A 243,793-nucleotide genomic window follows, 5' to 3' on the forward strand; every position below is an offset into this window, starting at 1 on the left:
TACTTGTTAGAAAGATAAATTCATTGTTCGTTTTGTTTTTTGTTTTGTTTTTTCACAGGATTTGTTGACAATAAGAGACATATAGAGTATAAACAGAATCATTCTTTAATTTCAAAGTAATTAACTGTGGGAGGTACAGAGTGTATGAGAGAGCCATCAGTCTTTTTTATACACAGAGCTGAGGTTTGTTTCTATCCCCAGAAGACCTTTGCTTTCTGCAGATGACAAATGTGTTTTTGCTTAGCTTTTCCTATGTATGACAAATGAAGTTAATTAACAGCAAATCTTGTGCCGTTGAGGACACTGCAACATGAAAAATGTCTCCTACACAAACTGTCCTTTTGTGGTTCAGTTACTTGTCATTAATTGGAGAGGTCATGAAAAATAAGCAAAAACTTTAGCGGTCCTTACTTGCACTTTCATTGGCCATGGAGGTGACCACTTGCTATTGCTCAATTCCTTTGCTTTATTTACAGAGGGATTTCTTTTTAAATTAAGATGTTTTCACACATATTTGGACAGCGTGGTTTTTAATGACATGCACAAGCACTGTGCATGAACAGCAAAATACTGGACCAATAGACATATAACTTCCATCCCCAGGCGCCAGCCACTACAACATCAGAGCTGAACAAAACAGTCTCTCTCTCTCTCTCTCTCTCTAGTGCCAACATGGTGATTATAGGGTGAATTTAATCCTGCTAATTATAATTTCATCAGATATAACAAGGGAAATGTCGACAGCGAAAAGTGACATTTAATGCAAATGGCTACTGGGTCGGGCACATTGAACTTTAGCACTTTGTCAGCTTGTTTCCTAATTGAATGAACTTGACAATAATTGAAGTGTTTTATTTTTGCCCTTCGTTCCACACATAAAAGACTGCCATGCCAATTAGCTTTAATTCTCCCTTTTCCCTTTTGCTTTTCATGCTCTTGAGTAGGCAGGAACCGGCATATTCCGATCATTTGCATTATCCAAAGCGAATCTGCTTTGAAGTTCTGAGATTCTGTAAGAAAAAGGATCCACTTATCCCACATGAAAAAATGTTCAAAGCTCATAAATTCACTGGAACAGATGTACATTATCATTGGATTTGCCTTTTTTCTCTCTCTCTCTTTGCTCCTGTATTGGTAATAGACTACCTCATGTCCTTCTCATCCCTTAGCGTTTAGCATCCTGCTTTTACAGAAGCTAGCACCCTGCTGTGCCAATCCACACTTCAAAGCTCTCTGCCTATCTGCTGAAAACAAAGCACACAGAACATATTATGACAGTCTCTCATTTCCCCATATTTAAGTCAGTATCATTGCTTTTTTTTATTGCCAGTGGTTACACAGAGATAGTGTTTATTTCTACCCAAAAAGACCATTCACTATAACCTCTGTCTCTCAACAGCACAAATACAACACCGTACACATGCACAGGAAAGGTTTATCCCATTATAGTCCCTGCTAATGTTGGATTTTTCCATGACAGTCACAGAGCTGTTCGTCACTCTAAATATGGAAAAGCCAGAGAGGTTGCCATTATTGTCTGAAAAATGACATAAAACTAAATGTAAAATGTTTAAAATAGTAATTTGGTCTTTAATTTACTGAAAAAAGACAGATGCTCTGCAAAATCCTTCTGTGTTGAACTAACTGGACCAACTTGTTAGACACCTATAATTACACTACACAGTTACTTACACATTAATATCCTCTTGGGCACCAGTAAAGTTAAGGTAATAAGTGGATGAATATTTTCAGATTGTAGAATTAAATACCTCTGAGCTGAGCAGTACTGAGAGACCATTACTCCCCTCATTGCTGCTCTTTATTGTCTTCAGTGTGAGGCATACAGGTCTCTGGAGGATGATTCTCAGAGTAATTGCGCCCTGTAATTGCTGTGTTTAGTGCTCATCTATACCTTTCGCTCAGACCTCAGCTTCCCATGTTGTTTGACTTAGGGGGGCATTAGAATATTATTAGTTCTCTGGCTTTGCAGATGTACAGGATATAATAGACAGACTCTCTGTGACCTTTCACACCGTACAACTTCTGGAAAAGGCCAGAGAAGCTGTGATTACGACTGTAGCATCTACTAAAAGTTTAACTGAATGCAGTAAATCACACCTCTCAGTTGTCTTAAAATGTAATAAATCAGTTTAGGATTCCTTAGCATGTGCTTTCTGTTGTAATTTACCATCTTTGGTGGTTCATTTTCTTTTGCAGAGCTTTCCAATGAGTGAAAAAAACTATCATGTCAACATCTGTAAACATACCCATAAATCTTTGTATTTTGGAGTTAACTCCCTTGGAGAATGATTTAAATTACACCAAGCAAACCCACACACTTGAATAATCCAGAAAGCCTGCGTGTTACCAGCAGCACTGAGATCCTTTACTGAAGTATGAGTTCCAGTACCACAGTGTAAAAGTTTATAAATGTATAAGTAGTCCTGGGATCGAAATATTACTTAATTTAAAGTGCCAGTATTATAAGGAAAATGTAATTACAGGTCCAAATTAAAATACTCATTATGCAGAATGAACACAGTCACTGTTATGTTATACTGTATTACTGATTTGTTTCTACTGATGCAATCAAGTGTAAGCAGAATTTGAATGTTACAGCTGGTTAAAGGAAAGCAAACACTGGCAGATATTATACTGTTTGTTAGTAATAACAATGAATTGACAGACATCTTCCCACCTTCACATTGACTTTGGTGTACCTGTTGGGGCAAGGCAACTTACCCTGTAATGATTCTTATTAGTGGATTTGGAGAGTTTGGTGACATCACGTAAATTCAAGCATAGCTTCACCCACCAAGAAATCGCATGAGTGATTGAAACTATGACTATACTTCATACTTTAACCGCAGCTGTCAAATAAATGCAGAGTAGTGTAAAAGTACAATATTACCCCCTGTAGTATAGTGGGTTAGAGGGAAAAAGAAAAGTAGCATGTGGATATATCCCATGCAGTACAAGTAGTAGGCCTACAATATATCAGAAATCCAGTTTCATTCAAGTCCTACCATGCATTTGTGGCTACCACTTGATAAGCAAAGGTACTATAGTATAAACCAATATGTACACAAGCTAACCTACAACAGCTTTGACAGAGGAGATTAAGGTCTGCTGTGCTTCCAGTAAAAAAGAAAGGATTTATATAAGAAAACCATGATGTGAAGTAAAGCAGTGTTAATGGCACAGTCATGAAGCAGCAGTTGAAATTTACTGTAGTAAGCAAGTGTAGATCATCTTTCCACAGCAAACTTTAGTTGGAACTTGTAAAACATGTTCTGCAGCTGTTACTTCTCTGCCTGACACACCTGTGAAGAGTCCTGAACCAAAGAGATTGAGCAGCAGACACAGGCTTACAGATGAGAGGAAGGACACTGTCTGCAGTGCTGTCATTTCAAAAGGCGTGAATGCATTATCAAACCGTTACCCTGCACTGGAGAAGAAAATCTCCATGAACACCAAGGCTATTACCAACATATGTGAAGAGTTGAAAGGAGTACAGATCAAAGTCATAGTAAAGAAAATAAAAAAAAAAAAAAAAAGAAGAAAATATCAAAAAAAAAGTGCCAGGCTAGAGCGAGGGAGCGAGGAGAGGATGCAGGAGGATACAGTAGGAAATGGCCCCTGCGGCTATACGGCATCTGAGACTTGCAATGCAGATGCAAGGAAAGTTTTTCAGCTCTTTTTTTTCTGGTGGATTGAGTGCACAATCTGCATTTCACACAACAACAAAACAACGTGTCACCAGTTCACTATGAACACTGTCAGAGTCCTGTGCTTCAGAGGGAAAACGTGTAAGTTAAGACGGCCATGATTCATGTCATAGCTTAGAGTTAATTATTGTTTTCTGGGCTTGTGGTTTTAGAAATTTTATTTCATTCAAGTTAACAGCTTCAGCCTACATGGGGTCAGGACCATGGTTCTAACGTGTGTTTTCGTTTTGCTGTAGTACTCAGCTCTCATGGCTTTCATTAGTTATGGCAAATATAGCAAAGCAGTTTTATACACAGCAAGTATGGAATCTATTAGATTTGCCAAGCGCTTATGAAACAGTACTCTTTCTTTTTTTACTGAGTGATGATCACTTGTGCAGTCTTTAAATCATGTCAACTTTTTTTCTATCTCTGTCTAGGGATGCAATGCTAACAAAAACTTTTGCAATAACACTGAAGGAGAGAAAAAAATCAGTGTGGGCATGTTCTTCCAGTAAATAGCACCATTCTGCAGGAGCAGCTGTGATGATCGCCATAAGCCAGAGAAGCCTTTCTTCATTGTTGTTGTTGTAATTTGTATGCACCTAATGATAAACCCAGACAATACTTGCTCTTATGTCTTTCAAATAAAAAAAAATCTCCAGGATAAGCACAAGTAAGTCTGTTTCATTACAGGAGGTGACATTAAAAGTGAGTCTGATGCCTATAAATAGATGGCCACGTGGAGGTCTCTTATAAATAATACTTGGAAGTGTTCTGCACTTTTGGTTGCAGACATCTGGCTTAATATAAATCCTTTAAACAGAAAAAAATATTACTTTATCATCAGATTACAATAAAAGAGCAAAAAAAAGGTACAATTAGATATATTTAATATTTTTACTTTAACCTTTAAGAAGAGTAAATATGATGTGATTATAATTGTAACCACTTACTTCACACCAGAGACATAGATGACTCATTCTTTTAATAGCTGAGATGTGTGAAGCAGTGGTAATAATAACATTGTAAGCTGTGTCAGGGTAGAAATCATTTGTAACGATGATACAACTTCTGCTGGGTTACAGTGCCTCGCTTTTACACAAATAGACGTGTTCGTGAGAGGAAGGCGTATCACATTGCCAAGAGGTGGACTCTCTGCGGTTGCCCCGACCAGAGATAAGCCGCTAAGCTGCAGATGAAAGTGTGTGTGCATGTAGCGAGCGTGGCGTGGTGAGCAGCTGTGGTCAGCCAGATTTGGGAGCCTTCTGTGACACCACAGTTAAGATACAGCAGAGAGGAGCTTTACTTCACTACAAACACATACAGACACACTCGCACACACACATTTCCCCCTACCCCTCACATCAGTCCATCTCACTTCTTAGAAATTAAAGATAAAAATGTATTTCAAAGGAAAAGATGTACCACAAAAGAAGTACAAAATGCAATAGAAACCTAATCAGCATTGTAGAGAAATTATTCTTAATGACAAAAAATTACATTAGATATAACAATTATATATATATATATATATATATATACACATAGCACGGCAGCATTAAACATGTTGACCTAAATAGTACAGGCCCTCACTCACCCAAATCCAGTGTTTTCTTGTTTTGATCCTGAAGTCCCCATATGGCCATAAGTCACACAGTTGCTGAGTGGATAACACTGCCGCCTCACAGCTAGACTTTAGGGTCTTTCAGAGTGGAGTGTGCATGTTCTCCATGTGTCTGTGCAGGGGAGGTGAAATGGGGGTTTATTGTAGGAGTGAATATGGTCCGACAATGGTTGTCTGCATTTATTTGTTTTATTCATTTTTATTATCCCTGTGAAAGACTTGCGACCTGTCAAGGCCCCCACAAGTGGGTACAGATATGGATGAATGGATGGATGGCTGTATGGTAAAGCGCTGGCATAAATTGAAAAGCGGAGATCATGAAAATATTGCATCAAAAAAGTTCAAGCTAGTTCAACTTTTTACAGACTTTTTAGTGCAGCTAAATGTTATCCACTCACAGACTCCATGAGCCAATGAAATCTCCACATACAGCCTTTAAAATGATGGTTTCAGAACATCCATGTGTAAGAATCTGGTGTTTAATGACAAGAAGAAAGTGATTGTGAGAGAGATTGTACGGCGATAACACTGGCTGTAGACAGCAGTGCTTATTACCTTAAAAGAAAAGTTCTAGGTTTTTGTTTATTTGTTTTGAGAGTTAAATGAGAAGATTAATACCACTCTCATGTCTGTATGGTAAATATGAAGCTATACTGCCAGCAACCAGCTAACTTAGCTTAGCATAAAGACTGGAAATAAGGGCACCATTAAATATTCCGCCTACTAGCACCTATAAAGCTCACTCATTAATATGCTCTATCTGGTTCTCTCTCAACAAGAAAACAAATATATATATATTTCCCAAAATGAAAGACCTACTTGTCAGAAGATGATATTTTTGCTTTTTGAATGCAATTCAGTACAAATGTTATGTTTTAGCATAAAGAATTGGTGTACTAATATCGTTAACAGGTACCTTTCAAGGGAAATAATATGTTCTTATCATACATACAAATGCACCGCGCATATCTGAATGAAATAAGATGACTCCAACAGTCGGTGAGTTTATAAGGAACAGGTTCATACTTTAATAAAAGGGTATTTCCCTTGGCACAGATCTGCTATCAAATAAATAAAGCAATTAATCAAATACAATCTATATAAACTAAACAAAGTCATGAAAAACATTAGGAGGGAGGGGGATAGAAAACAAACAGCTAGTGCTAAACAATTTTCTTTTACAACAAATACCATGTGAAAGTGTGTCTGTGTGTAGAGGAAGAAACAGCTTGTGGTAGAGGCAGAGAATTATTCCTCCCTGCTGAGTCAGATTGGTGTGGCGTAGGTATTGTAGGAGTACTAGCTGACAGTAGGCAAGAGAGATAGTTTGACAGTCATTCATTATAAATAAGCCTTATTTTCTTTCTAAATGACGCTGGTTTTATCTTTCTGCAGTCCACTATATACATCAGATTTTTTTTAATTTTGATATATGGATATAAGTGGAGCAATACGTACTATATTAACATGGAGAGGTGGCTCTGAATATCCTACACAACAGGACAGACGATAATGGATCTAGAGCAGTTTGTATGACAAGATTGGACTTTTTTTTGTTCCAAAAAGAAGCATTAATAATTTGAAATATTAAAGTTACACCCACTCTCACATAACAATCTGGCAAGCAAAATAATACAAACAAATTCTGGTGGATTTAGAGGCATAGCTGACAACTTGGCTGCTGATAAAACAACAAAAACACCTGCACATGATCTTATTTTTCCCTCTGCAAATATAGATATATTGCCACTGTATGACAAAAGACAGAAGAGGATTGTGACAGTGGTAAGGTTAACAATGAGGTTTTGACAACACGTTTTTTAAATGAAGAAATCTGTGTAATAAAAACTGAAAAATAACTGTTTTCCCAACCCTTAACAAATGCTGTTGAGGTACCCTTGAGCAAAGTACAGCATCTAAAGATGCTCCAGTGACAGTGGTGGTCAAAAGGTAAGAAAGTACATCTGTAGTTTCTGGTGAGTAGTTTTTAAGTTTCTAGTGTGACTTCTGGTAATTCTATGACTGTAAAGCAGGAGATTAACAAAAAGGAGTTATGTGTCTTCAGTAAAACTCTCTCTGGGTGAAAGAAGTTTAAAAATTACAACCTGACCAAGCTTTTCACACAAATTCCTTCAGAAGCCCTCGCTCACCGTGTCGAATCAGACCACCCTGCTGGGCGAGCAGTCGCCTGCTTGCTGTCCGTTCACACAAGACGACCGTTTCCACACAGCTTATATTTACAGTCATACACTGGTACCAACACTGTTTTGGGTGAGGTGCAAGCATTGACAAAGGAGTTACAGTGTTATGAGGGATCCAGTAACAAGGATTTGTTGCCCAGGAAAAGCAGTGTGAGGTGAAGAAGCTGAGGTATGGAACGCAGCTGTGATCCCCTCGGGGAATGACGCCGTTTTCACCACCGGGTCCCATGAGATGACCCGTCTGCCTGGTGCCTCCTGCTAAAGGACAGCCCGCAGCTGTGAGAGGACATCGCAGGGCTGGCATACACTGCATTCTTGCTCATCACAAAAACACACATGCTTATGACAGACTAACACACTCAAACATAAGGGATAGTCTCAGCATGAAGCCTGCTAATGGTAAAGGGCTCTGGTTCACTCAGATCACCTCCCCTCTCTATGTGTGAGGCTACCTTAGAGCGAGGCACTTAAACTCTCATTGCTCTAAAGGTCAAGAGACTGGCCCCACTAGAATGAAACAGGAAAGTGCTGCAAAAGATCATGTCTGCTAAGCAAGAATATCAGTAGGAAAAACAGTGAATAATCCTGGAGAACATGCAACTCTAACTTCAGTGTCTCTGTCGCACCAGATGTGGCACGGGTAAGTTACATTTTTGCATGTGTTTTGCATGCGCCATCAACATCTGCATGTTTACAGCAGTGCCCTTAGAGCATCATGGGACAGGATGAGCAGGAGCCCGCAGGAGAGCAGCAGTGGTGAGTTATAGGTCTAGTGGAGACTGCGGGCCGGGCCCAGTGTTATCCAGCACCAGAGGAATGAGACAGCTGAAAGAGCCCTCGCCCCGCCACACCACAAAGAAAGACCTGCTGACAGCTGGGGGACAGGAAGATGCCATGGAAACAGAGGGAGCAGCCGTGTGACCCTGGGCCAGGCCCGGACAACAGAGCTGCTGGGGAAAGTGCTGGCTTGAAAGTAAGAAAAGAAAAGCACAGAGCATGACAACTCCCAGGTGTGAATATGCGTGACTGCTTGGCTCTGAAGCGGGGCAGTGGTGAAATATTACATGTCTGCTCAGCAAAAAAGAATTCCTTGCATTAATTACTGTAAAATAAAAGGTCAAACCCTGTATTGATAAATGAAAACACCAACCTCCAACTGGCTGCACAGAGCAAGGTTCAATGTATGTAAAATATGCTAAAGGGCCTGAGGCAGAACTAGTGTACTCTACTGCTTTGATGTCACAGATCACGCCATGTCTAGTTTTGTTTTTAAGTGTGTCATGGGACTGAGGACATGTGAGTCAACTGCTGACATCTTGGACATGCAAATAAAAAAAAAGAGACCTTTAGGCACAAACACCACCAGACTAAACAGAAGCTTTATAGTGTAAGTATTAGGGATCGACCGATTAACGGCCTGGTGGTAATATTCAGCATTTTCCGATTATCAGTATTGTTGTTTTTTTAACTGATAACAGATCAAATAAAATATCTCTGAGTAAACGTGTTACTGCGTTACATTTTAAAAGGGGAAAGGTAAATCATCTTATTTGGTGATAATAATAATATCAGATAAAACTATCAAATAAGAGCATATTTAGGCCTCCAGGTGAATCAGTTCATAGGTGAGAACAGCACCAAAATCAACCAATTAATTTCAGTCACTTTGCAGCCTGTGCATTAGGAACATCTAGCTAAAACTAATGTAGTCTAATACAACAGTCCTGTATTAAATCCTCCTTCATGGAGTTTATAATGTTCAGTTTTTATTAAAAGTGTTACCTGGACCTTGTCGGCCTCTTTGATTACAGATAATCAGTATTGGTATCGGCCCTGAAAAAAACCATATCGGTCAATCCCTAATATTTTAAAGGGGAAAGATAAGGTAGATATTTCTACCTTATCTTTATGCAGAACCCAGATACTAACGGTCTACATGAACAGCATGACGGCCATTAAATTACATCTAAGCTTACATGAACTGAACTTGAGTAATATACTTTGATATGTATTCAAAAGTACAGCCGTGTCCTCGTGTTTCGTACTCTAGACACACTACTGAACGTGACTGAACAGCACTGTTGAGAGTTGGGATTTTAGTCATTCAGCCTTTTACTTTTACTAATTATTGGGTCACGGTTACATAGCTAATCACATGGTGAGAGAGTTGAAACGGAGAGAGAGAATGAGGGAGTGTGTGAGACTGAGTGAGTTAATACAGTTGTACATGTTCTTGTGAAAATGGGGCTCCAAGTGGTCTTATAAAATGTGGTTGTGTAGGAAAACAAACATAAAAGCTTCAGATAGTGAATACAAAGATATCACATTATCAATAAAGCTTATAAAATTGATAACAATATATACCTTATGTACAGTAAAGGTTAGTTAATAAAAGGAGCTTTTCGACACTTCAGTACTGCAGATTATGACACGATTTCTCTTCTTTCAAAAAAAGTTTTGAAGTAATTTGAAAATAACTTCTGAATGCTTAGTCAAAGTCACCATTACAACAACAATTAGGATAAAATTAGAGGTAGCAGCGGATTTGGGATCTCTGTTCTTTTTTTTTCCTTTTTTCTTTTACTTTTCCTTCCCATTAAACTTGCTTACGGGGTATTGCGTGCTTAGATCAGAATCTTCATTTTCATCTTCAAAAACCTGCCTGACAGCCAGCTTTAAATACTCACGCACCATGAGCGCACTTCAAGTGGTTTTCAACAGACACCAGTGTCGTGACACTCACACACACACACTCTTCCTACGCCCACACATTCACACAATGTTTCACTCACACACTCACACACACACACACACACACACACACACACACACACACATACATACACACACACACACTATGCCCTGCTCTCCTATCATCTATATTCCTTCATATATTTTCATCTTTACACCACAGTCTTTCTTCCTCTCATCCCTCCTGTTCCTTAAAAACCTTTTGGCTTAGTGGTCTGGAAGGGCTGTGGTGCTGGTTTGGAGCCGTAGAGTTCATCAGGTAGTGGGATACAAAGTCAGGGGGAGAGGAGCTGTATATTAAATCTGTCCCTCCGTCCCTCCTCTCGAGCCCCAGCCGTGATCCTCAGTCCTGCTGCATACCCAAGTCTGACCAAGCTGTTTATAACACTGGTTAATAACATCTCAGCACTGGACTGCCCCTCCCATGATCCTCCTCTCCTCCCTATGTCCTGTGTCCAGTACAAAGCCACTGAAGGGCTAACTGCACAGTATTTGAGGAGGTGGTTGACTGTAGTCAGTGCCTGCAAGCCTGGTTGGGTTTTGTGGGGCTACAGGAGTGCTGAGCTGTCACAGGCAGGGTTGAAATTCAGGACTGATAAAAATGGTGGTAGTGGTGATGGTGTTCATGGTGGTGGTGATGCTCGTGCCGCTGCACCACTTGCGCCAGCCCCCCCTCATAAAGCAGCACACTGGGCAGGTCCCTCACCTGCTCCTTCTCCACCACTGGTCCTGAAGCTGCCAGAGGGCCTAAAGCGCGGTAGCCCTGGCTCTCCTTGGACCGCTGCTTGTGTTTGCGGTAGGGGGCTGTGGACTGGTGAGGTGGGGTCTGGCTGGGTAGGGCCGGGGGAGGAGGTACACCTCGGCTTCTCATCACCCTGCCACTGATCTGTGCAGGTGGTGTGCGGCTGTGGGTCTTGGGAGAACGGAGGGCATGTTTCCCTGAGTCTTGGCCTCGCGGCCGGGGAGGGTGGAGGCTGTCCGGAGCAACAGTGTCCACAACAGTTTGCAAGCGGCGGTGGTGGGAATGGGAGTGGCCGTTTTCTGGTTCGTGGGAGCGAGAGCGTGTCTGGTTGGATGAGCGGGTCTGAGGCTCTGCCTTTGTCGGTTCTGTGACTGGAGCTGTGAAACAGACAGACAGGCATTTATTTTTCTGAGAGCAGCATCAATGACAAATGTCAAGGTTGCAGAGAAACAACTCTGTCACAGGAGTGATGAATGTTGAGATTCATTACATGTGTACTCAAAACCCAGCAAAAAAGAAGAAAAACAATCCATTATATGCAACTTATTTTGCCAACAGCTCACTAATGAAGATCCACTAAAAAGCTCCACGGTAAGATTGTGGCAGCTTGATTTCAGTTTCTGTCTTCATGTGGATAACGCTGACACACCATGACACAGAGCAGATCTCTGTTAGTGCTTTCCTAACAGCACCAACATTAAAATAATCACATGTCATCGCTGACCATCAGATCAAGGCCGCTGCTTATTAGACCTAATACTTCACTTCACAACAGCCTGTTCTGTTGATGGGCTTTAGCCTTGAACACTTGATGTATTGTGCTTGCCTGAGCCCAGATGTTTGTACTGGCGAACAGCTCAGTGGGCTGGTAGTTCCACCTAATGGCTCCAAGCAGGTGCCGCAGTAATGAGGGCCCCTGGATGCAGCTTCAAAGGGCCACGGTCTGTGTTTCTCCCTCCCCTCTCCCCCTCGTTACCCCTGGCCCCGGTCCACTCACCGGCTCCGAAGCGGGATGTGTAGTTTTCGATGCCTGCCAGGTCCAAGTAGTGGTTCCTGCGTTCCAGGTTCTCATCCACACAGTGGCGCTGGCAGCCCGGCTGGGTGTGGTGGTCACTGTGGTGGCGCCTGTGGACACAAGCGGCACCTCTCATTAGGTAGCAGTTTGGGTCAGTGAGGTTCAGTATGGTAGTGTTTGGAGAAAGTAAAACAAGTGTTCCTTATGATCAGGCAGCAGCAGGCGAATTGTTAGAGAAGTGAGATTGTGACTGGAAAATCACAGGTTTAAACCTCAACTGGAAGTATCTGAACAGAGGCCTAACTCTCCCCTCCACTGCTACCTCCTCCTTAGTACAGTGTAGGTAAATCTGGGCAAAACTAATTAAAGAGTAGACAACTATTGCAGATCTCAAGTGTGTGAACAACCACTACCCCTTGCAACTTTTATGAGAAAAGAAAAGGGGGATGTTCAAATCAGCGATCTAATAAAAAAAATCTGATGATGATAAACTTCATATTCTTCTTGTAGACACCACAAGCTTAAATAATAGAAACTGTGTTCAGAGGAGGTGGGTTTACCTTAGGAGTGCTCGAGTCTTCTTGTCTGCACTCTTGGGGTCTTCTGTACACTTGTCATTTTTCTCTCTGGGGTGGGACAAGTCTGTGAATGTGTGAAAGACAGGAGGCTATTATCAAAGAGAGCTACACAGAGCAGCCACACACTCACACACACACACACACACACACACGTACACACACACACATGACAACAGTCACACAAGCCTCAGAAGAAAGCAACCTTTGTTTTGGGGTTTTACTTTGAAGATCTATAGAAAAGGAAAAACAACAATGCTTCATTTATTCTATTTTCAACTCGCAGCCTCTTATAAGGCGTGAAATGAAATAAAAAAACTTGCAGACTTCAGAAATAGTTTATTAAGGCTGCGAGATCTGATGCAGTTTGAAATTAGCATGAAGGCAAGCGGCGATATTTTCAAAGCTTGCTCTGTTTGAATCTCTTGATGGATATTTATAGTCGAAACAATAGGACGCAAACACACAGGAATATATACTTTTTGAGATATTTTTCCCTGACTACTTGTTTACCAAGTCATCAGTGAGAAAAGTTAAGTTGAACGTAGCTATATTTTCCCAGCAGCTCTGAGAAGGGGGGGGAGGAAGAGAGGGGGAGAAGAGGGGAAAAAAGGGAACTTTGGAGAAAAGAAAAATGGCTGTGGTTATCAAAAGGACTCGGCACATCTCTTAAGGTTTCTTTCAGAGTATTTGAAGGCGCTGAGGGAGGGGGCCTTCTCTTGGCTCTGTCACTCCCCCCATCATTAAAAATGAACCCCATTGAGTGGGAGAGATGGAGCGACTCTGAGACTGCGAGGAACAAAGCTCTGACAGGCCTGAAGCAGCCGCCTTTCTGCATGACAACAAACACATCTCTGGCTGAGCTGACAGCAGGCAACACAAGGGAGACCCCAAAATGCCCTCTCTTCTCCTCCGCCCCCACCCACTGTGTTAATGCAAGCTTTACCTGCCGCACCCTGCGTGCAACTCCTCCACCGCTGGCTGGAATCAGGCGCCACCGAGAGCTTGACCCGCAACGTCTTGCTGCTGCCAGGAGAGTGGTTGACGGAGGCGTCCACGACCTCGTAGATGGTGTGGAGCAGGCTGGTGATATCCTGCGGGAGAGAGGTTATGGGAATGTGTTTGATCTGGGCTTTTTGATATGCAGCTTCCATTTATCACTTGATCACAACGTATAACAAAGATATTGTGTGGATTATTGGTAGCACTGGTGCAGAGACACAGAATTTCAGCGCACATATTTCACAGAAGGAATCAAGAACAAAGGGGCATGCTGTAGGAGACTATTCTTATTACTACACTGTTTGAATTCAGTATTCTGTAGCTTTGTGCATGTATCATAAACTTCATGCTAGCTAGGAATTTAAAGAAGTGACTCAGACAACAGCGAACAGAGAAACACACTGATGTCAGTTGTTTTAGTTCAGCTTTCCAAGTGAAACGATCAGACAGGGTGTAAAGACAAGTTATAAATTCATGAAAAGAAACGTCTCTGCGGTAGCAGGGGCGGCTGACTGAGATGTCAGACCTGATATCAGTCATGTTACAGCTGTGTGAGCTCTAGACTTTTTCTGTTTAATTCCTCAGTGTCTTTTAAATGACTGAGATCACGTCTGCATACGGAGTGACATGTTTGTAGGTTTTCAAATAAGTGCAACAAAGAGCAGGTATACATATACTCAAAAGCACACATTCAAATACAAAGCACCCCTGTCCTCGCATGAATCATGCAAACAGATGTTTTCATGTGACTGCAGGTCATTATGATGCTCTGCCTCAGGCCAAGGAAAAGGAGGGACAGAATTATAGGAACAAAGACAAATTAAACAATTACCAACATCACAACTTTCAAATGAAAGGTGATTCCATGTTTACTTCAGGAAAAGGTAGTTGACCGTATTTGGACTCCTTAATTTGCACATAAAATAACGCTGTCTCTTGTGGCTGTTTATATTATTTATATATTCAGCACTGACAAGTGTTTGGTGCACCATACTGAGCTAATGACTCCCTCTTGGGTCTTGGCAACTGCGCTGGATCTTTTCATAGTAAACTCAGCTTTAATTGTCCATAAAGATTTCACCTGGTATGGATGTGAAATGAATTGACTCATACAGTATCTCAAATCTCATCAGCGTTTTACTTTACGCAACTTCACCAAAAGAGCTTATTTGACCACACTGCTGAGAATTAAGCCACACAAAGACTCCACTAGTATAATTTTCACTCACTATACCACTCTGGCTCACAAAAAAAGGACTATTATGAATTCTTCAGGGACTGGTTCCACATACTGGTTTCAGATATAGATGAACTGTAAAAAAATAAATAAATAAAAAAATGAAATAAAATAAAATCTTTTTTTTGCTTCCTTCTCTTTTTTATTTGTGTGAAGAGGTACAAAAAAAAAAAAAGAGTTTGAGAAGAAAGCTCTTCTTTCCTCCTCCAAGCCGCCGCCTGCCGTCTCATGAGCCGTGGAGCCACAGGCAATGCCAAAAAAACTGCACAGCCAACCACACAGAGGACAGCTCCAGTCTCTTTGCGCTGTTTCAAGTTGTTCTCAAAAAAACACAGGCCTTTCTGGATGTTCTCTCAGATCTGTACCAGGCAGACGCAAGCCACAAGGTACCTCGCAGGAGTGGGAACACACAGACGGTGCTGGATTTGGTTCTTAGGAGTGAGATTGGGTTAGAGGCTTATAGCTTCTATCCTCACTTTCTTTTTGGGTGTGGTAATACCAGAAAAAGTTAACAGGGAAGTTACTGATTCATTTCCAGGCAAAGATGAGATGGTGTTTTGTATAAGTAAGCTGCTTGATCTGTAAATTTTTTGTGGCATTAACTTCAAATGTGTGTATTCAAAAATGTTTCTTTCATATTTTTTCCATTTATATTATTGCAAAGTACAGGAAAATGACAAATGCTAACTAGGTACGTTTGATATGAAAAAGGCTGAACGATTTACTTTTCAACAAAGTGACTACTGTGTGGTGTTGGCAGCTGTTTTGTTTTAATTGTCTGCTTCGTATTCATTTGCTTGCTTGTTCATTCATTCATTTCTCCAGGTTAAAACCGTTTCGGAGCAGATGGCTATTACCTCTCTGGTTACTTTGCCGTTGTTGTCAAAGTCGTAGAGGGTGAAGGTCCACTCCTGCCTGTTATCCTCTTCCACAGACACAGCGCACTCCAGCTCCTGAAACAGCACAGCATTGGACTATCAACATCATCCAGTGTGCATGTGAGTGTGTATTTGTGAGTGTGTCCTCCTGCCATTGCCCTAGTTTCATCCAGAGGGGAGGTAATAAACGTCCTGTTCAGTGTTGACACTCACTTCAAACTGGAGCTGTTTCTGTGGCCCTGCGGGGGATTGGCTGTCCCTCTCCTGCATCTTCTCCTCCACACAGCAGCTGTCTGTCTTCTCCGGGGGTAAAGCCACTGCAGCGACACACACACACACACAGACACACACACACAAAGATAAAAGAGGGAGCCTCGGGATGGAAACGTTGAGTGCAGTCATAACCTGAGGATATGCCGTTGCCTTCAAGTGTTCCTTGTAAGCTCCTACTTCCGAGCTTGGCAGTCGCAATTAAGTTGTGTCACATATTCAAGTGCTCCTGGTTTGAAATAAATCTACACAGCCACACTTCTCACTCTTTTTGTCTTACTGAAATAAGATTTTTTTATATTCATATTAGTAATAAATTATGTTTGAAGGCAGTATAGGTGCGGAAATAATACATACATAGTATCAACAATTTTGTTGGACTTCAGGTTTCAGAATTCAATTGAATTTTACTTGTACAGTGTATTTACATTATTTGCTTTAATTTTCAAGGGTGGCAGAAAATCAAAGTATCTGACAAAAAATGCTCTTTGGATTATCACATGTCTAAAACGCTTAGGGGAAGCAATCAGAGCAAACTGATCTGTGATCTTTTGTTTCTTTTAAGACATTTTAAGTTGCTTTTACCAGTACTGAAAATACACTCATGCTGCCAGGGTTGAGAAATGTTACTCAAATTGAGTTTCATGTCAAATAACAAGATAATTACTGCATCATTTCAGAGAGCAGAAGTGATGTAGAATCGAAACATCAAGACGGGAACCGGAGCTCAAAATGTCAATCCAGTGCGAAGAAAAATGTTTAAACTGTGACAGAACTGACTCTCTAGTGGCAAAAGCTCTTCCATCAGCCACATAAAGTAATAGTTTTTAAACTCTTAGCCACCATATATATATCCCAGTGAGTTTGCACTGAGAGGGGATGTCAAACATGAAACTGAATGGTATAACATGCCTAAAACATGACAGAGTATTAGGTGGCTTTCGATTATAAATGGTGGAACTAAAACTGCATCGGAACATCAAAGGCCTATAGGACGCCCCTGAGTCCCCAGCTCAGTGCAGCAGAGCTCATCATTTCATGGAATGACATTCATTACATTACCATCCAGACGGAGAGTACAGGGAGACAGTCCAGAGGGAGCATTAATCTGTCGTATACATTTTACCAGTCAAACTGACGGCCAGACCAAACTGTGTGGAGCCTGACAACGTTTCAAATACCATAAATCAATGAAGTATTCACTGTACTACACCTTATGGCACAGATATTCCCGGACCACAACCCTGCTTTGTTTTGATCAGTGAACACAAGTTACTGTATAGGGTGGGACTCCATTAGGAGTGCAATCCACTACAATTACGCAATTAAGAAATTTGTGTAGCCTTAAGTGATGACTTAAAAAGTTATAACTGTGCAATACATTAAGGTAATATCTGCGGTCACAATTAATGGTAATGGTATTATTGGATTGCATGGTATTGTAAGGTGGTCCACACTGGTGGACAGAAATAACACGACTGTCATTGTGTGGTTGGATGTTTTAGTTTCAGAGCTGGATGTTAGCCCAGCTCTAATGCTACCGGATATCCTTCTCTGCTTTGAAATTCAACATTTGTTTGACACACGAGGCCGCAGATACATGCAACATGTAACTGAGACCTGAGAGGTGTACGTGTCGGTCCCTTTGCGAGCCTCTATGAGTTATGGTTTCCCAGACACATCCTTGCTTCATCTTCATTGGTGTTTCCATGTAGCCTCTTACAGCTTTTACTCAGCCACAGACCCTGTATGTTTCACTTCTGGTCATTAGCTTTGCTGTGTGTAAGCATCAGCCCCCCCTTTCCCCGCATCCAATCACAAACCCGTAGGCCACAAATACACCCATAAACCCGCACAGACCACGCCCCTCTCTCTCCACCCTCCACAGCTCCTCTCTCCTCCCGCCACACTTTGAAGTTCCATTCTCAAACCTTTTGGATCAGGATCAGAAAGGCTGTAAAACAGAATCACTAATTAATTAAGCCAAGTCAAATCTGAAACACTGTTTGTTTGCTCGCCAACAGAGCAGACACAACAGCCCAATTTCTTTCCTCCTGATCCAAAGCAGATCAAAGCAGACCTGTCTCATCCCTGGGTAGGGGAAAATGCCAGAAATGAAAGGCATCGTCCCAGGGAGCTTTCACCAACTTTTTGGAGAGGAGCTGCATTTTGGGTCCTGCTGTTTGATCATCTGAGGTGCTCAAAGGGAACATTGTGTGCAGGGGCAAATCTGTTCCGTAGCAGGCTCAATATGGTGGTGAGATGCTTATCTCGGAGCTAATGAAATGCCGGGAGGAGTAACAGTAATCTGCTATCACCCTCCCCCCTCCACGACCCCCACCCTCCACCGCCACCAGAGACATAAGCCGGCTCTTTATGAGAGAAGCTGCCGCCAGGGGATTGGCTGCACATCAGATCTGAGGGGCAAGACGAGGGCAGCCGAGGCTGGCACCCTCCATGCCAAGCCTGCTCCAGCAACCCTGCTACACACACGTGCATGCATACACTTGAACACGCACACAAACACCAGTTCTGGCAGGTTGGGAAAGCTGCCACACACAGTGAGCAATCACACCAAGCTTAGCTTGGAGACGTAACAGAGCCTGTCCCCCCTCATACATTCGGACAGCTCAGTGCTTGGTACCAAGGTGATTTTGGGATGGGCAGGATGAGATGGCCTTTGTAATTACTTTTCTCCTCCTTCAGAAACCACCACTGAAGTACTCAGCTTCTCATGAACCGGACACTTTGTATCCCTGCAGTCTCATTTAGCTACTTAGTGACCAACTGTAATCGGCAGCCTCCATGTGAACAGGTATAATACAATCTGAAGCAAGGTGCTTCTGAACAAAAGGATACAGAACTTCATAAAAAGCCCATCTAGGCTGTTCTTGCATGCGTGCAGTACCGATGTTGAGTATCCTAAAGACACTTTCATCGCTGAGCCCTTCTTCCCAGCCTTGCAATTTTTGCCAGAAAGTTCCCAGAAAACTTCAATCCCCAGAAAACTTTCTTTGGAAGTGCTTCCTTAAACCCAGAGGAAATAAGGCTTTCATGTATGTTCACTGTCCTATCATCTTTGTTCTCACTGTTTTCCCTCCCATTCCCACGTTAGTCCACTTTGTCAGATCTATAGACAATGGATCTGCAATCACAGCAAAGTGTCTTGTTATGAGGACAATTTATTTCAAGCTAAAATAACTAAAGAACTGTTTAGATAGCAATTTTCATTAGTAAGTTAACATAATAGCTGCACATATAATATTTGACAATTTCTCAGGCAGACAAATTAATTTGGATGTATCCACCTCTGGCTCATAAAGTGAGTCCAAACTCTGACGCTTGAAAAAGTGTGCTGGTATGAAACAGAAACTTGTTGATTACCTCAACTCCACTCATCTAGCAAAACTGTGTCCCATTCTCCCTGAATAAGACCCCACAAATATTCTGGTATGTGATATCTCTACACCCACAGACATGACACCGTGGCCGCCCCTTGCTTCCCATCAGTGGCTGAGTTTGCCTTCGTAACTTGAATATGAGAAATAAAATTTTATTAACGTCTGAATTATGGATATATTCACTCATAAACTATGGAATCTTTTATTGAAGCAAATTATCTAAGCTTGCACCCGTTAATCATGGAGAATGAACAGAGCACCATACTCTTTACTCTCTTTAATTTACAGCATCTGTCTTGAAGGGAGGACAAGCTCGGACCAGACTCCGGTTCAGCCCAATGACTAAACATCATTTCCAGCTCTATTTATCAGCCATGTTATCTCTTGTCTCTCTTCTCTATGAAGCACAACTGAAATAAAGGTCTCGCTTCCAAATTCTGGGCTGGTCTCATTCAACTTTGCATTTCAGCCTGCACCTCACGTCCAGTGCTGTCTTTAAATGGGAGGGAGAGACTTTCTTCTCCCGGAGCTCTTAATCCAGGATCACATCACATCAGGGAAAAAACATGGAGGAATGGAGGAACTTTGCAGAGCACCGCTGGGGGAGGGGTGGATAAGAGATGGAGGAGGTGAGGAGGCGGGAGGGAAGGTAAAGGGGACCTCATCAGCACATTGTTGGAGCTTAGCGAGTGGGTGTGGAGCAGAGGGGAAAAGAGGAACCACACAAGACAGTTGCAAACAGTATTTCTTGCAGGTTTTCATTCAAATCAAACTAACAGGGACCACATGAGCTGCTGCAACCTTTGGTGATGATGATGAAGAGCAAGGGGCCTACCTTCTAAGCGGTAGTGTTCATCACCAATCCCATCAGCACATGCTTCATCCATAGAGTCCTGGAGAGAGCAAGAGAGAGAGAACAAGACACATATATCAGTGCTTCAAGTCATATAGTGGAGAAGTATAATATTTTTGTCACGTAAAACAAACATCTTTAACAGTGCAAATCCACAGCACAGTTTTCCAACACTGAGTGACATGCCCAAATCGAAATTATAGCGTTTATACATCTATATATGAACAAAGTTTGACAGCTGCGTGCTGAGCTTGAACAGCAGCGGAAAGTTTAAGAGGCTAGTAATTGCAGGACTGAAATGAACTGAGCATAAGACTGGCAGTCGGAATTGAGACTATGAAATAAGTATCTAAATCACTGCCGTCGGCCCTGCAGGGAATTATGAGAAAGACGGCTGGTAGTAGAGGCTATTTCGGTGGCGGGCTATCGTTGCAGCGATACGTTCAGAGGCTTGTTTTGTCCCGGACAGTTTTCACCCGGGCCCCCTCTCCTGGCAGCTCTATCTGTTAGTGCATACCACAGAGACTGGTGGGACATGTGATCCCCAAACTTCGCTGTGGAAAAGTCTGGCTCAGGTATCCATGTTGCATTACAGTCATCTGGCCAAAAAACCATTACTCATGGGCTGACAAACGCATATACATGCACACATTCAGTGACCCACCCCTGTGCTTTCTTCCAGAGTTTCCCACTGCACATAAACTACTTTCAGTCAGTCATCAAAAATGAGACAAACTGCACACACTCTGCTTCGAAAAAAACATATTAACAACACTTATCATAGGTGATGATTAACCTTAATAATTAAAAATACCTCCTTTAATGTAAGTGTATGAGCATTTGTGTTTCTTGTATATATGGTGGTGTGTGTGTGTGTGTGTGTGTGTGTGAGAGAGGCAAAGCTGTGACAGCGTGAGAGGGGATTTCTGTGTAATCCAGAGAGGTAGAAGGTCAGATGGTGTGATCTTACCCTCCTCAGACTAGTGCCGGCCAGGCTGCAGCGTTGTAGGTGGCCTCAGGAAGAGAATAGAGCAAACCACAGGACTAACTGACTGGCTGGCTGTATGACTGATTGCCCAAAGCAGGTATAAACCTGTGTTTGTTGTTGGTGTGGATAGGTCAACACACGTTACAGCCTAGCTTCCATTAGCCTGCTCCTAAGCTGGTTTTAATGCAGGTCAGACGCTGCTCAGCTTCGAGATGATAAAAGGGTAACCAGTAGTTTCTATGATAACTGCAGGATCACATAAGGGTTACAACAGAGTGCAAGAAAAAGATACTAGAGCTGTGAACTATGCTTGAACTGACAACTGGTGTAAACAAAAGTGTTTTACTTCACCATATGTTTTTGAACAAGGTCAACAATGAACTTTCTTACTTCAAATGAGTTTTGTTGACAGATGTTCAGACTATATAAACTATATGTAGACTTAAGTATGATATATGATTGCATCCAGTTTTGCACATTTGTCAACTAAATTGATAATTCTATTGTCAATAAATGCTTATGGCCATTAAATGACTAGTCAGTTAGTTCAACAGTCACAGTCGATGCATCATTTTCAACAGGCAATTCATTCATGTTAAATTAAAGATGGCTACTTCTGCAGGTCCTGCATTTGTAGGGTTTGTGGTACTTGTCAGCTTTAGTAGTGATGAAAATACCTAATATTTACTATAAGTTTAATTATGACTTCTCTCCTTCTGTCAATATACACACTTGCTTTCTCCAACTTGTGTTCCACACAGATCGGCCCTCTCAGATAGGTCACAGTCATGGCTATGAGCCACATCACTGGGTAAGTGTAAATTACTCTGTGGTAACATTAACATTGGCCTCTGTTTCAATAATACCCCATAGATAAATAAAATCACTCCACAATCCAAATTCCTTTAATTCCTCACGCAGAGACACGTGCACACCCGTACACAAACACAGCATCTTGAAAGCATTTCAGTTTTCTGATGAATGATCCAAAATTATTGAGGGGTTAGCCAAGAACATGAGAAAAAAGGGGGAAGAGGAATGTGCTAATTGGTTGTTGTCTGTGGTGATGGATGGGAGCTGTATTATTAGTATGCTGGGGTTACTCTGGGATTTGCTCTGGTCAGTGTTAAGGAAAAAAATATCCCATGCTTTTTTTACTTTACACTCACACACGCATGCACGCACACACACACAAACACACTAACTCCTCCCCTCATGAAAAGTCTCTGACCACTAAATAGAAATGGATATACAAGGAAGTAGAAAAAGAAAAACAGTATTTTCAAACTGGAGCAGAAAACCCAAATTTCTCATCATCCTTATAAGTGTATTTTTCTTTGCCCTGTCACTTGTTAGTTGTTAAGAAAAAAAAGAAAGACAGTTCTCCTGGTTAAGAAACCATGTAATGATGGCAGGTATCCAATCTTAAAAAAAAAAAAAAAAAAAAAAATCTAATCAAATCATAAAAATATATGGGAATATTCAGTTTGAATTTTTGTTCTCAGCTTTGTGGACATCCTCTATGGAGCTCCTGATGGCACTACCACTTTCGAGCTTAGCTCTCAAGTTTCAGGCTTTGGCAGTGATTGATCAGATTGTCCTGGGCCGAAAAATAACATGCAAGAGTTCTAAAAATAAGATGTTTGCTTCTGAGTTTCCTGCTTTCCCACCAGCCAATTAGTCAGGGACACAATGAGGCAAATTTCTTTTTTCAACTCCAGAAAAGGGAGGTTTGGACGGCAGAAGCAACAGTTCTGCTTCCATCTTCCTGATATCATTTTGCTTCATCTCCTTAGTCTATGAATCATGTCGTGATATTATTCACAAACGTGACGTTGTGAAAAGAGATAAAACTTATTTTAAAAAAGCAGCAAATATTGTAATAAGATTTTAAATATACCATACTGAAGGCAGAACAGAATTACATTATCACACACTAAAGAAGTAAGAGATGAAGCAGTACTAGTAAAAGTGTTGTAACAGCATGTTAATGCTGGTTTTTGACAAGAAAGCAACTCAGTCCAGTTTGTTAAGCCACAGAGGAAAAAGGTTTGAACTCACTCCTTTCACTTTGACTTAAAATGAAGGCACTCAGAGTGGATTTTGCCCCAAACTGTGATGCTGGTCATCCCTCTCTAAAATGATTTCTCAACTAATGAGTACAGATGAGCTTAACTGATGCAACATTTACAAACAGTTAGTGAATCTGAATGGTCAAGGCTGTCAATGAGAAAACTGGGTCTCATTAGTTTCTAGTACACATGTACTGTATGCATGCACAATGACCAGCTATATGTATGAAAACGGTAAAAGAGCCATCAATCTCATTTGGTCCAGCAATGAGCCAATAATGGGCTTCTCTTGGGACCCTCACTAATTCAAGGATCAGAGGTCACTGTGGGAGAAGCTACCCCACCCACAGTGGCTCAATTTCAGTGCAAACTATGAAAACATGAGAGTCAATCCTCCATGAAGCAACTATTGGCATTGGCATTATAAACTCAACACAATATGATTCAGAGGCACTGCTGACTAAGTCTGCTAAACACTGGGTGTCATTGTTTTGACTTTCAGTCTGCTCATTCATTCAATGCAGTTGTTTGTGCATACATGTTCTAACTCTGCTGTCATTTCAGACTCTGTTACGCCCACCTGCCAGCCTTTCCCGGCAGTAGAATCACCTGACCTGCTCCTCCTCTGCACTCAGTTGCTCACCTGTTCCCCATTCCCTCATCAGCTCCTCAGTATATACAGTATACCAGCCTGTTTCCACTTGCTCTCTGCCAGGTCTTTGTGCCACTTGCCTTAGCTTTCCAGCAGTCAGTTCTCTGCCTACCTGTTTTGATCCTGAACTGTGTTTTGGACCTTGTCTGCGTTATTTTGGATTTTGCCATAGCCCAACCCTTTGTTGGGAGCTTGGATTTTTATATCCTTGTTTTGTTCTACGCAAAGCCTTCTACATCTGCCTCCTGAGTCTTGCTCTTGGATCTCTTTTTCCGATGACCGTGACATTGGGTGTTACAGTGTTTGGATGTTTTGCTCCTGCTTGTCTCTGTAGCTTATGAAAGCTACAGCGAAGGTCTCACTTCCCTCTCTGCAGGATTCGGTCAGAGGTGCTGGCTTCAGGGCACAAACAAGCATCTTTCTGTTGCACTTGAGACCAGCTAAAACAATTTTCCAGACATGATGTTAAATGTTCTGTGGAAACCAGCGCATAAAGCATTTTGCTTTCAACGGCAGCCACGTCCAGAGCTTCTTCAGGGCCTTTAGGACAAGGGATTGTATGGCCCCTGTGTGTCTTAAAGTCATTCAAGCCCCTTTACAGAAAGTGATTTATTACTGGACTATAACACAGAACACAGTGTGCCTGCCCCATTACAACATCCCATATACATAACTCGCCGGCCTGAAGGCTTGTTTGGGTTGGCCATTGGAATTATTTGGCAATCCTCATCAATGGCACACTATATGAATATGGATTTGGAGATGCCAAAGACAGATTAGCATACTTAAGAATGATAATATTTACTAAACTAACACTACATCAAGTTATTTGTTTAAGAATGGCAACCACTCTACAGTACTCAGTATGTTTTCTTTATTAATGAAAACGTCAGCTCATTCAACGCCAGGCCTTAGACCAATTATTGCTAACTATAACAAACTAATAATTGACACATTTCAGTTAAACTCGATTACAGCGGACAAAATTAAATATAACTCAAGAATACTTTAATGGAAGTGTGGACTCAAGGCTTCAACAGATTTTCACCAGGATGATTTCGATGATTTTCACTTAACATGAAAGCACACAGTATATGTTTGGATAGCCGATAAATTTGTAACCTAATTAACACAGCTTACAGAAATATCTTCATAGCTCGTTGTTGCTATACATAGTGTATAGCCCTGTGTGTCTAAACATATAGATCAAGTCTGTGGACATGTGATAATAAATGTCTATCTCAGGCGAAAGCCTATTCTAACTTCATTTCACCACTGAGGTTGGAATGCGCTACATGCAGTGTAGATGTGAGAGCTGTAGCCTTTACATCCATGAAGTTATTCTGAAGCCACATTCTTAAGGAAATTAAATGAACATGCCACATTGCTGTTTACCCTGGCCATTTTCATCTTGGCTCACAAATCAAATATGTCAGCTCTGAAAAGGTAGCTCACCTGACAGAGTTAGACAGTTCCGTCTTGTCAGCAGTTTCAATCATTACATTTGCTTCAAAATGGTGAGATAGTGTTAAGTGACCCAACTGATCCCTTGGCTGCTAACCTTGATCAGCGTGAATAGGAATGAAGAAATCATCGATTGAGTACATCCTGAACCAATGCAGAGCAGAGTGTAGTCGGAAAAGTGCACTGTGCTCAACTAACCTACCCTCGATACAAGGTTAAAAGTTAAGAAAGGTTCTTCTGCTACTGCATTTGGCATTTTAGGGTCCATATTCTGCAGTAGAGCGGCTGCATGCTGGTATATAAGCAATTTAGTGAGTTAAGACAGACAGTTGCCACTAGCGTCATCCTCACTCTGGCACTCCAGACATGGACCCACTGGGCCATTTCTTTTTTCTGTCTGAAAGCAAAAGGGTACATTAAAGTGCAAGTAATGTGTACTTGTATGTGATTGTGGGAAAGTCCCACAAGGCCTCTTGGTCTCCATGCTGTCTTCCTCCACGACCCACCACACAGGCTGACAATTTATGCAGCCGACGACAGCTCCCCCTGATCACGCGCCAGGGCTCAGTGGAGGCAGGCCTCTAGAGCAATGGCAGCGCCACTGGCACTCCATCAAAACCCAGGAAAAATCTCATTAGTACTGCGGCTGGGTTCCTCCTGCTTCGTTCTCCACACAGCGCAAGAAAACACCTTGAGGACTGTGACGTTCGGGGCAGTGGTGCCGACATGAAGGGGGGAGCGTCCCACATGAAAGGCCATTTAGCCAAGTGCAAGGTGAGACAGGAAGAGTGACAGAGACAAGGGAGAATGTGGGAATTGCAATAGTGCTTCTCCAAGTACGTCTCCTTCCCCTGGGCCTTCAAACAAGAGACAGCTGAGGTCGCTGACACTCACATAAAAGCCACTGAGCACTGGAGAGGGTGAAATAGAGCCTTTACCGAAAGTGAGAAGTGATACTTCTTACTTGTGTTATATTCTTCACAGCCAGAGCATGGCCAATATCTGTATGGACCGATACAGGCTATATGATAAAATTCAGAGGGACAGTGCATGGCATGCAGTCCTTGTTGTCCTTGTACCAGGTATGTTAAGATACATTCAAGTTGTCATCATGTATTTGTACTTTGTCCCATGAATTTACTGCACTTGGCAAATGTATTGATTTTGACTGATTCTGACTGACCTGGAAAGTAGCCACCAACTAAAGTTTATGAATAACTAATGGAGAAAACAGCTGTAGAGCACAGGGATTTTCAAAAGCTCTAGTATACACACAGCCTCAATGTTGAAAACGAAGATATAAAACAACAAAAAAATCTTATTAGTTTTAGAGCTGCAAATTAGCTTATAGGTGTAGTATTACTCGCAAAAGATCTCAAGAGAGGAAATACCCAGCCCCCTCCATCATCCCAAAGAGTAAACTGAGATACACCGGAGGCAGTTTCAAAGGACCGAACAGCACAGCTCCTGGAATCTGGAGCAGCGCCTATCCTGCAGTATGTGGTAAGTGTGGTGGTGCTGCTGCTAGAGTGGACCACCAGTCATCGTCAGACAGCAGTTTAAACCTGGCTCCAGTCTTTTGCAGTCCTTTAACACTGGAGTGCCCCACACCTTCCAGCAACATTAAACAGCCTCATTCAAAGCACCACGTAGCAGTAAAACATGACGCCCAGAGATGGAGCCAAGATAGAGGGTGTTGATGTGAGGTAGTGAAGCGCTGCACTGCCTCTGAGTGAAGCTTCAAAGGGGATCGGTTTTCACACATGAAATAAAGATCTCAGATAATCATATAGAATAGCAAGGCTGACGCGAGACGGTGCCATTTACGGAGGAGCGGTGACGGGGCCGATTTCAAGACAACACCTACAAAACTGAAAGCCACGACAAATTAACGTCTCTGCATTTCTCTCCAGCCAAACAAGATACATCTGTTTTATTTGACAATGAGACTATCAAGCTCATCATCACATGATGCATTGAGGTAGTTTCTTGACTTTGCTCCAGCAGAACAGATGCTTACTTGTCTAAAATGTCAGGGCTTCACAACAAAGCGAACAAATGCATAAAACTGATCTCATGAGCAGTCTGCAGTGCCAAGAGGAAGTCATAACTGCTGTGTTTTTTTCATGCCTTTGATAAGAAATTCAATGCCTTTCCAGAGGTCACAGATTGTAAATCCTTTGATGTTGAGCCCTTCACATGCACCATTAACATAACATACGCTACCTGGTGGATGCTTTTAATCGGAGGTATTTTACAGTACATTTAGTGCACAAGTTTTATATTCATTTTTATGAACAGCACACTGCAACAAAAAAATTAAAACAATTTAGGGGCTTTATCAGATGTGCACGTATTACCAAGTGGTTGCAACACCCAACTTTGAAACCACATGTAGGCCCTAAATTACCACTAAAACTTTCTCTTCTGTGTCTCAACCACTTTGTCTACCTTGACTTTCTACCAAGACCAATACTTAAGTTGAGTGGAGAACAAACTGGAGAAATAATTGAACAAGCAATCCTTTAACTATGCTGACTTAAAATGGCTAACGTGTAATTTGACGTCTCAAAGGGAGAATCAAAGACGGACACCTTCTGTGCAGACTCCGTGGCCCCATGCCTGACACCCCTCGGTCAAGGCACACCCACTTCTCTTCCTGCACCCCAGGAAGGAAATTATAGCCACAGAGTAAGGATCCATCACCAGGCAGGTTGGAGGAAGCTGCTCTATGATTAAAGTGTGCATGGTCAGCAACACCACGACCGGAGGGGTTTGAAGAGGCTGCACATGCCAGAGGGCTTACTGTGTTAACTCTAATTCACGACACAGGTCATGAAGAGATTCTCCACACACACACACACACACACACAGAAACACTTTAGTGAGGTTGACGTAAAGCCCTGCATGTGGAGGAGGAGCGGTTCAGCAATTTTGCTCTGTGCACCCTTTTTTAAGTCAAATTATACTGTATGTCTGTATAAATTAACTCTCTAACATTGCAGGTTGCAAAGACACGTGACAAGACATGGATGTGTGAATTTTTGTACACGTGTTGTTTGCTTTCTGAAGCCATTTTTTTACAGGACCCACAAGTGCCATGACTGGATGCCTTCCTTTTGTAGAGCGATAGTGCACAGACACCAGTCATTTCTCCACGTCAGATTAACATTGCAAACACTGCTGGTCACATTACCTCACCCACATCAAAGGCTGCCTCCTGAAAGGCTCAGTGGAATATTAGCAGAGATTTACAGCCCTCATCTCTATGCTTCAGAAACATGCTGATCTGAAGTAATCTCCCCCCTCCCCTCTCCCTTTTTTGTGTTTTATGTGTGAAGTTGGCCAACACTTTAATGACCCATTTACAAAACTTTTACACCTGCAAAGATAAGCTTTTACAACTCAGCCAGCCCCTCAGGCACGAATCCCTACCTGTTACTCAAGGTAACAGCCTTTATTAGCTTTTGAAAAATATGTAACCACAGCAATTAACATTTATCACACTGTTTATCAAAGCCTTATCTGCACAAAGAGGAGGAGAGGGAGAGGATACGGGGTGTCAAGATCAAGAGTCAAACTGCATGATCACCCCTCCAGCAATTTAGAAAAACCAATTGCTGAGAGTGCTTACATTTACGATGAGGGAAACACTGGGCCTCATTCAGGATTTTTTTTTTTTTTTTTTTTTTAAGTTTTTCTTAAATTTCTTTAACAAATAAAAAAGATTTAATCAAAAAAATAAAAACTTTTTCTCTGATTCACAAAATGGCCTGCAATTAGCCAACCATAGCTGTGGACACTACTGTAATCTTCAGAATAAAAGAGACCAATACTACTTCTTTTACTGCAAGGTAATTACTGTCATTTTGAGACGTCTTTGGCTGAGCTGGCTACAACTGAACTTTTAGGTAACCCTGCTCACAAATGGCCAGTCACACACAGATTACGGTAACAGCGTGAGCAAAGCCACTTCTGCTTTTTCCAAAAAGTTTCCTTGGGACTCTGAGGGTTAACAGGGAATCTGAGCTAGAGGTGAATCCTTAAAACACATTCTCCACCAGCCAATGAACTCCACTTTGGGACCTCGCATTCCCAAGTGGAAGCTATGGTTTGGAAGGGAATGGAGACAGCCTGTCGCTTGGCCTTGATTTACAGGTGGTCTCCGCCTGCCAAGAGTAACAAATCACAACATTATGGCCCTCTGAATTCAGAGTAATGCTCCGATCCAAAGAATAAGAAAGAGAGAGGAGAGAAAGAAGAGAGAGAGTCTTATGCAAAATGACACACCTCATCTCCGAAAGCTTGTGCGGTTTGAACAGTGATAGAATATCTCACAGTTCATGAAGGAAATTAGTTTGCTCTGGAACCTTTAGCTTGCTTGGCAAAAATGGCAGAGGAGTCCAGCTGAGGCGACACAGGCTCACAGAGTGTGTGCATGTGTGTCAATCATTACTGCAAAAACAGGATGGATTATACATTTAAGACACACGGTTGACAGCATGCCTGCTTCCATGCTTAAGTGTCTGAGTGTTGTGTTTTAACAGTGAGTGCGCTATACTGTGTCTAGAGGGTCTTAGCAATTAGTCAAAGCTCTCTTTGAGGAGAGACAGTCCTTCAGTCGTCTGGGTGGCTTCAGACGCCAGTCTCAAGTGCTGCAAAGTGTGGGAGGAACAGGGTTTTAGTCGGAAAGTCTACCTCGAGGGCAGCTAGAAAGTGACAGGCACTTCAACCTTTTACCACAGCCAAATGAGAGGAAACACCTCAGTAACTTGTCATGTCACAAGCTACAGCTTAATGATCTCATTCTAAAAAAGTATATATTCAGGCTGGGAAAATCCTTGATGTATTCCAAGATATTCAAATGTGTTTTAAAAATGAAAAAGCTTACACCTAAGAAACTTGTAAGTTACCTAAAAGAGAAGACAATAGACTTAGACAAGCCTCAAGATCGTAATGTTTTTAATTGAAAGGGCATCTCTTTAATGTGGTTTTTATTATCTGATCCAGCCAGGACATGTTAGTTAAAAGCTGGAATGCACAAAACAGATAATGGTTTTTACTCATAGTCTAATCTGATCTGCTGAACCAGTTTTGTAAGTTGTTAAGGCTACACTGTGAGTGCAGTCTGGATTCAATCAAGCCACTCTACACATGGTGAAAGAAGCTGTAGGTGAGGACATGTCATAAAATATGATCTTTATGTTCAGATCTCCACAACTCCACCAGAAGACACTTGTCAGTAACATTTATTCAAAGCCAGTAAACTAAACCTTGTAACTGCAATCAACAGTGGAGTTCTGTGTGATAGGTGGCAGTTATGAAAACCTCTGACGTGTGCATGTTGACCAGATGGAACTGACCTCAACACCAAGGTGGCCACTCTTCCTCTCTGCTTGTGCACACGCGTGCACGCACACACACACACACACACACACACACACACACACACACACACACACAGCATGTTTAGAGCAGACATCCTTCCAGCCACAAGCCACTACCTCTAAACATCCCTCACATCTGACCTTTTAACTGTGGAACTAAAATCTCTATAATTACAGAGAGTGTTTCAACTTAGCAAGTAAACATAGCAGCAAAAATAGACACTTCAACTACTATATACAAGCACGCTGGTGCCAGACGCACGTTTCTATTCATAGCTGACTGGAATTAGTGGCTTGTGTCACTGCTCACTATAATGAACTTGCAATGGAGTAGGTTACTGAGTTACAAACTGCAACCAAAGTCTACTACCAATACTCACTCACACATTAAAATACACTGCACACAGAAACAATAAATACAAAGTTACACAAACATAAACCAGGAGACGACATTCATGAAAAAAAGTCATATTCTACATACATATTCTATCAATTTAATCCAAATCCCTGATTTAAGTCAACAAGCGCCTTACTTTGTTTGCTTGAATTTAAGTGAAACAATCACATCATCGGCATATAGGAAGCAGCAATGACATGTAGCACAACTTATGTTAAAAGACAGTGAAAAGTTAAATATTATGCCCACAAAAGTAAATGACGACAGAGAGAGAAGGATCAAATTTAACATCCTGTTACTTGTGTGAGCCTCTGAATAGGACAAAAACTGTGTGGAGAGGAAACACACAAACTATTTAAAGGTACGCCTATGTTAAATAGACTTGCTTTGGATCTCACATACACTCGGATGTAAAATTAAACTCATACAAATTTGAGAAGCCAACTACAGCAGTGTGCGCTTTAGGGAGCGTAAGGTTACTCTGCAGTCCCCTGAAGACGTACAAAATCCGTCCAAGGGAGCTGTTTTCAAACTTGAGCAAGACATGTTTGGGGGAGAGGTGGGTTTGACGGACAGGGCAAATGGCACTTTGGGGAGCACAGGGTTGGCCTGCTTCACTGAGAGTCTACAGGGTAAGGTCCTCTTTGGGTTGTGGCACCTGTGGAGCATAAACACACCAGGGGAGGACAGCTTTCTTTTCAGCAGGGCCGATCCTCTGTTTAGCTTTCCTTCCACCAAAAACATCCCCTAACACACAATCCAGACCTCCTCCTGCCCTGGCGCCACAGGAAGAGCTGAAGAGACCTGGACCCTCTGTCTGTGGGAGGCACAATGCTCTCCCAACTCTGTTTACCTAAATCCGCTTCCTCCATCCCCTATACCTCAGGTGGCCTTAGAGACCTGGTCAGCAAAGCTCTCAAACACAAGGAGAATAAACACAACATCAAGCTGTGGAGTCCATCACTGGCGTTTCCCTATGTCTACTTTGAAAGAAAAACAAATGGAAGGGAATCACACTGGGACCCTGCATCTGTGAGCAGTGATTTGAATCCACTTATTAGGGTAAACAAATGAGTAATGTGTGTATGTATATTTGTGATAGTATGCCTGTGTGCTTCATGGCACATGAGTGAATATGCACGCTCCTGTGCATGCGCACTCTCATGAGAGCTTGATAGCAGTTTTATGCAGATGTTGATCTCGTCCTATTTGAGAGCCACTTTGAGTGCTCAGTCAAATTATTCAGCACTTACTGCACAGGCCAGAGCGCAACCCGCGGGGGAACCTGATAAACAAACAAGAGAGAATTATTCAGGGTTTAAACACTTAAACACCCACTTCAGCAGAGCCTTTTAAGTGGGTGATTAAAATGGGCACTGAGCTCCCACAGAAAGCTCAGAGGAGCTCAGCACCACCACAGGAGCCCCAGTCACCTAGAGTTGGTCCCAGTGATAGCTGTGTATTAGTAGAAAATATTGCTCATGGTATTGAGCTGTATTATAAATGCTTATATTCACGAGTGCATGTGAAATGTACAACCGTCTCTTCAGTGTAGTTTACTGTCGATATTTTGGTTTCTGAAATCGTACCTGTCTACCTGTACAAACAAATCATTCTTTCATTTAAAATCAGCATTAATGCATAAACAAACTTATAAAATTTGCATGTAACTACCTTATCTGTCAACTAAATTGTTTATCAATTAATTGCTCTCCTTCCCAACTTAATATTTCAGGTCAAAAATGTAAACTCCTGATGCTGTGTGTCAGGCATACACATTGCTGTTCCCCGTTTGTAGAAACCAACTGCAGAGTAGGCAACCTGCTTCCTCTTGAATGGCCATGTGATAAACGTTTTCAGGTGCGTTGGTATGGACGGAGATTATTTATGATACCAAAAAGCTTATCTGGGTGGAGATCGTTTTCGTTTTTACAACGCAGTTTTAAAATGGAAAGGCATTAGTTTGGACGTAGACCAGTTTCAAAATGAATGCAAACTCTCAGTGACTACACATACAAACACTCTAAATCTAACTATCCCTTAAAATTTTTAAATAAATGCCACCCCCAAGCATGACACAAACCCTGCAGCCTGAGTGTAGCTGTGAAAGGGGTGGTGAGAGACACTTTGATCAACAGCTATCCGTTGCTCCAAACTGAGCGTATATTTTGGGGAAACAAAGCACAATCTCAGCTGCTAATCCCCTGAGATTCAGAGCACATTCCCGCAGAAGCCTTTCATCTCTGGAGTGCATCCGGACAGCTGACTGCAGACATACTGCACACTTATATGCACTTGCATGAACATATTTGCACATACATGAGCACCACTTCACTCATACTATAAAAATGGCAAATACACAGTTTTATTTGTAATGACACCAGCCTGTGATGACAGTTACTTCATTGGTTTTACAAACTTTAAACATGTTGTGGTACTACAGACATCTGAAACTTGACCAGATAAATTCAATAATATATTTCTTAAGAAAATCAGAAAACGGCCAGAGGGAAATACATCAGAAGATTCAGCTTTAAATGAGAGAAAGGTGGATAAACCTGGTCAAGTGTCTACATGCCACTAGAGCTTTACTTTACTCTGAACCACTGTCATTCTTTCACAGAAATCCTTTCCAGAAGGCACCATTCACAGCAACTGAGAGTTATCCGCGCTGCTTTGTCACACAGGAGAAACTCCTCCAGCTTTTAGTAATCTATGTGACATACGATGCTGGATGTGACATTAAAGCCACCTGCATGTCCTCGAACCTCCCAGTCCCCCAGCTACGCTGACATCAGCCCAAGACTTCCACCCCATCTTCTCATGGGAAAATAAAAAAAAAAAATCACAGAGCCCCTTTATGGCCAGGTGCTACCCCTCCTCCCCAAAGGCTAAGGCTTTTCTTCTCTTTAGAGTGTGGCTCCAAACTTTTCTCCCAGCCTCTTCAAAGAGCAACAACAGGCCCTCGGTCCCTTGGGAGCACAGAGGGGGTAGAGCCCGGTGGGAGAGGGGCATACGTCACACAGCACGCACAAGAGGCCAGCCGGTGGGAAAAGAAAACGCACATGGAGAAGACAGAAAGAAGGAGAGAAAGAGGAAGAGGAGTCTGCATTTGAAAGGTGCTTTCAGCTTCTAGACAAGGGCCCTCGCTTTGTGAAAACGACAAGAGGAGAAAAAGCACAACAGCAGAAGCAAAAAACGAAGGGGGCGCAAAACCTGCCATGTCTTTTATCAGACTCGGAGGCTGAGGGAATGCGTTTAAAAGCTTTAGGCCTACTTCCAAAAAAACCTTTCTACTTTCAACAAAAAAAAAAAATCAAAGAGCTGACAACCAACTGCGAGACAAGGGGGTTGGGGGCAGAAGTTCCACTGTGATTCACTTTTCAGTTGCATTCTGTTGTCAGATGTACCTTTGCTTTTTGTATACGTTCCATATAAGTTGACGGAAGTTGGAGAAAAAAAAAAGTAAGAGTGTTGGAACTGTAAGAGCAGCAGCTTGGGAAGATTGGAGGTGGAGGGGCTGCTTTTACTACATAGACCCTAGGGCTTCACAAAGGAGGAGGAGCCATCAGTGTCACTACAAACACCTCCCTGCGTGGCCCACTTCAAATGCAGTCTCAACCAACACACAGCCACAGGGTAAACGCAAGAAACAGATGGAGGCTAGGAGGAGAGGGGAGAATTAGAAGAGGGGGAGGGGGATTTTAAGAACAGAAAGGGGTGATTTTGTGAGAAGTACCCATCACAACTGATTATTTTTAAAGTCACTCTTGACGTGCGACAAACATAATAGAGTTCTTTTTCATCTGATGCCAAGAGAAGCAACCTAATAAACTTGCCACCAGAAATTTGAACTTCCAAGTCATAAGTTGTGAAAACTCCATCAATATCTATGTCAGCGGCATAATTCTACGGGGTGCTCATAACATATCAAATTAATGGGTAGGTGTAGACACCATGCTGTACACAGGGGAGAAAGTGTGCCCAGGCTCACATGACCTGGATCTCATGTGTTGAAACCCACAGATCCACCTGCCCACACCACTCACTCACTGTCTGCCACACTGAACTAACGCCGCAACTGACGGCAGAACTCATGAATGGCTACAGGGTCTGCATGGAAACATCATAAAGCCCCCAAGAGCATCTCTGTCTCTCTGTCTATCAGTGTGTGCTCAGCCACAATTTCAATTCAAAGCCATTAATGAAGATGAAACTGCTAATGTGAGCGGCTCTGCAAAGCAATGATTCCTGTTAAAACCAGCATTGCTCCTACAGGGAATACGGTTTGGAAAAAAATCGGATCAAAAGAATTCCAAGCGTGGACTCCCTACTGTTGACACCCGACCCACATTCTCCCGGACCCTGGTTCAGCTGGAAGGGGGGCTCACAGAACAGCGGCTATAAATAACTGTCTCACCAGGTATTCTATACAATATAGACAGCTTTTAAAGTTAAGAGACTTGACTCGCATTCTCTCACCTAAGAGGTTAGCTTCTGTTTTTATCTGAGAGTGCCGTGGGGTCGAGCTTTTAAACTCCTTCTCACAGAGCGTCAAGACTTCTACTACAGTTAAAGCTTGTGATATGGTGAACATTTACTTTACAGAAGGCTATAAATTCATTCAGAGGAATAACACATTATTCAACATTTGAAATTATTTTGTTAATTTAATAACAATATTTTTTAGACTGTATCATTTTAAGTAAAATGATTTTCACACAGAATTTATTCTGGGAATACTCTGGAAACTTTGGGACGTCATAACATTTGAGTAACTCTTTAAGAAAAGCAGCAAATAAACAAATAAAACATTAGCTTGCAATGTTCAAAGACAAATAAATGTTTGAATCATAGCATTTTGCATGGTGTTTACACCACACAAATGTAAAAAGTATCAGCATAAAGTTACTGCTGGTAACTGTATTAAAGCACACATCTCATAAACTGCTGAATGTGATTGATGATCAGATTAATGAGATCATTTATTTAAGGTGCGGGAAAAAGTAATGGGTGCACAGAAATGTTAGAAGCCTCCCCCTTAGCAGTGTCGATGATCAGCACTCCCGCTAGCAAGATGAACATCAAACTACAAAAAGAAATTTTAAAATCAACCTTTTAGAAGAACTGACACCATTTTTTATGTCCTTATTTTATAACTCAACTTTGCCAAACAGTAATGGTGGCACCTTGATGAAAAGGAAAAATGGCTAATGTATCCAGAACGCTCACACCATGTGTGAATAGAGTCAACATGGAATTGTCCCATTGAGAAATCAGACTCCTGGATCCACTTTATAATCATAAAACAAAAGCAAAACACACCCACATAAATACGGATGGTGGAATCACCTTTCTTCTTTTGTTCATTTTCCCTCTGAGCTATAAAAGCCATTAGGCACCCAGACTTGAATTATTTATACAAACTGTACTCCACTAACTCCAAATTGTTCAAAAACATCCAACTCTTTTGGGGGCTCCTGTTCCATCCTGGGCCAAAACTTCACACACCACTGTTGTTGGGAAAAGAAGCACATGAATATTTCCAGGAACAAAGTAATGACTGTTTGTTTTTGAGGTAATAATGTATGGTAATTGCATGGTAATAATGTGATTTTAAATGCTTAAATTGCCCAAAGCGTATGAACCCCACTCAACAAATAAGTGCCCATGTAAATGGCACCACTTTTCTGCTGCAGCAGCATCAACATGCTCTAAAAAAAAAAAACAAAAAAAAAAAACATACTTTCTAACATACTTTCAGGTGTTTCTCATAGAGCCAATCCCAAAAAAACGTCCTGTAGACACGGCTTCTGCTGTGAGGAGGATCCTATTACTACCATATGAAATTTAATGCAGCTTTGGGCACATGTCACCATTAGCAACTTTCACACCATGTGGGTGCAACATGTAAAGCTGGTAAGCTCCCAACACTCCATACACTTGACCGCGCACGCATCACCTCAGACCAGGAGATTCATAAAACGACCACTACTTCTCTCATCACTGACCCACCATGCAACACCATGGCTGCTCTTCTGCTATCAAAACAATGGTGGACTTTAGACCCAACTTAGGCGGGAATCAGAAGATATTTCAGTCACCTAAGACTTCCTCAAGTTTGATGTTTGCCTTCTCTTCCCCAGTATGCCAATGAATCCACATACCAAAGCTTAATTTTTCCAAGAATCCATACTAGCGTGTGCAGTTGTGCCTTGCTTGCCTCCTAACCCATCATTTTAAATGCATGGTATAACATAACCTTAACATGAAAACTGCTGCATGCAAGTTTTGTCACTATAAAAAGCAAATGAGAAGGAAAGAAAAGGAAAAGAACAGTTTATTACACCCATCAACTATGTGTCACCAATTGTAGGATTCCAGTTTTTCAAACTTAAGGAGCTGTTAAGTATTTTAAAAGGACAATCATGCCACACAACATCATGAATATCACTGAAGGTGCTTCTAATGTGTTCAAAATACAAGAGCTCCTGGATTCTGGGCTGCATTCAATAGATAGATGCATTTCTGCTCAAAGTGTCTGGATTGTGGGTGGAGGAAGTGATTTCTCCCTTTTTTTCTTGATGGGCTCCAATTCCTCAAACATGCTGCCTTTGAGGAAGGCATCACCAAACCAAAGAGGCTTAAGGCTCCTCTGAAGCAATTCCAAAGGATTTCCCTACTTGACAACAACAGCAAAGTGTTTATACCAATGCCAAAATACAAAACAAGCATGACCTCCAACATTTCTCCCCAGCCTTTACAATCCACACTTGTCACCAGACTGCCACACAGCAATGCTTTCAACTCAGACTTGATCTACTGTTACCTGAAAAACAAATCCCTCTGATCAGTGCATAGAATGATACCAACATTTGTTCCCTACGTGAGAAGATGAGAGCTTTACCTAAGGGAGAATTGAAATTCCTCTTTTCAGTTTGTCACCATGAAAAAGACAGCAGGCTGTAACGGACACAAAATTGAGATATTCACTTCGAGGGTACCAGCTTGAGTAAATTCTCAGCGTACATTTAAGTCACTATGCGCAGCCAACATAAATAGACACGATCTCTCACTCATTGTTAAAAGTTTGTCCACCATGAAAGCTTTAAGAAAGTTCTTGAGGGACTTTGAGTGCGTCCGTCTAAACACAGACATACGCTGGAGCCTAAATGTAGCCTCACGCAACACCACTGATAAAAGTCTTGGGAAAAGAACAGCAGCAAAACCTTGTCCCAATTATGTGAAACGCGGACAAGCACCGCGAGGTGACTAGAAAATAGTTTAAGAAGAATTTCACAGACATTTCTAAAACCTTACTTCACCGTAGACAGCACGTGAACCTCGTGGACAGCGTCGTACTCACCCGTGCAGTCAAACCGCAGTTATTCTTGTGGTGACAGTCTTGCTGCTCGAGGCGCGAGCTCGTGCAGTAGTATTTCTGCTTCACGAGCCAGTCGTCGATTCCCTTCCTCGCCAAACAGGCATTGACTACAAAACTGTCGCCTGCAACAAAGAAGCGCATTATTATTAGCAGCTACAAACTATATTTCCTCTCGCTTCGCTCATGTTTTCCATAAGCGCTCCATCTTCAAAGAGTCGGACTCCTAGAGCTGTAACGCTGCTCTAATGAGGCAAGAGCTGAGTCTGAAAACTGCTCTGCCGTTCACAAACTGACCGAAATTCTCAGTGACTATGAAAGTGTTTCACAGAAGAGAGGAAAAAACATAAGTGCGCTTACCTTCTGGACTCTCCCTCGGTTTACAAATAGCGGCTTGAGAGAAAGACACAAGACAATGAATACTGTTACTCGAAAGTATCGCAGCAGAGGAAAAACTACAGCTGTGATTTTTCTCTCAGGAATAAGAACCCTTACCATGTTTCGAGTGCAGTTTACCCATTTCTATGCATCGAGTTGGAGTTGAAAACCATCAGATGAATATAATCCAAAGAAGAAACAAAAAAAGAAACAGGCTACGATATCCAGACAGAGGAGCGTCCGTGGAGACCGAGAGCAGACTGCGCTCAGTACAGGACCGTGCGACTGGAGTGCGAAAGCAGCCTTTGATCCAGAGCGCCGCCACTGACAAGGCTCACACAAGGAAATGTACGACTTCCTGTCCACACTTTCAGTATAAAACCTTTAATTAGTGAAACACGTTTGTTATACAAAATAACCAAATATGTAGCTAAATCAAAGTAAAAATTACATGTGACCAACTGATGTTAGGCTTTGAAAAAGAGAGAGCAAATATTTTCATAGTATTTACTCTTCGATAAGTCTATGATACCAACGCAGTTATATATATTAGCCTGCAATTTTGAAAATTGCTTATTTTGACTCACTGTCAACAGGCTAGTTTAAGTGCAGATGTTATGTAAACCATAGACTTAAACAAATGAACCAACCGTTTAGAAACCATCCCACAGCAACCCTTGATGTGTCAATTTCATGTCTCTTTCATATATTTATTATGAAAATTAAATGTTAGAACTTCCGGTGTTAGCTGACTTTTTCTAGCTGACTTGACGCAGCTATCTGAGCTTTCCCGACTCTTGCTTGTCTTCAAAGGCCAGAAGAGGCGTAAAGAAAACCTTTATTTCACTTACACCTCACCCCTGACTGTATGCAAGTGCATGTCAACACACTGAGCGTCGCTGCATTATTGCCAGTGCTTCCCAAGGATGAGGTCTGCATTCCTCCACGGGTTCCTGTAGGGGGTCCCAGGACACTAGCATGTCTGGTGCCAACGACCTCAGCTCTAAGGAGTCCAGATCACATTTTTATTTTATTTGAGAGCGGACAGATATGCAAAGTGCCACATGAAGTTACTTGGAAGTTGTAACATAGTTGTCTAGGAGGAGCAGGATTGACGATGCCTCTATGATGGATTAAATTACCCACTTAAAGCATAACTAAATGATCTTTTATATAATTTAGAATGATTGAGCGTGACATCCTTCTGTTAAATCACTGTTTGGATCAGTTTTTACCTCCCTTCTTGACCTTTAAAGTTGTTCACTTTAATAATGAACCATATAAGTAATAAGAAAATCATATCATATTGGGCTCTGTGGTCAGTGTGCATTTGTCTCTTTGGAGTCTTTGACGTAAGAATACGGTTTAGAAATCACAGTCTTATTGTACTGAGGCAGCAGATGAAAGCAGTCTAAGATTCTTTTGAAGTCTTCAAATATATAATAAAAGACAGAAGCCATGTGCCATTTCATGCTAGGCTGCCAGTAGCTCAATGTGACAGTGATACACACACACTGTGGACATCATCTTGAGAGAAAGAAATGGGGCTGCAAGTTTTTAAGAGATACCACATGAATCTTCTAATCATTACCAGTGTTAATCAACTTTATATGCATGCATTTTTACATGCATCGTTTGCAATATTGAATCTGTGCCTGTTGAATGATCCCAGATTGTCAACTTTGCTCTTTTTGTTTGTGCCATCCTGTGATTTGGGGAACTGTAGAGACAGGAGAAAACACTGATCTCTGAACTGTAATACAATATTTTCTGCATCACATCAAATTCCTAATATGTTTCCTTGATTATTTACTCCCAAAGGTTAATTTCCCAGTGGTGTTAAATATGAAAATAGAATATAGCCAAGAGAAAATATAGCACTTTCTTATATCACTACAGCATTGTCAGTCTTTACGTACTTACAGTGCACTTAATTACATGTAAATAATACACTTAGCAACCAATCTTATCAAAAAAGGTTTTCTGAGGGCTGTCAGCTTGTGCAGATTTGTAGTATTTCTTAAAAGGTAGCGTTTTTTGTCTTATCAATCAAGTTGCAAAAAAAGGTACCATATTTTTTCAAATCCTGGATGTCTAATTTTAGAGCTCTGTGTAATGGTTTTTAAGTCTAAAAACAGAAGATTAGAATCTGAAGGCAGGCTCTGTTCAATTTTAGGACACAATCTTAAAACAACATGTCCCCAAACACTTGTTTAACTGCTGCTTAAATATAATTTGAGTAGATAGCTCCCATAGTTTGATGGTAGCAGCCCTTAAGTTATTATTAGCTTCTCAAATCTCAAGTCTGGAAATCAAAGCTGTGTTTAAGTTTACAAGCCTGGATTTTCCTACCTGTACCCATATGCCTCCAGCACCCACATGTCAAGCACATACTGTACATTGGCAGACTTGAAATTTGGCAGTTATATCTAGTTTATTGATGTAAATGAAATGAAAAGACATAGAAGGCATTTTATTTTGTGGATTTTACATTTTTACCATATTGCCTTTCTTCAAGATATTAGCCAATTATCAATATTCCCACATGAAACTCCTAAAAGTGGCCCTATCTGTGGAAGCACACTGGCGATAGAGCTGCCAATTGTTACCACATGGGAAAAATCTTCCAGCTAGCAAATGTACAACAGTGTCAAGTTGGCCAACTGGTAAGCTTAAGTCGTTTCCGGTTCCTTCTGCCACATACCTCACAAAAGACAACAGGCAGGATCCGTCATTGTGTTGAGGGACCTTTGTGCAGTACCTTATTTGTAACATGCTCATTCCTATTCTGAAGGTATCTAAGGCATAACTATTGAAACAACTCATAATCAGCAATCTCCCCCGCATTAGAAACTTGTAGAAGAAAGCACAATCACAGTTCTTGTGTTCCCCACATGGTGTCATGGAGCCGCCATGGCCCCCTTGATGTATTTACATTTTTGAGGAGGCACTTATCAGCCAGAGTGTAGTCTTTGGCATAGATCAAGCCCTCGCACATACAGTAAATGCCATGGGCTACGTAACCGCTTCATACACAACTGTAAATCCAGCTTGAGCCTTCATAGAGGGCAAGCCAGTGTTGGAGTTTACTACACCAACTACTGGCAGAAGAGGTGTTATAGATTCTGTAGTTAAGCAGCTAACAGCCAAAGTGGACATATGATATGTTTGGGAGGATTTCTGGGAAAAAAGCGACCTGGCCCCATTTTCAGGGAAATATTTTTACATCTTTAGTGGTGAGGCTTTACACTTGACACATGTCCCTAATACAGCCCTCCAGTCGCATTTTTACTAAACAGTGGTTTCCGCATCCTGACTCTATCATCACATGTTGTACCAAGAGGAATCAGGCTCCCCTTTGAACTAGTCTGCCACAGACACACAGATGAGCTTGTTATTATAGCAACTCGCCTGAATTTGCTGGGAAAGAAGGCCTGTCCCTCTGACACACTTCCTGTCCTTTGAAGAGGCCAACGGAGAGATGGCTTTGCGGGCCCTATTTCCAAGCTTCGCCTTTGATGCCTGAGAGAGAGGAGGTGGCGGGGGTTTAAAGCCAGAGTCCCATCTCATGTACGTGAACCCCCAAACCTCCAATCCCTCCCCATTATTGTGGGTAGCAGTTGTTTTAGCTTGACACATCATCAATTCAGAGAATAAATGAAGTAAATATTTGGCTCTCATTGAAGCATTTGTCAAATCCAGTAGAAATCTGTGTCCTGATTTCTATTGTTTCTGTTGTTTCTTCTTTGATTGTTTGGTTTTTTTGGTGGATTAGCTTCATCGCACAAAAGCTAAATTCTTTAGACACCTGCCTGATTGGTGTAGGTATTTATTGACCTGGGGTGGCTCCTACCTTGGTGGCCAACTCTGGCTCATTCCACCATAAATCTCAGCATTCTCCCTGGAAACAGGCATAATGGGGAACATTCAGACGGCCAGATTCAGGGGTTTCTAATGGTTTGTCTGTGTTTATGTCCTTGTAACAATGTTAGGGGCCTCATGCCTGGGGAGACCATAGGAGGGAATGCTGCCTGGTGGTGAAGAGGGGGATGTGAAGTATACAGAGGGAGAGAAGAGCAGCTGCTGGGCGCTTAAAGCTCAAACATGTGACTGTTGCCTTTATCTTGAGGAACAAAAGGGCATAAATGTTGTAAAGGGCAGAAGACAATCGTGACTGAAGTACAGTGTTGATTCCTGCAGCGGTGGTGACTCAGCCCATTGTGGTGGCCCAGCGTGTGATGTGTCAGGCAAAAGGGAAGCGGGGAGGGAAAGACAGCCTGGCATGCGTTTGCCATTCTGCACGCTGAAAGCAATGGAAATATCCTGGATTCACAATATCACTGGACACAGTGGTATATTTTCTGCTTTTACAGTACACAGACACTTTCTGAGTTTTAAAGTGAAGTAAAATCCAATCTCAGAACCGAGACCTTTGATGTATTTATATGAACTACCTGGCAGGCAGCAACTGCTGCCTTTAAGAGCATTTCATGTCTAACAACAACATAAAAACTGTCATTTTCTATGGCGTTATATACAAAGGATACAATAAAAGCATAACAGGCAGGATGAGAGTAATAAAAATCTACATTTTAGATTATTATCAAAATGTTTTTTTTTTGCAAAATGCATTTCATATTAGAGACACGGAGTCTTTGAAATTATTGATTGTGCTAATGGAAAACAGTGAGGGCTCAATAAAATTCAATAAAAGTATATACATATTCAATACTCAAATAATTTTCAAGAACTGTATTTGCAGTTCAAAGAATTGCAGTAACATTTCTAAGCTTGCTCTGGTCTTAATTTGTTTTGTCATATTAGCACAAAAAAATCATTGAGCTGCACAAGATTTGTGAAGTGAAGGGAGTGAGACTTAAATATATGCAAACCACAGAAAAAAAAAAAACAATCTTCAGGATTTGAATTTCTAAGACTTATCTTAATAAGATTGCTTATCCCGTACTTTACATTATTGGTTTGTAGTGTAAAATACGGCAATCCTATCGTCCCACTTAAAAATTCCTTTTTATCTTAACAGCAGCATGAAAACACTTATAACAGGGCCTCAAGCCCACTGACGTTTATTTTTTTGCAAAAAGTGTCTACAGTACAAATGAACAGCGCAAAATGATGTGAGGTAAATAAACACACACGTGAAGACTTTTAGGCCTGCCGCTCAATGACTGGTAATCTTTCCAACGTCAAGAACTCTCCAAATTTAGGCCTGTATAATCAATACTTTCTGCTTCTGTACTTCTCTTTGCTATCTGCACTCAGCACTGGCTGCTTTTTTGAAGCGATGGGGGTGTAGCCCCATCCAGAACGAGGACACAATTAGTGTATTCAGCCGAAAACAGTGGGGTTCCCCCTTTGATGTGGGGATCAAATGAAGGAGCTGTGTGTTTTTGTCCAAAATGACAGGCTTGCCAGGTTTACTAATGGGTAGCTAATAGAAAGAGAGGTTTATGATGCTCATTAATTACACAGTCTGTCATGTGTTGGAAGGGTAGAATAGAGGAGATAGGGAAAAAGAGAAAGAGAGTGGGGTGCAGCAGAGGAAGCAGAGAGGAGAGTGGGGGAGGTGGTGAAAAGAGGGCTGGGTGTACTCTGAAAGGGGGAAATTGGAAATGAGTGGAGTGAAAGAGCAAGGGCAAGGAGAAGATCTCCTAAGAGATCCGCACAAAACCTGAGTTGATGGAAAGCGAGAGAGAAAAAGAGAAAGAAAGGAACAGGAGGAGATAAAATAATCCTTTCCTGAGATAAGAGCAGCCACCAAGACAGGAGCTTCAAAGAGCAGGAGACGCTCTCATGGGAGCGTGCCATAAACCTTTTCCTCATCTTCAGAGGAAAATTCAGTCCCTGATCCAAACACACCCAAGCTCTCAGCACCCACCACTCTGCAGGTGTCCGAGGCCCAGCAACTCCTGGGGTGGCGTGCATACTTCCAAGCAACACTGCCTTTGAACTGCTTGGACTCATGTTGAGTGGCGATGATGATCTGCACATAAGGTCCAAATGTGAATAGTTAATGAAGAGAGAAGAAAAAAAATCAGAGCCTGTCACTCCCACCACAGGGAAGACTAGTGATCTCTGCTATCAGCTTCAACCAGCACAACTCCTATGAACCCTCTGTAGGCGCAGTTTGTCATTTCAAGCTGAGCCACTAACAATGCCCTTGCCAACAGTAGCCTATCCTTTGTGACAGAGTAGAGGTGTGACTTGTGGGATGTTGCTAGTGGATGTCATGGTGAGTTTAGGGTAAATGAGGCTGTCATTAACACTGAGCCCGTCCAGTGACCTGTGAGAGACCAGGCTGCACTCGTCCCCATAGGGCCGGGCACCAGTGGGGCCACTCAGCCAGACAAGGTTTATTTAGCTAAGCTCTGAGTCTCCCACACATAGAGGCCCGCGCTGCCATGGAATTCATTATCCTGGGCCGTTAACGGGCCACTGGTGTTTTGAATAGTTTCAGCAGGCTTTGAAATTGCACTCTCTGCTTGGGTTCAGTCACAGAGACCACGATCAAATTGCGCCGAGTGTTATATCATCTTCAGGGCATTCGGCTTGAGGCGTGGGGCTGAAGTCCACACAGGAAAACAATGGCAGGCTAATACCCAAATATTTAGCAGCACTTTCCACGACGAAGAGGCCTGTTTCGGAATAACACAGCTATGGTTTGGCGCTGTGAGCCTCTCGGCTCTTGTTGCAAAAAGACTTCCTGTCCACAGACCTGTGACCTTTCACCTACAGATCCACAGGAATGCAGGACAGTTTCTCTTCTTTTATGGAGAATAGAAAATGAAAATATAGACCTCTGCTGATAGAAGCCAAAACATATCAGAACAACAACACTGTAATCTAATACTTGTTTTATAGTTTGACGATGGGGATTGCCACAAATTAATCTGGTACTGGGAAACATGAAGCACAGGTCTTTAGTGTGAATGAAGGTATTTTATGCAGATGTAGAAGCACACTAGAAATCATCAAAGACCTCTATCCCACCGCTATGTCCTCAACTCGTGCAGAAATGACCTGAATCACTGTGATGTCAAAGTTATTCTCTGTCCTACATCTACACTTTGTCACTGGTGAAAAATAGCTAAGTACCTGGAACAAGATCTGAAATTTCCAAACATTTCAACCTAATGTTGGAGCGACATGCAGAACTGGTGCAAGCTGTGAAATGCTAGAGACTTTAAGTGGGAAAAGTCTTGTCAAGGTAGTCTGGTTTTAGGTGTCTTGATGTAATCAAAGTTATGAAGATAAGATAAACAGAGCTCCACTGTATTTTTCAGTTATTAAGTAGCTCTTCCCTGATAGGAAAGAATTTTTCCCGTCAGGGCGTTTTTCCTGCATACACAAACATAGCATATCCCTGAACTGCACTTTGCCCATCCCCAAAGAGAACACAGATTTATGCTGATAAGTGATCAGGTACATTAAAAGAGTCAAAGAGTCATGTTGATCTTGCTGAACAGAAAAAAAACACATTATATGGCTTACCCTCTGAACAGAACAATTCCAAAGAGCATTTCACAACATAGCGTTCTGACATTGTTCTTTTTATGTGTTTACTTAAAAAAATCTTGTAAAGCATATCATTTAACCAGACAAAGCTACAGAGAGCTGTCAGCAGAAACAGGCATGCCTCAAGCAGCATTGTAAAGCGAGTATTTAAAATAATTTTTTCCACAACAATAAAACATTTCAGAGTTGGCTCCTAGCCACCCCACAGAAATCTGCCTGTAGCTGCTTGGCTAGAGAGCAGCGAGGACATTTTAGAAGAAAAGCAATAAAAGCAACACTAATTCTTTACTGGCTGGTTTCTATGTCTATAAAATGTTTCAACGACTGTACGTTACAATGAACAAATAAATAATAAAGCATATTGATTCCTTTTATTGCCCTATTTCTGGCACAAGCCAAACTAGTCTAAGTGCCAGCCTCAACACTTGAATATGGTCCGACTGTGATGACAGAACAAAGTTAGATTTCAAGCAGGCTTCTTTCCTTCAAAACAACTTTCACTGTTTTGATCATGTTTTGATTATGAGCTGGGGAAAAGGAATAGAATAGCAATAACAAGCATTAGCTTTTTTTTTTTCCCATTACACCGTCTTTATGGATCTGTGTTTGCACTGGACAGCTTCACAAATGTACAAGGTTGGGCTTTGGAAGCAACAGGTAAATCCAACAACATGCTTCCCTGCTAAAACAGAAGTTCACAAGATAAGTCTACAACCACACTAGCTGCTCTCATGCACCACAAAACAGCTATGAGCAAAATACTCGTGACAGCAAAGCAACACGCTCATAATGATGTTTAACAGGTATAATGTTTAACATGTTCACCGTCTCAGTTCAGCCAAGGTGATAGTCATTAGTTTTGTGGGTACTGTCCCTCTCTTAGTGTTGCTTAAATAGGCCTAAATACTTTCTTGAAAAAAGCTGGCACTCCAGACCAAATGTGGTTGAAGTTTGTTGCAATTTAGTGCATCTTCACACCAGGCTGAAAATCTGAGATTGAATATCCTCTCTAATTTTAAAGTTTCTCAAGGTTTCTCAAGTGAGCTCTGTTGAAGCTGTTACCACACCCACCGGTGATATCACAGTGTACCAACCACAAACTAGAGTACACCTGTATATCACTGCGGCAAGGGGAGAAGTTAAACCACTGGAGGTCAGGTTATCTTACACTATGAACAAGATGTTCTCTTTTCATCAGTAATTATTTCTAAGATTGAGGCAAACACGTATTAACTGATCCATTGGAGATTCTACATTAAGGTGATCAGGGTGTGGCATCAAAAGAACATGTGCCTTGTCAGCTCTTCAATAGTAAATAAAAGTTTTAAGAGAGCTTCAGTTTTTACTTTTGCAGTGTTATGACAATGTGATTGTGTTCGCTACAACCTGTGCTTCACTGTCCTGTTGAGAGACGCAGATGTTCAGGCTGATACAGTTTACAGTGACATACATGAACTGTGTCCTTCACAAGAGGAAACTGCTGCTTCCTCCAGGAGCTGATCAAACATTCTCCAACCAGCCTGACACTTTAAAACTGACCACCCAGATGTCTGCCTCCAAAGGTTTGCCTGTCTTCTGCCTACTTTGCAAAAAGGACGGATTTTCCACACACAGTTGATAAAGCTGGCTGGACCTGACAGTGCACATGCCTAAGGAAGAAATTGTCCTCTTTTCTACACAATGGTGACCACGGTCAGCTGTTAGTCTTCAAACAGACCACCATCAAAGACATTAAATTTAGCCAGAGTCAGTAAATGAAGCTCAACAAACTCCTTTCATCCTGTACCTGTACAGTAAGGGTCACATTGAAGAATTAAATCAAATTCAAAGAGCAGGAATTAAGCAAGTACTGATTAGTAATGACAAGAAATATTGCTCAAGCAGAAGTATAATTCTAAGTGAGAGTACAAGGCTGGAAAAATGATCAAATAAAAGAATTAGAGAAAATTCAAAATTTCTTTTGTCAAAAATAGTATTTCAGAATCCTCTGCAAGACTTTAGTTTTTTTTTTGTCATTCTGGCAGTTAAAAAACAAAAGTCATGTTTATATATATGTATTGTCCATGTGTGTACACTCATTAAGTTTTGTAAAAGACATAAGATGTTCAGCGCAGTGGTGCTTGGTGTGGCTGTGAGAGGGCCCTCGGCTGAGAAGAGGAGGCAGTCATCCAGTGATGCGTTACGTGAGATGCTCTCCAAACAGTGGGTGAAATGACCCCTGAAGCCGGGTCACCGCATGATGCCCAAATGTCCAGCAAGGCTCCACCCTCTCCTGCAAGAGGGGGCAGTTGGGTCCTCACAATAAGACAATTCATCTCTGTAATGAAGTCGTGTTCCCAGAGAGAAAAAGGTTAGCCGATTGGATGGCCGGCCGTCCAACGACTGACTCTGAAGTTGGGGGCGGGGGTTAGGGTGGGGGTGGGAGAGGGATGGAGAGGGGATGGAGGGTCCATAGAGGCCAGTGATGTAATTCTGTTGGAGGTTGCGCCTTTTGTTGTCCACTGGTACAAGAAGAAAATTTGGAGTGGAGCAGGAACTGGAATTTGTGAAAGCTGTTTGGTGCGCAGATTTACAGAGAGCACGAGTCAGCGCATACTGACACGTGGTACAGGACCTCACATATGATACACAAGACACCAAACACAGATATACATACCAGTGATTGATTTTTGGTATGAAACCAAATCCAGCAGCTTTTAAAAACTGCACAAGAGGACACCTATTTTTATGATTTTTTTTAATGATAAACTGCATTTAATTGGATGAAAAGAATGTATCATGTGATTGATTATGACTATGTGGACTGATCATGTTCCAATCATTGCGCAGGGACTCAGCTGCTTCACTTGAGTGACAAGCCAACATTTAAAGTATTTGAATTTTACAACATTAGTTAACAGACGGACTGACAAACAGATTTTAGGGACGCCCCCCGCTGAAACACAAGGCACAGCCTGTTGAACTGTGCTTTTGGAATTTGAAGAGATGATTACAGATGTTGTATGATACAAAATATTCTGTGTTGTCCTCTTTTCAAATTGAAGTCCACATTTCAAATGAAAAGTCACAGCTGGAGACAGACCTTGGCGAATAAAGGAATGAAGTTTGATGCTTAACTTGTAATGTTTCTTCTAGGCTGGTAAGTAAACAGCTGTTAATGCTAACGTTGACTACGGAGCAAAAATTATAAATAGATCATTTGATAGTGCAACCTGATTTAGTAAATCACTTGTTTGAAACTACTAGCTAATAGTTACAAACTTAGCTGGTATAACCCAGTCCTAGAAACCAGCTAAGTATCATATTCTCTGCTTATTTTTTTTTAGCTCAGTTATACAATATGAAAATGGCTACATCTCAACTGCGGCCACAGCAGAGCCAAAGGGGGCCTTCCATGGTGTCTGTGTTGTTTCTGCTTTACTGTATCTGACTTTGATGCATGATGACTGCTAGTGGACCTCTGACCTTAAAATGGTAGTGCAGCTTAATCCAAGATTAGGCATGTTTTCTCAGTACGAAGTACAAATCTCCCTCCATCTATCAAAGCTGAAATGCTTTTGAAAAATTGAGAAATGGCGCAGGATAAATCTGAGAGGATAAAAAGATGTTGACGCTGAACCAAAAACAGTAACAAATATGAAAAAGCCATTTGTGTCATTTTATATTTGACCACTCTGGATTTTATGGTCTCCTATGTACTTGGCGCAGGACAACCCCAGGGTTCAAATACAAGTCATCCAGGCTGTCCTGTGTATTCTCACACGAATTCAGTGGGAATGGGAGGACAACATCATACTCCAATTCTTTCTTATTGGGCTCCCGCTTATCCAGACCTCGCTCGTTGTGTCAGAACATACTTACATTTCCACATCCACATCCATGATAATATCCTGTGAGTCCTAGTGATCCCTTAATTTGAAGCATGGTGTCACTGGAAGATCACACACACATCCACACCTCGCCAGACCCACTGGTGGCGAGCCTCGACACCGGTTTGTTTTCTCGAGGTCTCAAGTTGTTTGAAGTTTTTTTCCGTGGAGGAGTTTGCAAGGCTGTAATTGGGAGCAGATGAGGAGGCCCCTGCGTGCCTCCATGGTGATGTCAGCCCTGGTGGAGGGAAAAGCATGACGGGATGGGTGTGAGAGGTGGAGGAGGAGGGGGTACATGCGGTGAGCCAGAATGTCTGAGAGGCGGCCGACTCTCTGCAGGTCTACAGGTGGGCACACTGGCAGCAATTGAACAGACAGCAAACGTGGAGAAACACTTCAAAAAAAATCCCTCGTAAAACATCAACAGGAGAAAAAGTTAATGGGATGGATATTTTTGTCACATAACATTAAAGTGAAGATGAAAATTATAGCCTCGTTATTCGGCTCTGGAAACTGAAGAAAAGGCTCCTTTGTAATATAAGACATATTAATATGCTGCACAATGTTTTCACCATCCATTATCTAATCAAAGAGAGACTCATGCAGCCTTTTTTTTTCATTTCAAGCATTAGTGTGACTGCTTTTTGTTGTGCTCAGCTTGTTGAGATTCTGTGATCTAAAATGTAAATTCGTTAAGCACTTTGCTCTTATCCTGGTACACACAAACTGTGCCCACCTAGTGCTGCCCTGACCCATTTTGCTGCATGCAGGACATTTGCATGAAAGGAATGAAACTCGATGCCAAAATAAACATCAATTAAAGCTGTCAAACACCACCAAAAACAGCTGCAGCTTTGAACAGCTCGACCAGCAGGCTTCAAAAGCGAGCCGTCTTTAAAGGACTGCCTCACATGTACCAAAGGCCAGGCTGGAATTAGCACGGCCTAGGTTAAAACAGAAATTACCTCTACTAATGAACCAAGGCAAGATGATTTCGCTAAGTCCTCCATTTAAGTTAGAGATTTTCCCTCTGTCATTTAGCATTAATTTCAAAAAGTATGTATGTAAAAGAACTGAAAATAATGTTGTACATGACATCTGATTCTAATATAGATAAATATTTGTTGTTCATTTATAGTGAGGAAAATAATTAAAAAAAGACCAGAATGACACTCAGTAGAGCACATTACTCTGCATACCAACGTTTCTTTTTTCCACCAAATTGTACAAACCAATAGATCTCAACACCATAAATATGTCATCAAGATCCATAAATTATCTCCTTAGAAATTGATGAAAATGTTGAAAATTCCCTCTCACAAAAAAGAGATTAAAAGAATTCCTGGATCCACCCATTAACTGGATCGGCATCAAAATTGAATGGGTTCTTGCCTGGCCTGAGCCCCATCCCTCCACCAAGTTTGCAAAACGGGTCAGTACATTTGGGCAATCCTGCTGACAAATAGCAAACAAACAAACCAACAAGCAGACACGTGTGAAAACATAACCTCCTTGGCAGTGGTAGAGTATTCTCGAGTTAAAACACCTCAGCTATCACATAGCTAAAGGTGGTACAAACAGAGCAGACAGGTCCTCAGGAGGAGGGCAAAGCAAACAGGTATTTGTTCCCTCCTGGTGATTTTGCTGAAAGCACAAGACGAGCTGCAGTGATTTGTCAATACAGGTTTATGTCTGATTTTAATCCATTATGGCCGCTCTCCTCTTGTCCATTTGCTCATACAGAGCTCCCATTGAGTAACTGCCATGGCTCATTACTACCTCAATACCAAACGATTTTTGCCTGGAGAAGGTTTAGCCTGAGATCTTGCCTCTTTTCCACAAAGGCTCACACTGCGAGGCAAGGACTGCTCTTGTGAGAAATAAAAAGCTTTAGTTTTAAACCATATCAAGGCTGAGATCAGAGGAACAAAAGAGCGAGAAAGGCGACAGGAAGGCAGTCATTTTGAGGGGCATATGAATGTCTGCACCAAATTTTATGGCAATCCATCCAGTAGTTGAGAGATTGCATTCAAAACCGCAACTGTAAATTCCATGTACTACATGTAAAGTCGAGAGATCACTGAAGTTATTAGGATACATCCTCATCCATAAAGGCACACAGCATAACTAAAAAGAGAAGAAAAAAAACAAGTATAATATTGCATTCCTTATACAAACTTTAGTACACCAACTGTCTTTGGTCCTGCCTTTTAAATGCTGTCCCTCTACTGTTTGTAATTTCATTTATCAGTGTCTCTTCGAAATGAAAGCAGACTGTGTGCACTCAGCAGTAATTTCTCTCTGAGGTGTACAATTAAACATTTCTCACCATCAAAAGTTTACACCATCACAAACGGTATGTGGTACTGAGCACATTCGTATTCCTAACGACCAAAATAAACACTGGATTCTTTATTGTATTTCATATGAAAAGCAAAGCAAAGGAGGCCCCCAGACATTTCTCCAAACACTGAGAAGGTAAACACATTTTTGCCTTGCTACACGCAGAGTAAAGCGCCAGCCAAATTACCAAATTAACACTGAGCCAGTGGAACATCGGAAGAGAAGAAATAAAAGCTTTGCTCCGCTTTGATCTGACGTCTTTGGGAGGAATCTTCTCGGCAAAATATTAATCTACCCTCTACATTGCAGATCGCCCCCGCCCCCTTCAAAATGTGACTGTTCTCAGATGGTCAAGGTAATTTTGACCCACTTAGGCTGCTTTGATCCGAAACCCCTTTTAACAGATCCTCCACACAAGAGTTCAAACTGATTTTGTCATTGCCGACCACAGCCCCTCTGCTAAGATTCAGAGTCGAAGCTAAAGCTCTTCCAAGCTGCCAGAGTTGCTGACAGCCAGCAGAGTTGAAAGCACTTTCTAATGCTGACGATCAGTGCGAGTGACTTACTGCTAATGGGTTGCACTCCCACTTTTTTTTTTTTGAGGGGGGTGGGATTGGTCTCATACTTTAGGACAGGAACGGTTCTTTATTTCCTCTCAAGAAAATTATGAAGTTTGCGAATTATCTTGTTTGCTCTTGTATTCAGCTGGCCTTTGCTGAGACAGAATGACAGCCTGCGTTATGTGGCTCTGCTTTTAAAGTCTCTGTTACTGTGATTCTGGGTGCTCTGTTCTGAGGCGGTGAATCAGCTACCCCACAGCAGCTGTGAGGTGACAGCAGCAAAGCACTGTCACAGCAGCATCACAAAGGAACAGAAATGTGATTAAAGAATCAGATAACGAGACAGAAACACAAGAGAGTGTTGAGAGACGTGTTCGCGGACTCTTCAGAAGCGATCTCAAAGCCTCTTTACTTGGAGACCTATTCCCTGACAGCACTACTCTCCTCTCCAACTTTTTTCCAGGAATGTCTGCGCAGCACTCTGAGTTTACTTAACTAGGAAAACCGGCTTTTGCTCCAGAAGAACGGAAGCTTCTCTACACTTGCTGTTTCATCCCTCACTGTTGATGGATGTTGGTCCCTTTTTCCCAATTAGCTGATATCGCTGAAATACCTGTTTCAGCTTATGGAGCCATTATACTTGCCGTAGAAACAAGTCTTGCTGTAAAATGCTGCTTTGGCAGAAACGTAGTCAAATTCTTCACACAAACACTCTCAGTGGAAGACTGTACAACTGGTCTAAAATATTCAAAGAATACACTGATTTTGCATCATTGTCTTTGTCTGTATAAATGCAAATGCCCCATGCAAAGATATGGTGTCAAATTCTGAAAATGATTTTGAGGCTTGGCTTGCTGAGCTTGTTACAGGGTATCAATACCTCACCATCAGCAGGTAACAAAACAGGAAACACGAGCAAAACAGACAGGTAGAGTTAAAAGGCATGTCTACGGTGGTCAGTAACAGGCAGGGAGGATTAGGAAAACATCTTAACCAAGACTAGGTATAAACCCAGTATATGGCTAGAAAGTGTATGGGTGTATGCCGCCTGTCATGGGCGGTCACCCAGCCGTCCTGGCTTCCCAGCTGCTCAGGAGCTGCCTGAAAGCGGAGCCATGATTCCTAATTCACTACAGCTCACCTCTATCATGGCAAATAAACTACAGTTACTATTACTGCTAAAGGATGTAGAGGAATAATTAAACATAAGATACACCGAGAGAGAGAGCAGAGAGCGGGAGATAGATAGAAGCCTCCTGCTATGCTAAAGAAACTAGCAGATCTGCATAGCATGTAAACAATACCAGCAACTAGAAAATAACTGCCAGCATGTCAGCACAGCAATAAGAGCCATGTTAAGAAGTAAAGGGTCGATTGAAATGGTTACCAGAAGCGTGTGAATGTATATTCCGGCTGATTCATTCAGCACTGACAACTACATTTCTTTCAAGATTTTTTATATCAAAGAATTAATGCAGTACAAGAACATGTTTGTGGGTAGGGGGAAACCTATTTGGGTGGGTAACCTAAATACATTTAATGGGAAACACAAAGAGGGAAACAGGCAGGTAAGCTAACAGGTGGCTAGTGAGCAGCATGACAGTCTATCATGCACACAAGGATCTCTGCCCTCTATAAATGTCCTTAATCCATAAATGCCACAAAAAAAGAAAATAGGGTTAAAGCAGAAACATGATCCCAGATCACAGACTGTAAATTCCAGAGGGATTTTGATGCACATATGGGGTACAAATAAAAGTTATTGGGAAAAAATATTAATCTTAAAATAAGTTGACTGGCATTTATTTATGATTCAGTTGGTCTCCACTAATTACATGGAAATATTTTAGCAGGGGTACAGTAGCTTTTTGTCCAGTTTTATCTGTACTACAAAATGCAGGTTGTAGATGCAAAATTAAGGTTTTTCAGAGACTGACTTAAAAACATGCTAAAAAGAGGCAAAGGGGTGTAAGATGTTTTCCCCAGTGTATAAATAAACTCCAGTAAAAGTCGAGAGGTTTGGTGGAGAAGGAAAGTGACAGTGATGTACAGTCCATAATCTAAGGTAGAGTCATTCGTCCCAAAAGGTTTATAACTGACTATTGAGTGTCTTCCAGTATGCAGTGCTGGAATTATGCTCTAAATTACAGATAGTTGTACAGTAATGACTGGAAATAACATACATAAAACTAGTTATAGCATTACAATGACTGGAAATAACTCAGTCACACAAAGAAAACAAAATATGTTCTTTTACCAATAAGTGGAATTACTGTGCACTTTTGAGAACTTAAAAACTCTACATGAACTTTATATTGCAACATTTAAAATGTTTGTTTTGCAGTGTACGTTCTCATCTGCTTGTTATCTATAAAATATTTTTCAAAAACTGGTAATATTATACGAAACAATATTAGAAATGGGCTTGTCTGGTGCATAATATTGACAGTTGTGATGGACTGAATGTATGGCTTCAATATACAAATGTAGCACATACTACCTCCATAACAGTGGGCTTTGGTTCACTGCTCATGCTAATTGTGCCGCTTTACATCTTGTTACAGTAAGTTGGACTATGTGTTTACTTTTGTGTTTCTTTTAATTTTTTATTTTACTATAAAAAGGCCATGAACACTCACAGGTGTTTTTCACTTTTTCATTGAAATGACTCCCTATTTATTACATATTGCACTGTATTTACTGTGTGCCTTTCATTTGAGTGTCCAAATGCTCAGTGTGGAATTTATGTACCATACAGTGCCTCCTAAAATGCCTAGAGTGCAGAGTGCAACAAACCCATAATACAATGGCTCACATTTTACAAGTAATATACATAATCACATGTTACATTCTTAGTTTATATAAATTTGAATCATGTGGCAAATAAAAAAATGTTTTAAGTGGTTATCATGCTCTCTGTAATAATGTTATACTATACTTTATTTCTATGTATCGTGTCCGATTGATGATCAGTTCTAGCTTCTTTTTAACGGAATTATGTGAAAATGAAAACAACAAAATAATTTTTTACCTGATAACTCAAAAGAGTTGGGGGACTTTTTTCTGCCCAGAGTAGAAGCAGTGCACAAGCTGCTACAGCCCCAACAACTTCAACCAAGAAGCACAACTAAGAAACAAAATCTGAAGCAGAAAAGTCCAAAAATCACACAAGCATTTTAACATTTTGATCAACACAGTTTCTCCCATCTAGACTTTGGTGGTTGCACAGTAAGACGACACTGTTCAGTGGTCTTATAGTAACTGAATCAGACACCCTTGGTTCTATAGAAAATAGTGAATGAGTGAACAAGAGATTTTGGAGACAGCCATAAATCTGGATGTTATCCTGCCCTAACAAGTGTAACAAAGTCACAGGAAAGTGAGGGAGGTGTCCATCAAGCTCACATTCACAAAGGGAGTGAAAACACTGGTGAACCACAGGTCCGTAAGCGTTTGAAGAAAAAACATGTGCACACTATGTCCAAGGCTATACTACATTTTATGAAACAATGAAACATTCAGTCAGACAAGTTGTAAAAATGTAAAAACAAAGATAAGTTGAACAAAATTCTATATATACATTCTCTATTTCCTTTCCCAACAAGATGCATGCAAACTGGTGCACCCTGTGTGTGTTCCAGGTAGTTATAATGGTTAAATATAAAAATAGTAATAGCTCTACAGGCCATTTTCACTGCAAACATTTTGACCTGTCATAGCAGGAAAAGTACAGGTATAATTAATAGCGCTAATGACGACTGCATTGTGTTGGGGTGTGTCAATTTCTCATCAGAACGACTGTCTTTAGTTTTTTGTTTACAGTCTACTTTTTTGTGAAGTCAACTAAATAACCTATTTCACCTCCAAGGATTTGGTTAATGAAGCTGTTTATCATAATTTAAATAATCCACACAAAGTAAAAGAAGTTATACTGCAGATTTATTTGGTCCCACTCTTCTAAACTCTGAAAAACAAGAACCCAAAACGACAACAGCTTGAGATTCCCCACAGCACTCCCTTGAGTGGGACTTCCACTTTTTTCCTGGGAGTGGAATGTGTCCCAGCTCTCCATGCGGGGAAAGAACGAAGCTTTTAACTTCCACTCAAAAATGCAAGAAATCTGCTAAGAATTTATGTTTCTCCTCTGGGTCACATTTGCACATTTGTGGCTAATGAAAAACCATTTGCTGCGTGTTTCACTGTGCTCTGGAATGAAGCCCTAATGGTAATTAATTGATTCCTAGCTCTCTGTGGCAATTACTACAGTTCTTGGGAGAAATGAAAGAGACTGCCAACATGTTCTGCATTAACAGCATAGCATAACCTTCTTCAATTGGACACAAAGCAGAATGTGTGCTGTTATACCACAGGGAGTGCTAATTAGCATTATACACATACAGTACATATATATATATATATATATATACACACACACACACACACTTTGACTTGTTATTGCTTGTTATTGAGGGAAATTTTGGCCTTCATATTCCCATCTGTTAATGAGTCAATAGAAACAAAGACCAGGTTCCTTTATTCTACTGAGGTTGTTCAATGTTCAAACTCCAAACACAAACGACTGGACTGTAAGTAAGTGTCCATTTAACATTACTCTTTCATTCAAAAAGAAAAAAAAACTTTAAAAGCTGTTTTATGCTAATGTCAAGCTTAATTGGCATTAGAAAAATTGCTCTGGCATACTGAGGGGCTCCAAGATTAGCCAGGAGAGAAAGAACAAGATAAAGCCTTCAAAAGGCCTATTTCAGAGGAATTATAGTGTCCTTTGAACATCATCCAAGTTTTAAATACATTAAAAGCCTGTTGGCATACATGTAAATTAAGCGGTACCAAAGTGTTCCAAAGAATTCATGGTGAATCAGACCAAGGGTGCGAGGATAAAATGCAGGGGAAACGTGTCCCAGAGGGAGACGGGGAGGAATCCTGCCATCTCCCTCAAGCCTCTCTGCTCGTCCTTTCTTCTCCATGTCCATTCTACCGCGGGCCAAGTGGCTTAACTTAGATGAAAAGAACAACAGCTAGGAGCTCCCTTGGCAGCAGGGCCCTCATGCTGTCCAAAGTGCCAGTGATGGAGCATTGTGTATAGCACATACAAAAGCCTGTTTAGCAGCACTAAGCACAGAGCGCCAGGGATTCCTCTTATTCCTCTGGCTGGTCGAACACTGGCACAGCTTGGTCAGGATAGGCTTGGGTACAGGAATGTCTATTCCTCAATGTCCTGTAAATCATGTATGGTGAATGGATAGAAGAGTTGGTTCTGTGAGCTCTTATGGCTTCTCTGGAGGCTGATGCTCACCAACATGTGCGCAGATGCACTGCTTGTACCCCCCTCAATACCATGTAATGGCAAGTACGGAGGGATCCAAGTTTCTGTGACATATGGAGCAGATCAGGCTGGAGCATCGGGCTGGAGATAAACATGCCATACCTGAAGAGAACAAGACAACTTTCTAACTCCACAACAATCTTTTGTGCTTTATAGTTGATTTATCAATACAATGCAAAGAACATTTTCTGGTACAAGGTCATGACGTTAAATTCAATTCAATTTAGCTTGATGATATGCACTTTTGTTTTAGTCATAAACTTGTGATATTACATTGAGCGTCTGGACGAGGAGTGCATAAATAATGGCGTATAAATGAAGATGCAACTATAACTTTTGAGCACATTTGCTTTTATCAGTATAGGGATCTCCAGAACCTTTACCCTATTGCCAAACTATGTAAGTTTAGACAATAACTTTAGTGTCAGTTCAGTGTACTTTTCTGTCTTGGGCCTATTATTACAGCATGCTATGCTAGGCAAGGTCCCTCTATTTGTCACAAGGGCCAAAATAAGACAAATGGGCACCAGGTGTTTTTATTGTTAGGAGCCCCTGATTTTTTGCACAGCCTTTCTGAGGATATAATGCTTTTCTTTTGTTGTCTTTTTATGCTCGTATAATGTTTATATAATACATCAGAAGACTTGTGTACTTCAGTCCTCTGAATAATCGAAACATTTGCAAACCACTTGGATGGACTTTAAGACTACTTCCACGCTACTATGTTTTAATTTTAAAACACATCTCTTTGGCTATGTTTATGTCTGGCGTCCACATCACTCTGGAGTTTTTCGAAAGAGACTTTGGAGACGCAGCTGACGCAGTTTTAGTTTGAAAACTCCTGGGTTGCGTCGTAGTCTGGATGGCCAGAAATGGAGACCTTTGGAAACGATGACGTAGATTCCCACGGTCAGGGTCTCAGCAGCCTGACAACCTGTGGTGAACGCAACATGGATAACAAAATACAAGCGTCACTGACCTTGTTGTCTTTGCTAGCAGCTGTTATGGAGTTAAATTCTGTATTTTATCATGCTACAACTGCCTGTTGGAATGGGTCTTTTTAACAGCCTTTATTATGAAATTGGTTTTAACAATATTTTTATGAGTTTTATGGGTATTTATGATGGAAATTTATCTCCTATCTTTTGGCAATTAGCATTGATTTATTGGGATAGAAGCACTGTTATTTCTATATTTATATGGATCAATAAGTTGAATCTTGAGTCTTGGCTGTACAGTACTTCAGTACTGCACATTTGTGCGTTCATAATTTATGTTACAGTCCAAGTAAATGGATTTATTTAAGAAAATATAGAAATTAGAAATGTTTTCATGCCCCAGAGAAATATGACTCCATCACTGTTACAATATAAAAATCCTTTTAATTTACAGTTAATTGAAGTTTGTACAGTTTAATGTGAAAAATGAGTTGCAACATCAGAAAACAGAAGTACCCTTCTAATGAGAATGTTTCATGGCAGTGCTTTGTGACCATGTATACGACTCAAAAAGCAGTGACTACCCCAGTAACAGGATAAGGAGGTTAAATTCACACTTCAATCCCCAAAATGTATTCACCTTTGGTACAGTAACTAAAGATCAAATAAAAACATCCAACAAAATGTCAGATTTGGAGATCTGATCTTTAGCTCAAAAGTGAAGTTTTTGTGAGACAGGTTATTTTTACTGAATAGAACAATGAAAGAGAGACTGAATGTCCATACTTAAGTTCCGACCGTATTTGATCAACATGGTCAAGTCATCACGTCTCCAAGAGGATTTACATCTCAAAACGAACAGTGACATGAAAGCTCTGAATCTTCAAGAGGCTGAAGCACTTCATTTAAAGTTAAGAAGATTTAGATCAAAAGGTTAGAGAGGAAAAAAAAATACACTCAAAGGACGACCCTCTGAAAAAAAAAATTGTGGCCTTCACAGTGCTAAGCTGTACAAGTTCACAGCCATGGCAGGACACAGTCTGTTCCTTCACAGCTTCAGAGAGATGAAAGGGAAGATTGTCTGCTCGCTTTGATTCAGACTTGGCCAAACGAAGTCTAAAGAATGCCTGGCAAAGTTTGTTTTCTGAAACCTCAAAGTTCTTCACTACCCGCACCCACCCCACTCCTCCTTCCTCCTCCTCCTAATATTAAAAGCAAGTGAGCAGGGAGAATTTGTACAGTGTTAATTGTTAATTACTTTGGCTACTTTGGCTTGCTGTGATTCTTAGCTTTGCACTGGGATTGAATTGTCCTCTGAGCTCTTTAAGGCCTCATACCTCATTTTGTTGGAACACATGGTCGGCGAGTCTTCTGAAAACTGTAAACACTTGTCTCTTGGAACAGACAGGCTGTGTAACAAATGGGATGGAAAAGGAGAAATGAAAACAGCAGAGACTCCTTCTTCTTACTGTAGGGATGAATAATATGGGATGCAGTGTGACCTAGGGGTTTGAGAGCCCCTCCACATCAGAAAGGTGGCAGGACTTAACCAAACTGTAGTTCTATAAAGCGTTTGTGATGCCTAACCTGTAACTATTCAGTCATTGCAAGTCTTACTGAATATGAAAGCCAGATCAATGCTTTGAGATCGCACTGGTCTGCTGATGATGAAGATGTTTGTTGTCCTTTCTTATCAGGGAATTTTTAAATCCTCAACACACTGTCTCATTTCAAAATGAAGTCAGACTATAAAGCTGGCTCGAGATACTTAAGGGAACCTCAGCCCTGTCAGTGGACACAGCAGATGTAAAACACCTGATAAAAGAAATGATAATATGGTGCAATTATTGCATAACTGCATGCAGCCTTGCCTCTGAGAGAGTGTGATCAGCAGGAACAACAGTGTTATTATTCATAATGAGACTAAATTACCCCATTTACATCTGGTATTAACTTGAGATCTGTATTTTAACATCTTATCTGAGAGAGCTAGCGCATCATAGACCCAGAGCCGTGAGGCAAATAGCTTAGCTTAGAAAGAAAAGACTGGAAACGGGAAAAGATAGCTTTGCTCTCCCTACAGTTCAATCATACATCAGCAGAATCAAGATAGTGAGAATGGTTAATTAGTACCTGGTCTGAATGCGAAGGCCTGTGATCAGATGAAATTATCCTGATGACATATGACATCTTGAACATATTTATATACAGATTCAGATATGTTAATACTAAGAAAACAAGAGCATCACTTTAAGTGGATGTGCTACGATGTGCTAACATTCAAGTGACAAAGCACTCTGACAAATGAAGTAGTTATGACTCTTATCCAACAGGAGCAAAAGACAAAGTAGTGATGTTATTATAGAGCAACAAAGTCCACAGAGGGAGGAGGATGAGGTACCTGGATGGATCAACGAGACATCAAACTTTAATACGAGAGGTAGCTGTATATTTCCCATTGGTTTCTCTTGACCATTAGTGTGGTCACTCCCTAACCTAAGTGGTTATTATTGTAACTGCAATGACAAAGGTAACATAACCTTGAACATCATCTTTCCCTTAACCATATAACGGATGTGCCGAAAACCTAAACGGTTCTTAACTATAGAAGGGTAAGATCAGAAAAGTATTGAAACATCAATGTCGTCCTGTTGATAGTGGTGTGCTTGTTGTGTGAAATGTTTCAAGATATCAGAGAACTCTAGTAAATTCCACTTGCAAGTGGTGGTGGTCCAAATGATATTTTCACTCAGTGTACAGGGGCAGACCTCTAGATTTATGGAACGCAGGTTTAAGGTCAATGTGCAAAATAGAGAACATAGTTGAGAACTGCTGTGCAACTGCTGTAAACTACTTTCAATGTCAAGTAGCCAAAGTCTGCTCAAAAAGATGCTAAATGTCACATTTCACTCATCATGTAATACACTAACTAACATATTCAAATTGTCATTGCATCATATTTGTATTCTGCCTAGTCTCAGCCAATTTTGGCTCTTTCCTACTCTCTGTGCTCACATATAAAGTATTTTAGTACATTCGAATTCCCAATAAAGCTGTTCTCATTTACATGTTTTCTGTTTCTGCTGTCAGACAATCGATCAATTATGAAATAATGGCTGAAATGTGGTCCATTAGACTAGATGATAACAAGGAGTTGCTTCCAAGTCATTTCCAAGTTGCTCCTCTGCTCTGCTAAAATCCTGATTCTATAACCGTGTTGACTTCTGACAAATTCACTACACATGTAAGTTAAAGACAGAGATTGTGCTGTGATTTCAGTCATATTTACATGTAAAATAATCACTCAAACAGAAAGTTAGAAGCAATATCTTTCTTATTTTGTCTGTCACAGCTATAGGAAAAAAAAGTCGTCGAAGGAAAATTAAAACTTTTTGGATCCTATGATGACATAATAGAAAATCTTCACACTAAAGCATTTTGAAATAGGAAAAACCTAACACTTAAGTGACTGAGGTGTGGTCTTGACACTCAACCCTTTCACTCACTCACTCACTCACTCATTCACTCATTCACTCACTGACATTCTGGGATATAGCAAATGTACCCTAGAGAATAAATAACCTAGAGACTAGGTTAAACAATTATTAACAGGCAGAAACAGGCAGTAAAAGTTGTGTAACTTATCCAAACTGCAGCAGCAGGTGCACCAGGAATCAGGAGTAATATTAACAGGATAACAAACTAATAGTCTAATGGGCTAATAAGCACTGAGTCTGACTCTGATGCATGAGTGAAACTGGGGAGTCCCATTGCTCCCAAGCAGCCTCTTCGGGATTCTTCAGCGTACGGGCTGCAGCTTGGTCTGTGCAGGAAGTGTTGAGTCTCACAAGTACGTAACATGAGGTGGTATCAGCAGCACACAGGTTTGTAGCATTGAAGGGTCTCAGCAGCCGCGCATACAGTTATGGCAAGAAAACTTGATTCAGTCAGTCACCACCTGCACTGCTTAAGCCAAGCTAAACTTTGTCCCACAGTATCAAGTGTGTTTGTAACACTACTAGGTTGTAAAGTTTTCATTTATATGGCTAGACGTCTGTTTGATAACATATAAAAGCCAGGAAGGCCAACTCAGAGGTGTATTGTGATGTTAAATGAAAAATCAGTACAACAACAATCCTAGATGCACATGTCCACTCTGGAGAGGAATTCTGAGAAGCCAAGATGTGTTTGATTGAACACATGTTGTGGAAAGTTTCAGTCTGTTCAGTCTGGTTTGATGATGGCTCTGGAGAGAATCACACATTTCTGAAATTCCAAAGCTTTAGATCAGCCTGACAAGAGTAACTGTTTGAAATAAATCTCTCAAATAACTTTCCATGAGAAAGCCGAAAACCAAAAGCATTTGATTTCAAGTTCTCCCTCTGATGTGCGGCTCAAAGTGATTCAATGTGAGAGACTTTCTGAATTAACTTCAGAGAAATCTCCAAGTAAACAATAATAGGAAACAATATTTAATCACATGCATTTGCTTGTATTCATGCCTGCACATCAGAGAAGCTGCTCCCTCTGTAGTGGTGGATGATGCGGACTTCAAATGCGGATCACTTTAATTGACACAGCGCTTCATCTTCAAACTTCTGTTGACAATCCGCAATTCATGAGCATGATAATTACATAAATAACACATATGAAAGGCCCGTGTGAGCCCGTAGAGGGTCTGAAACAGCATTATCAGAGAGTACACAGTTCTCTGTGATCAGTCTCTCCCGACTCGGACCGTTTGATGGAGATGCGAGGGTAAGATTACAGCACAACGATTTTATGCTGCCTCCAGCTCTCAAATGCACAATTATATATATTTTCACTGCACTAATTAACTGGGCAATCACTTTCACCATGTCAGCTCTGTAACTGGGCTATATAACCACTCTGCCACTCCCAGGGGACTTCACTACCACCATCAAATCACTGAGAGAGCCCCAGTGTTGTCTCTTTGGTCCTCTGATGGTTTATTATCCTTCAAAATAAAACAGAACTTTCAAAAAATGAGAGAAACCATCACTGGAGAGTTGAAACTATGAGAAGCTGCAGATTCTTTTGCCGCTGGTGTGTGTGTGTGTTTGTGTGTGTGTGTGTGTGTGTGTGTGTGTGTATGTGTGTGTGTGTGTGTGTGTGTGTGTGTGTGTGTGTGTGAACACTTATCGCCCAGTTTTTCTGCCCAAAAAGGATGTGTTGAAAACGTGGGAGTATATTTTAAAGGCATGTAAGAACTGGGTGTGTCCAATGGTGTTATAATAGCAGAAAACACCCCTCCACTCCAACTTGGGATCAAACCCTGGCAAACTCACGCTGCTCTTATATCTCTGTAAGCAGAAAGACAGGAACCAAAAAAGGCATCAACATGCTGGCTGGACAGTGAAGCTTTAGATTACCAGCCAACGAATACACTTTACTTACTCTGTTCCTTGAAATATGGGTTCACACCCAATAGGTTCTGCCTTACTGACATTTTTGAGATGCTAAGCTACAATCTCAGGTGTCCCTGGATTCATGTTCAGAAGAGTGGGCAGTGTTGCATGTCCTGTTAGAAGAGACATGGAACTTCACCATGCTGACTGCATGACGTTTTGGGTTTCCAACAAGTAACATGAAAGATAAAGTATAAAATGTGATTCCACAAGATGACAATGTGGCAAAGATACAAACTTTATCCAGTTATTTGTCTGTGTGTTTGTGTGTTAGTGTGAAAAATACATGTTCTGACCTGACATATTTACATGTACACAAGACCAGTCTATTTGGGGGGGGGGGGGGGGGGTCAGGTTACACACATTTACATGTCATGATCAATTTCTCTACGCTCTTTTGGCTGGACCGCAACAGTGGCCTATAATACCAGCCACAGCCTGCAGTGGTGCCAGCTTAGCAAATTTGTTGCTAGATTTAGAGATTTTTTTTTCAAACAAGACTAGGTATAAAACTAGTATATAGCTGGACTGTGTATGGGTGCCAACCAGTGGCACCCGTGGGCTTAGGGCTAGACCTCTTGTTACTGGCAGTCGCCTTGCCGCTCTGGTTTCCCAGCTGCTCGGGAGCTACAGGGAAGTGGAGTAGCGCTTCCAGTTCACTGAACCTCACCTCCATTACAACAAATAAACTACTTAAATTCTATTTATCATTATTACTAAATGAGGCTGAGGAATAATAAAAGATTAGACACACTGAGCAAGACAGAGCAGGAGAGTTGAAAGGAGAGAGAAAAGTCATCGGTAACTTCTAAGCTAAAGAAACTATCAGATCTGAATAGTAGGTAAACGACACAGAAATGAGACAAAGTTTCTACTGCAACACACAGCACAACAATAAAAGCCCTGTTAGGAAGAAAAGGGTCCCTGTCAACTGAAACACTAGAGGGCTTTTAATTTGAAACAATTGCAGGAGGTGTTGAGTTTGTATTAACACGTAATGTAGTAGCTTTAACATAGCAAAACGGATGCGACTGAAATCAAGGCATCATACTAAAGTATCGCTATGATCAATTATGCATATCAGAGGGAATCTGAAATAAAGACCTGTCTCTGCTACAAGCCTGCCTCAAGTAAAGGCCTGTTAGCAGTGAAAGAAACCATATCCATGTATGAGCCTGCAAAGTTCCCCTCACCCACAACCATCAACTCAGCCCATCACCACACATGCCACTGTAGACGGGCTCTTGTCTTTTCATTTGACAGGACTAACATCTGCCCAGAGTCAATGATGTCTGTTCAGGCCCGGCAGGTTTACAGTGTTTGTTACAGTGTTTGTCAGGGTCGTGCACTCTTTCTCTCTCTGCTCTGTCTTCCTGTTCTGCTCTGCCGGCCCTTCAGTTTATGATGTGACATACATTACCTGCATCAGAGATATAGACGACTTCTTGTCAGGTGCTCAGGTCACTGTATCTACTGTACGTAGAAGAAGAGGGAAGTAGAAAAGGCAGACTTTCCTTTATTTAAGGAAAATAAACAGATTTTTTACATACTTTTTTGTGTGTGTCAGTGTGATGTGAATTTTCACAAGGAATAAAAAACGCCATTGTACCCATTCACAGACATGGCTCAGCCTGCAAGTGTCAAAAATTCATACAGAGTTAGGATGATCTGCTTTCTGTTGTGGGGCCCACATACTTGGAACATGCTTCAACAAAAGTTGACCTCTTTAATACCACTGAGACAATCCCACGGTTTTATTGCTAATTGTATTTATTGTAATTCTCATTGTTTAATTTAATTTAATTCTTTTTCCTATTGTTCTTATTGTTTTATTTATTTATTTGTTTCATTGTCAATTCCTGCACTTTATGGCACAGATAGAAGATATCTATTTATTTACAGTACATTACTCGTTTGTCCATTCAGTCACATAGGTTGTGGTTTAGGAATCGGCTCTGGCCACAATGCACCATTTTTTACCTCTACCGCTGTAGGTTACTGCATAGAAATACAAAGTGTCCCTATATGTATGAACACACTTCCAATTACAATATCAGTCAATTAAAAGAATTCCTTGATTTGTCCGATACTTCTAATCTTGCTGACGACTTACCAGAATCATTTTTTGAGAAAATGTTGTTGAAATTGTAAAAAAAAAAAAAAAGTCATTCAGTGAAAAGAAAAGATCTCCAATTTAAAATTAAACCAATACCATTTTGATCTATTGAAGCCCAATTAAAATAGTGTTGACATGGTTGACTTTCCTCAGAGTGTGTCCCTGACTTTTGTACATTGCATGCTGGGAGAGGCTCCATTTTCCATTTCCCCGTGAGCCTGAAAGAACCGAATGGAAACAGACGGTACCAAGATCTCTGTTTTTGGCCCTAATGAAGGTCAAAACACTGAAACACGGTGCAGAGAGTTTCTATTGTTCTATTATGAACAACCAATCTAATCAAGGTCTTTTCATCTTCCTTTGAGCTGCCTTGACTTAAGTCTGTTGGAGTTGTATGAATGTTTCATCCCCTCATCACACAGCTCCCTCTTCACATGTTTGATTACCCACTGTAGAGCTGCCCTCATGGCGTTTGTTTGTAAAGTACCAAAGAGCTTGTCCCATGTCCCATCTCTCTAACAGCATCCATACAAATTAAAATTAGGAAACACTGCAATATTAATTTTGACACATTAGCATAACAACATTTTTGTCATACCATTACTGGTCTACACTACATTTTACAGCACCTTGTGTCCAACCAGGTTTGACTTTGCAGGAACTCTACAGGAATGTGTAACAGCTCAGACGGGAGGTAAGCACTGTTCATTCAGTGTACATGGAGCTAAGTCTCTTTACTAGGAATGGCAGATGCTGGAAGGAGTCAAAGTCCTCTGGGAAAAAGACTGCTAACATGTTCGTCTTCATCAACCCAGTGAAAACATGTATGCATGTGGAGTAACATCACTGGAGGGCAAGATTCAGCATCTTGTGACAGGAAGCAACAGGGCTTTGGGGAAATGTGGTGTCAATTTGAGAAATACAAGTATACACCGTCACTGTTTTGAGATAGAGTCTAATAACCAACCATGGTTTTATATACAGTACGGATGTTTGCTGTTGTTCAATTTATGAAATTATGCTGATTGTGCATTTTGTGTCACAGTTTTCACAGATGCAAATTTCAGAGAAATATGTTCAAGAGAGACATATTTCATTTCATTTTAGCATGTGAACATTTGTGCTAAAGTAAACATTTCTGCAAACACTGCAAATATGCAAACATGATACTGCATGTGCTGACTATTTACAGTATGATCAAGTATCAAGTATGATTCTTAGTTGTAATCACTAAGTAAAACTCTTCCATTGTGTGTGACAGACGCTGTCATTTCAATGCTCAACAACAAAATACAGATTGGGACTCTAATGAGATCTTAAAAACAGTGGTGTCTGGTATCAAGTGCTTTGTACACGTCAAAACATCTTATGATCAAAACATCCTCATGAGTGTCTTCTTCTTCTTCTTCTTTTGATGCCCATTTTAAAACAGGGCAAAAAAAAAACTCCTAAAAATGTGGGATTCATTTTATCTGACAATAGTTTTAAGGCAATCACAAAAACGCCTTGACGGAGAGACATATCACAAACAGACTTATATAAGACAGCCCATATTGGATAGTGTAGAGCTGTATAATCAATTAAACATTTATTCGCCTATCCCAGTGGGAAATATCCATGGCACATGGCTTTTCATTCCTGGTACACATATTTGCTGTGACTACTCCCATATTGAACACATCTGTGGACCAAAATGCTGCCAAGGCCAAACACGGTGAAGAGTAATTAGCCTTTGCATTCAAATCATTGTTTGAAGCCAGCAAAGGAGGGAACGAAAGCAGATTCAAGCTCATTTGATAACTACGAATTAATGACTGAACTGTGTTTATTTTTTCTCCAAACACAATTTGTCTTCCTCTCTACAGTTGGCACTTTTCCCTCTTTGGCAAAGGTTTGACACTGTAATGACTGTGTGTTTCGTAGCTGTACAGGTCGCTGACAGGTTTGCAAATGTTCTCCCTCTGTAGAGAGAGCTTTATTCCCAAGCATCTCACCCTTTGGGTACGGGTATATATATACCAGCAAGAGCTTTACAACATGCAATGTTTAGCAGTGGACACTGTTAATGGGCTTGCCTCTTTTGCATGGGTAAAGTGAATTAAGCCATGGCAGGTGCCTGAGAGCGCAAAGAGTCGCTGCACAAAGAGCGCTGCTGTCCAGGCTTTGTAGACAGGATATCCACAGATGTGGAGCCAGACCAGATGGCATGTACATCTGAGACAGAGAGAGAAGCTGGAGACAGAGGGATAAAGACACACAGAGTTGGAGGGGGACAAGGACAAGGGCCAGACACAGGCCTGCATTAAGCTATGCGAGCGTGGCCATGTGCGCCTGACATTTAGCCGGCCCCCGACTCTCCATTGACTCACTCTGCGTTGCTCAAAACATGCCTGCAGGCCACAGAGGACAATGACTGCCTTCTCCTTTAACCAGCATCAAACGGAGAGATGAAAACGGCCACACGATAGAGTGCCTGTCAGAAGTGTAAAAAAGCAAATGTAATATATGAATATAGCTCTGTGGTGTGCCTCGCCCTGAAGACCAGCCTTTAAACAAATTGGCCTTGTTCACCCCCCTGCCCCCCTTCTCTCCAACGTTTCATATCTAGAGTATAATTTGTCTGGAGAGAATGTAAGATATGTGAAGGGAAGTAATGCATGAAATCAGAAAAATTCCTCTCTTTGTACTCTTAGTGTCTTTTTACATCTGAGTCCGTGTGGTTGCATAATAATGGGACAAAGAGAATATGAGATGAAAGTATTAGAGCGATTTAAATAACTTTGTCTGCTTGTGAAACAGAGAGACAGAGATACAGACACAGAGAGAGAGAGAGAGAGAGAGAGAGAGAGAGAGAGCAACAGGAATGAGTGTCACCCAATTAAAGGTTCAGCACAGCCTGTGGGAGAGCCAGAGAGAAACTATTACCCAGCTGCAGTTACAAAGCCAAGCACAGAGGGCTCTAATCTCTAAAAGTGATTAGATGCCCTGTCATGCCCTGCAAAGGCTAATAGTGTCAACTGTTATTTGTGTGTTTTAAAGGTCAAAGAGCAGAATCACAATTTAGATTTCATGTCAGAAATGGATCACATCTATAAACACTGTTAAACAATACACTATATGTGCTCAGACATAGACAGGCAGAGAGAGTTTTAATAGTTTAGTGATCTGCATCAAATTTGATTTTCATTTAATTTCCACTTTAAGGTTTGGTAGATTCTCTTATTCCTTCCCTCTTTAAAATGTTAATCATTGTTAAAGTTTGTCTCAATAGTTTTGATAAATTGTCTTACTAAAGCCACACTTTGACAGAAACAAATACATAGCTAACATTTCCTGATTCCATGCTAAGCTAGGCTAATCACCTCCAACTATTGTCCAACTACTCATTTAAATCAAGAGGGTTTAGATTTCATTGTGAGATCAGGCTCTATGTGGCCCTACTTTAATTTGTTTAATAGTTTGTTAACAGGATGTCGCTAGCATCTTAGCATGCTATGTTAGCATTACGCTCATATATTTGATCTAAGTAACAACTCCACATCTCCTTGGTGGTTAAAGTGATAGTTTGGGTTATTTCACATGGGGTTGTATGAGGTACTTATCCATAGTCAGTTATTACCTGCAGTAGATTCAGTTTAGCCTGCTGCCAGCAGGTTAGGAGTACCTGCACAGAAGCTGAGCAATGTACTGCTGTGGACGGGGACAGCAGAAAAAACGTATTTTAGCCAAATGAAAATATGCCCTTTTCCTACTCAGCTGATTTGCTGTGTAATACACTGTGTTTATGCATAAGAATACATTCAATAAGTAAATATAATGTGCATAAAGGATATAATAATAATTTCAACAGTTGAGAAAATGTAGTGCCAAAGGAAAGGACTGTTTGACGACAAGAGAAAGTGGTGAAAATAAAGCGTACACTACAGCTGATATTGGGTTTTTTTGGTGCCCATTTTTTTAAGTGGCTAAAATATGTTTTTTCTGCTGTCCCCATCCACAGCACATCGCTCCGCTTCTGTGTTGGTACTCCTGGCTGCTTCTCTAAATTGGCAGTGGGCTAAATTGAATCTACTGCAGGTAATACACTGACTATGAATGACCCAAACTATCACTTAAAAAACATAGTCCACTCTCCGTTTTTCTTTTCTTTAAAATTTTTTTGTCTTGTGATTGATGAGTATTGCAGTCTTATGGGGTCACTGTGGTTGTAAACCTTTAGTCTTGGGTTATACTAGGGCTGCATAAAATTTTGTTTAAATTCTATATTTCTAAATATTTTTACATGTGTGGCTATAATTCTGGTTTGAATTGAGTCCAGTAGCCTCAGTGCACTAATGAACAGGCAGAGGGGTGTTGACTGAGGAGAGATAGGTGACCACAGCTGGCATCAGCAGATCTGTGGATGTGATTGCAAGAAACACAAGGAGCCTGTGTGCTGCACAGAAGTTCCACTGTCATATTTACATAAACCCTGCAAGTCAGTGTAAGTGACAGTGTTGGCTAAATACAGAAACAGCAACGATGGTACCACAAAGACAGCAGCAGACAGCTTAGACAGACATCTAGGAGGCTGAGCGTAAAACAAGGCCAGTCACCCACGCTGTGTTTAACAGAGCTCTTAACGTGACTGGACCATCTCGCTCTGTCTCGATTTTAAACAGAAATCTATTGAAAGGAAGATCCATTAAATATGGAATTTCAGTCCAATTTGTCTTCAAAAGGGGTAAAAGAGCTCATTATGTGGGCTCTGCTCTTTCTTGACTATTAGAAAGAGACGTTAGTCATGCCTGCTTATCTCACAACCTTATGAGCACAGGATTAAAAGATCAAAGGCTGACTTAGGTTTAATATTATAGAAAATGTAAGCTCCTTTTTCAGATGCGCTTTGGACTGTGCCTTTTATCCGCTCTCAATGCTTAGATCAAAATGCTGAAAATTCATATTCATTTCATCCACTGTCCGATGCGAAATTTATGTCCACACCTCTCATATCCAGAGTGAGGGTGGATGTAAGCGGGTACTGATCTATTTCAAAGTGGACCCTTTAAGACCTTCAAGTCAATTCCCTGTTGATTACTCGGGCTTCAAGACTGACAGAAATAAACACAGAGCTAAGTTTCAAGAGAACTTTGAAGTCTAAGCTGAGAGCAGAGACGTGCTGCTTGCCAGGGCTGGACAGCAACTTCGGACTTAATGAAAATATTTTGTAACCACTCAATTATACACTTGAAGGTTTAGGGGTTAGAGAGTGATGCAAACACAATGGCTCACAAAAGCCAAAGTTGGGAACTTTCTGTTCCCAGTAGCTGTGGACCAGTCTAACGAGGATGTGCATTTCTGGCACACACTTCAGAGAGCGAAACCAGCTTTGCTGTCTGATCGCCTCATGCTCATTATTCCCCGAGGAGAATGTACTCCACAACAAAACAGGACTCTGACTTGTAGCAGACAGTACACTGCAAAAAGTGCCCCTTTTAAGTGGTCGTTCTTCATTGTTGAGACCTAAACTGACATTATTCTTAAAAGATCTGATGATTTTACTGGTTTCCAATGCAAATTCATCTGTTTCAAAGTGTTCAGTGTTACTGTATGTGACTGTTTCTCCCAGCATGAAATAATGACACTTGATTCAAGAAACGATATGTGAATAAATTATTAGTCATTGTCAGATTATTGGGTTTCGTGACATACAGAGGACATTTTTGCAGTGTCTGTGTCTGAGGTCAACTCCGTCTGACTGCACAGACAGACTGGAAGCAGTCCTGCCCCTGAGACTAAATCTAAACTCATTTATAATCTTGAACTTGAAGCCGCATCTAAACAATGTGCTGCTAATGCATTCACTTTTTTTAAGAGGGTTCATCCGGCCTGGCTTGCATGCCAGCATCCACATGGTCCTTTTGATGGTTTTTAAGGTCTGGTTTTGGTCTTATTGCTGTGATCAACTGTTTTCTGCCCATTCAAAAACTAGACAGCAGAATAGCAATGTAAACAACTTGCCACCAGGTTGTTTGTCAGTCCACTTCAATCACTCCAGTCCAGTTTTTTACTCAAATAAAGTGTAGGATATTTTACTCAAATTATACACCAGTGGATCTGGCCAAAAATAAATTGTCCAAAGTTAAATGCAATAATATGTTTTCATGAAATTACTCCTCCCCTTACAAAGTCTTGTGAAATGTATGTGTGGAAATAGACATGTTTACAACTGCAGGAGCTTTGATAAGTTTATTTCCAATCATGTTGATACCTTTGTGCTACAAAACCGTTCCTTTAAAAAGTGGCTACTCTGTTTTGTTACTTTAAATTTTTTTTTTTTTTTGCTTATTTCTCAATTCAGTGTTACAGCTACGAAGGAGGTGCTAATCTTGATTTGTTGCAGTTATGATGATAATAATTTTCATTTTCAACAACTTTTGTTGGCTTGCCCTTAAGTAATACACCAAATATAAATTTTACACTCTGAGAGATTATCGGTTTATGATTTCAGTGGAATCCAAAAGCAGCTTTATGATTTATATTGTTTCTAGACACTTTTATTATTTACTCTCAGTCTCTTCCTACATTTTCCCAGCAATCAGTCCAAGTTATCTTGGAGAATTCTTGGGGGCCCATAAGTCACAAGTACATTTCAAATATTTTAGTGTTAATTGAAGTTATCATAAGTGTTTAAAGCTGCATTAATCAAGAATTTTATATGTGCAAATCATGCAAATGGACAAATCACTATGCATAATGTGAAAGTGGTCACTCATAGAAACAAACCCACAGAGAATTAGCACATACCTCTGCAGTTCCCCTCAGCTCTACAGAGCATTTTAGGGTCTGTCAGCTGATTGTTTTTGGTTTTACAACCTGTTTTACTATTTGACTGGTTCACTCCTAACACTCTCATTCGCGTTGTCTCCCACCAGAGCAGGTTTATTTTTCAGCTGGAAAGCTTTGACAAACCTATTGAATGCTACCTGGCCAGCACAAAACAACAAAGTCAGGGACTATAGCTAGTGAGCGTTTAAGCAGCTAAAAAGCCAGGTATTTCTCTCAGGAGTTGATAGAGACCAAAATAGAGCTGAAAAGAAAGTGAATATTGGAATTAAATTCACAAGGATGGCAGCAAGACAACTCTAAATGATGCTGAAACCAAAGCCTGATATTTAGTGTTGATGATTTAGATAACTAAGAAATTATGTGCTATTAAGCCCTATTGTAGCTGCACTGAAAATATCTTAACTTAATGTCATGGGATCAAAACAAAATGAACCAAGAAGTGCAGCATCCCTTGCCAACAACTGCTTTTTAACAATATAAATCTGTTTCAGGGTGGACCTTTAATTTGTCAGAGTTGGTTAATGGCCAACAATTTAAGATACAACCTGCCCTTGAAGTTCCCAACCTCGGTCATGGTGATGGGGGAGAGCAGAGTTCTCTCTTCGTCTTTGGTCTTAGATAGATACACTTGGACCCATCAAGATAAGAAGCAGACCAAAACACGTTTGCAATTATCTTCAATCCCTTCAGTGCCTCACATCTGGTCTCCCCTTGGAGAGCAGACATGCCAACAAAAACCTGCAGACCAGACGTACAGAAAGAAAAGGGGTGCACTGAGTTCTTATCATACCTAACATTCATCTGTCCTCATCCATATACATTTATCAGAACATATTCTTGGGGAGTGTTCCATTAAGAAATGCCCATCCACTCCCAGCAGAGGTTGTCTTATCTTGATCCTGAACTGAAAGTAGCTGGACAGGAGACAGTACATGCAGTACAGCGGGTTCAGTAAGGCTGTCTGTCTGCGTGGAGGCCTGTTCTGCAGGTTGCAGTGTGAGTGAATGGAGGAAGAGCAGAGAGACAGGCCTGGCTGGAGATCATTAGAGCTTGTTAGTGTCCTCGCTGCCTGGGGCCTGGCAAGGGGCCTCCGTTTCGGGAACCTCTCCTCTGATCCTACTGAGAGTGAACCAGCGTGTAAAGGGGAGTGGGGGCAGGGACAGAGGAAGGTTGAGGGGGAGGCGATGGGGGTCTTTGCCACTTACAGTACACCAAAACCCTGGAGATGTCCCAGCAGATCTGCAGGTCTGACTTTCATCTGTCTGATCCCCGAGGCCATTAGACAGTTTAGCTGGGAAACGGCTGCTAAAATATACATCTGTCTTAGTGTCAGCACATAGCAGCTCTCCTCTGTCTGCTTGCTGCCGCTAGTCGATTCAATATTTAAATCATCAGTCTCCATAAGCGTTTGATGTCAGCTCTTAACGAGCTCTGTCTCTAACACTGACAGGCCTGTGGACGGAGCGGCTGTTTACTGTCAGGGATGGAAAACGCTGCCTTCCGTTGTTTCGTCATGTGTCGATAAGATCCAATGAGACTACTTTGTTTGAATAACTGCATAAAGGGCTCCAAGCAATGTGCGCCTCAGCAAGTCTATTTCATTCTTTCAGCAATTCTGATGACACTTTTGCCAATACTGGATTTATGTCAGAATCAAAGAGTTGGTGTCGCATATATCAGTTGATGAAAATCAGTGGGAAGCTCTCTGATTATATCACAGTGCAAATATTCAGTTTATTCAAGGCGAGAGGTCTGGTGGCAGGGAATATTTCAATTTTGCATAGTGACATTTAGATTAATGTTATTGCATGCATGATGGGGTGCAGGTAACGGTAGAAATTATTAAACAGCTTATTTAAATATATTCTGTTTAATGTCTGGCGTGATCTCAATTCAGTCAAACACTGGGCTCGTGCAAAGCCTCTTGCATTTATGCAAAATTTCCATTTACTGTAATGTTATTTTACACAGTAAAAAGTGGAACATCATATGGATTCCTTAATCTCACTTGAACGCAATTAACCTATTGCAAAATTCATTATATCAACCATTATGCACACTCAAATGGTTCCTGTCTGACAGTGTTGAGCTATTCTACGTCTCATGTTATGTGTCACCTCTCATCATGTTACCATGTCTGTGTGTGTGTGTGTGTGTGTGTGTGTGTGTGTGTGTGTGTGTGTGTGTGTGTGTGTGTGTGTGTGTGTGTGTGTGCGCGCGTGTGTGTGTTCTAAACTTTGGGTATGCGTGCAAATATAATATGTTGCATGTACAGAGCTGTTGAGATTCCACTGTGAGTGTCTTCCAGTCCCCTAAATGCTCACATTCAACATGCAACCACCCACTGCTCTGCTGTCTTACACTATGTGACCTTTAACCTATGTCAACGTAAACCTTTAAAACTTGCCATTTTCCACAGAAGCTGTCAGCAGGGGTTCCTGTCTACCCCTACATACATATCTTCTTCATGCTCGGCTCAGCTGTGCAGCTTATGACGAATATGAAAAAATACAGGATCTTTAAATCAGTAAGCGGTAAAGATTTGCAGGCCTGCATGATTCCAGCATCATATGTCATTCGATGTTCACTTTGATCCAAACAGCTGCCTATTAACATATCATATGTCATGTGGTGGTCATTTTAATCTTAACAGCTGTATAACAGCATGAGCACATACATTCTTTACATAAGTTGACCCAGTTGCTGCTAACCCCTGCAGTGTCACTCAGCACCATAAATGCATTCATCTACCACAGGACACAATTTTCAGAATTTTTGCTAAGATTTCAAGGGTAGAGTTGCATTGACAAAAGACAACAAAGAAATAAGATTACAGAGACTGAAACGGAGCCCAGCAGGGCTTTATCTTTAAAGCTGCTCTAATCAATGTTTTTTGCCATGCTAGCAGCGTGACTCTAAGGATGGCAAAGTCATTCAGTTGTTTCCACCACTTTGGTACAAGTGAAATATCTCAACAACTATTGGAGAAATTGCCCTGAAAATTTATTTCAGACATTCATGTTTCCTTCGTGATGAACTGTAACAACGTTGGTGATCCTCTAACCATCGCCTAACCTCTAACCTCACCATCTGGTCAAACTTTGGGTTTATTTGATTCTTTGGTTTACGACCAAATACCTGCAGAACTATTGACATTCCTCTCACCATCAGCTGTGCTTTGTGTTTAGTGCTAATTTTCAAAAACCCATATTAAACCAACATGGTGAACATGGTAAATATTACACCGGCTAAACATCAGCATGTTAGCATTGTCATTATGAGCATGTTAGCATGCTAATGTTAGCATTTAGCCCAAAACACCACTGCTCTTGAGTACAGATTTCAGCTTTCAGCCCTGCACCAAACAGCAGACAGTTAATTCGTAGCTTATGAACATAGAGGAACATATAGCAGTAATATATTTCCCTCAGGAGTTCGTGGAGAACAAAAGAAACCTAAAAGTAAGGACACAACTTCAAATGAATGCTAATGTTGATCCATGTCTGTTGGATGTGTTCATAAGCAACCGTTTGCTATCATGTTCGTCAAATCAACTTTATAAGGTGTCTCTGTCTATGTCATGTTTGTGCTGTTCCCAGTTGGCCAAGTATATACAGATTTAAAGCAGCAATAAAGTGTATATCTTGCTTTCTAATTGGACTTAATTAGAGGCATGATAGATAGCGTGGGGAGGTGGTCATTGGGATGAAGCAGAGGAACAGTAATGTCAGTTAAAGGAGAAGAGGGAGGGGTGGAGAGAAGTTTGTTCAAACATCACTGATGGAATTTTTACGTATGTTCCTGAACTAACCACTGAAAGAAAACCAGTTTTGAGGAAAATTGATTCACAGATTATATGATTATCATATCGATTATGTGCAATTCTCCTCAAATCCAAAACCCTTCAGCCTCTATCATTAACCTCCTAACCTCATAGTAAACCCAGCTTCCACCCTTCACTCCTTCTCCTCACCCGGTGTCTAGATGCTGCACACGTTGCCACCTTTTCAGGACACAAAAGGAGAAGGAATTGGTCCCTGGAGTAGAGTATCGTCCCACCCCCCCAGTAGGATCTCTCCCTCTCTGTGGGCCTCCCCTGGGCAAAAGAGAAGATTAAAACAAACAGGACTTTAATCAGTGGGCCCCGCGCTGTCTGCTCAGCTGCCGACAGAAGGAGCCCTCTCCAGGAAGGCTGCCTCAAATCAAAGCTTCCTGCTCGCCACTTGCTGCTTCGCCGATCCGTATCACAACAACAAAACCAGCAGAAACAATTATTTATTCCTTTTGATGTGGGTTTTGAAGTTACCCCACCTCTTCCACTATGCCCCCCTACCCCCACCCTCTTTCCTCCACCCCTCCTCTTCTCTTCCTCGCCCATCCCCTCCAGCTTTCTGTATCTTTTACTCCCAAGGAAACAAGGTCATGCCAGCTTCTCCGTAAAGGAGGCTGCTTTGAAGGAGCAGCACTTCCAGAATCAACGCCTTTTTCTTATTTTACACCAAGGAAAAGTGTGTCGTTGTTTGAAAAAAAAAAAAAAAGTTGACAGGCTGTTTCATTCAACTTGTCATCACTCTGCTGAGTGTATCAGGTTGTAAATGTCACTTTCACAGTGTTATGTGTTAGACATTCCTGAAAAATTCATTGAACCACTTCAGTTTCATGACATAATGATTATTTAGTTACTTCAGAAATCATCTTCCTAAAAAATTCTATAGTACATAGCAGGAAACTGTGGATTACTTGAAATTACATATTATTGTTTAATATTTTTTTTAATTATATTTGTCATTAACAGGGTGAAAAAAAAATTTGAGCAAATAAAAATATTGCTTATAATCTTTCAATCTTTGAGAAATTAAACTCATCAGTATTAGGTTAAAAAAAAATTTACTGTAATCCTGCCGCAAGTAATCTCTTCCTCCTCTGCCTTGAGTGTGTAAGCTTTGCATGTATGTGTGTTATTTGAAGGGGTGGGTGTGGTGCTTACAGGCACTGTGCTTAGGCTTTTTCAGAGAGCAGAGAACAAGGTGCTGCAATTGTAGCAGATCTTCAGGAACTGCTGCCGATGCCACAGATCCCAGTTAACCTTTTCTTAGATTTAAAGTGTAGCAGTTGAAAACAATCTCTCAACAGGACTGAAATGTCTGAGAGCTGCTTTTCAGCTCAATACACCGCAACATCTGCTAAAGCTGTTGGATAAGGCTGCAGCCTCATCAAAAGGCTTGGCAGAGAAAGAGCTTCTTAAAGGCGCAGATGGTAATCATGTTTTTATCATTTGCTGAAAGTTGTGATCCTCTAAATTCATTTAATTGGGGAGGGGGGTCATATAATTCCACCTTAAATGTCTGCCAAGCTGATTTTTGACAGGTCACATATTATATGTTCTGAAAAACATCAGGAAAATTGTGGGTTTTTAAGCTGAATATTGTCATTTTGGAAGCGTGTCATTGTGGCACATTTTTCATGGTTGGGTGGTTCTGTCTCACATTTTCACCACTTTTTAATGGGTTGAGAGATTTCTGGTCTAAAACTGCATGAAAAGTGCCAAGATCTCCACACTGACTGAATTATACTAAACAGTCATATGTCTTCATTTAACCTATCTATCACAGGGTTCATTGCATTCTTTCTGTTTTTCTTTTTTTTTTATGTCCCCAAATGTCAGCTACAGCTTTAGACGACTCTTTAAATCATGGTGGCTGCATGTGACTCATTAGGAACCTGCTTTAATCGTTGCCAAAATTGGCACCATCTTCATGTGAGGAGTGTCATTCCAAAACTGAAAAATGTGCATATGTGTGTGCACAGGACCAAGCAGTTTGCAGTCACTGCAGTGATGACAAGGAATAGAACAGCTTGTGGCTTTTTGGACTCCCTCCGGGGCAATTAGCTGCACTGAGGGGAGACAGGCTCCTGTTTCTTTCTTATATCAATTATAAGTTTAGAGTTAACAGAGGTGTTCAAGTTACAGCGTGAGAATTTCTCTCTGTTTAGACAAAACGTAACTTATGTAAACTACATCAGCACCTCTTTAACCTTGTGCCAGTGTGTTTGCCACTCACCAAATCTGGTAATTAGCTAATATGTGTTATTTTGTCTGCAGTTTACAATACACCATAAACATCATGAAACGTGTCAGCATATATTTAAATCTTTCTCTTGGTTTAATCACGAGGCAATAATGCATGATGGTTAAATAAACAATCCAACACAAACAATTTTAATGAGACTTATGAAGAAAAAGCAGTGTGAGCTTTTGAGCTTACAGTAAGTGAGATGCAGTAGGACTGTGACATGCTGTAAAATGTTTGTTGTGTTATATTTCAGTTATAGAATCACAAAAAGCAGCGCCTAAACCACAAAATTGTAAACATGCTCACTGTAAACGTTTGCCATGTAAATTAAGTCCCTGAATGGTGATACTGAGCTTGTTAAGCATTTCATTTTCTGTTTTACAAGTCTCTTTAATTTGCCTTTTTGTCTGTCCCTTTTTTCAAATTGGCCTTTAATTAAACTCCAGCTAATTACACAACTCTTGAATGACTTTTGTATCCCCAGCTGGGCGTAGGGAGGAGAGGAATCTGGCAGAGCTAAAAGTAAAACAGCAGCTGACACCCAGACATTTAATGCTGCCCTAACTCAAAACCAGAGCTTTATGGACACATCCCTCATCTGCAGAGGGTTCAAGCTGTTGTTGCTTTCTGAGTGTAACGTTGGTGATATGAGTTTAACTCATTGTTGTGTCAGCCAGATGCCTTTTAAGTGGTGATGCTTTATAAATCTTTTCTTTCATATTTGTCAGTATAATAATATTAAGCTATGCAGCGAATGAAAATATTTTACTGAAAGCGACTGACTATGAAAAAGTTTTGAAACCACTGGTTTAATCTTTAACAATATATTGAATTTTAAAAGCTTGTTATATCATCCATTCTGTAAAAATATTCACCTTAAAAGTAACATGTAACTAAAGCTGTCAAATAAATGTAGTGATGTAGAAGTATAACGCAGCATAAAATGGAAAAACTCAAATAAGTACCTCAAAATTGTACTTAAGTACAATACTTGAGTAAATGTACATAGTTACTTTCCACCACTGACTAAGAGTCTGTTTCAATACAACAATGCTCTGAGCTAAATGCTAAATCCAGCATGCTAACATGCTGATGAAGCAGGTATTAACCATGTTCACCAAAGTTTTGCATGTTAGCATTCTAACATTTGGTAATCAGCACTAATCATAATGTACAGCAGCACATTATGTATTGGAAAAATTATGATGACCTGAAGGTATTACAATTCATCCTGAAGGGGACATAAATATCTGTACCTACTTCACAGCAGCATCCAATAATTGTAGAAACATTTCACAAAAAAATAAAAATGTCAACCAAATGGTTGCACTAAAAGAGTAAATCACCAAAAGTCAGTAGGATTCATCCTGTGGGGACCATGAACGTCTGTAAATAGATTCATGGTGATCCATCCTGTAGTTGCTGAAATATTTGAGTTTTATGGGTGCAGATACAGGCTGTAATTTTATCCCTTTAAGTCTAGCTAAAAACTTTTATGCTGAATCTGTTAAATTTAAAGAAAAGAGGGTATTTTGAGGGTGGGCACCTGTGGCGGGACATTCAAATTTCTACTAGGACATTAACACCCTATGAGCACCTGGATACACCCCAGAGTTTGCATCTTTATGCATATTTGTGTGATACATTTTTTGATGAAACACTTAATCCTCAATCAGTTTAAGGGATATTTAGTTTTCCATTTTCCCACTCCTTTGGATGCTGGAAGGCTCTACTGAATCTTTCTTAATTAGTCTGAAATAAAACACTTCCATCAATTCCAACAGCTGTTTTTGAACATCAGAAATAAAGCTGACTGATGGCAGTCTCTCTCAAAATAGATGCACAAAAAAGATATTTCCTGCCAGTCAAATATAAAAAGCAGCAACATCTGAAGCATTTCACTTTAAGAGGATTCGGCACTGGCAGGAAAAGTTAATCCATATCAGAGTCAGAATCTCATTCACTGCAACAGACGTGTCACCAACACAAAATCCTGTAAGGGTGCAGAGACTGGCTGACAAATACAAAGTCAGTGACCCTTACATAAAAATACAGGCATTTTAGATTAGTACTGCATTGGTCACAGCACTTAAGTCAAAGTTCATATTGATCTCACACATTCACAGTATTTGATGTATTGGAGTGAAACTGTATTGCTAAGTTCTGTGATTTAGGCATTGCATTTCCATGAGTTAGCCCATTGTTAGCTTAACTGTTGAAACTTTGTTTCTCTTTTCTTTGATACGCATTTCTGTGATATGCTTGGATAACATGGGCTGTGTGTTTTCCCTGAAAATAAGAGCCATTACCAGCTTTGACAGGCCTACACAGTCCAGTGGCTTGTCAGAAACAACAGGCACATGTGTTGAAACATGGCCTGTGGCCTGGTTACCCTGAGAGCATCTAACAAATCCCCTGGCTCTAGAGCTGAAGGGGGGGTCTGCAGACTGTGGCTGATCCATGCTCGCTCTACTGAACCCGTCCATACTGCTGCACCCAGCGAACTTGTGAGTGCCTCCATGGACCTGTTAGCTGTCCATAATTCCCATCACAGCATGTCAGGCATGTGGAACATTAGGAATCAGACTTTTTAATCCATAAACGATGTTGTAGCTATGGTCAATGCATGTGTTTTTTTCATTCATAAGATAAAAATTGTTTGACTTTCTTATAAGAAACTACAATGTGTTTCATGTAAATAGTAAGGTATGGTTGACGTTTCCTGGAAAGTAAAAGGTCATATTTTGCTTCTGATATTGGTGCTGTCAGGCGTCAGTGTTACCTAGAAGGAGATGTGAACCTGCAGTGCACTGAGATATCATTAAAAAGCAAGAATTGATTAGTCCAAATGAAGGGATTTGGCTCCTTCCTGGGTGATAAATGAATGCAGCAAGGTGTGACAAAGAACCAAGTTCCTCTTATTAATGCTGTGGCTGACAGCAAGCACCGGGCCAGACTGACACATCAAAGCTGCCAAAAACACGAGGAACTGGTGGCATTTCCAACAAAAAAACACAATCTTCATCCGTCCTCCATCATCACTAACTTTACCCCATACTCAGCACTGACCGTTTAGCCTGAATTGAGTCACACTCAATGGGGGAGGAGAGCTTTGAAAATAACTCTATCTGTGTGTTGCGGTTTTTCAGCGAACACAAAAGGACTGACGAGACCATTTATCTGTAGATTCTTTAAAAGAAAAAGAAAGGCAAAGAAAAAAGCCGAGCCTACCTGATGTTTTCTCTCTCTTTTTTTTTCATGAGGCACTGTCTGTGCCTGCGATCCCTTTATCTGCCTTTCATTAGCGCCTCGCTCGCCCTCTTAGTAGGGCGGGTGTCTGGGAGACAGTCACTTTCTCCCAGCCTGTGATGTTTCTGCAGATTACAGAGGCCTTTGAAGCCACTGCACTCCTCATTGCCAGGGCCTCAGACAAGCCCATGCCATCTGTCAGATTGACGGCAAAGTAGCGGAATGGGGCTGAGACACCCTCTGTTGATCCATACTTTTGTCTTTTATGTGTCACATTTGGATGTCATGCGGTAGCCACACCTTTGTAATCTGCTGCTGGGACCCGTCTGAAAGGCTGGCCTCTGCAGCATACAAACACACACACCCACAGACAGGAGAGAATAATGGTCCTCCGTAATTACTCTTACCTGTGGGCATCAGTCTCTAAATGAGACAATTATCGTCATGCCCTCACAGTGCTGGTGTCGTCCCACTTTTCCAAGGCCCTGGAAATCATTGTCATGTGGGTCTTTTTATGCCTAACCAGTGGGAAGGATTTTGTTCATCAGCTTAGGAAACTGTAAGTTTGTCTGTAGCAGGCCGAACAACACTGCAGAACAACCAGCCACCAGCAGCTCAAGGATTTACTTTCCAAGAAAGTGAACTAACTCCGTTTAGTGGTTAGAATTATGGTTAGATTTATGCTTTGCTGTTTGAATTTTTAAACAATGTGTTTCAATTTTAAAACAAGAGAAAGAGAGTTTAGGACAATAATGTGTTTGGTTAACATAGCGCTACGTGGAGTCCCCAAATTCAATAAAAAGCAGGAAAGAGTTGCATAAGGTACTAAAAGCACTGCTATAGTACACATCCAGGACCAGCTTTTACACAACGATGTGGTAGTTGTGAACAGGGTTTTTTCTTACATAAGCTGTAACCCCACAAAATAATGTTGTACGAAATGCTGCTTGATCTTGGAAATAACATTAGGTCAACTGTGCATGCTAACAATTGCAGCTAATGTTAAACACTGTTTAATCTATTCCATTTTTTTTTTTGAACAGTGAAAAGAGATGTGACCCTCAAAACTTATATCTGATGTCCAGTTACACTTGCTAATGGGTTTTTATACACAGTCAAATGGAAATACAGACAGCAAGATAGATAGATGACGGACGGACGGACGGACGGACGGACGGATAGATAGATAGATAGATAGATAGATAGATAGATAGATAGATAGATAGATAGATAGATAGATAGATAGATAGATAGATAGATAGATAGAAAGATAGATAGATAAATAGATACTTTATTTATCTCTTAGGGGAAATTCATGAATTGATGCAAACAATGCACTCGGGACTTAATTAGATGGAAAAATAATTAATTAACTATTTAGATAATTGCAATAAATACAATTTTGTATTGAAGTAATTATCCTCTTTCATCCTTAGTGCTACTTCTAATAGCTAGTTTGCTAAAAATGGTCTAAAAAGGTACAAAAAATGTTCATAGTTCATCAATCTGTTTCAGCATTAGCAGGTCACAAGCAGGGCTTGTGCTGTTTTCAGGGGGCTACGGGCTGAGCAGGATGACAGCTCCTGTTCTGAGATACCTTGTTTATAAGGGCCCAGGTTTAACTGTGTTTGGGGGAAGGAGGGTCCCTGATAAACCTCAGAAGAAGAGTGAGATTACAGGCAGCGCGTTTCCACCTCAAACAGTGCCTCTCCCTGTGTTGAGATGATAAACTCTCATTGAGTTTGCAAAGACCATTTCCCAGCGGCTGTCTTTCAGTTTATATGAACTTTTCAAACGGCTAAGGATCTGACGGAAGATCGTCACCAAGCTCGCAGGCTTTGAACACATCTCCCCTGTGTATTTTTCCCACCCCAGGACCACTGTCTTCAGAGGCTTGGGGAGAATAAAAGACTCAGATCGACAAGACATTGCCCCCCACCCCCCACCCCCACCACCACCACCACCACCACCCGCCCCCACCCCTCTCCCAACCACCTTGCTTGTCCTGTCACACATGCTCACACTCACACACTTGCAAATTTATGATGCATGTAAGCATTGTGATGTGTGTGCTCCATGAAAATACACACACAGACAACTCCCAACAAGCATCCCCTGTAGAGTCACACATCAGACCAGCCTCCTTAAAAAAAAAATCCTCCATTATAATGGAGTGTTCAAAAACAGAATAATACATTAGGTACCTTAAAGCAGAGGGTGACGTTACACTACAAAAAACATTACACAAGCCCAATGAAATATACATTAGAGTAATTGGATCAGAGAAGACTGTGGCTAACACTCAGAGATGGCAGATGCTAATAAGAACACATTCAACAACTTCATCCTATTAGCTCAGTGGTCCAAGGTGCTCACAGTGAAACCATGATGTTCTGGTTTTGACTCTCGCTGGAGACCTTTATCTAATTGTTTCTTGTCACTTAAAACTTTTGTTTGCTTATAATATTTCTAAAAAAAAACATTTCTGCTGGAGTTATCATGGCTGCTTTGAGTATTTTTAGAACAGAACAACCTACTTGCTGTCTCTACATTACAACACGTAAGTGCTGAGTAATTGCAGCACAAGATCGGCCCAGATGTTCATTCGCAGACCTGGGTGGGATGTCAGAGGACCACAGGACCGGAGCGTCATGAAGACAGCGGCGAGCTGTAAAAATTGATAATCAAAGCCATGCACATGAAGTGTTTTGGTTGCAGATAAAAATAGAGTCACCATACACATAATGCTTTGACAGGGATGAGTGATTGATGCTCAAAGATGTTGCCATGACAGACTGGCAGGCGGGAGAAAAACACTGAGGCAGAATGATTGGCTTCTCCCCTTTGATGTTTCTGTCTAACTTACTTGTGATGGCTGGTTACATCTTCAAACCCGTTCTGCGTTGACAGTTGTAATGACCCCAAACATTTCATCTGTCATATCTGAGCAGCGCTCTGACAACTTCTAGTGAAAAGAATACACTTCTATTACCAAACTTCATTCCATTTTCTTATATGTATCCATAAGCAGAAGAAGTTATTAATTTGCATTTGTCACAGGCTTTAAGCTTGATGTAATAACCCAGGGTAACTTACACTGATACAACTTTAAAATCCAAGTTTTTGAACAGAACCAAAAACTGCGCAAATGTCAAAGCTACAAAACCCAGTCAAACAATGTTATAAATATTCATGTGGGAGCAGAAGATATTTTTGTGTTTATGAACTGAATGTTAAAATAAATCAAATCAAAGTTTATTTTTTAATAAACTCTGCAAGTAAAGAAAGAAGATAAGAAACAGTGTAGATACACAACAGCATGTAGAAATATTGTAAGGTCAACCTGGCACGATGGAAGTCGGAAACAACTCCATTTTATTTTAGAGCAGCTCAAACTGGATTGTTCCAGCACCTTAAAAATGGAAATGACCATAATGCTCTGCCTCAGTGGCGTCCAAACAGCACATTTTATCTCCAATGCTGCTTCAGTCGAACCATGTGCAAGACAGATAACCCATTCAAAGCCTGCCTTTGTAAGCCTGTTTATATTTTGTTGTGTATATGTGGAGAGACCAAACATCCCAGTTCCATCCAGTCCGCAGAGTGGGAAGCGGTTTCCCATGGTTCTTCTGGGATGCCGCTTTCATGTGGAAACAGTCTCTGGGTCCCTTTAGCCCCTCTGTTGTGACAGAGGATAATGAATTTCACAACATCTGCCATTTGTTAGCTCCGTTTGGTGTAAGTGATCTCCTTTTAATCCATGAATTTCGAACGTGTGTGCAGCTCCGCAGCTGGAATGAAGCAGATGGATCCCAAGGCCTCTCTGGGGCTGCAAAGGCCGGCTGGGGCTGGCACACTCTGCCCATCCACTCCTCGGACCCTAGAGACAGAGCGCTGAGGCACACTGCTCTCTGCTTGCTTGTAATCAAGACCCAGTATGAATTTTGTCCAGTTTGTCCACCTGTTATACTCTGCTGCTGCTAAATGTCTGCTAAATGCATATAATGTATGTATAAAAGCAGCCTTGTCTAAACTAAATTCATTCAATTTAAAGTCATATTGAGCGGTATGTGAAAATATATTAGTATCAAACTCCAATATGGGTAAACTGACTGTTTCAAAACTGACAAAAAACTGTTCAAACTTATACCATCTGAGTAATTTGAAAAGCCACGTTTCCACTACAGGAACTTTCCCCCAGGAACCTTTTGAGGAACTATGTGCGTTTCCGCTGCAGGAACCAGGGTCTAAATTTAGTTCCGGGGTAACTGACCGACCCCTAAAAAAGTCCCTGGTCAGGGGGTAGTACCAAAGGTCCTCTAGTACTTTCCAAAGGTTCAGGAACTTTTGGGGGTGTGGTCTGCAGTGCTGAACATTTCTGACTGGTCGAGTACTCGCTGCATTTTACTTCACCTGTGATGTTTAAAAGTCTGCAAGTGAGCAAGCACCGAGCAAGCAAGGTAAAAAAAAACTGACACAGGACCACAACAACTGGAGTAGCTAGGGTTGCCACCCGTCACGTATAATATGGGATTGTCCCGTATTTTAAAAAATAAAATGCTATGTCCTGTATTGAATGAAAACGAGACGTATTTGTCCCACATTTTCATTCATGTTATGTCCTCAAAGTGCTGTGAATAATGTAATGTCAAGAAATAATTTTGCATAATCTTCTCAGGACTTTAGGCCACAGTGGAAACGCAGACAACAATGGGCCACAGGAACCTTTTAGTTCCTGAAGAAAAGTACCTGGAACTAAAAGACTATAATAACAGAAACTATAATAACAGAAAAGATTTCTGAAAATGGAAACCTTAAACCTGCAATAATTGATTTTTGGGCTCCTGTCAGTTAGTGGAAATAAGTTGTGTAGTGTATACACTACATTGACATATCATTACCTTTTAAAGTGATTTGGAGAACATGTTAGCAAACCGTTGCTTATCTATACTTTGAGCAGTTACAGGGAAACATGATTGTTTATTTGGAGTTGACCAGTATTAACTTTTTTAAACTCTGTTTTTGGTCTCCACCAGCAGCTCCTGAGAAAAATACCAGGCTCTTTAGCTGCTAAATGTTCCACGGTGTTCACTGTGTCTGTCTGTCATGTCGAGCACTGAAAACAGCTGCCTGCTGCAACCAAAATGATGCTATGAGCGCAGTGGGTTACCTAAAATAGTAAAGATGAAGGCTGCACAGCTATACAAGTTTAAACTCACTATAAAGCTCCGTAAAGATGGAGAACTGCAGATTTGGGTGATAATTCTCTGTAGTTTTGTCACAACAGAAAACCCTTTCACATTGTCACAATAGTTTCACATTGTTAGTTGACATATTGTATCAGTTATAGCAGCTTTAAGGCTGCTCTGACCTATACTTATAAATTAATAACAGATAAAATGAATTTGTTTAACATGAAAGTGGTCACTCGTAGTGACAATGAAGCTTTTTGTGTGTGTTGTATTTAATTTTGTTACTTTTGATTAAAGAGGTAAACACACTTCTACCACCCTCCCTCATTGAGTTGCCGGCTTACTGTCTGGGGACTATTTCTCTCACCCTTACTAAATTGAAATTTCACCCTTGAAATTTGTTGGCCTCATAATTAAAACTTTCTCCATAAGGATATCAGCTAGCTATCCTAAGGGTATGTAAAGATTGTACCATGGTGGTTGTAATGACACAGGTCAGGAGGTAATTCGTTGGGAATGGGTTTGCTTTGATAGGAGACTCAAACATCAACAGAGCTTCAGAATCACCTCTCCATCTGACGGCAGGAATGGCTGAAATGCTGGATTCAGTCAATCTTCATTCCTTTCAAACCTTCTGCCCCCGTCCTGCCCTCTTCATAAAACCTGGAATGTGCTTCAAAGAACGCACACTATCTTTCCTCTATGAATAAAACATCTGTCATTCATCAGCTGGTACAATATGTGCCAATTTAACGAAGCATAACAGCCCTGCAAGGCAGAGAAGCTCCAGACTGTACATTGTCCCTTGAAGCCCAGCCACAACCAAATGTCATCCGCCTCCTTTGGAGCTTAGTGTGGTTAATTTAAACAAGATTCAGTTCATTCATTTGTGAATTGAAATTGTAAAAAGACACCCTGTGTAAGCCAGTGAAAAAGTTTGCAATTCAGTACACCTTAAACACCTACCTTAAATACCTTTAACATAACTTAAAGGGCCACTGCATCAATTTCACACAACTTCAGTAAACTTAAGTCCAAAAAGAAAGAAAAACCCTGATGATGTGATCAGTTATCTTTGTCTCTGAGACTTCACATTTATAACTGAGGGCATGCATTTCAAACTGGACATAAAGCTTGAAAGATGTGGGCATTTTGGATGTGGGAGAAGTTTAACAAAAGAGGCTATTGAGATGTATTGAGGGAAATGTAGGCAATATAGCATTTATGGAGCTTGACATACACTGGGGACTAAATATCAGGATCTCTCGTGCTCCGCTGTTTCTATTTTGACAATTTGTCTTTTATTGCGTCATGTGCAAGCATCCCAACTTTGTTAAAGTACAATACTTATTAGCTACAGAACTTGCCCTGCATGTGTTGGTGCTGGGGTTGCTCCCCAAACATATATTTTTTTGTTTGTTTGTTTGTTTGTTTGTTTGTTTGTTTTGCCTTATTCTTACATTTGGGGACATGTATTCTGTAATATTGGCACAGATTGCAGGACTAGGAGCAAAGCTGGCCCAGGTGAGCTGATGGAGCTCTTTGTCATGATCAAAAGCGTTGGATAAATGATTACACCTGCGTGCTCTGATTGAAAGATGGTCTCGGTAACTGCTACAGCTCCCTGATGCTCCTTGTGCTCGCATAGAGGAGCTCTTCAGAAATACTGGTCGAAGTTTAATCCTGAACTTATTTTGCCCCCTACCGGCGAGAAGGGGGGCCGCATCACCCTACGTTACCACCGCCTCTCCGGCAGGTGGCGCTGTATGCCTGCATTGTTCGGCACAGTTTCCACTGTAGTACTTCCGCCACCACAGAGATCAGAGAGCAACCGGTCGGTGCCAGATCAAAATACAAACAATGGGCAAGAAGCACAAAAAACACAAGTCCGAAAAACACGGATATGAAGGTATTTCATTTGCAGAATGCTCAAGCACTTATTATTTTTTACTATTACTATTGATTTGTTTAACACAAAGGCTCGAATACTCTGTTTCGCGCTTGCTAGCCCTGTTAGCATAGTATTAGCCATCTGATAAGTTAGCCTGCTTACTGTTAAACAAAATATGGGACTGATTTAACTGTCTGTGTTCTGCATGTTTCTGTCTGTTTTCATACAAGTCGGTCGAAAAACAAAGTCGGCGATTTAAAAATATAATACAGGGTTAGCTGTAGCTTCTCTTACACGCCTGCTAGGTAAACTGACTAGCTGTTAGCGGCTATTTTTTGTAGCACTTGTCAGTTATCATGTAGTTAGCCACTGTTAGCTCATTGACGCCTCCTGTTGATTTTGTGCCCGCAGAGTACGGAGAGAGACCGCTGAAGCTGGTGCTAAAAGTGTCTGGAAACGAAGTGACGGCGGGAAGCTCGAGTCTGGACACATTTTACGACGAGCAGCCGGCGGAATACGACAAACCCAAAGACAAGAAAAAGAAAAAGAAGAAGGATAAAGAGAGGAGCTTTGGATCACCGGAGGATGACAGAGGAAAGAAAAAGGTAACCCTACTGTAGATTCTGTCCCCAAGATTGGGATAGTCAAGGATGTTGTAAGTAGCTGGCATGGATTTTCCTCATGCTAGGTTAAATTTAAAGAATGTTTTTGTAATGTTAGATGACAAAAAAGAAGAAAGGACAAGATGCAGATGGAGACGATGACAGAGAGCAGAGCAGAACTCCTATCCGTTCAGAGCTGGATAAACTGGAAGGTAGTCTCAAATCTCAGCTTCTTTGGGGTTTTGTACCATTTTGTACTTTCTTTTAACCCCTTTAACTTCTCTAACTTTTCTTACTTGCAGAGAAAGAACAGACTCCTCTGCAGGAAGCTTTGAACCAGCTCATCAGGCAGCTCCAAAGGTACATTATTGATCATTTATTGATACGAGGACGTTGTTGGGGACACCACTCTCTATATCTGTCTTTCTTTCTCTGTTTTTTGTGTAATAAATTTTATATAATAAATGCTGTTTGTTTTCTCTGTAGGAAAGACCCCAGTGCGTTCTTCTCGTTTCCAGTGACAGACCTCATTGCTCCGGGCTACTCTTCAATTATCAAGCGTCCTATGGATTTCAGTACAATGAAGGACAAAGTAAAGAAAGAGTGCTACCATTCATTGGATGAACTCAAGGTATCTCTCTGCACTGCACACAAGGTTTACTATAGACATACTCAAACAACAGGATAAATTTAAATAACTGCTAAGATCATGTTGGATTTCTGTCACAATAATAACAATAAGAGTCTCTTTCACAGAGAATAAAAGTAAATTATAATGTCATTAAAAATGTGCCACCTTAGCTATAGCGTGAGCCAAGGCATAAAGTTTGTCATTTAAACTAGAGTTTTACATTTCTTGAAAACATTTTCACATACAAATGCTGTTTTTTGTCAAATGTTTGATGTGGAACATGTTGTTAATGCAGGTGGATTTCAGGATCATGTGTGAAAACGCCATGGTTTACAACAAACATGAGACAATCTACCATAAAGCCGCTCGGAAACTGTTACACTCTGGAATGAAGATCCTGAGCCAGGTATGAAACTCAAGGTTCAGAGCAAGTAACTTCTTTAAGGAATTACACCAGCTGCATCGATTTGTCCTGTTTATTGTGATGTAAACATAGAATCTGACATTTTCCATTTGTTCCCAGTAGGACATTCAAATCAGTATTCACTAAATCATTCTGGGTGACTAGTTTTTTTTAAATAGCATTTTTTAATATGAAAAGTTTATTGTGCCATTATTTATATTTTTATTCTTTTTTTTTATTTGTGTGTATGCGATCAGTGTAAAGTGATAGAGTCTTCATGTCAACTGGCTTATTTGCCACCAGATGTCATTATTTAATCTCTACTCTCGAAGTGTAGCAGTGTTATTTGCTTTAAACTTCATACGAAGCTCTGGAGCAAAACTAAATGGCCTTGCTTTTGCACTGAACAACAGATGGGGGCAGCAGATGATTACATACAATACCGTCAGTACTACCAATGGGTTTTGTTTTTCTAATTATTTACTTTTCTTTCCTGATACTAATCAAAAAACTTTTTAATCTTTTCTGTAGGAGAGGCTGGACAGCCTGAAGCAGAGCATAGAGTTCATGTCTGGCCTCGACCCATCTGCCAAACAACCAGGGAAGTCTGAAGAACAAGGGGGCACCAGCCTTGACCAGAACAGAGAGGGTCCCATGACCACAGACACCAGCGAGAGCTCCCACACACCGGGCACACCCAGGTCCTTTAACCTGCTGACCTAAAATCTCATATATTACCTCTGCTCTGATTCTAGGAGGGCCCAGATTACAGTGTGAGGAATTTAAATAATAATCTTGTTTATGTATTCACTACATAAACCCCTTGACTCTCCATATTTTACATTATTCTAAAGTCTGTTAAAGATGTATGTGAGATCTCAGAGATCTCTTAAAGACATGTCATTTGAGAAATGGCCAAAATTAGTTTCTGATCTCGAACAGAAGAGAAGAATATTTTTGAAATATTTTCTCCACCTAACCACATTTACCAGCTTACCTGCCACAATGCCAGGTTTTTAAAACCAAAATAAAAGCTGACATTGTTGGTTACATGTCAACACAGGAAAAGTTGGGATAACTAAACTGCCAGAAATAATAATGCTGCACGTTGATTGAAGCCATTTCCAACTCGGTCATTTCCCAGTGACAACGTGAGTTTCAGTTTCTGTGAGTGTGTTTTTTTTTCTCTTTTTTTTTTTTTCTGACACTAAAGTAAATAAGTTTTCCACCGTGAAGCCAGTGGCTGAGAATGCAAGGAATGCCTCACAGCATGCTGGGTCTTGTTTTCTCTCATGGCTGTGCATCTTTGAAATCAGTGTATTGTTGCCCAGTGATGTAACAGAACCTGACGATTAAAATCATGTGTTAGATATGACTCAATGTCAGAGCAACAGACTGAGGAAAACCTTCACTGTGCTGATTTTCCTTAAGCTACTTGCTACCTTTACATCTTTATGCCTCTGCGCCAATGGAGACATTATGTTCTCAGGTTGTCTGTCCATCTGTCTGTCTGTACGTACGTCCATCCCATTCTTGTGAATGCAACATCTCAGTAACACCTTGAATGAATTTTTTCAAATTTGGTACAGTCACTTGGACTCAAGGATGAACTGATTAGAATTTGATTGTCAAAGGTCAAGGTCACTGTGACCTCACAAAACACGGTTTTCGCCATAACTCACGATTTCATATGCTAATTATGACACAATTTAACACAAATGTCTAAAAGGATGAAATTATGAAGTGTTGACATTTTAAATCCAAATGATCAAAGGTCAACTTCTCTGTGACATCATAATGTTCTGCAAAAACACCCCTGGACATTATTCAGCACTGTAACTGTAGATTGTGACCATATTTCGTGCAACTTGTCTGGCAGAGGCATACAGCAGCGAGGTGGTAATTCTAGTGTTAAAGAAGATGCCGCGTATAAAATCTTGATGGTGCTTACTGATGTCGAAAAAAAGCTTAGAGAGATTAAAGATTATTAGAGAAATGAAAGGTGAACGGAGGCGTTTAATAAGCAGAGAAGTTCATACATATTTCCTCCCTGCAGTATTTTGCTGCTATGTTCATGCTATTTAGGCTCGACACAAAGGAAGAAAAACCTTTTCATTCACGGTCAAAGTGTCTTTCAGTCTTTCAATTTGTGTTTCGTTTGCAGACAGGACAAGGACTCCAAGGATGAAGCAGCAAAGGCAGAGAAAGAGCTGGAGGAAATCCGCAAGGTCATCCAGGAGTCTGGAGGAAAGCTGTCTAACAGAGTGCTGCAGTGTGATGTGAGAAAGCAGGGTTAAACTGAAGATTTCTTTTGGTCAAATGGACATATTCGCCAATAAAAATATGACCCTTTCAAAATGATGGCATGAAAAGAAAAGAAGCTAATTGTAAGGCCATCAGTTGAGTGGAGTTCTTTTAGTCCTGTAGGGGTTTCATTATTTTTGACGTGTTTGCCTCTAAATGTGAGGTTCTCATACATTTTTATTGGTCTTTCCTGCCATTGAGCCTTACTCAAAATTTATTTGTTGTATAGTTGGAGTTTGCGAGACGGAAGACTGATGGCTCCACCACTTTGGCGATCCTTAACCCAGCAGAACTAGCAGCAGGAGGTAAGTCAATCTGAACCTTAATAAAGATCTAATAAACCTTAATTTAACTTAATCACTGGTTCCAGCTTTGGAAATGAGGATATTTGGTGGTTTTCTTACCTTTCTATGATTGTGATTTTGGAGTGTTGCTTGAACAAAAACTAATTGTAGATGTTACTTTGGACTCTGGGAAACTGTTATGGACATGTTTCACTATTTTCAGGCATTTTAAGGACCAACAATTGATGAAGAATATAATTGGCAAACTCATCGATAATGAAAATAATTTTTGCTTGCAGCCATTGATAATAAAAAAAAAAAAAAAAACTCATGAAATCCGTTAAAATATAATGTTTCCTGTTCCAGATGTTGGTTACTGTCCTGTGAAACTGGGCATGATGTCCAACCGGCTGCAGAGTGGTGTGAACACCTTGCAGGGCTTCAGGGAGGACAAGAGGAACAGGATTACTCCAGGTACTCCATTGTGATGACTTCATGTGTTAAGAGAACTAACATCAGATTTTAGTGTACATCACTAATGATGAGCCGTCCTGTTTGTAAAACACTTTCCACAGTGTCCTACATGAACTATGGACCCTTCACCTCCTACGCACCCACCTACGACTCAAGCTTCGCTAACATCAGCAAGGAGGACTCTGACCTTATCTATTCTTTCTATGGAGAGGAGTCCAGTCTGCAGGGTTCAGACAGGTATGTACAGTATGACCAAAAACACACTCGAGCTCAGTGGCATTTACACAAAACGTCACTTGAGGCATTCCTGGCTGATTACCTCGCAGATGTTTTCACTGAGTTTACTGAGTCTGGAGCAGCTGTCAGCTGTAGACTGGGCCTCAACCTGACTTCAGTTCTTAAACTTTAAAAAAAGCTTCTTTCTGTCAGTTATCTCATGGTTTTCTGTGCTGCAGGGCACTCACTGTACCATTGGCTTGCACTTTATGTCTATGGAGATGCAAAGTGATCCACATTAAATAAAAAAGTGAATAACTAGGAAATAATCACATGAATGAATTGCATGAAATGAATCGTTTAAGAAAATGTTAAAAATCAAATCATTGGTGTAAAATTTAATTTTGTCCTTTATTTCATTATAGGTGTTTTATAGGACTTCTTATATATATTTTTTATTTTTTTGGTAAGACATTTTTTATTTCAAAATGCCCTCAAAAACCGCTACCAGATGTAGCCAGTTAGCACCTGTTAGCTTGAGCTATAAGGTCAAATTAATCCTGAATCAGTTATGAAACTGCTGTAAATAAACACAGACACAGAACGTAACATCCTTTATTTATGTAGCGTAACAAAGCTGCACATGCTGTCTAGCTAGCTGGTAAACTAGCTAGGTAGCTTTCAGAATTACCATTGACATTGTCGTTGCTCGAGCTAACAGATCCTAACTGGCTAAATCTGGTAGCACTTTTTTGAGCTTGCTAGTGTAAAAGTAGCAGGGGACATGTGACAGAAGAACAGAAGACTATTCCGCTTTTTTTGTGTGAGGTTGTCAACTAACGTGCCTCATAAGATAAGACATGCTGCTGTGTATGAGTTTGTTTTTCATTGTGTGTGTTGAATCACTGTGACAGGAACTGTTACTGCTTGGTCATTGTCTCTTGTGTCGTCTGCTCAGTCTTTTATTTCTCTTCATAGAAAATCACACTGTCACTTTGTTTTCATGTATGAAAATATGTAATTATTGTCAGAAGCATATTTTTCTTTCTTAGAGTGTGTAGGAGGTTCAGTTGCAATAAGTGTCAGCAGAGTCAATAGCAACTTCTCATTATGCTTGGCCAACAAAGTGATTCTGATTTTAACCTTGTTGCTGCTGCGTGTGTGTGTGTGTGTGTGTGTGTGTGTGTGTGTGTGTGTGTGTGTGTGTGTGTGTGTGTGTGTGTGTGTGTGTGTGTGTGTGTTTAGCAGCTTGTCAGACTTTCTGGCCAAATCAGACGAGTACGTGTACAAGCTGGCAGACAATCTCCTGGATGCAATGACGAACGGAGAGCATTCAAAAACCCTGAAGGAGACAGAGGCAGTAAGCAGTTACTGTGATATCTGAACTGATCCATTTACTACTGACTTTAACAGCTCTGGATCAAATCTCAGTTTACTGAATCAGTTATGCTTTTTCTGTCTTTTCTGCCTCTCCAGCATGTGGATGAGCCAGCAAATACACAAGAGGACAAGGGGGACAATGAGGTAAGACACTGGAGTCGATCTGGAGCTGGATTTCAGATTGAACACCTGTTGTGTCCCCAGTGATAAGCAGCCCTCCCCCACTGCACATTACGAATGGAAATGGATATCGAGTTTATAATGAGAAATTTCAGCGTGTGCTATAAAACATAGAACTGGAGCCATTCGGCCTCATCAGTGTTTGATGTGATGTTTGGAGGAGCAGTTCCCACTGTGCGTTGTTTCACTGTAAAGCACGTTCTTGCATAACACCTCATGTGTGGATGCTTAATTTCATTTTGTCAGTATAGATGGCGCTTGCAGATGGCTGCTGCATCAACCAGCTGTGTCAACATAGCAGGGGCCTGCGTTTAGCTTTGATCCATCCACGCATGGAAAGAACATTTCCCCTCCAAACACAGCGGTGCTGTTCGCTAAAGGCCCGCTGGTGGAGAATTTGGAGAGGCCCATGTTTTCTTTCAGTGCCCGCTGGCAGGCGCGGCTGAATCGCTCCTCAGAGCAGCGGAGGAAACCAGAGCACAGGCCCCTCCGTCAGGCACACAGCAACCCTCTGTCCTGGCTGTTTGCTGTTCTTGGCCGCTCTCCAGTTTATTCTCATCCCCTGCTCGGGTGTTGCAGCTTTTCATCAGATTTAATTTTATTGGCGCAAAGTCGCAGCGTGTCTAAAGAGGCTTCAAAGGTCCTGGATGTTCCCTTGAAGCGTCAGCTGTCCAATGAGAAATGCATTTTTCTACTCTGACTAAACATGTTGTTTCCCCTCCATCTCTTGTAGGTAGCTGAACCTGAAGCATCTAAGTGCAGCAGGCTCAACTCCCTGTGCTCAGCTGCAGGCCTGCAGATGGCTGAGGAGCTCTCTGGAGGTAAAACTTCTGACACATAGTTTTTTTAAATTTAGGGATGCAGTTAATAATTACATGCAGTTAATGTATTTATTAGTTTTTTTCATTTTAAGATAGGTTCACAATTTTTTAAGTCTAATGTAATATAACACACACATGCCGCCACATTGTGTGATCCCCCTGTCCATATGAACCCTGAAAAAAAATTTCACATATTCTGTTTCAAAATGTCAAAAGTTCAGCTGAAACTAATACGAAGCTTCAGCAATGTGACTTTGTCAAAATGAGTGAGTGTCTTTTTCTCTGTAGCACAGAATTCTCCCTTTTGTCCCCACAAATAGTGTTTTCTTGCTGAGCGTCTTTTACACTGACTGAGCTCTAACATTGGAGTGGCATCAGTAAGAGATCACTTCAAAGCTCGTGTGGACAGGAGGAACAGTTACAACTTTAACACTGTAGAGCTTTCAAAACCATATGGGCATGTGGTCCATATGTGGTTAAGACGGACTTGAAACTGTGTAGTCTATAAAATGTCAGAAAATAATGAAAAATTCTGGTGACAGCCTCAGATTGCTTTTCTTTTGTCCGACCACATTTTCAGATGTAAAACAGAGAAAAACAGCAAATCCTCACTTTAAAGAAGCTGGAAACAGAGTGTTGCTTTTCGAATTATCAAAATTGTACCAGCTTTATTTTCTTTTGATTCACTTAATGTAATTTAAAAAAAAATTTCACCTTCATTTACATTGCACATCAAAGTAATTTCACATTGCAGTTTTATGTAAACTAAAGTATAAACCTGTCACATAACAGCCCACTGTCATGGAAGATCACAGATATGATCTTCCCACATCTGGTCAGCCCTGACTGCTTTCTCTGTGCATGAAAGGATTATGGGAACAAAGAAATTTCTGCTGCCACTTAGCTAATTCAAAACAAACAAACAAAAACAACCCCCATCTGAAGCAGCTGGATGGCTCAGCATTCTCAGGTATAAATGTAACTGTAAGACTGAGGGGTCCATCACCAGGGCTCAGAAAGAATGGCTTTATTGTCGTGGATGTGTGTAACCAAGAACAGCAGAAGTTAGCACAAGGTAACTGGAGGAACGCAGAGGAGGTGTTAACTGTGTATGTGTCGGTGTGTTGTCCGTCTGTCACCCACCTCCCCTATCTGTCACAGAGGCCCTGCACTTCCAGCGGAAACTGGATGAGACTACAAAGCTGCTGCGCAACTTGCAGGAAGCACAGAAGGAGCGTCTGAGTGCCAAGCAGCCTCCGAACATGATCTGCTTGCTGGCCCCGACTGCCAAGGAGCTGGAGCTGGGTAAGAGCCTCTCAGTGCAGGCACCTTCCTCACCTTCAGCTGCAGACCTCTAACAACACTTTCACGTTTTTAATGGCCATCCTGCACAGATGTGGTTTGTCTTTTAGACAGTGACATTGACCTCGTTCCCAGTGATGTCATGGTTGAAATGGCAGTTTTGTGTTTTCAATTTCTGGGTGTTGAATATTTGTACTACTGTTTTGACCTGTGCTTAGAGTTTACTTTGGCTAAGCTGGCTAATGCTGCTCAAACTACACTTCATTTTTGTACAGAATAAACAAAGATACAACATGCTAACTTGTGAGCTTTAGAGATGCTGCTAGGTGGATTTTGGACAGAGCCAGGGTAGCTTTTCCCCCCTTTTCACTCTTTATGCTAAGCTAACAGGTTGCTAGTTCTAGCTACATATTTAGCATACAGATATCAACCTTCTTGTCTAAAACTAATAAGCACATTCAGCAAATGTTGGACTATTCTTTTAACATGACAGAACTTCCGGTGGAAGAATATTCTGGCTATCGGTTGAATCAATAGCAAAAAAAAAAAAAACAGCTAAAATGAGATTATCTTGGATAACCTCTTCTCAAAATAAAAATTACACAAAGCTTTATCTCATTTCCTGCTGTCTTCATAATGTTCCTTTTCTTGCCTTCACAGCTGAGAAGGTGACTGGGAACCTGGCCGAGCTGACTGGCCAAGTGGCGCCGTGTGATGTCAGCAGCATCTACGGCATTAGGAAGGCCATGGGCATCGCTGTACCTCCAGAACCCCCTGAGCCCTTCATAGACCTCACTACAGGTAAAACACCTGATACAACCTGGTACAAACAAGCTTCTCTTCTGCAAACATGTAACCTGTGGGATATGCAGTTTTTAATTTAAATATTTTAACATCCCTGACTGCCTAATTTAACCTTACAAATACTGTGCATTTCAGCTACGACATAGCACCTAATATATTTGTCAATGTTTTCAGTGCAGGAGATGGCTGAACCAATGGAGGCCTTGTCCACTTGTCAAGATGCAGTTCCGGTTGTCGCTGTAAAATGACATTTCAACCACCCTCATTCAGTTTAGTAATTTAAGTTTTGTACAAACTTTTGTGTGACATTTGTATGCATTTCAATCAATAAACCATTTTTTTTTATATATAGAAACCTTGGCTCTTGTGAAGCACTACACAACAAACCACAGACTTAGGAAAACATTTATTACATTCTGTAGCTGTACAAAATTCAATATCACATTTGTTCACACAAAGGCCAATACATTATTATTATGTAACCACAATTACAGACAAGTTGGTGGTCTCAAAAGGTAAGGCCACGAGACAAATTAAGTTTTCAGAGGCACAGAGAGCGATCCAGATCGGGTCAGATGATCACATCTGAGCTGGAGCCAGAAAAAACATTCACAGCAGGCAGATAGTTGGATCACACAGACTGAGGACACCGAGGAGAGTGTCATAGGTTTCCCGCATTGCAGCATATTTGCAGACAGGCAGCTAAAGACACTGAAAACTGTTTTCTTATCTGAGCAGAATAAACATTTAACAGATGGCATACATACAGCACACAGATTTGTCTTCCTCCTCTTGAAACACAGCAAATATCTTGTCGTATATATTACTTGGGCCAAACTGCACAGCTGGAACCTAAAAGAGCTTCACGTAAAGAGTTGTTAAACCTAAACTTATGTCGCAATCAAAGGTGCTGAGGATACATTAATTTTAGGATTTGTAGCTTGGCCAGAAAGTGAAACTTACTTTTTGTTGTCTGAATATGTCTTGCAGAAAGAAGAAAGAAAATAGCTTTTCTATATCTACTGTACAGCCTGTTCCTGACATTGAAACAGCTCTGTCCAACCGCCTCACATATATCTTGCTCATTACACAGTAACAGAGCAGAGTGTCCATCCCTTCTAAAACAGGAAAACTAGATAGGTTTCACATTATGATCCAAACAGAATCCATTGTTTTGTTTTCATAGGACCAAACAGGTCTTCAAAAATACATAACTGTATTTGGCATTAGTACAATATACATCTTTTCTTTCACAAACAACATCTAAGTTAAAGACAGAAAAAAAGGTACAAAAGTGACTGATCATTGGATGTGAATGTGTTTGTGAATAGAAAAAGATGGTGATTGTTCGTACTGACCATCTCTCCATCATGACCGCCACATCCTGATCTGACAAAAAGGGTCCCAAGCAGAGAGTTCAATGTCACATCCACCACACAGCGTGGCGGCAGTCCATAATACTCCTCAGTATTTTCATTCAGCAACGTCACTGGAACATAGCTGTATTACAGTCACATCTGTCTCAACACTTGTGTGCAGGAGCTTGTAAACTCTGACTCGAGCATGAGCCTATCTCCAGTTCTGTTGACTGTGGAGGCCCAGCCTCAGCTCAGCCCCATACCTTGCTGCTTGCTCATGTCGGTACACACAAAGAAGGTTTTTAGCTCCCCTTTCCCCTTGACATTGATAAATCCTCGACACTCGCACGAGTATCCCAGCTTCTGTAGCACGGCGGACGTTTCCTCTGTTACCTGGAAGTAGTCACAAAAAAATTATGCGCAAATACAGCTAAGAAAAGTCCAATTTAAACAGCTAATTTATAACTTTTTTCTTAATAGTTACAGACTTCATCATAAAACTCAAATGAAATTATATGGTCCCAAATAACACCTGAATTTTCTTAATGAATGCATGTATCAATTTCCAACTTCATTATGACAGCATTACACTGCAGCTATGGTAGTATTAGATGACAGCCAATAGCAGAGGCAAAGTAATTCAAGTAGTTTCTCAAGTTAAAGCATGAATTGCTTTGAATTCACAAGTAAAGGGGACACACCAGTGCACAAAGTGCAGTTTCAGGGAAAAGGTAAATAAAATGTTCATCTCATGAGAGGTTCTTATGACTGGCTGAGGATGGGGAGTTTTTTTTGTTGCTGTTGAGATGGATCGATTAAAAAAAATCAAATCTGGGCCAAAGTCAGAAATTGGATCTTTGTAAATCCAGCCATGATTGTGTTGAGATTTGTAATAGAAAGCTAAGAAGCTGCAACTATGTGAGAAGTGACCTATTGCTGTTTGACCTTTAAGAACACCATATGAAACACTGCTGTCTGCCTTTGTTGGACTGTGCTGAATGTACCTGGATCTTTCCGAGCTCCCCGGTGCTCTCCATCCTGCTGGCTACATTGACCGTGTTGCCCCAGATGTCATACTGAGGCTTCCTCGCCCCGATCACTCCAGCTATCACTGGGCCATGATTAATGCCTGTGGAAGAACAAACAAGAGTGCACCACCCAAAATTTAACTCTGTATTTATGGTGTAATGTCCATGTGGAGAATTTACAGAGAAAGTGACACAACATGTCAAGGTCACAAATGAGATTCATCCATCTACAGACCTCGCCCAGTAGAGGTGGAGATGATCCATAAAAAGGTAAAATGTCAGCCAGAATGAAAAACATTATTCATTACTACAAAGCAATCTTTTTTGTCAAGGACATGAGCCAGCAAAAGGACAAATTGAAATAGTTGAAAAAGGTTTGACAATATTTTATCAGGGATTTTTAAAACTGCAAACATCAAATTCCTCTGTGAAAACCCAGGCAAAGAAATGTAACAATTCACTGCATCTATCAAGAAGTTTGAGTGATAAAAGTGTGAGAAGAAATCTGTTTCACAGATAATCATGTCACTGAACACATTACGTAAGTATATGATAACACCATAAAAAGTGTGTCCCTTTATTTGATGGAGCCCGCCACCAAAGTTGTGGCTGCTCAGTACAAAAGGTCTGTGCCAAACACTAATTGCTTTTTTAATAAACACATATTTCAAGAGCAGAAGGTAGTGTGTTTTGTTTCAGTTACAACATGTTCAGACACAGCTGCTGATAAGGACAGTAATCTGTTAAAGACGGTTTATTCCACTCAGCTTGAGTTTCAGTGTTTATGCCTTATGTAAGTTTTTATCTCCAAAGAAATGTAAATGTTTTAACCAAAACTTTTATCCAAGTTTTTGTCTGCTCAGATTCAACTGTCTGGGAATAACTGTGTCAGGACTGCAGACACAACACACACACTCTCAAACGGGTTCTGTCTCTATCTCTTGGTTTGACTTTAACATTTATTATATATATATATATATATATATATGCATTGTTTGATGTACTGGTTAACCACAGTAATTTCTCCTTAGCATACAAACAACCACAGCTGATACAACAGATTTCTGTCAAAGGTGACAGCTTATAAAGATGGGTTCACTTTGATAAGACTGTTACATTAATGTCAATCATGCAGAGAAACCTGTTGGATTGTTGAGTTGGGCCAATCAGAGCGGGATACATCGCAGTGTTCAGTCAATGAAAGGCAGCAGAGCTCACTCACCCACACGGAGCCTGAAGCTATTGAAGGAATGTCTGTTGATGCCGTCCAACTTGCCGATCAGAGCGATGGCAAACTCCACCATGTTCCCTATCTGGGCCTGTTGCCTCTCTATGTCCTGGAAGAACACAATCAGAGCTATGTCATTCCACTGCCTCATTATGACTGCGTTATGTTTTTTTTTTTTTTTTGTATTGATGATTGCTGAGAAACACTTAACAGAGCCGATCTGACCCTGGTCTGACCCAGGTCTGAAGCAGTAGCTACTCCACCTGATTGTTCTCCTGACCAGGCGTCCCACTAAGCCCAGCAGCAGCCATGTAAGTGCTGCCAATTGTCTTGATCTTCTCCACACCACTGAACTTTGGCTTGGACAGCAGCTGTTGGGTTAGAGGACAACAAAATAAGTCAATGTGTATATGTAGAAACTTCATCATTTACAGTACTTGCTCCTGCTGGCATTTACACTGCAGGGATTTAGCTAGATAATAATACTGTTTCAGCACAATGGTAACCAATTACATAAACAGAGCTACTGATAACAGACATAGCTGTCATGTATCACAGAGAAGGATGAGGTTGACAGAGAGCATTTCCTTCTTTGTCTTCCTGACCTCGTCAAAGTCGGCGATGATCTCGTTGAGCAGCCTCAAGCATTCCAGGCCCTCCTTGTTGATATCACACTCAGTGTAAAACTCTTTGAAATCCGGCACCGAGGCAAACATCACACACACACAGTCATACGACTTGTAGTAGAGGTCCTGTTGGGAAAAACCCCAAATATAAAATGAACAGTTAATAGTTTTACCAAGGAGGAGAATGACAGTGTTCCGCTTTAAGGTTTTAGGTATAAGTGATATTTTCAGACAGACTTCCTGTAACTACAGCAACTCACAGTTTCGGGCTGAATTCTTAAGCTCATAATAGTAAAGGAAACTCAAGACAAATGCTGCACCAAACTCAAGATGCAGCACTACCTTTCATAAATCCCCACACAAGATAATTCCTGTCAACCAGTGTCACCCAAGTAAAACGACATTTGCTTCAACATAGTCACCACGACACTGGAAGCCATCAAAGCACAGAGCCGCTTCTGACAAACACTGTTTGCAAATATGCCCAGTATGGTGTGCCAGTGTCATTTTAACCTTTACAATCAAGTCATTGTCAGTGATAATCTGATAACCTCATGAGTAAACAGTCGGCACAATAAATAAGTGCAGTATCATGTTCCACTGAGGGGCAAAACATTCCTTCTGCTTGTGCCTACTACTTATTTTCTTTCTTTTTTCTGTCTTATCTTTTTTAAAACTGTTGTTGCTCTACTGGCCAAATGTCCTCTCAGAGATTAGTGAAACTTTTTCCTCATCTTAGAAGTTACACAATATTTTGGAAACACCCAAACATCACAGGAAACATCTTCATTTTTCTATGTTAAAAATGTAAAGCTGTACTGATCCATACTGAACTTTGCATAAGCAAGTCATGGCTGTAGTATTGTTAATTCGCCATTAAAGAAATAGAGTGGGTGGCATCTCACCTCGTTCTTTTTATTCTCCCCAACAAACAGCGCTGCCACGTGGGCCGGCAGCACGTTCTCTAGCAGAAGGCGGTTCAGGTTCTCCCTGGTCTCGATCTCGTCCTGCTCTGTGTGGTTCTTGTACTTTAGTAGGAAGTCTTGGCGGAAGCAGGACTCATTCTAGTAAGACAGAAACACAGTGAGTTTAGAGCAGACAACAAAGAAAACCAGAACTTAAAACTGTTTTAATTTGAATTTTCCTGGATTTCTTGCAGGTGTAGATAAAGTCATGATGGGCTCTTATATGAATGTGAATTTGTGGGTTCCATTTACACACCTTTTATGTTTCTAATCTGAAGAAATGAAATAAGGAGGAAGATGCAAAGAGTGTCATTACCTGTTGTGCAATGATGACCATAGTAACCAGGAACAAGGTGATGTATATGCAACTCATCACCTGGGGGTGTTTCACCAGCCCTATCCATCTCAGGATGGATTCATCTTCTCTGCTGTAGAACAAACAGGAACATTTACGCCTGGACTTCACTTTGAGTTACATATTTCACACATGATCATTCACAGTAAATGGGAATTAATAACTCATGTCTTTCTAAGGAAACTTTTAACCACTAGCACCCTCATTGTTCTGGTTGTTTATTATTTCACCAGTTAATTATTATATATATTTAACTGCTCTGATTCAGTTAAATTATACAGTTGTAATATAATGCAATGTGTTTCAATAATTTCTTTGTTTGAAATACGCATGCATGCATATGCTGAGAGCTTATGTTCTTGGTCAAAAGAACCACAGACTAAGACTTCAAGAGAAGCAGCAGAAAACTGCCAGACAGTCTACAACAGGATTTTCTTTTTACATTGAATCCAACCTGCTGCAGTTCCAGCTGTTATTGGTCTGAGCATAGAGGAAATATCCGTAGACCACAAACAGTTCCCTCTTGGTGCTGAGGATGATGATGTAGTATGCTGTGGAGGCCAGGGTGAGGAAGAGCACTTTGAGCTCAAAGCTCACCCGCAGGAAGACTCCACATGCAATGAGGGAGAGGATACAACAGTACACAGAGTACTGAGTGAGAGAAAGAGGGGAGAGACAGAATTAGACCTGGGACAAATACCAGAAGCAACTTTCACAGTATCAGACAATATCCTAGGGACACCTCAGCACAGTGAGGAGGAACTCAAGTTCACCTCAAACGGGCTCAATGGGTTTGATTATTGCATAGACAGGAAAAGTACCCAGAGTGGTAGCATGCTGTTAACTGACATACAGATTAAAGTGCAAAACTGTGCCCAACAACTGCTTTGCAATTCTGTGTTAACAGGTTTTATTTTGAGCCACCCAGTCATCTCCTACATTAATCTAACAGCACACACACTGAACATACTAAACATTGCAATGAAATGTCTGATGTTTTGGTCCTTGCATTCAATCCTTTTTTGACATTGTTGTCTAGAAAAACCCAGAAACTCAAGTGATAGTGACACACAAATCCCCCCATCCTGGCATCATGTCATCTCTGGTATTCTATTAAATACATAGCAGGATTATTTGCAAATACTATTTAATCTGGCCTGATATGAAAAATACATTAGATATTTCCATTTTATTATTGTCTATGGTTTGGGTCAGGGTTACTAATCCATCACTCACAGGCAGGTAGAAAAGGCCTCCATCTAATCCCTGCTCATGGGTATGATTTGCGTGACAAAGGTCAGCAATGTCTCGTGTCACATCTGTCGGGACAAAGCACTGCAGGGGGATAAAAAAAGATTTGAGTGACAATTAGACACTGGACAGGGTGCTTTGAAGTTCGGCATGCCGGCTATGAAGTGTAGCACAGCTAGAAATAGAGTATATAATGACCCCCTCTTAGCACTCGACATGTGAGTGTAGTCTTACCAGGTTGAACACTGCCAAAATAATGATGACCGCAGTGGTGATGGTCGCCAGAGGGAGGCGCACACACGGCCGCTTTACCACCGCCTCTGACACAGCTGGCAGCCACTGGCACCTTGACAGCTTCTCTGGAAATAGCCGCTGCAGATGATAAAGAGAAGTGAGGAGAGAGATGGAGTCAAACAGGTATGAAGAGCATGTGACTCATACACAGTCATCCATCTCTAGACATCATGTGTGAGTGACTCAGTGCTTGGTTATTTCCAGTGAAGGGATCCGTCTGAGAGGAGAAAACGCTGCCCGTCAAGGACTGAATGTCAGCTGTCACCCACCAACTCAGTGGGTTAGCTATAGAAAGCTGCAGCACTGTGAATACAGGGGACAGCTTCCAAGACATGTTTCCATTCACTCTCTAGAAATTCCTGGCACAGTGAAACACATATGCAGACAGACCCTTTTCACCCTTGCCTTTATTTATCGAGCACTTGCCTACTGTAATATGTTTGTCAACTTCTTCTGGTTGGCTGCAAGAGATCATTATTTTGTTGATTATTTTTTGTTCTTCTCTCACTATTAATGCAAAAAACAAGGACATTGTACAAACACCTAACCTTGGCTAAACTCTGTATTATGTAAAAAATGCAAATGCATGTTAAAATACAATTTCAAGTGTGCAATTAATGATGTGAAATTGTTAAACATGATAACTTTATGTTTATATACAACAGCATTTTTTCTGAAGAATGTTTCAGTGTTTCTGGCCTGAAAAAAGAGGCAGGAAATGACTCAGAAGGTATGTACAGTATTTATTTTGAGATTCAAAATTCATTCTCATTTCTACAGTCTCACCACAAGGTCAGTAGATGATGTTCTGGAGCTTTTGACTGTATCATACAGTCTTCTGATCTAGACCTCATCTGTGCATTACTTGTGGGTTAATACAGTCAAAATAATGAGGAGTAAGCTTAAAAGAGGCAATGGACAGAGGGTGAGAAAAACTAAATTTTCCCTGAAGGCTTGCTGCTTTTTATGACATTCATCTTGTGTGGCCTTCACACTACAGGGACACAATAATCTATAAAGAATTTCCCATTTATTTTCCAAAGAAATTAAATGAATTGAATACCACTTTCCAGCAAAACACTTTTGAGTCATGGACATGTAATGCATGTCAGAGTCAGGCCTGCGTTATACAATATGGGACTTTAACACAAGCCGCTGGACAAATGAAAACCCTTCCACACTGATGCCTGACCTGCATCCAGCATGGTGTGACAGGTTGCTGTGAAGAGGTATCAAAGGATTGCTGTTACTGTGATGCTTACTTTTTCCACTTTTTACAAACCCAAATATTAACCGGGACAAACTGCCTGAAAAGAGCTGACACCTGAACTGAATCCCCGAAACATCTGAATGTTGAACGTGAATGTAAGACTTAACACACTGACCTGTAAGTGACCTGCGAAACAGATGGCCAGGGTCAGCAGCAGCACACAAACCAAAACTCCAAATGACTTCCCCAACATCTGTCGACTGAGGGAGATAAAAACCAGTGCATGTCAGACATCAGTCTCCACCAGCCTTTCCCCAGCAGTACACCTATAATCTTCATAGTGTGCTTTTGAAATAATAGATGACCTGTGACAAACAATGTCAGCTACATCGCAGAACTCAGGGGCAAAGAAAAAAGATGCACACTGCCCATTCTTCCCAGTTGCACTGGAAGATAATAACCGTCAACATCTTTGAGTAGATTTTAAGTAACACAAGGAAATGTGGTCATACTCACTCCTTTGTAACAAGCATCTGAACCAAAAATATGCAGAGGAAGATGAGGGTGGCACAGCCAACATAGTATTTGAACATCGGCAAATCCAGGGCTCGGTACTTAGAGGAAGAAACACAGAACAAAGCTGAACCTCTGCTTGAATGGAAATGTATGACAATGTAGAAATAAATATACAGGCAAGACCATAAGTATTTGGACAGTTGCACATAAGTTTGTTCTTCAGTCTCAGCAAAAATCATTTAAATTGAATTTTAGTAGGTTTGTATGTGAGATAAATCCCTTTAACACAGAGTGCCCAAATGCTGTCCACATACTTGCAGTCTGGACTGTAAATAATTTCAGTGATCTATTTGCAGCTTTATGTCAAACTAACCTGTTTTTCCAGATCTTTCTTTGGAAACCACAAAGCTAATCTGACACTCTCTTCAGACTTAGACCACTGCCTGAAAGAGAGGAAGGGAGGAAGGAGGGAAGGAAGAAATGATGGAGAAAGAAATCAGGAAAGGGAGGAAGGAGGAAAGAGAAAAAGAAACCTTTTACCTGTCACAAGTTTAACATCTGTAGTGTCACTGTTTTAAAGGGTAAATCAGCACTGCATCACATAGAACATAAATAGCTGTTGCACTTGTGATGTTCGTCAATAAACAAGTAGTAGCTGCCTGATGCTTGCAGATCGCTGTGAATCAATAAACACACACAGGTAATAAATTATACTGTACAGATACCAATAGACCATTATGAAGGCTTATAAGCTAAGCTACATGTTTTGTAACATCCTGGAGGAGTCAAATACCACGCTGGTTAGGTGGTTAACATTTTACAAAGAAAATAATCAATTATTGCAGTTTTGTCTTGATATCGATGTACGGTACAGTATTCAACAAAGTATTGTATTGTAATTAAGCAATGATATGGTAACAAGACTACAAGTCATGCTACAGCAATGCTGCTGTGTGAGGCTATACTTTGGTACAGTGGTGCTTTGGCCTAAATGCTAACATGCTGATGTTTAGCACATGTAATATTTACCATGTTCACCATCTTAGCTTCATGTAATAGCATGCTATCATTTACTAACTACCCATAATCACAAAGTAGAGCTGAGGCTGATGGGAACGTTGGGACCAAAGGTATTACAAGTTATCCTGAGTTGGGATCACCTATGTCATTAGTAGTCATTCTCAGGCAGCATCGATGTTCATAGTTGTTGAGATATTTTAGCCTGGACCAAAGTAGTGGACCGACCTACCAAATTGTCAAGTTTGACTTGATATCATTTGCATAGCCATGTCTAAATTTCCTGCTTTACCTGCTTTATCATTAAAGTTTGGAAATGGTTAAAATTTTCAACCCTTAGAGAACATTGTATCAAAGGTTTTTCTGCTCTGAGTAATTCACTGCAGATTGAACCTTGAATGATGATTTTCATGCTATTCGAGTTACATTATTTTATGAACAATATGATTTGATTTATTGTAAAAATTGACCTACTTGCTGCTGAGCTCATCTATGGTCGTGGTCATCTCATTGTGCAGCTCCTCGTCAAACTTACTCTTCTGGGATTTGTTCCTGCAGCGGAAAGCACGCAGACAATTAGGAAAAGGCAGACGGACAGAGACTGAAATGCACAGACTGACTGGAACAGATGTTGAAAAACCAGATCAGGTCATGCAGGTTACTCAGGTCCAGTTTGGCTGTGCCTGGAGGTAACTTGGTTAATGCCATTCTAAGCATTAGTGGGAAAAGAGAAATATTGTTTGTGCCTGTGAGAGAGTAATGTAAGGGGAGTGTGCCGGATGCAGAACGTTGTGTGTTAGATGATCTCTGTGAGATTCAGTGGGAGTGTTTCTGCTGTGCTTCTGCTTGGAAACCCCCTACTCTATCAGGAAGGAAACACTCACCACAGATGCACAGACCCAGATACACACAAGCTCCAGTCAGTGATCAGTGTTAATAGTAGCATGTCAGTCCACTAACAGAGGTTACAGGGTTTCTGATGCTATTTGAGATCATACGTCGCCCTGTTAAAAAGAGGTAGCAGTGAGAAATCGTGAGAAAAGAACAGTATTACACCTCTGCTCGGGTTAGTGTTGGGAAAGCACGGCTCTCCACTAAGGCAGTAGTTCTCACCCTGGGGGACAGGACACCACAATGAATTTATTTGGGATGTGGCGGAGTCAAAGAATGGTTAAAAAGGTGGGTGTGTTAACGAAAATGAATCAATTCATATCTAAATATCTAAATAATTCCTATTGAGAAACTGCACGTAGCCTACTGATTATAAAGTACTAATCTGCATCAGTTATTTTTGTTTAAAGGGGTCACAAGCCAAAAGGTTGAGAACTACTGCACTGAGGGACCTTGCGGGCCATGAAGGCCCCACTCACTTATAGCTGCTGAATGGAGGTGTGGGCAAGGTGAATGGTTCCTCTAGAGACTCATCAAAGCTGCCAAGGCCCAACAGTAAGACATAAACACAGATTCATCACAGAGAAAAACACAGGGCCAATGACCAAATAAATGTGAAAATCTATCTAAAACTGTTAATAGCAGCTAGATACAGGCTTGTGAACAGGTGATGCACACTCACAACTGTTACTTTTAACCACAGAAAATACACACTGTGCTCTGTAATGTCATCGAGCTTGAGTGGGTGCAACTCATTTCACTGTCATTTCACTTCAGCTTCACACATGTTCACCAGCTGCTGCCTCCGCTACAGTGGACTGTGAATACATGAATGAAATTAACAATTTCCGAGACAAAGCAAACCTCCATTCTCCCAGGGTGGAATGCCTAAAAGCACACACTTATCTCCTCTAATCATATTACTCCAGCCCACACTGTTTGTGTAGGTGAGTACTGCCCACTAATCAGTAGCTACACTTAAAATATTTGTCTGTGCGCTTACTGCCTGTGCCAGACAGGTAAAGAGAATTAAGCATTATAAGCTATAACCGTAATCAATTTGTCTATGCATTATTTGAAGCTAATGGTGGGCTTGTCATAGAACTCAGCACTCCCACCACTCTGCAGGAATGACTGCCAAAGCAGCACAGTTATACTAAACAGACCCTCGATGACAACAATCTGTTTTATGTGCAAGTTGTGACTGCAGGTTAAGGCAACTGCACTGTCTTATTGTCAAATAATGTTTTGATTTTAAGAACTATTTCACCCAGTTTTATAATCACAAGGGTATGGCCTCCCTTTGCTCACAAAACAGCATCAGTTCTTTGTTCCACAAGAAGTTGGAAACTTTCCTTTTAGATTCTGCCCCATGTTGACATAACTGTATCACATAATTTCTGCTAATTTGTCAGCTGCACGTTCATGCTGCCAATCAGCTGTTCTACCACTACCACTTCCTAAAGGTTTCATGAACATTGTTATGTCCACGGAACTTGTTTGAGATTACTTTTGCTTTGTGACATGGTGCATTATCATGCTGAAAGCAGCCATTAGAAGATGGTTAATTGTGGCCATAAAGGGATGCACATGGTCAACAACAATACTCAGATAGGCTGGAGCATTCAAACTATGATTGATTGGTATTAAGGGCCCTAAAGTGTGCCAAGAAAATATTCTTAACACCATTACAATACCACTACCAGCCTGGACTGTTGTCACAAGGCAGGTTGGGCTCATGTATTCATGCTGTTCATGCTGCTGCTGTTCAGAAATCCAGATTCATCAGACCTGGCTAAATTTTTCAACTGTCCAGTTTTGGTGCGTCTGTGCCCACTGCAGTCTCAGATTTCTGTTCCTGTCTGACAGGAGAGGAACCTGACGTGGTCTTCTGCTGTTGTAGCTCATCCACCTCAAGGTTGAATGTATTGTGCATTCTGTGATGCTTTTCTGCTCACCACAGTTGTAAACAGTTACCATAGATTTTCAATCAGCTCCAACCAGTCTGGTCAATCTTCTCTGACCTCTCTCATCAACAAGGCATTTCCGTTCACAGAACTGCTTCTCACTGGATGTTTTAAGCTTTTCACACCACTCTAGAGACTGTTGTGTATAAAAATCCCATATCAACAATTTCAGAAATACTCAAACCAGTCTGGCATTAAGAATCATGCCAGGGTCCAAGTTACTGAGATCACATTTTCCCTAATTCTGATGTTTGATGTGAACGTTAACTGAAGCTCCTGACCTGTATCTACATGATTTTATGTACTGCACTACTGCCACATGCTTGGCTTATTGGATAACTGAATGAATAAGCAAGTGTACAGGCAATAAAGTGCTTGGTGATTGGCTAATGCTGATCATTAAGTCTTGCATTGATCAATGATAATTAATAGCCTGTTGGTGCAAATTTTTACCCATCCCTGGGTTTGTTCATAGAGGCTGTAAGCCTTAAATCTCATGAATATGGAGTTTAAGGATCTATATCAACGGTCACCACTCAGACTTTTAGGTTATATAGTAATTTTCTCATTTCCCTTCTCTACCATCTGATATTTGCATACAGTAGCTGGTGGAGATGGTTTATTACATACACCTACACATTATGTCTAAAAGTAAGTAAGAGACACCAAACATCCTGCCTGGATTTTTACTGTAAATGATTCCAGATAAGATCACCAACCGTATACTTCACGATTAAAATGTTGATTATGCGTCCACGAATAGAAAAAGTGCAAGAAAGTGCAAGCCAAAAGGAAAATCTCAACAAGTTATTCTTAAACCCTGATTACCACCATAAAGTTTACCAACTAGTGGCATCATATGGACATTTCTCCTCTTCCATGGAACACATACATCTTATACATTATCATAATCTGAATAGCTGAATAGCTAATGAAATTATCCCAATAAATGTTTTGATATACTGTATTACACAATATTATCAAATAAAATGTGATGGAAAGATGACTGGATCAGATTATTTGAACAGATGGAAAAATCTTGGCAGAGCAAGATGATGGGAGACACTCTTCCCTGCTCAAGCCATGGCCATCAAGATGCTATTGAGCAACAGGGTTATTACACAGGCTGAGTTCCAGGGTGATTATGTGTGAGCACATTCTGTCTCTTTATACATGCCAAGTTTCACGTTCATTCTGTTACAGTATAACACACCTTGGAAATAAAAACAGTTACCAAATAGGGACTTAACATGTGAATTTAATGTGTAGGTTCTGAAACAGCTGAGACGTGTCTTACCTCTCAGTGATCTTGGAGCCGGGGGCTGGTCGAAGGGGAATGTCCTGGAAAAGATGGTTCACACATCTTTTATACAAGTAATAAAAATGTTGGATAAATTCAAAACCAGAACATCAATTAAAACTTTAAGACCAGTGCCTTTATCATCCAGCAGGAACTTTTTTCCATCATGTGTGGAGGCATAGTGCAGCAACATATTCACCGACAAAAATTAATTAGCACAGAGAGACTGTCCTTTTAATTTTTATACTATATTTTACGTTGCCTTTCAATTTAACAATAAATACACAATTTGCTAACCTTGCAGTGTGACTTTCCATTGGAGTCTGTGGTGAAGCCCTCTCGGCTCTGGAGGTGGGCAAAAGGTTTGACGGCCCCCCAGGATTCCAGGTAACGGGTCATACGCACAGACGCCCGCATCTTCAGGCCATCATTCACACGAGGTTTAGGCATGCTACGGGGGTTCAGTGACGGGTCCTTCGACTTAAGACACACAAAGACGAATCATACTGTGTTTACTGTAGCCATTCAGCTGAAGCTATAAGGCACAGAAATCAGAGTGAGTATGTTCTTCTAACTCTTCAGGAGAGAGTTGGAATGTGCATGGGTCACCTAAATTTGGTTGCAATTGCACAATGTACGTATGAATTTGGCCAGTTAACTTCAAGTAGGCCGTGCCCACATTAATTTCTATCAAATCTATTTTTTGCAGTAAGAGGCACAGCTTATACCAAAATATTTATTTTGAAAATGACCAGCAACTATATTATGGTAAAAATATCAGCCACGCATGCCATAGCATTTGGACTACAACACAAACAAGACACCGGATGTTTGAGAAACAGAAAGCGGCACCAGGTCAAAAAATAAAATCAATAAATAAAATCAAAAACACAAATGAGTATGTACTCAAAAAATGTAATGATTAAAATGATTTACACAATTATTTTTCTGTTAACATACTTGATCATCATACAAGCAATTATTCATAACAGCAGGTGTTTTCAAAAGCTACATATTTCTCACTCTTTCCCTCACACTGTGCATTTTCAAGGTAGCTGGACTAGAGAACTCACCCGTGGATCGATGACCAGGTAGGTTTGGACATTGAGCTCTTTTAGGTAGGGGTCCCTGATGTTGCCATTACCCTCTTCCACTTCATAAGCCTTGTTCAGGTGCTTCAGAGTCGCCTCTGTGATGTGGACACGTCTTTCAGAGTGAAGAGCAGGAGAAACAATGGAATAAAAATTGGCATGGCATATGTAAGACATTTATTTCTATTCTTCATGTAATTTGTTTAATCACAACATAGAACAAAGTGGGAAAGTTACAAAATGATTATCACCTAACAACAAATATAAACTTGTTAATTGAAAATCTTTAGAGAAGATAGAAGTAAACAAACAATTAAATTAAAGGTCTATGAAATAACATATGTTATCATCAACCGTGTAGTAAGGAATGACATGTGTGGCTTTGATGTTTCTTGTTAACAGTAAGGTTGCATCAGCCTCAGCAACCTTAACATGTGTAAGGCAATATGTGTATAAAGGGTTATGACACAAAAGTAACACTGTACCACCTACCCTGGAAGGCCTCCCGACTCCATGTGATTGGCCAGAGTGACATCATGTGACCACACATCAAACTGCCACTTGCGAAGGCCAATAACACCGCAGAGCACGTTGCCCGAATGCACACCCACTCTCATGTTGATATCCACTCCTGTGGCCTCACGTACCTGCCTGAAAGAGATTCACAGCAATCCTCAAGCTCATTGTTGGTGAAAATTGTTTCCATATGCTAACCACAGTCTTTCAAGGGACATTAATAGTCTGAAGACGACATTACAATATGCTCCAATGTCCTTTCCATATGTGTCTAAGTGAAGTCCTGTTATCTGCTTCTGTGTGTCAACAGCTAAATACCTGGTTAAAACCATCATCCACAAGAGCCAAGTAAGAATTACCTCACACTTTCCTACTTAAAAATGGCGAGTCATTTTCATCATGTGCAATTCTAGGTTTTATTGTACAAGACAAACTGTGTTTCCCTAAACTAGAAAACATGACTGCGAATGACTCACCGTACAGTCCACCCTTACAGAATAACATAAGTTATATAAGAGGTTCCACAAATCAGCTTTAACACATACTATTTACATAATTCACAGGCTGACGGTGATGGTTGGCACAAACTCACTTGATGGCTTCACACATATCGAGGCCCATTTTCACGCAGTTCTTGGCATGTTTGGGAAGAGAGACCGGCAGCCCTGACACACAGTAGTAGCAATCTCCAAGGATCTTGATTCTCATGCATTCGTTTTCCTATAAAGAATGAGAATGAAGAGAGGAGAAAACAAAAAGCACAGTTGTACGCAACAAGGCTGCAAATGTGGGTAAACAGGTAGACAGGATATGAGTGTACACTTCCTGATCCATCCACAGTCTTGCACTGTTTAGACTGAAGTGCCTTGGTCATGCCAAGATCAGTGTTATCTGTAATAACCACAAAAAGAAACTCCAAACAACTCACCTTGGCAATTTGGTCAAATTTTCCAAACAATTCATTGAGCATGATGACTAGCTCCTTGGGTGAACAGTCACTGGCCAACCGGGTGAAGCCAACAATGTCGGCATAGAGAATACTGAGAGAAAGAAATGGTACAATCGGTAAAAGTTTAATGCATGCACACAAACAGAAGTGTCTGTTCTGACCTGTAAAAACATCCAATAACTAAAGTCTGCATCATATAACATTAACAGTAACAACTTTTCACAACACTAAAATGGAATATATGAACTTATTTTAACTGTAGAAATTGGGGAGAGTAGAGTAGCAGGATTAGCTAACTCTGCACCTCACCCCAAATGACACCTCACGGGTTTGAGTTCAACATGATCGACAGCTGGTAAGCAGTAGCAATATATATCCATGCAACCTGTGTTTACTGATAATGCTTTGTGATTCACATGTCCAGGCTCCAAAGTTGTTGGAAAATCATCCCTCACTTCCATCATTCCATAAAGTTGTTTTTTCAATCAGTGAATAAACTTTGGAAAATGACAAGGACCATCTGAATGCACAGGTCAACAACTGACCAGTTTGGAATAGACAGGAGGACACTTGGCTCACACCATATGTGTCCTCAAAATTTGGGCTAAAACAAAAAGAAAAAAAAGCTGCATTTCTCTGCACAGCTTTGTCGGTACATAATAACAAATTATGAACATTACAACTCCAGAATAAGAAGCAGGTTTTCAGGCAAAAAGCACCTGGCTCACCTCCCATTAACCTCCAGTGGACCTGATCACTGACAGCCTGTCTGGTTCAATGCTCATTCATAGCTTAGGGATCATTAAGGCTGCTGGTGAGCGAACCGCAGAGGGACAATGATATCTCATCTGTCCTCTGAAAGACCCTGACACTACAAGGAAAAAACAGCTGGAAGTTTGGCAAAAACCCAATCCACACACAGAACCAGAGTCCCTGCCTTAGCATGGCTGGCTACAGTAGGAACTGAAATTCTAACCCTCCCTGAACACCATGCTCACTGCACTGATCCTCAGGGCACGTCAACAATTGTGTGATGAATGCAGTGCACGTAAATTACAGCATGATAGGAAATGTAATGTAAACTCCATGTCGCCTCATAATTTTCTCAACAAACTAATGGAGCTATGAGCTAAATCCAAGTATACCCTGACTGTATACATAAATATTCAAAACAAGCTCAGACAAGAGACACAACAAATATCCGTAGATGTATGTGTGTCACAGAACTATCCCCAGAGCACTACATGTAGGCCACTGCATGAATTTAACTGGTAATAAGCTACACCACATGTAGCTTAGGCCAACTGCTAGCACTACCACAGCAGCCTGGTCTGAGTACAACTGCTAGTCAGCTGGCCAGCAGAGGGGACAAAGATACTACACCTAACCCAAACTGCTCCCTGACTGAAAACGGCCAGGTGCTCGACAACACAGCTAATGACTGGTCCAACTGAGGTAATTACAGGGATAGGTCAAAGATGGAGCCTATCATTCAACACCTTCTTACTCTAGCTTTAAATAAACATGGCAGCAACCGATGCCTTCACAATAACCTGTTAATTAGCATAGACCAAAAGTCTATTGTCTAAAGATTAATTCAGACAAAAGAACTTTAATAAACAGAGGGTAGATATTAGTAGTCCATTTATTTTCTGTCTTTCTGCTCTATGTGATAATATATAAATAAAAGTATGTTTCCAGCGTAGTCTTACTGCGCAGTATTATGCATTTCCCTTATTCAGGTAAAGCAGAGACTGTATCCTGCCTACATTTATCCAAAAAACAAAAAAATACAAAAAACCCCACAAAACTGATGAGCCATCTGCCAAAGTTCAGTTTGAGCTGACCCACTATCTGTCAGCACTTGCTAAATTAATGAAACCCTCATGAAACAAAGATCTGTAACTGGGTCAACGCTCTGAAAACAAACAGGCATACTAATCTCCAGCGTTAGGAGATGTGGTCAGAAAAATCTGCTTTTTGTTTGCACTTTTTATGGCTCGTTTGTTTTTTATGAAGTGATGTGCATAGAGAAAGTAGCAATACAAGTTTCCCAGAGTAAGAATTGAAAACAGGGACGAAGTAAACAAGAGCGGGAAATCAAATTAGTTTGATTTGAGAATTCAGCTGTTTTTAGTTTTGAAATATCAAAGTATAGCAAGCTTAAAACATAAAAATACTGATTTATTTTTTCAGAAGTCATAAGTCAAGTGATTTCTTACAAGTTTTCAAAAATGTAGTCTTTGATTTAGTCAGTGAACCCGTCTCCTGTTAACAACTGTAAGCAGAGCAGGTTGAGGCTGAAGATACTTGTTCTCAGACAGGATAGTCAACATACTTCTATAGGTACATTTATACTTTACAAAAAATCGTATGTACAGCGACATCTGAATGCCCCCAAAAGATCTTGATGCCTGATCAATAAGATGGGTTGTTTAATCATCTCAATCTAAGTGCATGGTTTGACCAGCAAAATAAGGCTTCCATGATGTACATATTGTATCATTATATTATTCATTTTTTTAATACTTGGTACTGACTTTTTACAGTTTTTTCTTTCTTGTGTTGTTACTTTGCTGCTGTAATACTGCAAATTTCCCCACTGTGGGACTAATAAAGAAATATCTTATCTTATCTTATGTGGTGATCTTTATCAATTATCAATAAATCCAAAAATGTATGGCTATTTTCAAGGTGGTTGGTAGTCGTACCTTACGTTCTCATGCCTCTTGACATAAAGGCTGTGGAAGTTATTGTCTTTGACCAGTCGCTGTTGCTCTGCTTTGTCTTTACAGTCTTGCAAGCGCTCCATGATTGCCAGCTTCATCTTCATGGAGATATAGACTGGCAGCACAGACTGCAGCAGGTTCTCCTGCAAACACATACACCACACACACACACACACACACACACACACACACACACACACACACACACACACACACACACACACAGAATTAGTTACATAAATGCAATTTAGGTGAGCCAGGAAATTAAGCTTATCTGACGTTTGGACTCGAAGTACAGTGATGAGTGGTAAAGCCCCGAAATGAAAAAAGGTCTACCTGGGAACAGCCAGAGTGCACACACACAAACACAAACACAAACACGATCACAGGCTCAGACTCCCAGACCCACCTCATCAACATCTCATTCTTTAATATCCAGTGATGGACTTTTACATTTTTCACTCAACCTTAATATTGAAGGAATTTGAGTTTTTTTTTTTAATTTCTTCTGTGCCCATCTCTTCCTCTATGCTGCAGTTGTAGTTACACTACAGTACTAGCACCAATCTCTACCTGTACAAGCCCTAATAATATTGCAGTAGCCTATTGTCCCCACACCCTGAAGTTGTTAATTGGAATTCAGAGCAGGTGTGGTTTATAAAGAACCCAGCATGTCCATACAGGTTTAAACATGAACTGGTGCCAAATACAGTGAATCCAAACACCATGACCATGCTGCCATCATAGCCAAATAATAACATGACGAAAAGGAAGAATATTCTAGAATGTGCCAGTGTAGATATGGTGTAATACTTAAATGCCATGCAAAATGACACATTGAGGTTGATTTGCCAGAATAGCCAGAGGCCTGAGAAGTGTTCAAAGTTCAATGGCTTGATTAAGACAGGAATCTGAAGAGGCAACTTTTCAGGAAATGATTAATCCCTCCATCAGAGGGGTTAGGTTAGATCATCTGACTACACTGGCTGAGTAGAGGCTTGGTAAATTTATCTACAAAACACTCTTTACTTAATTCAGTCAGCACAAAGTGCTTTGGAGAGCACAAGTGGATGTAAATAGAGGTGAATGCATGAGAGAACAAATCTAAAGATATGAACCCTGAGCAAAGTTTGTGTGTGTGCCAATGTGTTTGCCTGTGAGAGAGAGATGTTTGTGTGTGTGTATGAATACAGTAGCACTTTGTGATTTGTGAAAATACACTGCTTCAGTATTCACCTTTAAACTTTTCCACTTTTTGTAGAGTCGCAAAGTGTTTCAAAGTGGAATTCAGATGTATTACACTGATTTTTTCCTGACAAAAGTTAATGTTTTGTCCTTGAAATATGAAATATACATTTCTCATTTTAACAGATATTCAAGTATACAACCATGTGAGTCTGTATTTTATCTTTTTTTTCTTACTCTTCATTACATATTTGCTTAGAATGGGTCAGGTGGGATGAGGAGAGTTTGTGTGAACAGTCTATTCATTACACAGATTTTGAAAGGGATTTGGATTAGGGCCCCAGCTGGGCAACCTAAGGACATTCACATTCTTGTTTCGAAGCCATTCCAGTGTTCATTTGGTTGTATACTAAGGTCATTGTCCTTTTGGAGCACAGATATTCTTCTCAATCTAATATACTAGAAATAACTCCTGAAGAATCTCCTGTGACTTGCTCTACTCATGGATCTTTCTATTTTCTTCTGCAAGTCAATAGAGCTGAAAATACCTTGACCCCAATGGCATGATGCTACCACGACGACACTTCATGGTATGTAAGGGGTGTTATATGGCAAGTGACTTGTGCCCAGTTTTGGTCTGACAAGTGCTTTGCATTACAACACGCATTTGGATTAATTTCTTACTTTTCATCTTCTTCTTCTTCTTCTTCTTCTTCTTGTTCTTCAGGTCACAGCACCTTTTGCCCTAACATGTCAGAATTTTCCATGTGGCTTTTTGTAAAAGCCAAGTGTGATGTCACAAGCCTTTTATTTCCCTGGAGTTTTTCCGAACACTCTCCAGGCTATAAAGACATCTCAAGGACTCGAAAGAATGAAATTGCACCTTAACTTAATTTGGAATGTTATTGCAAAGAGATAAATATGTTTTGATTCCAAACTTTCAAAGTTTTCCCTTTTGATTAATTAAAAAAAAAAAAAAAAAATAGTTCAAAAGTTATTGTATGTAAACCAAAAACAAAATAATCAAAACTTAATCATTTTTTGATTCCGGCTATGACAACACAACATGTGGGAGAGGTCAAGAGGGTTAACTACTCACCTAAGGCAATGTATATTTGGTATGTGTGTTTCTGTCCGTCTCTGTGCTGCAGCCTAAACTGCTCCCATTCAGTCTGACTGACCTCTTACAGGGTTCAAATGACCCTTTAGTTTACCACTGAGACTGAAACATGAACACCTCTCATAAAGCGGCCTTTGTATAGATGATGGTGTGCATATGTAGGATGTGTTGCATAATACAGCGCTGCTGCATATGTTATCTATTCTGAATATGAGATAACTTAGTTGTTGTCACTACACACATGCAGTGACAGAAAGGAGAAGAGGTCAATTTCAGAGAATTTAATTAGTGCTGGTTTCAAAGGGGAGTGTTAACGTCACACAGTTTAAATGCCATTTTTGACGTCGTTCGCACTCTGCCAAGAATCATTTCGGGGGGGGCGGGGGGAGACACTGACCGCTCCTGCTGAAATTAATGTGGGAACACAATGAGAGTTTCTCATTGGCTCCCCATTTGGAACAGTTTTGGAGCTACCCCCACCATGCTATTATGTCCCTGTTCTCTTTCACTAACTTTGTGAACCAGGCTCCCTTTTTCAGTCACAATTCAAATACAACAGGAGGTTCAAATGTTAACGATTATATCATTCCTCTCTGTCCTGCTAGGCAACACAGCAGCTTCCTTGTCAGCTTGTTTTATGTCCCGTACTAAGCAACAGTCATAACAATTTGACAGAAGGGAAACATTTGTTTTAAAAATGGCTTCTGAAGTCGAAGCAAGTCAGCACAGATGCATCTAATTTAAAAGGCATCACAGGAAAATCTAATTTGAGAAGGATTTGTTAGTTGCAATGAAAACATTCATGGGAGAGTCAACATGAGGCCAGCCAAAGGCAAAGCTTAAAGATAAAATAAAATTATAAGGCATGGCAATAACAATTACTGATAAGCCATTTTCATCATTTGCCTGTAATGTTCGTTTCCATTCAGTGAAGAGTTGAGTTTAGTAAAATACAGATGATGAAGTAAAATAGTGGTGTTGTACTGCTCATCATGACTGGCTTAGAATATACACTGCACTTTTCATTTCACTCCAATAAAATGGTGGTATGCCATCATATTTTTTTAATTAACCTCCAACACCCTAAAATGCCTAACTAGCACTTACTATGCACTTTTGGTGCACTTCTTTACCTCACCTCCTTGCACTTATTGAACAGATGAAGTACTTAGTACTTGCACCAAGGTCTCCTACTGCACTGAAACTGTAATGTTGTCCCTCATTTGGCATACACTTTGGATAAAAGCATTGGTGTTTCGCTCTTCAAGATTCTATAATGGATCACTTCTTAATGAAGGTACATGTGAATGTAGTGTGTGCCTTATTCAACCAAATGTGTTGAGAGACGAAAATGAGCAAAAGGTAATTTTTTTTACAAATATTTATATAATAATCCAACAAAATTGTTTATTTTTCTATATCCTATGTTATGTTTAAACTATTCTTAATGGGGCTATCTGTAAGTTTGCTCTGCCACCGAACGTGGTTTCTTGTGACGAGATGGGCTAGTGCTAGCTGTTTAGCATGCTCACTTAAGTAGAAGAAAAGATTTGACAGAGACAAGAGTTAACATTGGTGTTGCTTTCCCCCGCTGGAGACAGCTCTTGGCAAGTAAACGAATGAAGTTTGATGCTGAACTCAAAATGTTTCCTCTAGACCGGTAAGTATATAGCTGTTAATGCCAACACTGGCTATGTAGCAATAGCAAAACTCACAAATAGCTCCTTTAAGCATTATACAAATGATCCCATATTTAACCAGTGTCGCTTTAAGTGGACACACTTCGAATTACTTTGGAAACTAACCCAGGCTTTCAGTTTCAATGGTCTGTTCTTCAGAAAGAGTGTAGCTATTCTATGAACCAGTCTTTGAAAGCCAGTGTATTGCACTAACCTGTTGTCTTTTTTCTATCTCCAGCTTCATCCGCATGCTCAGGCACCTAAGGGTGTCTTGGAAGGTCTGCCTTAAGGTTTTCTCCATCAGGACCTTATGAAAGGCTCCCACCACACTGCCACACAGAAATATCACTAGATTGGACAGAAGCTACAGAAAGAGACACAGAAGACAATGTTAGAGCTATCATATTTCTGAGTATTATGTTGAAAGTACAAATACAAATTAGACAAATATACAGTATGGACTTATATACAATGTTATTGTTTAATATCACTTTTTGTGTTTTATTTATTTCTCTTCCACAGTTGGGATCATGTTCGTTGTCTAGTCTCATTGTTGTTGGAGGATTTCTACATTCTCCAAATTTTTGGGATAAATTCAATTATGATAAATATTGCAACAAAAAGGTCAGCAGCAGCCTCAAAACAGAAATAACAATATTGACCTTAAATAACCTATGTTCACTTGAAGCCTTTAACACACTCCTCCAATACAGGGAACAGCTGCAGACTGATATATAAACATTTAAGTATTTCTTAAACATAATGATAGATATCTAATGCAAATGATTTCACCTGGTAAGCAAGGTGAGGATTGTGCTCAGTCCTGTAAATGGTGAGGCGCACTGTGAGGGCCATAATGTGGGACAGGAAGGAGATGACACTCAGCACCACAGCGTACCACAACTGGAATGGCAGCATGGTGTACACAGTGAAGATGATGAAGAGAAAGAAAGGCACCTGGAAACATAAAGGTTTTGTTATTTCAAGAAGTCTTCGGTGCCAGGATTTAACTCTAATTCTAATAAGTGCTGTGTTCATTCACTCATTCTGAGAAATCTGGTATCCTAAAAGTGTGGTCAGACATCTAACGTAACTTGAACAATGATTCTAGGATAAAGTAAAAGTAAAAAAAAAAAAAGTAACCCTGCTGGGAAGTCAGGTTACCTGGTCCCAAGGCAGGATAATGGGGCTGCGGAAGATGAAGGTGTAGCCCATGGTGAGATGTGTGGCCCAGACAATCAGGCCCAGTAGACGCCTCCATCGCTGTGAGAGTATCTCTGTACACACCAGCACAAACACGGCCAGGAACACACACAGGCTGCCGCTTACCACACTCACAAAGGCACAGTGGTCCTTTGCACTCTGCTCCAGCAGCCACGGAGAAGGAGAAAAATAAACACATATTTTATTACAGTCATACTGTGATACGAAATTGTTTGCTGTGAATGTAGTTAACAGTTTAAATACATTTGCAGTGTATACAACTCATGCAATGGCATTTTATAGTCATATTACAATTACTAGTATATGCACTTTTATATAGTAGTTTTTAAAACATTAGGGAACCTGCAAAGGGGACAGAGACCACGCAGTTGTTGCATGAAGTGCAGAAATTGAAAAATTATGTAATGTGTCAGGTGGGGTTGTTTCAAATATCACCAACACTGACTGAAATAGTTTATGGGATATTTGCCTTACAACACTACAAGCTCCCACCTTAAACATGACCACATGTTTTTGTCCACTTCCTTATTTGATTTATTCAGCAGTTCATTGTTTGTGTGTCTGACTGGTGAATTGGTAATCTACAGTTAAAAATGAGGTTTACAATCAGTATAAGATGCTCCTGAGAGACATTGATATTAAGTCTGAGCATTGAGGCTTATGTAGGATTACAGAGTTTTTTTATTTCACATCTGTCTCTGCGTCATGTCCTGCTTGCTCCAGGCCACCCCCTTCCTGACTGAGTTACTGTACAGTGAGAGGCAAGCAAGAGGAAAAAAAGACATATATGCGAAGAAACATGTTTCTGAGTGTGTGTGAATATCTGTGTGTTGCTGTGACTAACAGCCCATCGGGAGCACCGGGACATTTCCCGAGGGTGTGGATCATTTCCTCTTTTAATAACATGCAATTCCTAAAATGGTATAATAAATGATAAAGATAAGATTTGAATATATTTGTTGGTGGTTAGTCCTGAATTTTTGTATTTTGTAATTCTCCCAGATGAACATAGTAGCTAAATCTATACCTACCCTGTCAAGAAACAGGGTTTGCCTACAAAATTAGCAGTCTGGTGGTTTGCATGAACAGAGTGGGATGGAGCCAAATTTCCAGCCTGAATTATTGTTTCAGTCCGCCTCTGATGTGTTGTGTGTGTAAATGCATGTATGCACATGTGTGTCATTGTCTTGGTATAAGTGAGAGAGAGAGTGGGTGTCAGAGGGAGAGCATTAGAGAAAACAAGGGGTTAAAAGAGTGCTCAAGAGTGAGACAGACACACAAAGTCAGTGTTAATAGATCTCTGCTCAGAGAAGGCCATCTCTGCATTGTATGTTGAGCTTTCTGGTTACCATGGCAGCATTGGAAAAGGCCAGATCTCAATTACAGCACTTTCTACTCCCTATGTAGCTGTGAGTCTTGACAAAACCTTTTTGTGGGCGGAAAAAGAACAATTATTCTATACGAATAGGAACTAAAACCACATGAACAGATACAGCTAAAATGTTCAGCGCATGGCGTCCTACATGTAATGTAATCTCTGCAGGTTCTTACTGATAGAAAGCTTTATCTATTTAGATACAGATTAATATTTATATTACTCTACACTACATGTACAAATGATCCTGTAAGATACAGTGGGGTGCAAAAGTCTGAGAGCACTCCCATATATTGCTGCAGTGTGGTCACCAGGGCAAGTTTCGATACCTTCAAACAATGTATTCATGTTATTTATTACTAAACAGACAACTGAAAAATAAATGTATATTATGTTATCATACAATAAGTTCAACAATGAAGAATGTCCCAACTACCAGATCATCACAATTAGAAGCAATTATAGACAACAAAGGCAGGGGTCACAGCCACAATGGCTGAAAAATTAAAGAGTGACACTGACATCTTATAAGACATATATACTTGACAATCGTCCTCCACAGCTTTTACAAACATATAGACCCATTATATTCAGATAAATTCAAATAACCCAAACAACATCCTGCTTAATCATTTCTCTATCCAATCAGACCAGTGGTACGAGTGGCACTTCGAACATCAGCTCACCCAGTTTTCCTCTCAGCATCACTCTTCATTCGATAGCCACAATTGGAGAGGAGTTATATAAGTTGACAGTGACTTTCTGACACCGGTAGCCACCTCCCAACAGGCACCCTGCCCCTCCTTTGCATTTAACAATAGCGTTATACAAGCTCCATCCCAACATTTCCCTCTTAACTCCTCTGCACCCCCGGCAACTATGTGTGCGAGAGAGACAGCTGAAAAGAAAGAGGAAAGGAGGAATAGAAGGAGAGAGTGATGGTATGTCCGGGGATAAATAATAGGGTGTGAGTGAATTTTGAATTTTAGTATCACAATGTAAATTAAAGAGTAATTTGCACAACATAAAATTGTGCATGTGTGTTCATATGTGTATGAGACTAAATCAATGCATACATGTGCAGTATGTGAGGGAGTGAAACAATTCACATCTTTATGTACAAGTACAAAGACAAGAGAAACAGGGTGTTCCAGAGAGTCAGCTGCAACACAATAGAAGGAAGGTAACGATAGTTTTTCCAACAGGGGAAAGTAATATAATCTCCGGTGAAAGAAGCTGTCAGTTCACCATATGAACAGCCGGACTGACTGACTGCTCTGCTACCTGCCATTATGCCAAAATCAACAGCATGCCGCAGATCAGCAGAATACAGTGACTACATGCCCTTTTCCCTCACTGTCAGAACCATGATTACACACTTTACACTTTATGTTTTACTTCTTTCTTGATTCATTTTCTACTGTTCAAAGCCTATAAAGATGATTTGCTTTTAACTGCAGCACGGCAGTGTATTTAGTAGGAAAGCTGTTTGTTGGTGAATAGACCCATGCTCAAACCCACAGGTCAGCAAGCATCTCCAATCTGTTGAAAAATTTTTGAGTAACACTGAATCACTACGAGATGCAGGGCTACTGACCGTGACCTCTGACCCCTCCGTGAAGAAAAGGAAATCACTTTCCTGACAGAGAACTATCATGAACGTTATTAAGCATGTACTTGATGTTTTTCAATAGAGGCGATCCTAACTTGTCCCTTTATCTAATCCGGGGAAAGCAACTGAATTATGTGTTCTCTATTTTCATGTCTATTTCAGCAGTGTCCTCCTTCACATTCAAACAGTTACACAATCACTCACTCATTCACGCTTCTCAGCAGCTGCACTGTTAGTGAAGGGGAGTTAAGTGCTTTATTTCAGTCGTTGTCCAGGGAGAGAGTTTTTCATTTTTTCACATTTTCACAGCCAATCTTGGTATTCAAATTGAGCATCCAATCACATCCTGCTTCATTAAACATTAGGCTACTGCACCTGCGCAGTCTAATGCAATCCAGTATAAAGGCCCTGCCATGACATCTATATTTACAAAGCACATCACATTCAGTTTTTGGTGATTTGGTGACTTTCATGGCTTCGTTGTTCTGGACTACTATATAACGAGTGTTTATAAGTGTTTCTAATTTTATTCCTCCCACACTTACACACATGGGGGTTCAGAATATTATAGATATGTAACTAAAACATACAATTTCATTAATATCACAAAAACTGAACATTATAGACATAGAAGTAGACTTTATGGCAATACAGTTGTATTACATTAGACTGTACAGGTGTACCTAATAACGCAGCCAACTGTACATCACTGTAACTATGTTCATCCCATTTCCCAAGTTGAGAAGTCCTTCTTCTGACTTTGTAGTGTTCATGCGCTCCAGACAGTGGAAAGAAAATGTGCTGTATTTTATTGCTCAGAGCGTTAATAAATGTTTCATGCAGCAGCGTTACTGCTAATGAATAACTTGTCTAACTAATCTAGGGCAACTGTATGTGGACAGCAACTAAGGGTTAGAACCTAATACCATATTACAAATGAAATGTTAGCAAAAAATTGATATCCAATACGTGAATTTGCACCTTTAATCAAAAGTTTCTCACCATTAACCAAACCTTTACTTTTCATCTGCCATGTTTCTGCGTATATGACGCCACAACTTGGTTGTGTACCACAACTTTCTCTGAGTTTCCGGGTCTGATTTGTGTTGATGTTTACGTGAATTTTCCCAGTCGGAAACAAATTTTTACGATTATTCCATTGCTTATCGAGAGCATCTTAATTGGTAATGATATAGGTAAGCTGACCATGTCATGGCGTCTTATATTCACTTATCTGAAATATTTCCATCAATTAGCTGCAAAAGAAATACAGCATTCTCTGGGAGAGAAGAACAGATAATTATTGCTCAATGTAACAATGATCTGGGTTATAATTACCAAGACTGGTGTGGACATACAGACTGTCAATATTATAAGCTCCAGGAGACATGACTGTAGCCATACAGTGTAAGTCAAGTTACATGAAACATTTGCTGCACAGTACTCAACACTGACACAACTTCAGCAATGATTTCTGATGTTTAGTACTACAGCACAGTCTGAAACCAAGTCTTACAAGTTTTACAATTTACAAGCCATTCTATGGTGCACAACAAATCAACCCGTATTCAACTCCACAATAAGAAGCACAACACTAATGTCAGAGTCAATTGCCTTTCTCCAAGATGGAAGCACAACAGTGTAGTCACTAGTGAATTAAAAAATTTAACCACATAACTAATTTCTCTGTATATGCGTTTCATTTGAGTGACCATGTGCTCGAAACACACAAAAAACAAAACTTTGTCTTGTATCAAATACCATCTGCTTGTGCCATTCCTCCAACCCTTGCACCATGGGTACTGCAAGGACACAAAGTAAATAGGCAAAGTGCATTTCCATGTCAGTAAATGCATCCATGACAACTCAAACGCAACGCAAAATTTACACACAACTCCTTCCTGATCCGTTAATGTTATTTACCAGCACACAGAGATTTTGATCCACAGTTACATAGTTAAAATGTTTGAACAGTTTGTGTAATAAAACTGGTCACATTTAAGAGGTCAGCAAAGGACAGAAAAGACTCCAAACACAGTAAAGTGACAAGTGTGAAATCCTGTTATTCTCAGACTTTTTTTTTTTTTCCAGTGCGTCTGCTGAATAACCTAAAGTACCCAATGACCAATGTGAAATTTCAAACAGTGCGTACATTTCTCACAATTACAAACAAACATGTGGACATGAAGACTCACCAGTTGAAGGGCAAAGAAGAGGATAAGGAGGATTCCACAGGAGAGCATGGACAGGCCCAGCAGGAGCACCAGCGGCTGATACTGGCTGATGCAGGAGAATTTACGGTACAATGCCTCATTTTTTAGCTCCTGGTCGTTCAACAGGTACTTCCCCTTGGCTGGCATGGCTAACACTTCTTAGAGAGGCATACCAGGTGTTAATAAGGAGCCCCAGCGAGCAGGAGTGTGTGTCTCCACAACTTTTTCTGTGTGTGTGAGGCAAACGTTTGTTCAGAAGAAGTCCACAGTTCTAGATCTGTTAGGGGCCCCTTGCTAGCTCATGACGCTCAAGTGAAACTTGTGTTTTTCCTGCGGTGTGGCATCTTGAATGTTGTTGTTGCTTCTCTCACAGCTTCGTTGTAGCTCTCTCCACTAGTCGACCTCTCTGTTTCTCTCCCCTTCGCTGGTCCTTTTGTGTCTTCTATCGTCTGTCTGGTGTTGGCAGGCAGACCCGCTTCATCCTTTGCCAGCTACTGTGTTGCTCCCTTCAGTGGGTTTGAGTAATAAGCCCGGGGCTGGGAGACACAGGCGAGGAGGGGAGGGGAGTTTAAGAAAGGGGAGGAGAGGGATAAGGAGGAAGAGCGGGAGCAAAACAGGAGTTGGTGAGGGCAGCAACAAAGATCATCAGTGATCCCACCAGGATTCAAGATAAAACAGATCGGTGAGGTTGGTAGCTCCACTCCTTGGGAGGCACCTAGAAGAGTAGAGGGAAAGAAAAGGAAAAATAAGACAGGGAAAAAAAAATTGTAACAAAAGTTTAGTGGTATATTAACACCAAACAAAGATAGCACTGCCCAAGCTAAGACATTAAAATCAACAGAAAATATATTATAATAAGTTTCCAAAATATATGGCAAAAATATGTCTTTACTAATTTTAAAAGGAGCTTTTATGAAAAATGGCAGACCATGATCAGGCACTTCATGTGACTCACTGTGAATATTGTGAGAGCGAGACATAAATATCCAGATCCCTTGATGAGTAAATGCTTATGCATACTTGAACTCCATAATTTCCACAATCCAGAAAACCCTATATCTGTTTACCTCAGGGTCCTGGCTCATTTTGGTCACAACTTTCATAGAAGCAGCCATAATGAAGGGCCACGCTGCTACTGAGAGCAGTTGTTTTGGTGCCATTCACTGAACAATATAGTGTTGTGGGATGAACTTCTATAAAGCAACAAACCACACAAAGCACTATTATTCTCCCCTCAACTGAACTTAAACACAAGACGGATCCAAAGCCGAGGTTACAGTAACAAAAGGCACACAAACCAAAGCGAGGTGGACTTGTGTGTGAATTTATGCTATCCACAACTCCATTACTGTATCCATTATAGTAAGTAAACTAGTCAAATATAACCTCGCCAACAGAGTTCCCATCATTTTTACCTTTAGGGCCAAAAACGAACTGTAAACATAAAACAAATGTTGCAACATGAGCCATTTATCATTAATTTCTGTCTATCAACAATACCTCTGTGTGTGAGGGACCGTGTTGTATTTACACTCATGGGTCTGAGAGAAGATGCCAGGAAGGCTCTGTAAAAACACAGTGTGGATATACAATGGATATAGACTGTCCTTATCTCTTCAAACAATTAGTGATCTTTGGCTGGGCTGCAAGAAGACCTGGTAATCACATTGTACAAGTCAGAGACACCACAGTCTGAGGAGAAAGGCAGGGACAATGGAGCTGAGGTAGGGGCTGCATGAGGTTGATAAATACATTCTCTTGTAATTCTTCTGGAAATGTTGAGATTGAAAATTAAATAGTTCAAAAAGTACAGAGGGGGCAATCTGCATGCAACTGCCCAGTTCTAGCTAATGAGAGCTCTATATATTCATTTGGGAAAGAGGAGGAGACGCCGGCTTGAAGCTCAATAGAAACAATGTGAACTTCGCACCACTGTCAATAGAAACCTCATTTCCTCCAGTCGCTAATACTGCAGTCACAGTGTGCAGTGTGTGTGTGTATGCATGTTTGTCCCTCACATAGCAACTGTGACAGATGCTATGTGCCATAAATGTGCACAGCAAAGAGGAAAGTTGAGCAAAAAAAAGCACAGGACACACACACCTGTTGCATTGTGTGTAAGTGAAGAGCCATCCACAAGGCTTCAGTCTTGTAGTGGTAAAATGCATTGCCACAGCAAGCAATGTGATGAGTGGCCTGATAGTAGTTTACAACCACTTTTAACTTTCCCTTTCACTGCTGCTTCTGGACAGAACAGCATCCAGCCAGCTCTCCCCTGCCTCAGATAACACACCGCTAGCAGTCTGAGGGCAGTAAAAGCAAGAGGAGGAGCTGAGAGGTAAAACAAAGCACATAGTGGTAGTGGGGGATCATGTCCTCCTTTTGCATCAATAAGAACCAGCTGGACTGTTAGAGGAGGACTCTGAGTACATGTTTACTGGCTGTTTACACTGGGGGAATCTACTAAATGCCATGTCTATATCATTAACCTGTGAACTACTGCCTACCTGTATGCAGCACTGATGTGCATTCTTAAACATGTTACTATAAATGTCATCATAAATGGCAAACAAAGCTGTAATGAATATGTAAGCCATATAAACGTTTTATGATCAAATGCATGGGAATGTTCAATTAAGGTAAAAGTACTCATTTAATAGTCCAGCATATGAAACAAGGGAGTGGCAACACTTGAAAGCTAAACACAAACAAGAGAACCTTTGAGTTAATGAAAAACCAGAGAAATGCAAATGGAATCCAATTGGGCGCACTGAAGGACAGTTTAGCTTTGACACATGAAGCAGTCAAAACCACAAGAGAAACAGTCCTAAGAGGTGACAAGGGAGCTGTTATCACACTCACAGTGGATCTCAAGAGAACTACTTTCAATTAGGGTTGTAATGATTCTAAAACTGAGATGAATTGGCAATACAAACGCCTACCATATCATGTCACGATATTGGAACACAGAACCATGTCATGTCTACAGTAAGAAAGAAACTGTACAAAGAAGCAAAAAAAGGAACCTCTTTAGCACTGATCAACCAGTAAGTGACAATACTGAATGTGACCAGGAAACAAGTTTAAGTGCAACCAAGGACCAAAGCCAATATGTCTCTAAGCTACCCTGCTCCACTTTTCATCAATGACTGAATACAACAATGGGAGGAAGTGAAAAGGTTAATAAATGTTCTTAAATTGATGATCAAGGTTAGATGACCCAGAGACTTCAGCATTTAAAGGGTTTGTCTAGTCTTTAGGCAGCTGTTTGACACTGCAAGAACTCTCATTTACCAGATGTTAAAGCCTCTGGCCCTGATGGGGCTTTTTATGCTTCAACCATAGCAAAAATGTAGTCCAATCAGACCAGTGGTTGTGTTGTAGCGCTTAGCTGGGAGAACAGACAGGGATGTACGCTTCAATAGAGCCGAGTTTCTCAGTGAGCGGGGATGAATAGCTGAAACTGTGCTGCATTGACTGCCAGGTCTTTCACTATGAAAGCTTGGCTATTGAGGGAATCACAGCAGCCTTGTAAACTGGCGTCACTGAATCCTGGAACAGGAGACATACAAAAACCAACCAACGTCACTGGATGCCTGCTGCTGAAACGCAGGAACGTAAAGGCCCTCGCGTCAAAGAGGTGAAGTGAAAGAGAGACTTGGAGCTCTGTGTGTGTGTGTGTGTGTGTGTGTGTGTGTCTTTTTTGTAGACAGCTTCAGGAAAAGGACAACCTGGCTATGATAAGCATGGAAACCATGCTGGTTGGGTTTTCATTAACTCACTGGAGGAAACTAAGAAATTTCAGCAAAGCTACCTTTCTTAGTATTTCTACAGACTGTAGATCACTTGAGTCATCAAAAGTGACAATCTGTGAGTTTCTTTAAAATTTTGGCATCCTTGTTCATGCTAAGCTCATGCATTAATTTCTGTGGTGGTATTGCAGTGTGTCCAACAACAATCAGGTTGTCAAGGTTGTCACCAATACCCTGATTACTGGAAGCAATTAAGGCTCAAGTAAATATTTTATGTATGCTCTTTCTATTTACATTCATCATGGTACATACAACAAAGACATGAAAATATAAAACATGTCATGCTGTAAATGAATCATAATACAAATATCACACTACTAGAAATAAAACAACCTTTAGCCAAAGAAAAAGATAAGAAAAAATCTGCCCAGTACATCCATTAGTTTCATCTGGTTTTACTGTACCAATAATCTAATCTACATCTACAGCGTTATAATTGATATTTACACTGTGCTAAGTAGGTAACCCTAGTGTGCTCACAAGCTGGACAAACAGTCTGTTAAACAAGAGAATGACAGGTTTAGCCTCTCCAAGAAACAAGGAGGGAGTAGGTATCTGCAGCCTAAAAAGCACCAGACAATACCAGTTGCCAAACAGGAAGCTTTTGGAGGTCTGTCTAGCAGTTACAGACAGTGCAGGCCTTTAGTGTTTGGACAGTGATACATTCTCTATTGTTTTGACTCTGTATTTAGCATATGAGATTTGAAATGCAGCAATGACTATAAGATTGAAGTGTTGACTTTCAGTTTGAAGGGTCATTATTTATCATGACCTAATTTGAGTTTTCCTCCATCCTAAATCTGATTGAAGGGCAGGAGATTTTAATTTCAAGTTAGCATGGAAAGGTCCAATTGAAACTGATATATTAAGGAAATTATCTGGTTGAATGCTGCCTGTAAATGATCAATCCATCTTTTTATGCTGAGTAATCACCTAATTGGTAATAAACCAATCTTATCTAAACATCTAGTCAGATCTTTACCAAACCTACACCCAATTCAAAGCCTTTTCATGGATAGCAAACAGGCAGGTCTCTTTCCGAAGCAAATCACTCTGCTTTTATGGCAGTCTTTGTGTTGGCATTCAATGAGCTTGGACAAAAACGAGACAAAGAGTGACCTCTGTTAAAGAAAAGAAAGAACCACATTTCTCAGCTCATGCTGCAGAGCCAGGGTTAAAGGCAATGTGGGTAAAGGTCAGCTAGACCAAAGGAACCAGGCTCTTTGACATCGGCTGTAGAGCTGACTTGCTTCCTCTAAGCATTCAAAGCAAAAAAAGCAAATCAAATATGCCTTTTGGTTTTTTAGTAGTCCTTTCATACAGTCGATGCACATATACTGAACAAACACTCAGTCCATGTTGAACCCATTCAAATGAGACAGCTTAATCTCTGGTTGGTACAGTTTGCAGTGTACTTTCACACCTATGCTCCGATGAAAAACCACAGAAATACACAGAATTACATTTGATAATTACCAAATAAAGTTAATCGCAGTTTCAGTTCTATATGAATATTCTCTCTTGCATTCTCTTGTTCTCTCGTCTGTCTGCGTTATTTGGTCAGTTAAAATAATTTTTATGTCAATATGATTTAAGTGCTTTTAAAGTTCTACAGTGTGACATTAAGGTGTTTTACTGGACAAAACTTTTTAGGTTTAATGCCTTTTTGAGGAATGAATCTCAGGGTAAATCCCTTATTTTTAGCAATGTTATTTTTGTCTGGTTTCAGTTCTGGTCAGTTGAAGATGTGCTGTTCTTGTTAGCAAAACCATTGAATACAAAGAAAAATGGAAAAAAAAACTAGTCATTAAGGGTGTGGGCTGCTTTTGAAAAAATGTTGGTCTTTACGATGTTGAAGCACATTCCAACTATAAAAGTGTTTTTGCTACATTTGGCATATCTTTCTAGACAACAATAAAAGTTTGTAATCTATGAGCAATTCTGCATTGTTTTCAGACTGGAAAAGAAAGCCATTTGATAATTTACTGAGATATTTATGTTTCATCCAGGGTAAATGACTCAAATGTGTGTGTGTTAACAGACAAACTTTTAATATATACCATGACTTAATCAATGACTTTACCAGAATAAATTACCCTGTGTTATTTTCTGCCTCTACATGGGTCAAATTCTATACTGTTCAGAATTGGGTTGGTGGTACGCTATATACCTAAACATGCAGTAGCTTGCCCATATACAGTCTTCCCATAAACAGATGACTGATGTATGTACAGCAATGCACTGGGCAGATTAGATTAAGCCTGCTGTTCTTTCCCATCTCCCCCTTCTCTCCTCCCAGTACTGTCTACTGGTATTGAATTAGCCGCAGTCACCAGAAGGAGCTGCTGAAACCTAACAATATTAACAGGATGCTATCTCAGAGCTGATTTAAGCTTCAAATGCCACTGCCTATAATAAATACAGGAAGTGCAAGCGAGAGCACCACGTGCTCGGAAGCTGGCTGTTATTGCTCAAGTGTTTCACATTTACTTCCACAAACTGAAGCAGAGTCGCACCACCTCAAGTGAAGCCATCAATTTCACTGCATGACACAAACAGCAGTCCAAAGAGGGTTTTTTTTTTATTTAAAGATACGCAGAATTTAGATTTAAACATATCAGCCATGGGGCAAATACAGTATTGAAATAGCATCGATTGAATTAGGCTAAGCCATTTCCTTGCCATTTGGATTTGAAAACACCTGCACACTCACAAAGGAAAAAACACTGTCTATCAGTCACTCAAGTCATCCTTATCGCAACATCCTTTAACATTATTTGGTAGCAAAGGAGCTTGCACAGTAACAACCAACAATGACAATTTCAAGGTGAATTCTCTCTTCTCAGACAGATACAACCCTGACTAGTAAAAGGTCTTTACTTTTAGGACTATTGTTTGTTTAATTGTTTGTATGTTTAAGTCAGTAGTCTTTAAAGTTACTTAATACTTATGATTTTCATGAAATCAAATCCAATTTTCAAACTCTTTATGGCCAGCATTATATTTTTCCAACATAGCCATTCAATGTATTTACATTCTGTAATTGTTCATTGTTAGTAAACTGAGCCCGCCATTTCCATGGTGGATGGAACAGATAAACCAGTTGCTTTTGAGTTTTATTTCTGGCAAAATAGCTTCTCAAGCAGTTTCAGCTGTAGTATTAAATGCAGCTGTTGTTACCATGGTAACCACAGGCTTCACCAAATCAATCAGGACTGAAATCTTAAGTATTACAACTTTAAAGAGCACCCAACAGGTCTTATTGTAAACCCCTGGACCTTCGGACTGTTGCATTTGAAAATGTATCTTTAATTAAACAGTTCCTTTATTGACAAGTCAAACAATGAAAAGTTCAACATTCGCACATTATAAATTCTGAACTATACATGTTGTGGCAATTGTGTTTTTTATTTTTTATTTAAAATTATTGTAGATTTTTTTTTATCCAAATCAGTACCATGATACTTTTGTTTGTGTTAAATCTTTTATATATAAAACATATACTAGAGTGTACAACCATGCACATCAAAAGATGAGCTACATGCAACGTTATGTTTCTTTTTGATAGATTTTTTTCCCAAAAGATACATAACTTGGAAATAAACAGGGTGGAAAGAATGCACTACAGTCAGAGAGACCATTGTTTCCAGCTGGTGTAGCCAGCCACATCCCCTTTTCAGGTTTCATAACTGGACCTGCTCCATCCTGTAACTGTGGAGCAGCAGGGCCCCTTCCACCACCACCACCACCACCACCAATAACAAAACCATAATTATCCTTTAGTATGCCAGCCAGCTTACTACCAGTACTGCCATTCAAAGAGAAATCTCAACAACTGCTACCAGCACAGTAGAGAGCTGTTTGCTCAGCTAAACAAAACCTTAAGTGGATATCATGCAGAACTGCTGTAACAGAAATGGGTGGCAGCTTCAGATCAGCCTGATGATGGTCATTTTCCAGGCTACCATAAAGACCTGGCTGCTGACAGGCCATCTGGTGCCAGGTGTCATAGTTAGTGTTGTTTTAACTGTGATTCATATTTGTAAATGCACCCATTACTGCATTACTCCATTACTGCGTTGTTGTTACAGAGGATAAAATTCCTCCAGAGGCTAGTATGTGAGACATCAATAAGAGAGGCCCTTTGATGCTGCAGAAGCAGGGATTAAGTATTCCTCACATGCAATTGCCAGGAATTAAAAGGGAAACATATTCCATGATGGTCGTCCTCATTTAACACTTTCTTTGTTATCTTTGGGAAGCACTGACAACAGAGGCCACACCAGGAATGGGCAACACTCCAAGGGCTTTTGCTGAAGGAAAATCCCTGTTGTGTTGTAATAGTTTGACCTGCAAACCAATTTTTCTTGTCTGTGTGTGTGTGTGTGTGTGTGTGTGTGTGTACGTGTGTGTGTGTGTGTGTGTGTGTGTGTGTGTCCAGCCATATCACCACCATATACTCATCGGTCATGTCTGACATACATAATGTTGCACGGTCACTGAAATATGTAACCCTATAATTGTAATAAGAAAGATGTCCTTTCTTTTTCTGTTTCTGTTTTCTCATGGGAAATAAGACACTGAAATATCAGAGCACATACCTCCGCCAAGGCCTAACATCTTCTTCCACCAGATCTGGATTATTATCTGGATCTCTATCAAACTGTACAAACTCAACACTGTAAAATATGTCTGATTTTTTACGTCAAAATAAGAGATGCACCAATTTTATTTTCAAGACTGACGTCACATTTTGGCCAATTCCAATTTGAGAACTATAATTGATAGCTACACAAACATTTTGTAACTTGTCTTAAATGGACAATTCATTTGTATGATCAGAAAACATTGAATTAACATAAATAATAAAAAATACTGAACATTAAATAACTAAGTGAAGGTCTATCTCTGACTCTTTCTCCCATTCACTCTCTCTGTCGCTCCGAAGGAGGGTAAACAAAAATCATGTTACAGCTTGCTGCTTACAACTCTTAACTTTTCAGGCGCCAATTATTATTATTATTATAGCTATTATCGATTTAGTACTTTTTGCGCAATCCTGCTTACAAATAGACATGGGTGAAGACATAACCTACTTGGCAGAGGTAAAAATGGGATACATGACGACACTTGTATTTCTCTGTGAAATCGGTACTCAGTGGATTTGACGTTTGTAACTGCAATTGCAGCTATACACCACTACTGCAATGTAGTGGCGCTGTATCGTAATCCGTGCATCAGGCAGAGCCACCCGAAATTGCCAAAGAAGAATATGAACACACTGGATTTTCTGCTTGCAGAAGGAGGTGGCGACCTGATTTTGCAGCTATTCAAACAAGTGAATATTATCTCTTTTACCTCCCAAGCACACCCAGCTTCTTGAAAAGTTTTCCTAAATTAATGTTACATCCCATCGTACATGTTTTTTTTTTTTTGCAGAAAAGGCGAGAGTACCAAGTCTTTAGGAGTGTGTACAAGTGTATTAAAGCCTACGTTTACATGATTTTAAGATCACTTTTTATTAATCTTCCCAGATGTTAGAATGAGTGGCTTTGACCCGAAGTGGCTGGAGAGATAATGACAGAGACATTAGAGTAACCAAGACGCTTCATTTCCGTTTATTTCCTGTATCTGTATCACGTGGATTTCTCCACCTCCCCGCCCCTTTAGGAGACCGGGAGCAGGTCTGAGTGTATTCATGACGAAGAGATCACAGATTATCACATATTCTTTCGCTCCATAGTCACCAAAATAAATATTTGACCCAGTTTTCACAAGCCACACGTCTTCAGAACATTCTGACATCAAAAGGAATTCTTTTAGACGGACAGATCCGGAGAAAATTAACATTATTGGAGCCCTGCCTCTGTCTCAGTGCCATACTCTCGCGAAATCTGTCAACTGCCAAAATCGTTTGCCAACCGATAACCAGATGTTTAGATGGACCAAAGTTATTTTTGGATTGACTTACTTATACATTAAACCATGGATTAAACTTTAAAACTTAAATAAAACTTGTTTCATTGATTAACAATTGCCAAAACAGATTATTAGCCTATTAAACTGACATGACTTTGTACTGGGCTGATCAGATGTTGTAAGTAGATTATAAAAAAAACAGCGGGAAAAATAGGCGCAAATTTGAACTGTATGCATGTTGTATTGTTGTATTCTTTTGGCAGGGACAAGTAATCCATCAGTTAGTGTCAGTTAGTGCCCGAGATTTGTGCAGCAACAGGCTGTAATAACAAGAAAAATGGATCTGTTTTTTCTTTCCCAAAGGATGCAGAGTGGTAAGTCTATACAGGGATAGATTTTAATATTAGCTGCTGTCACATTTCATGCCAGTTGCCTTCACTTGAGGGAGGGGTTGAGGGATAACGCCCACTTAGGAGACCAGAACTGTGTCCCATTTCATGCCATTGGTGCTGCCTGTAATGCGGTATCTTCTGTATAGAGGATCTTTGATAATGATATTGAAAATATAAATATAAATATTGCAACCTTTGACCTTGGCTTGGTTTTTGTTCTGTTCTGCATTGTCAGCTGTGAGACCTTATATAAAAAGGTGTGTGCCTTTCCAAATCATGTCCAATCAATATAATTCACCTAAGGAAGACTCCAATCAAGGTGTAAAAACATCTAAAAGATGATCAAAAGAAATGGGGGGAACCCAAACTAAATTTCAAATGTCATAGCAAAGGGTCTGAATAGTAATGTCAAGGCGATTTATCAGTTTTTCCTTTTTAATACATTTGCAAAAAATTGAGTGTAGATTGATGAGGGAAAAACTTAATTGAAATACTTTTAGCATAAGGCTGCAACTAGGGATGGGCATTTTCAGTAATTTCAATATTCAAGTACTCTCATTACCTTATGAACGAGTACTCGATTACCAAAAAAAAAACCAAATACAGAAGGTCCATGTTCGACTGGAAACACATACGGAACCAATGTTAAGCTTGTGTTTCCAGTCGGACACAGACTTTCCCGACCAAGCCTACTGTAGAAGAAAATGATATGCAAGTTTAACGCCACATATCTTGCACTACACGTTATTATCGTCTTTTTTATCAAAGTATTTCCAGACATCACATTTGCTAGTCACGGCTGCCATGGTGCACATAACACCAACTGAGTTGAACTATTGTAGCCAAAAACAATACGTGCACATGACATCAACGAGTACTCGTACACATCCCTAGCTGCAACATAACAAAATGTGAAAAAAGTGAAGAGGTCTGAATACTTTCTGAATGCAGTGCACACCCACGTCACATGTACTGTGTCTGTAAATGTATTTTAGCTTCTCTAAATTAGCTCATGAATGTTTGTACAACAGGGTGAGGTCTTGTTCCACATTAAAGGCAAATTAAGGTTAATGGGGCCTTGACAGCAGTGATTTACACAGTACATTGACAATGGAATTACACAATATCTATTACACAATCTCACAAGAAAATGGGAGGTTATCAGACTGCTGTATATGCAGAAATACTGTATGACAGTATGAGTGTGTTCACATGCATCTATATATAGTACACGTGTATTTTATTTTCATTCGGCTTCAGACCATTATGGCAATCTCTTATATTTACAAAACCATTTTATAAAAAAAAAAAAAAAAAAGACATGCATACTGCAGATTGGCGTCAACTCACGGGTAAATTAACTAGTATTCTAAATGGACTATGCTTGCATTCCCAAGTTGAAAAGTGAAAGTTGATTTAAAGTTAATTGTGAAAGGAATCCTCTTCATATTAAAAACACTTAAGTAAACTTTTCCATGATGTGTATCTAGCATTCTTGCAGTTTTATCAGTAATTTGGCCTGCTCGTTCTACGAAGAAATCCCTATAATAATCAGAATTTTGAAAGTTCTGTTACTGTTAATGAATGGAGATAATTCAGTAAAATTCCTGTTTCAACAGCAATAAACATTTTTGAAAAAGGTTCATCTATTCATCAACAAGACTGGTGAATAAATCATCATTGATGTGATATTTTGCAAAATATTTGTATCTTGAGCAGACCTGTGATCAAGTGTTCAGATGACTATTCCTTAGGCTTCCTGTAGTGTTCTTCCTTTTTTATGCATTATATCCACTAACCACATGAAAGTATTACTGTAATATATTTATAATATGCACTTATGGTACGGTACACTTAAGAGACCATTACATTTTTAATTATAATTTACTTGTAACATTTTGGACAACAGAATTTTGTAACAATAACATATGTAACATGTTCATATGTTCCACTGACAGATAATAGGGCCATTGCTGTATGTAGAAGGACACAAAACATGTAGTTTAGTGCCTAAAGTCTTGCACTATTCCCTCTACTGTGGATAAGGTAAAGTTGTTCTCATGCTATATCATAATATGTGCGAGTATTGTGCTACTATATAAAGTCTCTGCCTAAATGCTACTATGCCTTTTAATTGACAATGGGTAATTCAAAGTCCGGCACTATGGAGATCATGCATGGTCTTGAAGTTGTTTAGCACTACTGAGGATGTACATAGCATGAGACAGATAAGACCACCAATTCCCGCAGTGCTTTTGCTGGAACACAGTACAGCAACTCTCATGCTGCCCAGTGTGATGTTCAAATACAGTGGTTCATTAGTGTGAAATTAAACTAAAGCTTTTAGATTGAGGGGATTAAAATTCCCTGGTTGAGTACATACAGTGCAGAATGTGACTTCATCCTCTGCGATATTTAATTATTGTGTTAGGCTATATCAAATGATGTGGCTATGATAGCATTCCAGCTCATTGCTGCACACCACTGTGTCCTCTCTTTTTGCATTCTTCAAGGTCTTCAAAAGAAGCACTGCAAACAGAGTGACAAAAAAATTAAGCAAATCAAAACTGGCTAGGGTTTGAAACAGGATTTTAATGTCTGTCTCTCACAAGGCCACATCTGTCATCTTTTAGCAAAAGCAAAAAATATCCAGAGCATTTAGATGAAAAAGATTAATATTTGAGATTCTGGTTTGATTTTTGATTGAAAATTTAAAGTTTTCAAATTACAATTCATAAGATGTACTTATACATACGCAAGTTTGCATTTGAACAGCACATAGGCCCACTGAAAGCACATCACCGATGAGCGCAAAGAAAGGTAAGAGCCACAGCCATGGTGTGTGTATAGAAGAGGTTTTTGCTAAAGGAAATTTCAAAGGTATAAAAACACTGAGCATTGCAAAAATTACTGAGCATGTGACCCTAAGAGCTATGGAGCAATATAGCAACTCAAGCTAAAATGCTATAATGCTTTAGATGATTTAGCCTCACCATTCAGCTCTAAAGAGGAGGGGCGGAAAATGAAATACGAGTCTAACACAAAGATATTGATATCAAAGGAGCTTATGGGACCTATATATACACAGTTAAAGTTGTGAAAGGTTAGGATACATTGGATATATGAACATTTCAACATGTGAATGAAGGCATTTATTACTTGTCACTGCATTGTGCCTCAGACAATAAACATCACAAAAGACTATGGAAACAAAAATATGCTTTTCCATGAAACAAATTTGGTTTGATTATTAAGAAAAGTATTTAACATTTGCAAGAAAACAGCCCAATGTTTGCCTAATTGATAACATGGCAGCATGCCAGTGAATCTACTATGTTTTGTGGTTGTGGGCCAGCCAGTGGCTCAAGAAGTATTGTATGGGTAAGTAGGCTGGTAGTAGATTCTAGTAAGTATCAATGTATCCTGAAAGCTAATGTTTCAGGAATTTCAATATTTTCAACATGCAGCGCAATAAACAGAAGAAGAATACTTCAGCAGAAGAACAATGTTCTGATGAGGGTGGCAAAAATATTTCTAAAGCAAGAGTAGACAGCCTCTTAGCTGGTGACAACAAACACTTGGAGTCTATGATTTCTGCAAAATAGTTGCAAAGTCCTTTGTAAATGCCCCTTTTACATTTTATTTCCCCCCAAATGATTATTTCAAGCACATAAAGAGTAATTGTGCATTAAATTTACAGAACTATATCAAAAATACATTGGTTGATTAATGAACAAATATTTTTCCATGTTTAGCCAAACACTAGATACCACTATATGCACCTTAGGTAGCTATAACTTTAGTTTGTATTCAGTGGCAGTCCATCAACCGTTTCACAGACATGTGACTTGAATAAACTTCTTTGATTCTGTGGTCACCAACAGCCTGCCTGAACATGCTCCATGCTCATGTGTGCCATTTCTTTCAATTCATTTTTTTTTCTGTTGCAATTTTGAAAGCACAATTTAGTACATTTTGATAGTGATATGTGTTGATTTACATGGGCAACATTATGGTAGACAGAAATATTCTTACAAACTGCTTTTACCATAGTAGAGGAATTGTTCATGTAGTGCTTGTGGGTGGTAAGCCAGTAAGGGTGCACAAGCATGTTGTTATTCAAAGCATCTGTGCAGAGAGGGGTGGGATCTGGGGATAGTACGAACCTCTGTATATACAACTAGTCATATCTACATAAAAAATGTTACTTTCTTTTGAAACAAGGAAAATATGCAGCTACATGCAAGGAAGAGTCAGCTTGTCTGCATAAACTGCAACAGCTGCCTGGCTCTGGCTCAAATATGGAGGTCCAGTGAGTGTTATCAAAAGACACCCTGTCCAAAAACCCTCACACACACCTACATGCACTACACCATCCAGCCAGGGCCAAACAACGTAGTTCAGGTACAGGTCTTGATGCCAGCCAACAGTGCTATTACAAGAGGGGTAGGGGGTGTGGGGGGTGTGGGGGGGGGTTGCAGGGTGTTGAGCGACACTCTTACATCCCACACAACACCACTGATAAGTTGCCCTTGAGCCAAGCACTTAAACCCTGAGTGCACCAGCTGAGTTTCTCAGGGGCCAGCCATATAAAACTGATTTATGGTGCACTGGCGGCTCAGTGGTTAGCAGTGTTGCATCACAATGTTGGCATGGGTTTCCTCCCAAAGACAAGCAAGTTCAGCATTAAGCCCAATGAATACTCCTGCTATTGTCCTTGATCAAGGCACAAACCTTAGAATTGGAGCTGGCCCACTGGTACTGAGCTGTGACTACTTGATGCTTCTGATAAAAGGGCAGATTTTCCATTAGAGGCAAGAAAAATGAAAAACTGAATTTCACTTAAGCCAAACTTTTAACACCCAGCTGCCTCAGCACAAGGTTGATCGAGTGACTCATTGGTGTAGATGTGTAGAATTGTATGAATAATGATGCTAAGAAAAAAATCATACGTGTGTGACAGGGAAAAAAATGCTGACTGTATGTGCTATAAGCATGGCATGGCACATTCTGCTAAGCCTTCAATTATAGCTGTGCAGCAGTCAAGAGGTCAGACGGTGGGAGTGACGCAGAAGGAACACAGAGGGGTCTCATTACCTCAAATGCCTCCTTGGAGCTATGGATGACTGGAGGGAGGGAGCCTGAGGATTTAACTAATAGCATCCTTGTCTCTCCACTGAATATCTTCATTAGCACTTTTACAATATTTGTTCCTGTACCAGACCTTTCATACAACTCACATCTGACGGGTGCTGAACAGACTAAGTCAAGTCTCTACCTCATGGTGGTCTTTATATTGGTTCTGCGTTCTCCAACGGTACACTACTTTCTCTGACTCTCAATGTAGGCCTTGTCTGTGGCAGCCTTACCGTATGCAGCATGGCTATAGTTACAAGTTTTGTAAAAGCCACCCCTTACGCTTTGCCACTGCGAGCCAAGGAATGTGCATGAAAGCATCGCTGCTGAACAGCCACACTGTCAGGAATGTCTACAGGCAGCAGCACCCTTCTTGGGGTTTCTGCGGCTGAGTGGGAAGAAGAGGTTTTGGCTGAGTTGGGTGAAGGCAAGGTTCCTCCCACTGAGCATCTGTCTGCTGTGCTTCGTTTGTCAAAGTAACTTGCTTGAGTTTCACTGCAGCCCCTCCCAAATATGAGTCACAGTCTCGCTCTGTGCTGCATATAGACAATCTCATCCTGGTGTGGAGAATTCATCTTATGTGTTGAGGGTATGACCCAAACCAGAACTAAAAAGGATGCTATGTCTGCATTTAACAGGAGCAAAGGGTAGCTATTGTTCAAGAGCTAGCTAATGGCTAGCTTTCATATGCACATAACACTCCTTAGAAACAATAATGTTACTATAGCTTGGGACTGAGTATGAAATTTCCCTAATTTTTAGGTACTTGGATATATGAACAAAGCACTAGATGCTTAGTGAGATTCTTAGTCCTGTATACTTGAGTTTGACCAGATATTATCTTGAAGGGTAAGTGTGGTGATATTCTATATTCTTGTTACAAATCCCATGGAAAGACCAAAACCAACAATGCAGCCAATGAAAAGAGGCTAAAGAATTTCCTAAAATAGCAGGGCACTGTGGTAATGTCCCAATCAAGATCCTGGCCCCAATCCATCCATTCAATCCAATTATTGATATGATATGAGTGAAAGTTTAAGTAAGAGGATGCAACACCTAGAATTGACGAGCAAGAGAGAAGACATATTGCTGGGATAGAGTTGTTGGACCTACAGAAACACTCCACTCATGTCCTGTACAGCGGTGTTACAGGGTGATGATTCTTTTACCTCATACACAATCTTTGGCTGAGTACAGACACCATCTGCAGAAAACACACAGGCATAACAACAGCCAAATGTAATTTTGGTCTGTTACCAAGTTAGACATGGAATTAACATTAATTAGCATCAATTGATATGACCTCCTTTTGGAGACATTTGTCATCTTAACTAGCAAAAGCTACAGTTAGCGCTGGCTGAAAATGAGAAACTGTCACCAGGAAGTTTTCTACAGTGCTCTTTTATTACCATTTGAGCTCATCGAATCTTGTATTTTGCCAAAAAATGTCAGAACTCAACATCACTCATCCAAACACTCATGCTGTAGAGCCGGGCTGGGGTAAAGGACAGAATCATTGTGACACTAGAAGGCTGAGGTAGACAAACACAGTAAAGAAAGGATCAGATTTTGAATGGCTTTATTTTAACCAATACTGATCCATTGAGATATGCTGTGACCAACCCTGAAAACAATCCAGCAGCAGGAAATAGAGCATTTGTTGGGGACTATTTTCATTTGGAACACTAGCAAGTATTTACAGTGCCAGAATAGTGTAGGCGGTATTTACTCAAAGCAAATTACAGTACACATTTTCATTGGACTGAAGGAACATGTCACCCAGATTTGTTGTTAAAATAATCAAATTGATTATTTTAACAATGGAGCTATTTGGCACAGAGGAATAAGATGTATCAGGTTTTGGACACACACACAATACTTCCTGGTTGGTTTTGGTCTTTACATGGATCAGAATCCTTTAATTAATGTAACATTTATTTAATACTGTATTTGACTTAGTCAAAGTGTTCATACAGCTGTGATTAAAACTGTTGAACAAAGTACAACAGCCACCAACAGAAACTGTTGTCAATTAAATCAAAGAAAAAGACACAACCGTAATCTTTGGGTCAGACATTACCGTCTACCTACTTTTTACTTCACTTGAAACTGCAACATTTTTTGTTCTGCACAATCAGCTTGGAGGACACTGGAACTTCCTAATTTACAAAAACCATTAAAAGCATGGTTCAAAACCTTCCAAATCTTCTCACACACACACACACACACACACACACACACACACACACACACAGGCTTAATCTGAAAGAGGAACAGAGAGAGCTTTTTGTTCAGTATACTGTCAAATGTTAGCAACCGGTGCTCTGAACTAAATTCTGGCTTACAATATCACCTTCAAAAACTTACCATGTAGACTTTAGCATGTCTAAGCAGCCCCTATAAATGTGCTTTCACCAACAGTCTTTCTGGTATGTGTGTGTTTGACTGTCAATCACTCTATAGCAGATGGCACCACTTTTTAAGCCCTGAAATTTTTAAATATTGTAAATGAGCCGAGAGGAGAGAGACAAATATTTTTCTACCAATCCTACAATTTTGCCCTTCCCACTCTTTTTGCACTCTTCACCTTTCTACTCTCCTCTCTCTGTTTCTCTCTTTATTCCTCAAATCTGAATGCATTTCTTAAGAGAGAGAACGTCAAAAAAGAACGCAGGTTTTCAGTACTCTGATTGCTCTTGGGTGAAAGCCGACCGTAGCCTGTGACATGCAGTCGACCGCACACCATCTCACTTCCTTGGCAACAGTGACTCATTTCCCTAACAACGGTGCAAGGACAGCTTCATAAAAAAAGGGAACCTGCAGCCACTGCACAATTAGTCACAGATGGATGCTATTATGAAAACAACCACTGATTTAAGTCAGGACAAACAAAATTAGCAAACAATACACAGTATCGGTAAAAGGTTAAGTAATTACAGCCAAAGCCCTGGAAGAATGAAGCTAATTATGAAAAACAGACATGTTTGACTAATTAAACTAAACTATAATGAAAGGTCCATATTTAGCAAGTGCAACAAAACTCTTTTCAGCTGCTCTTTGCTAGAGGGGCTTTTGTCGCTCTATCTTCCCCTTTAAAATCCTCTACAGGTGTTTTAGTGGATTCAACTCAGGACATACTTGACGAGGTCCAGGTTTTCACTTTTTTCTTCTTTGCAAACTCTAGTGTGATTTTTGCTGTGTGTTTAGGATCATTATGATGTTGGAAATTTTCTCTCCAGCCAAGCTTCTTGAAACTGGGAATCTTTTTGGGTATCCAAACTTGCATTTATGGTGACGACTATAAATGTGTCCCTTTCACCACTATGTCTCACGGAGGGCACTATACTTGTTCAGGCCATTCCTTATCATGTGGAGCCATGTTGCATTAGACACAACTCAGGCCAAAACTGAGAAAGCTGTGGTGTTCACAGATTATTTTATAACCTTGTTCATGCAATTAGCCTCAACTTGAAATCACAGGTTAACTGACTTGTTGCAGTGGTAACAGGTGTACTTGCTTATGGTGCATTGAGGTTGTATTTTCAAGTCCATATTTTCAATGTAGTTTTTAATTATACAGAAGTTGAAAGATGATACACTTCGATTTAAGAATAACAGCTATTGTAAGATGAAACTTCTTTGTATAATTCTTGTGTCAACTAGTAGACAAGAGAGCATCACAGGATAGGCTAGCTACCCATACTTCATTAATGGAATAGCATTCCACTGACTATGTGACATCTGAACCTAATCCTTTGGGTCGCTCCATTGGACCATTGCATCCCAAATGGTGACAGCAGTGGCCCATATGGCAGCCTTACAAAGGAGGCATGTGGTAAGTGTTGTGTGGCACAGCAACAGAAACTAATGCTGGAAGAGAACCTGTAACCACAGAATATTTGCAATTTTTTTGAATTTTTTGATTAAAAAATGATTGAATGAATCAAATCAACAATCGATTAGCTAAATTGTTGATTATTTTCAATTGATTTATTGTCAATTGATTGATCAACTAATCATTTCGGCACTATCATCCAGTCTCTATCCAGTTGCATCTCTCTCTTGTATCTGAGTGTCTGTTCACTTGATAAGTCATCTACCAGCTCTTCTTCTCAGAAAGCCAACCCTGGCTAATCACTCATTAACCAGCTGAGCACAATGAGTGGCTTGTTGATGCAGCAAAGCACCGCAAGCCCCCCTGTGGCATGCAAACATTACACATTTCTGAAAGAGCAAATGCACAGACTCATACAACAACATGAAACAGCATCAACAAAGAGCAGAACTGCATAATTACATACTTCACTATTAAGCTCTACATGGGAAGCTGATGCATTAGAGTAGACCTATATTTACATAAGACAAGTGATATTAGCAGTAAGTTCTCAAATATTAAAACTTCATCTAAAATCTTCAAAATGGGTAATCACAGGGTTACAAAGATTTGGTGTGACTAAGAGCTTTTTACATGCTGCACTGCAAATTCCTCTTTTCATTTAGTGTCCTCAGTTACTAATGTCTTTCGCAGGTAAGCTGTTTTTCAGCTCTAAAGTGAGTTCTGCAAACTCTGTGTCTCAATGGCACTTCTCCAGATGGGGTGCTCTCATAAGCATTACATAATGTCCTTGAACCACAGCAAGCACAAAAAACATTGAAATTGAAATGGGGAAAAGAGAGAGAGAGCAAGACACCCACACATCTGCACCATCCACACTCAAACGAGCATTCACAGGAGGCATGCGTCGACTCATACTGGCTGCAGGGTATTTCAACATTTGACGCAGCATTTGATCTAGACACACAAGGTTGTTTCATATGAATCCACATTATCTCATGCAAGTGCATTATAGGCATATTACGCAAGATTTAGGATTCTGAATGTATAATTGATTGTATCTTTCCGGTTATAAATAAATGATTCACTCTGAATGTGTGCTGACATTGAAATACGTTTTATGACAAAACTGCTGAAGGCAGATTGTAATTAGTGTTTTCACAAAGGGGCTGTGGGCGGAGAAGTTGCCCAGGAAATGGAACAATTTAACAGACAATAGGGTGAAGAGGCATTTCTCTAATGGCCCTCCAAAACATCCCATCTCAGGGGCACTGATCCTCTCCTAACAGCAGAAGTAAAAGAAGGCATGGCCTTTTATGGCCGCTGAAGAACTTTCCTGAGCAAGATACATTAGCGGTCTTGAACAAATGTGTGTGAAAAAATAGGGGCTAGATGATGTCAATAGAATATACAATAAAAATACAATACATGTGTTAATATACCAACAATCTATACATTCAGGGTGCTACAGCACTATCATTTTTAAAGCATTACTGGCAAATTTTGAAGCATATGGAAAGCATTTTGAAAAATGTCAGTCTGTAGATCAACTACAAATAATTTCCACAGACCTGCTCAGTCTAAAAAACATTAAATGAATGGCACCTCAACATACCACATAGATGTATTCAACTAAATGTGAAGTAAAGAGGTTACAGTGGCCCTTTTGTTGTGGTGGCAGGCATGGGTACCCAGGGCGTACATGAAAACAGAGTGGGATCAGGAAGAAGAGAGTGTGTTAGGAACTGTTAAAAAACATGGTTCTTCTAATCCCCTAAAAGCAGGTTTTCAGGAAGTCCTTATGATCTTTCAGTCAAGGTGCCGACCATGAACAACAATGTCCCGGTTCATGTCTGGTCAAGGATCTTTGTTGCATGTCTTTCTCCATCTTTCTTTCCCCTTGGTTTTCGTCATCTCTCCACTGTTGGCTATGCTAGGCATTATGCATTAACAGTTTGATAATGAAGTAGATTCTGCAGTGTCTTCTAAGAGAAAACTTGACCAGGATGTGCAGAGTTGCATATACAAATATAAATCTGCCCTATTCAGCTGCCAAAGGCAGAAAGTCTGGAAGTCACCAAGTTTCAGAGAATAATGATGCGCAATTTCAATGGGAATCGCAATGATTCACACAATCATCACATTTGTTCTGCAAAAAAATAAAATAAAAAATAACAACATGAACTAGTGCTTTGCAGGTGACCTTTTTTTTTTTTTTTTACTTTAACCAAATGATTATTAATAATTGCTTTCATTTAAGCTCGTCTATGTCTACTTGCAACAGTGATGTCACTATCGGCTAACTGGAAAGTTGACCTAACCAACATGTCTGCACGTGAAGGAACCAGACACAGGGAGAAGATCCAAAATCCACACAGAAACACCCTCAGCCTGTCAAGTCAAGTTCAAACCCAGGACCTCCTTGGAGAGAGGCAAGAGTGCCAACCACTGAGTCACTGTGCTGCCCTTAGGGATATTCAGGGCCTTTATATATCCTTTCACTAATTGTGCTTTTGTTAAACAACGTGCCTTTGTCTTCATGATGTAGTTTTCAGAGGGAAATTGACTCACCAGATGTTGTCCTTTCCAGATACAGGTGTATTTAACCTAAAACCACTTGTCACACCTTGATTACAAACAAGTGATCTTGATTCAACTTACTGACTGTAAAAAATCCACTTTACTGCACCAGTGATGATTTATGTGTCAATCAATAGTTTTTTCTTTTTTTAATTGATATGTAGATTAGGTATAACTCTGGCAGGGCAGAACATCAGACAGTCAGCATGTGTTATCTGTTTGCAGGGTTTTAGAAAGAGACTGACTGACATTTAAATGTGTGCCAAGCATTACCACAATCAGTTATGATTTTATCGAGTTTAAGTTGCTGATTTTAGCAGCATGAATTTAGGTGGTTGCAAACTGGCAAGAGTCTTGTCTTTCAAACTGTCAAGAGGTTAAAGTGAGAAAAATAAGCTTTCAACATGAAAAAAAACCCTCCGCCTGCTCAGAGATTTGACTGGACAGTTAAACAGTGAGACTGCATCTCCTGAAGATTTGATGATGTCAGTGACGGAGATCTTTGAGTGTTTGACTCTAAACAACCTCGTTCCTATGGCGTCCTGCTCGTGTTCATTATTTTTCTACAGAGGGAAGTTTCCTACAATCTCACAGCACAATATGGGGGAAATCCTGGGAGTGATAAATGAGAGAGGCATCAACAAAGTAAAGGTCATCTCCACCCAACACTCTAACCTCACTCACTTAGACCAGTAGGTACGAGATGAGGTTAGGCTCACTTTAAATAGATCAAACAAGCTTAATTAGTGTAAAGAACAATCCAGAGAGTTTGGTGGTTTCAGTGAGCCTGACAGTAAGTGGCCTGAATCACTGACTGATGATCTGATGACCAATGTTTTTCCATCCTTTCTGAGGTGAAATTTGAGGCTGAAAGTGGACCATTGTTTCTTCTTAACTAAACAACAACTACAGCATCACAAAACCACTTTGTACAGGTAACATGTTTGATGTCTCTTTTAATTTACATGAAAAGCGGCACAGGAAAAGAGAAACAGCATTTATAATATGGGTGGAAAACGCAGTGGTGAGGAGGGATTACTAATGATCTCTGGCTAGGAGCACCAGAGTCAGAGTTAATGAGTCCGATTAGTCCCCAGTGTGTGTTCAGGGATTAGTACACTGTCCACCAAGAGAAACCCTTCTCATTTCAAGCCTGAGGGGGTTTCTCTCAGGAAGTGGATGAGACAAAGTGAGGATGAAAGATGAGAGACAAAGACAGCAATGACGGGAGAGTGGGGAGAAGTAGAGTGAACTCATCAGTGCTATGAGTGACTAGATACGTTTGGAAAACATCACGGCATCTAATGACAACAGAAAATGTCTAGCAATCAGACTGTGTGTGTGTGTGTGTGTGTGTGTGTGTGTGTGTGTGTGTGTGTGTGTGTGTGTGTGTGTGTGTGTTTAGAGAAGACAGACCTGGATGTCATTTCTCTCCTGAGGCAGAGATAGGAAGAAAGTCTCAAACAGTTGAAAGAGGTACAGTAGGTTTTTCCTGACACACACACTTTATTAAAAACAAAGACAGATCCGACATGCGCTTCAAAATTATTCTGGGTGGAGTTTACTACAGTATCACTGCACAAATAAGATACTGTCTGACACTTTCCTATGATTGTATAGTTCTTCCTGAATAACTCTTATAGGAAAAGAAATATGTTCCTTACCTTTATAACGAAAAAGAAGATGGCTATCTGCAGTTTAAGAAAGATTGTGAAAGAAGTAGTGAAGAGAAGAGAGCGCGTGCGTCTCTCTGCCTGACAGATGGTGTCAACCCTAGCTCTAAAGAAAACCTGCAAGAAGTCACATTCACATTTCCTGTGGAGGTTCTCCATATTTCCTGTCAAGGTCACTGTCAGTCATTGTCAAGCACAGACTGTGCATGCATTGAATGCATGTGTATTAGCAGATTTGTTTATGTGTGTGTATTTAGGTAAGCTACACAGGTCTCTCTTTAGCATTCTCTTTAGCATCAGTGAATATGTATAAAACAACTAATTTTGCCACTAATGCATATGATTTGTATAATTGTAAAAACTCATGAGGAGTCAAACTAAACCAACACTTTGTTTATCAAAAGAGAAAAGCACCAGTTCATTTGGAGCCGTGGACAAAGCCTGGTCAGATTTAGTAAACCCACACCTACAAGATACAGATTGATAATGATGATGTCTAAATCGATCCACATTAGTCCACAAAAGCCCAAATCATCTGATTTTGTCCCAGGGACTCCAAATGCATCACTGTTTTTACTATGCGTGCTACATAACAGTGTAGGCAGTTAATATATAATCTAAAAATTAAAGATTCTCTCAAATAAATGCTCTGTTTTGAACAAGTCTGACAGATCCTTGACAGTACATAAACCTCACTTTGGAAAACACTGCTTTCTGCTGCCTACATGATCAGCTGAGGCTGCATGACAGAGGAAAAAGAAACACAAAACAACTTTACCACTGGTTATTAAAGAGACTTGTCACAAAATAACAATGAGGATAGTAGACTCTGTCATCACATTGAACAGTACAGTTTTTTGTTTGTGTGAGCATGTGTATGTCTGTGCAGCACAACCCTCAACAGATGGTCCCTGTCCAGATCCATCAAACTGTAAAATCAATCTAGTAACATGCACAATCACAACAAGCTTCCCATCATGTCAGAATGAGATACATCACAGCATCACAATGGATAATTGAACACAAATGGCAAATGCCAATGTATGTGTCACAATTTAGATTACAGCTTTTCTATGAGAGGCCCTATGCATGGCAGCTGTGCATTGATCCACTGATTCATGACCAATAATTTAACCCCATCCTACTACAGTGCCACTTTGGAGTCTTGTATACCTATTATAGTCAAATAAATCAGTTCCATGCCTCAACAACCAATGCTCAGTGTTTGCTCTCTCACTTGATTTTTTTTAGTGATGACACTCTGTCCTCATCTCAGAAAACCAGCTACTGGTAACCCCATAATCTACCTCCATTTACTAGAGCAAAGCTGACAAGGATTAGTGATGTAATCATCCAAATGATACACACCCCACATACTTGTAATGTCCGTCATCCGTATACAGATGGTGACACTATGTATGCTCCATGGACAGAAACATGAGGCCAAATGTATTTATGTGCACTGAATTATACTGCCAGGTACGCATTTACCATCCGATCCCAGGGTTTACACATTTTTCATACTCCCATTCTCTGCAAACATAAAACAAGGAATTCAGTTTGCAGTGCAAACAGCAACAGCTATTAAGCCTTAGCAAACAGCTTTAATCAGCAGAACTACACTCATATTTTCTAGTGAGGAATCAAAGTGCCTGATGATGTTTGATGTTTTATTTTTACAGCTACACAATTCAGGAAAACCCAACCATTACAAATGGTCTGATCCTAAACTGATATCTGTTTGTTGGATCTCTGCATTAACAGCGATTACATCAGCTATCCTGCAGCATTACATGCATGCAACACATTACACACTGCTAGGTTGATATAAACACTGGAGGTTGACTCTGACCACCACTGTTGTCTATTTAGAACAGTTGTCAACTCCACAAGAACAAAATTTGTAAACCATAAAACTACTACTCTGACCATTAACAAAATTCAGTTCAACCTCATTTTATCGGGGATTTTTGTAGAAATCTCATATCCAGACACACAAAACCAAAACTAACTGACAGAATAAGTGAGATTTTTCTAAATGGGTGAACTGACCATTCAAGGTTGATGATCTTTTACTTAAGTTTCATTAAAAGCTACTAACTTTGCTTTCTCATGCCATTTCATGACACAGCTCCACGGTAAAAGCAACAGCTCTGTGGTATTAAAACTCAGTAATTAAACACAGGAGATGACTGCACCACTTTGAATGACTATGTCTAGGTCCTACTGTGTATGACTGATTTAGGTCAAAAAATGCTGACATTGTTTGAAAACTCTTAATTTGTTTAATTAAAACCATCCATGATGCAAGGACTAAAGGGCAAAGCAGTATTGTACCAGCTACAATAAACCAGCTGCATCTTTTATAATCCTAGGGCATTTTTATTGTTCAACTACTGTTGTTTTATGTGGCAATAGGTGCTAATCCTGTTAGGCCCATGAGCATAATGTTCTTGGGAGATATGAAGAGATAAACTCTTCCAAGTCATCATCTTAGACAGCAAGGCAGCACTTTTGCATACTTGGAACTAAAAAACTAAAGAACTAAAAAAACAAACATTTCCTGCCCTGAAAATATTTTGGGGTCAGTCTTATTTGGAAGAACACCAAATCACTGACAAAAGACAACACAAGATGACTAGTAGACTTCTATAGGTTTTACTGTTGTCTGTGTATCCTAAAGAAATTATTAGAATTTAAAAAATATCTCAGAAAACGCACACACTGAAGAAATATGTAGGAAAGTTGTCATGAACACAGAGGCTATATCAGTGTGGTTTCATTCTGCTCATTCAGGGTTATTTTTTCTTTTAATACAGACATGAGCTGCTGACAAACAGCGGTGAGACAACACATGTACTCAGCCTCGAGGCTCTAGCGTCAACTAAACTGCATCTCACTTCAAGTGAGCTAAAGTAAAAAGCATCGTTAGCTATCTTAAGTAACCCGAAATGCACTAAACTCAGCATCAAGACTCTGGATGGCAGGAGCAGCCAGGTGAAAACGCGGCACAAAAACCCACTAAGTCGAACATTTTTACTCCCAACTCTTGAAAAATGCTCTCCTTTGAATGAACTTCGGATCAAATCGAAAGGTCTTCGCAGAGGTGAAGTTTTCGGCTCAAAAACAACGTCTATTACCTTTTTCATTTAAGGGAAGAGACAATTAACCTTCCCGTATACGGTGTGGCGACTGCTAGGAGGGTTTCAGGTTGTAAGGTTTCATTAGTCGCAGTTTTTTACTATTAAACGAAGTTTTTGTGTCTTACCTGACAGGTTTCGAAGTCCCGGAGATAAATGTACATAAATAACCGGTAGGCGCAAGCTTGGGGAGCGTGCTGTGGTCCCCGTGCTCCTCTACAACTGTCCGTGTGCGCGCTGCTCTGAGCGAGGACGCCCCACCTCCATCATCTCTGACACACACGGTTCTTAATATTACTGTTACGCTACTTTTCATCTCAAATTATTTCTCAGTATGTGGACTTTATAGTGAAGCATTAACACTAATACAGAGAGAAAAAAAAGTCAGAAAACAAATCGGAGGCAAAGCAAAAACTTCTCTCAACACGCGGGTTAATTGTACTGTTTTTATTGCATGAATTGTAATAGCTGCAGAGAAACAAATTTCAGATGAGTACAGTTGGGTTTGAAGGCTTCCTGCAGTGAAAAAAGATGGTCAGTGGACATTCAGATGGCACGGCTAACTTCATTTGCCTTTCTCCTTGTCCGTCTACCACAAGACCAGCGTTTATATACTGCATTTAAACCGCAACTGTAGCGCTGGGGGATGGTGGTGGTGGTGGTGGGGGGCATGGAACCGTAGTTTTAAACATTTCAACACTAAATATAATAGGCTGTGAGTTAGTGCATGGACTCAAATGTGCTTCACTGTCTTAACACAGAAGATTAAACTTGCTCGGGAATGAGCAAGGCATCATGTTGCTGCAGCAGACATTGTAGTGATGTATAATGTAAGGTGGTAGTTATTGCTGGCTACTTGATTTCACTGTGGGTGATTCTTGTCACATTTGGAAGAGACAATGGAGAATTGCACTGTGCTTTGGTGTGTTACTCCCTCCAGCAAGCACTCAGCTTAACGAGTTTTCTATATGCAGCTGCCCATTCAGTTGAGATATCAGGACATTATCGGTCAATCACAAAAATAACGCAGCGATAAACCGTCCAAATGCAGTATACAAGCCCAAACTCTGTGTGGATTAAGACTCAGAGCAATGACTCCATCTACAGGTTAGTTGCTGTACTGCAATGACAGAGGGGGATTGACACATTGAAGACGTGTGTTTCTATGATAGTTTATGAAAAAAAAAAAAAAAAAACTATCCGCTCCCTTTTAAAGTAAGTAGACCAGCCACATATTAAAATACAATTACCACTGTATGACTTGTAAAATGGTCTCTCTCAAACTTTTCCAAGTAACTTGGTCACTCAACTGTCAATGAAAAAAAACCCAATTAAATAATAAAGGTGGTATTTTACTGTACCTGAATATTCCCACCCCACCCCCCCTCGCAATTTATCCTATTTCAAATATAGGACTCAAACATATGGGCTCTAATGTTAATAATACATTTATCCATACTATGCTCATATAATTAATAAAAAAATAAATACATTTAACAAATACAAATGATTTTGTAGTTGGTAAATTACCGAAGGAACAGATTATCACCCACAGTTGTATTGTTAACACATTTTTTTTTTTCAAGTGTAGGATTTTTCATAAAACCATTATCACCCCTTATTAATTTAAACCTGTAGTCTTAATAGTCTTAAAGCCTCTACACTGGTGTGGCTGTGCTATTGAGATGAGATGATGATCTCTCACCCGGTCATCTATAGGGCTGTACGTGAGCATTGGCTCACTCAAGGCTAAGTTTTAACACTGTAGCACAATCACAGAGAGCAACCAGGAGTAAAAGTAGATGCTGATGATTTATGTTGGCAATGGGACCCAAACCAGCTCTTGGCTTTGGCCGAAAAGCTGCGGGCACAAGATGTGCATGTTTACATGTCTTCAATCGGTATATTTTGTAAAAATCTCATATGAAACAATCTCTTCTTACTTGTATTTTTAACTTTTTTTTTCTGATGCGTTTTTGTACAAATCTTTGTATAACCTGTTTAGACTTAACAAAAACCAACAGAAAAATCAACCAACAAAAAGAAATCTCATGCATAAGTTATGTCCCACTCTTACTGATTGCATTTGTAAGTTACCATCTTAAAAAAATCTGTGTATATATTTGTCTGTTCAACATAACATTTATATTTTTTATACATTTTAAGCCATCTGCTTTTTTCTTCTTTTTTTTGATAAAATTTTTGATCCTATTTTCCAGCCAGTAGCTCCAGGTATTGCTCCAGAGTAGATTCCCGACACCCAACCTGTCTACTCCTGTACAGCAGGAGGCGCAAGAGGCATGTTGTGTAGGTGCTGGCTGTGGGAAGGAAAACTGCTCCATAAAAGAAGCTGTTGAGAAGCAAATGAGCATTTTATCCTTTGATTTCAGTTCAGGTCCAAGAAATTAAACCCCGTTTCCTATAATGATTCTTTTTTTTTGTTCTTTTTTTTCTGCTAGAAATTGTTGCTTGTCATCCCAAAAAGCTTGACAGAGAGACAGATAACTGTAGATGTTTAAATACTACTAACAGCCTCCTGAGGCTGGAGTCTGGCAGCAGAAGTGGGACATGACAGTCAGTCAGTTGCAGACAGGACAGGGGACGGGGGGAGGGCAGGCGAGGTCACCCCTATCTGCAGAGGTCTTCTTGTGTAGAGTCTCGTACATTTTTCCTCTTCTTGCTGTTGCCCTGGTGGTGTGGCTTGTTGCTCGGATGACTTTTGGTACTAGATGACGAGCTCTGCTGCCCATGGTGGCCACTCTTATGGTGTGAACGAGACATCCTGCCCTGGGGTGGGTCAGAGCACAAAGACAAGATCAGTGTTTCTCCAGGATTTCCCTTGGGTATTCAATACAGTATAGGAAGGTCATGATGGAGAAATCTGACAAATTTACATTTAATTCAAATCTCGTCATCAAGGATGCTTCATGAGAAAATATGACTAAATGTGTTACAGCTATAAGAAATATCAGTGAGTGTTCAGTGACATACATTTAACAGAACAGTTTTTGTATCTGTTTTATTTTAAATCTCGTGGTGTGCGTTACATGTATACATATAAAGTAAGGCTGAGGGCACCTTTCCTCCCTTGTTGCTTCCAGATGGAGTGCCAGTAGTGTGGCTCTGTGTTCGGTGATTACTAACAGCAGCTGACTTTTCTCTGTGGGTGCTGGAGCCCCGGCCAGACTGCTGCTTGGCTGTCTTGCACGGCGTGCCATCAGAGTCCTGGGGAAAAGCAGCAAAATAGATGACGAAATAGTCTTTCAAAACAAATTTTCCTTATGAAGCTTCAGCTGCTACAGATAAGTACAGATAATAGCAATATTTGAAGGCTTTGTGTGTGTGTGTGTGTGTGTGTGTGTGTGTGTGTGTGTGTGTGTGTGTGTGTGTGTGTGTGTGTGTGTGTGTGACTGACCGCATCACTGGAGCTGGAGTTAGAGGACGTGGAAGAAGGCGACAGCAAAGAGGACGAAGGAGAGGAGCGCAGTGAAGGGGATGGAGAGGAGGAGTTGGAGGAGTTTTTGCTGTTGGGGGCCGATGGTAGAACCACAACAACATCGTCGTCATCTGGGACGTTGTTGTTGCACTCATCGAGTTGTTGGGACTCAAAGAGTGTGACGTCATTTCCTACAGAGATGTGATGTAGACAATAAAGTTGAATTGAACTGAACAACAAGAATAATTACATTAATAATAATTTTTAAAGTCAGCGTTTGAACATACTGTTGAGTGGCAGATCATTCTGGGACGGGCTCCCCCAGTTCTTTCGGATCCATTCCCTGTATTCATCCACTTCCTGTGTCACTCGGATTATTCTGCCAAGTATGCTGTGATGAGATACATGAGGACGTACACGTTATAACAATGTTTATACAGCAGACTGAAAGCAAATGTTACTGGTAATGACCTGATATTTTCATTATTAGATAAAGCCAACCATGACAAGAACAACAACTGAAGCGTGCTAATTTTACTGAAATTAAATCACCAGTGACAATTTAAGACTAAATGCTGTAACATTAAACTGACTGGCTCTGAAGAATGCTGTGAAGGATCAAGCACTAATCCAAATCAGATGATATTCATTAGAAATGGCTCATCATCTGGCTCTCCTCTCTGATATGTGATTCACAGCTTCTTTAATGAGCTCCTTACCTCTCAGTCTCGTTATTGGGGTAGTACTTGGCGATGGGTGACACAGCATGGCTGAGCACCACATAGGCGTAGTCAAATGCCTGCTTCACCTGCATGGCACCATAGGAACTCCGGCCAACGTCATTGTCTGTTGGACACAAGACAGATGGTCAAAATGTATAAATGTGAGAACCTGACAATGAGCCCATTCATGCCATGCTGATATCTGGAAAGGAAATTCAATTTCTCGACGTTTAGGCGACAAACCCGCTTCCTAACCTTTATCATCTGTGTTCACTGTTCCTACCTGGCTGCAGTGGGTCCTCAATGTAGAGCATGGAGGGCCTGTAGCCATCCATCATATTCTTCTGAACCTCATCTTTGGCAACATAGCAACCTCCATCTTTTATCCTGATGCCTGTTTTCAGGTAGTTGAAGTGGCGACCGTAGAGCTCAAAGAATTCAATGAGCAGAACACCAATGTTGATGTTGGGACTGCACACATCGTCCCTGTAATGAAGCTGGACAAGAACAAGGTGCAAGTGGATGTCAGAATGATCATGGTGGTTAAGATAGTGGGAATTTCAGTGTTTATGGACTTGTTCCAGACTTTCAACGATTACTATGAGACTATCATACTAACATTATAATCTTAACATGTTGTTTCCAGCAATATGGATATTTCAGGAATCACAGTAATAGCAAGTATCTTATAAACTATTGGCACATGACAAACTAACAATAACTGAATAGTAAAAAGAGTTTTCTCTTAGGGCCTCATATCTGTTAAGAAGCAGAAAAAAATAACACTGAAGTAAAATAAGTACTTAAACCAAGCTCTAACAGGTAGGCTTAAGTTGTGAAAATATTAAGAGCTCTTGTTAAAGACCAAGTGTATCTAACCTGCAGGAAGCTGACAGCCATGAGGAACAGACTGTAGGAGCCAATTCCACCGGTAAAAACCTCATTTAGGTCCCTCTGCAGTAGGAACTGCTTCAGCACCAGGACCAGGTAAGGCAGCACAGGGTATTTCTAAAGGACAAAACAGACACAGTAAGGACATAATAAGGAATAGATGTTGATGTCTACAGCACCCTCTAGAGGAAAACTGGAATTTAAAGTAAAAAATGTCCAGAATTTTTACTATCCCACTGATCAACAATATACTGTGTGTAAGGCTCATTCAAAGCATTCACCACCTAAAATGTTACAAAATTAACATCTTCTTGCTTTTTTGACCTGTTAGCAATGCCAGTTCAAGTGAGTTATGAAATAATTACTCTCAATATAATCAGACAAGACATTAAATCTCCATTAAGCACTGTTTTTGAATCAAATGACTTCCTCTAGTGTTAAATGTTAGTTGAAATGTGCTGCTATATATGTTACTAAGAAACCCTTATGAAGGGCACCAATTGGATGTCAATATTACATTCAGTATTAAGTTAGGCAAGCTGCAATGATGCTTAAACAATGTGCACATTTTATTAATCATGAACGTTTTATATTCCAAAGATACATGAAAAACATAAGAGCACTGGATAGAATTTTTGCACATTTTCTCATCTTAAATTGCACAAGTCAATCTGTAAGTTTCACATGCTCCTGAAAAAGCAGCAGTGTAGAGCCCTGAATCTGCAAACTGTACCTCTTTGAATTCCTTGATGAGCCGAGCAGCTTTAACACCACTCTTCACATTGAAGCTGATGTCAACTTTGACCTCAGTGAAGGAGTCTGTCAGTTTGATGATGGGAACCTGGGAACACACATATTACACACAGTCAGAGAGGAACTTAGACCAAGCTGCCCACACACAACTCTGATATTGTGCTAAAAGACAATTGTAAATAAATCTGAATCCATAATTGTAATTTAAATCTATTTTAAGTCTGAAAACAACAAACATATGCAATTGTACACAAAGCCACATTTATTGATCTAATCCTTAACTAAAATCCTTGAGCAAAGATTTAGGGTGCTAATCTGCTCTTTAAAGTCCCTAACAAAAGTGAAACAAAGACAAAGCTTTCAAATCCTTTAAGTCCTGAAATTAAATTAATTAATTCTAGCAATAACGTGTCTGTGACGCTGTTCAATATAAATATACTACCTTAATTTTGTCAGCATCTCCAGAGTACAGTGAAACAGCTGAGGTGTACTAAAGTACAGATACACATTTGGCATTTACATACTTGTGAGGCATGCCTGTGCACATGCCTGTGTGCAAGGCGTGTATGCTCACCAGTATAGTCAGAGTTTTGGAAATGTCACATATGTCATAACAGCCTGTACAAATGACATTCACAGTTTCTTAGTCAATTAATGGCAGACTGTCAAGATCATACAGATTAATGACTAAAAGAATGATTATTGACTATTATTAATTATCACAACTGCCACAAGTTGGAAAGTTTAACTTGTGGATTTACATGGTGCAACTGACAGACCTGCAAATTACTACAGATGAAATCCTTGCCTGACAAAAATACTAAATTTAAAGTAAACAATCTAAATAATAAGGTCCTAAAGGTCCTTTTTAGTAGCCACTGCTAACATGTATTTCATCTTATCCAGTTATTATCCCAGTAATTATATCAGAACATTACACTCCATCTAGAAGATGAAGTACAAACTTAAGTCATGAAACCTAATATGCGTATATGGTGTAGTTGCTAGAGACAAAAGAGTCAAAAATCTCTGAATTTGCAAGTTAAATCAGAAAACACAGAGTCTAAAAAAGGGTATGCTTGAAAAGGTTTTTAAATAAATAAGCAGTTATTTTATCAAACCCACTGTTGAGTTAACTCCCATAAAAACAAAACAAAACTAGAACAGTTTTACCGTTGCCTTGTCCAAAACTTTGATGGAGTTCTCATCTGCAACATTTCTCTTCCGCAGAGCCTCTTCCAGTGTCCACAGTGGCAGCGTCTCCCACTTCCCAAAAACCACCAGGTCAATGTCACTGGTAGAAAAAAAGAGAGGTTTGACTTAGGTCCATTCTGCAACATACCAGAGCAACTCAAGACAAAGTACAATGTCGGGGCATTTCTATTTTTCTCACATAGCAAAATAGCAGCATAGCAAAAACACATTGCAATATCATTTTAATTTTCTATTCATTTCTTTGGATTAAGCACAGTACAACCTTTTTTAAACATCCTCCACATGGTAGATCACTGCAGACAGGTGGCTTTGTTTGCCTCTTGTGAAAAAGCAATGTGCACCTTCAGCTTAAGCTGTGTGTGTGTGTGTGTGTGTGTGTGTGTGTGTGTGTGTGTGTGTGTGTGTGTGTCTCTTGTGTTTACTACGTACAGAAATGTTACACACAAGCACCCACTGCAAACAGCACACAAGCAAACAAGTCCACAGCGTATTTGCACCTTGTAACTGAATTACAGACAAATAGATTCTTGACAAATGTTGCTAGAAAGAGACACACACAAACAGACACACATCCCCCACTGACATGCATGCTTCCACAAAACAGCTTAGTCCCATTAAAGCGCTCAGTATGGTGTCAAGAGTGCACTAATCCAGGTGACGTGTTGAGGGGGGAGTTATTATTGTGTGTAGGCAGTTGTGTGTTTCTGGGTGTCTGTCAGCGGTCATGGGCCTCCCTCAGAATAAAGTTTTTAAAAAGATCTGGAATCAGCAGCGCTAAAAATTACTGAAACACTTGATACTCAAAACAAAAGCAGGTAATGATTCTCTGGCGAGACAGAGCACTTTCACCACAACAGAGTTCAGCATATCTGAGTTCTTGGTCGGGCGCCAGTTCACAGTCACAGTTTGGCCAAGACAAAAAGAGCAAGCATGTGTTTAAATCTCTGGGCTGGTTTAGGAAACCAAATGGCTCACCTTGTTGGCAGATAAAGGCCAGTGCTGAAGCTCCCAAACACTTGGACCTGAGAGAGGGGATACACACATACAGATGTTTTTATTTCATGGATTCAATAATTTACATTCATTTAATACTGTACAACTGGCAAAAAAAAGTCCTTATACCTGAATAATTTTATCATCATGTTTAACATCTTCTCTTATACGCACTAACAGTTCTTTGTGACAGACTGTGACATGGACGGGACTTAGAACAAAGTGTGTCAACTAGCAAGCATTAAGGTAAGCATTCTTTTTTTATCTTCCCACGCTACACAATACAAAAACCTGTTCTCCAAGATGCACAAATATTATTACATAACAGCCTCACACAGTGTGGATGTAATGACAAGCCCAAATAATATGCACAGGCGTGGTAGAACAACTACTGCAAATTGTACCGTACAAGAAAAAAAACAATGAGTGTATAGTTTGACTATTTTAAGTGAGATATTAAAGACATGTATGGCATCAATGAAACAAACACATATTCTTTGTTTTGTGTCGCATTGATGTGGAAAATGACTATTGTGGAAATCAAAACTAGCAGGATGTTTACATACAAAATAGTCCTTATAGCCACTGATCTCTTAACCTGCATGCTACTAAAGTGACTAAAATATCTTCAACTTTCCACCTTTTAACCTCCCACTGCGCACGCAAAAATTGGCGTCTGAGCAGAAATAGACTAAAGCCTTGACCCTACCTTACCTTCCTTAAACCTCCTCCCTACATCCCACATCAAGCAGTAGTATAAACTCTGGTTTACAGACCAGTCACATGTCCAGGGCTAAGCTGATTGTAGAGCCATGTTTGCAAATGAATGAACACTAAGTCCTGAAGACTTCTGTGAAGTGGTGAGGTAACTGCAGGTGAGATGGTCACGAAGGTGAGCCGTGTTTTCTCTTGTGCCATACTGTAAGTGTGCCCAATCACTAGTAGGTCAGAATATCTAAAATGTCTAAGAGTTTAAGAAACGTTTTAAAACCCCGGCTGAAATACGATGGAGAAGCTTTCATAAACATTTCTTGGTACAGCTGATCTAGACAAGCTTCCATATATACCTGACGAGATCATGATTCTGTATGGCAACAGACTGCAAGTGTCTGGTGGATGTCTACTTAGCTAAACTCATTAATTAATTAAACAAGAATCACTCTGACTGGACGACCAAGTTGTCCCTGCTCACTCTTCAGTGGAAAAGGAATAAAGCTGGCCAGGACTGGTACAGCATTGTGTACTTAATTTAGGAGCTGCTAAGCTTGGAGCAGACACACGTCGGAGCACACTGCTCTATCAGCAGGATCAAAGTCAGTGGGTACAAGAATGCCTGAGGTGGGCTGATTAACATGGCCCAAACAGATTACTGTGCAGTAGGGAGAAAGGCTGAAGCTTATAGCCATTACCTTGATATCGCACACAGCCTGGCTGTTACAATAACTGTGGTAACAGAGTTGTAAATTACTGAGACCATTGGTGTCCAAGCTACCCTTAGTCAAAGTACTCAACCAGTGCACCAAATATTGTGTTCAATGTATATAATTTACAATCTATTTTCACAAGCCTACAAATCCATTTCAGCCAAAACAAAATAACTTCTGGTGATACGTCGCGTCCTTCATATGTGTAGCTTTCAGATTACAGTCAAGATTTTCAAGCAAATAGCCACCGGAAATTCTCCCTCTGATTATCAATGGCACATGGGAAAAAAAGAAAGAAAAAAATCGGGTCTGTCACACCCTGCTAATACATTTTTGGGGTTGGGGGTGATGTGTACCTCAGCGCTGGGCCACAGGTCGTGGATGACTCCCTTGATTCTGTCCACCACCTCCAGCCTCATTTTCTCCTCCTCCGGCCGTGGGGAGATGTACTCATAGAAGTCATTGATCTCCTCGTGTAACCTGCACAGCACACAGGACACCACATTTTGAGAAGAGAAGAAGAATGTGGACATGAACAGACATACAGCAGGGGAAAATACACAAGTTCACAGCTGTACACTATAAGACTAAAGAGCGCATGCTTTCATATAAACCCTTTATAGATATCTATAGACATATAGCAGGTACTAACTTATAATAAACTAGCAGATTGATGATGAGAAGAACTAAGACATAGAACAGGTAACTGAACGACTCAAACAGTGCAATTTAATTATGTTAGTTTAGTTTAGTTAAACAGATCAATTTAAGTCAGTTTTAACAATTCAAGACCACTGAGGTTTAGCCACATTCCATATCACACATTGATTTTAACCATGAGGCAGGGAGAGAAATGAACACAACCAGGGGTATTCTCATTTTCCTGGCCTAATCCGCTCTCCCTGACAGCAGAGCAAAAAGGCACAATATGTGATGCCAAGGGAATGGGTGCCACAGATACAGATGTTACACTGAGTCACCCCGACAGGACATAGCTAATAGCTATATTCTCTTCTTTCTGCTTACATTTTTACACACATAACTACAGTTATAGTACTTCATGTTTAGTAGTCTGAATAAGCAGAGGGTTGTTTAAATGGCTCTGTGTAAAGAAAGAAAGACAGAAAGAAAGAAAGACAGAAAGAAAGAAAGAAAGAAAGAAAGAAAGAAAGAAAGAAAGAAAGAAAGAAAGAAAGAGGAGCAATGTGGGGATTAATGTTTTGTAAAAAGACACACTGATAGTAGTTTGTTAAGCAACAAGCGACATGTGCTCTAGCTCCCTTCCCTCTGTATGCCTAATAATCAAATATCACATCAAATAAATACATGTTGGACAATGGGGTTGTAATATCCAAAATGGTTAGTGATAAAGGGCTTGTGACTTTTAAGAGTGTGTTCCTCGGAGACCTGATGCAACCAAAATGGAGAAGTAGCTCTACCCTTCCCCTCTGCAGTGATACAGGCGTGTTACCGCTCCAGTCAGCTGAACTCAACAATTCCAGTGACTAACAGCAGAATACTTTTGTACTAAGCAGGTCTGTGATATGAATTTATGTACCAGCAGAATGTGAGGCAAGGTGTTGCCAAAAAAGTCAACCTTTCCTTGGCAAATAAGAGTCTTTACAAACAAGAGCAGGCGTCTCCAGACATTCTGAATATTTTCTTTATCAGCTTTCCTGTGGAGCTACAGGTAGATTCATGAACGTTAGTGAAATGATTGGTTGGAATATTAGTTTGACCGACATCTTCTGTGGGGCTAAGGGTTACCCAATCACATTTCCAGATTAATGCACGTCAATTTCTCAATTTCTAGTTTATAGTTAATAATTAAAAAGGGGTTCAGGAAGACGGTGAAAAGTCATACGCACACTAGCAGTAGCAGTGTTTTTAATGTCATCTTAAACTGTTTCTTTTTAGTAAACTGTAAAGCAGAGCAAAAACAAAACAGGAAGCCCTGCTGTGTTCCCACGCAATGTCAGTAAAGAAAACCTGTACTCAGTAAGGGCAAGGGGACCACGTTTGTCCTTGGAACAGGTCGCTCTGCCCACATGCGCTGACCTTTCACTGACCAGTTTTGTCTACATACACATAGACGCAGGGACAAGTCTCTGTGGGTGGACAAATAAGAGCACAAACATGCAGGCACACACACGCACATGTGCACAAACATCCATATAAACCCAGATTAGGCCAATAACAAGCTTATTCCTCTTGGCAGAAGACAGAGAATGAAAGAAGAAAAGTGATGTTTCTTCTTTTTATAAATAAAAGAAGGCAACAAAGCGAAGCATGTGCATACCAAGGAAAGTTGGACAAGAAAAACACTCGCAGCTACCAACACTGACTGAACTACGCCCCAAAGAGCACTGTGCATGTGTGTGTGTGTGTGTGTCTACTGTCTGGGTTTTATGTAACAAGTAATCTTCACCTGACAACAGTTAAAGTTGACTGGGTTTCGACTAGATTATTTCTGAATTAACCATCTATGGAAAATACTTGTAGAACAAAACTATCTTCTCCCTAACCAAAATCTATCATGGTGACCTTGAGAAAAAAAAAACTAACCCCTAAGTTGCTGCAGGCGCACTGCTCAAAAAGTGTGATCAGACCGACAAAAATTATTTGCATTAAAAACACAAGCCATGACATAAGTGAAATATATGACATGTAAACCAGGGCGGCTTGTTTGAAGGTATACAGTATTAGACACCAAGACACTGTACAGCAGCTTAGAAAGTTATCCAAGTTATGAGTCATCTCTTATTTTCATTAACGATTAAACTGACAATTATTTTCTCAATTATTTTTAGAGTATGTCAGAAAATAGTGAAAAATCATCATTTCCTACAGCCCGGCATCACTTCCTAAAATTGATCCACTGTTGCACCAACAGCCCAAACTCCAAGAACACCCAGTTTGCTATCAGCCTCACATTTAAAAAGCTGAAACCTGACAGTCTTTGGCATTTAATTTTAAAAACAAGGAAAACGATTAATCAATTATCAAAATAGTTGAAAATGAATTTCCTGTTGATTGACTAATCAATTAATTGACTATTCATTACAGCTCTAGTCTCACAATACCAGCAAAAGTCATTTTTGACAGATGACACTGCATTTAGGGTGCGCCAAGACAGCGGCGTCATTGAAATGAATGAGAAGTCTGTGTATGTAATGTATTGCTATTGATGGTGTGAATGTGGCCCGACCGGCTGCTCACAAGTCTGACTGTACTGAATGTAAATGCAGGATGTTACTGAAAATGCAGATAACTGGAAGACTGAAAAACTTGAAGTAGCACTCACTGAAAACAACATGCCAGTGTCCGGTCCATGACAATACAAGTTCCCCATGGAGCACATTGTATCACAACTGTGCTTTTCTCTCTCCCCACACAAGCAAGTTGTTTTGCAAAACACATCTGTCACACAGACACATCTATTAACTGAAATGGTGAGGTTTTTTTTTTTTTATCTAAGGGAAATCTTCAGAGAGTTGACCACAAATAAAGACGTAAAGTGAACTGAATGACTTGATTTCATTTCATTGACTTCCTTAGTTCAGACGAAGATAGAAGGCGAGTGGGAACTGAGTTTCTACTTGTAATGGCGATGTTTGTGTGTTTCTTAGGTCACAAAATGCTTTGGGTAGTTATCCTAGCGTTACATGGAAGTTCCATCTAGTTAATGGGCTGACCGAGACATAGCTTTAATGTTACACCCCCTCTTCTTTCTGATAAACAAAATTAAAAATTTTGCTGTAAAAATTTACTGCATGCATTATCATTTTTGTTTGTTTGTTTGTTGTCAGGGGAGGGAAAAAGTTTTCGTTTCCATTTGTTGCCCCTCCTCCCACATGGCAACTGACAAACACTCTAAATTTTAATGACTAATCTCTTTTCCCTGTGCACACTGCAGCCTCATAATCACACATTAGGTTTCATTTAAAAGTAAAAGAAACTCATGAGCTACAATGTGCATTACAAACACAACATTAGTTTTGATTTCCTAGTTAAAAGAACATAGCTCTCTGTGGATCCATTCTGTATTATTAAGACACCTCAGCCCAAAGCCTAACACTGATTTAAGTTAATTTAGCATCTTTTAATTGAACTGAGGGATTTTATAAGGCTTGGGCATTAATGCTCCCACGTGGCTTCAAGATCCTATGTATTTTCAAACTTCAACAAACATCAGGCTAAAAAGAGGGCTTTTTCTGGCATGATTATCATAATTTTTCCACTTTGCTTCTATTACAGTACAATATAAGCAAAAACCATTTTAGGGCAAGCTGATATCACAGAGATGAGAGCATCTCTGCTCCACAACAGCACCGATAGGTTTCATTTCACAGCAAACAGGCCACTCCTGCTCCCTTGTCATCATGTGATCAGACCAACCATAGAAATCACATCTCATGCCCCACCTTCTTGGATCAAATTACATCTCAGTCTTGAGCCTGCCTGGGAAGCACATGTACCCTTGGCACTGCTTATCGGATTATCCCACTTGCCTATATCATAGTAATGTTATGTAATCTGGTGGAACAGGTTTCCAGAGAGCTCTGGCTCCCGGAGGAGAAAAAAAATGATATCTCTTCTCTTTAGCACTTCTTCTTTTCCTAACTTTTCCCTCTGATGTGATTATTGTAGTGTTGCTGAAATGATGCCAGTCATGCTCACTGGTGTTAGCCTGTAATTGTTAGTGATCCTGCAGTTAAGCTAGTCTTGTTTTTGAGCTGACTGCAATTTGCTCTGTAGGCCTGACTAAAATCTGAATGGAGGGTAGCAGAGAAAGGGGATGAACGGCTGCTATCGAGGATAAAATAAGTGTGAAATAGACTGAGCGTCAGCAGTGTTTTATTTAATTAATCATTCAGTTGTAGCACTACAGTCCAAGCTATATGAATATGTTGTACATTATCAGACAGCATTGTGTATTCATTTTATTCCCTAACTATAAAACATATAAAAACACTATCAGTTTCTGTTGTTATAACTCATAGCACAAGATCACAATTCAGTTCAATGCAATCATATTTTCAACAAGGCACTCTTAAATTAATAAATAAATCATGTCTGCCCTTAATATTGGGCTAACTTGGCCCCTAAACTGGGGTTTATGTTTTGGAATCACTATTGAGAGGGAAAAGGTGGGATCAGCGCATCTCTACAGTAGCACAAACCATTTTCTCAACTTTATGACACATGTCAAAGTTTTTTCTATTATTAAATAGTGCTTCACAATGAGCTACAGTTGGACCCTCGACATTCCTACAGAGCAACTGCATGAAGGTGCAGCAACGCTTCGTTCGACCCTCAGGCGACTGAAAGGAGGTGGAATGGGAAGGTGACAGGAAGAGAAAATATAAGCAAAGGTGTAAGCTGAACAAAGAATGAGGGAAGTAAGGAAAAAGAAAAAAAAATGAAAAGGTAGAAGGCCAGACCTGCACATAAGGTGAAATAGAAAAATGGAGAGGGGGGGAGGGAACTGGGTGTGGTGCTGAAATGCCTTCATGTGAACGAGAGCCATCTGTTAAGTTGGGTAGGATGAAGGAAAAAGAGGTTATTGTCGCATCACACTGAGCACTACTCACTGACTGTTCAGAAATGTTGGCACTACAGAGGTACTAAGGTGTGGCTGTAGCACTGCTTCAGAATTTAATACTTGGAACAGAATTAAGACATGTTTCAGGCAGGTGTGTCACACATGAAATTGCTGATGGGTCACTGGTTTTCACTTACTGTTTCAATAGATCAGATTAGTGGTGATGAAACACTGCTGTGGAAAGAGTTCCAACAACATTATTCCATTTTCACAAGGGCTTGAAATCTTGGGCCTCAACAAACATTGCAACAAAAGAGGACAGTGTGTGTTATGTGACACTGTTGTGTCTATAGAACCTCGACACCAGCCAAGAACAGCTTCAGGTTGTCAGAGTTGCCAGGAGGACAACAAGTCGCATCACAACAATGAGGACAACCACAAACAGAAGCAGAGGTGTCAGTGTCTTGCAGATGGCGGATTCATTAATGTTTCATCAATGAACTGATCTGGGGTGCTAAGTGTTAGCCACTGGGACAAAACTTCTCCGGTTACACAGAAGCCCAAACAAAGCTGACTGCTAGTAATAGGCATGGTCATGCCTGAGTGATGCAGCATGTTGCAGTAGTCAAAGAGGAACAGCTGGACTATAAATATGGTAATACCAGTGCCAGAGCAAACATGTTGTGTAGTGGGCTTGGAGTACCACACCAGTAGAGCATCAGCATCTGATAAGTTGTCAATCATGTTGTTAAATACTTTGTTGATTATCTAAGCCTTCTGAAACTTACTTTGTAGCAACATCAACTGACCTGATACTTCTAACTACAGCAGTACTTTTTTTAAATGTATAAATTCAAAATACAGATTTATTATTGGGAGATCAAAAATAAATATACCATGTGTAACAGTCATTCCAAATTTATTAGATTTATTTCTAATTTTTTGTTGTCATGAAATAGCTTCAGTGGAGTAAACTACTTTGTCTGAGTAGCATGTGAAGCACATTCGAACCTTTAGTCTGACTGTGCTTTTGCTTTAAGTAGATAAGAGTAACAAGTTGAACAAACTGAAAGACATTGCCCAGTTTGGTCTCTCTACAAAATAAATATCAATACAAATGAGAAAAAAACCTAAAAAAAAATACACCATATAAATTATGGTACTTGTTACTATACAATTTAAATACTTTTAAGTTATTTCTGATTAATTTAGCATTTTAAGTTTCTTCTCCACTGCTTTGGTAGCATTTCAAAATGAAAGTTGTAATACTGTGTGGCAACACTCACACAGCATCTATAAAAAAAAAAAAAGAAAAGAAAAGAAAATAATATCATTATTATCATAGACTATGACAAAAGGAAATTGTCAAAGCCCTTTTGTTCTTTACACAAGCTAAGAAGGTCACAGTCTGAACACAGGCTATGAAAAAAAGCAAGAATGCTGTTGCATGCTGACTGCATCAGTCTGGAGCATGGGAAGGGTTTATACTGGACAGGAAGAGGAAAAAAAGAAAAACACATTCCTCACTACACATGGGAAGGCTGAGTTATGGAGAGCTGCCCACACGTGCTGTTCAGGGGGGGCCTGTTTCACCTTTACAGTCCAAAGGACCAGCATGCAGGCTTCTCTCTCCACAGGCTTACACACTTTGGCCGAGAGCCAGCCAGCCAGCCAGCAGAGAAAGAGAGAGGAGAACGTGACATAGATGTCACAGCCAGTAGAGGCTAGATGAACCACAGTTCTAATAATGGAGCTTCAGTCACAGAGGTGCTATCTGTGTGCTAGTGCTGGGAGTCATAAATCTCCAAAAGACAACGGCAATAAATGGCAATAACACCATGAGCCATGGCTACTCATCAGTGAGCGATTAACCACACTTTTCATTAGCCTGCAAGTGATGTTCTGCTTCACCACTCAAAACGAGCTGCCAACACCAGGCTCAACGAAAATTAATCAAGCACAGACGGCGCTGTCATTACTACCATTTTGGGCCACAGGAGAAGATCGTTTCACATGAATAGGACATTCACCACATGTGAAGACATGAGGTTAAAATGAAGATGTCAGAAGAAAAGGGCAGAGGCTCATGTCTTTCACAGACAGGCTGGGAAAATAAGGGATGTAGGAGACTGAAGGAGTAATGTATTCTTTAACCCAACAGCTACAGTTTGGGTGCCCTTGTGCACAATAGTAAAACTCAAAAGTCTGTAAATTAAAAAACCAAACCCTTCTATGGGTAAACTAGCAACTAAACTAATAACTTCATTCGATCATAGAACACAGTCTAAAAGCATCACAAACACTGAACATGTCACCAAAAACTGATTAAGCTGGCGACTGACAACATATTAACATGATCCAGGTCTGTTCACAATTCAAATTTTTGAACCTGATAAGCAATAAATGATTTACAAAATGTGAAAAATAAGCAGTTACAAAAGAATCAAAACAAATAATTATGGTAACTGCTTTTATTTATAAAAGACTAGCTAGCTAAGGCAGCTAGTATTAACTGGCATTAGTCCTGCTCCCATGCTGAGTCAGCTATTTTCTCATGTTTCTAGCATTTTCTCACAAATAGGAATTTCACCAAATTTGTGTGTTGAGACTAGAACAGAATTGGAACACAAGCTAACATGACTGCAAACTACACAACAAGGTTTTTGCCCTGAAAATTATGCCTTTCTGTTCAGACAATTTGCTTAACCACAAATTCATGTGGCAAAGTTCAATAAAGTTTAACTTGAGATGGATACTATAAAGAGGTTTACTTTGCTGTCCTAAGATAATCCAGTGAGAGCAGTGATTAAATTCGAACTTAATTTGGTATTACATTATGTTTACTTAAATGCTGATGGGATTTGGCCTTTGGCCTACTTGCATTTGTCATGATATCAATGCATCAAATTACCACTTTTCTTTATGTTAGTATGGCTTGTTTATTCAGTGTTTACCTGGGTCTGTATCTCTTGTACATGAAAATACCAGATCAACAGAGCTGTGAAGGGATTCTCAAATCAATCTTACAATTAAGATTAATAATAATATTAAGTTCATGTGTCAATTTCAGAAGAGTAATTTAGACTGACACTGTCCAGTTATACAGAAAAACAACAGACCCATCTAGTAAATCCACCTATCACTCTGAATTCATTCTTTCACAATGCCTCACTGTTATAAAATGACTGGAACTTTGGAACATCGCATCTTGCCTACACAATAAAAACCCACAACACAACACCAGATCAGAGCATAGTTAAGCAGGACAGAAACGGGCCACCGCTCACCAAGGCTACACTGACTTCCTGTGCCCATATAAAGAATCTAAATAACTGTTCTACAAGGCCAGAAAACAAGGGGGATACATTCCCTTAGAGCTCCCAATCTGACTGGACAGACACAGAAGGGGCTTGGGTTTCTTTCTCAGAGGGTTGGCTTTGTTTTGTGGAAGTGAAGCCGTGTGAAGCATGTAAACACTGATCCTTTTCCATCATGATGTGGGCTGCTTACTTGGACCTACTCAGCTCCAGAAAGACTGGAGGAGTGTAAAACACAAATAAGCACATGCCTGTGCTTCTCTAGCCAACCCCCATGGCCAAATATAGTGTACAGACCGTCCCATGGAAAAATGCACTTATTCTTACACCCTCTTTCACCCTTTTTGCTACTTGCAAATATCAAATGTGACAACGATTCTCGGGTTTACGTTTGCCAGCTCCCCATGTCACTCATCCTGACTCATGGCAATTAAAGGTTATGCCACACATCCAACTGTAGGGCCACAAAAACATAAATGGCAAAAGGAGGCTGATCACGTTCTCCTTAATATTCCACTTCTTTGATTTCTTCATGAAACCAAAAAGTTCACCACTTCCTTGCCTGCCTATCACAACATGGCAAAATTACCTCATAGTTGAGGTAGCAGCATTAGAGACAAGCAGGCAGCTCTTTATCTCACCAGCTGAGGAAGCTAGCTAGTATAAACAACAGTAGCCCTGTCACAGGATTGTGTAGAGTTTTATTGTTTCTTTTCCACTCTTGCTCTGTGCCATTTTGGAAAGCTTTGAACCTGGAAATCAAGTGACCAAAACCACTAGTACTGTTTGCTGCTGGACATTTATCACGCTTCTACACATTTCACAACCAAACTCCCAAGAAACAAAAACAAGTATTATGAGTTGAGATTTAACTATGGAATTAACACAACTTAACACAGACAGCTTTTACAGCCACATACATAGTGTAGGTTTATACATGTGCATTTCAAAATAGATTTCCTGTAATGTCATAGAGCACGCTGGCATTGTGAATTACCAGAGTATGTTTAGACAGAGAGTTCTCAGTGGTGTTGAGTTTGATCAATGCTCTGAGGTTCAGGTTCTGGTATTAGCAGAGCTAATCACTAAGGAATGTCCTTATGCAAACACAGAGCTTCCATATTACTATAAATGAGGATCAGCCAAAGACTGAGCTCCACACTCTGGTGTTCTGTTTGTCTACATGTCTAACAGAAGGGGATGGGGAAAGGGCAAATCTCTGCACCTAAAAGGCCTTTAAAAAAGGGGCCCCACCCACCAAAATATTTTTCCCCAGTTATCATATCTAAAAGAGCAATAGCTGAGGAAATAACGTAATTATAAGTTAATAAATGTCATGCACATTTATTATACCACATGATTTAATGCCCTATGTTAAAGGACTAGAAATGATGTAATTTAGATGTACACACTCCCTGGTGAATCAAATCTCACACTTTGTGAATGAAACAGGAGTCTCTAGTTTCAAGCTGGCACTAACTTCAAATATATGTTGAACCTTTAGACTGCTTTTACTATGAAGGTCTTGTCTCCCTGCCTTGTTGGATTTGATCAAGATTTCAGGACCAATACCTGTTGACGTTATACAGGGATTAGTACATAGAAAAGACTTAGCACTACAGCTATACTTCACAAACATCTTTTAAGTATCAAAAAAAAAAAAAAACTAAGCCCCTTTCGGTTTGAAAAGTGGCTGCGAATAATAAAGTTTGCTCAGAACAGCAGCTGTGACCATATTAAATTTAATCATTTATAATGTCTTCAATGATGACAAATTTTCACTGTTTAAGAAGTATGAAAATATCCATAAAACACTCATGCAGCATGACTTACATTTTCTCTGGCCATCTGTATGCTCAGTATTTTCCCAACCCTCATTCTGCCAAAATAATGTCTGAAGTCACTTCTTCTGTGTTGACCTTTCACACCCTAACAACTACCATTTCAAAAGGAAGCTCAGCATTCAGTTAGGTTTTGACAAAACTGTGTTTTGATGAGTCTCTGCAAGCATCTACATTATTTTTCATCAAGAAAGCTTGTAATTATTGTAAAGCAGTATTACTATCTGTATTCAAACTAACCACAATTGCTGTTCCAAAGTATACACATTTTACAGCCAGTATTAATACAAATCAGTACAATAATGCTGAATGATTAAAAATAATCAGCTAGAAGAACAATTCAGCCCCATTAGTCATGCATGCTGGTTAGCCAACCCGGTTAAAGCTGTCTCTATGCTTCCTGTAGAAACCTGCATACAATCTCCTTCGTGTGCACCATGCAAACTAATTTATACTTGTAAAATTAGTAATTTCCCCACTTGCTTCCTTATTCTTCTGGTCTTTATTAATACCTTGGTTTTAAGAATATCTGTGTGTTAAGACAGAAGAGGAAGTGACTGGATGGAGGATACCACAGACCAACGAGCCACTCATTTGTGGGTTCCTCATAGCTGCAAGGGCCCTCATGAAGTAAATTCTGTCATTGGCCCAAGTCCACAAATATCCATGGGGGCCCCTTTGAAGACATCTGGGTGCCACTCAAAATATGCAAGTGCGGATAGTGGGTACTAGAAAACTTAACTGGGTGCTCATTTCATGCACTGTGTTTGTACCTTTGGTCCTATTCTAATTAAGCTAACACTGTTTTCTTGTTTCATGTTACTCAATGAAATACACCAAACAAAGGAGTTTCCATTAGCATAGACAATCAATTGAAATATCGAAATCTGGCCATGTGCAATATCCAAATCACAGAAGCTGCAATTATTTGATAAAAGTAAAATGTGTCACAACATACCATTATAAGTAAAGCATTGTGGTGCTGCAGAGATGCCCTGACCTACAAATCATATTATCCAGACATAAGGGAACATGCATTTTTGGTACAGGCCACTGTAAATCACATCATCATCACTTTTAAACTTTTTCAGTGAAAATTGAATGCAAAACTTACTATTCCCACTAAAATCATGACTCATCACAAGGTGTCAATAATAATCGTTACATGATTTTTTGAATATTGTTCAGTCCTAGACACCATCAAGTTTTCTGATGCACTTGTGTGCAACGTGTCTGTGTACACATATGCCAGATTTTAGTGTGTACAGAGATGCAGAAAATACAGAAATTACTCTGATGAAGGCTACAAGCCAAAACGCATCAATCTAATACAATAATCTACACTGCAAGTGTTGCTGGAGTTCTAACTTCTTCAGACCGTTTCCCTTCTCCGTGCACCTTGGAAGCAGGTGAAGTTTAGCCAGAAACTTTTACTTTACTTGTACAGAAATACATCCATGTTCATCCTGAAGTAAGATCAAGGCCTAAGGTTAGACAACCCACAGCAGTTGTACAGCCTGAGTAAGACTCTACTCCACTATAGTCCTTTTGGTTGCAATACGTCAACAGTATGATGACTGTATTCTTAACTTGTGTCATTTGAGCTGAGTGTTTACAGTGTACACCTTCCTGCTTGTACATTATTAAATACACTTTAAGTAATAGTAAACATGCTGACTTCTGCCCACAACACTATTGCACTATTTGAATACAGTTCAACAACTTTGGCAAACACATCAACTGTGATTTCCTCTCCTCTGCCATCCTAATATCCGTGGGCTTAAAGAGGCTGGAGGAGAACCAGTGAAGCAGTCCACATTTACTAATGTCATTCTTGTTTGGGGAAGCACCCTGTTACATCTCTGGTGCTTTCTCTTAGGCTCTCTCAATTAAAACTATTTGTTACCGCCCGGTTTACTAAAACATGCACGTTAGCTAGTATGAGTAAGCTACATGTGAGTAGTTTTGCAACCCATTGATGAACGCCATAAAGTCAGCCAGCCAGATTAAAATGGGAAGGGTTCAGAGCTGCTATGTTCTCTATATGGTAGTGTGTTTAGTCCATTAGAACATTTATTGAAAAAATAGTGGTAAGAAATACTACATAGTTAAACTTCCAAGATATTTAAAAGGTTTGCCTCAACTTTGTTCATGTATTTGCATTCTATGAAATGCCAACCATGAAAGCACAATAGTGCTTTCATGGTTGGCATGGTTTCTTGAAATTCACTAAGATGTTCTTTGAATAATTAATAAAATAATCACTCATCTTGTTTGAGGCAAAGACCTATGTCCATACACCTTTTGAGGTAGGAATTCTTTAAGAGCACTCTCATTTGATTTAAGGATTGATGGAAATAAACTGATGTACACCTTCAACTTACTGTACACAACTCCACACTGTTTTGAAGTGTGCCTTCATTACTGGATTCACTAACTTTGACAGACCAAATAGGCGTAACATGTACACAAAGTTATGCAATTGTGGATTCAATGGGAGGGGATGAAAAAGTGGGTGGGGTGAAGGTGACAACCTGAGTAGTTTCCCAGGGTGTTATTTCAGCATGCAGGGGTTTAAAATAGGTTAAATAACAGTTAATTAACTCCTGGTTTACATGGGATATCCTGAAACGTTCACAGTCTCACACTTGTGGAGCCCCCACACCACCCCACCCCGAGTGAGATTTGATTTATGACGGCTTGCTCTTTGGGGGGCAAGTGAGTGCCTCTGCTACCAGCAGCAGGTTTCCAAAAATGAGACAGCCAATCTAATGAACTTTAATAAACTCTCTCTTACCCTACAATTCCCTCCGAGTAGTTCCTGACTTTCCATGGTGTGCCCGTGTAACCATCGTAGCCTCCCGTGTTGGAGGCGCTGCCACTGTTCAAGAGGCTGGAATTGAATCCGAAAGTGCTAGCTTTGTTGTCTCTTTTTCTTTTGTTGGGGTGTCCGTCCGTCAGCCCCCTCCAAAGCACAGCGACCCCGCTGCCCTGCTGCTGCCCCCCTCCACCGACACCGCCCCTGCCAGCGGCTCGGTTGTTGTGGTTGCTATTGGTTTCCAGTGGTATAAAGTCCCGCTGTTCAGTTATTCCCCCGTCCCCCATTGAGCTCGACATCCCCTGAGTCCTGCCTTCACCGCTGCCGGTGTTTGAGTCAAGTGCTCCGTTTCTGCTGGTGAGGACGGCTCCCGGTGCTCCGTTGACGGTCGCTTTCAGACTCGACGTGCTCTGAGATCCAGTGGTGTAGCTGTTATTTACATGCAAGTAGCCGAGCCCTTGTGTCGTCTCCCAAATCTGCATCCACAGGTTGTTAGCGGGTCCACGTTGTTCTGGTTGAAACCAGGCAATTCTCGGATCCATCAAACGACACTGTAGGCACACCGCCCCCCCCACCCCACCACCGAGCAATGCTCAGCTCGTGTGCAGCTAGCCAGGTCGCTAGCTAACGTTAGCTAGCCTGCTATAGCCTCGTTATAGCTGCTGCTAGCTGAGGTTCTCGGCTGCCCGTTACTCCTAGAATCTGGCAAAAACACGTCCTTTTGTAGTGACGAAAGATACTGTTGTCAACCAAAATCATCCACAAGAATTAAGAAGACTGCGAGTCAAGCGTTAAAAAACCGTTGCTGAAGCCAAAGTTGAGGTTGAAGACTGGAGAAACGTGCAGCAGCTGCCTGTCGAAGTGCCTCTCTGACCCTTTCCTCCTGATCGTAGGTCCGTCAATGGCGGAGTGTACGGTGTCACTGCGCATGCGCGGAGCGAGTGAAAAGGGGCGGAGAAAGTCCTTACGCAACAGACAACTGTTTTTTGTTACATAACAACGTCAGATTTATTATTCTCTCATCAGAGTAAAATGGACAAGATGTAAGCTGCAACAATGCAAACCCGATTTATTTTCTTAGCTCAATGCTACTCTTTGAACCTCGCAGGTTTTTGATTCTTCCAATCACCCACGTCGCAGTTTACATACCACATATCCCAGAATTTGAATGAGAAAAAACTCACACGATGTAAATGCACAGTGCATGTTATACTAAGTATTATTAAATTCAAAATACATCAATTATTAAAACGCTTAATCATGGGTATTGTGATGGTGTATTGTTGATATATAGATTCCTTATAGGGCTTTAAATAAAAAATATTTTCCATTATCCATTATCAAAGGGGGTAATTTATAAATCATTTACATAACAAAATGTGAAAAGAAAAAAAGTTCCAACTACACTTTCCCAGGGTGTCTTGTTGTTCATTAATCAGCTAATCACTTCAGCAATAATTTCAAATAGGTAATATCCCCATTTGTTCTTTTTTTTGTATTATGTGTATAATGGTATTGTGATGACAAACTGATGAGGGTTAAAAGTAGCTGTTATGTTGCTGCTTATTATGAATATTGTTTTGCGTTTGAACATCATTTAAACTCAATAAAATAAGGAATGATTTATATTTAGCAATAGCTACATTTAGTATCAAACAAATACTTTTAGTTTTGCTACCTTTTAATTGTTCAGGACATTTGATAGGAGACATAAACATAACGGGATGTACTAGACCAATATTTGGTCATACAATCCAAAAGATGACCAACAGTTTTAAGAAATCAGGATTTATTTCAAAAAAGGCATTCATCCGTGGCCTGATGACATATTTTCCCTCAAATATCTTTGAAATTGTTTTGTTTTTATCAATTTGCAATTTTATTGATATTCTCTTTAAAAGTCATCGGAAACCCAAACAAGGAAAGCTGAGGAGTTGATAAGATAATCCACGAATCAGGTGCAAAATAGATTTACAATTTTTCAAGCCTGTTGTAGAACAGGACCGCCAGCTTTAACAACAATTCTGGATGCTGACTGATCATTATGGTTCTAGCAATGCAAAATCTTTTTTTAAACTTGCATTTAGGCAATTATCTTATAATGTTACTCAGAGAAATACTCTCAGTAGAAGGCTGGCTGGCGTGGTGACTTGCAGGCAGAAAAGCAGCTACCACTCCATGCATCAGTGTAGTGCAATTAATGCTAACACATGGGAAGTGGAGGATGCACGGAGAGGCAGAGGTAGAGAATAGGTGCTCATTTCTAAAGGCTAAAATGCCTGTCTTAATACACTGTAATCTTATTACAACCTTGGCAGTGAGCATGCCAACCTCTTCATCTTAGTAAGTTACTGAAACGAAATAGTAATCTTGTTACTGTTAAGCAAGCCGATTGCTTAAAAAAAGGATTTCATAAAGCAAAATCTCATTTTCATACAAACAGCTGTTAATTTTTGAACAGCTCTGCCTCTTACCCCTGATCCTGGAGCAGCAAAACATCACATTTTGCCCATTGAAATATGGGGCTAAAATAAGGGTACCCATGTCGAAACCTGCCGTCACCTCACCTCACCACACCTGCTCTATTCAAATGTTACTGGGGATATGAAAATACTCACATTGAATTCTGAAAAACCTTCTGTGTTGAATGTAGGGAAAACACTCTTTACACAACACGCTGTAACTAATAATTATCAGATTCCACGCTTCTTTCTTCACAACAAATAAACTTTCACATCACTAAAGTAAAATAGTAAATCATCATTTAGAGAATATAAACATTGAAATCAAGCATTAACAAATGGTTTACTACCAACATAATAAATACTTGATGGTTTCACAACCATATTCTGTCTCATGCTATGCTCCTGCTAGCATACAGTATCCAACCAAACCATACATGTTTAACTGATCGCAATGTAAAGTACTGAAAGTCCTCATTTTTTCACCATCTTCTCCAGATAACCAATGAATCTTCTCAGGTTGACTTTGATGTTGTCGAGCACACACAGCTGCTGAGGGCTGTACTTGCCTCTTCCCTCTTTACGAATCTAGCAGAAGAAGAAAACTTACTGTTATTTTACAAAGGTGGAAAAAAATCCCCAACTTATTGGAAAGATCACATGAAGGAATGTTGAGAGCAATACCAGTTACGAAGAGGTGAAGCAAGTGTGCAGTGGTGGGATTCACGGGTTAATAATCCATTTGGAAACTGTTACATGCAAGAAGAATCAGCAAGAACAGTGTTCATTAAATCAAATGAATCCCTGGTACCTTGGCCTTAAAGACAGGTTGAAGCGCCTTCAGTGCAGGTAGTAACTGAATGTTTTTAGCAGCTTCCTCCGCTTCGTCTCCATCCGCAAAAACATCAAACAAGGCATCAAGCGCTTCTCCATTTACGACCAGGTCAGCATCCCTTGTGGCAACTTGAAGTAAGGCATTTCCAATCATCTGTGGGAGCAGAGTTTCTTAGTGGAGCAACAAATATTCCAAAAGAAGAAGAAGAAAAAAAAAGAAAAAAAAAAAGAAAAAGAAAAATGATACCTGAAGGGTTTCAGCAGTGCCTTTCTCTTTGGCTAATGTGCTGCCAGTGATGCCCAGAATGGCGACGGCGTTGACCCTCACACTGACAACATCACAGCGGGTGGCCGCTTCGCTCAGACTCATCAGCTGCTGGGGGGTCATACACTGAGAAAAACCACAGATATTGAGCTGTCTGATATAAACATGATCCACAGTGTTTAATGGATTTTTTGACAGGAATTCAAAGCTATGTTTCTGAGTAGGCTCTATTTATTCAGTCAACATTGTCAACAATTATGGAAGTTAAAGAGGCACTCCACCAATTTCACGCGTGAATTTCAGTTTACCGATCATGATAAGCGCTACTAAGACTGAAAACAGTGTTCTGTGGCTCTGGAGGAGATGATGTCATTAGGGTATCTCAGTTTGGGCTTTTTGAGACATTACATTTTAAATGCAAAGCCTCCATTTCAAACTGGAGCTATGGTGTTTGTAAGACGTGGATATTTACCAAGCTAAATTATACTGTATAGGAGCCAGCATTTTTCATAGATTTGTCCGTATCAGGAACTGAAAGTCAGGATATCTCAGCCTCAGCTGCATAGATTTTAATCATGTTTTTTACAACCCCAAACTTTATGGAAGTGTAATACTAAACCTGCAGGAGTAACATTTTAAAGCTACCCAATTTTCCAAATGTTTAAAATCTCCATAGGAACAGATGAAGCTGTGGTTAATTCTGTACCTGGGGGATATTTTTGGAGGCAATCATCTGTAACAGAGACCGCATGGCACTGATGACAGCCTCGAGGAACTCCTCGTCTTTGGGTATCTCTGAAAATAAGAGGGGACATTGTGCTTACTTAGCAGATGTATTAGATGCTTCAATATTGCAACTCTGTACTGTTGTAACTGATCCTCCTAGGGATGTACACTTTCACCTGTCTCCTATGATTTAAATGTGGTTTTCACTTTTCACCTCAATTGTGGTCTTTTGCTTATATCAATGTACATTTTAACCAAAAATAAAACAAAAGAAAGGAATACTAAATGTGACATACAGAGTGTGTGTGTGCGTGTGTGTGTGTGTGTGTGTGTGCGTGCGTGCGTGCTGTATCACAAAATGACATAAATGTGAGACCTGCTGCACCAAAAACCAGGGTGGACAGGTGCTGCGCTGCTCCCTGCAGGGCTGCTGGTCCTCCCAGAGACTCTGCGTCCATGGCAGAGAGTATGCTGTGGAGGCATGTCAGAGCCCGGGATTGTACACGCTGCATCCTAAAGTAAAGATGACTGTTGTTATAGAGCAGTAGGAAATTTCAAGCAAGAATGTATCAACGAAGTCTGGTTGAAGACGTATGCTGGGATGGACAACAAAACATTTACAGACGGTTACAAATTAAAGGACAAAACTGAAAAATGGGTGGGGAAACAGGATGAGAGTGGACCAATCCATAGAGCACTAGGTGTCACTTGATGGTTTGATGAGTTTGAAAATGATGTGAATCAAATGCTGTGGCCTTTACAGTCACCAGATCAAAACCCAGTTGAATGCCTATGGGAGATTCTGGACTGATGTGTGAAGCGGCGCTCTCCACCACCATCAAAACACCAAATGAGGGAATATCTTTTGAAGAATGGCATACATCCCTCCAGTAGAGTTCAGAGACTTGTAGCATCAGTGCCAAGGAGCACTGAAGCTGATCTGGCAGCATGTGGTGGCCCAACACTTTACTAAGACACTTTATGTTGGTTTTTCCTTTAAATTGTCACCTGTCTGTAGATCATACAGTGAAGCTCAAGAGAAGATGTGAGGTGAGAGGATTACTTTTTTATCAGGCCTCTCCAGGAGGGATTCTGGTGGCAAACATCCATGGCTTCCGTTTTGGGGAACTCAGTCTTTTTGAGGACCTTGAGTCAAGAGGGAAAAAAAAGGCATTACTTTCTACCATTTAGTGTTTTGCACACAGATCTCTGTTAAGCTCTACAGGTAAGTGATTCAGTCGTTCAGTCTAGGATAGCGTTTACGTGGGATTCACTGTATATTCAGAACCACATTCCAGGTTGGCAATTACAGCTGTACAATAAGATGACAGTTCTATTAAGTTCACGTTTGTCTTAAGTTTCTGACACCGTGATGAACTCCTGCTTTATGGCTATTGACAGAGGTGAAGTGTTACTGATGGAGCAGACGGGTATTTGCCTTTTCAGAGATGCTGTGGTTGATTAAGGCCTCATGAACCTCAGCTGACAAACACAGTGGAGACATAAGATTGGACACTCCATCGCAAAGACCATCAGGACCCATGTCGCTTTCATCGCTGCTCGACTCCTCCTCCCACTCGTCATCAGAGGGATCTTAGGGGGCGCACAAACAGAGAATTGATCAAGAACAACAGAAGGCATGTCTGAGCACTCAGATGAACTCATTCTGTGTATTTCTCGTTTTAATAGCTTTTCTGATAGACAAACACATACTGGGTAGCCATGTCAAAGGAAATAATGTTGATGAAGAGTGCCTGGGGTCAGCACTGCTGTCCATGCCCACAACACTCACCGTCAGAGCAGCACATGTTGACGATGATCTCTAAAGACGTTTGCTGGGCTGTCAGCAAGGCCGTTGCCTCCCTCAGCTCCTCCTTGCCCCTCTGGACAAAAACAAGCAGCCATGTGAGTCAACATCCTACCAAAACGATGACTGTTAGCACAGTTATCACCCAGTCTGAGCTCAGCTGCCCGCCACAGTGAAGAGATTTATTCCAACAGTTGTATTCAAACATGTCCCGTTGCACTTTTGCACTATGATGCTCGTGAAAACCTGCTGCAAGGGTGTCACTTGACGGAAAAGTGAGGTTTAAATGGGGCTTATTTGTTCAGTCCCCTGTTAAAAACAATGTCTGAGTGTGTTTATATAATATCAATAATTCAAAGCTTAGATCGAGATAACCCCATTGTATAACCCCTGATATTGGAGGGTATGTTGGAACGTCACCATGAATGTCACCCGCAATCTTGGGGCTCTCGCTGTGACTGAGCTGAGAGGGACAGCTCTGTCTCGCCGAGGTCAGATCTGGGGACTGTCAGCATGGTCGAAGCCAGAAGCTGGTCCCCAGTTGAACCTTGCTGAGTGTCCCTAATCTGCTCCCCCGAATCCGACAGTTTGTCTGTCCTGTCAGTCTGCCTCGCAGTCTAGGATGACTCATACACCACCTTTTCACCTGGCATTAACATGAGCCTCCAAAATATAAAACTGTGTCGCTCGCCATGAACACAGACACGTCACATCCTAGAGTTTACAGCTCTTAAAACTGAGGGTCATTTCTTTTTACTCATATACTGTCGATCCACAAGGCCCAGGGCATTTTTATTAATGCCATTTAAGACAGTTTATGTAGTTACATAGTAATATAGTAACATATTATATGTTGACTGGTTTTTAAAGAGTCCACTGTATCCTAAGATTGGTCCTAAACTTTGACTTATGAGTCAAAACATTCTCAGTAAAAGAGGTAGCACTTCTTAGAAATTGTGTGAAAAGAAGCTATCAGTAGCTTTAATTAAGTTGAAGTGCTGAATGCAAAGTGAATACAATCTATCCAAAACACTCTCCCTCACGCAATGACTCAGCCTATAGCAAGCCTCCAAGGTGGTGCATCATGGTTGCGTCACAGCTTCACACACATCTTGTCATAATAAAGATTACCCACCATTCATTTTACAGTATAAGCTGCAATATATTGTAGCTTGCAAGAGGAAAGCATTTCATTATGTCAACAATATGAATATATAGTACTTTAGATAATAATAAAAAATCTTAGTGAGTTGAGTGAGTTCAAGGAGGAGAAATTATCCATTTCAAGTGTTACTCATCTGTGGAAGTCAAATGAGCATATGTTAATCAAATAAATGTTTATGTGTTTCCAGACAACATGGAGAGTCGGTACTAAAATGAAAAATTGGTACATATAGTTTACGTATTCAGAATCGGTTTCATCTGTAATTTATACCTGTGTGTTATATTATTCATTGTCTTTCAAACTTAAATGAGATGGTAACACTTGGGAACGTGTATGAAGGGCCTTTATTGTTAAAGCTAAATTTGAATTTTGATGCAATTAAGACCAAAATTTTTAGCGTGAATAGCTTTATACATGACTCTGGGTCTTAATCTGATAATACTGAATTTTACTGGGTTAATCCAATCAATACTGGATTTTTCAGGCTAATGCTGAGTTTTTACAAACGTTTACAAACGCTTTTGGACAAACACACATTTTTGATGAGGATACTTTAAATTTGTGTTTTTAAAGTGACTACAACATGTGATGAGCAAGATGTTTTACTGTTGAAAAATAAACCTGTCAGCTCTCACTGGTGGACAAACTGTACTGGTAACACTGTCTCTAAACTATATCAGTTCATATCAGTCAATTTATCAGTAGCACTATAATATCATGTGCAACTGACAATGAACAGGCTCTTAATCTCTCTGACAAATGTGATTTACTGTGCTCAAAGGTCAACTCGTATGGCCAGAGGGGCAACATGGCTTTCTATAAGCATAATGAGAGACAGCAACACATGAAGTACAACATGAGAGACACGGCTTACAGGCAGGAGGTCGGAGAAGTCGTTATCAACCTTCGCAACTTTTCCATTCCTCTTCTGTTTAGGTGCTTCCTCCTCCTCGTCCATCTCCTCCACAGCGAGCTCACCTGCAGCCTGGTCTTCTATGTCTTTCACAGCCGGTGCATTTCTGTGACGAACCTCTTCTGCTTGTCTGAGCTCAGGTATGAGTGTGCCTGCGTCCAGAGCCAGGCACTGTGACAAGGTGGCCACCACAGCATTGAGAGTCTGGGCCTGACGGGCAGCAGGCAGGCTGCCCTTCAGATTCCACAGTGTCCCTGAGTGACACAGTAGGCACAGTTAGGACGTAGGAAGAGATACTGATCACAGTCACACTATTTATCAATTGCCGTGTTTGCTCCTTAAATTTAACAGCAACTTCAGTGCACAGAGGACATTTTTAATGTCCCCTTCAACTTGTTTGTTGTGGCAAGTTACAGTTTTAAAACAATTTAGAACAAAAAAGACACGACAAGTAAGAAATTGTACCTGCAGCTAACGTCCTGAGGAGAGTGTGTGCCATGCCTGGCTGAGATGTCAGCAACGCGTTCTCCAGGGCGCCAAGCACAGCAGTGTTCATGCTACACAGCAGCTCCGGGTTATCCTCAGTCACAGTGTGCAAACAGTGGGCTGGGAGAACACAGAGAGGAAATATTTTCTTCACCACTGTTCTCCCAAACTTGAGAAACCAAATGAGTTAGAAGTTAGGTCTAAGGTCTTTGTTACAGTGCATGTGCAGTAAAAGCTAATTTAGGACATTTGTAATGACAATGACCAGTTCACACGTTACAAGTTCATTACTGTTACCAGCCTCAAACAATACAGAGCGGTCTGCAACATTTACGTATCATCATCATCATACGAAAAAGCGTTTCCACTAATAAACAATAATATCATATGCTATAAGTGTGATCTTTGGAAAATACAATTTAGTACAGAGAATTATTAAAAGAAAGGGAAATATTGCACTTATGGCAAGTACTTCAGTTTATTTTCTGGCATAATAAATAAATTGACCAGATGTTGAGCTGAGCCTATAGTATTATGACCTAATTAACTAGTTCATATCTCCTCTGTTTAATCCACACATAAGCTAAAATGTGAAACAACTCATTGTGGTGGGGGGGGGGGGGGGGTTATGTGCTGGACTATTTCTTGCTGTCCTCCTAGCTCTAGCTCTTTTGAGAGTATAGAGCCAAAAGTTTCCTTGAGTATCTCGGTGTTTCTTAAAAGTCAGGAAAATGAGCAGGATTGTTGATTTCCCTCGGGAAATGGCAACAAATTCTGAAAAAACAGGACTGCTATGACCTGAGGATTTTTTTTTTTTTTTTTTTTTACAATAGTAGAGATGTAACAAAACATGTCTACTTGTGAAATTATTGAAGTGACAGAGTGTAAAGAGGGCTAATGTTGGGGCCACTGGTATTCAGTTTTTATTTACTCTGAGCTAGCAGTTAAAATGTTTTAAGCACCAAAAACCATGTCTTATCACATGTGCACACAGTTGTGCACGTCTCGTCTGGTTAACCCGGCACTCAAATGAATGGTCACTCAGGTGCACAGTTGGGTGTTTGCGAGGATATAAATGTCAGTGCTGTTTGGACGCTCCGTACCAGCAGTAATGAAACTGTGTGTGTCCTGTCATGATATTTAGACAGAGAAGTGAGGGTGGTCATGAATAAATAACCTGGTCAGCTAGGATGAACACAGACCTTTATAAATGAAAATCAATCATCACAACCAATTAACAGAGTAGTAATTAGTCCTACCAGCAGATATGGCCAGTTCCTCATTGTGTGGGTGTCTTTCCAAACACTGGACGACCAGATCCAGGAGACCTGCTTTGTTGAAGACAGACAGCGCCTGGCTGCTGCTCTCACTAGCAGGACAACATAATATGAGACAGATATAAGACAAGCAATAAATATACGGTATCTTTGGGTCAATAATTATGGTCTGATGTCACTACGAGCTGCAGAAACCAAAATTCAAGAAGTGGGCTAGCTAGCCATGAAAGGCTGAAGTATATGATGCTGATATTATTATTATTATCATCAACAATTAGCTAATGGAATTTCCCCTAGGGGATAAATAAAGTATCTATCTATCTATCTATATCAGAATAGGTCCTATTCACCTACTAGCCTCATGAGCAGCTAACCGGCTGACAGCAGAGAACTGGTGAGTAGCAAGGTTGCAAGTTGCATGCTCAGTAAAACACCTGTAAACATACTGTTGTCAGCTGTGAACCAGCTTGCACAACCTCTTGGCTTACCATAGATTCCAGAGTAAGTTCACAGCCTCATTGGCTACATCCTCCACTGCGTTCTTCTGGTCTTTGATCTGCATGTCAGCGCTCTCAAAACCAGCACAGCACTGGAGAGAAAATAACACTGTGTTGCAGATGACAACAAAACAGGAATGATCTTTGTTTTCTTTTCCCATGCCACCCCTGGCATGAATTTAGTACTTGATTTTTGGCTTAAAAAATCCACAAGTCCCACAAGTATTGCAGTCATCATGTACAACACAGTGTAAGATGCTAAATTAACAAAATGAGAAAAAGTAACTGATGGCATATTTCTGTCTCAGGGCATATTTATCTCCAGGGACAAGTCAACACGCTTGAATTTGAGCCCAGGAATCCATCTGTTTAAGTCTGGGTGAAGCCATTTTTACAAATCACTAATATCTCTGTTCTGGGATGAAACCTAATTGCTGAGGATATCGTCGCTGGCTGTAACAGCTGCTGATGAGGAGGAACTGAAGTGATGCAGTGAGCTAAAAGCAGTGGCAGAGTCTCACCTCTCTAAGCAGTGCTGTCAGAGGAGTCATGACGTCGTGCTTCACCATGTCCTCACACACCTCCTGACCTCCACATGCACTCAGATTCCTGTCAGTGAGAAACAGTTGCAGACGCACACACATCAGTTAGACGGAGGAGATTCACTGACAGAGATGCTGCTTGTGTTTGTGTGTGTGGTGGTGGGGGGGGGGCGGTCCTGGAGATACACTGTGAGCAATGCTCTTATTTTGATATCCAGAACATGGAACCTGATTTACTGGAGCACAGAAGTCAGGACAGGGGTTAATGATGTACCCTGGTACCAAAACAAACGCTGACTGTGTAGAGGATTACATTGCTGAACACGATGACTGTTGTGTTGCAGCTGCTTAGAGTGTCATCTGCACTGATTAAATGTTTGTTTGATTTATTTTGGGGGGAGTTTATGATAAGTTAACAGGCCATGTACATTCAACTGTGAACTGCTTTCTACATAAATAGACATTATAAAAAGAATCAAATGTATAATTGAACAATAATCATGGGACAATAATAACAAGCCATCAAACCATGAAAACCTCACAGATCCTTCATTCTTCCAAACGAAGCCTTTTATTGTAGCATGGCGCCCCCTGTAGAAGCAACATGACAAATACTGTCATGTGCTACATACCACAATGAATGTAATATTGATTGAGGAAAAAACTGAAGAATCTCCTATGGAAAAAAAAAAAGTATTAATTGTAATAGTGTCCTCTAAGATTAGCTTTTTGTTTGGTTTTTTATTTGCTTTAATTTGTTACTGGGTTTTTATTTTGTCTCATTTTGAAGTATTGCACCATCTGTGCCAACGCTTACAAGATGTCCTCACCCAAAATCTAAGTTTTGTGTGAGCACAGGTTGTAGAAGGGACCTAAACACTCAAGGTCCATCTATACATGTAGTTTCATTTATCAAAGCTGATTTTAAAAATAGTCACACATTGTTTTCATCCATGTTTGCTAGATCACAGTCGTCTTCCTTGCCTTTGTTGCTCTTTTCACATTGCAACATTTGTTGAGCGTTACTGCAACTGATCGACTTTGAATAGCGTGAAAGTGGCGGTAGAAACGTGTAGACCCACATGCAAAACATGGCTGTATAGCACTACTAATGGGCAAAATCTCCACATGGTACCTTTAGGCAGGTTTTCCTACCTTCGCCACAAGTTAACATGCAGCGGGCCTGATCAGCCCTGCAGCTGATGATGCTGACTGGACTGAGGAGGCACTTCTGATTTCATAAATATTACATTAGGCCTTTTTCAAAGTAGACATATTGGCAAATTTCATTAACAGTGGCTCAGTTACCTCAAGTGTCACAGCGAGGACAGCGAGCTGACATGTACAACAGCAGGACCTCGGAACGGGTTCATTTGAATAGAATGCAGTTTTTATTGATGTAAAAAAATCCCACCTGGACTTTTCCTGCATTGACATGTCAAAACATCTGCCCATAATAAGCCCATTCCACAACCTCCTCATTACTTTCAAGGGTTCTAACATAGGGTACTTGTATTTACAGAGGTCAATGCACTCTGCTTCACATCTCCCACTGATGATTTTCATTTAGAGCCACAATTATTAGTCAATAAATCTATTAGTCGACCACCACAAAAAAAAAATCGGCAACTACTTTTTATGACCAACTACTCATTCAAGTAATCTTTTAAACAATTATTCTCTGGTTCCAGCTTCTACTTTTTCTGACACTTTCTGCTTTTGCTGGTTTATATAATTGTAAACTGAATGTCTTTGGGTTTCGACTTCAGACGAAACAAGAGATGTTAACAGGTCATCTTGAACTTTAACTACTTGCTGACATTTTGTAGACCACACAATTAATCGACAAAATAAATGGTAGATTCATTAATAATGATAATTTCATTTGTCTATGCTCTCCTTCACAGAATGAGAATAATTGGTCTACGGCTCTTCTGTAGGTTGGTTAAAAAATGAAGTCCCTCGCAGCAGCTGTGTGCAGCTGCCACAAACTTCTTGAAGGCTCCATTTCTTTGCCTTTGGAAACTAGGTCCAGATCAGATTAAAACGACAACAACCTGTTTGTTGGTGGGGCGGAGTCCACCCAACATCCCTTCACTACTGCCTCACCTGAGTGCTCCTGTGGCCGTCTCCCTGACAGCCAGGCTACTGTCCAGCACCATGGGCCCGAGGCGCCTCACAGCATCCCTCTGAAGGAAACCAGGGATGGTCTGGCTCTGCTGCACCACGCGGGAAATGCTGGCACATGCAAACTCCCGCACATCTGCACTCGGACTCTGCAACTGTGGAAAGATACACAAGACATGACAGTAAATACACTGATCAAAAATATAAAACACAATACATAATTTTACTCCTATTGAAATAAAAGATTAAGATTTTTTCATTTTACACCTTATTTCTCTTTGTTCACAAATGTGTTTAAATCTGTGTGAGAGAGTGCTTCTCCTTTGCCAAGATCATCCATCCACCTGACAGGTGTGTCATATCAAGATGCTGATTAAACAGCATGATTATTGCACAGGTGCCTTGGGCTGACCACAATAAAAGGCCACAATAAACTGTGCAGCACAATACCACAGATGTGTCACGTTTTCGGGGAGTGTGCTGTTACCTGTGAAATAAATGTACATTTCACCACCAGGTGTCTCCAATGCTGTTTCTGAGAATTTGGCAGTACATCCAAACAGCCTCACAACCTTAGACCACATGTAACCATGCCAACCCAGGACCTCCACATCTGGCTGCTTCACCTGCAAGATCGTCAGAGACCAGCCACCTGATATAACAGTTGGTTTGAACAGTCATAGAATTTCTGCACAAACTGCCAGAAACTGTCTCAGTGAAGCTCATCTGCATGCTCATTGCTCTCACCAGGGAGTTGACCTGACTGCAATTCATCATTGTAACTGACTTGAGTGGGCAAACGCTCAGCTTTGGTGGCGTCTGGAACTTGATGAATCCCGGTTTTCACTGTGCTGGGCAAATGGCAGATGGGGTCTATACACAACTCCTGGAAGCTGAAAACATCCCAGCTTTTGCATGACCCTCATCAAAAAGTAGCCTTTTATTGTGATCAGCCCAAAGCATACCTGTGCAATAATCATGCTGTTTAATCAGCATCTTGATATGCCACACCTGTCAGGTCAATGGATGATCTTAACAGAGGAGAAGTGCTCACTAACATGGGTTTAGACATATTTGTGAACAACCTTTAGGAGAAATAAGCGCTCTGTGTGTATAGAATAAAAATCAAACATTTAAACTCTTGAAAAATGAGAGCAATATTATAAGTGTTTATATTTTTGTTCAATGTTGTGTTTTGTTCAAACTGACAGGTTTCAGTCTCCCTGAAGCGTGCACTTAATAATAAGAGGGCATAAAATTATGTGCACATACAAGTTCATTTAGACAGAATATTGTAACGTTATCAACAATGACTAACTGTACAACAGAAGCCTCAATAAGAGTCTGATGAGTTCAGTCACACATTCAAAAGTTAATGTTCATCATTAAATTCGAGACCTACATGGTTATACCATTAAAAGGAAGCCCTCTGTGTGACGTTTCACTGGTGTTTAAATGCCAACCCACGATTCAAACGTATTAAGTCATTTCAGTGAGAAAACAGGACAAGACTGAGTTCCTACTTTCTCCAACAACTCCGCAGCTGGACAATCGTCATCGCCGTACTCATCTTCCTCAGGCTCCGCTTCCTTCACAGCGTTCACCGGTAGTCCAACCGCGTTGAACTGCGGACGTTTAAATTTAGTGGTTCTACTTTTACCCATTTCAATTTTTATTTAAGTGCAGCCGGCACTTGCAGCGTGTTCCTATGTCTTTTTTCTCCCGTTCACTAAAGCTTAGCTACTAAACCTCAAACATACAGTCCGGCTCCAGCCTGGTTGGAGGAGGCCATGTGGAAGATTGCTCCTTGCCGTAAAGTGCTTGTTACTATCAGAAAGCAGACAGGCTGTCGCAAAACCATGAAAACGGAAATGCAAACGTACAGATATACAGACGTACAAGATTTTAGCAACAAACTACAAATTAACCACAGGCACTGGCTTTACGTTATGAGAAATAGATTTTAAAAAGAGACTGCTTCACACCTGGATTATTTATTAAGTAAATAACATTAAAAATAGAAACATTTAGATAAAATACATGCTTACATCAGAAAAGAAATAAACACATCTGAACTCACACTGAAGGAGTAAAATATATCAAAGACTATGTGAGCAGATCAGCAGCTTCAATGGTGACAACAACACAGCAACACTGTTAAAAGGCCCGATCAGTTCATTTCTTATGTCTTTCAAAATATATTTCCATCGCGATGACAAATCTGACCACCCACAGGACACAAGTCACTGAGCGATCAGTGGCTATCAGCAAAGGCCAGGTATACTGTCTGAACAGCTCCAACAAGCTGGTGGTTATTGGGTGTTCGGTCGTGGTTTGAGTATAAGTTTCCCCGTCTGTGAAAAGACCAAATAAGACAAATTTTAACAACTTTATATAAATACAAGCTGGATAAAACGTCCCATTACATTACTCATAAACATTACTCACATCATCACAGGACATGTTGTATTCTGCTAAAACTGTCCGACAGCGAGCAGCGATACTGAAGTGGCAAAGGTCAAAGATGTTAACCAGTGAGCCAAAAACATGAACAGAAATGAATCAGTTATTAAAAAAAAAGTGCCCAGACATTCATTTCCTGCATGCACTGCACTTTTTGGTCAATGGCTGAGGTTGGATCTGTGATGTGTAACTCTAACAAAGAATGCTGCTTCATATTAACTGAAATAGACAAAGGATACATTGATGGCGCCACAACTCGTTTGTGTATCCCAGCAAAGAAGAGAGCTATTAAAGTGATGCAGCTGATTGTGAAGAAGGGATGATTCCACAGTGATGAAAAGAACGAGACCTACAGAACAGGAGGAACCAAGCAAAATCAATCATCAAGTCGATAACAAAACTTTCACTTTTACAAATTTTATTTACAGTGAGCTATGGAAATCAAATTTAAGTGTATAAGAACATTAAAAAATATCACTGCTTATTCAACAGAATAAAAGTATAATGTACAGTGAAAATGACACAGGAAATCAAGCCTTTTTTCAATCTTAAAGCTCAGTTTGTGAGTATTGAGAGAATTCCCCAAACTGTTCATTAATCTCAGTTATATTTTCTGAAAATAAGACCACAATGTACATTGTGTTGGTTACTAAAAGGGCACACATCACTCTGCTACTCAGCGACCTACACTGGCTACCCATGGCCACCCGAATCAGATTCAAGTCACTAATGCACAGTGACTTCTGGGTATGCACCCATCTACTTGAACTCAATCATACAGGCTTATGCTCCTTCGCGGCCACTGCATTGCTCCAAGAAATGTCGTCTGGCATTGCCATCCCTGCACACAAGGCAATTACAGTCCAGACTATGGTTCGTCTTCGGTGCCCTGATGGAGGAACAAGCTACCAAATGCTATCAGAGCAGGGCCGTCCCTCTCTATCTTAAGGAACTTCCTCTAACACCCTAGCATGCCTAACTAGCACTTACTATACACTTTCAATGCATTTCTTTACATGATCTCCTTGCACTTATTGTATAGATGTAGTATTTAGTACTTACACCAAGCAAGGTCTCCTACTGCACTGAAGCTCTAGTAAAGTCCCTCACTTGTAAGTTGTTTTGGATAACAGCTGTCTGCCAAATGAGTAGATGTAAATGTACTAATACATACCTTCTGTGTGTCTGGGTCTATTAACCAGTTCCAAGCCCCAGTAGCCGTACAAACAGACACCACTATCAGAATCACTGAAACAAGACAGGAGAATGGGACCCAGTGCAACAATATGACCATATCAGGAAAGTTCAAGTGATTAAACTGCAATTATATCTGCACCAACTGCTGCATTTACTGTATGTAGAGAGTGACAGCTTCTCGTGAAACTTTTGTTTGATAATCATCAAATGTACAGTTGAGATGAACAGAAATACATATAATATTGAAATATTATGGCAAATAAATGCACCATGTTAGCCAGCACATCTTGTCTGCCATGGTTATGACAATCACCACTAGCAGTTACTTACTTCTCCACCTGCCTGTTGCAGGTTGCAAACAGGAGACATATTCTGTCAGTCTTCTCTCAAACGCCTTCAGGTCTGAAACATAGACGAACATATTAATGCACGCTGTATTTGAACCTAGTTTAATGGCTGTATAACAACTTAATCTTTTCAGTTCTGTTCAGTGCTATCTCTCCTTATGTTAAAGTATTCATATAACTACGTTCATGTTAATCTCAGCTCTAAAGCTCCGTTTGTGTCAGCTTGTATCTAAGTGGTTATTGCAATTCTTGAATACGGATGTAAAATATCAGAAACTTTCACTTAAAGACTGATTATGTCACACTGACAGGCAAACAGTAGAATCAGTAGTAGTACTAGTAGTACTAGTAGTAGTAGTAGTAACAGTAGTATCTATAACGCTACTTCCCGGACAACACAAACTCACAAACTTAATAACTAATGCAAATATGTGTTTGCGAAAAAACTACACAGACGAAGGACTGGAAGTCTACTGTCAGTTAAGCTAGCAAACATTAGCAAACATGCTAAGTGTCGACATCAGACTAGCCATCTTGTCCAACGTAACACCAAATTTTGTAATCCCATTATAAGACGTTTGTTTTGAATCTTCAGGTGATTACCGCCGCGAGGCTAAAACAATACAGCAGATAGAAAAATGAGATGATATTAGTTGTTCTCTATTTGGTTACCTTCGGCCTGTTCCAGTGAATTCATGTCTGCTCCCAGCAGCCTGCTGGTGGCTGTGCTACTACCCCTTTCCGCTGAATGACAGGTTGTACAAACCAATCCGCATGGGCTGTGTGCTAAGGTCTAATATGATTGGATGTAAACCAAATAATCAGCGGTACTTCTGGTCTAGGTCCCGTCCCCTGCTTTTGGCCTACTACCAAACCCTGATCGGCTCCAGGGGTCTAGGTGGCGCTGTTTCTAAGGTTCCAGTCCACATATACAGAACACATAACAAAATATATACAAATATAAGACAAATAGCATAACAATCCAAAATATTTAAGAAGGAAGAGGGTAGTACTTACACAACAATTCTTTAAAAAATGCAGATAGAAATACAGTTCAAATATTCTTATTAAATAATGCAGATTTAAACCCACTTTGCATGGGCAGGGACTAGTGGGTTTGGTAGACATTTGGCTGTGCATATGGACATATTCATGGAGTAGGACAGAGTCTTGATCATTTTATTTATGTAAAATCACATGAATGACATTTCAATAAAATTTGTAATTTGGAGAGGAAGTTGGATTGTGACTGGGCAAGGATTCATTAGAGCTCTTTCACATTGACAGCGCCTCATGGTGTGTTACCAGATCATCTAAATAAATTGAATCAGTTAGAGCTAACAATAGTCATTGTGACCTGTTACCTTTTTACACCTTGGTCCCATCTGTCCATAATGTTTCAGTTCAGATCTCTAAAGCTTTCTTTACTTTCCTGCAAACTTCAGCCTGGCTTTTATTTTGTTGATACACACTCAGGTACTTGACTTAAACATACTTGATTACTTTTCAACTCTGGAACACATTTAAGGTCCTATTTATTTGTACTCCTTTCAGTCATTATAAAATGGCATATTTAACATTGTACAAATTATTTAAGCACTGTTAATTTTTGAAATAGAAGATTCTTCAACAAGCTGCTTTACCTGGTCAGTCATGAAATTAACACAAGTTGTGACATTTTCCAGGATAATTCAAAAACAGGACGTGTTGTTTTTCAGATTGTGTAGCAGGCTTTTTTGTTTTCAGGCTTCAGTTTCTTCTGCAACTTTACATTGAAGTTCTCCTTCAGAATTTGCTCTATCTCATCGTCTGGTATGTCCCTCAGGTCTAAAACATCAACACCTTCCACAGGTTTGTAGGTGACCTCACTGTAGGTCCAGCCGATCAGGGCTCTGAATCCTGCGGGTGTTTGCAAAGAGCAGATGGACTTATTGGTGAACAGTGAACTAGGATCTGTCTGAAGTGTGTGGTTTGTCTCAAAGAAATGATCTGCCTCACGAGGCACCAAAGTGAAGCCGTAGATCTGCTTTGTTTCCTTCCTGTTTACCAGGCTTGAACTGGCAAACTCTGGATTAACAACCTCTGGCTTTCTACCAGTCTTCTCCAGCACCCACATGTCCCCTTTGTCTATGAGACGAAAGACCCCCGCTGCCTGAGGTTGGTCTTTCCCAGAGATGAGCTCCAGGGGTTCCCACACTTGGGAAGACACCCCAAAGCTTACATCTGTTATGTAAGCCTTTCCATCAATGACAACCTTGTTGATGAGATGAGTGTCATCAGGGCCAAAGTCATTGACGGTACTGTAAAACACTCTGGAGCCCAAGGTCGTGGTGTTGTAGCCCATTTCTCTCAGCACCCAGCCAAAAAGAAAGTTGTTCTCAAGGCACCAGCCTCCACGACTGCTCCTCACTATCTTATTGAAAATGACCTCCAGGTCCATGATGATCTTCTCACCACAGTGAATGCTGAGGTTTTCAAATGGAATTGACATGACATGTTGTTTGTGGATCAGCTTCAGTGTTGCAAGATCCAGTTTTTCATAAGAGCCATGGAAACCAATTCTTTTGAAGTACTCCTCCAAATTCATCTTGCCTGTAAAATACGGTATGTCATGATTTTATAGCACCAGTCCACCTTTTACACAGTTGCACTCAGTTTTGCAAAGTCATTTCAGTTGTCTCAAAGTTTATAAGGAGACTTCACCTCCCACATAATTAGGGAAGATTTAATGATTAATCAGGGATCATAGAACTCCTGAAGTTTCTCTTGATCAAACTGCACATTGACGAAGCACATTTTTCAGTGCATTCACTTTTTTATGCATGTACCTAATAATAAGAAATGGTCATAGGCCTACTCAGATGTCAGAAATTCTAGTCCTAAAGTTTGAGACTTACAAAACTTTGCAGCAGAAAACATAAAGAAATAGTGTTCAACCTTACCTTTCACGTAGGCTGCTGGTGCAATCAATCAAAATTGTGTATTCTGAGGATAGAGTATTTATATGGACCCAAAGCTTCCCCACACAGGAGCTGCAACTCAGCTGTTTCTTCCTGGAGAACTTCCGAGCTGTGAAGGACCAAGCTTATAGTCAGTAAAGCTATGTTTGGTTTAGTTGATGATTTGCCTGTGCACTTGTGTAATCAGTGCCTGAAGTGTTACTCCACAGCCGCTTCACTAAGGGACACAGTATAAAGGGAACAGACACATTACACAGATGGATATGCTTGCCAAAATTACATTCTGATATTGTTTCATTTTGTCAGCTTTATCATGCCTGTCAGTTAGTGGGTAAACCCAGTCAGGTCATGTAGCACCATCTCAGTTCTCCACCAGTACTGGAGGAACCATTGTCCATTGCTGTGTCTCATTTCGTGTATTTCCATACTCACGCTTGGTGTTTTGAGTAAAGACTGAACATGCAGTGCGCATTAAGTACTTAGATGGTGCGCTCAAAATGGTCAAAAAGTTGAGTATAAAAGAATGAACACTTCTCCCCCTCAACGGTCACCATCTTGGCTACGTAGCGGAAGGGGAGGGACCAGGGGCCATGAAGCTAATTTCAAATTTGTGAAAAGGGCGACCAAGAAAGGAGGAAACGACGTCGGCGCCGATGGTGGCCTAATTTCCATGTCAGGGGTACACACATGGGTGTTTTATTAGAACGGGTCTTATAGTACATCCATGGACACACACGGGAAAGTAAAACGTTAATTTCGAGTCAAGAGAGCAAAGCAGCCGGCAGGTGTGCGACATGTTACGATCGCTATTTCCGGTGAGTGTGCAACTGCGCCAGTGAGTATATGTGTACACAATGTACTACATGAGTGTACTGACTGAAGTATCTAATTTACAACATGGGTCTTGATTAACTGTGTTGGACCTTTGCCCTAAACAAAGAAGGGTAATAAATATTTGTTGGTTATCATGCATGAGTCCTTTAGGTTAGCTGAAGCTGTACTTTTAAAGTGAGTCTACATAAGTTTTGAAGGAAAAAACGACACATTGTGTTAGAAATGAAAAGTTGAACACATAACCAATATTATACACCCTTCCTCAGTTCAATACACTGCAGGGATTTGCAGCCACAGCCTTATTTGGTTTTATATGACCAGTAACTTATGGTGGCTAACGGTAGCTATTGTTGGTAAACTTTATATAGATATCACTGTTTAACAAATATTACTGAGTCAGTTAATTGATTATCATTTACCATCATCCCACAATGGTCATTTGTTGCCAAAATGGCCACTGTATAGCAAAAGTTGCACAGTCTCATTGTAAGGAATATTAAGGCCAAGGTGATAACACCACATGCAATATAATAATGTCAACTTCTCTGAGCAACATTAAATCAATGCAAAAGAGTATAAATACTTGGTGTCACAGGAGAGATATAAGAGACAGTTGTGCTGGTGGATGTGGAGATCAGGTGACTGGCAGGACATGGTGGACAGGTAAAGAATGGCAAGGATTGGAAATTTCCATAGAAATGCAAGGGCCAAGGGAAAGTATGAATGTCAGAAGGAAGCAACAAAGACACTGATTGTACCTTCATGGCAATCATTCCTTATATTAACTTGACCTCTGGTCTTGTCCCATGGAATCTTTCTACAAACCAGAAAACAGTATAGCACACATTACTTCACTGTCAATCAGTCAAGCTCCCCAAGCGCCGCTGACCTCTGATGCATATGAGTGTGTTTACTCTGCTGATTTTAAACACTGGTGTGATTTTACACTGCTGACCTGTTATCATCCATCACTAGAATATGCGTTCTCCTCCAAACAGAGAAAAACACAGTGACCAACATATGGAGACAAGGTGGGCTGTGTGCACAACTATCAGAACTAAGGATTTTAGATACCCCCTGTGTGGACTCCTCTAGAGGTTGTCCACACAATGTCTGCAAATGTAGTCACAAAAGCAATACAATTGAGGTGACTCCAACACTTGCTAATCTATGACAGCTATGAGAGCTGCCAAGAAGAGGATCTGAGCTTTAGTCAGGGAGAGGTGGATGCCTTCTCCTCTCGATCTTGATCAGGAAGATTGGACTTATCGGCCAATACACAAACCTACGTATATCAAACAGACAATGATAAACTTCATTATACAAAAAAATTTAACTGGCATTGTAATTCTTGGATTTAATACACAGGACTCATCCTGCATCTTGTTTTGAAACTCATGTTTCTGAAGAAAAGGATACAAAAGGTTATGAGCATAATATGATATATGAGTAACAACATAGAATACAGGTGAGTATAAAGTCAAGAACATCAAGGTTGGTTTTATCATGTGACTTGATAATATATAAGTTGAAGCTCAACAGGTTGCATTGGTATAAGCAAGTTACTACAATACATAATAATGGCAAACAACATTGCTCAGATTTACTTAGACTGAAAACAATTTTTCCTTGGCTGGTAATACTTTCATTGAGAAAGGCATATCCGCTCCTTCAATTAACTCTGGATACTTGGCTTTTACAGAATCCAAAAGCTGAAATATCCTGTGGGCTCCATCGGTCAGCCAAACGCTAACTTTGATACTACACCACACTGAGCAGGCCTTTATTGACAAAGTCTGGGTCAGTTTTTTTCTCTCCATACTTTCATTTTTCCATCACTCTTGTACAGATTAAAAGTGGTTCATCATTTCATAACTCTTTGACTAATGTTTAGTGTACAGCCAACAAAGTTAGGTTTCTTACAACAACTGTTTGCAAACTGTAACCTGACATACTGAGGTACCTGATTTAAATATACATTATTACTTACTCTCAAAAGTGTCAGTGAATAATGCTATTATTTTCATTGTACAAAAAATAAATTAAAAGCATTGTTAAGTTTTGAACTAGATGATTTTTCAACAAGCTGCTCTACCTGGTTAGTCATGATGAACACAGGTTGTAACATCTTTCAGGACAATTTAAAAAAAGAAAAGAAAAAAAAAGAATACATGTGGTTTTTCAGAGTGTGTACCACGCTTTGTTGTTTATAGGCTTTAGCTTGTTTGGCAACTTTACACTGAACTTTTCCTTCAGAATTTGCTCTATCTCATCGTCTGGTATGTCCCTCAGGTCTAAAACATCAACACCTTCCACAGGTTTGTAGGTGACCTCACTGTAGGTCCAGCCGATCAGGGCTCTGAATCCTGCGGGTGTTTGCAAAGAGCAGATGGACTTATTGGTGAACAGTGAACTAGGATCTGTCTGAAGTGTGTGGTTTGTCTCAAAGAAATGATCTGCCTCACGAGGCACCAAAGTGAAGCCGTAGATCTGCTTTGTTTCCTTCCTGTTTACCAGGCTTGAACTGGCAAACTCTGGATTAACAACCTCTGGCTTTCTACCAGTCTTCTCCAGCACCCACATGTCCCCTTTGTCTATGAGACGAAAGACCCCCGCTGCCTGAGGTTGGTCTTTCCCAGAGATGAGCTCCAGGGGTTCCCACACTTGGGAAGACACCCCAAAGCTTACATCTGTTATGTAAGCCTTTCCATCAATGACAACCTTGTTGATGAGATGAGATTCAAGAGGGCCAAAGTCATTGAGAATACTGTTGAAAACTCTGGAGCCCAAGGTCGTGGTGTTGTAGCCCATTTCTCTCAGCACCCAGCCAAAAAGAAAGTTGTTCTCAAGGCACCAGCCTCCACGACTGCTCCTCACTATCTTATTGAAAATGACCTCCAGGTCCATGATGATCTTCTCACCACAGTGAATGCTGAGGTTTTCAAATGGAATTGACATGACATGTTGTTTGTGGATCAGCTTCAGTGTTGCAAGATCCAGTTTTTCATAAGAGCCATGGAAACCAATTCTTTTGAAGTACTCCTCCAAATTCATCTTGCCTGTAAAATACAGATTACATGAACTGATGTCACTTTCTAATAGACCACATTCAAGGCATAGCTATTGTTAGGGAAAATTCTTCATCGGTGGTGAAGACAGAGTGCTGGAGTCCAGGATGTCTTATGCTGAGGATGTTTATTGATGCTTGATCAAGGAGAAAGGATTCATCAATACAGGCTTCTGTGCATGATGTCACCTCAATTCTGAAGCAGGAACCTCTGGGGATAGGTTTTATACATTTAGAAAGAATACTATAGATGGCTTGCACTCCATAATTGGTCAAATAACCCCATAAGATGGAGAAGGGGTTGGAGAGGGATGTATTACTACACTATTGGTTCATTAACCATAAACAAGGAAACATGACTATATACGTACACTCAGCCACTCGGTACTGCCCATCCAAGGTCTGTTGTTATCAGCCGTGGCACCAACAGTATCGGCCAAGCACAGCTTCATCTGGAGGAGTCGCCTCATTATCTCAAAGCTGGTTAGATTTAGTGCAGTAGCTGGGTCACAGTGACCCAGGGCCTCATACTGACCTCTCACCTGAGTCAGTAACTCATCAGGTGGACAAAAGAAAATTCCTTCACAGATATTGAAGAGTTTATATCAATAAAACCAATTATTAAAAGCATATTAAACCTTTGTAAACTATTCATGGACAAGAATGCTTATGTATTTTAAGGACCAGTCCACCATATACAAACTGCACTTATAGTCATCTCAGCTGTATCTTAAATCTTAAAACAATGACAACTTCTCATAGTTATAAATCGAAAATGTTTATTTATAGTTATTAGTTATATGCAGTGAAATATGTAGAAGCAGTGTTCAACTTTTAACTTTACATTGTGTTATAGCCTACGGGCGAGCAAAAAAAAAAACGTAAAGGAAATGCGATCTAATTTCTTAAAAGCTGGCAGCGGAATGAGTAACTATTAACTATGGGACATTACCCCTGTTTTATTATTACCAGAGTCAAGACTGATTAACGAGATCGTCTCATTTCGCATTTATGTCACTTAAGAAAGCTGAAAGTAACGCCCAATGTGTGCCTCGTCCACCCGCCGACGTTGCAGCATTTCCCCCAATAGTTTACATCACCCTCATTGATCCTCTCTTGACTAACACGGACCTCTTACCTGCAGACGTAACTTGCAGCGACGTTGTATTGATGCACTTTAAATGTGATAGTAAAACAGAAACCCGCTGTCCTCGAGGTAAACAATGACTTTCAGTTTTGTATCGCCGCTAGAGGGAGCTTTAACATTTAGACACATGTTTTGAACAATGTTCATTCTGGAATAAAAAGTAAAGAACGAAAACAATTACGTGTTTTCGTCCCATTGGTACCTCAGTTTGATAGCCTAGTCAATTTCACTACCTCAAACCATTTTAAAAAGATCCCGGCTTTTATTCTGAAGGCGTGAGATGCATACCGGAAGTCTTTGTTGGTCTCATCAGAGACAGGAGAGAAAAAAGAGGATCTTAGGTAGCATCCATGATCGAATCAAGATATCGTTTGTGAGATTATAATTTCCGATTACAATTTCAAAGTAAAACCATCACTGGCGAACACATCGTTTCAGACACTGCTGCTACGGAAACCGGTGTATACAGTTGGTGTGACACATTTAATAGTTATGTAAGGAAAGAAAAAATAATACGAATAAAATAAAAATTCAACAAAAATAAATAGACTCTAAGCATTAGCCTACATATTGATATAGGGTTTACCTTTTATTTCTGAATGTAAATTCCAAACATGTCTGAATGTTAAAGCTCCCTCTAGCGGCGACATCTGAAAGTCACTGTTTATCTCGAGGACGGCGATTTCATGTTTTACTATCACCTACAGTGCACCAACAGGACAGGGCTGCAGGTTACGTCACAGTCTGCAGGTAAGCGGTTATAAGAGAGAAGAGAACTTCAATGTAAAGTTGCAGAAGAAACTGAAGCCTGAAAACAAAAAAGCCTGCTACACAATCTGAAAAACAACACGTCCTGTTTTTGAATTATCCTGGAAAATGTCACAACTTGTGTTAATTTCATGACTGACCAGGTAAAGCAGCTCGTTGAAGAATCTTCTATTTCAAAAATTAACAGTGCTTAAATAATTTGTACAATGTTAAATATGCCATTTTATAATGACTGAAAGGAGTACAAATAAATAGGACCTTAAATGTGTTATGCCATTTCATTCACTGTCCCGATTGCAGGTCCAGAGTTGAAAAGTAATCAAGTATGTTTAAATCAAGTACCTGAGTGTGTATCAACAATATAAAAGTCAGGTGAAGTTTGCAGGAAAATAAAGAAAGCTTTAGAGATCTGAATTGAAACAGGACAGATGGGACCAAGGTTAATCTGCAACTAGAATGATGAAAATCTGAAAAAGTAACAGGTCATAATGACTTTTGTTAGCTCTTATTAAATTTGTTTAGATGCTCTGGTAAAACACTGTGGGGCAGTGTAGACTGTTGACTGAGCTCTAATGAATCCTTGCCCAGTCCCACTCCAAGTATTTTCAACATGAAGCTGCTGTCTTGTGACATTCAGTTGTCTAGGCTCAGGTATCGCCACTAGAGGGAGCTTTAACATTCACGCATGTTTAAGTAATTTAATTGAATTTATTTTGATGAATGTTTTTTTTTTTTTTCATACGTAAATGTTAAGATGATAGTGCGATAATGAAGTACAGGTCAGCAGGAGTGTTTAGATGTATAATTTTTGCATGAAAAGTCAAAGGTGGGTCGTACAGTCTCTAATTCAGACACTATCCTGACTGGACATAATTTGCAGTTTAAGAAATTAAGCATGTGACAATATTATCATTATTTTTCTGACACCAATTACAAGGTGGAAAGGTGGAATTTATAGTTAATCTCGCCATATATGTATAAAATTCAACATTACTATTATTAAAATGTACAAAGTAAGTCCAAGTGTTATTAAGTTCAATAAGTGGAATGAACAGAGCCGTCACACATGTAAAGATGAGCCTGGTTTTATTTTTTTTAAGGAAAACGTCCCAAAAAGTGATATGTATTTTAATTTAATTGGTACTTTGATTAGGCAGCAAATTCCACTATTTCACTACAATTTTAAAAAGATCTCTGCTTTTATTTTGAAGGCACGAGGTGCATACCGGAAGTCTTAAAGTTAGTGGCTATCGCATCAAACTATCGTTTGTGAGATTATAACTTCCGAGAACAACTATCAAAGTAAAACCATCACTGACGTACACTTCGAGAAATGAGTATGCAACGCAAGCAATCACTTTTGCAAAATTATAAATATAAAGTCACATCATTAATTGAAAACTCTTACAATTATAAAATACATAATTAACAATGTTTTTTATATGCTGTGATGATTTTCAATTAAAACCAGTTCATCACTATATTAGACCTTGCATTGTGAAGGTAATGTCGACTAACTTCCCGTGGTATTGTGCCTCTTTGTACGACGCAGGTGGCCGCAATGACGGAACAAAAAGCACGTACAGCACCGCCTAAGGAAGTACACATTGGTGCACTTATCAAATGCTGTAGTAGAGTTTTGAATAAGTGACATTCATCAGATATTTTACTCATTTTCTACCCGGTTTATGTTGAGGTTGGTACCGCTGGTGAATACGTGACCTTAAATAGTTTCGAGTACAGGCTATGTATTTATCTTTAGCACAGTGTGCGCATGTCAGAACACACTACTTTGTTGCATAGTTTGAGGCATGCTGAATAAAACTTCCGTAAAGTATAACTAGTAATTTCTTAACTGGATAGACTGCGATGCATTTGTGGTAGCCTATATTATCCATGTAGGAATAATGGTAATGCATTCAGCTAATCCCATAAAAACGTGTTACAGCTAAAGTACGAGGTCAGTGAACCGGCACACAGACTGTAGGTTAGGTAACGACTTAGCGTCATATTTTATTTTTTGGTTTGTGACTTAAGAGTTTTCACAAACGAGACTGCTTTAGTGTGTGCTTCTCCAAGCTTATCACTGTCTTCCTGATAATAATCACTTGCTTTCATAAATTTACAGATTCGCCCTCCTGCAATGGAAAATGCACGCACAGACACGTTTCTGATAACTGGGGGATGTGGCTACTTTGGTTATCGGTAAGAACTACTTCATATTCTTTATAGTGCAAAAAATGAATTAAACATTTAGTCAGTTACTTTGTGCTGTACCGCAACAAGGTGGCGTTATTGCACCAGTCATCTCAGCCAGACTGGGATCTTTGAGCACCACATAGCTGTGGTAGATTTTAAACTAGACATACATGTAATTATTGTATTTTTGTCATAAATTTGCATTGAGTGTCATGGAGATTTTAATTCATATTTAATAACTTGTTTGCTCCTGCAGCCTGGCATGCTCACTGCATAAAAAGGGAGCCAGAGTCCTTCTGTTTGACACAGTCCCTCCAATCCAAGAAGTGCCAGAGGACTTTGTGTTTGTGCAAGGTGATATACGTGACTATGCACAAGTTGAGAGGGCCATAGCTGGTGTGGATTGTGTATTCCACATTGCCTCCTATGGCATGTCTGGCAGGGAGCAGCTGAACCATCATCTGATTGAGGCGGTGAATGTTCAGGGTACACAGAACGTCCTGAAGGGTTGTGTTGAGCACGGAGTGTCCAGGCTGGTTTACACCAGCACCTTCAATGTGGTGTTTGGAGGCCAAGTGATAGAGAACGGCAATGAAAGCCTCCCTTATCTACCTCTCCATCTTCACCCTGACCACTACTCCAGAACCAAGTCCCTGGCTGAGATGGCCGTGCTGAAAGCTAATGGCACAGCCCTGAAGGACAGCTCTGGGGTGCTGAGAACCTGTGCACTGCGTCCAGCAGGAATCTACGGGCCTGGAGAGCAGAGGCACCTACCCAGGATAGTTGGTTACATTGAGAAGGGGATCTTCCGGTTTGTTTATGGTGAACCCAGCAGCCTGGTAGAATTTGTCCATGTGGACAACCTGGTTTCAGCACATGAGCTGGCTGCAGAGGCACTGACCTTGGAGAAGCAGCACCGCTCTGCTGGCCAGGCCTACTTCATCTCCGACGGTAGACCTGTCAATAATTTTGAATTCTTCAGACCTCTGGTGGAGGGCTTGGGCTATCCCTTCCCCAAAGTACGACTACCTCTCTATCTTATTTACTTCTTTGCCTTTCTCACAGAAATGATTCACCACCTCATCGGCCCCTTCTATAACTTCCAGCCACTCCTGACACGTACAGAGGTGTATAAAACTGGCGTGACGCATTACTTCAGCATGGCAAAGGCTAAAGCAGAGCTTGGTTATGAACCCCAGGAGTATAACCTGGATGAGGTTGTACAATGGTTCAGATGCAGAGGCCACGGGAAAAAATCTTGCAGCTCCTTCCTCAGTCGATTACTACTAGACATCCTGTTTGTTGCTGCCTTCGTTGCTGTGGCTCTCTCTTTTCTTCCAGTTGTTGGCAGCTGATAAGAAACTAAACCAAAAACATCATTCTGCCATTTTCCAAAACATTCTGTATCAAGACTGTTTCATGAATAGGTTGTTTACATGTATTAATATGTCAAAATCCATTTATACATTTTATTTCAAAGTGGTCATTACTGACAAGTGCTTCAGACATAAAAAGCAGCTAAGACCAAGACTCAGAATTCCCCTGTGATACTGTGATATCCATTACATGTGAAAAATACTGTACTGTATCACCTCTGTACCTTAATTTCTTAATACACCATTTTATAGTTGTCTCTTTCAGAAACTGTATGTCAGATGCTCACATTTCTAGAGCCAAAGACTGACAATTACTTCATACATTAAAAGTGTTTTAATGCTTTTTGTGGAACTGTATTACAAGAAAAAATGTTCTGAAAGCTAATGAATAAAACTTTAAAATAAATCAAATGCAGTTTGATTGATTTTTAAAGTCAGTAAGTTCTGGATGTGTCATGATTTAAATTGATTTAAATCGATTTAAATAGTTTCAACGCATCTAAAAATTAAACCTGGATTCCTGATCCAAAAGAAAAGAATCTTCTTCCAAAGCAACAATTTCTGTGTGTGTGTGTGTGTGTTTTAAGATAGCTGAATAGTTTTCATGTTTGAATAAGTGGTATAGACAAAGACTTGATAAAGCTTGAGTACTCTGATTTAAAATGGCTACAGCATTATTGTCAGGACTGCTGGCATAACATACCAGATAAAACCATCATTTCCCCCCTTTCATTGGTTTCCTATTTTTAAATGACGTATGCACTTTGTATTCAGGTAATTTCCGCTTAAAATTAAAAGGATATGTTTATTCAACCCAATATAACCTTGAAAAAAATGAATAATTTATTTGATATCGGGGTATCTTTAAAACTCATGATTTGTTACCAATGAATATGATCTAAAATGGATCATATACTTTGAGGGACCTGAGGATATCTTTATCTTTAGACAATCAGACTAAGAAGGTGGATAAACTTGAGTTTTAAATAGCTTTGCCCTCCATATTACCAAATCACTGCATCTTATTCCTGGCTTACAAGAAGTCGGACCAGGTGAGGCGTGCTTTGTGTGGTATTTTAGTCTGCCTTGGATGAATGCAGACGTCCCCTTCTCTCTAAACTATTCTCTTTTCAGAGCCGGCAGCCCCTTGCTGAGTTGGTCGCAATCATTGTTTCTCTGCAGCATTAACCACATTCCAGAGAGGCGCAGCGCATCCTGTCTTCATCCCCGCATTCCTTTTACGCAAACGAGTCCCCTGTGTAAAACGGTATTTTATTTAGATTTCCGCAAGCTTCGTGTGCTCAGACTTGGATACAACTGATACTTACGGCGTATGCGATTATCCATCCTACTTTAATGTCTGGCATACTGACCGTAAGAGAAATCTAGAGGAAAAACCAACAAGGGGAAATTCCTCCGCGCAGCGCGCCATTGACTGTAAAGACCTTTCAACTTAACAAAAACTGAAGTTGACAAACGTATCCCTGTCGGCTGAAACTGTGAGAAAGAGTTTGTTTTTTCGGAGAAGGGGGCAAAGCAGAAGAAGACGATGCGGCACACGGTGGAGGTTTCTGAGTACGTTGGTGCTTTTCTGTAAATGAGCGACGGCTGTACCGCGGCGTTTTGTTTTGATTTCCATGTGAAATGCAATTAGTGCTCCGCGGTGCTCGCTAGTTTGGCTCGCGGAGCGGAGCACACTCTGAACTTGTTTCTCGCCTCGGGAGCACAACATGGAGCATTATCAGGAAGATTTGGGGCTCCGGGCCAGTAAATTGATGGAGGACCTTTCCTTGTACGATGCATATAAAGACGGGATGTACAATTCGAGGAGAGACTTGGTGATTAACCCCGATTTAGACTTTTCGGCTCCGGCAGTAGCAGAGCATAAAAGTAAGCCAATGAATGGTACCTCTGTGCTTCACCAGCAGCATCACACAGTAGAGAATTTCACGTCTGGAAATAAAGTGTACAACGCGGCTCCAGTGCGCCCAGTGAATTGCAACCGGACCGTTCCTGTGGATTTTTGTGCCCCTCAAAGAGACGCGGTTTATAGTGAGGAGGGCTGCTGCACCAAATCCGAAGTGGCTTTGCCGTGCTACACGGGCGCTTCCGAGAGGCACAGGAGGTACTCTCTGGAGGTGCAGGGCCACAGGTATAGCACCGGCTCCGCCTTCGACGGCGTGCCTCTCAACAAACCGGTGGCTCTCCCCGGCAACAGGTGCAACAGTGTCTGCATCACCAGCAGCCACGACGGGAGGTACAACGCCACTAGTCCTCGGTCCAGCCTGGCATCTTCTCTGTCTTCTCAGGAGCAGAGCAAGCATGCCAGCCCGAGGTCGAGCATCAGCAGCCCGCGCACTAGTTTGGTGGTACCGGGTCAGGACAGGTACACGAGCCCCAGGTCTAGTTTGGTTCACTGTGAGGGCAACAGTGTCCTCAGTCCCAGATCCAGCTATGCAAGCACCGCCAGCGACACGAGTAAACACTCCAGCCCCCGGGCCAGCCTCAACAGCTGTGACTGCTGCAGCAAGCCCAGCAGCAACCGCACCAGCGGCATCAGTATGGGCTACGACCAGAGGCACACCAGCCCCAGGTCGAGCACGGCGAGCCAGTACTCCTTCACCACCAGCCCGAGGTCCAGTTACTCTGACTCACGGTACGGGCCTGTGGTCAACCATGATCTGGAGGGGGCGATTTTACACGCAGCGCCGCTGGCGAGTCCTCGTTCGAGCATCTGCAGCCAGGACGGGAGCGCAAGACCGGGGACCACCGCAAACTGTGTGGTCAGTCCCCGGTCCAGCATCTCCAGTCACAGCTCTAGAAGTTCCCGCAGCTCCAGGGGGTCTATGAGCACCTACCCTGATCTGCAGCTGCCCTCACCCAGGTCGTCGATGCTGGGAAGCAGTTTACACGAGGATACGCTGCTACAGGAGTTTGGAGACTCCAACGGGATCCAAAATCGCATCCATCTCCAGGGGCTTTCGGCGGTGCCTGAGCCCCAACAGCAGTCAGTTCAGACGGGAGGGACTGCGGAGATGACCGCGGGGTCACCATCATCATTTAGTTATGGGATGTCCTCAAAAACAGCTTCCTCGGGCCAGAGGTTTAAGCTACCTTACCAGGTGACCCCCAGCCGAGACAGTGGGCCAAGCCAGGCAGAGAGGCGGCTGGAGGCGCTCACCCTGGAGCTGGAAAAGGAGTTAGAGATGCACATGAAAAAGGAATACTTTGGTAGGTAATATTATTTGCAGGTTTGTTTTCATTTACTTCTGGGAGTCTCATTTAAAACTTGCTGTTAGGCATGAATATAAAAACCAAAGCTTCACCGAACACTTTGCCCAATTACTTGTACACATAGACCACTACAGGTCTGGCATCAACTAACAGGTGATTTAGGAAAATGTTATGTGTAAATGGTCATTTCATTGAGAGTCTGACATGCTTTGCTCGTGAACTGTGGGTACCTGATTGATGTAAAATAACCCATTTGGTCAAAACACCTCAGTCCCAGATCAGTCAAACCAACATGTTTTCAGCTGCCATAAAGTTTCACCTCAGATGCCTGTGTAAGGCTCAGATGCTCTGGCCCTGACGCTTTCCCTACACTGTCTTTGATCTCCCAGGTATGTGGGAAGTCCCTGCAGTGCATCTCAGAAGGTTTTGCTCATTTACAGTTAAAGCAAGTTTCAAGACCAAAATTGTATTTCAGCTGAAAAGAGCAGCGTCTCCCTTCATTGTTTTATTTTATTTCACTGAGTACGAACAATTCTCTATGGCACCAAGTGAACAAACAAGTAGTTATATTAATAGCATGAAATGTCATGCGTAACTTTCTCTGTATTACAACCAACTGAATTTTGAATTCAAAGAAATTGTCTAGTGTGCAGGAATGGTTTATTTATAGGTTTGTCATCTCTGCAAGGTCTATTTGCATCATGCAAGTGCTACATAACCACTAACAGGTCCCTCTGTGGCAGATAAGAGTGGCTTTGCGGGGCAATACTAATTTCTGTCTTGGCAGAGCCAAAATTTGCACAGTGCTGCACCTCGCTGAATGGAACCTTCTGTTCTGCCGGAGCAGACACCCAGAGCAGTGTGGTCTGGATCTGTTGAAAATGCAGTTATCCTCTGTAGCATGGAGTATAGATTATGTTCAAGTGCAATTTGAGAGTGACAGTAGAAATGTGAATCTGACACTGGGGGCCACCCAGACTGAAAATGTTTGACTTCATGGTATCTGAAAGGCATTTTGGAATGAAAGCATTTGCTGGCTGAAGTGTGCCTTCCTCTTTGGATTTAGGCTTTTTAAAGATTTATTAATTTTTTTCAGGAATTGAACATTGTTGTATGTTTGTTGTGATTTTTGAGACCAAATAGGTTTGTCTCAGCAGCAGTAACACCGCTACAGAATGGCTGCTGAGGAAGTTGCTGTCTACCTTTTGAATTAGCAGCCAGACAAATGGCTGAAGCTGGAGAACAGTGGCTTGTTTTATAGCCAGTGCACTTGCTCAGAGTGAGGCTGAGACAGCTGTTGATTTGTTCCGGAGAAGCAGGTGAGAGAAGGAGGATGGAGGACAGGAGGGAAAGATGAGGAAGACAGCTAAGGGGAGGAGGGTGGGGGGTTGATGGAGAAAGAAGCAAGAGGGTGGAAATAGAGATGGAGAGAGAAAGGAAAGGGAGGGAGAGAGAAGAATGCAGTCAGATGCTCCACACACCGAGCCCAATAGAGACAGCTCTGTTTCTGTAGCGACAGTGGAGAAATTGATCGCCAGGGCTTTTTCTTGTAGGGTGGGGTGGGGGTGGGGGGTGGGTGTGGGCGGGGGGTGGGGGTGCAGCACTGCCTGCCAGTGTCCCACACTGCTCTGCTCTGCTCTGCCGGCTGGCCCTTGTGTGGCCTCTGTTTGTTGTGGTGGCGAAGGAGCTGTGAATCAACAGCTGGCCCGATACAGGCCTGCAATTGAAGCAGCAGACTGAGGCCCACCCCAACCCACCCCTTTACTTCCCCTCCTCTCCACCTCCGCCACCACCACCACCACCCCGCCCTGACTCCCCCGCGAAGCCGTTCATTAACCAGCCAGTGGGGAGTCGGGCAACACCAGACACTTGGCACACGATCTTGGCTGGCGGGCCAGACATAGTTGGTGGGGGTCAAGTCTGATCACCTGCCCAGAATTATAATGGCAGTAGTCATGCACATGCCTGACACACACACATGCTGACTTGTGGACAACAGCACACTGGCCTGCTCTGTGTGTTGTGCTACAGCCTCCTTTTGACTCTGAATATACTGTGCGCTAAACAGCAGCTGACATGAGATTAGATGTATATTTTCCTAAGTCTCACTTTTCGTGTTAAGCCTACAACATACTCTGATGTGTGAAATACTGTGAAAAGTGAGAACCTCTCTCCTGATGAAGTGTTGTTAGGTTCGTATGCTGGAAAGGCTGCTTGTTATTTATTATTTTGTCCTGGAAGGGTTTGTTAACCTGTGGTAACTGAATCACTCCTATAAGACATGCAGAGGTTTTAAAGTACATGGCAACATTTTGAACTAGCGATCTGCAGTTAATCTTACTATTGATTTAACCCTCTGTTTGTGTTATTGACCACTCTCATGTAACCTGTTCATAACTTTGCAGGTTGGTTTGATAAGGAGTAAGGAGTCAAAGTCACGCCGAGTGGTCTTTAAAGTTTCATGAATGGGGCTGTGCAGACCTTTTTTACAACTCACAGCACGTTCTGTGTTGTTGACAGTGATGGCAGAGACATGATGTCATGTATTATTGTATTATTAATATATTCTAATCACACGTTATGTCACCATTACATCAGAAAGATTTTGATCCTCCACATTAGATAAGCTCCTCCATAACAACAAGCCTATATTGAGCAGGGGTTAATCTTAACAATAGTGTATAATTTCCACTGGTGGAAGAATGTATGTGCATCAAGTGATCAAGTGTTTTATTTTTAACCCATGAAAATGCAGAAGATTCTGTCCTTGCCATATGGACATGTTATGAAATGGACACATGAGAGATTTCAGCATCCTGTTTTGAAATGAATAACACGAGTGCTTCAGAGATTTCCTCGCTGTCCTGTAAAATGATAACCACATCCTCACTCTCAAAAACCTTTGGGGCTTTTAGCATGTGTGGAAATCATAACACATCACATTTTGACTCTTACGCCCGATGTTTGTCCCTATTTATGGTTGTTTTCATTGGTTAACTCCTGACAAAGCGAGTTTCCATGTCGATAAATTAAACCTCGACGTTCTTTTCAGCACATGGTGTACAGTGGTGTAAAGTGTAAGTGCAGCATAGTTGCAACCAGAAGGAATAACATAACGGAGATAAATCGATATAGCTGTATAAATAAATCATACTTTTTCAGTTTAGCCGTTGGGTAGAAAGCCGAAAAACCATGTCAATAATGGCACAGCCATAGATTAATTCTGTGGGAAAGAAATAAGATAAGACCTAAGAAAGTAAGGAGGGGGCTTTTTTTTTTTTTTTTTTAAACAATACAGCTTGAAACCAGCTGTGCATAATAGTAGACATACATGGTGACACGAAGCTTTGAGGGGTAAAAAACACAGACCTGTTATCTTGGGTACACAAGCTGTCTCAACTCTCACATTCCAATTAAAACATCTTGGTTGTTTGACTGAAACAAATACACCACTGTCATATTTCTGTCATCATTCTTGTACACTATCCGTCAACTGTGTAAGAGAGTTTGGTGTACCTGGTTGGTCCAGGTGAAACCTTTTTGTCAAGCCGACATAATGGGCTCAGTGTGGCGACAAGATAACAGCAGTTAAAACAAAGAAATCATTACACAAAGAACATACTGTAGTAGTGACTAACATTTACATCACACAATCAAAAAATATACTTTGTGTTTTTAGGGTAAATCGCTTGGATTTCGTACTGATGGAAGGTGCAAGACTGTATTTTACCCCACCCATCTGCAGTTAGCAGTAGCACTCGTATTCTTTTAAGTATCATTTTTGTTATTAATCATGTTTTTTGTATTAATTCAGTTGTGCAAGGGGTTAAGTAATACCACATGAGTATATCAAAACAAAAAATCAATATTAAAAAAGCCTAAGATTACTGCTAATGCATCTAAAGAAGCTTGTCCATGTTTATGTACATTCTAGTCAATGCAAATACCCAGAAAGGGAAGTATGGCGTCCTGATGCAGTGACAGAAAAGGAACTAACAGCTCATATGAACATGGAGGAAGATGCTCAGGGGCCTGTATCATGAAGTGAATTCAGTCTGGCTTCACTAAATGTAACACTGGTTCTGTTATAACAGTTAAATGTTAAGCTATATGTGCTGCTGAAGTCAGAGAAGAAAGCTACATGTGACACTGGATGAAATTACTAAAGAGACTTAAACACTTGATAAATTCTGATTAAGAATGCAGCATGTTTAATTTACTGGGAGCGAATGATCATTGTGAGGATATTTTTGTAATGAAAAGCCTGCTGACAAGACAGCATTTTTTTTATTTACAGTCATCGACTAATTGAGCCTGAAAGGTTTTCTGTTCATCAGGTGGCCTCATGTCCCCCTGAGTGATGAATAAGAAACAGATAGGTTACCTACACCTACACTGAACCAGACACTGTCAGGAGTCGTATCACTAATTTTCAAAGAATTAATATACAACAGTAACTGATTCATTCATCATTGACGGCTATGATCAGCTGGCTTGTTTCTGTCTGTTAGAGGCCTTGTTTTAACTCCTGATTGACTAGTTTTTATCCACTTTGTTTACTATCATAAACTTCTATTTTGGAAATATTGTTAATCCAGTTTTGATCATTTAAAGTTAACTTGTTCATTGTTATCACCTGTTTCGTTCCGTTATCTTTGTTAAGTGCAGGAGTGTGGTCATGAGTTCAGGTTACAGCAGGAAACGCCAATATTTGTTTTTGATTCTGATGAAATTAATTTGTACAAACAACTCTGGTTTAAAGGGAAGACATGTAACCTTTGGATGGTTTTCCTGTACCCTTGTCCTTTATCTGTTATTTTTACAATGTCACAGACTGCACTGGAGGTGTTATGAAAGGGAAATTATTGCCTCAGATAGCTAGGGAATTCCACGTTTGCGTCACAGAACGTGTATCCTCGCTCTGAATCTATCCTGAGACGTGTGTGTGTGTTTTAAAGATAAGTAAATGTAATAATCTGTCTGTGGGAGGAGGGGGTGTTCGTGTGCAGCTCCCATGTTGGGATCTTGTGAGATCTTGTGTCCTGTAGGCAGTGTGACCCTGGACTCACCCCACCCAGGCTTTGACCCTGCACTCCCTGAGGAATGTGACCCCGGTGGAGGTCGTCTTGTGCGTGAGAGTTTGGAGATTGTTAGTCTGCTGCTTCCAAATACTTTTTAGCCACTGTTTTTTTTCCCCTTCAATCTAGTTTCTTCACTAAAGGTCACAGTACTTTGTGTAGTTGGTTTAGTTGAGGCTTACATGCAGTTCTCATGTACCTGTGGATAGCTGGGTCGGGCAGTGACAGTCCTTGTAATGGTAAAATTGCAACATTGCGATCAGATAGTCAAGTCATTTGACTTCCGGAGACAGACTATCAAAGTGAATTGTTCATTAAAATTATTCCCACCATGACAACTTATGTCGAGGTTCCCCTTAGCGAGAGGAAAAACCCCAGTAACACCAGTGAAACTCTCCCCTGACCTGCACCTTCCACTGTAGACAACTTGCTGCACAGGTGGGAGCAGGCACCGTGCAGCCCTCAAAAACTAACATATCAGTATTGTTCTGCTTTTAGCTAGCATGAAGGTCATAAAGGTCATCAGTATTGTTTCTGAGATTTGGGCTTTTGCATTTATGGCTATTTTACATGAAAGGTTTCTGTATTTTTGTTTTTTGTCTCTCTGTCCTCCTGTCACTAGTTTGAAGGCAACATGGCCCAGTTGGAAAGAGGCGATGTCAATTATTTCAGTATAGTTTAGCAACACTTGAATCACAATCTAATCACAGTGGTGGGGTTTTTGCTCATGTTGCCAGCGCTGTCAGTCAAATCTGATCAAACAACATGGACAGTTTATTATGTAGTTAGTTTAACGTAACTGAGAATGTTCCTATTCTCTTGTTTTCAGGGGCTTTGAAGCTGTTCATGATATATTGTTTAGATAAGAAGCAGAAAGAAATCTTTACAGAATTTTTTGCAGCTGCACAAAGTGTTCTTAGTTGTGGATGGGGATGCACTGAGGGAGCTTGGACTCTTGACCTCAATATTTCTAAAATCCTGGTAATGGCTCTAAATATGATAAAATAGAGGGGGGAAACAGCACTATCCTTATCTGTAAAGGCTACCAGAAAAGGCTACAGACTACCAGCTCGCTGAGTGTTCATATATATGCAGTACAAATGTTTTATACCACAGTTTAGTCAAAACTTACCACCTGCAAAGACTAAAATGCACTTAAAAGTCAATTCAGGGCTTCTCGTGAAAAGGAAAAAGCACATAAAGTTTTTTGAAAACAGTGTGTTTCTGGCCTTTCCTGACAATCCCCGTACGTCCTCTGCATTTCCTTTCAGCATATTTTAATATAATGATCAGCTTTCCTGAAGCAGTCTGCCTTCAAACAGTATGATGTAATGCATGGAAATGTCAGACGTTTAGGTTAGACTTCTGCAATTGGAAATGAAATCACATTAAGAAATATTTCTTGTGAGTTAATAATCACAAACTGAAATTTGGAAAAAACCTTTAACCTTTCATCAAAGGCATAATTGTGCATCTGTAATAGTCTGCTTCATGTTTTATGTCTGGGAGCCTGACTTACGTTGACATCTCTGAATTTCATTGTGGTGTTGGTCTTCAAAGACCATCAAAAGATGCAGGGAGAACAAGGGATGAAATCTGCCTGTGGAAATACAGTAGTGCTGATATTTGAAGCAGGTTAGTCATTTTCACATTTAATTTGAGTGTTGCATAATTAAAGGAATGCACACAAGGTTTGGCAGAGTTGGGGTTTTTTTTGATCAGCTTTCCTGCAAAGCTCCAGTAAAGCTTGCAGCATGTCCAGCAATTGTTTGATTCTCATGGTGCCCACAAGCGCTGCAGCAAACATTATCTTCACTGAATAGTACAAGCTAGTTAAACATCAATTCGGTCTCAAACAGGTTATAACATAAGTTATAAACCAGAGGTAAATCAGTGCTTATTCTTTGCTTTGGAGTCAAAGAATCGTGTCATTCTGACAATGTTCAAATCTCACAAAGACAAACGATAAGATGCTCTTATTTTATTGTTGCATATAGATAGATTACCCAGCATACATAACAGAACTAACTGATCTCTTGTGTTTTACAGGTATCTGTGTCAAATGTGGGAAGGGTGTGTATGGAGCCAGCCAAGCCTGCCAAGCCATGGGGAACCTGTATCACACAAATTGCTTCACCTGCTGCTCCTGTGGTAAGTAAGATTGTCAATAAAAGCGGATTCACCATCCAGTCTGCAAATGTGGATGGACCCACCTGCATTCAGCTGGCATGACTGTAGCAGCAGACAACTGTGCGCTGACACCTTTATTTGCATTCTAGCATCAGTGTTGCATCACTCTGTGAATTTACACTGACAGTTTGCCCCACAGTCTGCTTTCTACTGTATGTTTGGAGACCAGGCGGGTAGACCAGACCTACAGTGTTCCCAGCTTGACAAAATTCTTATTAACTGCCTGTTAATAAATGGCCCCTTTGAAATCACAGCTGTTGTACTATATTTGATCTCCGCAGACAAAACTGTCACCTTCGCGAGTTGGCACCGTTTAAAAGTATGTCAAATGAGCTGTTTCTATGTATGTACATAAAACTATCAATGACTAATTTTGATACAGTTGTGTAGTCATAAGGAGCGTCTCTTTTCTATGATTCCTGAGTGGATTTATAGACATTTATTTGCAATAGACATTGGAGATAATGATATTCTTGGAAAGTGATAGTTGCACTGAGTCTAAACATATGTGTTTGACATCTGTGTGTTCAGAGTGTTGCGACTCTGAGAAGGAGTGTTATTTTTATGCATATTGCGGCAGTGGTTTCAAGCACCTTTATTGGAGTGTGCATCACTGCCACACCTGCAGCTGTAGCATCTGACTGTTGATAAGTGGGCAAAGGCCATTACTAACTTGTTGCTTTTCAAACACTGGCATGCGCCCATCTTCTTTCATCTCACAAAGTGGTTGGAAGTTGCAGTTGCTATGAGAGGTTAATGTTTTTCATTAGGAGCGAGTAAATGTTCATCTAAGACTTGTTATTTCAGTAAGTTAGATTACACAAACCTGTACAGCTTTTTCAGTGTCATACACCCTTTTTGTCGCAATTTTCTGTCAGTATTTTTCTGGTTCTGGCCCAGGAAAATGATGCCCCCACTCTTAATATCACCTACACATATCAGACTAGTCAACTGTTCCTCCAGCTGAAGAAAACAGCCGTTAATGAGCACAGTACAACACATGCTTTTAATCACTGGAAAAATGTTTGCTTGTTATATTTATGTATTTATGCTTTAAATACATCCCACGGTTTACAGGCAGCCAGTCAGTCAGTCATTCTCAGAAACCATGGAAAACAGTGGGGACAGTGTGGTGCCGCTGGTTCTGCTTCAGTTTGTGTCCAGGGTCTCCACCTTCTGTCTGCGGATTCTTTTTCTTTTTTTTTTTTTTTTTTTAACTCCCTTGCTCTTGCAATCAGCTGCTGCTGTCTCTGCTGAAATATCATCATTAGTATCACCAGCTTTCTGTTTGAGGTAGTGTGATAGTCGGGATCAAAACATCTGCTGCTTAAAAAAAACCTCAGGCAGAAGTCTGCTCAGTAGAATCACAGGGCAGCTCACTTCTCTCTGTGGCAGGAACAAGCTAATAATGCCATAAAGAAAGGAAATGGTGACATTATTTAGTCTTTAAGACTGTAATTAAATCTGTTCTTCAGCTCAAAGTACAGTATGGGTTTTATGTGTGTGTATCTGTGTGTGTGTTTTTTGGACGTCGCTGTCACCCGACTCCAGCCCTCCTCTCTCTCTCCCCGGGAAACAAGAGGAAGATGTCGGGAAAGAGCTTTTTAGCCAGGTTGCCTCCATTCATATGTGCACTATACATGGATACTGATCCTCCACCCCACCCACTCCGGCTCTGGAGGAACTGCCTATAATTTACATGTAACCAAAGCCACATACTTTCCGATTTATTGTGTGTCTGAAGAAAGAGGGGCCAGATGCCGAGTGTCCAGTTGCTGAAGTTGTGGGGTTTGCTGTGGAAAAATAGCCTCCGACCTGGTTAAAGGTGTAACTGCTGTTTCAGTGTGCCTAATTATGTTTTTAGGGTTTGTGTAGAAGTCAGCTTTCAGTGCTGAAACCAAGTAAACACACTGGTTCTCATCATCATATCTGTAAGATCCTCTGAGGACTAAAGATGCTCTTAAAGAGTGACTGGATTTCTCACTGGGGAGGTGGTAGTTACATCATAAAATAGCTATGTAGGACTATCGCTGTTAGACAAAAACCACAGACGGCTCCCCAGAGAATTATTGTTGCATATATCGGAGAAATCGTGCCTGTGATAAGTTAACGAGTCCTTTTCTGTGCTCAGTCGGCCTTCACAGGCCATCTCAGCTCTCAAGATGGTTTATTGGTAACAAGACTGCGATGTATCATTTGACCTCATGTGAATGGAAATGTTTGCTTTTAAGCAGAGTTTTGAAGGTCTCTGAGAAGTTTGGTTTCAATGTGCCTGCACTTGTCATAACACGATCCAGTGATTTATCAGGAGCTACGTTCTTACGTCCCTGTTTGTTTTTTTTGTTTTTTTTTTGTTGTTTCTTTCTTTTCTCCTGTGCCCCTGAGTAGGGTTCTCCTGGAGTCTGGAGCTCCAGAGTGAGGCCGAGTTTGCTGAGACATTGCTCGCTGGTAGCCTTGGGCTTTGTTTAACCATGCATAATTGAGCCCTCCTCTTGGCTTACTCCCATGGTTGCACCCTTTTTTCATGAAATGGCCAAGAATGCAAACTACCCCCCTCCACTTCAGCCGGCCTTCCCTGGAGGACCTCAATCAGACAGTCACAAAGTGTACCAGACCTGCTTATCAGAGGGGGCAGCCCTGGCATGGGGCTCACATTAAACGGCACATGCACGGAGAAGTGCACGTATAAATGTGTAGACATGCATATATAGATATAAATAGACACAGTTATAGCATTTAAGGCTGCAGCTGTGCTTCCTCCTCTCACATCTACTACTGAATGTGTGTCCCTTTGCAGCTGAAATTGTAGCAGAAGGAGAAGTTTGGTCGTTCCTCAGTTTGCCACTGAATATATTTTCCCACATATATGCGTGTTAACTGGAGTGAATATATATTTCTGTGTGACTGTGAGGCAGGGTGTTGTTGAAAATATGCACGCCTTCTCCGGATAAAATAAAAAAAAAAATAAACACACTGCTTCAGGCTGGATGAGCAGACTGTCAACCGCAGGGTTGATGACTCATTTCTCTGTTACAGTAATCCAAGCGGCCTCTGAAAGCACTGGCAGCAGAAGAGAGCTCAGGGTCTTGAATTTCTCAAATCATTCACCACCACCAGTTGCACCTGCCAGGCAGTGGAAATGAGAAAGCTGGAAAAAAGGGAATGTTCAGTTCTTTGTGTTATGTTTCTGGAGTAATACAGTATGTTTACATGCACACTCATTACAGCAGTGTCATTAGAAATAATTGGACTGTGATAAAAATAAGGTAGTACTGTGTAAGCTGTAATATAAATCACATTAAGTCTATCTTTAAGATTCTGTAAAAAGATAAGACATACCAGTCTGTGAATATATTGTTATGAAAGTCAGTATCTCGTCAGATACTGCCAAGCATTTTCATTGGCAGGTGGTCAGTGAGCTGTCAGCCAACAAGCCTGTAGCAGTTTTGTATTTTCGACACTCTCGATTTAACCTTTCTAGTTTGCTTGTAGCTGTATAGTTGAGTTCCTCCTCTTCTGTTATTGAATGATTTGAGCTGCAGCTCAATATTTTCACTAGTGACTAATCTGAGTAAATTTTTTTTTTTTGAGTAAATGATTGATACTATTGTCAGTAAGACATCAAAAAACATGAGACATACTTATAACAAGATGGCAAAAATAATGAATGTGTGTTTGTTACCAGTAAAGTGGTGCCAGTGTCAATCACAGTGCCTCAGGTCTTCATTTGTTGGAATGGAAAAGTTGACTGAAGATGAATTTTTGCTGCTCTCCACGGCAGACATCACCTGCCAGTGTGGGTACATCTGTAGGCTATAACTGCATTACGCCTCAGTATTGTTTTGCTCTTTGGAAATGTTAGTCTGCATTCTCAGCTGCATTACCAAACTGTCAGTCCATGTCCTCATGAGCATGATATGGGCGAATGTAACGGTCACAGTGACTGAAACAAGGCAGACTCAGACTTTAGGAGTTTTAAAATCTGGTCTGAAATGTATAAAAATACATGAGCGGAAATTTCACAGCTCATCTACATTCACATCCCAAACACGCTCAGTCTACAAAATAACATTGCATCATAAACAAGAGGATATTATTACCATTACATTTCCAGTGGGAACTACACAGAGAAACACACAAACATTCCTTCTCCACATCTCTTCTTTTTCTGCACAGTCGAGGATATGTCAGCCTCTGCAGGTCTTGCTACATTTCTAGCCTTTTCCCTGCACCTGTACTTTAAACCCAGACTGCACTTTGGAAGTCTTCCCTTCTTCCCTCTTTGTAGACCTGTCTCTCATTGCCCACCGCGGTCACACTCTGGTCGCCTCAAAAAGACAATTTCGAGCAAATATCAAACAGGTTTAGAATTATCATAATGCCCCCAGTCATTTCTGAAATCAGTTTGGAAGATGAAAATCGTACCTGTAAACCACTCACCTTACCCGATGTTCTGTGCTGAACATCGGATCCAGAGCACACTTCGTCCCTGATGCTCTTGTCAGATAAATTGGGGGTAAATCTGCCTTAAAGTTTGGTAATCAGAGGATGACATAAGACAATGTTGGAATGTGTTTTGGTTTCAATATTAGCTTGGCTTGCTCGAGGGGTGTGGCAGTCATTGCTGATCAAAACAGAGTGATATGTAACTGGGCCTAGTGCTGAGCTGCATCATTCATGGTGGATAATATGCTTACTGCCGCCTGTGCTATACTTTCCACGGCTGGGTTTTCACCAGAAATACTCTTGAGGCTACAGGCCTGCTCAGACTCACCGTGGCATGGTTTAAAAAAGACCAGTTTGAAGCTCCTTTGTGAGAAAATCACCACATTTATCTGTCCTTCTATCCAGGCCAGAGCTGTGGTTTCTCTGCCAGAGACAGAGAACAGAGGCTGAATGACGTCTCCCTCCAACAGGAGAAAGAGCAATACATCTCTTTATTGTCAGTGACAAAACATAGAAGTAATGGAAGTGATAAAATACAAATAACAGAATACAGTACATCCTGTTGTATTGTCTGTTAGTGCAGATGTCAACAGATTATAAAAACGTGGGAAAACACTTCCTCTCGAACGCTGTCTTTTACTCTGCATTTGAGTGGAAATGGCTTCCGAAGGATGAAACCTGATTTTGACACGAGAGTGAGCTCTTTCAGTGTAGATGCAGGGAAGTCCTGACTGATGCTCAGCTGTTACTCATTCTGACTAAACAACCCGATTGTGCAGCCAGAGTCAGATGTAATAGCTTGTAGGCAGTGCCAAAGGTTACATGTTTGAGGATGTGTCGTGTCGTATGTTCAATTGCAAAGATTCAATGAATCTGCCTGTTCCATGCCATCTTGTTTTTTTTAAAGCATAGGTTCACCCCGCCCGAGATTACAGTTGTTATCCCGAGTATTAAAAAAAACACAACATAATTTCATGTCAAGATGAGGAGCTCTTTTCAAAATGATAAAAGAATATGTCCAGCACAGGGAAGCTGCCTTCACAAAGAGGAACAGTTATCACATGTTGAAACACATCAACGGGCATATGACCAACAGGACGTTGACAAATACTACCTACTTGGAATGTGACCTGATGCAACCCACTTTTTTTTTTTTAGCAGCATTTACAATTTAGATGTGTTAAAGGTAGAACATTATTTATCTAGTCAGAAACTCCCAGTACATCAGTGTTTGAAATGTTTCATAGGTTGAATGTTTTATTCCCCACGGTCCACCTACTAGGGATGGGAATCGAGAACCGGTTCCAGTTGAGAACCGGTTCCATGTGGTTCGATCCATTGACATCATTTGCCTTTATGCTTAAAGATTCCCTTATCGATGCCTTCCGCTTAGTTCCGCGTGTCTTGCAAAATGCTTGCTTTTGCAAGAGGCAGTCAGCGTGAACAACAACGAAGGATTTGAGGAAGTGTGGCTTAATTTCAAAACAAACATGAAACATTTGTCGATGCAGAACGGCATTAAATGTCAGGAGTGTCATGTGTTCAACGATGGGAGCCGGCTCCCATCCCAGAGCTGTTTTTTTTTTTTTTTTTCACATGCAATCGCCATAGAAGAAGAGTTTTGCACTCATTGGCTAACGCTTTGTTTTTAATGCCTCATAGGTAGACCTTCGTATGTCGTCTCCACCTAGATCAACAGACTTGAACCCCAGCCTTGACCCTAACCATAGCCATTTACACGTGCTAGCCAGTCTTTGGTTAAGGCCACATCCAAACTAATACGTTTTTATTTTAGAAAGGAAAACAATCTCTGTCAGTACGAGTGTTTTAGCTCTGTATCAGAAATAGTCTCCATCCATACACTGAGTATGCGCGTGCTGGTATAAACAGGAAGCAGATTGTCTACGCAGTTGGTTGTTGTAGGAAATATAACAAGCAGGAAACAGCAAAGGCAGTTATAGCATGATAAAATGCAGAATTTAACTCCACAACAGCTGCTAGCAAAAACAGCAAGGTCAGCAACGCATGTATTTTGTTATCCATGTTGCGTTCACCACAGGTTGTCAGGGAGCGACTGTTACTGTCTGCGACATCCTTTCCAAAGGTCTCTGTTGCTGCCCGTCCAGACTACAACACAACCTGGTAGTTTTCAAACTAAAGTGCGGTCAGCAGCGTTTCCAAAAGTCTCCGTTTTAGGGCCTTAAAAAATCCGTAGTAGTGTAGACATCAGGAATAAACGAAGCAAAAGTGATGCGCTTTAAAACTAAAACGTATTAGTGTGGATGTAGCCTAAGGCAAGCAAGGCACAAGTTGCTAGTGCATCAAGTGTGTAATATCATCATTACACCTGTGACTTACCAACACATCCAACAAGACTTTGATCCAGGCTTAGAAACAACAAAAGAAGCAAAACCTTGTGACCAGAAAACAAGGGGGAACATCCTTCTTCAATAACTGTGTTGAAGTTTTTGGCTTGAAGCCCCCAGGAAACTCATTAAAAAAACATTTCCTGAAATTAAACTCCGTAGTGCAATATCTTTGTCCACACAGCCTTTGATTCTCCCAGTAAATGTTGCTGGTTTGTTCAGGGAAACAAGCACATTTGAGTTTATTTGTGAACATGCTCAACACAAACATGCTGCTGTACCAGAGGAAAATTTAGCTGAATAATACCTTTGCCATGGTGACACATCAATCCTCTTGAACCAGACCAACTCTCATTTCCATGGCAACACACATCATTCAAAATGAGTGCATTTGCAGGATGAGCTCTAATTCCTAAATGACCAAAAATTGCAAGAAACCAGCATTAAGGGGGGCAGAGGTCAGGGTCTTAAAGCCTCAGCAGTAACACTGTGATCATACTGAGTGAGAGGTGAAAATGAGTCATCATCATGTGTACCATTATTAATCATATTGAGGCAACTGCCTTTGGTTTATACATCTAAGATACCACGTTTAGTTATGTTAGCTGTTCCAAAGGAACTATTCTGTTTTTCCACTTTGTTTAGTCCCAGTCAGGTTTTATCCATATATATTTGACATACTGTATATCCACACTGAAAGAATTTTATTTTGTTTCTTTCACCAGTTATAATTAAAAATAAAGGTCTATTTTGAGATTGTGCATTTAATTTTCTCTTCAGCGCTGTCTGGTGACAAAAGGCCAGAGGAGAGAGAGGCAGGCACGGAGCCCTCCCCCTCCTTTTCTCGGTGAGGGAAGCGGGCAGAGAGCAGGGGTGTTGGAGAGGTGCGGGGGGTTGAATGGGACCAGCTAGTGACCTCAGGCAGAAAGAATGTCCCCGTTTGCTCAGTCGGCCCGCTCCCCTAGCAGCGCTCCACACAGTCATCAGCGCTGAGGCCTTTGTGTTCACCTTCCAGACCCCAAACTCCAGAGCAGAGGCCACAGACGAGCACACAGCAACACCTCGCAGCCCCTGCTGCTGCACTGTTCACTATAATCTCACTGCTCCTGCAAGTTTAGCCTTGCCAAAGTCCTGAGTTGCTTCACATGGAGTTCTTCCTCAGTCTTGCTTTTCTCTTTGCTCCACACTACCAAAATGCTAATTGCTGCTCAGTCTCAAAGTCTTAAAAGTCTCACCTATTGTGTGGACAGCATTCCTTGGCCGCTCCAGCCATTTATGTGGGTGTTAATGTATTGCCATCTCCCAGCATTGTGACACTGTGTTTGTGTGTGAAATACAGCGATTGCATAAATTTCAGTGTTAAAAAGAGAGGAGGGGGGGCCACGTCTTTCCCATGCTGGGACACCCATAAAATCAATGGTGGCTCGGGACGACAATTAAATCTGACTAATCCAGCAGATTTATGAGATCCGTGTGCTTCGTCTGCCAGCCGCGGGTGAAGTCATCGCGCTGCCAGAGAGACACCGCTGCTGTTAAATGAATTTGAATGGACGAGCTGTGAGGGATGCATGGCAGGGGGCTGCAGAAGCCAGCCCGCAGCAGAGTTTCCTTGTTAGACTGGATTCACACTTAGATTCTGATGAATGAAGGCTCACTCAGAGGAACTCAGCCTTCAGACTCTCCCCCTGAGTGGCAAGCCCAGCGTGCTGAACCAGGGCCCACTGTGGTGTGGCCATGTTTCACTGGATGCATTTGTATGATGTAGAACTCCAACTAATGGTTGTTTATTTAATTATACTTAATTATATTTCTTTAAATAAAAGAATAAAAATGACAAAATGACAAAATTGCTTCATCAGTCTAACCAGCAGCAAAGAAAGTCTTCATATAATAATGATGTGGAAAAATGAGTAAAGCCAATATTAGCAGCAAGAGTCTGGTCTTGATAAGTGACCAAAGCTTTTAGTGGATAACCACATTGATACATTTCAACATGCTAATTGTTTCAGCACTGCCTGTGTTCATGCATGTGTCAAAGTTGGGGACATCCTCCCTCCAGTCTGCTATTGTTGGTCTGTCTGTGAGCAGGGCACAATGGCCGAGTAGGGAAGAGGAGAGATTCTGGGGGGAGGTTTGGAAAGCAGCCTGCTGTATTGATTGTGTATGGGTTGTGAATGGATTCCTGTTGGGATCAATGGTCGAAGTAATTAAACTGGGGGCACAGGCAGAATGTTGCCCTACCTTCGGCCAGCCATCTGCTCTGTGGTAGCGTGCTGCATGTGGCTGTAAAGTACAGAGATTAAGGAAGAGGCATACACTGTGACGTATAGTAGAGTGTCAGATGTGAACAGAACTTGTGTGAAATTGTTATTCAGTGTGGTGTGTCTGACAGAATTGTATCTAAAATTCACTATTTTGACCATCACACTAAGATACAGGATTTTAGAAAACAACCAGCTCTGCTATTGTGTGCTTGTGCCTCTCTTCTTTGTCTGTTCTTTTTTTAGACAAAGAAGTCATATCATAACACATATTAGTAATAGAAGTAGACATCTTCTTTGAAAACAAATGTATTTTTGATTTATTAGACAGAACAGAGCTATATAGAAGTAAATCCGTTGAATGTGCCTTTAATATACTGCCTCCACTTTTGTGGGAAGACTTGGCGGCTGCAGGGTTTTGCTCACAGTTTGTCACAGGTGCATTTTAAATCCTGGTCACACCAGGAAGTGGTAGAGCCAAATCAATCTGTAGTTCTCTTGGTGCTGGTGATGTAGTGACTGTACCTGCACAGCTGCTTGGTGAACTGCAGTAGCCGGTGAGCTAACTGCTAACTCGCTAGCTCAGTCACAGTAGCTCCTCTCTCTGTTTTCTCTCTACTGTTACGATTACTCCTTTGGCATTTTGTTTGACATTGTCTACCATTGTGTTCAATAAAAAGAAGGAAAATAAAGCTATCAAGCTAGCGGTCACTTAGCAAACTTCTTTGCGTATAGCACTGTTGCTAATGTGACAGTAACTTTCCTGTCTCATAACTGTCATTTGAGTCATACTTCTTTTGTGGAACATTTCTTATTTCAACAGAGGAAGATGCAACATAGCTGATTAAGCTACGATAACTAACTCTCGCTTGCTAACAGTCAGCCTTGTGAAAGTTCACCAAAGTGGAACGCAATGTGACAATTTCACCCCGCCAGCGAATCCACTAATCGTGATGAATGTATTTGAATCAACTGGACTTCGTCACAAAATATATATAGAGGCTACAGTCCACGCTGCAGCTGGCCCCTGGTTCGACTCCCGCATCGGACGGCCCTTTCCTGCGTGTCATTCCCCCTCTCTCTGCCTCCCCGTTTCCTGTCTCTCTACTGTCCTAGACATTAAAGGCACAAAAAGCCCCAAAAAAAAACTTTACAAGGGTTGTCCATATACTTTTGGCCATATAGTGTATCTGCAGCAGCACATCAACTAAACTCTGGAATTCTATACTTGAGAATGTAGATTTAATTTGTTGTCTTTCTTTTCAGGGAGGAGGCTGCGAGGGAAAGCGTTCTACAACGTCAACGGGAAGGTTTATTGTGAGGAGGATTTCCTGGTAAGTCACCTGTGTATTTATGATGATTGATTTTGTTGTGTGATGAGCAGATTATTTGATAGCAACACAACATTGTCTCATGGTGGAGTGAATTAGGAGTGGGTGGAGCAGAGAACAAGGGATTAGGATCTCCAACTGCATTCTGCAACCCTCCAGAGGAAACAGACATCACAGCCACAATTAGGAGTTCAGTACCACCCCTCCAATTCACACTAATTTCCCCCAAATTTCCCCAAGGAGCTCAATTACCCCACGTGCTGCTCCCCAGCACTTGCAATTAAGAGTGGGAGGAGGCATGCAGGACAGCTGTAGCTCTCAGGTCCATCTGCTTCAGGTTAATGGGGCAGACATGGGGCCTGCTCTCATGGTGTCTTCACTTACTTACTTATGATGAACACAACAAGATGCTACTTGTGCAAATGTGCAAGTTTTGTGTACTATAGCTGTATGTGATGCTATTACTAATATGTGACAGAGGCTGATTCTGAACATGGAGGAAATATCTTACTAAAGCTTCCTGTAACATAACTGTTGAAAACAGCTTTGTAATCCAGACAACCTCATAACACACGACCCAATCTGCTGTCAGGACTTCCCATTTATAGGCAACTTCCCCTTAGAGTTTAACTGTTAGCAAAACAGGAATTTTAGTATTTCCTATTTGTAATCAGTGATGAACTGATGATGGAGGTTGGATGACAGGATGAGACTAATCTCCTTCCACCTACCTCTCATGGCTGAGACTTGAACAGTCTGGCCTGTCACCCCAGGGTGTTTCAGGGGTTGGGGAGGTGGTGGCAGATGGTAGATCCGGAGGAGAGATGTCAGGGGCAGGGGGCAGGCTGCCCATCACCACCTGCACCTGGTCTCCCTTCACCCCCCTCCCCAAAAGTCATCAGGTCATGACCCCAAGGGGGTTGTGAGCTGCAGATGGTCACCTTCATTATCTGCTTGCGGTCCTGGTTTAAGGGAAAGGAGCTGTTGACGGCTTTGTTTCCTGTCACACACAGAAGACTCTTCTGTGGAGTGGAGATACTCACTGTCCAAACATGGCAGATTGTGAATGTGAATGGATGCAACTGTATGATTGTAATGGCAGTGTAGAAAAACAACAGAAGCCACCTTCAAGACCATAAAGATGAAACTAGAGAACATCTTGTGATGGGATCACACCAGCCGCCATCAACATGTTGATGTTCCAAGTACTGATTATGACTACTCAGTGCTCATGGGTCAGACCGCACCCATCTTTGTACTCAGCCTTCCCATTTTGATTTCAACTACACACCTGTAGTTGAGATTGCTGGTTCTTGCACAGTTATGATGCTGTCACGGTGACAAAATCTGTCCACAGACAGACAGACAGTATAAACACCTGACAAAGTAGTCAAAATTACCTCTGTGATAGTTCCTGATACAGTAAGTGTCTCCATGACGACACACACACACACACACACACACACACACACACACACACACACACACACACACACACACACACACACACAGACTCACAGGTAAAAATCAGTAGCAGCCACGCTGTCGTAGCTGGTAAAAATGTATTAGGTTAGACACCACAGTTCATCACTGCCTGAACATGATCATGTCAGCTGAGAGACAAAGGAATCTGAAAGAAACCTTCTTATGTTAATTTGAAGAGCGCAACAGCGCCCTCCATAGATGTCTCTTAGACTGAACATGTCTAACATGTTCATCAAGTCTGGAGCACGTTGTGATCTACTGATTGTATGGCCAGCACAAACATTTCCAGTGTTAACAGCTGAGGATGATAATAATCCTGTATCTTGTCTCACCAACAGTACTCTGGTTTCCAGCAGACGGCTGAGAAGTGCTTCGTGTGTGGTCACCTCATCATGGAGATGGTAAGAGCTTTATCACATGAAAGGCAGAGAGTCCATGTGAGTTATGTGGGTGCATAGTAGTGTGTCTCGTTCTGTCCAACTGGACTGGCAAGACATGCTGCTAGATGCATGAATGAATAATATTATAAATTTCTGCATCTGCTTGATGCATTATTGTGTTTATCATGAGTGAAGCAGAGTTACCATGGTGTTGTGCAGACATAGCTTGCATTCCAACTTGGTATATTTAATTTTTGATCTTCATTTGCTCACAATCTTGGGCCTGATTGCTTACAGGGGCATCTGTAATAACAAAGCTCTTCCTGCCACATGACATTACACCACCCTCACTGAGTTTATGTTTTTAATCTGGACTTAAAGAAATCTGCCAGATGGCAGTCCATTGCATGATACGGCATGAACTCAGTGGCCTCATTCTAAGTCTTACTGTCATGCTGTGTGTTTTTTCTACGTGTGTGTGGGTGTCTAGATCCTCCAGGCGCTGGGCAAGTCCTACCATCCAGGCTGTTTCCGCTGTGTGGTGTGTAAAGAGGGTCTAGATGGAGTGCCTTTCACCGTGGATGTTGAGAATAACATTTACTGTGTCAAAGACTACCACACGTAAGGAGAACATCTCTCTGCACGCTGCACTGATAAAATGTGATTACTGCATGACAGAGCATGGCCTGGAATTTGAAAACAAGCTGTTTGAAAATTTGAAACATGGAAACAACACAGACATTAAACGTATGGTTCTCACTCTCCTTCTGTGGCTGTTATTTTTGTGTTTGTTAGAACTAGGATTTTGGTTTATGTGTGTAAATTGTGGAGTAAGAAGTCAGGTGATTTACATTATGCAGAGACGTGTGAATATTTCAATCTGTAAATTTTGTTGTCTCTTCCATAACAGGGTTTTTGCTCCCAAGTGCGCCTCCTGCAACCAGCCTATCCTTCCAGCCCAGGTCAGGAGCACATCTCAATGCATGCAACTTCCAATACATCGCACATACTGTTATCTCCAGGAAATATGATCTGCTAAAAATCCATCCTGGTTTGAACAAATGGACCATAGTGTATTGAACTGAACAACCAATCGACCAACTAAATACGCACAGATGAGTTTGTTTAAAAGCTTAAATGTTAAATATCAGATTTAATGAGTTAAAGTTTAGTTACCTTACAGGATGAGAACTTACAGGCTTGATTATAAAGATTTAAAGATAAACATCAGATGAGGTCTTTTTTTTAAAGTAAATATACAGTATTTTAAGATTTATAGTTTCATGTGAGACAAGGTATCAGGTATTAGATCATCTTGGTTTCTATTAATATAATATATATATAATATTAAGTACTAATATCTATTATTGTCACGCTCTATGAAAATAAACTCAACAGCAGTGAGGTTATAAGATAAAACTTACAAAGACAATAACTGAAATAAAACTTTAAAACTGAGCTGAAATGATCTGTCTGAAATCCTACATCAGTTATTATACAACAGTTAGTTCTGACCGAGTAATCTGATTGGACAAGAGGCATTCCATGAGCGCTGACATTGAGTACAACAGCACTCTTTTAACTACATGTCGGCGAATTGTTTGTGTTGGCGTTGCCAGACCTGCTGCTTATTGGACCATCACTAGAATGAGACACTAGACTGATGTAATGTGAAGGTCTGACAGTGTTTCGTTCCACCAGGGCTCAGAGGAAACCATCCGCGTTGTCTCCATGGACAAGGACTACCATGTGGAGTGTTACCACTGTGAGGTGAGCCGCTGCTCCTCCCACCTGCACGCTGTCCTCATACACACACACACACACACACACACACACACACACACACACATGATTCAACTTTTCAGGCCGTTATGAAATGAATGAGACAACACACACAAATATTTGCACAGACAAGTTACACTGTTGATACACACACAAACACACACACACACACACACACACACACACACACACACACACGCACACACACACACACACACACAGACATACACAAACACACAGGTGCACATCCACTTAGTCCTGTAAACCCAGTGAACCCAGGTAAGAGCTGCAATTCGTGGGATGAGACTAGACTTTGCACTGTCAAGTGTGAATCACCGCTGGAATGAATGAGACGCACACACAGAGAAAAAACACACAGACAGATACCAACCCAAGGTTACAGCACAACATCATGACTCACTGACAAAGCACATTCCAGCAGTGAGTCCTGAACTCAGCTGGGGACTTGTGAAATCCCAAGTCATCCTGTCAGATGGTTTTTTGTGTGACAGAAAGGTTTAATAAAGCAAATCAACACCCTGCAGTGATTCTGCATTTTTTTTTCTAAATTGTAAACACCGAATTTTGGAACAGAGGATTTCTACTGTCCTCATGAGCAGGGTAAGACCTGCTAATTTCTCTGAATGGCTAACAGTTCACTTCATAGAAATATTATTGTGTAAGCAGTGGATAATCATTCAGCCGAGCTCTGGAGGACAGAGGAAGGGTAAAGTCCAGAGCTCCATCATCCTGGTGATGGTAAATTCTTTACGTGTTTAAAAGAAAACACATTTTTCAGATACTGTAACACTGGAGGAGCCTCCACCATTGGTTTCTTATTCTTTTTTAAATAAATTATTTTAACATTATTCAGTGCTGAGCTGAGATTCACATGTGTAATGTGAAAATTCATTTCTAATAGTGAATTTTCCAGCCCGGTGTCTCATTCCTCTCAGACATGAACAGAATTTCTACGCAGGCTCAGAGTTCAATGTATTCATTCATAAATGCCTGGAATTTGTAGTGTTTCCATCCCTGTCAAGCCTGCACAGAAATTTAAAAGAAATAAAAAAAATAAATAAAAGAAAGATACACAAGTCACAAGTCAAGCTCAGGGCCTGACTGATGCACTAATGCAGCTTCATTCATATTTATTTCTTTACCTCTGGACGTCAGGACTCTCTCAGGATGATCCTGCACACCGTCTGTGATGGGAACATGTGAGTCACTTGTATCAGAGGGTCCAGTAAAACATCCACATGACTGAAGTCACAGTATTAATGCATACATCCATCCTGCACCTCATTGAACCCTGATTGCCCTTTCATTCGGGGCAACAACTCACTCTCACAAATTTAAGTTTACTTGTAATCATTCACTGTCTGTGACAACAGTGAATGTGGTAATTCAGCAGATGTAGGCTTCACTGTTTTGCTTTCTGACAGAGAGTTAGATGAGAAGATCCATAACAATGTCATGCCTACACATTAAATTTGAAGCTTCAGCAAGCAGCAGGTTAGCTTAGCTTAACTTAGCTTAGCTTAGCAAAGCACAGGGACTGGAAACAGGGAGAAACTGTTATCTTGGCTCTGTCCAAAGATACAGTCTTTGTGCTAGGCTAACAGGTTGCTGTCTGTAGTGTACCTTCTTCTCATCTTACACTGTGAAAAATTCTATTGCCCAAAATTTCAAACTATTCCTTATAAAGAGATGTTATAACAAAGCCACACACATGTGCGTTTGGTTGTTGATTGTGTTTGTGGTGTGTTCACGTTTCTGTTTTTATGTCCCTCTTTCAGGACTGTGGTCTCAAGCTAAACGACGAGGAGGGGCACCGCTGTTATCCACTGGAAGGCCACCTGCTCTGCCACAGCTGCCACATCCATCGGCTCCAGTCACAGGTCCCTGCCCACCCGCCCCCCAGCTATCCCCTCCATGTCACTGAGCTGTGAGGCGGAGGAGGGTGGGCAGCAACCAAGCCCTGCCTCCCAGGTGATCTGAGACACCAGCAGTGGGCAAAAAAAGGCCTACACCCCCTCCAGCAGTTCCAGAGAAGCCTCTGTGTGGCCATCTGAGCTTCTGCCCCAGTCCTCAGCTGGACAGCCAGGCCGTGGACTAACACACACAGTGCAGCTCCCACCACAAGCCCTGCTGTCATATGACAGGGCTGGGAAAAAGGGTCCCCCTCCTCCTCCATCTGTGGTCCTTTCCTCCCCCCTTCCCCTTGGGTGCCTAACCCTGAAAGCCAACACGCCAGCTCGTCCAGAGGCCCCCGGTGACGTCACACCTCCTGACCCCTGCACATTCATCAAAGAGAGGGTTTTTGAATCGGAAGAGAGAACGCAAACTCTCATCTCTCTCCTTGCCTCCCTCTCTTGCTTTCCATGTTTTTCATTCCTGTGCTCTGACTGAAGCGGTTTACCGCAGTGGATTCACCAGTGCTGTCACGTCTGAGAACGCTGCTGATCTCGGCGTCAGGAAGGCCAGGGAACGAGCCACTACATTCCAGTGCTGGCTGGACCGGACAGGCCCCAGGGTGGGCATGCTGTGCCTTCAGAGCAGGCCCTCTCTGTGCAGCTATTAACACTGAAATGGAGCCCTGCTAAAGGCTATGCAAAGGACACCCAGCATCACGACACAGGGCTATGAGAAAAAAAAACAAAAACTGTTGACTCATCGCTCCTCACCCTGCACCACCCCAACATAACAGATGCACCGTAGCACCACAAGCCCAGAGGACCGACTGACATTCCACTTAGAAATCTTAGATGAGACCTCGAGAGATTCACAAGCAGTGTCTTAATTAATGATTATATTATGACAGAAAAAGAAAATTTTAGATGCACATAGATTGTCTTTTATATATGAATATATATTTTGCAGATGTTTTCCACATAAGATCCTAGATGTAGATTCTCATTTTTTATTTTTTTTTCTCTTGTTGCTGCGCTCGGGATAGATTCAGAGGTGAAACACACTGTCTGTCTGTTACGCAGTCTGAAGCCTCTGAAGACTTTGGGTCTGTTGTATCATTTCTTCTCCAGGACACAGAGCCTCTTCATGTCTGTCAGTGAGTCAGAGATCCACAGGCTATGTAAGGAGCAGACTTGGCTCAAATAGTATTTGCCTGCAGTTGTTTTATTCCACTTTGAGTACCAAATGACTAGTTCCCAAATCTGACAACAAATGAGCTTGTTTTAAACAGCATAACCCCTCCCTCTGTTGACAGTAGACAGTTATAACACACACTGCCAAACATTTCTGCACGCTTTAAATTTTATTGTCTTATGTTTAATTTTAAGCACTGTACCAATTGTAAATGCCCTAAAATTGAAAGTATAAGTGAGAAACAAAGTATAAGTTAATTGAAATATGTTTTCACTATTTAATTGGAAATGGCAAAGATCTTGATTGCTCTATATATTTATTATATATTTGTTCAAAAAAGCAAATTTTGACCTTCTGTTGAGGGTGTGATCACTGTGCCAAACTATTGCGCAGAGCTGTAAGATTAATCTGAAAATTTGGGGCTTTTGGTGGAACACTAAAAGCCTCTCAGCAGTCGTCATAGAAAGCAGAGAAAGTGCAAACTGTTATTACTCTGAGAATGAAAGCTATAAAAAAAGCACTGGTTGGAAACACTTTGGCTGACCATTTAAAATGTTTTGTTAAAAAAATACAGAAGGATAAAACAAATAGACCATTGTACACCATGTTGTGTGCTGCTATTTACAGATTTATGTCGTTTCAATAAAAAAATAGTCAATATACGTGTGTCAATAACCTAATCTATATTTATACTGAAACAGACCAGCAGTGTGTATTGATCTGTAGGTCGACACATGAAATCTTCGTAAAAGATTTCTTCTGTCCTGCCAGAATGAAGTAGCTACATTCCTTCTAAAGAGATAAATGTGGAAAGTCTCAGGTGACTTAGAAAGTAATTTTCTGTCAGTAACACTTCTCACTCCACTGTCTGACGGTGGCATCTCATCATCTGGTACACAAAGGGGAATGAAACATTGCGTGATGATTTTCAAATACCTTTTGGTCCAGGTCTACTCAGGACACTGTTTCCTGGTATGTTTTCCAGACACTGGTTTTTGAGCACTGAGAACACAGTGCGTTCCTACGAGGAACCTCCACTTGTCCGCATGCCTTAAGACAGAACAGGTAGTTTGCGTGACTCGCTCAGAGGCCTGTACCACGAGGCAAGTTCAACTTAGTCTGGCTCTCTTCAGGGTTATCTGGCTTCGCTGAGCCTAACATCGGCCGTCCTGGATAACCTGTATCACAAAGTTGGTCATCAACTGGCTGTTAACTCTGCGTTCACCTGGCCATGAAAGTGGTCATGTGGAAGAGGCGGAGGAGTCAATTACAAGTGATTGTAATTGGGTTTAGTTTTTATTTCCAGTTATCATCACATCATCAAGTCTTTTCATGCTTTTCTGATTCTAGTCTTGAAAGAATCTTTGTACAGTTAAAATGCAGATTTCTTTATTTTTGGTCACTTTATTGTGAACTCTTTTTGTCCATGTCAGGATCCTGTAGGAATCATGACCTTGCTTTTTTTCCAGTGATGTGATTGGTCAGTGGTTTTAATCTTATCCTATGAAGTTAACCTGCTCCGGAGCAGGTTAGCTGTGCAGCATATGTTACCATGGTGATCTACCCTGGTTAAAGATGAGCCAGCTTTGTGATACTAAAAAACCTGAGTTAAGCCCAAAGATAGCTGGATAACCCACTAATCTCGCTTTGTGGTACAGGCCCCTGGTCTGCCATGAAGTCTGCTGTTGTGTTTTGGGGGGACGTCCCTGAAAACCTGGAGCTGCTGGTCCCACCCATGTTTTTAGGGAGTCGCCCCCACCATGTTTCCCTTGCTGGTTGTGTGCGTCCATGAACGTGTGCGTGTCTGTGTGTCTGTGTGCAGGCAGGCGCTTGCATGGATGTGTTAGATTGAGTATTGTGTGTATGTGTATATATGCAAAATAAAATCTACACGAGACAAAAAAAACTAAACTTAAAACTCTGAGCTGTGGTGGTGCTGGAAGAGCAGTCTCACCCCTCTCCACTGGGTTTCTTTTTATTAATGCGTTTTATAGGATTGGCCTTCGATAGATCATTCCCTCTACATGAAAGGTTGTGAGCCAGAATTCAAGATATTTGAGGGAACTTCTGTTTCATTCCTGCACCAGGCAAAAATCTGAGCTGCTGCACATTTATCAGATAAACCCTAACGATGTGTGCTTATTTCAAATATGAGCAAATGTGTTAAGTACGTACATGTGTGTGTGTGTGTGTGTGTGTGTGTGTGTGTTTGTGTGTGTGTGTGTGTGTGTGTGTGTGTGTGTGTGTGTGTGTACTAGTGGCAGGGCCATGGCACATGCACCTCACTGTGTTTGCAGGGCAGCACAGCATCCAACACAGTGACCCCTGCTCTCTCTGTTATAACCCAGTGATGATTTCGATGTTGCTCTCTGTCCATCATCCACTTTGTTCCAGAGGTTTGTGTCTAATTCTTGGTATATGTTTTATCTTCTATCTAGTACCACATTGATGGGGTTTACACATGTTGCAGCAAATGTTCCTGTAGCTGATAAATGTATCATCCTCTGACTGTAGCAAACTCCACCCATCTGGTATTCAATCCTGAATAAAACAGCCACCAACTATTACTTGCAAACACTGGCCCAGCTCTTACTCATACTGTAATACTGTAATAGACACAGGTCTGAATAAATACTACTGAATGTGTCAAAGACAGAGACTGAAGCAGAGACTGAAGGCAGGGGTCACCACAGACAGAAAGTGCTTTTTAATGTAACCTGATGTAATGAGATTCATTCGAATGTAATAATGAGTAGTGTTTGTTTTCCTCCCGGTTGTATATTTGTAAAAGCAGAAAAGAAAAGGACTGCATACTGTATGTGTGACATTACCTTTGTCGTTGGATGTGTTTGACCTCAACTTTGTACGAGGGTTCTGGTCAAATAATGTGTGCTATACTTGAAGAATGAGGCATTTTCTGGACTTACCTGCACAATATCACCCCCCCCCCCTCCCCCCCCCCAAGAAAAACTTAACAAGACCAGAGTGTATCCCCCTTAAAGATGTCTTAATTCACCTGTTTTAAAAGTACTACTTCAGTTTCTATTGATAGCACACAGCTAGTTACCCTGTACATAAAGAGGCTAGTTTTTTATTTTATTTTTCTGTCAAAAATCACGTGGAAAGAGAGGACTTTTTCTCCTACTGGTAGTTCCAATAAGCACATCTCGACACCTGTCACACATCTTTTGTATCTCTGTTGTATTTTGATTGCCTAGATGGTTCATAAAAAAAGGAAACTAGATCTATTTATCTAAACATGAAAAAAGTCTAAAGTTATTTAATGTATTAAAAATCGGGACGTATCATTTAACTGTAGATGACATAATCTGCTTTTTCAATAAAGTGGTTTTGTAGCTAACTGCAAAATAATGTCTGTTTTTTCCTCTTTTATTTTGCTATTTTTCTGGGGGCGGGGGGGATCGAAATAAACTATGTTTGGACAATCTTTGAGAACATGTCACAACTGCACAGTACTTACACTTGCATGTGCACAGTTTTGACCAGAAATATACTGAATGTGGCTCCTCCACGTGTGTTGTAAGCGGACATTGCTTAACAGAGGCAATCTAACTGTTTCCCCTTGCCTCCTGTGTATATGCTAAGCTAAGCTAAGCATTTAGTGTAGCCATTTAGCATGCAGACATGACAGTGGTTTCATCAACTCTTAAGAAAATTAATAAATGAAAAATAAATGAAAACTCATGCAGAAGTCAGTATTTGACCTGATGTAGAACAAGAATGACGTTTGAGAACAGTCATTTTATTTATGCAAGGCAGAACGGTGATTGTGATCACACTTCACTGCATAAGTTCATTTTTTCTTTTCCGCAAAGGTGACACCAAAGCCTTAGATATTTCTATTATTTGTGAGCTTAATTAACTAAGCTACAGTAATACTGTAATTCAGAAAAGGATCTGACATTAAGTCAAAATATATGAATAAGCTGCAGAACTGTAACAGACACTATGTACACTGCAACAGTAATCAAAAGAAAAGAAAAAGCATTTATTTATTTTTCTTTCCGCTACTGCTTTTCATTTGAAATGTCTGGCAGTAGATGGGAGGTAATTAGCCTTAATGTTGCTGCTCACGAGGATAATGCTGCTATAGTAATGACCGTTTTGTATTGCATTTAGTAATCTGTACACTTAGCGCTACGCATTGAGACTTGTGCACATTGACACTGAGCCAAAGCAAAGTTTAGGGGTATGGCCTGGAACAACATATGAAGACTGAATGGTTTGGAGTCAACCACGTGTAAGTGGTTTTCCCATGGCCCGTGTTTAAGTGTTTGGGATGTAGATGAGACTCAGATGGAGATCTCATGTTGTCAGCCTGCCTTCCTTTACAAGCTGTCACATCCTTTCTCCTCTCCTCACTCTCATTGCAGTCTTCTACTTTATTTCCTCTGCAGTCATGTCTCTATAATTTGATCATTCAGGGATCATTGCTGGATTATTGTTGGATCATTCTGACTGTTGTCCATATGATCTCTTAATATTGCTTGCCTTCAATGTTGATGTTTTACAAATTGTAGTTTACTCCAGTCGAGTCGAGCTTATTTATACAGTAGTTAGTGAAAGCCGGCCGTCTCAAAAGGATTATCAACACATGTTATGAAAACAATAAATAAAACTGTTACAGTAAGAATGAGTACAATTACAATCTCAGACCCTCTGCGGGTTTCAGAGAAACTCCCACAAAGCATCATTAATTACAATACATATCTTGCTCAGGGCTGGTGCTCTTCAATGTTAGTAAAAAAAAAAAAAGCTGTATAATTACATCCATGCACGCAACCCTGTACTATAGCATGTCATGTGATGGACCATCTCTCTGGGGGACGCAGCCCAGCGCTCTGATGGTCAGATAATCTGAAGCCTGGAAAAGACACAACCTTCAAAAAAAAACTATAAAGGAGAAGAGAGAATCTGGCAACAATTAACAAACATGAATTTAACATGATAGTATCTGAGAAGACACGAGGCAGCAATAAACCGTGGCTGCTGATGGAAACACAGTCACTGACGAGTCAGTTCCCTTGGCACTGACCCTTTTAGTAAACTGCTCCGGCACATAAACATTCCTGGAAATGCCACACAGGCGTGATAAACTGATACTGTGGGGACTTGCGGGCAAAAGTACAAAAACAACAAGTTAAGTCAGTGAAATGTATCGTGTTATATAGAATATAGATATTTACAATATGAATCCCTTTGAGTTTATACTGACAAAAGCCTTGAAGCTGACATGCAGAAATAGTCACAGTTAACAGAATATGTTTGGAGAAACCTGCAGCTTTTCGCAGCTGTAACTTCATTCTCATCATTAAAGTCATCTCCTGTTGCTCTTTCACTGGGTGATGATGAGCTTTAAACTTCTCTTTAGGTTTTGGGACTTGTTTAAAACAGTTGGGCTGTTGAGTTGAATGAGGAGACTGCACCCCTGTGGTGCTGTATTGTACAACATTTGGGCTAATTGGAGCATAAAGTAGGTTGATTACAGGAAACTTCCTCCTAATGTCAAATATAAAAGTGTGAATCTGCCTCTAAACCCACAAACTGGATAAACCCATCCGCACAAGAGCTTCCAAAATGTCATCACACGCGCACACACACACACACACACACACACACACACACACACACACACACACACACACACACACACACTTATTTAGAGTTGATAGAGAATCTCCACCAGTTTGTTTCATATGCTTGAAGTGTGTTTCAATTTCTCTCTGTATCTGTACTATGAATAACTGAGACATTCTTCATGGCATCTCTATCCGACACCGTTGGCCTTTATGTAACCAGGCAAGTTGATTAATATCGCACAATGTCTCATCTTCGCTGAGGTGTCGGTTCGTAAGGAAAACAAGTTAAAAAAAGCTTCACATAGTATTTTTGACGTTTGACTTGAAAAGAATAAATAACAGTGAGGAAAGAAATGATCTCAGCACAAGAAACAAAGGCAGGAGGAGACCCTCGGACCCACCTGGAGGATGGTCTGTAAAGGTGTGCGTTGTTTTCTGGACACTAAATTATTTTTAAACCCTGCCAACATTTCCAAGCTGGTATTGGATTTAAGGCAACAATGGCTAGTACAGGCTAATATATTTTTGAGACGTTTTTGGTTTTTAAGTTGTGGTCATTTTGGAAATGATCAATGACTTTAAAGCGGACCAAAACAAGAAACTGAAAGGAGCTAAAATGCTCTGTGGAGCTGAGGGAAACTGCAGAGTTGGATGATAGTTCTCTGTGGTCATCATCACAAGTGACCTCTTTATACATTACACATAGTTATTTGAACCACTGATAATATCAAAAGTATTGACTGCAGCAGCTTCAACACTTATTAATGATGCCTCTGTGTGACATTGGTTGTACAGATTTTAAATACAGGAACATGCCACAGGCAGTACACTGCAGTCATCTCTCTGATGATGCTGCAGGTGAGTGGGTGGGTGTCAGAAGCAGAAGTCCCAGTTTTGACTGCGTGCTTTTGCTAATTTACTGCTGCCTGGCTCAGTCCCAAAGAGGGTTAGAAATCAAGACATCCAGTCCTTTCAGTTATAGGGAATACTTGGTTGACAGACAAGCTCGTGGATGCCAGAGGAAAAGGGGAAATGAGGACTTTCACAGTGGCACCTGTACTGAGGAGAAGATTTGACAAAGTCAAAACATGCACACCCCCTTTCATGATTTTAGTCTCAAATTTCAATTACAGTAAGTGCAGCTGTATTTATAAGGCACCGATCCACAGACAGTTAGAGATGTAGATACATTTTGCGGAGGCGTACATAAAAGCGCTGTCTGCCCACTGACTGAGCTCTCCTGTGAGCTGAACAGTGGTGTTCAGTGTGAGGAACTCTCTGGTGTTGGTTGACAGCTCCATGAGTTGGGGCACAAAGCGCCCTTTATGTGTATGAGGGTTCCACCCTGTGACTCAGGGAGCCGTGTGGTGTGTGTGTGTGTGTGTGTGTGTGTGTGTGTGTGTGTGTGTGTGTGTGTGTGTGTGTGTGTGTGTGTGTGTGCAGAGGTAGTGGAGCCCCCGGGGATCCGCTTTGAGGTGAGCTCTGTTACAACAGACAAAAGAACACCATCCCTCTGGAGCACACAGGTCCCTCCACTGCCAGGAAATGAGTGAAAATATGCTCGCCACAGGATTACCTCATACACTCTCAATCTTTGGTTACTGACACTTTGTCCCCTTCCTGCAACAAAAAAAAAATCTGCCTCTGGTTTGTCTAAATCTCATCTATACACATCATTTTCTCTCTATAAAAGAAACAGACGATGAATCTTCTTAATTGGTGAAACCTCTTATATTTGAGGTTTCAAACACCTATAAGTTTTTTGTTTTTTTACAGGATGTAAAGCTGGTATGTTTACCTGTCAAGCTTCAGCAACAGTAGCAGAGATTATTAGTGCACCACCTGAAGAGTGTCAAATTTCACCTCCTGAGAGTGTAAAGGAAAAGACATCACAGCACTGGAAACTAGTTATGAGTCACTTCACAAAACATTACCCGTGTGGTGTCTAGCCACTGGAGATAGTTAAGGTTTAAAGTGCCAAAGTGATGAGTTACTCACCTGTGAAACTGCTTTCTCAGTACAGTTGAGGAAACTCGAATTTCATTTTTTCTTACCAGGAACAACATCCTGGTTCCTCTGGATGTTGAGAGGTTGCCAACAGTTTCCCCTGGGACAGTTTCTTCTGAAGAAAACAATTTGGTTGCTATGTGACTATATTTTTAGGGCATTGTTATGTCTTTTATTACA

The 243,793-nt window shown here is 40.7% G+C and overlaps 9 protein-coding genes across 15 annotated transcripts; 3 read left to right on the top strand and 6 right to left on the bottom strand.

Moving 5' to 3' along the window:
• Positions 1-10,553: 10,553 nt before the first annotated feature.
• nkd1 (naked cuticle homolog 1) lies at positions 10,554-39,188 on the bottom strand. The gene is made up of 10 exons (XM_022744783.1): positions 39,096-39,188; positions 38,961-38,993; positions 38,586-38,725; positions 20,242-20,299; positions 15,949-16,052; positions 15,715-15,810; positions 13,565-13,712; positions 12,604-12,685; positions 12,026-12,153; positions 10,554-11,405 (listed from the first exon to the last, which is right to left on the bottom strand). The coding sequence occupies exons 1-10, from the start codon at positions 39,118-39,120 to the stop codon at positions 10,873-10,875; spliced, it is 1,347 nt and encodes a 448-aa protein (XP_022600504.1). The 5' UTR covers positions 39,121-39,188; the 3' UTR covers positions 10,554-10,872.
• Positions 39,189-90,267: 51,079 nt separating this feature from the next.
• On the top strand, positions 90,268-100,086 carry brd7 (bromodomain containing 7). 2 transcript variants are annotated; one of them, XM_022740025.1, is made up of 17 exons: positions 90,268-90,362; positions 90,756-90,949; positions 91,065-91,158; positions 91,249-91,306; positions 91,433-91,577; positions 91,873-91,983; positions 92,512-92,681; positions 94,145-94,259; positions 94,514-94,589; positions 94,935-95,042; positions 95,144-95,279; positions 96,504-96,618; positions 96,735-96,782; positions 97,552-97,639; positions 98,801-98,944; positions 99,602-99,742; positions 99,920-100,086. In XM_022740025.1, exons 1-17 carry the CDS (start codon positions 90,314-90,316, stop codon positions 99,991-99,993), a joined length of 1,866 nt encoding a protein of 621 aa, XP_022595746.1. In that variant the 5' UTR covers positions 90,268-90,313; the 3' UTR covers positions 99,994-100,086. The 2 variants fall into 2 exon arrangements, with proteins under 2 accessions (XP_022595746.1, XP_022595755.1); XM_022740034.1 differs by having other exon boundaries at positions 96,507-96,618.
• A 58-nt stretch (positions 100,087-100,144) lies between these two features.
• On the bottom strand, positions 100,145-156,142 carry adcy7 (adenylate cyclase 7). Of its 3 annotated transcripts, none has more exons than XM_022740054.1 (27): positions 156,060-156,142; positions 129,427-130,159; positions 124,185-124,382; positions 123,813-123,977; positions 123,235-123,384; positions 119,019-119,179; positions 116,287-116,398; positions 115,951-116,078; positions 115,335-115,493; positions 114,825-114,957; positions 114,049-114,231; positions 113,749-113,792; positions 110,964-111,023; positions 110,068-110,145; positions 108,950-109,019; positions 108,577-108,674; positions 108,236-108,320; positions 106,791-106,928; positions 106,542-106,640; positions 105,760-105,956; positions 105,267-105,378; positions 104,891-105,049; positions 103,965-104,111; positions 103,623-103,730; positions 103,354-103,468; positions 102,108-102,232; positions 100,145-101,496 (listed from the first exon to the last, which is right to left on the bottom strand). In XM_022740054.1, exons 2-27 carry the CDS (start codon positions 129,589-129,591, stop codon positions 101,350-101,352), a joined length of 3,336 nt encoding a protein of 1,111 aa, XP_022595775.1. In that variant the 5' UTR covers positions 129,592-130,159; positions 156,060-156,142; the 3' UTR covers positions 100,145-101,349. The 3 variants fall into 3 exon arrangements, with proteins under 3 accessions (XP_022595775.1, XP_022595768.1, XP_022595784.1); XM_022740047.1 differs by having other exon boundaries at positions 105,748-105,956; XM_022740063.1 differs by lacking the exon at positions 110,964-111,023 and having other exon boundaries at positions 105,748-105,956.
• Positions 156,143-158,362: 2,220 nt separating this feature from the next.
• papd5 (poly(A) RNA polymerase D5, non-canonical) lies at positions 158,363-179,428 on the bottom strand. Its single transcript, XM_022742780.1, has 12 exons — positions 178,866-179,428; positions 165,722-165,845; positions 163,924-163,970; positions 162,907-163,027; positions 161,714-161,821; positions 160,969-161,097; positions 160,373-160,586; positions 160,087-160,213; positions 159,655-159,758; positions 159,347-159,558; positions 159,010-159,156; positions 158,363-158,718 (listed from the first exon to the last, which is right to left on the bottom strand). The coding sequence occupies exons 1-12, from the start codon at positions 179,426-179,428 to the stop codon at positions 158,560-158,562; spliced, it is 2,055 nt and encodes a 684-aa protein (XP_022598501.1). The 3' UTR covers positions 158,363-158,559.
• Positions 179,429-180,547: 1,119 nt separating this feature from the next.
• heatr3 (HEAT repeat containing 3) lies at positions 180,548-193,892 on the bottom strand. The gene is made up of 15 exons (XM_022739668.1): positions 193,511-193,892; positions 191,970-192,142; positions 189,840-189,927; positions 189,310-189,410; positions 188,804-188,913; positions 187,524-187,664; positions 187,020-187,312; positions 184,966-185,056; positions 184,612-184,766; positions 184,237-184,319; positions 183,550-183,686; positions 183,154-183,242; positions 182,430-182,573; positions 182,160-182,336; positions 180,548-181,936 (listed from the first exon to the last, which is right to left on the bottom strand). Exons 1-15 carry the CDS (start codon positions 193,649-193,651, stop codon positions 181,823-181,825), a joined length of 2,037 nt encoding a protein of 678 aa, XP_022595389.1. The 5' UTR covers positions 193,652-193,892; the 3' UTR covers positions 180,548-181,822.
• Positions 193,893-193,965: 73 nt separating this feature from the next.
• Positions 193,966-196,818, bottom strand: cnep1r1 (CTD nuclear envelope phosphatase 1 regulatory subunit 1). The gene is made up of 6 exons (XM_022739697.1): positions 196,667-196,818; positions 195,978-196,049; positions 195,625-195,698; positions 194,690-194,799; positions 194,436-194,490; positions 193,966-194,341 (listed from the first exon to the last, which is right to left on the bottom strand). Exons 1-6 carry the CDS (start codon positions 196,689-196,691, stop codon positions 194,300-194,302), a joined length of 378 nt encoding a protein of 125 aa, XP_022595418.1. The 5' UTR covers positions 196,692-196,818; the 3' UTR covers positions 193,966-194,299.
• Positions 196,819-197,512: 694 nt separating this feature from the next.
• Positions 197,513-204,082, bottom strand: nat1 (N-acetyltransferase 1). 2 transcript variants are annotated; one of them, XM_022739680.1, is made up of 3 exons: positions 203,994-204,082; positions 198,937-199,063; positions 197,513-198,586 (listed from the first exon to the last, which is right to left on the bottom strand). In XM_022739680.1, the coding sequence occupies exon 3, from the start codon at positions 198,579-198,581 to the stop codon at positions 197,709-197,711; it is 873 nt and encodes a 290-aa protein (XP_022595401.1). In that variant the 5' UTR covers positions 198,582-198,586; positions 198,937-199,063; positions 203,994-204,082; the 3' UTR covers positions 197,513-197,708. The 2 variants fall into 2 exon arrangements, with proteins under 2 accessions (XP_022595401.1, XP_022595409.1); XM_022739688.1 differs by lacking the exons at positions 197,513-198,586; positions 198,937-199,063 and adding an exon at positions 201,157-202,847 and having other exon boundaries at positions 203,994-204,012.
• Positions 204,083-204,400: 318 nt separating this feature from the next.
• Positions 204,401-208,492, top strand: sdr42e1 (short chain dehydrogenase/reductase family 42E, member 1). 3 transcript variants are annotated; one of them, XM_022744044.1, is made up of 3 exons: positions 204,401-204,474; positions 206,899-206,975; positions 207,226-208,492. In XM_022744044.1, the coding sequence occupies exons 2-3, from the start codon at positions 206,914-206,916 to the stop codon at positions 208,322-208,324; spliced, it is 1,161 nt and encodes a 386-aa protein (XP_022599765.1). In that variant the 5' UTR covers positions 204,401-204,474; positions 206,899-206,913; the 3' UTR covers positions 208,325-208,492. The 3 variants fall into 3 exon arrangements, with proteins under 3 accessions (XP_022599765.1, XP_022599749.1, XP_022599758.1); XM_022744028.1 differs by lacking the exon at positions 204,401-204,474 and adding an exon at positions 206,379-206,466; XM_022744037.1 differs by lacking the exon at positions 204,401-204,474 and adding an exon at positions 206,681-206,730.
• Positions 208,493-209,822: 1,330 nt separating this feature from the next.
• wtip (WT1 interacting protein) lies at positions 209,823-234,850 on the top strand. Its single transcript, XM_022744391.1, has 8 exons — positions 209,823-211,576; positions 218,707-218,808; positions 229,187-229,254; positions 231,075-231,137; positions 231,607-231,737; positions 232,027-232,078; positions 232,818-232,886; positions 234,698-234,850. Exons 1-8 carry the CDS (start codon positions 210,076-210,078, stop codon positions 234,848-234,850), a joined length of 2,139 nt encoding a protein of 712 aa, XP_022600112.1. The 5' UTR covers positions 209,823-210,075.
• The last annotated feature ends 8,943 nt before the right edge of the window (positions 234,851-243,793 follow it).

This window comes from Seriola dumerili, unplaced genomic scaffold (genome assembly GCF_002260705.1).
Source record: "Seriola dumerili isolate Sdu_G_001 unplaced genomic scaffold, Sdu_1.0 BDQW01000003.1, whole genome shotgun sequence".
NCBI lineage: Eukaryota > Metazoa > Chordata > Actinopteri > Carangiformes > Carangidae > Seriola > Seriola dumerili.

Bases quoted from the DNA above. Each gene is read 5' to 3' on its own strand.
- nkd1 (XM_022744783.1), bottom strand. From the start codon at position 39,120: ATGGGTAAACTGCACTCGAAACATG. The intron at 16,053-20,241 runs GTAGGCCCCTTG...GTGTCGCTGCAG, and splicing joins TGAACACTACCGCTTAGAAG to TGGCTTTACCCCCGGAGAAG. The intron at 13,713-15,714 runs GTAATAGCCATC...TCTCTCCCGCAG, and splicing joins ACGGCAAAGTAACCAGAGAG to GATATCACCAGCCTGCTCCA.
- brd7 (XM_022740025.1), top strand. From the start codon at position 90,314: ATGGGCAAGAAGCACAAAAAACACAAGTCCGAAAAACACGGATATGAA. The intron at 94,590-94,934 runs GTAAGTCAATCT...TTCCTGTTCCAG, and splicing joins AGCAGAACTAGCAGCAGGAG to ATGTTGGTTACTGTCCTGTG. The intron at 99,743-99,919 runs GTAAAACACCTG...CAATGTTTTCAG, and splicing joins CTTCATAGACCTCACTACAG to TGCAGGAGATGGCTGAACCA.
- adcy7 (XM_022740047.1), bottom strand. From the start codon at position 129,591: ATGCCAGCCAAGGGGAAGTACCTGTTGAACGACCAGGAGCTAAAAAAT. The intron at 124,383-129,426 runs GTGAGTCTTCAT...CTGCTGGAGCAG, and splicing joins TCTTCTTTGCCCTTCAACTG to AGTGCAAAGGACCACTGTGC. The intron at 105,957-106,541 runs GTGAGTGATGGA...TCTCTCACTCAG, and splicing joins GAGGCCTTTTCTACCTGCCT to TACTCTGTGTACTGTTGTAT.
- papd5 (XM_022742780.1), bottom strand. From the start codon at position 179,428: ATGGATCCGAGAATTGCCTGGTTTCAACCAGAACAACGTGGACCCGCT. The intron at 159,559-159,654 runs GTATGTTCAAAC...ACATCTCTGTAG, and splicing joins GAATGATCTGCCACTCAACA to GAAATGACGTCACACTCTTT. The intron at 158,719-159,009 runs GTGCCCTCAGCC...GACCCACCCCAG, and splicing joins GAAGCAACAAGGGAGGAAAG to GGCAGGATGTCTCGTTCACA.
- heatr3 (XM_022739668.1), bottom strand. From the start codon at position 193,651: ATGGGTAAAAGTAGAACCACTAAATTTAAACGTCCGCAGTTCAACGCG. The intron at 188,914-189,309 runs GTAAGCCAAGAG...TTGTCCTGCTAG, and splicing joins AACTTACTCTGGAATCTATG to TGAGAGCAGCAGCCAGGCGC. The intron at 185,057-187,019 runs GTAAGCCGTGTC...GTTTTTGTCCAG, and splicing joins ACTTCTCCGACCTCCTGCCT to AGGGGCAAGGAGGAGCTGAG.
- cnep1r1 (XM_022739697.1), bottom strand. From the start codon at position 196,691: ATGAATTCACTGGAACAGGCCGAAG. The intron at 196,050-196,666 runs GTAACCAAATAG...TCTATGTTTCAG, and splicing joins TTCACTGGAACAGGCCGAAG to ACCTGAAGGCGTTTGAGAGA. The intron at 194,800-195,624 runs GTATGTATTAGT...CCTGTTCTGTAG, and splicing joins TAGACCCAGACACACAGAAG to GTCTCGTTCTTTTCATCACT.
- nat1 (XM_022739680.1), bottom strand. From the start codon at position 198,581: ATGAATTTGGAGGAGTACTTCAAAAGAATTGGTTTCCATGGCTCTTAT.
- sdr42e1 (XM_022744044.1), top strand. From the start codon at position 206,914: ATGGAAAATGCACGCACAGACACGTTTCTGATAACTGGGGGATGTGGC. The intron at 206,976-207,225 runs GTAAGAACTACT...TTGCTCCTGCAG, and splicing joins TGTGGCTACTTTGGTTATCG to CCTGGCATGCTCACTGCATA.
- wtip (XM_022744391.1), top strand. From the start codon at position 210,076: ATGGAGCATTATCAGGAAGATTTGGGGCTCCGGGCCAGTAAATTGATG. The intron at 211,577-218,706 runs GTAGGTAATATT...TGTGTTTTACAG, and splicing joins CATGAAAAAGGAATACTTTG to GTATCTGTGTCAAATGTGGG. The intron at 229,255-231,074 runs GTAAGTCACCTG...TCTCACCAACAG, and splicing joins ATTGTGAGGAGGATTTCCTG to TACTCTGGTTTCCAGCAGAC.